The sequence below is a fragment of the Gambusia affinis genome, linkage group LG20 (genome assembly GCF_019740435.1).
Source record: "Gambusia affinis linkage group LG20, SWU_Gaff_1.0, whole genome shotgun sequence".
NCBI lineage: Eukaryota > Metazoa > Chordata > Actinopteri > Cyprinodontiformes > Poeciliidae > Gambusia > Gambusia affinis.
Window position 1 is genome coordinate 10,260,803 of NC_057887.1, and position 244,081 is coordinate 10,504,883.

The 244,081-nt window shown below is 38.3% G+C and overlaps 7 protein-coding genes and 1 long non-coding RNA gene across 13 annotated transcripts; 5 read left to right on the top strand and 3 right to left on the bottom strand.

Annotated features, from left to right (window-relative positions):
- Positions 1-11,985: 11,985 nt before the first annotated feature.
- On the top strand, positions 11,986-19,176 carry pdk2a (pyruvate dehydrogenase kinase 2a). The gene is made up of 11 exons (XM_044103191.1): positions 11,986-12,248; positions 12,990-13,131; positions 13,551-13,622; positions 13,739-13,923; positions 15,174-15,263; positions 15,452-15,529; positions 15,846-15,922; positions 16,016-16,114; positions 17,363-17,473; positions 17,694-17,807; positions 17,902-19,176. Exons 1-11 carry the CDS (start codon positions 12,131-12,133, stop codon positions 18,040-18,042), a joined length of 1,227 nt encoding a protein of 408 aa, XP_043959126.1. The 5' UTR covers positions 11,986-12,130; the 3' UTR covers positions 18,043-19,176.
- A 4,352-nt stretch (positions 19,177-23,528) lies between these two features.
- On the top strand, positions 23,529-136,997 carry myo1d (myosin 1D). Of its 3 annotated transcripts, none has more exons than XM_044103193.1 (23): positions 23,529-23,639; positions 28,725-28,840; positions 49,749-49,957; positions 50,372-50,465; positions 51,880-52,045; positions 52,771-52,824; positions 53,457-53,552; positions 54,164-54,280; positions 55,614-55,817; positions 56,223-56,368; positions 56,464-56,578; positions 57,360-57,530; positions 77,452-77,522; positions 78,537-78,611; positions 79,892-80,024; positions 80,233-80,399; positions 81,475-81,682; positions 91,496-91,719; positions 93,037-93,175; positions 93,803-93,907; positions 94,084-94,197; positions 99,645-99,799; positions 132,092-136,997. In XM_044103193.1, the coding sequence occupies exons 2-23, from the start codon at positions 28,746-28,748 to the stop codon at positions 132,246-132,248; spliced, it is 3,015 nt and encodes a 1,004-aa protein (XP_043959128.1). In that variant the 5' UTR covers positions 23,529-23,639; positions 28,725-28,745; the 3' UTR covers positions 132,249-136,997. The 3 variants fall into 3 exon arrangements, with proteins under 3 accessions (XP_043959128.1, XP_043959129.1, XP_043959127.1); XM_044103194.1 differs by lacking the exon at positions 23,529-23,639 and adding an exon at positions 28,435-28,496; XM_044103192.1 differs by lacking the exon at positions 23,529-23,639 and having other exon boundaries at positions 28,436-28,840.
- Positions 136,998-139,520: 2,523 nt separating this feature from the next.
- cdk5r1b (cyclin-dependent kinase 5, regulatory subunit 1b (p35)) lies at positions 139,521-144,743 on the bottom strand. 3 transcript variants are annotated; one of them, XM_044103195.1, is made up of 3 exons: positions 144,434-144,743; positions 141,293-142,285; positions 139,521-139,963 (listed from the first exon to the last, which is right to left on the bottom strand). In XM_044103195.1, the coding sequence occupies exons 2-3, from the start codon at positions 142,195-142,197 to the stop codon at positions 139,942-139,944; spliced, it is 927 nt and encodes a 308-aa protein (XP_043959130.1). In that variant the 5' UTR covers positions 142,198-142,285; positions 144,434-144,743; the 3' UTR covers positions 139,521-139,941. The 3 variants fall into 3 exon arrangements, with proteins under 3 accessions (XP_043959130.1, XP_043959131.1, XP_043959132.1); XM_044103196.1 differs by having other exon boundaries at positions 141,293-142,303; XM_044103197.1 differs by lacking the exon at positions 139,521-139,963 and having other exon boundaries at positions 141,289-142,285.
- A 694-nt stretch (positions 144,744-145,437) lies between these two features.
- psmd11b (proteasome 26S subunit, non-ATPase 11b) lies at positions 145,438-152,832 on the top strand. Its single transcript, XM_044101886.1, has 13 exons — positions 145,438-145,567; positions 146,919-147,020; positions 147,242-147,438; positions 148,930-148,987; positions 149,196-149,390; positions 149,751-149,895; positions 150,001-150,061; positions 150,676-150,738; positions 150,960-151,085; positions 151,441-151,476; positions 151,580-151,631; positions 151,713-151,855; positions 151,929-152,832. Exons 1-12 carry the CDS (start codon positions 145,477-145,479, stop codon positions 151,853-151,855), a joined length of 1,269 nt encoding a protein of 422 aa, XP_043957821.1. The 5' UTR covers positions 145,438-145,476; the 3' UTR covers positions 151,929-152,832.
- A 1,201-nt stretch (positions 152,833-154,033) lies between these two features.
- Positions 154,034-177,229, top strand: LOC122822872 (vesicle-fusing ATPase-like). The gene is made up of 22 exons (XM_044101887.1): positions 154,034-154,147; positions 156,128-156,213; positions 156,912-157,008; positions 157,561-157,600; positions 159,174-159,340; positions 159,446-159,556; positions 159,725-159,800; positions 160,807-160,962; positions 163,666-163,865; positions 165,622-165,787; positions 165,965-166,039; positions 166,788-166,975; positions 167,428-167,523; positions 168,609-168,765; positions 168,847-168,980; positions 169,291-169,357; positions 169,445-169,524; positions 170,940-171,074; positions 172,406-172,519; positions 175,188-175,243; positions 175,415-175,484; positions 176,785-177,229. Exons 1-21 carry the CDS (start codon positions 154,136-154,138, stop codon positions 175,440-175,442), a joined length of 2,241 nt encoding a protein of 746 aa, XP_043957822.1. The 5' UTR covers positions 154,034-154,135; the 3' UTR covers positions 175,443-175,484; positions 176,785-177,229.
- A 148-nt stretch (positions 177,230-177,377) lies between these two features.
- On the bottom strand, positions 177,378-205,719 carry wnt3 (wingless-type MMTV integration site family, member 3). Its single transcript, XM_044101888.1, has 4 exons — positions 205,371-205,719; positions 187,205-187,446; positions 183,592-183,857; positions 177,378-181,148 (listed from the first exon to the last, which is right to left on the bottom strand). The coding sequence occupies exons 1-4, from the start codon at positions 205,448-205,450 to the stop codon at positions 180,669-180,671; spliced, it is 1,068 nt and encodes a 355-aa protein (XP_043957823.1). The 5' UTR covers positions 205,451-205,719; the 3' UTR covers positions 177,378-180,668.
- A 10,362-nt stretch (positions 205,720-216,081) lies between these two features.
- Positions 216,082-222,737, top strand: ormdl3 (ORMDL sphingolipid biosynthesis regulator 3). 2 transcript variants are annotated; one of them, XM_044102752.1, is made up of 4 exons: positions 216,082-216,485; positions 218,464-218,667; positions 218,886-219,037; positions 221,726-222,737. In XM_044102752.1, the coding sequence occupies exons 2-4, from the start codon at positions 218,494-218,496 to the stop codon at positions 221,859-221,861; spliced, it is 462 nt and encodes a 153-aa protein (XP_043958687.1). In that variant the 5' UTR covers positions 216,082-216,485; positions 218,464-218,493; the 3' UTR covers positions 221,862-222,737. The 2 variants fall into 2 exon arrangements, with proteins under 2 accessions (XP_043958687.1, XP_043958686.1); XM_044102751.1 differs by having other exon boundaries at positions 216,082-216,404.
- Positions 222,738-231,239: 8,502 nt separating this feature from the next.
- On the bottom strand, positions 231,240-233,978 carry LOC122822995. Its single transcript, XR_006369262.1, has 3 exons — positions 233,497-233,978; positions 233,336-233,409; positions 231,240-232,019 (listed from the first exon to the last, which is right to left on the bottom strand). It is a non-coding gene; the product is annotated as an uncharacterized LOC122822995 (long non-coding RNA).
- Between the last annotated feature and the right edge of the window lie 10,103 nt (positions 233,979-244,081).

A 244,081-nucleotide genomic window follows, 5' to 3' on the forward strand; every position in this document is an offset into this window, starting at 1 on the left:
TTAAATAGGAAATTAAATAGGAATGTTACAGGAATTTATTTTATTTCTTTAAAGAATGAATGCTGCAATAATAACAACAAATACTTTATTTCTTTTCTTGATTTGATGCAATTTAAATTAGACAGGCTAAGTCAGAGTAGTAAATAATTTTGACATTTAAGAAACATATCAGTTTAAAAATGTTAATTTATGTCCAGCCCCTCTTTATTCTGATACTCATAAATAAAAAGTATCCCTCAATACATTGACTGAAGCTTCATTTTTGATTAACCCTGGATGTGGATAAATCTCATGCCAAATTATAATAAAGTTATACTAAACTTTGGAATCCACGATTCCTTGCACAAGTACACTGTTAGACTTTTTATTGTATTTTTACAATAACTTACTGGCAACACTGTTGCCAGTAAGTTACTGTAGAATGGTAATTACAGTAACTTACTGGCAACAGTGTTGCCAGTAAGTTGCCAGCAAGGTACTGTAATTACCATTCTACAGTACCTTACTGGCAACAGTGTTGCCAGTAAGGTACTGTAATCACCATTCTACAGTAACTTACTGGCGACTTACTGGCAACAGTGTTGCCAGTAAGTTACTGTAATCACCATTCTACAGTAACTTACTGGCAACTTACTGGCAACAGTGTTGCCAGTAAGTTACTGTAATTGACATTCTACAGTACCTTACTGGCAACAGTGTTGCCAGTAAGGTACTGTAATTACCATTCCACAGTACCTTTACTGTCATGATATTTCACAGTTAATTTTTACTGTGAGTGTGCTTTGCAGTTATAACTGCTTTACTGTAAATGTAGTTTATAGCATAAAACTGTAAATGTATTTTATAGTAAAGCTGGTCTACTGTAAACTTGTTTCACAACATAATGTCAGTTTTACTGTAAATTAAAGTTTACATTTTTTAATACAAGAATATTTTACCATAAACCGAAAAATTTCACAAAAGAAATTTTAGTCCAAGTACTGTGAATAAAAACAGGTATTTATTTTCAGCAGATTTGTTGAAATAAAATCCATTTATATATTCGCAATGTCATAAAGAACAATGTCGCAATACAATATAATGTGCTATAAAACAACAAAACCATAGAAAACACTACAGGTCATGTCAATATTTTTTATGGCACATGTATGTAGCAACATGAACATGTGTGCATCAAGTACCAGCCATAAACTATTTAAAGACTGACTTTAAAAAAATATATAGAATATACTTCATTTAAAAAACCAGCAGAGGCTGCATTGTCAGAAAACAGTAGCTTAAATGTGCTCTGTTACACAATACATCACAATAACAGTGCAAGTGTGATAATGTACTGTATGGTAGACATTCATATCAATAAATATTGTTATATCAGATGCATTTCCTACATCAGAAGAACTTTTATTCCATTCGTCAAACAAAATCAGTGAGATCCATCTTGTGGAAGCTGAACTGTAAAGAATAAGACAGACAATGTGGGAAGTCATGAGATGGTCAGGAAGTTATCTACATTTTCAAATCGACAGGAAGGCTGACAAATTAAGCTGACTGACAATGTCCAAATGCATAAAATCATTGGCATAAAGCAGCATTAAGTTGATAATTTCTTTTTAAAAAAAATCAATTACACTGAAGTGATAATAGAAGCTGCATAAAGAATGAGCAGGACTGGCTTCACTTCAGGTTTTTGGATTGTTTATGGCAAAAGCAGTCAGTCAGTCTTCACTAATTCAAACGATTGCGTACTGTATTGAGACCCTGCAAATGTCCCCAAGGAGACGATGAAATACAACATGTCATAACAATCTTTTCAGTCATTTTGTTGGTGCTGACGGATTACTGCAAAGGTGTGCCTAATAAACTGAAAACTGCATAATATAAAAAAAAAAACACCTCAATTAAACGACTACACACTTATACATTTCTGTGATTTAGTAAGAGATGCAGTGACATCCACTTTTTACCACGGACACAGAAAAGATGCAGGCTACTCTAAAGGGCTATTGTGTAGGAATCACATGCCATTTATAAATAATCGTTAAAATCATATTAAAAAGCCTAAAGTAAAGTCAGAACATGCAAGATAGGAGGAAAAGACAATAAAATAATAAACATTTGGTAAAATGCTTACCTAGTTGGAAGTCCTCCATTCAAATTCAGCGAGTCGTTTGAGGAAGGTGGTGATCCGGGAGTTGACACTGACTACTTTCCTCTTGACTTCCCGTCTTGCGGCTTGTACTGACTTTGGCCGTGCATTTGGTACCAACATCTGGATTGATCCTCACAAAAAATCTTTTAACAGAAATAAAATATATTAATTGTATTTTTTAAAATGAAGACATACAATACAGCAATCAGCTATGGTTCTTCATCATCAGTCAAACTGTCATTAAATTTAATTCATAAATGGTTTGGTGTAGAGTACTTACTGTTGTATCATCTCCAGCGTGGTGGATGCTGACTCCTGATACTCCAGATTGAAGTCATAATATGACCCAAAAAAGACAGCAAGGACACTGGCAAAGTCATGTAGTTGCTCAGGTTCGAAAAATACCTTCTCCTCCATACTGACCATCCACCGGGTTGCAGACATCAAGCTATTTCCTAAAATAGACAAACCCTTGTCAGGCTAACGCTAGTGAGTAAAAGTACAGACTACCATAACTATTACATACATTGCTACAAAAAATTATAGTGATAGAAAATATTCCTCTTACCAAGCATGATTACCCTTGGTGTAGTAGGTAAGGTCATTTCCATCTCAACAGACATCTTGGTGGAAGATACCTTTGAAACATAAAAGGAAAACTCTTAAATATGAATTACTGGTAGTAATTTATATTTAAAGGGCCAGTTCACCCAGATTACAACAGGTTTTTGAGAACCTCACCCCAGAGACTAGACTAGACTTTACCCCTACATCCTGCTACCACTCTGAAACAGCGGATGTGAATGACAGTTTGTGAGGCTAAATGAATTTTTTAAAGCATTACATTCCACAAATACAGTATCTGAATGGCTAAGTACAATATGGGTTAACAAAATGTTTGTAATTTGGGTGAATTGATCCCTTTAACAAATTAATTGAACAATTCTGATTTAAGATGTGTGTTTTAAGTTAAGAGTCGATATAAAATTACATCAACCAAGATGAAGATTGAGTCCTCTTTTTCTTCTAAATGTTTTATTTTTCTCTGACGGAAGTAGGACATTGCTCTATTCCACAACGAAACCGATAATTAGCTGTGTGTTGATGTTTCTTCACATGACTACAAAATTCTCTAAATTCTGAAGTACAAATGCTGCAGAATTTACACCTGTACATAGTTGCACCTGTTAGTACTGACTTAACTTTAAATTTGCAAGAGCATGCTTTAAACAGGTGAACAGTCCTTATATGGAACCAGGGTTGGAAATTAACTTTTTTGTCAACCTGCCACTGTGGCTGTACCAACTCAAAAAATAACAGAAATCACTTGAATGTTTTCCACCTTTGTCCTCATTTACAGACTCTTGTACACTATGTTGGAGATGTAATGGTACTTTAGCAGGCTAACTAGCTGTAGCAAGCTCAAAGTTATAGATTAGGTTAGCTGCTCCTCTAAATTTCCAGATTATTTTGTGGCTTCAAATATGTTTGAAGAGCTGTCTTTTTACCTGTTGTCTTGTCTTTTCAAGAGTTGAAGCTATGTTAGCACTCAGCAGGACAGAACTGCACAGCCACTTGGAGGGAAAAAGCTTGGGAGTTAAAAAAAGTCATCTGACAAAAAGAAAAAAAAGAACAACGTTAGAATTCATCCTTGTTGACCTAGCTAATCTGCACTCTTAACATTTGCAAGGTCATGGTTTAAACAAATGAACAGTTATTAGATGTATTTTTTTAAAAAAGGGGGCGGGGGGATCAATTATCAGTTAACGTTATATTGTTCGACAAATGATGTAACAACAATGCTAACAGACACTCAGCACTGAGCTTATCTCAACCCAAAGCTAGTCGCTCGAGGAAGATTTAGCGGCAAAAGCCAAGCTAAAACCTTCGGTAAAATTAGCACCTTAGCTAACGTTAATTCCGAACCAGCTCAAAAAATAACACCATCATATTTTTCTATCTTTCACCTCATGCTAAGTGATAGCATTATAGCATGATGCTATAAGTTACGTTAGCTCCATCTAAAATATACATTGGCTTCAAACAGTTTTCTAAGTGTTTTTTTACCTGTCTTGCGAAGAGCTGAAGCAGTGTGAGCCCACAGCGACAGAGCTGCACTTGCACTTGGACGGAAAAAGCTTCGGAGTTTAAAACAAACGTCATCAGAAAAACGTTGGAAGCGAAGCCACCCTTGATGACGTAGCTAGATAAACTGCATATTAATGTTAGCTAGGATGTGAAAAAAACAAAAGTACATGCTCTCTTTCTGCCTTAAAATATGTTAACCACTAAAGGAGTAAAAATACAGAAACAGGGAACCACGATGAAACATCTATGATGACCGTTGGAAATCAAATAGAATTCTTACATGGCCAGCGCAAAGACATTATAAGTGCAGTACCACTACTGCAATGTGTAAACAGTAAATTACGGCAACTTCAAAACATACAGTAAGTTACTGTAATGCTATGTACTATACCCATAATGCAATGCAAATTACAGTAACTAATTGTAAAGATGTTTTATGTTAGTTTACTGGGCATTTTGCGGTATTTAGCTGTAAAAAATACAGTAAAGGCTAACAGTGCAAGATATTATAAATACAGTACCACTACTGCAATGTGTAAACAGTAAATTACTGCAACTTCAAAACATACAGTAAGTTACTGTAATACTATGTCCTTTACCCATAATGCAATGCAAATTACAGTAACTAATTGTAAAGATGTTTTATGTTAGTTTTACTGGGCATTTTGCGGTATTTAGCTGTAGAAAATACAGCAAAGGCTAACAGTGTACCTATACCTTTCAAATTTTCAACATTTTTCACATTTCTGAGCAACACCGAGCATTGAAAAACTCCATGGGAAAATGGTGAGATGGTTTATGTTGTTAAGCATTTTCATCCATCATCTGAAAACGGAAAGAGTATGGCATAGTTCCAGACCTACCAAAATATAGTATCCAACAAGAGCATTAAGACGGGAGAATCTGTTAACAGTACAGCTAGTAGTTATACATTCTTCAAATCTAACCTCTGTGGATGTCGGAGAACACAGAAACACAGAGTGAAAACATTTGTCCAAGTAAGAAGGAAGCATGGATGTAAAAATGATCAATAAACAGATTATGAGTAAAGACAAGAATTTATTACAGTGGAAAATGAACCCAAAATACCCTGGAATTCAGAACTAATGTGACAGGAAAGAATGGATCAGAATGGCCTAGTCAAAGTCCGAATCTTAATCAACTCAAAATCTATGGTAACACTTGGCAAAAAGATTGAAAAAAAATTCTGAAGAAAAACATCTGATTTATATGAACCTGTAGTTCAGCTTCTGACTGGTGCGCAAATTGTTTAACCCAGGAATCCCTTTATTCAGGCTAGATTAAATCATTATTTTTATTATAAAATTTTTATAGCGTTGTTTTTATTTCCTCCATATTTGTCTGTCATTTTACTTTTATATCTAAAATACGGTCCTTAAAACAATTACTTTATCAAGGCACTAGATGGCAGTGTTGTACACCATAACTCTTCACTTTTTCCGACCTGAATTTCAGTATCCTTACCTTGCAATCAAACGTTTTTATTCCTACTGAGTGGGTCAACGCAATACACATCTGAATTTTCACAAACTTTTTTTAAACTTCTGGTAGTTGCAAAACGATTTATATTCCTTTAACTTTTTTTTCCATATTTTATCATGATACAACCAAAAACGCTGATGGGTTTGATTAAAAATGCGTAGATATTCGCAAAGTACCAAAAAGAAAATGATCTATGACTTTCAAAATATTTTCAAAATAAAAATCAGAAGTGTGGCAAGCATTTATAATCATCCTCCCCCACAACCCTCTTTGCTCTAATTCCCTGAAGTAAAACCTAGTGTACAAAAGGCACCATGAAGACCAATTAACAGTGACTGGTCAGCGATTCCAATGTGGAAAACATTAAAGAGGTGTTAGGTTAAAAATTTAACGCTAACGTTTTTGGAGCAGTGTTCATCCAACAATGACACAACTTCAAAAGAGCCAAGAAAAAGATGGCCCAATTTAAATGATGGAATAGATAAGGAGCAATCAGAGAAACAGAGGAAAAGTGTTTGTTAACTTTTATAAGTTACAGAGACCAATCGCTCACATGGAAAAATCCATTGATAAGAAATCTATTTGCTCTGTAATCAGCAAACCAGGCCTTCGTGGAGAAGTGACCAGAAGAGAGTCCTTGTTCAAAGAAATTCATGTAGGGACACATCAGTCCTGTAGAAGAAATTACTCTAGTCAGATGAGACCAAAGTTGAGCCTTTTCACAAAAAGAGGAAGTGTTTTCTGAGTTTCCTCTACACCCTGAGGGCTCTCTCTCCACAGAGGTACACACTAGGAAAACTGGTCAGAGTTGATGGAAAGATGGATGCAACAACATACTGGCAAATCCTGGAAGAAAAGTGTTAGACTTGAAGCTTGGACAGGTGTTTGCCTTTCAGCAGAACAACAATCCAGACGTCAGAGCTAGAGTGGAACATGTGGTTCAAAGCATGTTCCTGTGTTTAGATGGACTTGTCAAAGTTCAGACCTAAATCCAGTTGAGAATGTCTGGCTAGATTTGAAAATTGATGTATGAATTCTGCCCATTCTGTCTGGACTTGAGCTATCAGGAACAACAGGCAAAATCTGAGTTTTCAGATGTGTAAAACTGATAGAGGAATGCCCACATGACTGCAGTTTTAATTGCAGTAAATATTTTTTCAAGACTCTGTAAATACTTTTAAAGTGCACTTTAATAGCTGAGATCCACTCAATCTATTGATTAAATAATATACACAGTTTATTAGGAAAATTAGAATACAACTGTAAATGCAAATGGATAAAACTGTAAATGTATATCTATCCAAAAGAAAGATATAAGGTTGTTGGTAGTTTTTCTTACCAACAAGAAAGGACTAAAGGACTTGAAGCCCAACTTGATTCCCCATGCCCAGGCTGGAAAATAAATAAAACTTTAAATCACTGTTTTGTCATTTAGATCTACGTTTTTCTCAGCACTCTCTTTTTTTTAAAGTGACACTAATGATACTGTGAAACCTCCATTTATCAGTCTGATTATCTGTATTCTCCCAATACAGGTAATCAGACTATTATCCTTTGTTGCATGAAAAGAAACTCATCAGTATAGCGTTGGTGTCTTGGTGATTATACTTGTCAGAAACACTGTTAAGCCTGAATATTTACTAAATGAAATTTCCACAGGTAGTGCAGTGAGCATTTTATTCCTGCTCAAGTGGAAACTTATGTTTGTGTACAGAGGAATGCAACCATTTGCATTTAGATGCACCTTTTAAATCCAAAGCGATCACAGCATTAACGGTCCGTCGACAGATCCCTACAGAGGATTTTCCACTGGGGCTGTTATTGTCCAGTTGGTCACCCTTCAAGCAGCACGGCTGTGACAGAATGCCCAAACATTTAGGCTTCACATGCCTGGCAGTTTGTTGACTGTTGGGAATTGGAGCTGGCAACTGGCAGGAATGGAGCCTGATGGGGTGCGGAAAAATACTGGTGGTAGCCTAAGGCCCCCCAGCACTTCCGCCCCCCGTCTGACCAATACAGTTCCTATTGAGGCAACGTTGAAGAAAAATAACCTACAGTTTCAGGCTAAAGTAAGATCAAGCTTATAATTGTACTATCTAAATAGAAATTTATGTCCTTCATGGGTTTATTATAAACTGATTAATACATTTTTGGAGTGTTACTGATGCAGCTGGAATGGACAAATATCTGTTTACCCCTGATGCTGATCATATTTCAGCACCTTCTCTCCACCTTCTCACATTTCTGAAAATCAGTAAAGCGTCTTTGTAAAGTCTCTGCAAAACATTTTTTTTTACTTCAGCTCATTAGTTCAGGTTTTTTCTAATGATCCAGACAAACTTTGTCATAAAGAAAATATTGTTAGAGTACATTATTTTAGTCCAATTTTTACCTGTCTATAAATAGAAATGTTCATACTTGTCTCATTCAAAAATGGCCCCAAAAGCAGTTCTGTGAGTACTTTTGTGAACTGTTTTAAATGTTTGTTGAAGAATGATCCTTTTCAGCTTTGATTATCTAAATATTGTAACGTTGAACTAGTAATTATTAAATGTAGTGGGCATTTTCTAAAAACTGTGAACTGGCCCCAGTTTGCTGCCAAATTTGAAGTTACGAGTCAGCAGTATCAACTCGTTACTGACTGGAAATACAAATAAGCATTGGGAAACCGTAGCAACAAGCTGTATTTTGTCTGTACTCTTTCACCCCCATAAGGGCCTGGGGCTCTGACCAGTGAGGCATGGTGCCACCAATGCTAACAACTCAAGGGTGTCCAAAGTGCACCACAATTAAAAAATACAGAGAAGGTTGATGCAGGTCAGCACTTTTCTAAGAAAAATCTAAAAAGAGTGAGAGTTTCATTTTTCTGTTATTAACCATGTTGCTGTTTTTAATGACTAAACTTTGCTAAATAGAGCAAGGGCTGACCCTTGCCCTGTGCTTTTTCCCCACCACAACCCCCGAGGACAATGGACCCAAAAGAAATTATTATCAGTACAGCAATTGTACAAGACACTTTTTGTGTTCAGGATCAACAATAATTTCCAGATTACTACACTGCTTCATTAAAATATTGCATATTTAGAGTGTTACTGAAAAGATAAAAAAAATAACTTATTTGTTGAGAAATTCATTTTTTGTGGCCCTTGAGTGCTCTCAACTCTTTGACTTTGGCCCTGGTGGCAAAAGGTTTGGACACCGCTGCCTTACATAGATAAAACTGACCCAACAGAGCTATTCTGAGCTTCTACACTGTAAAACATAATAAGTGGACTTTACTTTAAATATTTGTGCAAACTTGTTGCCTCAAAAAAAAATCAAAGTTTCAAAAAGTTAAAATGTTAGTATGCCCAAGCTGTACATCTTACATTTACATAATTTGACTAACTTGACCATTTTCAGTAAGTTATAATGACATAATAATACACATAACTTAACTGAAAATTCTAATTACGCTGATTAGTTCTCCTTAATATATGCAAATCTCTATCAATTTTCAAAGTTGTTTTGATCAACAGATTGAGTACCATTACCTTGTGTAATTTTAATGTACACAACTTAAGTTACTCTGATAAATCGAAGTATATTTTAATTACTTAAATGGTACAGAAAGCTTTTTGTTTTTTTAACATAAATCTACAGAAAACTATGTGGCTGCTCAATGTTTGAGTTTCTCTGCTCAAACATTGACAGATAACATAAAGAGCAGTGATAGTTTCCTCACTCTTTTGCAGCAAAACAAACAGTTGTATTTTTAAAGCATTTTTACCTCAAAAGCCCCTCAGCTTATTTAAATCAAGTGCCTAGCATAACTGTGTTAAGCATTTAACTTATTTTTAAATGGGCTTAAACATATAAGCCCATTAATTCATTTGATTAAAGTTGGCATCGTAATTCACTAAACACCAAAAAAATTCACTGTGCTTGAGTGTTACCAAACATTGATCAAAGTCAAGTCATACTCACCCATCTTTTTCAGTTAAATACAAAGTTACAATTTATAGTGACATAGAAAATAGGTTGTGTTTACTTAAATCTGTGCAAACCAATTGCCTCAAAAGAATCAATTATTGCAACATATAAAAACAAGTGAGGTTACGTTGTGCAATTTAAGTGTTGCAAGCCTAAAATAACCTAGTAAATGTTATCAGGTTATTCTTACATAACCTGATAACATTTAGTTGTACATAAACTAAACAGTAAAGACATCTGGACGTATAAGTCAATATTGTTTTCCATGGTAAACAATATTCTTAAACTTGTCTGAAGTGTTATTCTCAGCAAAAACAATTCTGCCTACATCACTAAGAGCATTGCATTTGTTACATACATCAAAAAACATATTCTCATTGAATCATATTTTGTTTTTTAACACTTAAATCAGTTTTACAGAAGTTCAAAACTTTCTCTTTGGTTTGCAGATTTGCTTGAGCAGAAATGGAGTAACGTCTGGACATGTCCTGAATGTTACGTCTTAACCCTTCACAATCCAAAATCTTTCAAATACTTAACTTTTTTACATTGACTCAATTTAAGTAGATTAACTTAAAAAGCATATTTTCTTTATCTGAAAGTCTATGCAACAAACAACAACTAAATATCCATTGTTACGTATAGAAACAGTGATGCTTTTTCTCTTCCAAAGATCATGAGAACTTTGGTAGTGTCCATGTTAGCTATTTATTCAGATTTTTTCTAAGTCCAAGGTAACATTTCTTTTTGTTTTTGAGTCCAAGCTTTACTTTCCTTTTGCAGAAGTTTGTTGGTCCAAACAATCTATTTTAGCCTGATATGTTTACAGAATCTGTTCTGAAATCTTCCCTGTGTTTGTGTCTGTAAGGTGACAAGATGTAAAATGATCTGGAAGACGCTGGGATTTCAGCAACAAAGACAAAAACAACCAACCCTGACGTGTAGATGTGATGATCGTGCTCAGCAGGGATCATATTCCATGCTCCTATGAGGAGTGAAAACTACAAGAATATCTAATCTTTATCTTCATGTACAAACATCTGACTCTTCACTGTTATATCACTTTCTCTTTTATGGTTTTCAAAACAAGAAACTAAAATATGTTCTGACTTAGAACTCACTCGTGATGGCTTTCTAGAGACAATCCCAGAGGTACTGACGCAGCCGCCGTTTATGCAACAAGAAATTTGATTAGGACAGCCAGTTCCCTGATGAAGGCATTTCTATTCAGAACTGTATGTGGCGGGCTTCCAGAGAATCATTCACAGACTGGGAACTGGGAGGGCGTAAACAAGCAGCAGTGGACCAGACTGTGACATCATGAAGATTAAGGAGAAGGTTGAAAATTTTATCTTTCAATTAAGAAATCTGATCCGCATTGGATCCTAATGAATGGATGTAAAAGCTAATAAACAGTTGAACAGTTCATTTGATCATGGATTATATACAGTATATTAAAAAGCATAGAGGAATGGATGCATGGACGGACGTATGGACGGATAGATGGATGGATGCATGGATGGATGGATGGATGGACGGATGGATGGATCCTGTTATACACACAAAACTGGCGTTTATGTAGGTGTGTTCAGAAGATAGCAATTTCTAAAAGAAAATCTTTGGTCATGTTTGCAGTTTGACACAAGCCACATAGTTTACACAACAAACATGTAGAAGAAAGCGCTCCAGTCAGATTACATCAAAACTGAACTTGGTACTGGTAGTGTTAATGCAAAACACTTTGTGTGATGGAAAACTCACCTTGTACATCACCCTGAGCACACCATCCCTATTGTGAAACATGGTAGTGGCAACATCATACTGTAGGAATGTTTTCTTTTCAGCAGGGAACCTGGTCAGAATTGATGTGGAAAAAAACCTTTTGTTGATTGAATGGCCTAGTCAAGGCTCAAACATAAATACAAATGCATGTTGAATCCCTTATCGCATCACACTCGCATTTAATATCTCATATTAAAGTTGATTGTTTGGATTTAGAGTCAAAAGTAAATTATAAACTTGAATAAACTCTAAATATTAACCCACTTGATATGTTTCTGATATCCCTGCCCACTTCCACCCCCACCAAAGTTACTGTTGGTGATTCGTGGAATGAAGTGGGGCTGCCAAACAGCACGTATGTTTACTTGAGCCGTTGCTTCAACTGTTCTGGAAGCGTTTCCTTTCTGGGAGGGTCCAAACTAGCCACGCCTTCTAACGGCTCCGATTGGTCACTCTGGAGAGTAAATAAAATTCCTTTTCTCTGATTGGTTGAAGATCAGTATTTTTCTTTTCCCCAGCCAGCCGTAGCAGCTAGAAGCCAACCCACTCAGAGAAAACTGGGGGCAGAGCCTCCCTGCGGGATTATTATTGACACAAACTGGACCTAGAAGAGAAAGGAACCATCTGATAGCCATCATGAAGTTTGCACGATTTATAATGAAAAACGCCGCGTTGGCCAGCGCGCCGAAGCACATCGAGCATTTCTCCAAATTCTCTCCGTCTCCGCTCTCGATGAAGCAGTTCATCGATTTCGGTGAGTTGAGCTCGAATTTGATGTTTCCCATTTTAGCAAAGCTACTTGAACGGTTTAAATCCGCTAAATTCTGCAGCACTCATTCATGCTGTGGGTTATAATTGTGGATTTCAAAGTATGCATCTGCTGTGCACGGGCCTGCTGTAATTTGCTGTTCACAGGCGCACAGTGTTGCATCAGATCTGCTGCAAACTCAGGCTGCACCATTTTGCCTCTAACTGGTTGCAAAACACAAGTTATTATCTGCAGGTGTTAATTTAGTTAAAGGAATAATTTTACTTTAATATAATGATAAATGTACTCAAATGAAACAAACTTTAAAGTTAGGTTGATATGCTTTCCCAGACCGTTTAAACCCTAAAGAACTTGGCAATTTGAAGTGAAACGGAGGAAAAATATTTCATTTTTGCAAATAAATTGCTGGATTTATAGTTTTTCCTCTCTAAGACTATTATCTACCATCAAATGAAGTTTTTGCGTCTGTCAGTACTTATCTGGCTCTAACTGTTCACAAAAACAACTTCTAAGCTGCAAATGGGTCTATTTAAAGATGCATCATATTTTACTTTATTTATTCAAAATACAGTCAAGTAATTCAAAATAAAATTTCTGATGGATGTGCTTCCTTAAACCCTTCAAAACCTCAAAAAACGTAGAACAGTAAGAAATAATTAAAAATTAATATTTCTGTGAGAAAAATCAGAATTGATTGTTTTGTCTCTGTTTACCCCTAACTTTCAGGTTCCATCAATGCCTGTGAAAAGACATCTTTTGTCTTTTTGAGGCAGGAACTCCCTGTGAGACTCTCCAACATCATGAAGGAGATCAACCTCCTGCCAGACAAGCTGCTCACTACTCCCTCAGTTCAAATGGTGCAGAGATGGTGAGTTGTTTATCCAAGAGATGACCTATTGATTTTTATTGACCTGTGATTTATCTTCTGGCTGAAATTTCACCCTTTCTCGTGGCCAAGTTTTATTACAATCACATTGACTGTTGTTTACCACAAACTGGGGCGGTAGATCCGCCTTCATTAGTTGCATAACACTCTGAATTACAACAAAGCCCTGTGACCGAGTTGTGCTCTCTCCAACTTGCTCAGAGCAGAGGATGGGGGAGTGGCTAAGAGCTGTGAACTTTAGCCCAGTTTCCCCGTCACAGGCCCACGTGACTTGTGTTTTTCTCATTGCACTATTTATGCTTCCTTCATGAACTTTCACTTCCTTCAGACGTACTCTGCTGTGCCTCCTATGTTTCCCATTATATGTTCATGGGTTTGTTTGTTTATTTATTTTTTTTCAGGTATAGTCAGAGTTTAATGGAGATCCTTGACTACCTAGACAAGAATCCAGATGACCACAGAGTGCTTGCAGAGTAAGGCTTTAGTTCTTGTAAAGATGTTATAACAGAAGACTAATTTCCCAATTAATGCATCTATTTCTGGAAGATGCTAAGTCCCCGACAACTGAAGGTGTATATTTTCTCCCCAGGTTTGTCGATGCCTTGGTTACCATCAGAAACAGACACAACGATGTGGTGCCGACCATGGCGCAGGGGGTCATTGAATACAAAGAGGTTTTTCCCCAGGATGTAGTCACCAACCAGAACATCCAGTATTTTCTGGATCGCTTCTACATGAGCCGCATCTCCATACGAATGCTGATCAACCAACACAGTAAGCCTACAACCAGTTTCAAAATTCAGCTAGATTTTATTTTTTTGTGTTTGTTTCTTTAATTTTTTCTTCATATTTTCCATTTTTGGTTTACTTTCATTACTGTTTTTTTTTTTATTATTATTTTATGCCAAAGCATTTTTCTTTAGGTTTTTTCTTAGAGACATGCTACAATTTTCATTTGTCACCTACCTGATGAACAACCTAATCATTCACAAACGAAATCCTTAAAGGCAAATATTGAAAAATGCCCATTACAGTTTTAATCTGAGGTGATTTAGACAACGACTGTAACGACTCATTTTTCTTTCAGTCAGCATTGACCTTACTAAGACGCCACTGTTCAGCAGAGGACAGATTTGTTGAGCTAGGTTTTTAAAATATCAATTTTGCACTTTTAAACTGAAAATCATCCCTTGTTGCAGTTATTTCTATGAATATTGAATGTTATTGGGTAGATATGACAGCAAGGGGAGAGTTTAGCTTCTTATCTCATTTGGATTGGCAACAGACATTCACATATTCAAATTTACACAAGTCTATTCCAAACATCACACCCTACAAATGATAAGAGCCAAAAGAAAGAAAAAAAAAAGTGGTTAAGGCCACTGCTACATCAGCATGTTCTTCTTTAATCAGCGCAGATAACCTATCTCTGCTTAGCTGCTGAAATCTTTTCAGGACCCTATGCATTTATGCTGCAGCTGAATTTGTATGTGCAGTAAAACCCACACAACTGGTGCAGAAGGAGATAAGAGAAAGAATGAAGGGTGTCTTCCCCCCCCCCCTTTTCATCTGGTACGATCCTGCACAGTCTAGTTTTGTTTGCCATAGAGCGCCTGGATAATCCACGATGTTGAAACACAAACTGCTGAAGCATACAGTACCGTTGATCCAACGTGAAATATTTCAAAACTGCTGTTGCATGAAGGACAAACATCTAGAGTTATATAACCTCGTCCCTATCAAACCAGTTTACACCCGGGCAACTTTTAATGCCCTACCCGTCTTTCGTAACATTTTGCTTTTCCAAACTAAGGGGAGAGCAGAATAACTGCATATAAGCATGGAAATCACTTAGTACTATTTTTAACTCTTCTTTTGCACAGGCAAGACCAAGCCCAAGAGTCTTGCCTGTTCAATAGACAAGACTTTCACACATTTAAAAACTTTTTTTTGCTAAAACTTTATAGGTAAAATATAAAATGTCAATTATCCTTGATTTTCCCTTATTCTCTTGTTTTTTGCAGCTCTTGTCTTTGATGGCACCACTAACCCAGTCCACCCAAACACAATAGGAAGCATTGACTCTCAATGCAATGTGGGAGATGTAGTCCAAGGTGAGTGTGAACTTGACCTAAGGCCTCAAAATACTTAAACTGGCCACAATTTATAGCAATCATTGTTTGTTCTTTTAGCTACTTTATGGGTTTTAAAGTAGCTGCAATCATGTTCCAGCCACTTTAAAAACAATGTTGTGTTTTGTTTTGTCTGCAATTAAAATTAAGTTCCTTTTCGTTATCATTAGATGCCTTCCACAGCGCTAAGATGTTGTGTGACCAGTATTACCTCTGCTCTCCTGATTTGGTTCTGCAGGAAATGAACCGTAAGTTTTCCTTTGATTTGTTTCATATGGTTTAACGATTCGGTGCTATGCAAAAGTTTCCATAGTCCTTGAGCCTTTTTCACTTTTTGTGAAATTTCATTATATTTTATGGGAATTTCTTGAAACAGACCAACACAAAGCAGATGAAAAAAATATTTGTATATTGTGCCTTTGTTTTTACCCGCCTAAATAAAGTCCATTGCAAACAACAGCCTTCAGAAATTTCCCCACTGTGGGAGTAGAAGCTGTGTGTAGCAGATTATGAATGAAGAGCTGATCTCTGTATATATATATTTTTTATTCTTCTTTTGCACAGACAAGACGAAGAGTCACCCCATAAGCATCGTTTATGTGCCCTCCCACCTTTACCACATGTTGTTTGAGCTTTTCAAGGTAGGAGAGGCTGCCTTCTAATTCATACATATTCCTAAAATTAACAATCATTTAAAAAGCAAATCTAAGTTTCTTTTGTTTTCCCCTTTGTAGAATGCAATGAGAGCTACCATTGAGACTCATGAAAACAGCAACAGCCTCCCACCCATTAAGGTCATGGTGTCTCTCGGTGGAGAGGACATGTCAATCAAGGTGAGGCAAAGTTTAGAGTGCAGGACAACTACATTTCCATTTCTAGCAGTTACTTATATAAGATGAGTGCAAATAGTTTTACAACTTCAAAGGGCAGTAAAGCATATGCTTCGTGGTCAGATAAAATCTTTTATTGTGGGGCAGGTAGACACCAAATCTTTATCTCCTCTCAGTGTTTTACATAGTAGCACAAAGGATTTTTGTGCTGAAGAAATCTGAATGTGAATAATTTATCAGTTTTGTCTTTCATTGTGTGAATTTCTCAGTTTTAAACAAAGCCAATATTTCCCAGCAGAAGTTGTTTTTGCTCTCTGAATGTTTGATCTGTCCCACTTATGTAACGATTTAGTCGTCGTTTCAGCACAGCGCTTTCTGTAGCCTCTCCGATAAGATAAGTCGATATCTTTCATCGGGATCAGCAGGTCTCTGTTTGTCATCTGGCTACAACTGGCCCAGTTGAACAAACAGAATCGCTATAGAGAAATTGAGATGACCTTTCAGTGCCTCTTGGTAAAACTTGATCAATCTCAAGAAGTCAAACTGATCTATGTTGGATAAAAACAAAAGCTCTGAGTCAGGGGTACCTTTGCTGTGAAAGAGAAATAAAGGGTAGACTGAACTAATACCAGCAATAGCTTTAATGATTTCATCTTGAAGAGACAAAAATCCAAAGCCATAAGCACTGAGCCAGTGAGATGGCTTCTTCAGGGTTTCTCTCGTAGAAAGAGACGTGGATAAACATTAAACCAGGAGTATTCTCTATAGGAGGTGAAAACAAAGAGCACACAAAGCTGATGTTGACATTTCTCTCATTTGAGGTTGCAAAGACCCTCTTCAGCTAAGAAATCTGATTAAAAATGGGACTTGATGAGATTAGAAAGACTCGTACAGTGTTGATGCCACTAAACTGTAAGCTTTCTTCTATTAAGCGTAACTAGACTAACTGTAGTAGCAAGACTGCAAAGAAAGCAAAACCTCTACATGTATCGAACAGTGGTTGCTAAGTTATCCAAATTACCATCCTGACGTAAAGTTAGTAGAATTTCTTAATATTTTATGTATATATCTCTGCTCATCATTAACCTCCCAGGGACTTTTTTTTTATTTATTTTTTTAATTAGCTTTTATTTGCATAATCTGCAGTTTGACAGTTACGTCATTCTACCTAATCTGTTCATTTTTGACCAGGTTAGCTCTCATCTCCTGTCAGCACTCATGTCTTCTGTTTCTCTGTCTGTTCCCCTGTAGGTGAGCGACAGAGGCGGCGGCGTCCCGTTTCGCAAGATCGAGAACCTTTTCAGCTACATGTACTCCACTGCTCCTGCTCCACAGATCAGCGACCACTCCAGTACACCCTTGGTAAGGAGGATTTGGTTTAGATGTACAGATGCTCTCAGCCTTTATGCCTCTCAAAAATATTTTTAGTCTTTTATTTAGACTTTGCTCTGTAGAAGTGGCATTTCTACCACCTTTTTTTTTGTCATCTGTCGTTATCTCCCTAGTCAACAAAAGCAATTCTGAAATAAGGTTCTACTAGTTCCAAACTACAAATTTTTAAGCCTTTCCCCTTTCTCTGCAGGCTGGATTCGGCTACGGCCTTCCCATTTCTCGTCTCTACGCTAAGTATTTCCAGGGGGATCTGCAGCTTTACTCGATGGAGGGTTTCGGCACAGATGCTGTCATCTACTTGAAGGTGAGCTAGTTTGTGCATGAAACTGTGGCACAAAACAATCAGGTGTGAACTTCCTTTTGATTTAGTAAATTTTTTTTCTGATATGTCCCTCTAGGCTCTTTCCACGGACTCTATCGAAAGGTTGCCAGTGTACAACAAAACCGCTCTGAAGAACTACAAAGTGTGCCAGGAGGCAGATGACTGGTGCGTGCCCAGTAAAGAACCCTTAGATCTGCGCAAATACAAGGTGGCCTAGTCAGACCTTCGGGTGCAACTGCTGCTTTAAGACTACAAAGCATGGATCCTCCATGAACCAAGTCCTAGTATTCCCTTGGGATCATCCGCCGAAGCAGATGAGCTTCTTACACCTCCCAGAACCAGAGCAGATTTCAGCCGACGTCACCAGTAGCATGTCATTTCCAGCTTCTGTCATTCTTTTTTGATTTCTGTAATAGAGAATTAGACAAACTCGGAACTGCTACTAACAGGACACTTAAATAAAGTTACCGTTGAGACCTGGCGAAGCAGCCCGAGCGCTGCTGAAACGAGACTCGGCATCAAGCGGTAAAAGGTGGAGTCATGTGCAGGTGGGGGGAGACGGAGGAGGGCACCCAGCCCAGAAAATGAGAGAGAAGTCGAGAGTAAGAGTGGACAGAGGAAGTTGAAAGAGATCCAGCAGTTTTGAGTTAGATGTAGAGGCTTTTACATAACAGTGAAATCTGTTGTCCATCTACGCCGTATAGTAGCAAATCCTCCCAAAGGCACGTTTTGTTTAAATACTTGAACTATCACAACTGATATTTGCACCTTAAATTTGATGGTACTGTAATGATGTTTGGTTTGGGAATTTTGAGCAAATGCTAGACTCTGAAGTTGAGGTTTTTGTTTTTGCATTAATTTTCTTGCAGACTTTTTGTATTTCAGCCTTTGCAAATGTAAAAAAAAAAAAAAAATCTGATCTTGTGTTCAGTTTTTTGGACCAGGCTGAATTTAATCCTCCTTTTTTTGTGCATTATTTGTAAGAACTACAAAGAAAAAGGGCATAATTTTCAACAAGCTGCAGCCCCACTGGGCCCAAGTTTGCTGTCAGTACATCAGAGTATTTGCCAGCCGTGTCTCAAAGCCAACATCTTGAAGACGAAGTCATTATAAATGAGTGTTATTAAGCCCCAGTGGGTGCCATGTTTGTGGTTTTAATAGGCCAGTTTTTCACACACTGTTCCAAATGAGACTGCCAAGGGTCCAGATGTGTTCACAATAGTTTTTATTGTCTTTATCTAACTCATGCAGTATGTAAAATGTTATTTTTATAGCTACACTTTGACTGAAAGTGTAGCTAACTGTATTTAACATGTAAATACTGTTAATAAAAAAAAAAGAAACACCTGTACGCAAAATGTTATTTTTGTCTCTTTTTTTTTTTTGTTCTGTGTGTTTGGTCATAATAGGATTGTTAATTAAAATCTGTGCAAAGAGACATGAACAAAGCACACAGAGCTACCGGTCTAGTGTCACTGGCAAAGAGATCAGGTAGAGCCGCCGTCCCATCATCGGATAGTTGAAAAGAAGCTTCTTGCTGCACTTATAGCTACGTTGTTCATTGCTGTTGTCAGTCTATTCGCCTGTGAGTGCAAACTCTTTTGTCACACTGTTATGCCAGCAGATGAGTGAGTGGACCACATTGTTTTCAGGCCATTTCTGGCTAAAAGCCCAATAAGGCAGAGGTTGCAGCGGGTAAACCGAGAAGGGAAGATCTTGTTTGTCTAGTATTCGAAGCATGTGAGACCCCCACAGCTAGAGGCCAATAGCCTGAGGCAGTTCTATTAATAGCTGGATGCTTATAGACTTCGCTGGATGTGATTTTTCAACCATCACCATAATTCTCCTTTATCTGATGGATTATTAGCAATAAATACGTTTCTGTGACACAGTTCACACAATATGTAGCAGAAGGAAAATTTAGAAGGAATTCCATTTTTGTTTAATAAAAAATCTAGAAAATAGGATAGACACATTGAGTTCCCTAAGCCAATGGTTTATATGGCCATCTTTATACTTATTTTTTAAATTTCAAGTCTTTTGGGATTTTTGTAGATCTAAAGACTGAAATTCCTCCAGATTTTTCTTTGCTTAGTTGCTCAGATGCAGTCAAACTGGATGGAAAGCCTCTATAAACGCTAATCTTTAGGTCATGCAATAAATTCAAAATTAAATTCTGGTCTGGACTGACTGGGCAGTCAACACACGAGTATTCTTAATACGCTTAATATGCTTGACCTTGACTGAATTCCAGTATTTTCCAACCCTGAAATTCAAGGCACCCTGTCTTTAATGCTTTAGGTCAGGGGTCTCAAACTCCAGTTCTCGAGGGCCGCTGTCTTGCATCTTTTAGATGTGGCTCTGCTGCACCACACCTGAATAGAATAATTAGGTCATTAGCAAGACGCTGGAGAACTGATCTACACAAGGAGGAGGTAATTAAGCCATTTTATTCCAGTGTTTTGTACCTGTGGCACATCTAAAAACTACAGGACAGTGGCCATTGAGGACTGGAGTTTGAAACCCCTGCTTTAGGTGTTGCCCTGCAGAACACCCTATATTAATTGTGACTGATTAACAGGCTTTTGTTGAATTGCATATATCAGAATTAGGTGTGTTAAAGCAGAATTATCTCAAACATGCAGGACAGTGTGCCATCCGGACCAGAGTTGAGAAATAATTGCATTTGTTTCTCTGTCTGCACATTAAGGCTTGTTGTTCTGCTGAAAGGCGAATCTCTGGATCTTTACTTGTATTTAGTGCCATCCATCTCCTCATTAACTCTGATCCCCCTGCATGTTGGTACATGAGCAGAAAATTTCTGGTCTTTCCTTTTTCTTGTCTCCCCCAACACCACTTCATGCAGAGTTTCTTGCGGTTTTCTTTCAACAATGTTGTGGCTTTTTTTTCCTGTCAACCTATAAACAGAAACCTGCTGATTACTGTTACAGCATCAGTTTTACCTTTGCATTGTATATCAGTTACAACAGGGCTAAAGCTTAATGTTGAGGAAACCTAAGCTACTTCTCTCAAGCAATTGTTGTTTAAATCCCTGCTGGCATCTGTAAGGTGATTAGCGAGATCTAAAAACATGAAGTTATTTCTGTTCTGAAAATCTTTCTAATCTGTGATTGGTATTATGAAGTAGTATTGTATTATGTTTAAAAGAAAAGCTCTGCGTAAAGGAACATTTGTTGATTGGATTTTGGATATTGTATAACCACAGCAATAAGTATATAACCACATTATTAGTCAAATTCAAACATGTTTATGGTACAAGTTGGACTCTGCAGTGGTCATGTTTGTGGTGTCCATAGTGGAGACCACTAGCATTGCTGTAGCTAGGTGTCTGGTTTGGGGACCTCAGTGTACCATCTCTACTTTTTAGAGACAATGTGTTTCTGTTGGAGTTCTACTGCCATGACCATCAAAATCAGAAATTTACATTTCTGATCATAATGGCTGTCTTTGTTTAGCATACGTGCTCTGTCCCACTGGACAGAGCATATTTCCCTTCTGGCTCTTTGAATCTCTTGAAGAGAATTAACATCAGCTGCACAATGTTATGTCTTGCCAATTTTCACACATCGTTTTATGCCTTTCACACACATTTGATTTGATGCATTGCGCTGAAGCATGCTTAACCAGGATAGACCTTCTCTATATGTGTATGGGCCTAAGCCAACCTGTGTTGGGTACACAATCCGACTTCGTGACCATATTTAGAGCAGCTGCTTCTGGCCTTATGACCCACACGAACATGACGCGGGTTGTGAAATAAATTCCACCTGACCTTCTCACCAGACTTTTCATTCATCAGCAAACCCAAGTGGATGGGGGGCGATAACATGCCAAGTAGAACGTAGCGCTCAACTCACAAATGGGTGATTACAAAAACACATTGATGCATGAACATTTTATGTACAAATACAAAGTTGAATAGATTTCAACTTTCAAAGAACATATTTAGGAGTTCTTGGTTGACTTCAAATCTCTGTTATTTAATTTTTTCTTGGTTTTACTTTTCAGTAAACCTATTATGATTATTTTATTTGTTGGGCATTTAAACTTCATTCAAGCACAATTTAAAGTTCTCCATTTCAGTTGTTTATGTGCTGAATGAACTGAAACGAGCTTCTGACTCATTCCCAGGAACCTCCAGCTCCATGTGAGCTGCTGAGTTTTGAGACTAAAAGCAGCGAGAGAAACGATACAACGGACACACCAAGAAGAAGTCATAGCAAGTCAGAGTTACCATTTGATATTTGGTTGCTTTGTTGGTTCTTTTAGATTTTGTGTGAGGATCCTGAACATTTTTAGTATTTTTCTGTTTTACTCCTGAAAGACATTCAGCTTCCCTCACTTATTCTTCAATCAATCATGTTTATTGATTCTGAATCCAAAGTGAAAAGTCTTTGGACTCTCTTGAAGTTAGTAAAAAGATGGCTCCTTGCCTTTTTATGCCACAAAGCCCTTTGTTTAAATTTCACAGAAAGACCAGTAAAATATATAAAAGTACAATCTTTATTCAGTTTAGACACTATTGAACATCCAACGTGTAATTCAGAGAGTGTTCCCTTTATTTTCCTGTGGTAGCAGTCTGTAAATTTCATATTAGGATTGTTATGTTTTCTAGTTAGTTTTTTTGTCTTCCTTTTGCTTAAATATATTAATTTAATACTATTTTGAACTATTTTGCTTATATTAATTTAAGCAAAATAGTATAATTTTACTATACTTTAGCATAGTAATATATATGTATATATTACTATGCATATATTGTGCATAGTAAACAGATAATCCCTCCTTCTGCTATAAATCATAAAAACGACAGAGTATCTAATGTACATTAATATCTGTAGGCACATTTTAGGATTCATGAAGCACAACACAACCCTAATTATTCAGTTTTATTAAATATATTTTCTATCATATTATACAAGGTCATAATAAGGTAGAAGAAAAATAAATTCAGGCTCTCTTCCCATTTGTTTTTGTCAATGAGTAAAATATCCATGTGGGGCTTCAGTTATGGACTCAAGTCTATCCAGGTCTAGCAGGCCACCAGCACCTGATCTAAAAACAACCATGAACAAGCTGTTTACTCAAACACGAGCTGGCAGATCTGCATATATCGAGGAGTGGAAAGAATCCAGTGGTGTCATCCTTATCACATGGAAACAAAAGCCTCTGATTAACTCGCTGTAGCAACAGGAACGGCTGCCAAAGGACATCGAGTCCAACATCTCATGTGTATGTTTTTGTGTCAGGAATGACGTGCAGAGACTGAGCACCAACTACAGTAAAGTCATTTGCAACATGAAGCATTGAGATGGTTTATTGATGATTATGTTGCTGTAATGACTTGTCCTAACATGAATATTGCATTATCATACTTTTATGATATTGCAATATTATACAGTTCATTTCAATGCCTGGAAAGATCAATCGTGATCTCATTCTAGTCCTGCTGGAAGGTGAACTTTCACCTTGGTCTACAGCAGGGATGGGCAATCCTGGTCCTTGAGGGCCTGTGTCCTGCAACTCTTAGATGTCTCCCTGGTCCAACACACTTGACTCCAACAGCTGAATCACCTCCCAAATGCAGTCAGGTTCTCCAGAATCCTGCTAATGATCTCATTATTTGACTCAGGTGTGTTGAAGTAGAGATGCAATAAAAAGTTGCAGGAGACCGGCCCTCGAGGCCTGGAGTTGCCCATCCCTGATCTACAGTGTTTTGTAGCTTCTTACAAGTTTTCTCCCCAGTTTTGCCCCTGAGCTCCGTTCATCTGACCAGAACACTGTCTCACACAGGTTGGCAACCTTTCAATTACTAACGTTAAGTCTGTCAACAGATTTGCCTACCAGGTATGTGGATCTCTGCAGCTCCCAAAGGATCATTGGGTCCTTTTCTCATTAATGCTCTCCTTCCCTGCCATTTTGGTTTAAACTGACTTCCATATCTTGGTAGATTTACAGTTGGTGGCATTCTCTTTCATATTCAAATGACGGTTAAACACTCATTGGGATTTTAAAAGTTTCTTTAAACTTATCTACAACTTTATCCCTGACCTCTGTGTTGAGTTCATTTGGTTTTTGTGGCAGTTTTGCTTGCTGACGTTCTTTAACAAACCTCAGACCACCTAAGGAATCAATCTAGAACGGCTGGATTTAGATTAGATCAAATTACACAGAGGTAAACTCTATTTACTAATTAGATTACCCTGGAAGGCAGTTGGTTTCACCAAATTTTACCAAAGGAGATTAGAGAAAAACTTCAAAACACCACACTATTCACCATTTAAATTTGTTAATAATTTTAAGGTAATCTACTATTTTCTTCCACTTCACAGTTACACTTTGTATTTTGGTTCTGTAGATGAAATCCCCAAAAAAACACATTAAAGTTTGTGTTTGTAACATGACAAAAAATGTGGAAATGTTCATTGTGAGTGCATAATTGCGTATATCTTCATGTATTACAACACAAAAATTGTTGACAAAAGTGGTGTTGTGGACATTAGTAATAACAGTTTTCTAAAGAGTTGGCTATGAGAGTCTAAATTAAACACACAAGCCTTGCATTATTGATAACTGTAGTTAACCCAAAAATATTTAGCAGAAAGAGCAGAAATGGGAATTTAATTTCCTTTAGAATCAAAAGGTTAAAGTTTCCTTTTCCCTTTATGTTTGAGTTAGTTGCTTTATTTCAGTTTGAGAATAGTATTTAATTGTGAAAATTTGTTTTTGGAACTGTTGAAGGAACATATAAATGGGCTTAATTTTAGTCTCGTACTGGAAGGAAGACTGTTTCTTGTCAGTCTTCTTAGATTTGCCCTATAAAATGAAAATGGAAGAAGTGCTCTGCTGACACAAAGTAACTTAACTAGATTAAGAATAAAATAAAATTTAATCAAGATAACAATCAACCATTACATTCAATAAATGCTGTTTAGTAACATACACAACAACTACAATTAAATGACCTAAACTGTTCACAATTAAAGATGGAAAATCAGATTGTAGATATAAAAAATATCATGGCAACGGCTCCAACACAACAAATAATACTCATAAACTAGTGTTAAATGATAAACAACTAAGACTGAGCTCCGTCCCAAGTCTCATTGACCTGTACCTTTCACCGTGATATCGCTTTATAATAACAGGACTTTGCAACTGCATGCCTGCTAGCCTGTGTTTTTGGCACACATTTCAATTAAACATTCTCAAATGTTTCAACAAAGACCTACAGCAAACGTATGATTGTTACCTTGATGTGTAATAGTTGCATAGACATTTCAATTTTATTGGTACTAAATATTAGATTTTATTGTATTTTAATTCAAGTCATAGTTGTAGTGAAAGTATTTGTGCTCCGAATATAATGTCGTGGCTTCATTTAGAATGCGTTCCTCTGCCGCCCTCTGGTGGTAGGTTTGGCGAAAACAATGCATTTTCAGTTATATGAATGTGGATTTCCTATAGTTTTCTTTGCAAGAGATGTTTGTTGTCTGAGATGTTTGTTTCCCGTTCATTGTTAAAAAAATGAGATAGTAACTGCTTGAATTTAAAAACTGAAGATAAGCAATTCATTAGAAATAAAATGCAGGACTCAGTCCTGCCTATACCATGCCATATTTTCAAGACGTCTCTATTAAACTAAGAAGTAAGGTTTTTCTCAGAGTAGGTCTGAAGAATGTACGATCCCGAGCAAAACTTTTATTTTACATGTAAGCAGCTATATCACCCTAAAATGCCAATCCCTGCTGCATTTGTCTAACAGTTCAGCTTTTCCTAACCTTACTTACCCTCCTTCCTACGATATGATGGTATAGTGAAATGACTGAAAGATATTTCAGTCACATCTATCCAAAGTATCTTGGTTTAACCAAAAACTTAAAGTAAAAAATGCTTCAGTTACATTTTTCTACAAGAATTGTAAGGTGTGTCAGTCTAGTTTTGTCTATTTTTCCTTCCAACACACAAAGCACAAAAAAAATAAATAAAAAAATCTATGGCTGTGTTTTATTTTTAATATGATGAAAAGAGGCAGGAAAATAATCACCTAGTGTTTTATTTTTCAAAATGTTTAATATGTGTTACTAAATTTGATGTGCAATGTCTTTTCATTTTATGCCTTTTAAGTTTAAAAATATAGATATAAAAATCTTTGGAAAATTTGAAAATTCAGTACCAGAAACAGCACTTAGGTGTAATTCAAACAAACAAATGAAGGGATCAAGATCTAAAAATAGGATATTGAGACTGGCAATAATAAAGATAACATCTTGTTTTCTGTGCAGAGGGGTTACAATTGATTTCTATACAATTAGTGTGGCTAAGGGAATTCCCTTGGGAGACCAAATGGAAACAGGTAGTACTAATATGGAAAAGATGTCACAAAGTTACTGATGCAGACTTTAAGATCAGTCTGGGAAAGGAAGATTATGGAGATATTGTTTGTGTTGCAGGGAGTGACAGAGTGAAACAAGAGAAAACAATATTTAATTTCTATGCTTCTATGCTGGAAGCAGTTTCCTAAAAACATGAGATGTGCAGAAACTGTTGATTCCTTTTAAGTTTGAAAACATTATCACTTATTGAATAAGGGTAAAAGATTATTTTGTCTGTTAATTTCCTCATGTCATAGAAATGTACTTTCTTTCTTTATAAGTGATCCAGCAATATTTGTGTTATTTTTTAAAACTTATATCTTGTCTTTACCTTACCTTTAACTTTTCTGTAAAGCACCTTGTACCTTGTGCCGCCTAGACGTGAACTTGCATGCATTTTACACCAGGTGGCGCACTAAAATCACTGTGGGCCAAGTTGCTTTGACCTTAAACAAGAAGCCCAATTCAGACATTGGAATATCAGCTTTATATTATTTTGAAAAAGGACTGGTTCAGATTGAGGTAAATATCTTCCAATGCACATCTGTTTATTTCCCAGTCATACGCTTTTTGATGAACTCCACTTCACTTCCTTTTATGGTAACAGAGAACATCCCAAAATAAAAATAATAATGCGGTTTTTCCTCTGTTTTTTTGTGCAGGCTTCGTCATTGCTGTGGAGTAGTGGTTTTTGGGAATATTTGCGATGTTTTCAGGCTGACACCCAGTCTGGCCCAAGTCTACCCAAACACCGCTGCAATTGTGTGGGCGGGGCGCCTTCAATAAGGCTGTAATCCTATTGGCTGAGGGGCGGGGCGGGGGCGGGCGTACACAGACATTGAGGAATAGACGCAATATTGACTTTCCAGCCCATACCTGTCCACGCGTCTGCCATATTGAACGTGGCAAATTGACCTTGGTAACTGATACACTTATGTTTGAAAACTTAGATCTAATAAGATCTGAAGAGTGAGCGTTGCCGTAAGAGACGCACTCGCACATACCTCCAACTGACCTTCTGTAATTTTCAGTCAAGAGCTAGTGACAATTCAGATAAAAAAAAATACATGTTGCACAAATGATATGAAACAACCATGCTTGGAATTTCCCTCTGTTACACTACCTTGTAGCTTATCCTTGATGAATGACTTTTTGATTTCATTTCACTATCTTCTAGAGTACACAATATTTGTGAATCTGATTAACCTGAAATAAAGTTTGGTTGTCCAGTAGGGTTTTCCTTAAATTTGGTAATTATCTGGTCATTGCTTACCACTGATTGTAGAGAAACATCAAACAATCAGAGGGATCCTGTAATTAAGAGTTGTTTGTGAGGAGAAATATTCAAACATTTTGCAACACTACAAATAAACCATAATACGGCAAAGACCATAATCAATAATTAATGTAGAAAAGGGGTGGCATTACTAAAACTGCATTTTTAACTGAGATAAAAACAACACTGAAATTGGTCAGGAAGGCTTCTGAAAATCTGACACTAAAAGAGGTGAAGGGATTTATGATTATGACAGTTGCATTCTACATTTTAAAACAGTCTCTTCTCTTCAATGTAGATCAGTGGCACAAAGGTCCTTTTCTTTAGATTGGATTAGACTCTCAAGTCAGATAAAATCCTGAGCTGATCTAAATATCAGTCAGTCTTAACCCAAAATGTGATGAATAGAGATTGTTTTCTATTCAGCATCACTGAAACATACATCATATTCAACAAAAGCATGGTTTCTCTTGAAGAGAACTAGAAAAGGCCTAGCCTGATTCCATAAATAAATTTGACACAAGGTCTTGTAGGGCTGTGGTCAAGAGATGATCTGCAAAATCTAAGATATTTGGAGAACATTTTTGCTAAAGGGATTCTGGACACTAAGAGACTCCTACCAAACAGTACATCAGCAAAGTATTAGGTTTTCAACAACTATACTAGGTTTTTTCTTTTCAATATATATGTGATTGTCACCCTCAACAAATTAAAAAGGTGCAAATGCTTTTTTTTTTTTTGCAATCCCACTTTTTAAAGTCCCAAAATCCTGGAATTGTACGAGGAGTTTTATAAATCTCACACAAATTCCCAAAAGGCAACAAAACTATCTTGCACTGCGTTGTTGATTTTGCCTATCATAATATGGCGGCCACATTGACGTGCGACCCAGACGTTCGTACTGCGTCTGTTTTAGTAGATCTACGCAGCGTGAAGGGTTGAAAACGACTGGAGCTCGCGCACGCTTTAACGGGACGACTTCAGGAAAGAGCAGGGAATGTATGGAAATGAGGGTTTTTTTCTTGTGGGTAAACAGAGCTGCTAAAGGAGAACAACGTTTTACAAACATAAAGAGAGGGTTTTAAAGATATGTTCTAGCTTAATTGCCAAACAAATCAAAATGCGAAGCGTTCTCTGAGGAGGAGCTCAACGAAGACCGCCAATGTTCACCTTTTTCTAGACACTTTTCAACAAGTTCTTTAAATATTTTTTCGCTACTTGTTTCAGTAAAAACAACACGGCGACAACATGGCAGAGCACGAAAGCTTGGAGTTTGGGAAGGCAGACTTTGTGCTTTTAGACAACGTGTCGATGGAGGAATTCATGGCCAACTTAAAACTCAGGTAAGCGGTCACTCACCTTTAGAACCCTGCTGTGGTGATTAATAAGGACTTGCACTTAGAAAATGTTAGCATTTAATAATTTTTTGGCCTGAAATGGATTATAAGAGGAGTTAGACAGTGCATCAACAGGTGCTAATAGTTGACGTTTATGCAGCTCTGAGAAACAGTAACTCTTGTCATTGTTTTGCAATTCATTTTTAGTTGTATTTGTTTGATCCTAATTGTATTCATTGTATAGTTTTGGAGCCACGGCTCTCATTTCCTTTGGTTTTCAAACCGAACAGGTGACTCCTTTTTGAAAAATGTGCGACTCCACCCAGTCTATTCAGGTTTTCCGTCAGCCAGCCGGTTTGTAAAAGCATGATGTCAGGCGTGCGAATCTGTAACATTACGCTGTCCAGGTGGGGCAGCGGCTCCTACCGCTCACCTCTGCCATCTGTGATGAAAGTGCAAACTGATCCCCTGTGTTGGTTAGAGCCTATAGTGTCTAATTCAGCAGCTCTGGACAGAATCTTTCTGTTTCTCTAATTTACCCGAACAACTACTCTCATTAACACATTTTAATATTTTTGTCACCGAGCAGTTTCACTGCAAAGTGGTCCTTTAGTACTGTGTTTGTAACTGCGGTCATTTATAGCGGTCCTATTACCATTCTACCAGCACATTAAGGATTTGGTATTAAGTTTGGGGGTTTTTTTTGTCCAGCCCTTTAAACTGCAATGTCAAGATCGCACATTGTTACTGAACAGGTTTGTCTTGGAAAAAAGACAAACCTGTTTTTCAACATTTTGAAAATATTTTCATTCATTCAAATACTCTTATTGCATGAAGTGTCTGAAGTATGTCCCAAAAAAACACAGTGTAGGCTACATCTTTTGTTCAATCTCGAATAGAGAGCCATAAATAACGGGATGAGCTAAGTTTCTCTGGTGTTCATCAAGGCATTATTTCATTTAGAAGTGTAAGCTCCACTCAACGCTATATGTTACATTTACGATGTAAAAACATGTTCTTGCTTCTATATTGGCATGCACAGTACTTTCATTTTGTTTGATTTCAGCCACAAACTTCAGTATACTATTCTGGAATTATGCTTGATAGACCATCACAAGTTTCAGTTATTAAAAAAATCTGAACAATGTGGCATGTATTCAGCCCCCATTGTTCGATAATATGTAGACCTGCATTTCACTTCAATTACAGCTGCGAGTCTTTTGAAGTTTGTTACTGCTAGGTTTGAACACCTACAGAGTGAAACGTTTGTCCAGTCTGTGCAAAATGGAACATGGCCTGCGATTGATTCCAGCTTTATCAAGTCTGAGGACTCCAAAGCGCTTTGCACTACTTTTTTTTTTTTTAACCTGTTGTAAACACTCCTACTGATGGTGATAAATTACAGTGTAGCCACAGCTGCCCTGGAGCAGACTGACAGAAGCGAAGCTATAGAATTTGGACTTTGTTTCCTTATATTTTCGACTTTAATCTTGAAAAGGTTAGAAACTAGTAAAACTTTCTCATTATTTTTTTTGTATTTCAATGTACCTTAATACTACCAGATTGAGCCATCAAAAACAGCAATACTGCTCCAATAAAAAGAATAAAATAAACTTTCCTATTATATCATACATAGACATTTTTACTTCATGAGGTAAATTAAGTAGAGCAAGTGTTGTCCTTAACAACATATAATAATTGCATAAAATCATATTTTAGAATATATATATTTCTTATTGATCCGCTCATGGGATGAAGATTAGAAAAGATAGTTTTCCTGAGTTTGCAAACCTCAGCAGCTGCCTGACATTCTTTAATGTTTGGTTGTGGGAGCATCGGTTTTCTATAACACCATCAGAAAAGTTCAGCACTTTCAATACCCCTTCCTTATCATTTTAATCCAGTTTGTACATTTACTTTAAGTCTTAGCTTGTAAACAGTTTGTTCCCTGAGCTTTCTGGATGGACAATGAATGATCGAGTGATGCATTTAGGAGCTTTAGTAGAAAGCTTGCAACAAATTGAATGCTTGTGGATTAAGATATCTTTGTAATGTTATTCTTAGCAGTTGTGATATTGTCTGTTTTGACTTCTAATATGAAACATCCCACTTTCAGTCCAGAAAAGATTAGCAGCAGAACTAAATAAAATAGTTTTTTCCACGGCGCTCCATGGTGACGAGTGCTACTGTTAGGACATGGCCTCCAGGTGGCTCATTTGTTACAGACTATAGGGACCGGTTGTCATGTTAACTACCAGACACCTGGCTGTCATGGGAGATAAAAGCATGCAGTTGTTAACTGATATTTTTGCCCTTTAATTGTTTCAGCAATTAATAATTCTCTCTGTTGTTTTCTCTCTTAAGTGCCCTTGGGTCTTTTGAAAGGTGCTTGTAAGTTAAAAGTGTAATTAAATGTTAACGTTCATAAACTGACAATTAGAGACTGAACAAGTATGACTGATATAAAAGAAAATCTCCTCTATAAAGAATAAGACAGCACAGCTCAGATTTGCAAAGTTGCATCTGAATAAGTCGCAATTGTTCTGGAGCAACATCCTTGGTCCACATGAATTCAAAGTAGAGATGCTGGCCCCTCATGGACAGTGTAATGTTTGAAGAGAACAAATTGCAGCTCAAAGGAGTGATGAATTGGGCACCCAACGTTGAGAGTCTAGCGTAAACTTTTAGGTAAAACAGATGTAAGGCGATCTGTTTTACAGCTCAATCCGGGTCATCAACAGGACACTGATCATAAAAATCTACAACAGAGTGCCTAAAAAACCGAAGAACCAATGTGTTGCCTAGTCAAAGTCCAGACCTAAGCTTGTTTAAAATGTTGTAGTAAGACCTTAAGATATAGTAGCTGTCCAGAAACAAATGTCTCCAAACCTGAAAGCACTAAAGAAATAAAAGATTGGATGCAAACTATTTTACTCCAATAAAAGGTTAATAATTCTGTACAGAAGATGACGTCACGTCATCCCTGCTAAAGGTGACCGTTAAAGTGGCTCAACATCTGGGGTGTGTGATTTTTAACCCATTGGTTCTATTGTTCATGGCGTTTCATTCATTTGAGGTTCAATTTACCTAATTCTTAAGCCTATTTAATGAATTACATTTATTTGTAAAACCTGTTTTACATTTAAGCTGACTTTATGTACTTTTACTCAAGACTAAAGATGAGTCACTCCTGATTAGCAGTAAAAATCTCAAGCAGAAAAATATTCACTCAGTTGTGTTGAGATGTTTCAGTCGGTGAATGATTTCTCTTTAACTAATTTGAGTCGGTGAAACTCAAAATGTCTCCGGTAAAGAGTGAAGGGGTTTTTCTAGAGGACACAGCCGTTCTGGTTACCAGTGTTTTTACAGCCATGCTTTTTAAATTAGATCAGCGTCTGTGGTGTGAACAGTAGCTTTAGCAGTCGGGCTGTGAGACCTGAGAGCTACCAGACGGCACCAGGCACCATTTTTCCAACTATGTCCTATTTTCTGTCTGTTTGTTTTCCCTCCAGCCAGACTGTTCAGTCCGGAGGTGGCGTGTGCAGATTGTTATTTGTAGGGTGTGACCGGCCAGGAGCGCTTCCTTTTTGCTCTCTCCCACCTTCCCCCTTAGTCTCAGAATGTGTGCATTCATGCAGGGAAATGTACGTGTGTTGGTTGGAGTGGGAGTGGACCACTTAAGGGATGGACCCAGAGGGCATCTAATGTTCTCTGTTTGGTTCGCTGCAGTTATTCAAAATAACTTGGTCTGAAGCACATCTGCCCCGTGTATTATGGCTTCAAAGGACCTGCTGCTGTACAGCCAACTTCGGCTCTCTCTACCAAGTAGTTTACTTAAAACATATCTCCTACAGTTGTAAGACTGTCTTTGAAGTTGGCAAGCCCTCATATTGGGACGTTTTTTTTTTTCCCCTTCATTATGGGGGATTTCTACTGTTAAAGTCCTGGCATGTCGGGTAATCACATTCCCTTGTGGCAACAATTAAGCCCTGATATGGAAAAAAAAGGCTCATGGTGAGACATTGTTGTTTAAGCTGACATTTGGTTTGTTTGACTTGAAGTTGACCTCTGCAGCTCGTTCTGCTCTCCTCAAAATAGAGCCCAATCAGATGCCCAGTCCATTTGTAGAGATGCCAAGATAGAAGTTCACATTCTTGTGGCGTCTTGGGAAGTTGATACAATGCCTGACAGAAGAATTTACATGATTTTCTTTTTCTTCACATTTTGTCCTGACATAGCCACCAATGTTTCTAAATTATTTTTATTTAACATGATGAACCAACAAAAAAGTAGCACATACAAATAAATTTGGTGGTTTTCAGAATTATAATGTAAAATGCCTGTGCACTCATCCTTTTTTACTTTGAGACCCCAGAATCAAATGTAATGCTGCCTGTTGCCTTCATAGCAAAGGTCAGAAAATGTGTAAGAAGGTGCTCTAGTCAGGTGAGACTAAAATGTACCTTTTTGCAAAATGCTGTTTGGTGGAAAACTGACTCTGAATGTTGCGCTGAAGACATGGTGAAACACTGTAGCAGCACCATCATGTTAGGGTGTTGCTATTCTTCAGGAGGGACAGGAAAGCTGGTTGTTGGTAAGTTAGATGGAACTAAATAGTGCCAGAAGAAAACCCGTCAAAGGGTGCACTATATTTACCTTTCAGCAGGAAAAAGCCTCTAAACATCGACCCAGAAAGTTACAGTGGAAGCTTTAAATCAAAGCAAATCATGTGCTAGAACGGCTCTGTCAATATTAAGGTGCTAATTCCAGTTGAGACTGAAATTGATGTCCTGAAATGAAGCTATTTTATAAAGGAGAAATGGGCAGAAATGTCAGTCTGCACAATGTGCAAAGCTCGTCGAAACGTACCCTAAAAGGCTTGCAGCTAAACTTGCAACAAAAGCAAGTTCAATATACAGTAGTATGCACAACACACTTCAGATTTTTGTCATAATTCAGAAAACCATGATTTTTTTTTTTTTATCATTTTGCTCCCATTTCACAGTGATGAATTGTGAAGTGGGATCTTCATAAAAACCAAAATAAAATGACTTGAAGTTTGTGGTTGTAATTCGACAAATCATAAAAAGCTTCATAGTGTATGAATAGTTTTGAAAGGCACTATAAAACGTGGCATCCAACTGTAAATGTTTATGCCAAATACTATGGTTTTATGCTAAGAGTGGCAGTGGAAGAAAGGCAACCTAACACATACACACACCTGCTTCATGTATCATAACACTTTTAGGTTAATACAGATAAAATAACTACAAAACAACCTTTATGATACTGAGCAATTTCCTACTGATTTAGGGTAGTATAGTCTGTGAGAAACAAAATTCAAACAAAACATATTTGTACAATATTAAAATGTTGGAAAATAACCTTTATCACCTGCTAAATTTGGAAAAAAGACCAAAAAAGAAAGTGATTAAATAAAAGTTGAAAGAATAACAACATTAAGTAAATGTTCTCAGCGTCCTGGAGATCTGACATCCTGCCCGACATCTGAAATGTCTTTATAAGGCAGCATTGTTTAGTGTGATTCCTGCAGCCCAGTGGAAAAAAAACAAACCGCTGCATGTTTTTCTTAAATTAATATGATAGGACTTTTCTTTTTCCAAAGTAACAGCCTTTCTAAAATTTGAAAGGCTGTTACTTTGGAAAGTAACAGCCTTTCTAAAATTTGAAAGGCTGTTACTTTGGAAAGTAACAGCCTTTCGGTATGTTGTTCGGTATGTTTTTCACTCGTTCTAAAAATGTTAAAAGAAGCAAAACTGCAAAGCTTTGTTTTGATCTCAGCAATATGGATCCCGATGGGTAGGAATCGGTGTTCTTAATATACAATCTAAATTGCACTGATGTGGTTTCAGCTCTGCTTGTTAAATTATTTTCAACCTGAGGCAATACATTCTTTTCTCTATAAACTTTGGATGGTGTTTATGTTACTCCCCCCCCTACTGTGCGACTGTAAAGACTGTTGTCTTCAGGTTTTGAATGTAGCTGCTGAAGGACTCTGAGTGATTTGACCCTTACACTAATCTACAAGGAGTTAAGAGACTTTGACCAGGAAGCCTTGGATAATACAGAGCAAAGCAGGAAGGCTGGCATTTCCCTTCCTTTCCTTGTATCCTGTAGCCTCTCTCTGACTTGTCTATTATTGTTTTGTACAGTTTGGCACAGCAGTGCATTTTAACACTAGCAACGATTTTACTTCTCGGATAATTTGAATAAATCACAGTTCTGACTTAACCAAATTAAGGTTTGCTCTCTGTTTCTAGTAGTTCCTTGATTTAACTTTAAAATGAACCAACAAATTGCTTTCATATGGGTGTTAAAAAAGCACCAATTCTCTTCCTTACCCTGCAGGGAAACTAGAAGTGTAGTGCATAAAGAGGCTGTGCTACCTCTTTATCTTACAAAGTAAACAAAGGCTTCTAGCCAGACTTGTAAAATAAGGATTGTCCTGGAGATTTGGTTAAAGGTCTCCTTCTCCTTTGTTGGCTATAGATCAATAAATGAGCCTCTGTTCCTGTTTAGAACTCTTCTTATATTACAAGTGTTGACATCTTGTAATATAATGAGCTAGCTCTTTTTTTTGTTTTTTTGCTGAGTTTCCCCTGTATGCATTTGTTATCAATGCACAATAAAACAAAGTGCTTGTTCCCTGCAACAAATATGCAGCAGATGCCTCTAAGAATATTTATTCCCAACCTGCTTATTATGGTTCTTTTTCCTTGCAGTGGTCACTGACTGGAGGAGAATATTTATAGATGATTGCCAAGATAGAGACTGTTCTCTCTTACTCTGTACTCTTTTCAAAACCCGCAGCAATAAAGTATGAGGTCTAATTACCATCATGAACATAAAGATAGTGAATCTAAAGTTGATTCTGAGTGTATCATTGTGTGGAAGTTAACCCATAAACATCAGAAAAGTGCTTGGTAACTTCTGTGAAAGAGAGCATGACCTCTTTAGATTTACCAAAAGAATCTTTTACCGCTTCCCCAGTGTCTCACACTGCTAGTGGTCCTGCTAACATTGAAGGATGAGAGACTCTCCTGAGCCGACTGGATTCATAGAAGGCTCTCTGAGAAATACTTGCTCCCCTGCAATCCAGCACTGAAAAGTCCAGTCTCACCACAGGAATTTCCATACAACCAGCTGTAATCTGAAACACATTACCATTGCTGCATAAACAGGGCTGTGCCTGTGTAGCTTATTTTCCCCCTCTGAAATGGGTTCACCAGCCCTCAGAGACATCTCATTTGTGGACTGAAGGAGTTGGCAGACAGGGTCAGGAGGAGGCCTTCAATACAGGCTTTCAAAACCCATTTGTAGTCTTGTTTTATCACCTCTGTGTCATAGTTTCTTGTCCTGCTGCTTTTTTTTCTTTCTTTAAAAAAAAAAAAATCCTCTTAACCCTATATTTAATTTGTGACCAGGAACATTTAGCTTAATAAGATAAAATGTAAAATTGTGAGGAGTTGAATCATCAGTTTTATTCAATTCTTTCAAAAGTTAATCCTCTTTAAACCAGGATGGTTTGAAAAATTATTTTGGTGAATGAGGAAAATGTTTGACTCAGTCTATTGCTGTCGTCGGTTGGCTGTAAAGGATGTTTACTTTAAAGGTCGTGGAAGAGTCCAAGGATGCTGCCTGGACTTCTGCTTAAGCCTCTCCTCTGAAAAAAGTTGCTTCAGTTCAATAAAGAACTTTATGGTGTTTTCTTTTTCTTTTATATGCACTCATCATGGGCACGAATACTGTATTCATTCTGGGCTTTTAATTATTATTTCCATCCATTTTTTGAGTGTTGGAGGATTTAGAGCTGCAGAATATATTAAGTCCCAACCCTCATTACATTATTGTTTGCCTGCAGTATTTGGTAGTTTTTTATATCTCAAGTTCCAAGCATTACAGTTTTAAAGATCTAATTCTTTGTTAATCCACCCACTTTGTGCAACGTAGCAGTAACACTAGAACCAAAACAAACTCTCAGCATAATGCAGCCATCATTATTATTTAACATTGTAGATCTGAAAACCTTCTTTTGACTCCTCCAAACACTCTTTTTGTATCTGTGAGCACACAGCTCCAGCATTGTCTCAGCTAACCATAAAAGGTATTAAGCTAGCCCATGTGAGTCCAGAAGGAAGGGGTCTTTTTTAAAAACAGGTGTTTGTCAGCAGGTTCTCAATTCTTACAAATTCAGAAGATGTTTGTTACTTACCAAATCCAAAAAAGGTTTAAGCACATTATTAAAATGAAAGATTATTGACCTTCATGGTCATAATGAATGTATGTAAGCTTCTGACTGGCACTGCATCTACATGTCTAACCTGAATAAACAATTCATGATCTATTTAAATTATTGTTTGTTTTGCATTCAGCAACAAAGCTGTGGCATGACAAGTTTGGAAAACTTTGAATAACCCACAGCAGCTCTCTGTAGCACATGTGGTCATATTCAGAATTAAAATTTAGCAATCTCTAGATGTTTTTCTAAAATATATTTATATTTTTCTTTTTAACTTTGTTGATTAATTTACAAGAGCAATTCAAATACAAGAAAGCTCTATCTAAAATAAAAATTGTAGTTTTGCTCTTAACTAATACTGATATTCCAACATAGAAAAGAGAGAAATAAATGGTGCATGCTCTGTAATATAGGCAGTGATTATTCTCATTTCTGCATCAAAGCTTACACCCCTAAGCTCTAACAATGTGCATGTAAAGAACATGCTGTTGGGTGATGCATTTATGGACCAAAAATGATGGTTCTTTCTTATGATGCCTTCAGTATATTTGAACTTCTTTCCGATATTTGATCTCCAGATTTCAGTCCAGGTCTTACCAATTGAAAAGAAGCATATTAATATTTCTGACCAATCAGTCAATATAGCAAAAATTTTGGCAAACTGCAATCAGACCGTTCTGTCTAATTAGAAACGTTTTAGTGAAGCGATTCGATCCTTAATATTTATTTTTGAACTTTTGGTCGGTTAAAAAATATGTGCTTGGTGTTAAAATACTTTGTTTTAATATAGTATATTTAATTTTGTTATTGGTGAGTGCATATTTTTCTCCAGTTTCATACAACAATTAAAATAATCCAATTTCTTAGTTTTTATGCTTAATTGCATAATATCAGCTTTTAAAAATCCAAGTTTAACTTTTAGGGTAAATAAAGTAGTATTTTAGAAGGTCTCAAAAGGAATGGGGTCAGAGTGCAAAGAAGATTGTTTTATTCTTAATGTTCAAAGATCTCCTTACTCTTTGAGAAGGATGGTGGAGTTTTTTTGCTCCAAATCTATCTACTACAAATCTATCCTGTAGGGTTTTAATCGTCTCTAAAAAAATACAATACCAATTCAAATCGCCTTACATAATCATGCGTTTCTTAGAAATAAAATACATCATCAAGAATCCCCTGATGTGGTATCTGATGGGGATTTAAATCTGTCAGGCCTCGCATATAAACTGTCTGGCTCATGATTTAACAAGCAGCCGCATCCTCTTCCTGCAACAGTACACCTCGATTAAAACTCCCTGTTTTACCTGTTGTTGTAAAGTACCCCCACCCACAGTTCCCCAAGTCTTTCGGTGTGACACAGATTTTTCAGATCTGGGTCTCTTTGTAGATTAAAGACCGTGTGCTGTTTCTGTCTGCACGTTGAACGTGTCCTGTCCTGCTCTGACGTTTCCAGCTCTCTTCAGAACTGTATTGTTGTCCAGTCCACCTGTTGGAGCTGCAGTGTCCTGATCCACAGTGGGGGTAGAGCAGCGTACTCACTTTCACAGCCTTTACGTCTCATTACTTTACAGCATCAAAGGGACTAGTCAGACAATGGGCTGGAATGCACTTGAGCATTCAGTGCACTTTGTTTAATCTTTGCCTTGCTTCTGATTGCATTGTGTGCTTTTGTATTTCCAAGCCTCAGTTAACCTAAAAGTGCATATTTTCTGTCTTACACCTAAAAGTGATATAATTGTACTTTGGAGTTTGGACTCTAAATTTGTTCATCATGGTATTTCCAGAAAGTCAGATACTGATACTTCTGCATGATGACATAAGCTAGTGACACATTTTGCTTTGGATTACAATGTATAATATTAGGTGTGATGGAAAATAGAAAAACAAAGTGCCTGAAAGCTTGGTGTGCTGAAAAAGCACAGGCTACAATTGAAGTATATCTATATTTCTAGATTCTTTTTTTTTAAAATGTTTTCTATGTGAAAATGGCACAAATAGTTTTGTGTAACTTTAAAATCACCAGTATACCAAGGTTTTAAAAATGAACAGTTTTAACTATCTGTTTAAATAATTGTCAATGATTTTCTTTTATCCTCATTGTATGGAGCTTATTGGGGTCCTACCTGGCCTGTCGCTGTGTGCTGCCAGTTAGCTAGCTGAAATAATTCTCTTACACTTTTCCCTCTCTTAGGCAAGTTCAGGTGTTTGGTTATACAGTATATTCCATCTTGAGGTCAGCCATGGAAATTAGGGTGCTACTTATCTTTCTTACTCTTTTACTACATTAAACCTGCTGTAAAACCACAGCTGGCAAGCTATAACGACTGTTTAGTGGCCTGTTTGTTAAGCAGCAGACTGCAGGCTTCTGCCCAATTAGACAGGACTAATTAACCAGGTAATATCAGCTTGTTATTCTTTCATTTCTGAAAAAAGACCTCAACATCAAAAAGCTCTGTGCAACAACCTTTTGAAAATTACTACTTACTTTTCTGGTGTTTGAATCTGTCTATGTATCAACATCAAACTATTTAATGTTAATCATAACAGTATCTCAACTGTAATGGTCTGTTATAACATTTTATACCCACAGCATGGATAATTGTTACTTATCCATTTATAATAAAGAGAGACACTTTATTGTCCATTTAATTCATGTAAGCTTGTTCCTAATATTTCCTTTCAGTAAATCCTAAAATGCACAAAACAAATTTTTATATAAATGGATAAAAAATGAGCCATTAATTTTGAATACAACAATGTCCACAATTAATATTAGTTACAGTCCTTGTCCAGTCCTGTAAAGCAATATTAAAACAATTTATATATATATATATATATATATATATATATATATATATATATATATATATATATATATATATATATATATATATATATATATATATATATATATATATATATATATATATATATATATATATATATATATATATATATATATATATATATATATATATATATATATATATATATATATATATATATATATATATATATATATATATATATATATATATATATATATATATATATATATATATATATATATATATATATATATTCATATATATATATATATATATATTCATATATATATATATATATATATTCATATATATATATATATATATATATATATTGTTTTGCACTATAAGATGAAAACATTTTTTTGTTTTTATCTTTAAGTTATTTTATTTTTGTGCCTTCCTCTTGTTAGTAACATGTCATCATTTAGATCAATATATGACATCTCAAGAGTTGAGGTTGCAGTGTATTTATAAATTTAACATTATGATCAGTGTAGATGGCACAGATAGTATTAATAAATCAGAAGTTTCCAGGAGTTCACCCGAGAGAATGTAGATCCTTGTACAAACTCCTTTTCCTTCCTAGTTTTCTTGTATTTATGCTCCATTTTTTGTTGTTGTGTCACACAAAATGCCAATAAAGTGCTAAATTTGTGTTTGATGTTGAAGGGGGGATGACAATTTTTTTCATGCAGTGTTTTTGATGGATGGTTCTGGACTTGGAAGGAATACCTTTGATAAAATACTGATGTAGGGCTGTGGGATGGTATATGTGTTGATGGGCCACTCCAACACACAATGTGGGAGCTGCTGTTTACTAAGCAGGCTTTACAAAGAAGCAGAAAATCCCTTAATGCAGAGCCCGGATGTTGGGTGGCTGCAGACCATGATGAAAGCCTCTGTCACACTTTACATACTAGACGAGTGGAAAGCAACACTTCTGTCTCATTTCTGGTGCTTTCCACTTTTTCAATTTTTAGCAAGTGGCAGACTGAACTACTACGGTATATTAGAACATCTTAAAAAAAAAAGGCTTGTACTTAATATTTCTTGCCAGTTATCTCAGAAAGTGAAATTCATTACAGATTTCAATGACTATGGCTTATGGGTAAAAACCCCCTCAAATTAGAATATCACATAACACATATTAATAACTGATGTTTTAATCACATCAGTGAAAAGTATGCACATTTCTATGTACTCAATACTTGTTTTGGACCTTCTAATTATACTTTTATCTCCTTATGATATCACTACTGAATAATCATTCTAGACCAGTAGATTGCAATCACCATTTGCCAATGAGGCCTGGGGTCATCTTTTGAATGTGTATATAGTTTTCTGAAATCAATTTTTTTTTTGCCTTTTGAATCAGAATTTTTCCCAAATAACACATTTCTCCCTCGACACGAGTTTCACAATAAATCATTGCACGTCATTGCCGTATCATTTTGAAATCACAATTGCAAAAGATGTAATGTTAGGGTAACAGAATGTAACATATTCATGCTTTATATATGAGTAACTTTGGTTATTTTAATTCACTACAACCTCCAATCATGCATTGGGATATTTGGAGGGAAATAATTTTGTTTTGGTGGATTGAAGCTTGTCCTAGACTATGAATAAAAGGAGGACAAGAACATATCCATGAGAAAAATCACAGCTCTGTTTAGCCATTGAGAAGGTATAATAGTTAAGTGACAAATAATTTTTAGTTTACGAGATATGGAGAAAATAAATTTAGACCAAAGTCCTCAGTACAAACCTCTGGGTCTGGAAGACAAAAATGACAGTAATTTATGGACTGTTATGTAAACAAGCCATCAAATAAAGCTTAAACAGAAAACACCTCGGAGAAAAAAAAATAGTAGAACAACAGATGAAGATGGTATGCTGAAATCAAATATCACTGCTGTTCCAGTTATGTGCAAAGCATGATCTGATCAATGAATGATGTTTGACTCATCTTGAGCTGGCACAACAACCATACCCGTTCAACCGCTGAGCTTTATTTGGGGTTTTCCTCCTCCTCCTCGAAAAGGTTCTTTTATATACTTTCATCCTGTTGTTGTCCGACTGTGCTAAAGCCAAGGAGATAAACAGTGTTGAGTCCCCAGCAGAACATAGCATTGAGTTTTAGGTGTATACATGGTCGTTGTTTCAGACTTCACGTAATCCATTAAGTTGTTGCTTACTCCAAACATGACCTTGTTTTGGTTGAGGTAATCCAGATATGTAGTTTTTATACCGAATTTGTAAAAAAGAAAAACATTTGTGGAGGATGGAATGAACACTTCTTTATGTGTAGTGTATGTATATAATGTGCTATTCATTTTCAGCCTACCCTTCATTGGTCTGGACATATAGCTTTGGTTCTTTTGAGATGAGTTGTAGTTGTGAAATAAGCAGAAGCAGCAAATGTTTTGGATAGTCATTATTTTTCTCTACAATACAGCCGTCAGGACACACCCTAAACATTTCTGATGTTTACACTCAGCAAAAGCAGTGATGAACTCTGAGATAAAAGTGGAACAGACACAGATTATCTCCCTGCAGTTTATAATTCCCATTCCTACAACGACCCTGAACACACACTGATAACATGTGCTAACTCTGCCACAGATTTTATTGTATAATAGAAATGTAGGGCAGTTTAGATATGTTGCTTATATTATTGATTAATTTACTGTTAATAAACATTAACTTGCTATCAGTTATCCCTTTTAAAACAAAAATCTGTATTAGATTATGTGGAGCTAAACTTCCTTATTAGGTTTTGATTGTGTATGAGATCTTTTAATTAGTTTTTACTTTAACATGGAAGTAATTGATGATTGTTGAACATTTTCATGTCTTGTAATAGTCACAAAGTAACATTAGGTGAATATGAAAGAACACATGATTTCCTAATTTCTTTAAAAAATATATCTGAAAAGAATGGCATGTATCAGTCAGTGTTTTGTACAGTTTTTTTTATGGTGAACTTGCAAATTTTAATCTCTGAATTGTGAACTTTTATGGACCACAGTCTTTGCTCATTCTTTATACAATAGCTCAAACTTTAACATGAACATTCTTTGATCCAAACGGCTCCATTTTATTTTGCCCTAATCTGACTAAAGCTGCTTCTTCCACACTTGGCAGGGTTCAACTTTGAATAGGGATGCCTTATGGCTTTTGTTCAGTAATGGATTCCAGATTTCAAATTATTATTGTTTTTATTGTGGAAAACATTTCTAATAATCTAACCATCAAATTTGGGGTTTTTTTTTTTTGTTTTTACTGTCTTTTCAGTTAAGGAATCTAATTTACTTGTGAATTTATTTACTCTGTCTTTAATATTATTCGTTGTTTAGTTCACCCTTTTGTATTGAAATAGCAATTGATGCTAGTACAGCAACTACTACTTTTTCAACAATGGCTTTCTTCTTGCCTTTTTTGGCATAATTGTCCTGTTTGCAGTGTCCTGTGGTCTTCAGGATGCTGTTTGCTCACTAACGTTTCCCAACAAATCTGAGGCCTTCAGAGAACTTGAGTGATTTAGAATGCTTATGTTGTCACATCAAAATCCTTATTAGTATCGTTACACTAACATCCCCAATTCACCTCTTCATATATAAAAAACATAGCATCAAATGAGGAAGGTAGCTTGGTGGTGGCAATTTCTATGTTAACAATTAAATTTTTTTCATTGAAATGTTGGCAAACAGAAGAACAAATTCACTTACTGCAAACATCAACAAAATGTCGTGGACATCTGGATCAGAGTTGCAAACACAGCAGAAACTGAAGGTTTCACAGGATATCTGTGTGACTGGAAAAGACCTCGCCCTGCTGAATGTATCTTGCCACAAATCTGCTTTGACTGGTTACATCCCAAAACAATAACTGTGGACCGTAATTGTGAGTCACTCGAGATCCTACAGACCACATGACGTTTTTTTTGGGGCCATTGGGGGATGTTGCTATGAGCCAAATTGCACAGTGAAACCTTTTAATAAAGAAAACGGAGCCACTCCTTTTGCAGTGCTGTGACAATCACATTATTCTATTGAGAAAATAGAAACAACTGTGTATTATTGCATTCATTGAAGCTGCTTGTGAAGTATTAACTTTAACTTGCTTCTGATGATGTAAATTAACTCATTAGGGTCATTCTCTGAGTCCTGTTTGCTTCACTCCCCAATGAGAATTTACTCCTTCTTTAAACTTACAATAGTCTGACTGCTGGCTTCTGAAGGTCAGATACCGACTCACCAAAACTACTCATTTAAATAAAACATCTTTCTGTGTGTGATGTTGTTGGTGACTTGTTTTTTTTTTTTTCTGGTGTGATGGAGCCATGTTGGTGAGAAAATGTTACAAGTCGCTGCTGCTCCTCCCCAAGTTAACCATTACAGAGACCCACCCAAACAATTTTGGAGACAGTGGTTGTGTTTGGCTCTGCTCTGTAATTCTGAGGCGAGCATGACGTGTATGTTTACATGCTGTGTGCGTGTTTGAGCAGCAGCTTGTGTGTGTGGTATTTGGGTTTTTCTGATGTTTTTAGGGCAGACAGAGTTTTCTGGATAGATTAGAAACACCAGGCATTGTGTGAGTTTATGTGTTAACCTTTAAAAGTGACTTTTTAACAATCAGACTTCCATGTACTTCTCTGGTCATAATGGGTGAACTATTCTGCTGTTTGCCTGCTTCACTGCTTGACATGGTGAAACTTCCAGTAGTTTAAAAAATGCTTTAAAACTTGATCTTAGCACGGCTTCTGTTCTTATGAGGCAAATCCTGCAATCCACATGGGAAGTGGTTAAAAAAGAGAAAACAGTCCAGCATTTTAGATTTAATGTTTTAGATTTTAACAGTAAAGAAGTCTGGTTAAGACCTTATGCAGCCATCTCAAGAATAAACAATGTTCAATATTGACTATGGCATCATAATGTATTTGTGTTTATTTAATTACTCAATCAATAGAAGAACTAATTCATAGATTGCTAAGATGTTTGGTAGTCTATTAATGTCTTTCTGGTACAGTTTTATGGAAAACAAAGACTGCAGCATAGAGCGAGTAGTTTACCCAGATACTGTGGAAAATAATTAAATTCCTTGTTTTCAGGAAGCACAGATGTACGAAGCTATTTAAAAAGGAATGTTAATGTGGAGATATGTATGGTTCATTAAGGCTGTGAGAGAGCAAGAAAGAACAAACACTTCAGAAGATAACAGGATGGATAAGCGGAATACAGCAAGATGTATCTTTTCAGCTTAGACCTTCTGTTATGCATTACGCTGATTTGAAAATTTTTGTATTCTTTTGAAAATCCCGGCAGTGATCTACTTTCTCTAGAATGCACATTGCACAAGTTGTACACGACTCAACTAGTAATAGTTCAACTATCAGAAGTAAACTTCCAACTCTTTTTAGTTTTTATCTATATTTTAAGTTGGTAAAACCCAGTTTTAGGTTGTGTGTCAGTGACTCTGTTCCTCAAGCGTAGTGAGTAAAAAAATATATTTTAAGTTCTGATTTTATTATTAAAAAAAATCTGGATTGGTGAGTTTCTAATTTTCTCAAATAACATAGATAAGATAAAAATAGTTCAACTCTTATATTAGTCATTTACTTCAAAAATGCATGACTCAGGTTTATATGTAATCACTTTATACCCTCTGGTTCACCTCTTCATTCCTTTCTCAACCTCCTCCTTTGCTTCTGTCAGTTTGATCCTCCCGTGTTTCCTGACTGGGATTTAGAAAGGGAAATCACAGGTCAGGCAGTATAATGAAACTCTCAGTCCCAGATGGACAGACTGAAAAATGAGAGCAGATCCAGATTAACGTCAGACGTGCTGTGCTAATTCAGCTTTATACACAGTCCAAAATAACACCTTTCAGATAGGTTTAAATATGGAATACCTTTAATCTGCTTCATTTTCCTTTATCTATAAAAAGCAATTCTGGGACATTATTTTGACTCATAATTTTCTAAGTTCAGCCCTGTGTGTCATTTAAATCCTCCTTAATCAGAGTGCAACAGATGGATCTCCAGCTCTGTTTCAAGCCTTCAGCTGATTAATTTCACTCTTTGCTTGTGTGTGTTCTCTCAATCCAAACTAGTTCTCAGAGGAATAAAGAAACGTACAAACACTTTAAGCAGATGCTTATAAACTCAGATCTGTTGGATTAATGTTTGTCCAGTGTGTCGTGTCTGTTGGGAGAAATAACTGAAACCTCTATGACACACTGTCTCTCCCAGTAGCATAAATATTCCCACAAATATTCCCACCAAAAAAACCATCTCTGATGTTCAGTTGCTCAAAGTTTTTTATACAATTGTAGTAATTATCATAAGTGAGGATCAGTAAGCATTAGCCCACACAGTCTGTGTGTTTATTGCTCATGTTTCATTTAATTACTGATATGCGTTATCTGTAAAGGTGGAACAAATTCTAGCTGGAAGTAGGTTGATTAAGACAGCTCTAAAGTTGTGAAACAATGAACTAGTTTAGGTAATTTTCTGGTTCTGCAACAGCATACAGCAGGTTTGATAAATGCCAGTTTTGTCGTATATAACATGCAAAACTATAAAATGGGAAGTACATGCATGTAAATATCAGGGATTATCTTCTTCATTTCTTTCTTACATATTGTGCTCGTCAGTAAAGTTTAGCTGCATCCTTCTAAACAATTGGAATAATTTTAAAAGAATTTTTTCTTTTAAAAGACAAAAACAAGCTTTACTGTTTAGCAGAACAGTAAAGCTTGTATTTCATTGTAACCAGACTCTAGTACTTGCCTTTCCGTGCTTGCTCTAATTGATGCTGAAAGTGGCTACCTTTGACTTTTTACTTTACCGTCAAAACTCAGAAGCTTTGATAGCACAACATGGCTGTTCTTGGTATGGTGCAAATCTGATTTTTCAGTTTCTCACTGGCTGGTCAGATCTCGCATTGCGATGAAAAGCAAATTTCTCAGTTCATCTCTGTTTTTTTGTTTTGTTTTTCTGTTCTATTTGTAATCTAAAGCAAAACAATCTTGATCTACCAACTGACATCCAAGTTAAAAGAACATGAAACAAATTTTGTTACTAAAGCAGATCTCTGCTGATTTAAATGTATTTTCTTGGTACCCGACAACAGCAAAGGTTCCGAAAAGACAAGTCCACTTTAGCCCATTGATGACACAAAGAAAACTGACTATGTAGAGGAAAAAAAAAAAAGATTCTTGTGGTTACTTTTATTTATTATGTTTCTGAACACAGAATTTCGACACTTTGATCTTCCATATTCTGCTGAAACATCTTATCACTGAGAGCAGGCTCTGTCACCTCCTCTACTTATGCACAGGGATCTGAGATGCGTCCCTCCTCTCATGTAAAGCATTGTCCACAGTCCAGCAGAAGCTATTACGCATAAGGCTCAAGTGGGCAGCTCATTGTGTTGGCTCACACTGGAGGAGATGGAGGACCCCTGTCAGACAAAGACCTCCGTTTGACACATAAACAATGGAGCTGGCACACAGCAGCCTTCAGCCTGGGGAGAGGAATGGCACAATGAGTCTGTTTCTGCTGCAACACGGAGGAAGAGTTTGCATGTTGCTTTGTCATTGTAATTCAGAGTTGTGTTGAGATAGAAAATACAAAATGTATTCATCTTTTTGTCTCATACAGAACAAATTTCCCTGAATGTATTCAAAACAAGTACATATTTTATAGGTTTGTCAGCATCATACAATTTGTGCAGAAGGTCATGTCAAACCCGCTGTAGTTTACAGGGTTGGAGACCTATGAAGCCTTGATTATTGTTCTACACAGTACATTCAGATAATCATGATCTGTTCAATTTAAAAGGCTAAATGCCTGTTACGTCTGCAGCATTATGCAGAGATGCTTCCAGAGTTACTCAAGAGGCTAGAAAAGTCTGGAATTTGATTAAAACCAGTTTATTTTTAGGTCTGTAAAAGTATAAAACTATAAAATATACATCAATCCATGCTTTTACTGGTGATTTATCCATCTATCATTTTATTTTTTTATACAACAGTCTGGTTTTCTATTGGCAATTAATCTGTCCCCATTAGTCTGTCCATTATCCATCAATGTATCAGTTTATCAGAGATCTATCATCTCTCTATCCTCCCATAAAATCTGGAAGAACAATGTAAATCTTGAGCTTGCTTTGATTTAAAAAAAGAAAAAAGCCTAAATTTTTTCTTACCCCTGTGAGTTAATGGTGTAATGTAAAATTTTCAGAATGCAGTGAATAATTAAATGTGTGTAAAATTAAATTTTCATCCCTATATTTTAAGTGATGAAACATGGACAGAATGATTAGGATTTAATGCGTTGCTGGACGCCAAGCTTCATTGAAAAAAAAAAAAAGGTTTCAAATGTATCACACGTCCTTTGTAGCTCTGACGAGCTATATTTTGCACTCAAACCTTACATGGGCATATATGTCCTCACTGTCCTAGACGCACCAGCATCCTGTGTCATCTTCACCCCTCAAAAACAAGGATGTGCTCATCTGAGCTAATCTTACTGATTTACTGTAGGTGCTCTGTTTCCTGTTTGTTACTTCTCGTTTTTGCTAGTTTTGTTTTTAAATGTAGAACCAAGCAAAGTGTGAAGTCAAAACGAGTAAAAATAACCGGTTGCAAAAGCCAAGACTTATATTTTAAGAACCTGTGACTAATTAGTTCCACGGCCTTCTGTCAACAGTCTCATACACAGTGATGTGGATAATTTAGCTTGATGTTTGAGGACATCAATGATATCAAATCTGCTAATTGCAGCAAACTCAGACCATAAAGAGCTACATCTTTTCATTTAGTACTTGAGTCAGCATTTGGTTTTCGGGGAAAAAAATGAACATCTTTTTTTGGAAACAACAGTCATGCTCCGTTTAGTTTGTATGGAACTTCTTCAGTCACAAAAGCTTTACACTGAGCTATTAAGAATGTCTCAAAAATAATAATGTCTTGGCCTTCTTTGCAAAGCAGCAGCAGAGGTTTGGCAGCTGTGAAGAAAGGCACCATTCTTCTGCGGAGAGAAGTGGGGATGCTAGCAGCGCTTGGACAGGAAGGAAGTCAGCCTGGCAGCCTCATGTTGGGAGAAATGTAGGAATAGAAAGGTTGCATGAGTCTGGGAGTGGAGAGCACGCACAGATGGAGGCAGAAAGTGAGATGGGAAAGTGTGTAAATGTCTGGTACATCAGGAGTATATGAGCATATTGATTCTCTGTAAGAGAAAGGTGTGAAAAAAATAACTATTATGAATATAGGCCAAGATATGGCCATGCCATAACCTTTCTGTATTTACATAAAGACTTATTAAATTAACAAAAATAAATCAAACAAAATCTATTTAATGATTGCAGGAAACGAATATTTTAGTAATCGAGTAATCTATCGATTATTCCTATGATTAATTGAGTAATCAGATAAAAAAAAGTTTATAAAATAAAGTATTGCTAAATTTAGCATAACACTGGTGTTACTATTGGATATCTACACCAGTCCAATTTTCATATTTGAGCTTCCCTAACAGTTACTTTTTTGTAGTTTAGAAAATTAACCTGTAACAATAATAGCTCATTTTCAAAGTGAACCTGAAGAAAAGTTATCCAAGAATCTGAAATTAGATTCAAGTTAATAATAAAGAGGCAGGCTCACAAATATGCTTATAAAAAGAACCAATCTATGGTATGGTGTGAGAACCAATCATGCCAAAATTGTCAGAAGTGTTTCTTTTGCTGTTTTCTTTTAAGAACATTTCTGTTTCATCTGCTTATACTTGCCGTTATTTAAGTGAGAATATTTTTATTCCCTCCAGGTTTGAGAAGGGGAGGATCTACACCTACATTGGTGAGGTGGTGGTGTCGGTGAACCCGTACCGTGCCATGAACATCTACAGCCGGGACACCGTAGAGCAGTACAAAGGTCGTGAACTATACGAGAGGCCGCCACACCTTTTCGCCATTGCTGATGCTGCTTACAAAGCCATGAAGAGAAGGAACAAAGACACTTGTATTGTTATCTCAGGTACAATGGGAAGTTCAAGAATCACAAAAACACTTTTAATTTTTTTTTTTTTTACATTTTAATTTCACATGGTTACTTTAAAATATATTGTGTTTTCTTGGCATTTAGTGTAAAACTTTTGACTGTTTGTCAGATTAATATTCTGTTTGGCCATTAGCAATGCTGAGGAGGATAAAGCACCACTCTGTGGAGAAAGAAGGAATTGAGAAACTTTAAATCTTAAACTGTTTGGAAGGTTTACAAAGTAAAAGAAAATTACCAAAAAGAAACCCAAAAGTGCCTAAAGGACTGATTTACAACTGTTTTAACATTATAAGCAGTTCAGTTGATTTGCAAGCCATGCAAACCACTGCAGGGCCATCAATGCCAGAAATACTTTATGGTTATATATTTATCTCTTTCTTTTTATTGCAGGGGAAAGTGGTGCAGGAAAAACCGAGGCCAGCAAGTACATAATGCAATACATAGCTGCTATTACCAACCCTAATCAAAGAGCGGAAGTTGAAAGGTGAGCTGGGTTTGGGGAGGAAATATGGATTTTGTTTTGTTGGATTACTCTCTTGCTTTGATTTTATTTGTGGAAACTAGACACGTTCAGTAGGAATAAATTTGGCTTCAGTCGTCCGATTGCTTTCATTGTTTTCAAGGAGTTGTTGTAATCTTCTTGGAATGGTTACTGCCTTACATCAAGGCTCTTGCATCACTGTCGGATAAAGTTACGGCCCAGCAAGGTGTTGTCATTGTCTCAGGTAACTGAGCAGCTGGTGTTTGCCTTTAAAACACAAAAAGATGTTATTGCTCCACAGTACAGAACAATCAATTATGTTTTAGGGTGTAATTAACCTGGATTGATATAAAGGAGATAAGTAGAGCTTTTTGCAAAGCAAACAAAACGTCAGATAGGAGGCTGAAAGGTAGACATCACAGATTAAATATTGGAAAATACAAAGTGCTGGTAACACACAGCAGACTGAGGAAGCATAGCTTTGTGTTGGGGGTTTATTGGGCCCATTTTGCAGCCAAAATAACAATCAAGGATTGGACTCCACTAAACCCCTAAAGGTTCGTTGTGGTGTCTGGCCCAAATATTTTGGTAGACCAAGTTAACACATCAAACTCATTGTTGTTCTCCCCAAAACATTACAGAAGAATTTTTGCTTATCACAGTATCCTGTAGAGAGGCCACAGGATGAAAAGATCACATGCTTTGCCTCAATGCTTAAGTAGGAAGTAAATGTCAGAGTCATCTACATAGATGGTGGGACTCCAGGCTTCCAGTTGTGAAACTCCTCTGCTGTTCTGAGCTCACCTATTTGTCATTATATTTTGCATCTTATGTTATGCCAGAAGGATATATGTGAGCATTTAAAATCAATGGTACAAAGTACAGTTCTTTATCTCAAAATGTGGTTTACAATAAAGGATTTTTGGGTCAAGTTCAATGATTTGTTCTGTCTTGGTACACTTTATTGTGACCCATCCATTATCAGAAGCAACAAATTTTTCACAATTATGTGGTCTCTTGAACTGTCTGTCGTTATCAAACTCTTAAGCTGCAGAGCTGATTTACTCTTAAATATTAATCCTTTCCTGTGCTGTCTGTATCTTACTTGGCAGCTCACAGATTTAGCAGCAATGGATTGACTTTAACTGACCTTATGCCTACTGTGAGGTATGGTGGAGCACCATTCATGCTGTGGGACCTGGAACATTGTTAATATGCATGACGTTCTAAACTGAGTCATCACATTAACAATGTAATGTAAACACCATGCTGTTAGGTGGATGAGCACAGATGCAATGCTTAATACATTTTAGGTCTAGACTGCTGTGTTTTTGAACACTGTACACTTGTGATATGAAGATGTTACTGATGATGTTTGAGTCATTTTTTTTCTCTGTACCACCTTCCCGTTTCACAGAGTAAAAAACATGCTGCTGAAATCCAACTGTGTCCTGGAGGCCTTTGGAAACGCCAAAACCAACCGCAATGACAACTCCAGCCGCTTTGGCAAATACATGGACATCAACTTTGACTTCAAAGGAGATCCCATCGGGGGCCACATCAACAACTACCTACTGGAGAAGGTGGGGTGGTAGGATATCAAAATGGGACACCTTGGGTTGGAATAAAAAGATTTGTTAAGACCAAATTTCAAGTCCTGTCAATTGGATTTAGGTCTGAACTTTGACTAAGCCATTCAGATATATGGATTTGAGGTGACATAAATCATTAAAGTTTAGCTTTGACTTCTTGTTTGGGGTTCTTATCCTGGAGGAAGATAAATCATCACTCCATTTTCAAGTCTTTTGTGTTCTTGGACACAAAAGACTACACCATCATTTTCCCATTAACCTTTCCATAATTAAGAAAAGTATCCTCAAAGCATGATGCTGTCACTGCCATGTATCATGTGTTCGTTTTCTAGAAAACTAAGAGTCCAGAATTTGTATTTTTTTTATTTGGCCTCATTTAACCTGAGAAGCTTCTTCCGCTTGTTCACTGTGTCCCCTGCATGGTGTGTGGTTCGGTCATACAGTGTACAGATATAGATCTACATTACACACTGTGTGTGCTGAATACAAATGCATGCCACACTTTTTGATGATCTTTCACATGAAATGCTTATAAAATCCATTGCAATTTGTGCTGGTGAATACTCAAGAGGTTTGAATGCTTTTCCAAAGATCTTCTACACATTTCAGACTATCTTTATGTTTAGCATCAGTGATGAACAGGAAGACCATTGTTGAGTTCAATTTATGATGTTGTGACTTAACCAAGCTGTTTATTTTTCTTCCTCCTAAAATAGTCCAGGGTAATTTTCCAGCAGGAAGGCGAGAGGAGCTTCCACTCATTCTACCAGGTAATTATATTTGCAGACCTGTTTGGATTTGCATGAACTCTGTATTCTGTTGCACAAGCTTCCTTGTTTGTTTTTGTTTTTTTTTACGTTTGATATAACCATGGGAATATTGACTTGTTTTTTTTTTTACTTTTAACTCGGCTTTGTTGCGCATATCTATATATATTCTAAACTGGTTGCAGGACCAGTCTGGCAACTAGTTTTACCACTGCAATTACATCAAGTGCAGCATATGAAAAGGAAAAGTCCTAGAGAATTGTAGATGTGGTAAATAATTCCATGAAAAGCAGAAAGGTCTGTGTTATAAATCATTTAAAAGGAAATTCACTGTATTACCATTAAATGTAAACATAACCTCCCGGGACTTCTTTCAATATGGTAAGCACCAAAATCTGCATCATGAGTCAGTAAGAATCCTCTTGTCCCTATTTATAGGAGTATATAAAGTGATTCTTGTGGATGTTTGTTGATAGTTCAGTTGTATCCACAGATTATTTAGTAATGAGACTCTTCTGCTTCATGCACTTTATTCCTAAGATTAACAAAGTTTCAGTTCATTCAGTAATACTCCACTAAAAAATGTAATCTGATGTTTTCCAACCAAAATATGCTTTTTTTTTTTTTTTTACTAGCTGCTGAAAGGAGGTCCAGATTCCCTCTTACGCTCTCTTCACATTCAAAAAGACCCAACGGCTTACAACTACATAAAAGTTGGAGGCCAGATTAAGGTATTTCAGACTCTTTGTTCACATATGTATAATCTACAAGTTATCATACTTAAAACCACATTTTTCCTAATTCTTATTATTTATTAATTTTTATATTGTAGGGCATGGAAAGTAAATCTACATTTAAAGCTATATGATTGGGTTTTAGGAACAGAAATGTAGTGACCCTTCAGGCAGAGTTTCTGTACATAGAGCTTGATCCTTTTCCAGACCTATTTTTTCAGATCTGCTCTCTCTGTTGTTGAATGAGTCAAATGATTAAGAACAACATGGAACCAAAACACTGTCCAGCATCCAATTAGTTGATGCCATGCAGCACAGCACAGCCAAACAGCTGAGGTGTAGCTTTCCACTCTGTGTCTAAGCAGCTTGTGTTTTAATTTCCAGGACATCTGTAATTTAATTAACAGCTGAACTAGAAATCCAGCCTTCAAAAAACGAATAGACCGCAACATTCAGTGGGAAGATATTACAAATATTTGATCCCCTGTTCAGGTTTATAAAAATAATAAATGTTGAACCAAGAACACTTTGTTTTTTGTTCTTTGAATGATTTAGTCAACGTGCCTAAAGCATGTTCTTTTTTTTTGTTTTCTTTTATCTTTTTGCAGTCTGGCATCAATGACAGCGCTGATTTCAAAGCTGTAGCCGACGCCATGAAAGTAATTGGGTTCACAGTCGACGAGATTCAGACTGTTTACAAGATCCTGGCCACCATCCTGCATCTGGTAATACACAGAAAACCTCAATCCTCTTCATCGTGGTTGGCAAGCTTTTTCCTTTTGCTATCTTTGCTACAAAAAAAAACAAAAAAAAAACTGGAAAGGACAGATTTAATTTCAGTTATACTGCTCAGTCACTCCTAGACACATTCTCCTTAAAGGTTGATTGTTGGACTTTCCTTTTGTAAATGTCAGACTTTGGCATTATAAGAATAAAGGACTTATTACGTTTGTTATCTTACCCAACAAATAACGAGAAAAGGTACCAACAGAACACTGTGCCCCTTATCATGGGAATATTTTTTCCCCTAACCTCCCTCCATGCTAATTTACTCCAAGTAATTACAAGCAAATGTAAGACTCATTAGACAAACTGTTGAAAAAAGAAACGCTTAATAATAATTATTACAGTGCCTACAAATAAAAAAATAGAGAAATTATGTTTTAAAACTCGAGCAGTTTCATAATTTAAATACTCATAAAAATAAGTAAACTGTAAAGTTTTAAATTCAAAACCATTACTCAAGAGTTTTAACAATGTTTGACTAAACGGCAAAAAACATTTTGTCAGAAAATGCTTCTAAATATTTTGTTAAATTATCCGCCACCAGACAGTAGATGTGGACTTTTGTGATGTGGACCAGGACAAAAGAGGAGAGTCGCATACATGAACTACAAAGTAGTAGAAGTGTGACGTAAAATGTTGTCCTGCTACCTCAGAAGCATTATTGGTACTTTAGACACCAAGAAATACAAAATGTAGTTTTTGCTGTTATTGTTTTTTTTTCTTTTTTCTTTTTATTAACCAGAAACAAGCTGGAAAATTTAAGCATTTACATAATCAAGTAATCAGATGTCTTATCAGGCTAGTGTAAAATGATGTGAGCCAAATCAAATATCTGGTCATAAAATTAACAGCACTGTAATGAATTCGGATGTTGAGGAAGTCAACACTTTGTATATGTATAAATATAACTATAACATTACAGTTTTACTGAGCTAATCAAACATTATGGTATTTGTTTACCTGTAATAGGGATGCTAAATATAGGATATTGAACTAAGAAACTTCTGTAAATGTCTTGTTTATTTCATTTTTATGTTTTGGAGGGTTTGAAATGATATAGTAAAATCTGAATAGAGTAGATAGTGTAGGCACATAACTCATTATTTCATCTATTAGACTTGCCAGTGGCATGTTGTAGTTGCTTTGATAAATTATTGTTTTAGTTTCCTATTTCTCGCAAGAACATAAGATTTTTTATTTTTCAGAAGTTCTTACTTAAACAGGAAAAAAACAAAACGTTAATGAACCCACGTTCTCTGATCTGTCCTGCAGGGAAACCTGACTTTTGGAGTGGATGGTGATGTTACCCTGATAGAGAACACAAAGCTTGTCTCTGTGATTAGGGAGCTCCTTTCCACCAAGGAGGAAAGTGTGGAGAAGGCTCTGCTGTATCGCACAGTGGCAACTGGTCGAGACGTCATTGAAAAACAGCACACCACACAGGAGGCCAGTTATGGCCGAGACGCTCTTGCAAAGGTTATTTCTGGGCATCAGTTCTGGTGACCCTTTTGTGTGTGTGTGTGTGTGTTTTTTTCTTTGTTTTTTTTTTTGTAGCAGCACTAAAGAGATTAAAACAACAGAGGTCTACATGTGCCTGCAGGGTTGTGACATTTCACTCGTTGCTTTGTGTTACGTACTTATGATTCTGCTTATCGTAGTTCACAGTAACATATGAGTCACAGTGTTTTGGAGGGTGCAGTTCCTGGAGGCAGTTGCAAGACCAGCGCAGTGAAGCTGCTAACAAAAAAAAAAACTGACTCATTGATGTTTTGACACTTTTCATTCCGGTTACTCGGTTGTTGCTAAGCGTTTGTGCCCTGAGATAATCTGAGCAAAAACAAGCACAGCATTATTTCCCTCAACATTTTACATTTTCACCAGGCGATGTACGAGCGTCTGTTCTGCTGGATTGTTGGACGCATCAATGACATTATTGAGGTGAAAAATTATGACGCCAGAGTCCATGGAAAGAACACGGTCATCGGAGTGTTGGACATCTATGGGTTTGAAATTTTCCAGAACAACAGGTGAAGAGAAATGTGGAAAAAAATGGTTTGCATTTATGTCAGTCAATATTTCACAATTCATTTTATGTTTTTTTTTATTTTTTATTTTTTTGTAGCTTTGAGCAGTTTTGCATCAACTACTGTAATGAAAAACTGCAGCAACTCTTCATTCAGCTGGTTCTGAAGCAGGAGCAGGAGGAGTATCAGAGAGAAGGCATCCCCTGGAAACATGTATGATGTGTTTTGCTTTCATATTAACCTGTTTGTGTAGAATTTACCTTCCATCCTTAAAGCAATTGGCTATTGAGTTTAGCCAACAGCACTGGTCGTCAGACACGTTAGAAGTTTTCAAAGCACTGCCGCCATGCCGTCAAGAGAAACAGCAGGCGTTGTCAAACGTTGGAAAAACAAGAAATAACAAAATCAAGATTCACAAATAATCAGGAAAGCCCCTGATGTCAACAGTCCCAAATGGGAAAGAAGGTGGCTTCTCACCAATCTCATCTAAATCTAAAATGGCATCTGAATACCTAAAACTTAAAATTATTTGCATTATTAAACATATTTTTAACATTTTAAAAAATATAACAAGATAAGAGAAGAATAATGGCTCTTCATGGCTTTTCACAAGAAGTACACACTGCTGGGTTTTCTTCCAAACAGTGGGTGTGTGAGAGAGCCATCTCAGGACCCTATAAAAGGGGGTTCCTAAGACCCAGAAGTAATTTACAGGTGACACAGTAATGTAAATAGAAAGTTGGAGTTATTCGTGCACTTAATGAATTTAAAAAAACAACATTTAGATGCTGCTGATCAGATGAGAAGTAGGAGATTTACATCTGTGGTCAATTGATTGATGTGTCTCTACTCGAGATTTTGCTGCAAAAACCTTTAATTCTGGTGTTTTGTTTTTTTTCTTTTGTGTTTGGTTTGCACTTTTATCATGTAATAATTTGTACATTTCTGTTTTCCAAACTGAATTCACCTCAGTCCTTGGTCTCCTTTTTTGTAGATTGATTACTTCAACAACCAGATTATTGTTGACCTGGTGGAGCAGCAGCATAAAGGCATCTTCTCTGTTCTGGATGAAGCCTGCATGAATGTGGGCAAAGTCACGGATGAGGTCTTCCTGCAGGGACTGAACGTCAAGCTGGCCAAGCACGCCCACTTCACAAGCCGCAAGGTAGGAAGAATGAGCTGCAGATATTAATCATGTTTTTTTGTTTTTTTTGTTTATAGTTTGTGACTCTTTGTTCTTCGGAGTTGAGTAATGCCAAAGCCGTCTTGCCTTTTCGTAGTTTTGTGTTTGAACCTGATTGGATATCTGACCCCTCACACTGTTCCCTTCGTTTTACCTTTCTCGTGAGCTATGTGCTACATTGCAATGACTGTTCTTGTCCAAATGCATTAAGTATCCATATCTATTCAATGTGAAATGTTTACCCTCATAAAATCATCTCGATACAGAATACTAGCTTTTTCACATCCTTGATGTGGCTGTAATATTCCAAGAACAGCAGAGGGCAGGTTTCTCCTTTCGTTAAGTAGCTTTTAGTGGTGTAAGTGGAAACTGAATAAACAGGAAGGTTCACCGTCTAATTCATACTAATGGTGTCATCAGACTCACGAACCAAAGCTAAGCCAAATCTCTTGTTATTCATTTTTGTTTGCGACATGTCATCTTCTCTGATCTAGACGATATATGACACAAAAAGCTCTGCCGGGGGCAGAAGTTAAGATTTCATTCTACAGATTTTTATATTTTTTTTTGACTGGAGGTCTGCTGCAGTCTACTTTCTGAACACCAGGGGGCAACAACTGTCAGGATTTGTTTTTTGTTACTCTGACTCAACAATTTGCACAAGTGATGTCACTATCAGCCTATAGGAGAGTGGAGGAGACATATTTACAGATTTATGAGGAGAGCCATACAGGGGAGCTAACGTTAAGTGAGAAGGAGAGCAAAGGATAATGCTGATGCAGTTGGATTGACTTTTGACAGCATGTGTGCGTGTGTGAGTGTGTGAGAGGGAAGCTGTGAACTGAAATATATAAATCAACAGGCTGTGCCAAAAACTGTTCAAAGGCTTCATGTTCCCATGTGAAGCAAAAACGCCCAGCAGGCCCACCATAGTTCAGTACCTGGTACCCAACATAGTTCAGAGTGAAAAAACTGCCCCATGTCACAGGGAGCTGTGAATACAGACGGACTGACGTAAAGATTGTACTGCAGGGTTTATTGATCCCTGAAGCTTCCTTTCCTCCTTTCATCCACGAGTCGATATGCTCTTCAATATCACTCTTCTTCTGCTGCTCTCTGACCTGCTCCGTCCTGCTGGAATTTCAAAGACCTGCAGGGTTTCAGAATACACTTATCCTGCCGGTGCTTCCTGGAACTAATATCTGCATGAATCGATATTGTCTGGAAACCTTTTTGTTTGCTGTTCTGTTTGAAGTCCTTTTCCTGCACAATGTTGCTGTGAATTAACTTTTTTTTGTTAAATAGTCGTATGAGTTGTTCACTTTTTCAGTGAAAATAAATCCTGAAGGTGTAAATCTTTTTTATGTTGAGTGTGAATACAGACAGGTTTTTTGCTTTAAAATTAATTTGACTCTATTATATGAATAAAAGAATAATTGATAAGGGTTACACTGGTATACCAGCTGTGCACTGACTACTTTGCATGCAATGCCGCATGAGAAAACAAAATACAATGGTTACAAAAATGCAAGGGGTTTACCGGTACTCACTTTTGTGTTGATACTGTATGTACTGGTTGTGTCCCTGTTGGTGGCAACTGCTGCTATCAGGCATTTGGGAACTGATAACCTCAAGATTGTCTGCTTGATAGCAAAATTCATAAATCTATCTATAGCAGCAAGTCCAGAAGCAGTAAAACAGTCTCTGACCATCACATTAGCACCACCATCTTTGACTAGAAACTCTTGAAGTAATTTTGGCTGGTAGCCACTCAAATGATATTCTTTTTTTTTTCATTGCTGGATTATAACTTTCGCTTGGGTTTTAAACTCTTCTACACTGATATATGTCAAAGACATCATATTTAATCTCTTGAGAAGACGGTTAATCTATTGTTAGGTTTTCTACACTGTTAGACTTTTTATTGTAATTTTACAGTAACTTACTGGCAACACTGTTGCCAGTAAGTTACTGTAGAATGGTAATTACAGTAACTTACTGGCAACAGTGTTGCCAGTAAGGTACTGTAATCACCATTCTACAGTACCTTACTGGCAACAGTGTTGCCAGTAAGGTACTGTAATCACCATTCTACAGTACCTTACTGGCAACAGTGTTGCCAGTAAGGTACTGTAATCACCATTCTACAGTAACTTACTGGCGACTTACTGGCAACAGTGTTGCCAGTAAGTTACTGTAATCACCATTCTACAGTAACTTACTGGCAACTTACTGGCAACAGTGTTGCCTGTAAGTTACTGTAATTGACATTCTACAGTACCTTACTGGCAACAGTGTTGCCAGTAGGTTACTGTAATTACCATTCTACGGTACCTTTACTGTTATGATATTTCACAGTTAATTTTTACTGTGAGTGTGCTTTGCAGTTATAACTGCTTTACTGTAAATGTAGTTTATAGCATAAAACTGTAAATGTATTTTATAGTAAAGCTGGTCTACTGTAAACTTGTTTCACAACATAATGTCAGTTTTACTGTAAATTAAAGTTTACATTTTTTAATACAAGAATATTTTACCATAAACCGAAAAGTTTCACAAAAGAAATTTTAGTCCAAGTACTGTGAATAAAAACAGGTATTTATTTTCAGCAGATTTGTTGAAATAAAATCCATTTATATATTCACAATGTCATAAAGAACAATGTCACAATACAATATAATGTGCTATAAAACAACAAAACCATAGAACACACTACAGGTCATGTCAATTTTTTTATGGCACATGTATGTAGCAAAATGAACATGTGTGCATCAAGTACAAGCCATAAACTATTAAAGACTGACTTTTAAAAATATATAGAATATACTTCATTTAAAAAACCAGCAGAGGCTGCATTGTCAGAAAACAGTAGCTTAAATGTGCTCTGTTACACAATACATCACAATAACAGTGCAAGTGCGATAATGTACTATATGGTAAGCATTCATATCAATAAATATTGTTATATCAGATGCATTTCCTACATCAGAAGAACTTTTATTCCATTTGTCAAACAAAATCAGTGGGATCCATCTTGTGGAAGCTGAACTGTAAAGAATAAGACAGACGATGTGGGAGGTCATGAGATGGTCAGGAAGTTATCTACATTTTCAAATCGACAGGAAGGCTGACAAATTAAGCTGACTGACAATGTCCAAATGCATAAAATCATTGGCATAAAGCAGCATTAAGTTGATAATTTCTTTTAAAAAAAAATCAATTACACTGAAGTGATAATAGAAGCTGCATAAAGAATGAGCAGGACTGGCTTCACTTCAGGTTTTTGGATTGTTTATGGCAAAAGCAGTCAGTCAGTCTTCACTAATTCAAACGATTATGCATTGCTGTATTGAGACCCTGCAAATGTGCCCAAGGAGACGATGAAATACAACATGTCATAACAATCTTTTCAGTCATTTTGTTGGTGCTGATGGATTACTGCAAAGGTGTGCCTAATAAACTGAAAACTGCATAATATTAAAAAAAACACCTCAATTAAACGACTACACACATACATTTCTGTGATTTAGTAAGAGATGCAGCGACATCCACTTTTTACCACGGACACAGAAAAGATGCAGGCTACTCTAAAGGGCTATTGTGTAGGAATCACATGCCATTTATAAATAATCATTAAAATCATATTAAAAAGCCTAAAGTAAAGTCAGAACATGCAAGATAGGAGGAAAAGACAATAAAATAATAAACATTTGGTAAAATGCTTACCTAGTTGGAAGTCCTCTATTCAAATTCAGCGAGTCGTTGAAGGAAGGTGTTGATCCGGGAGTTGACACTGACTACTTTCCTCTTGACAAGACTTCCCGTCTTGCAGCTTGTACTGACTTTGGCTGTGCATTTGGTACCAACATCTGGATTGATCCTCACAAAAAATCTTTTAACAGAAATAAAATATATTAATTGTATTTTTTTAAATGAAGACATACAATACAGCAATCAGCTATGGTTCTTCATCATCAGTCAAACTGTCATTAAATTTAATTCATAAATGGCTTGGTGTAAAGTACTTACCGTTGTATCATCTCCAGCGTGGTGGATGCTGACTCCTGATACTCCAGATTGAAGTCATAATATGACCCAAAAAGACAGCAAGGACGCAAAGTCATGTAGTTGCTCAGGTTCGAAAAATACCTTCTCCTCCATACTGACCATCCACCGGGTTGCAGACATCAAGCTATTTCCTAAAATAGACAAACCCTTGTCAGGCTAACGCTAGTGAGTAAAAGTACAGACTACCATAACTATTACATACATTGCTACAAAACAATTATAGTGATAGAAAATATTCCTCTTACCAAGCATGATTACCCTTGGTGTTGTAGGTAAGGTCATTTCCATCTCAACAGACATCTTGGTGGAAGATACCTTTGAAACATAAAAGGAAAACTCTTAAATATGAATTACTGGTAGTAATTTATATTTAAAGGGCCGGTTCACCCAGATTACAACAGGTTTTTGAGAACCTCACCCCGGAGACTAGACTAGACTTTACCCCTACATCCTGCTACCACTCTGAAACAGCGGATGTGAATGACAGTTTGTGAGGCTAAACGGATTTTTTAAAGCATTACATTCCACAAATACAGTATCTGAATGGCTAAGTACAATATGGGTTAACAAAATGTTTGTAATTTGGGTGAATTGATCCCTTTAACAAATTAATTGAACAATTCTGATTTAAGATGTGTGTTTTAAGTTAAGAGTCGATATAAAATTACATCAACCAAGATGAAGATTGAGTCCTCTTTTTCTTCTAAATGTTTTATTTTTCTCTGACGGAAGTAGGACATTGCTCTATTCCACAACGAAACCGATAATTAGCTGTGTGTTGATGTTTCTTCACATGAGTACAAAATTCTCTAAATTCTGAAGTACAAATGCTGCAGAATTTACACCTGTACATAGTTGCACCTGTTAGTACTGACTCAACTTTAAATTTGCAAGAGCATGGTTTAAACAGGTGAACAGTCTTTATATGTAACCAGGGTTGGAAATTTACTTTTTTGTCCACCTGCCACTGTGGCTGTACCAACTCAAAAAATAACAGAAACCACTTGAATGTTTTCCACCTTTGTCCTCATTTACAGACTCTTGTACACTATGTTGGAGATGTAATGATACTTTAGCAGGCTAACTAGCTCAAAGTTATAGATTAGGTTAGCTGCTCCTCTAAATTTCCAGATTATTTTGTGGCTTCAAATATGTTTGAAGAGCTGTCTTTTTACCTGTTGTCTTGTCTTTTCAAGAGTTGAAGCTATGTTAGCACTCAGCAGGACAAAACTGCACAGCCACTTGGAGGGAAAAAGCTTGGGAGTTAAAAAAAGTCATCTGACAAAAAGAAAAAAAAGAACAACGTTAGAATTCATCCTTGTTGACCTAGCTAATCTGCACTCTTAACATTTGCAAGGTCATGGTTTAAACAAATGAACAGTTATTAGATGTATTTTTTTTAAAAAGGGGGCGGGGGGATCAATTATCAGTTAACGTTATATTGTTCGACAAATGATGTAACAACAATGCTAACAGACACTCATCACTGAGCTTATCTCAACCCAAAGCTAGTCGCTCGAGGAAGATTTAGCGGCAAAAGCCAAGCTAAAACCTTCGGTAAAATTAGCACCTTAGCTAACGTTAATTCCGAACCAGCTCAAAAAATAACACCATCATATTTTTCTATCTTTCACCTCATGCTAAGTTATAGCATTATAGCATGATGCTATAAGTTACGTTAGCTCCATCTAAAATATACATTGGCTTCAAACAGTTTTCTAAGTGTTTTTTTTACCTGTCTTGCGAAGAGCTGAAGCAGTGTGAGCCCACAGCACGGCGACAGAGCTGCACTTGCACTTGGACGGAAAAAGCTTCGGAGTTTAAAACAAACGTCATCAGAAAAACCTTGGAAGCGAAGCCACCCTTGATGACGTAGCTAGATAAACTGCATATTAATGTTAGCTAGGATGTGAAAAAAACAAAAGTACATGCTCTCTTTCTGCCTTAAAATATGTTAACCACTAAAGGAGTAAAAATACAGAATCAGGGAACCACGATGAAACATCTATGATGACCGTTGGAAATCAAATAGAATTCTTACATGGCCAGCGCAAAGACATTATTAGTACAGTACCACTACTGTAATGTGTAAACAGTAAATTACAACTTCAAAACATACAGTAAGTTACTGTAATGCTATGTACTATACCCATAATGCAATGCAAATTACAGTAACTAATTGTAAAGATGTTTTATGTTAGTTTACTGGGCATTTTGCGGTATTTAGCTGTAAAAAATACAGTAAAGGCTAACAGTGCAAGATATTATAAATACAGTACCACTACTGCAATGTGTAAACAGTAAATTACTGCAACTTCAAAACATACAGTAAGTTACTGTAATACTATGTCCTTTACCCATAATGCAATGCAAATTACAGTAACTAATTGTAAAGATGTTTTATGTTAGTTTTACTGGGCATTTTGCGGTATTTAGCTGTAGAAAATACAGCAAAGGCTAACAGTGTAGCCTAGTTCATGTTATCAGATGTGTTCTGTGTAATGGTTTTATTGATTATACAGAGAGCAACTGGGCAATGGTCTGAGGGAGATCACTTTTTTCATATAGGGTCTAGGTTGGTTTTCTTTTTTTATTTGCTTTTAGCCTTTTTTGCACTTTATTGTGGCAGCTGCCACCTGCTGGTCACATTATTTTTACACAGCTTTTTAAGCTGCAGAACAGCATATTTACAAATCCTATACCTCCTAAATTTTGAACATAGATGAGATATGACCTATTTTAAAAGATAACCCAAAGTAGGTTTTTTTTAATTGTTTTTGCATAAGTTTTTTTTCTTTTTTTTTCTTTTTCGCTCTACATAATTATTTAGACTTGGGGATTTTAACTTAAAGGGGAAAAATAATAGAAATCCCGCTGTTTCATTATAACATAAAATTCTTGTCTAACCCCATGTGCAGGGTGTAAGGGTGGTTCTTGGAAAAGTTTTGAAATTCACAGATGTTCCACACAAGTCTCCAGACACTTTAACCCACCCTAATTCGCCAGCATCCACCATTCACACATTCACCCTCGCAGACAGACTAAAGCAGATGTGAAGCTGAAGTAGGAAGCGAAGTGTGAGAAAGAAATAGGAGCTGGTGTTGTGTGAGAAACTAAGAATTAAATGTGAGGTGAGATAGGCACACCAAGAGGCAGCAAGAAAGAAAGGTGCTGAGGCATGTGGAAAGACTGTATGATAATCACAGTTATATCTGTAGTTAATGATGTTTGACATAGACTTTCGGCAACATTACAAAAACTGTTTTGTCTTTCCAGCCCATAAACTCCATCAAAACGTGTATTACAGCCACAGCAGGATGTTTTTTGTCCTTAATGAACTTTTGTTGCCCATTCTGTACAACATTATAAGTAAAAATATATCAGAAAACTAATATAATGTGTCGTACAGAAATATAGAACTGAGAAAGCACTACTGCCTAAAAAGGAACGCCTAAAAGCAATACAAAACATAAAAAATGAAAAAATTAACCCCAAGACAAATAAATATCAACAATGAAAATTTCTTTTGAGAAATTCCAAAAATGAGTGGAATAACAATAAAAAAAAGTCTGCAGAGCCTTAAGATGGATAAAAATTGCAACATATACCAAACAAAACACAACTCTGTGTTAGATGAGCTAATTCAAAAACATCTATTAGTATACAAATAAAGACTGGAAAGATATGTTATTTGCTGGCTTTTTACATTTTTCAAATGTTTAGGATTTGTATTACTGGTTTCCTGCTGCAAACAGAGTACACAGAAAAGACAATCTGCAGGAATAGAGTGAGCCATAGGTCTTGGCCTACGGAGATGCTCATCTAACAGGATCTGTGCAGCATGTCTGCTTTTTTCTCCTCCTCCTCTCTGTGCTCAATGATGCTACACTGGCCGCAGACTGACGCACAGGCACTCTGTCCAGGCTGTTTCATTGCTTCCGTAACTTGCTCTCTTCATGCAGCATGTGGTCAGTAAATACACTGTAGCCTCACAGACGGCGTGCTCAAATCGGCTGTTTCCACAGATGGGGAAAGGGAATGTGTGCAGAGAGAAAGTTTAGATCCATAACAGATGCACTTTGTTGTGATCCTAGCCCAGTCTGTATCATCTCTCTGTCATGATGTTTTCCAGTCAACTGATCAGAAATTCCTTTCATTTACTTCCCAGGGTTCTTGGTCTTATCGAATACTCAAGTTGTTTGAATACTTGGAAGATTCTGGTTTGTTTACAAATTTTCTTCTACCTAAAAGGATATGTTTAAATTTGCATAATTGCATGTGATATTTTTTCCTGCTGTTTTGGGGCAGTAACATCCAGCTGTCTGCAACATTTCTGCATCTGGTTGTTTGCTATAGCTTTTGACTTTAATCCAACTAGATTTTTAAAAAGGTTTTAGCCATGCTGACCAGCTGCTAAATGGCAAACCTGTTCAGTTGATTTTTAAAAAGCGTTTTTTAGGTCATTATAACACTGCTTAACTTAAATAGTCAATTTATCTATCTGTCTGTCTGTCTTGAGAAACGGGCAACTTTGCAAAGGACCAAATTTTAATTAGATCTTTAATGCCTTTCACAACAAAGTCCTATCATAAGTTCTGTCATTCACTCATTTTTTGTGGCCTTACAAGGGCCTTAAGGAGCCTTTTTGTAATCAATTGCTAACTATTCATCATATTTATCATATTTTATCATAGCATCACAGATGATATTGTGCGAAAGCTGTCAATGTTGTGCAACCATGCAGCTAAACACAATTTTACTAATATTTCAAAAGAGAGAAATTATGATTATGTAGATCTTTAGCTACTTATATTATAGATTAGCAGGGTTAGCACACCTAACTATTAATGGACCACTACATCAAATGTGTGCATTTCTACGTGGTGCATGTGTCCACACTGAAGAGGAAGAGGGTGTGACATGTGGTGTAGTGCATTCACCAATTAGAACAAGATAATTTGTCATCATTTTACTCAGTGAGTGAGCGTGTAACATTTACATTAACTTATAAGCAATCAAAACAAAAAAATAATCAAGTAAAACACACAATCTAAAATACACACATGCGTCTCCAACAGCTTTATCTTCTGCTCCATACATTTCACTTTTTCTCTCCCACAGTTGTTTTCTGTTTGCACCGCTCAGTTTACCTTCAGCTTCTTGAGCGTACCTTTCACATAGACCCCAGCACGTTGCTTGTACAGGTGCAGAATACTAACAAGTTGTTTGTGTATGTGTACTCCACCAGCTGCTACATGTATAAATTCACGTAGGTGGATGTCCTGGGAGGTAGAGCTTTCACGCACCATGTGTTCGCAGTGCTAATCATCCAGACGAAGTGGTCATTAACACCAGGGAGGTACAAGGTCAACAAATGTACAAGGACACGTGGAGGGAGTCAAAATGATAGCTGTGTACAGGAGGATATTATATCCAACAGGGCAGCTCTGTGGTTTTATTAATGGGCTGGACTGGGTTTGTAATCATCCCTCTGCTTAGAGTCAGGGAGGGACATTGTATGTGGTGGTTTAATGCCCTGATAGCTGCTGCAGAGATTCAGAGATGATCAGAGGCTGCTCATCAGGAGGTCTGGTCTGTTTGCTGGTTGAGCTCTCTTCATTCCGGGGACAGAAATTATTGGGGCACAGGTGGCTAAAAGGATTGTTGGAAAGGGAAAAGTGATGGGAGATGCATGGGAGCATAAAGTCTGGCAGGGGAGGTGAAGATAAAAATGAAGTCTGGTTTATTGGCAGTCTATCAAAACAATCTGTGCTGTAGAAAATGAAGGACATCCTCCTGTACACCAGCTGAGTTTGCCAAGAGTATTTTTTTCTGTTGACTTTAACATTAGAAAATCTTTGTCAATAAGTAAATCTCAAATTAGAATATCATTCTAAATGTGCTTATTTTAGTTCAATAAGGAAAACTTTATATTAAATTCTTTCACAACACAGTGCTATATTACAAATGCTCTTTTCATTTTGATGTGACTAAGAACTAATGAAAATGCTAGATTATTTTCACGCTTGGCTATATGGCTGAAAAATACATCACACTCTTAGGATTTCATATCAGTCGATATAGCTAGCTATTGTACAGTTTATTTGTTTTAAATATCTGAAAAACTGGTGGCTGTTTTATCCAGTTTCCTCTCAAGCTGTTTTACTAATTTTCCCCATTCACGCCACATAGTTTTCCTTTTTCATTTTTTAAGCAGTTATGGGGCATGATGTCAAAACATGAAACTGTTGCTGTGCAAGTTATTCAACAGGTTGTTGCTAGGTAACCAATGAGTTATTTAGATAGGAACTTAATGTCATGCAAATGTATTGAGCAACAGCCTTCGTCACCGTCTGTGTTTCTGCTAATTTTGCATCTTTTTCTCTGGTGATAAACTCCACTGTGTAGGGTACAACAAGTTCTTACTAGTTTCTGAGCAATTTTTGTTAGCTTCACTCTTGGTCTTCAAAAGAACAAATTACAAAAGCTGTTTTAAGACACTACATTCTGGTTTTCAATTAACAGTCATACACTGTTAGACTTTTTATTGTATTTTTACAATAACTTACTGGCAACACATTCTACAGTAACTTACTGGCAACTTACTGGCAACAGTGTTGCCAGTAAGTTACTGTAATCACCATTCTACAGTAACTTACTGGCAACTTACTGGCAACAGTGTTGCCAGTAAGTTACTGTAATTGACATTCTACAGTACCTTACTGGCAACAGTGTTGCCAGTAAGGTACTGTAATTACCATTCCACAGTACCTTTACTGTCATGATATTTCACAGTTAATTTTTACTGTGAGTGTGCTTTGCAGTTATAACTGCTTTACTGTAAATGTAGTTTATAGCATAAAACTGTAAATGTATTTTATAGTAAAGCTGGTCTACTGTAAACTTGTTTCACAACATAATGTCAGTTTTACTGTAAATTAAAGTTTACATTTTTTAATACAAGAATATTTTACCATAAACCGAAAAATTTCACAAAAGAAATTTTAGTCCAAGTACTGTGAATAAAAACAGGTATTTATTTTCAGCAGATTTGTTGAAATAAAATCCATTTATATATTCGCAATGTCATAAAGAACAAAGTCACAATATAATATACAATGTGCTATAAAACAACAAAACCATAGAAAACACTACAGGTCATGTCAATATTTTTTATGGCACATGTATGTAGCAACATGAACATGTGTGCATCAAGTACCAGCCATAAACTATTTAAAGACTGACTTTAAAAAAATATATAGAATATACTTCATTTAAAAAACCAGCAGAGGCTGCATTGTCAGAAAACAGTAGCTTAAATGTGCTCTGTTACACAATACATCACAAAAACAGTGCAAGTGTGATAATGTACTATATGGTAGACATTCATATCAATAAATATTGTTATATCAGATGCATTTCCTACATCAGAAGAACTTTTATTCCATTCGTCAAACAAAATCAGTGAGATCCATCTTGTGGAAGCTGAACTGTAAAGAATAAGACAGACAATGTGGGAAGTCATGAGATGGTCAGGAAGTTATCTACATTTTCAAATCGACAGGAAGGCTGACAAATTAAGCTGACTGACAATGTCCAAATGCATAAAATCATTGGCATAAAGCAGCATTAAGTTGATAATTTCTTTTTAAAAAAAATCAATTACACTGAAGTGATAATAGAAGCTGCATAAAGAATGAGCAGGACTGGCTTCACTTCAGGTTTTTGGATTGTTTATGGCAAAAGCAGTCAGTCAGTCTTCACTAATTCAAACGATTGCGTACTGTATTGAGACCCTGCAAATGTCCCCAAGGAGACGATGAAATACAACATGTCATAACAATCTTTTCAGTCATTTTGTTGGTGCTGACGGATTACTGCAAAGGTGTGCCTAATAAACTGAAAACTGCATAATATAAAAAAAACACCTCAATTAAACGACTACACACTTATACATTTCTGTGATTTAGTAAGAGATGCAGCGACATCCACTTTTTACCACGGACACAGAAAAGATGCAGGCTACTCTAAAGGGCTATTGTGTAGGAATCACATGCCATTTATAAATAATCATTAAAATCATATTAAAAAGCCTAAAGTAAAGTCAGAACATGCAAGATAGGAGGAAAAGACAATAAAATAATAAACATTTGGTAAAATGCTTACCTAGTTGGAAGTCCTCCATTCAAATTCAGCGAGTCATTTGAGGAAGGTGTTGATCCGGGAGTTGACACTGACTACTTTCCTCTTGACTTCCCGTCTTGCAGCTTGTACTGACTTTGGCCGTGCATTTGGTACCAACATCTGGATTGATCCTCACAAAAAATCTTTTAACAGAAATAAAATATATTAATTGTATTTTTTAAAATGAAGACATACAATACAGCAATCAGCTATGGATCTTCATCATCAGTCAAACTGTCATTAAATTTAATTCATAAATGGTTTGGTGTAGAGTACTTACAGTTGTATCATCTCCAGCGTGGTGGATGCTGACTCCTGATACTCCAGATTGAAGTCATAATATGACCCAAAAAAGACAGCAAGGACACTGGCAAAGTCATGTAGTTGCTCAGGCTCGAAAAATACCTTCTCCTCCATACTGACCATCCACCGGGTTGCAGACATCAAGCTATTTCCTAAAATAGACAAACCCTTGTCAGGCTAACGCTAGTGAGTAAAAGTACAGACTACCATAACTATTACATACATTGCTACAAAAAATTATAGTGATAGAAAATATTCCTCTTACCAAGCATGATTACCCTTGGTGTTGTAGGTACGGTCATTTCCATCTCAACAGACATCTTGGTGGAAGATACCTTTGAAACATAAAAGGAAAACTCTTAAATATGAATTACTGGTAGTAATTTATATTTAAAGGGCCAGTTCACCCAGATTACAACAGGTTTTTGAGAACCTCACCCCGGAGACTAGACTAGACTTTACCCCTACATCCTGCTACCACTCTGAAACAGCGGATGTGAATGACAGTTTGTGAGGCTAAATGAATTTTTTTAAAGCATTACATTCCACAAATACAGTATCTGAATGGCTAAGTACAATATGGGTTAACAAAATGTTTGTAATTTGGGTGAATTGATCCCTTTAACAAATTAATTGAACAATTCTGATTTAAGATGTGTGTTTTAAGTTAAGAGTCGATATAAAATTACATCAACCAAGATGAAGATTGAGTCCTCTTTTTCTTCTAAATGTTTTATTTTTCTCTGACGGAAATAGGACATTGCTCTATTCCACAACGAAACGGATAATTAGCTGTGTGTTGATGTTTCTTCACATGACTACAAAATTCTCTAAATTCTGAAGTACAAATGCTGCAGAATTTACACCTGTACATAGTTGCACCTGTTAGTACTGACTTAACTTTAAATTTGCAAGAGCATGGTTTAAACAGGTGAACAGTCCTTATATGGAACCAGGGTTGGAAATTAACTTTTTTGTCCACCTGCCACTGTGGCTGAACCAACTCAAAAAATAACAGAAACCACTTGAATGTTTTCCACCTTTGTCCTCATTTACAGACTCTTGTACACTATGTTGGAGATGTAATGGTACTTTAGCAGGCTAACTAGCTGTAGCAAGCTCAAAGTTATAGATTAGGTTAGCTGCTCCTCTAAATTTCCAGATTATTTTGTGGCTTCAAATATGTTTGAAGAGCTGTCTTTTTACCTGTTGTCTTGTCTTTTCAAGAGTTGAAGCTATGTTAGCACTCAGCAGGACAGAACTGCACAGCCACTTGGAGGGAAAAAGCTTGGGAGTTAAAAAAAGTCATCTGACAAAAAGAAAAAAAAGAACAACGTTAGAATTCATCCTTGTTGACCTAGCTAATCTGCACTCTTAACATTTGCAAGGTCATGGTTTAAACAAATGAACAGTTATTAGATGTATTTTTTTAAAAAAGGGGGCGGGGGGATCAATTATCAGTTAACGTTATATTGTTCGACAAATGATGTAACAACAATGCTAACAGACACTCAGCACTGAGCTTATCTCAACCCAAAGCTAGTCGCTCGAGGAAGATTTAGCGGCAAAAGCTGCTAAAACCTTCGGTAAAATTAGCACCTTAGCTAACGTTAATTCGAACCAGCTCAAAAAATAACACCATCATATTTTTCTATCTTTCACCTCATGCTAAGTGATAGCATTATAGCATGATGCTATAAGTTACGTTAGCTCCATCTAAAATATACATTGGCTTCAAACAGTTTTCTAAGTGTTTTTTTTTACCTGTCTTGCGAAGAGCTGAAGCAGTGTGAGCCCACAGCGAGCTGCACTTGCACTTGACGGAAAAAGCTTCGAGTTTAAAACAAACGTCATCAGAAAAAGCGTTGGGCGAAGCCACCCTTGATGACGTAGCTAGATAAACTGCATATTAATGTTAGCTAGGATGTGAAAAAAACAAAAGTACATGCTCTCTTTCTGCCTTAAAATATGTTAACCACTAAAGGAGTAAAAATACAGAAACAGGGAACCACGATGAAACATCTATGATGACCGTTGGAAATCAAATAGAATTCTTACATGGCCAGCGCAAAGACATTATAAGTGCAGTACCACTACTGCAATGTGTAAACAGTAAATTACGGCAACTTCAAAACATACAGTAAGTTACTGTAATGCTATGTACTATACCCATAATGCAATGCAAATTACAGTAACTAATTGTAAAGATGTTTTATGTTAGTTTACTGGGCATTTTATGTATTTAGCTGTAAAAAATACAGTAAAGGCTAACAGTGCAAGATATTATAAATACAGTACCACTACTGCAATGTGTAAACAGTAAATTACTGCAACTTCAAAACATACAGTAAGTTACTGTAATACTATGTCCTTTACCCATAATGCAATGCAAATTACAGTAACTAATTGTAAAGATGTTTTATGTTAGTTTTACTGGGCATTTTGCGGTATTTAGCTGTAGAAAATACAGCAAAGGCTAACAGTGTAGCATTGAAATATCTAGCACCAAAAATAAAACATTCTTTAACATTACCCCTTCTACTGTTAGCCATAGCCACTGATTGCTTATGTTCATCCACAGCACCCTTCAGTTAAACAACTTCAGCAACAGTGTCTTCGTTCCTTAATTGTTGACTGAAAATCCACAGAAATGCTGAAACAGCATCACAGATTGTTGCGCCTCAGGTCATAAAACAGGTCTTATGTATAGTTATGGAGATTTCATGCTTTCCACCTACTGATTATGAGCCCCAGGAAACAGAAATCAAATGACATTCAAACAGTTAGAACAGATGACCCAATCCTCAAATGTAAGTGAGGAAAATCTAACTTTTTAAATTAAAAATGTGTAGTAACCCTGTTACTAACAGTGAAACTTCAACAGTTTACTGTTATACAATGAAAAACACACGTATACAATCTGACATTGGTCATGGCAATAGGCTGAATCCAAATCACAGGAGAGGTACTAATAATGAAGATGCCAAGCTTTGTTTCTGGGGTGTGTGTTGGAGTGTGACTGATTGTTTTGGATGAGGGGACTGTGTGGCGTCCAGCAGATGCAGTCTGCCTGTCTGAGAGAGCATCTGCTCATCTGCTCTCTATGTCCTTTTCCTGATTACCTCTTCAAAGAAAAATAAATCTGTAAGCAACTTTCTGAATAAACAGAAAGCAATAAAAACAAGTTTTACATCTTTTCTTTGTGTATATTTTGCCAGAGAGAGTGGAGGTTTTTTTTTTGTCTTTTATTTATAATTATCCACTAAATTAATTGTCTTCATCTGGAATCGCACTTGGCTTTCCTGTTTAAAGAGTAAAAGTTTCTGATGATAACAATCTAAAGTAAAATGCCTTTTTGACCATTTCAAGAAGTATACGTGCATGTTCAATCACTAAACGAAATAAAATAATAAAAATACTGTAATCCTAAATTGAATGGATGCACCACTGTGGTCTACAAGATTTCACAAAGCTAATATTTTTCTTACAAAGACTCTACTTGAAATGACTGAAAGAGTCCAAATCACTTTTAAAGCATTTTTCAAGGAAGTCTTAAAACTTTTGATTTTTGTATTTGGCTTTTTGCTAAGGTGGTTGTTTATTGGAGGGTTTGTCAGCGTCACACGGTAAAGAAATCGGCTTTTGATTACGTTAACGCAGTGAATTATGAAGCAGTAGTTCAATAGTTTTAGGGAGGAAATGTTTGAAATAGAAAAGATTACAATAAGAAGGTGATATATGAACAGTTTCTGTGTGAATACAGCAAAAGTCGCACTTCATTCCAGGTTCTTTGTGTTCCTGTTGCTCAGACAAAATCGTCAGAGGAACACATTTTCCTACGCAGTCTGTATTTAGTCTAGAAATCTTTAGTTTAGTTTGAACATTTTCATCATCTCTATAACTATGGAGAAATATTTGTATTTGCAGACTTTATTCTCTGTCTCATTGTCTAAAATACATTGCTAATAGATCTGCCCATCTACCATTAATTTGTCCATCATCCGTCCAATCTTTCCCTTCCTGTGTTTGTCCCATATATCCATCCCTTTGATATGGATGCATGTCAAAGGGATTATTTAGTACTTCATTCATCCATTCTTTTCTGCCTTTTCTCTACCATCTTCATTTGCTCATCCTTCTATCAATTAATTCATTTGCTTCCTTTCATCCATCTATCAGGTTTGAATGTGTCCATTCACTTTATCTGTCTGTCCGTCCAGCATCATCTTGCAGTTTGTGTTTCAAATTTAAAGCCTGACTTATGTATAAATACCTTTAATACACTAATAGTGAACTTCCTTCTTTTGTCTAAGAGGGTATAAAATATTTAACTGTGCAAATTTGAGTCTTGCAACATGATTAAACTTAGACATGAATAATAATGTGTAAACACTATCAGCCTACAATCCCTTTGAAGGAACCCCTTAACTCTCTCAGAAAGCAATGAATTCAGTCAGAGTGAAGGTGCACAGACTCAGGCCAACCCCCTCATAACGGGCTGCATCTTCTTGTAATGGTGCCAGACTTTTGTGCTTATAGCAGCTCTCTAATTACTATCTCTTTCACTTACACACACAGGCAGTCACTCATTTCTTTTGTTTCCTCATCAAACTCTTGTTGACAGTAACTGGAACCAGCTTTGTGTTTCAGCACATTTTTTTTATTTTACATTTTTTTGCCAGGGAGGTAAATAATCTTTTGATTTGCACCAGGAGTTTTCCTCAAATCCGTCAAAGATGTACTTTCAGCCCCTTTGTGGTTTTGATTTGGGCCTTGGACTTGGTTCATTCAGCTCTCTAAAATAAATCTGAGGCTCTTATTATGTTTGCAGAATTTCCTCTTATACACCACTGATTGTGTGTCTGTGTTTCTTGTTAAAGTCTGAGAGCTCTTGGCACACCGATGAGTCATTCATCATTTCAGAAACTAATGGAACATTTTGTAATGACTGATTTGACAGAACTAGCCTCTAAATATCTATTAACTTAGCTGTAGAAGGTTGTAATTTATTTTAGCATGTACCACCTAAACCTATTACATTACATTAGATATGATGTAGAAAAAGTAATTCATAAAGCAGGTGACATTAAAGGTCTATGGTTAGCATCAAAGAAGCACATTTATCGACCATGAATAGCTTTTCATTACATGTTCATCTTAATACATTGGAATATCATAAAAAAGGTTATTTTATTGTATGAATTAGGTCCATACCATTCCTTTTCATTGCCAAATACACTTACCGTTTATTTTTATAAGTGACTTTTAGCTAATGAAAACCCAAAATTGTTTCTCACCAAGTTTGATAAACAAGCCTCATAAAAAAAACAATTTTAGCATAATAATATTATGTTATGCACAATCATGGAAAAGTGCTACAATTATGAAAGTTACCTAAAAGACAGTTGGGCGACTTTCAGTCCCTCGACAAAAGCCAAAAATGGTCATTGCCTGATGAGAACGTACTCCATTATACTGTAGTGCGGTAGAGGACTTGGATATACATTTTAGTTGGCTGTCATTTATGTTTTAAATTCTGTTTTTATTGGTCATATCAGAGTGCAATGAGAGATATAAATAGAAATTTTACATTTTCTATGGTAAACTGAATTATGAACTCTTATGGTAACCCATAATAATTTAAATTAATTTGAATAAAAGCTTCCATCTAATTAATCTTTACAAGTTTCACTCAGTTAATTCGGTGGATATCAAACGTTAATGTCCTTATCTATATAGATACACTTGCATATTTCTTTCTCGTCCCATTTGCTATTATTTCCCTTCTCCCTGCTTACTTGACTCTTTCCTCTGCTCTGCTACTGAAGCCTGTTCCCATACAGGCTTCAGTATCACACGCTTCCTTACCTTTGTTTTCGCCCTTGATGTCTCCACCTGTCAAATTACTTTTATTTCCCTCCTCTTCTGTCTTCTTCAGTCCTCCTCTTGCTGTCTCAGTTTGCCCCCTGGTTTTGAATTGACTTCCTAACATTGATGCACGTTCCTCTCTATTCTCTTGCTCATTTACTGTGGGACTTAATCAAACCTGACAGTCTCTGTGTTTCTTGCACCAGTGGGTTTGCTGTGTCAGTAATGCTCATAGTTCTGCAAATCATTCTGGACACTCGGTTTAGCCATCACAGCTTGACTTGTGAAGAGTTATGATCAAAGGGCCACCGATGACTTGACGCTTTGTTTTTAAGTGGACCTGGCACAAATTTTTGATGGTAAATTCATTTGGACTTGAAAAGAGTCCTGCTGAGCCTGATTGTTTAAGGGGATAAAATAACGTGTTTGGATTGATGAGAAATTGCACCAGGTTTGTCGCCAGTTTGTATGAAAGAGAGTGAAATAGAGCAACCAAAACATGTCTCCTCCTTCTCTATTCGGGCTGAGCTGCCTTTATGTCACACAAAATAAGAATCTCATCGGTTCTTCTGGCTCAGTTTGTGTTAAAGTATTGCTGACTGGGCTTGGTTGCTGAGTCAAATTCCAGCTACAGAAGCTTTAGAAAATGTAATCTAAAGAATATTTGACCTTCAAAAAAAGCTAATATTTTTGTCAGTCTTTGCATAAAAAAATCCATGTATCCTTTTCATGCCTATATTGATCCCATTAGACGGGTGCATAAACCATCGATCCAACCTGTGAAAAAGAGGGATGCAAACTGTTTTCTCTATGATCTTATAAAATGTATAATAAAAAGATGAAAAATATCCCTCAACTCTGACAGTATAATCCCAAATACACGGTTACATTTATGACTGTACATAATTGTAAACTTTTCAACAAAAAAAAATCCATATTTCTGTGGATGAAACATGATTTTCCCCTTATGTCATATTTAGACTGTGCTACTGCTCAGTTTACATTAAATTACTGAAATCAAATACTAAAATTTTAATTATATTCAAATGTGTTTATACACACTTAAAAAAAATGATAGAAAAATTTTATACAACTCATATTATAAATTACAATAAATTTACAACCAATCAATCTGAATACAGACAAATGAAATTGCCTTTGATTAATATTTATACCTATTTTGGTAACATTTAGAATATTACCCTCTAAAATCTGTACAAAATGTTTAGTCTAAATTTTATATTAGGCAATTTATTTCCACTCTGCTTGATTTTTTTTTATTTACATTTAGGGTATTTTTCAAGGATAGCTTAAATGATCAGTATTGAGCTTGGCCTTATTAATGTGTTAAGTGTGACTGTAAATTAAAACCTTTATATATTTTTCTTTTTTAGCCTGTTTGCTATTGAAATATCCAGCTCTATGGAACTCTGTGTTCACTTTGGTGGTGTCCACTCACTGTTTGTGCTTCTCTTTATAGCTCTCACCAACTGATAAGAGTCTGGAGTTCGACAGAGACTTTCGCATCAGACACTATGCAGGGGACGTGGCGTAAGTATCTTAATTTTTTTTTTACTTATTTAGGGAAAGCTTTTAGCTTTTACTGATGATTCATCCACTTTTCTACTCCTTTATGCATTCATGTCTCAGAGCTGCTGACTGGAACCAAAGCTGAGAATATTAAGTTGTTCCAGAAAAAAACTGAGGTTGTTGAAGGCCCTCTCATTCAGATTTCTTAGATTTTAACCAAATAGACTTTATTAAGCCAGGTTACTCTGTCCATTCCATTCTCTGAAGAGAAATTATTTTTTTCAATACGGTTTCGTTTGATATAGGAAGCTAATGTATCTTTGGTTGCTGATTTTGAGTGCAGCTGTTTATCTGTTGTGACAAATATGCTTCTCTATAAATTAAAAATGTGAATGTTTTATTTCAGCAATTTAATTTAATAACACACTATTGTTGTTTAATGATCCAAATTGACTTTTCATTTGAATATTAATTTATTGAGATGTACTTGTATAGAATGCATTCATAAAAAAAACAGTATTAAGCATTACCTTATTTTTTATCAGTGTTATTTGTAGGTCAAGAGTAATCTTCATTGTTTGCTGCGACCTGTTTTCAGTCACTCACAGCACCTGAACATGACTTGTATTATTAAATCACACACACTAAGAACCATCATAAGGGCTCTCATGAAAATGTTTTGAGCCTATTTGTGAAGGCTAAGTGTCTGGTTCCCAGGGGAGCAGGGCCAGGCTGGCAGCCTTGATTGATCCCAGTGCCACAGTTGGATAAGGCAGGAGACTTAAAGCTCTCACAGCATGGATTATAACAGCTTGGCTACTTATGGAACTCCTTCACCTACTCAGTGTATCATCTAAAGGTGTACATTAGCAACAGACATTTTGTACACTGGCAGAACAAAGCTGAAAAGGTCCCATTTTATTTTAATGACCACAATTTGTGTAATTGATGGTGGTAAAGAACAGCAAGCAGGACAGTATGTCCAAACATTAAAGTGAGCGTCATGTGTACTTACCAGACATTTCCTTTTCACAGGTACTCAGTGGTGGGCTTTATTGATAAGAACAAAGACACCCTGTTCCAAGACTTTAAGAGGCTTTTGTACAACAGGTGAATCACACTTTTAAACACTTCCTCACATTCTATTTATCTCTCTCGTTGCACTTTCAATTCAAAGACTTTCCTCACATTCATCTAACACCACACTCTTTAAACTTGAGTTTGTTCTTGTAAATATGACATAATAAATCCTTAAAAGTCATGTGTGCACTGTGTACATTTCAATTGTTCATAGCTTTTAAAGCAAATATTTGGAAAATTAAAAGTGAAAATTTTGTAGCTGAAAAAAGTTTCCTAATATAAAATGTCCATCTTTCATTTTTCAATGTAGGCATGGAATATTACAATATACTTACATTATGACAACCTTGAGTAAAGACACCACTATAATACTGTTATAATACATATTTTAACCTAAATGAATACCTTCATCTAACTAGAAAAGCAATTCATCATTTTATAGGTTACATTAGTACATTTTTTTTCACTATTTCATTCCTGTTTCTACTTGAACACTACTGAAGAAGTAAAACACTGATGGGAATCAGTTTATCAGCTTTGAGCTCTGAAGCTGATTAAGTATTTTAAGTATTTTTTCCAAATAATTGAACAACAAAAAAGCAGACAAGTTTCTTTAAATTTAATTTTGAAAAGCCTACAAAGTTATTCTTTTTCCTACCAAATGTAGGTATTTTAGTACTTTGGAAATTGACTTTCCAATATGTAAATCTAATAAAAAGTTCAAACTTTTTTTTGAAAAGAATGTACGAGGTTCATTCAAAGGCTAGTGAATTATATAACCAATGATCTAAATCAATTGGTCCAAATGAATCACATGTTGATTTATCTTTTAAGCCCATTAAAAAAACTATCTTAAATCAGAAAAAATCTCACGTATAGCAGACTGGTTTTCTCAAAGGTTTGACTCTAATTTATGCACCATTACAATAAAAACAGAAAACAAAGGTGTTAAAGATTTAAGGGATTTGAGTGATTTTTACAAAGGATGCTTAACATAAGGCTGTTCATTTTGCTAAAATGCCTTTAGGCATGAACAGAAATTTCAGGGTTGGTCTAGACGGGTTGTGTTGGCGTCTGAATACATAAAAGCTGGAAGCTGCTGCTTTTATTTTTAGTGGACTGAATAGATCAAGAACTGGATTTAAACTGTTTCCTTAAAAGTAAGAATCTGTGTTAGACCATATGGTGCATCTTTTTCACTAGAGAACAAATAATTTTATTACTTAAGGTTGCATTTTATTTTATAGTATTTTTTCCTCTTTATGCATCAATCCCTTCAATTTTCTTATGCGTTTCTCTTTTCTTCATAGTTCCAATCCAGTACTGAAGGGGATGTGGCCTGAGGGCAAACTGAGAATTACAGAGGTCACCAAACGGCCGCTGACAGCAGCAACAATCTTCAGAAACTCCATGATTTCTTTGGTGGAGAACCTTGCCAGCAAGGTGAGGAGTCAGAATCAGTTGAACCAATTTCATAAATGAACTTGAAATGCTATCTGACCAACTTGAAATGCTGATAATTAAATGAACCCCATTTTAATTATCAGTTTTCTAGTACCACTAAGCTGCTTCAATTATTTTGTAAGCTGTTCTATTGTGTGGTGCATGACTTTTTGACTTACGTTAACCTTCTGTCTTTTATAATCCACAGGAACCCTACTACGTCCGCTGCATCAAGCCCAATGACGTCAAATCTCCTCTTCTGTTTGAGCCCGAACGCTGCCGCCACCAGGTGGAGTATCTCGGCCTGCTGGAGAACGTCAGAGTGCGTCGGGCCGGCTTCGCTTACAGACAGATATATCAGCGATTTCTGCAGAGGTATAACAGCCTTAAAAGAATTATAGAGGCCGTCTTTCAGTAAACTATACAATAGCGTCTTAATCTTTTATTCATTGTCCATCAAGGTGAACTCCTCCATTTATCATGAAATTGATTTTAGGCCATATTGTCCAGCCTTTCCTTCTTGTATGACCACCACAGATTTGGATACTAAGAATAATCGTTGGGGTTTACACTGACTGTGAAGTGTTGATGTCTGTATCGTAACCTTAATATCCAGCTCCTACTCTGCCAACTCGTCATCTATGACCGCACCAGCTGTTTCAAAAGAACCCCATCATTTTCTTGGTTTAGTTTGTCATTTTCCAGCAATCACAGTATTTAGTATTTTAGATAAAAGCCACTTCAATCATCTGTATATGATTGTAATTGCTGTAGAGAACTGTTGATGACAGCATATTACTGGCTATTTTTACAATGGCATTGGTAAATAACCTGCACAATTCTTTTTTACTGTGTATATCTTTTTACATTTCTTTTTACATTTAGATTCCCAGTCTCATGCTATCAGAAGTATGTTTACACCATGATTCAAACTCATTGACCTGCAACTCTAAGAGGCAGTTACTGTCTCCCAAGATTTGTACGTTATCAAAAAATGGCTCAATATCATTTGATCAAGCTTTGATCTGTATTTAGCAGCAAATACAATACTAAAAGTTAGACAAAAACAGAGTAAACGTCTGAAAAATAATAAGTAGCGCTGTTCAACAGTTACTTATTTAAAATGAACAGAAACTCACTTTACAAAATTATCTTCTTTATAAAAGGTCATCTTGACTGCCCTGGAAAATTATTTATTCGCCTTGAACTCCAAATTTTCTCATTTTACAGCTGTAAACTTCCAACTTTGTTGCTGGGACAGACCAACACAGTTTTTCTACTAATAAAAATCAGAAAATTTTGACGTGCATTTATGTTCCGACCTCTTTACTCCAATACCGCTATGCAGGGAACTTAAAATAGTTTATAATAGTATATTAAAAATAATAATAAATGTCGCTTTGGAGCAGTTATGCAGCTGTTTTTCATGTCTTCACTTTGGTTTCTTCAGATACAAGATGATCTCAGAGTTTACATGGCCCAACCATGACCTGCCATCAGACAAAGATGCCGTTAAGAAGCTTCTGCAGGGCTGCAAGTTTGACCACGACGTGGCTTATGGCAAAACAAAGGTCTTCATCCGCACCCCGCGTACTCTCTTCAGCCTGGAGGAGCAGAGAGCTGAAATGGTCCAAAGAATTGTCGTCTTCCTCCAGAAGGTAATCATGTGACCACATTTTATTTACTTTATTGCTAATATGTCATGTAATTAAATCTTTAATCTGTACAGTTGTAATATTACTTTTTTGTCCCTCATTTTATTTCTTGTATTTGAACCCATTAAACAAACTGATAATTATTATTTCATGGTATTTGATAATAATAAAAGAGCTTCCAATTTTAAACATCAGTCATTATTAAATCTGCCGGCTACCACCCATAAACATAAATCATCTGATTACAACCTTGAAATGAGATTATGAGCTGTCTCTGTTTCCGAGGCCGAAGATCTTGTTCCTTCTGGATTGCATCAGATGCCGTTCCGCGTATGGATAACCTCTGAGAGGAATAAATCTGTCACTCTGCAGTTAATTGGAAAAGCTCACAGGTGTTTCAGAATCTGAAATCATCTTGTATTATTGGTGTTGCTTTTAATTTTCTAACTTTGAAGCTTCTTTATCTGAATGTTTTAAATGTTTAAATCCTTTTTGTATTTTCTCAGAATAACAGAGCTGAGATGTTATCACTTTTTTTATAATTTTTTTTTAGACCTTTTTATAGTTACTGGTGTAGGAGCTGTGAAGTTAAAACAGGTTGCCCAAATTTTCCATCCCCTTTGATTTCCAGGTTGCAGAAAATGCAGACGGATGTTTTCACAGTTAAAATTATTATATTGTGGAATTCAACAAATATGCTCTGATCTTTGGATGAGTCACTGGACTGAGTGGTTGTTGTCTTCCTCATGCGTCAGTGATTTGATGACACTTCCTTCAAGCGAGAATGCCAAGATCTTGGTGTGATCATGCTGCATTCGCTGACAGGCATCGTTTTGGTATGCATAGGAAGAATGTGATGGTTTGTAAGCGTGGACTGAGACTCTGTCTCAGGTTTAAATTGAGAATATGCAATGCAAATTTTATGTCGGCTTAAAAAAAAAAAAAAGAAGCCAGTTCTGACTGACAGTCACACATGTACAGTATCAGTTTATCAACAGTGTGAGAGAGCTCTCGTACATAAAGCAAGTGAGGCCCGACTTGGAACCCGACTGATTGGCATTCATACATTGCCTGCTTGTCATTACTTGATGTCAGCAGATTCCTCCCCACTATGTTGTTATATTCCTCCACAGCATCAGTGTGCACCTTTGTCAAGGTAAGCCCTGACATGAAAGGGTTTTCCAAGGCGAATTATCTTCTGTAGTGAAATGATTGGTTGACCTTGTTTATTGATCGATGTGACCCGCCAGGAGATTCTTCTCCCTGAGGAAACCCCTATCTTGTATCTACGTTTAATCCGGCTTTGATAACAAAGGGAAAGCTCAGAGGAATAGAGGCTCTTTCACCAAAGCAAATGGCTCAGCATGGTTGACTTTTTTTCAGAAACTGTATTTAATCTTGTCCTCGGTCAGTGTCGAAGCAAAGCTTTCATTATGTGCATGCTCACGCACTCCATATTTTCAGAGCGTCAAATAAAAGCGTGACAGCAGAATAGACTTCTGTATCTTTCATGCTGCTACTCAGAAAACATCCCAGTCGGAGTCTGATCTGCTGTGCCAAGCAGGCCGCTTATCAGCACCCGGCACACCATCCAACCTTATGCCAGGCGGCACGGTGCCAAAGTTAGTGCTGTATGACTGAGGCACAGACATTCTCCTTGTCCTTATTTACCTCACAGATTTATATTAATTCCTTTTAGTTTGCCCTGTCAAACAAAACAATCTGTGACTCTGCATACAGCTTACGTATCAGCTCACACTGCAGCTGCGTGTGTAAACCAGGAGACAACAGGCCCCACCATTCACACTCCTTTTTTCTTCAGTTTTCTCAATGTCCAAAATAGTTTATCAGGGCTCTGTATTGGAGTCCATTTTCTTTCACCCTTCCATCCATTGTGTATACCACATATGTCAGAGTCAAGGCCCGCGGGCCACATCCGGCCCGCGAGAAGATTTTCTACGGCCCCTGGGATGATATTAGAACCGGCCCGCAGCAAGCCGGCACCCCGTCTGAAAAATGCGATGCACCCCCCGTTCGATCCTCTGGCAGCGCACCCCCCGTTCGATCCTCAACGCGCGCACCCGGTCCGCTGCCGGCCCTCGGCTTGTAGCTAAATTTTTTATTTGGCCCTCCGTCCATTTAACTTTGACACCCCTGGTGTATACCTTCTTCATCCTACAGGTATAAACCAGATTAAGCAGGTGCTGGAGAATGGCACCTGGAGAAGGTGCCAATCTCCAGCGGTTGTTGGGGTACACCAAGGACAGGTCACAGCCCTTCTCTTTGCATTCTGTTGAAATTCGATTTGTTTTAAAAAGCCAGATTCCATTTATATGCAAATGACACTTATGTGATTATCTTCTTCAGCATCAGCAATGGAAAATCTTTCCAATCGGCCTTTGAATTTCAGATCTACATTGCACAGTTAAAGTTTGAATTGGACAAAAACAAATTCAAGTTTAATTTGGCTAATTAGAGTTGACTATTCATAAAATAATTTGATTATAGTAAAGCATTTTTTCTATTCACATCTAAAATACACATGAACATATAACGACAGGCATTCAGTTTGTGAAAAAGTCTTAAAAGCATCAATACATTGAAGATTTCTAGCTACAACCTGCATTGAATATGAGGTTGTTTTGACCATATATCTGAAGTAATGTCAAAGTAAGGTTTATATAAACCTATAAATATATTGTTAAATGCATGAGAAGATTTAGGTGTTGTTAGCCATAACAATATTCCATGTTTATTTACTGAAATAACATTCAAAAGGGCTTGAAAGTGTCAGAATTGATCAATAGAGAAATGTTTGCTGATTTTAATGGAGACTGATCAGTGTGACTGTTTTTGAAGTGGATGCTCCTTCTGTTTCACTGTAATGGTTTTGTTATGTACTTTTTTATGTTGGAAGTTGGTTATAAACTCAAGTTCCATAAGATTATTTATGTATTTTATGGGTTTTATGTTTTGCTGCCTTTATGAACTGGTCTCTCTTGGAAAAAGTCTCTGCTTTTATGCCTTTAAATTACCATAATGCCCCCTACTTTAAGGTGGGGGTGTAGTCGGAATACAGGAGGGGCGAGGGTTTCTCCTCATCTCAAATTAATCCTCTATTTATGAGTTCTTTCTTTATATTTTAGGGTTCATCTCATCCTTCTACTCTTTTTATTGTCTGGTTTTGTGAAATCCTTCACTGACATCAAGCTGGGGGGAAAAAAAAGCAGTTTCATTATTCCTACTTTAAAGAACAGGAAGAAAAACGACAAGAATTCCAGAGTCCAACATAAATACAGATAGCCCTTAAATTATACATAAACTTCCCCCACCTGCTCTGTGTGTTTGCAAATGAATATTTCATAAATCCAAGCTCAGCCATCCACATCACAGTACCTGTCAGCGTTTGTCAGAGTAGGCGCCATGATGAGACGACACCCCCCTCGTGTACTCTGAGCCTCGGTTTTAATTGCTTTCCAAAGCTTTACATGGTTCATGTGTGAAACTGGGTTTATCAGACATGAGGAGTGTTTTGTTATGGGTCATCAGCTTTTATAGAGAAGCCACGAGGGGTTTATATGGACAGCATCTAGAGGAAAAAGTTGATTTGATGAAGACCTTTATTTAATCCTTTCCACTGATACTCGGTTGGTAAATCAGGTCTGAAAGCAATGAATAATGTAGTCATTTGAATCTTTCCTTGGAACTATATTATCGGAGTGGTAAAGAGGACTGCTAACATTTACCTCTTTCTGTGCTGACTTTCTAAAAAGTCAGCACTACCTTGGATCTCCCCAGCAGCCCACACATCTTTATTCTAAATAAAAATTTACAAAAGAACCTCAGCAGAAACACAGTCTCTGATCCTTGATTTTGTATGTTGATTTTTGTTTTCTTCACAAATCACACCAATTCGGGACATATAACTGAGAATGTGACAAGTAAAATGTCCTTTTCTGAGATAGAAATTTCCAGAGATTGGCCCAAAATGTCTGTTTATGCTATATTAAAATGTTCCGAAGATCACAGACTACCTAGTCATCTCCCGCTCCATTCTATCATCATGTATAAACAAGATACGATAGACTGAACCCATCGCAACAGGAGAATTTTTTTCTCTAATAACCATAACCTTAGATTATTAAAGCCAATTATTTTGGTTAATTTAGCACACAGATATATAAAGTCAAATTACTGTCTGTGAATTCCACCTGACTTCTCTAGGAGACGGCATGGAAACATAAATTGTGTAATAGATTTTCAGATCAATTCCATGCAACCCAATCAGTGTAATTGTATTACAAAAACTAATCTATGTCAGTTATAGTTGTGCATTAAAGTTGAAGATGCATCAGACTCTATTGATGTCATAAAACAATCAGTCTCACAACTTATCAGTCTATGTGGATAGTGAATACTTTCACACTTTCTTTCCATGGAGCTGTGCCATTATACTCAAAGAAATCATGAATCAACCATCAGCATTCAAATTTAATTCTGGATTATTTCAACATTTGATGGATTTGTAAAACAACACAAGAAAATTACTTTTAATAAAACTCTTTAATAATTCTCATCCAAGGGAAACTTTCACATGCTCTGGCTTCAAATTACAAGTTTGCATTAAATCCTTTCATGGTTTTTGAGACACCAAGGTGCCATTTATGTGGATTAGACTTTTCTCTGGCAAATCTAAGGTTCACCGGCATAAAGACCGTTGTGTACATTCATGGTTCAAATCACCCAAGGTTTGTGTGCTTTGCTGCACATGTAATGTAAAAAAATTGCTTCTAATGCTGCAATGAATAACAAAATCTTTCCAAGGTATTTTTAGATGAATCACCCAGTTAATTTTATTGTCCTTCAGATCAGTTTGACTAACGTTTGTTATTTAAAGCTTATTCTGCTGACTATAGGCAATATACCTAGAAACTATTTGATCCAGTGCCATTTCAATGATCGATGGAGCCAATTCATTTGACTCTTCAATAACACCTCTTTAATGAGATTTCAATGTTTCAAGTCAGTTTGAACACATTTGTTTCACATCATTGGAGGGCATTACCCCTAAGGTAAAAGTTCAAACCCAATGCAGAGAGTAAAGGGGATGAGGAACCAGTGTCATTGCTGTGGGTTACTGGTGAGTGTGCCACTCAAAGGAGACCTTCATTGATTTATGATAATGACTGCTGCCCTTAGCTTCTTCCTAGTGTTTCCCTTTGACAACGAGAGGTCAGCAAACCTCACAGCTTCACCAGATTCTGTGATACAATCCTGATTAGCCCCCCTTCAGCCCGCCCCCCCTCATTGAGTTTGTCATTTAAAAAGCAGTTTGATGTCCCCTGAGGACGTGGAAAGTCATCCACTTGACAGTGGTCCAGCCCTCCTATTGGTCATTCTCAGAATAAAGTTTATAAAATTTTTGATTTAGTATTTTTTTTTTCACAAATCCCATAAAGGGGTTGTTTTCCATGTCTTAGACTGGTTTGTGTACAGTAGTGGCAAGTGTTTATCTTCATAAGTACATCACCTCATTGTATTTATAGCCTGGAGTAATCTGCAGTGTGTATTCTGATAGGGCTATTTAGATTCCCTGCTGTTTATTCCTCTTAAAAAGAAGATGCCTAGTTAATCATAGTGCTGATGTAGTACCGGTTTTCAAGTACTGGAACTAATGCCAGCTCTGGTCCTGGTTGTTAAAAATCTCTTGCATGTAAAGAAAGGTTCTTTGAGCACTTAAATAGACTGACAGTGGTTACACTAACAATGATTATATTGGAGGGGCTCTGTGATGGACTGGCCAACCGCCCAAGATTTGCCCTCCCTCTTGCCCACCAGCTCCCCCGTGTCCCTACAAGGATAAGAGGGTATAGACAGTAAATGGATGAATTTTGCTTCTAGATAGCAGCTCACAGTGAGACTCATGCAGTATTTTATGGAGCTCAGTATCTCTACAGAAACCCTCCAGCTCTTCCGAGTTGCCCTAGCTTTTATTTAATATTCATTTCTCAACCTAAACAGCAGCAGTCTGTCCAGCTTTGTTACAACAGAAAAAGATCCCCTATCTGGATTTGATGGGCTCATAAACCCAGAGCCCCTTAGCTTGGTGAGGACCGCCTCCATAATGATCAGATGGCTTTATTGGCCCAAAGATTGAGGCTGCAGACTGTCAGGGGCCTCTTTACAGGCCTGATTTATCCTCAAACCCCCCTGGGTGGCTTCGCCATCGGCCGGGCTCAATCGTTGGAGCCAGAGTGCTACACTGTGGCAGAACATTGTTGTGTCTAACTACAGGGCTTCTGTAGATACCCCCACCATTTTTGCACCATCCATGTACCTATCACACTCTAATGAGGCTCCAAACACAGTGCAATGGGTTTATGTCTGCTCTCATCTCATTTATCTGTTTCGTGATGCTCTTTTTATCCCCCTGTATCACCTCTTACCACTGACATCAGTCATATTGTAATTAGTGACTTATGGCTTCGCTAAGCAGAGTTGTTGATCTGGCAAAGACCTGTGCACCATGTGGGCTTTAGGCAGCCAAAATATTTCATGAGCTTTCATCAATTCCCCAGTTGGGCACTTTTGTTTTGTTCTTTTGTTTCCATTTGTGTATTGGAACATTTAGACAGGAGAGCATCCTTCAAATTGGGACAAAGTGCAAGACATTTAAACAAAAAAGAAATTCTTGTTTGCATTAAATGTAAGCTATTATCATTTAATATACTTCATATTGTTGAAGTAACTATAATAAAATTGGAATTGTATTTTTTTAATTGAAGGTTAAGAGGGTATAGACAGTAAATGGATGAATTTAAAAGCAGCATGTACTGCAGTGAGGCTAAATCTCTTTTCAACTTGCAAAATATCTATATATAACTGGAAATAGCAATGGAAATATCACATTTTAAATAGCCCTTTCAATATTATTAATGTGCACAATGATACTGATATGCAGCCCTTACTTAAAAGTCCATCTATTATTTAGAAGCTCTGCATCTTCTTGCTCTCTCTTTTTAGCATTAGTCCACCAGGAACTGTGCTAATGTAGCTATCCAAAGAAATAAGCTACTTCAGCTGCTTTTGGCAATGCAAGCTGATGTTTTAAGATAAATCTAGCATATCTGGATTTGTGTGCAGAATACACCTTTTATGTTTCATTTTAGATTTTCTATTGACTATTACAGGCCAGTCCAGATTAGCAATGCAGTTTGGGGATCATGGTTCTTTGAAACAGCTAAAAAGGAGACAATATTTTAGAAAGGCACTCAAACTGTAGCTAAGAGAAAACTCATGTTGACTCTGTTAGTTATTGTTATTCAGTGGGTTAGTTTAGGTTAATATAAATAATTACAGAAATTATAAACCAGTTTTATAGGTCAACAAATTTGCTAAACATTTACAAGTAACCTTCTTACATGTTCATACATATAAGGAGTTTATTGTATTCTAGTGGATGTAACAGTGTCTAAATATATGACTCCTGGTTATCTATCCCTAATGTGTGACTGAAAAACCTTTATTTGCTGCCAAATTAAAAAAAAGCTTCTCATTTTGTAATTGCCCTGGTGTGGATTGCTTTAGTTTTTAGTTAATTTGCTTTTGGTTTAGTCTAGTCATGTATTTATTTTTGGCTGTTGCAATCCAAAAAAAAAAAAAAAGAAATTTAAATGAAATCTGAATGAAATGAAATGTGTTCACCATTACAATCGTTACATTTTCTTTGTCATACTTGTCCAGTATTGATAATTAATAGATCATGTTTAAGGTGAACCATCTCCTTTCTACCTTTGGTTTACTCTTCTTTTGGGTCTTGGTGGAGCTGATGTTTAGACACTTGGTATTTTTGCCTAAATAATAAAAGGATGTTATTCATAGAAGTACAAAGAATATAAAACTTCTAACAAAGTTCTGGCAAGATTTTAAGGAACTATGCTGGCTGATGTTCATGTATCTATCTAAAATTCTTCATCTTTTGAACATAAATATTTAACATCAGGATGTTAATGCATTAACATCAGCATTATCATCCTTATGTCAATGCTTTCTGAGTCCTTTATTTCTCGCAGCAATATTTTGATAGTGAGGCTTAACCTAGCGCCTTAACCTAAAACTGCTGGAGCCCGATTTACAGCAGCTTAGTGATTACATGCAAAATTGAAATGGAAATAATATGTTAACCTTATTCCCAGAAAACAATCACAAACATTCACCTTGTTCCTCGCACTGCCATCACCCTGAGCACATGGGAAAGCCATCTCAGTTATCTCTCTCTCTTTTATTCATGAGACATTGCAGCATTGCAGAAATGAAGGACAAGGTCTTCATTATTCAGCCTACACAGCAATAGAGGTGCATTTTTTTGTGAATGTGGTATGATTTGCATGAACAGAAAATAAATTACAAGCCTTACTTAAAAAAAAAAAAGAGAGTAATTTAATTCTGGAAGCGATACAAATTTCTGTTCTGATTAGAATCACAAAATATTTGCGGAATCTTGGAAATAATTTTCCTCAATGGTCAGCCCATTTAATATAAACCACACTGGCCTGTTTTTTGTGGATTTTATCTGCACAGACAAGGCTGACCACATCTTAATTCACATTACATGACTGAACAAACTTAAAGGTCTGAAAAGCCAAAATCTCAGAAAGCAGTTTGGCTTTGTGATTAGAAGTTTTAATTTTTTACTCCAGTGGCTCAGGTTACTGAAGATCATGAATACTTTTGTGGCTGTGCTCTGTATGCAGCTGCTTTTTACCTTTTTTTTTTTTTTTTTTTTTGTTCCAACATGACATTTTCCACTGATAAACAGAAATTTAACACTTTAAATTGCAGCCTCTGATCGATTTGTTTGTGTCTTCAGTGATCCAGCTTGTTCTTTGCATGCTGTTACACTGCTGGTCTCATCAGGTGAAAACTGCCTCCTCCACAGTTTCAATATGCAAATAGAAGAAAGCCTTTTCTTTGCCTCTGCCTCCCCCTCAGTGTAAAGGATTAAATATTCATGATCTCCATGATTACAGTGCATTATACTGAAATGGTATTCAGGAGCGCGCCTTCAATGCACACCCTCCATAGTGCTTTGAACTGTTGATGTTTAGGGCCCTGTCAGTGGATTAGTGGCTTCTAGGGATTATTTAGGGGACACATTAACACCAGATTTGGTGCTTGTGTCAGAATGAGGGAATACTGTTAAAGCAGAGCATATGGTGCTGGTTTTAGAGAGGCTGGATTAGGAGTTACAGCTCTCTTGGGTCCCCCTTTGCATCTATTATTGATGTTATAAAGGATCTGATAGCCACTCAGTTTATATTTGTTTATAGGCAGTTCTGCTTTTCTCTTTTTTCTTTTAATATTTGTAAGATTATCATTTTCTTCTATATTTTGTGTACTTTTGGTTTTCTCTCTCTCTCATCTCAGTTTTGTGTCTTGTTTCCTTGTATGTTGTTGTTTTATACCTGTATGTTTGTCTTTAACATGTTGAGGACGATATTTCTGTTGAAATCTCCTTTGTTGTATTAGTTTTGTTGGTGGGTTATAGCTTTCACTTACACTGATGTGGGTTGAAGTGTTTGCTGTTTCAGTCTTTTTGGCAGCAGTTTCAGCAAGATGTCTCTTTGATTATATGAAAAAATATAAATATAATATTTTTGCCTGTCCATCTTTATCATTTTTTTACTTTTATTTATTTATTTATTTTGCAAATGTCTCCTAAACCAAAAGAAATCTAATTGACTTCAAAAGATTCATTATATTTTGTGAATGCTTTTTTTTTTTTTTTTTTATCCATACCATTCCCATGTCTTCCAGGTTTGGCGGGGCACTCTTGCCAGAATGCGATACCGGCGGATGCGCGCTGCGCTCATAATCCTGCGGGCCTACCGACGCTACAAGGTCAAGTCCTACATCCGCGAGGTCAACCGTCGCTTCAAAAATGTTCGCTCCATGAAAGACTATGGCAGACACGTGAAGTGGCCAACACCTCCTAAAGTCCTGCGCAAGTTTGAAGAGGCAATGAAGAGCATCTATAACAGGTATTCGACCAGGACAGCTAGGGATGGAGGTCGGAGGCCGATTTCCAATCTGCAGTCTTTGTAAAACTTTAATTTGTCAATGCTAGTTTTATTCAATTAAGATTTGTTGTTAAAGACTATCATTTTCAGTGTACAGCACATTTTTCTTGCTACCAATCCTGCTATGAGGTTAGTATGTTGCGTAGCTTTTTTTTTTTTACTTGTTAAGGTCGGTTCTGGGTCAATTAGCTTATACGTTGGTAATTACTCATCAATTTGACAACACTGACGAGACGGTTATGAATTGACGTCATGTGGCAAACGGCTCCATTTTGTACCTAAAAACATTGGATTGCAATGAACTAAATAAATATTTATATTCCATTTATTCTAGTTGCACATTTCTACAAAGTTTGGAGTGACACTTGGTTTTTCATAGCTGTTATTAAAAGATCCCAGATGAAAGCTACATTGATCTGGTTTATCTGTCTTTCTCACGTCCTGGACTCATTTTGGAAGGGCGGGTGTTGATCTATGTCTCAAGAGTCACAGATGCTGAAAGCAACAACACTCTTGTAGTAAAGTGAGTCGCTGAGCATTAGTGGATGTAATTTAGGCTTAATTTTGGATCCCAGTTTTGGAATGTTAACAGCTAGGATAAAATAAAAAGTTAAAATGTTGCTTTTAAACTGAAAATGACTTTTCAGGTGACTTACTAATTTCTCTGTGTATCACTCAGACTCACAATTCACTTCTGGACTTGATCAGTGTGATTCTGCAGCAGAGTTCATGAGGAAATTCCAGTATGAGACATTTAGTTTCGTGTTGCGTGTTGTTTATATCTACTTGAAGCAACTGTCATTTTAAAGTGAAACTCAAAAATAAATCTCCAATTACTCATAGAATAAAGAGAGGTCATGAATATTTTTGACATGGTGCTTAATTTGCTTAGAGGAAATTTCATTGTAAACAACACATGGTCCAGACGGCTACTAAGAACCAGATGTGTCGCTTTTTGAGCTGTTTACACCCGTTTCCCGTGCCTTCAGGCTTACACTGGGTATCGATTTTATTTCTCCGACATCAGGGATTCATCTCTGTCTTTCATCTTTTTGTCAGTTTTTTTTTTCACCCTTAAGGCAGCCATAGATAGCTAGCCTTCTTTCAGAATCATGTTGGCTGTCGGGATTTATGAGTGAAAAGGCATCAAAAAATAGCACAGTGCAGCTGGTGTCTGCTAACCCATCGACATAATGAAAGCAGAGGCCTTGATGGAGAAACGTTTCATTTCTGTGACGGCTTTTGGTCTTTATGAATGCCCTTGGATGTTTCCGTCAGGTGGTGGGCATGGACACTGATCAAAGACCTTTCTCCAGAGGAGACTCTGCAGGTCAGGGCCAAGGTAGCCAGCCTGGAGGCCCTGAAGGGCCAGAGGGCCGACTTGGGGTTGCAGAGAGCTTGGGAAGGAAACTATGTGGTGAGTAGGTGAAGAAAAACCAATTGGATTAAATTAGTTATAGACAAAGAAACAGATGAATAATATTTAATGTTGCCAGTATGTAACATTTTAAATCATTGCAAAAATGTTGTTAGTTATGCTTGTGCTTGTGTGTTATTATGTTTTTATCCTTTTTATCTTTTTGCCCTTTTAATGCACTGATTGAAAGACAATAAAATTTTGTTCTGCATATTACAATGGCATTAATGATGACTTTCTCCATGCATGGCAGTGTATATGCAGCTAAATATACTACTACATGTAAAATCTGGTTTGTCTTAATCAACTATTTATAAGCCTAGTTTGCAAGTTTCTACTAAAAGTAACATGTAGGACGGCTTATTGCTGCAAAAGCTGCAAAATAATTTAATAGCAGAGTGCATAATCTTTACCTAATGTTTTTTTAATACACTTGAATATTTTTTGTTACTGTTAGTTGCTTAGCCTCAAATATGAATTAATTAATGGAGAAATATGGAAATTTGAGATAGGAAAAGTCTGAAATAACATAATAACATAAATGTGAAAGAACGCTTGCAACTTAGTTCTGATCTCACTGTGATTTGCCTCAAACCGTTTTCTTTTCTCCTTCTTTGTGTTGGGCAGAAGCGTGACAACCCTGACACCGCTTCGTCATTCACTCTTGTTTCTAGCGAGCTGCAGCGGAAAGACAAGTTCATGAGAGTTTTGTTCTCCTGCAACGTGAGAAAGGTAGAAGGCTATAAAATCATCGGCCCTCAGCTCACCACATTTATCCGCATGTGTGCACAGCTATAAAACCTTCTACTGGAGAGCATCATCTCCCTCCAGGGTGTGGAGGTTAGCCTGTTTGCCAGCTCATGATGCATCTCTGGGGGATGACTAACGAGGAGCTTTGTGTTTCCCAGATCAACCGTTTTCACAAGGCGGAGGACCGGGCTCTGCTCATCTCTGACCGACACCTGTATAAAATGGACCCCCTGAAGCAGTACAAACCCATGAAGAGCATCCCCCTCTACAATGTATGACTCCCCCCTTTCTACATCTTGTTTTTAAGCAAGATGTAAACAAAGATCTCATCAGAAACTCAGTCACAATGAATAAGCAGGGTCTGTGAATGTCTTTTAGAAACTCAATTAGCAATAGATGATTAACTTTAGATCCAAACTTTGACTAGGGCATTGTAACACATAAATATGCTTTGATCTAAATCCTTTCATTGTAGCTCTGGATGTAAGTTCAGAGTTGTTGCCAGGAACAAACAGTGATGAGCAGTTTCCTTTTATTGAATTTGGTTACAACTTAGTGGCTCTTAATGCCAAAATTTATTTGTAACTTCTAGATTTTTTTTATGGATACTGGTCATTATGCCCCTTAGCCTTTTATACCTCTGCAGTTTTGGTAATTTTACTTACAAATGTCTCCTGCAAGTTAGTGGCGTTTGCTATAAGACATTTTGTAGCAGGTATTCACCAGAGGAAAAAACAAAACCACAGAACAAACAGGTTCACCCTTCAGAGGAGGTAGACATTCACATCAGTCAGGTAACATTATTAAATGAGAGCATAATCCAAAGCAAAATCTGCAAACACAGTAACTTAATTTTTTTCTTCTTATGGTTATTTTGTTTTTCTTTCTCTTTTGGGGTGATAACAAGAGTTGAGCAATTACTTATGATTAATTGCACAGTTCTACTATGAATGGCATACTTAATGGTACCTTTTTAAATTTGAAAGAAATTGACAAGTTTTGTGTTAGACCTTGATTAAAAAAGGCAGTTTGAGAAAATACCCATCTATGTGTACTTAGCCTGATGGACTAAAAATTCAATCGAGAAGAGCAAACTCCAGCTTATCTTTTCAGTTGGCACTATGGTGGAAAGGAGAGATTTCTCTTTTGGCTGCAATGACATACATGATTCTTGCACAGTTTTTTTTTTAGGGGGGGGTTCTGCAAAACCGACTTGGAGGTCACTGGTAGAGAGGAAATATGCAAGACAGTAATCTGTGAGGCAGAAGCAGGAATAAGTGAGATATGAGGCCGGTGGGCACTTGACAGCTGTGACGAGACACGGCAGTGTTCACTCTAAGACGATGACAAAAAGGAATTACAGAGCTGAAAAGTGGAAACCTGAATCCTTTATCAGAGCATCTGGAGGAAAGATATGGGGATTGAGTAGAGACAGATGGTGTCAGGAAAGACACGTAGCAGGAGTTAACAGGGTTTTTGCTTATTGTTCATTCAGGGACAAACTGTCACAAACACAAACTGTGAACTCAGTCTACATGCAGAAGGCATAGGGGAAGCCATCAACATAACTCTCACTGACAGAAGAGAACGACAATATGCACAAAGCTCAAAACATTTAAATATTGTTTTTCACAATCGTCTGTAGTTTTGTTAGCAAAGTCTGGACCAAAACCCAAACCATCAACCGACAGATCAAATTAAGAAACAATTGATTTGTATAACCAAGACTAAAATAGTCTTTTTTGTGCCATGGTGCTTCATCAGTCAAATTCATTAAAAAAAAAATTAGTCACTTTGAGTCGATTAAGTTGTATCACTGATAATCTGTAGATAAACAAATAACACAGCGAAATATAAAACTTACCTTTTTAAATACTTTTTGAAAAGTCTTTCTCTGCAGTCTAAGAAATTGATAACATATAGATAACGTTTTGCCACCTGACATTATAGACCTGTAGCTTATTATAACGGTAATTGAATTAGAATGTTTTATTGCACTGAATTTGATTTATTATTTATTTCTATGTTCCTGATCATCTAAATTGCCTTGGAATGTCATTTATTGTAAAGTGACGATATAAAAAGTCTCTTGAATTTAACTGAATTGCATTGTGACATCACTGCCTTTGTGTAAACTAAACTCCCAAACCTTTTCACACAATAAAAGTCAAAGTGTGAGGGGAAGGGAATTGGTCAAGCTGAAAAAGTGCTGATGTAGGAGTGAGTGGAAAGATGTGTATGTGTGCGAGTCAAAATATATAGAGATGTAGGCTGGGAGCCTGTGGAGCGTGACATCGAGCTATTGATTAGAAAAGGTCAAATAAAGGGGAAAGCAGTTAGCTGGTTGTTGATTAGCACTGATAGGCCAACAGCACAGCATCCCCTTGGCTGCCCTACAGCGACTATTTACTGCAAAGTAAAGACACCGGCTGGCCTAATAGATGGGTAATAAGCTTGTGAGGAACCTACAACTGTCCAGCTAATGATTTATGCAGCAGTAAATACCTGTGGGTTGAGATTAAACTATTAGTTTAGAGAAATATCCCCTTTTAATCAGGAGTTTTTGTTGCTACTTTTTGACATTTTATTGGTTTCCTTTTTTTTTTTTTTTTTTTGTTTATTTCTGTTTCACATCTCCCCCTTCCAAACTCCCCGTGTAATCCCAACTACCCCCCCGCCCCGCATCTCCCTGCTGTCCTCCCGTTGTTGTCATGCCAACATCCCGGGAGACAGTGTTGTCATGGTTACCGAGCACAGAAAGGATCAGCTGATGTTGCTCATGTATGTGTACTAATCGGAGTACACATACTCCGTATGCCAATGTTTTCCCTTGTTTTCATTTGCTGGTTTTTTTTTTATTAGTATTTTTTTTTTAATTTAGCTCCAGAAAGGAAAAATATGCAACATAATCATGTTGAAATCCATTTTTATACACTTAAGAAAATCTTTTTTTTTTTTTAAATAAGTCACTAAAAGATGTTGCTGGATGCAGCAGGGCTTACATTATAATCCATCCACTGCAGAGGTCGTTTGCAGAACTTTATGTTCTCCACAACCATGCTAGTCTCTCTGGTGATGTCAGTTCTGCAGCAAGAATGGCTGCTAAACCTCCCTCATTATATTAAAATAATTTAATCACCAATCTTTCTGTTTTGGGCTGCTGGCTTCTGTTTTGGTTGCATAACCAAAAAGGTTAATCTGGGAGAACCTGCTATTCAAATTATGTCCTTGTGACATCCATGAAGCGGAGCACTTCAGACCAGAGAGCACTTTTTAAGAGAGGTTCTACGTGGTGGTGGATTTTCTTTTTACTTACTTGAAAATAAGTGGGTGTTCTTAAATACAGTTACATTAAATAGCTTTTTTTTTTTTTTTTGCCAGATTCTTACAGGCATCTATTGTAAAAATCTGTAAAAACGATAAAATAAATTCATACATTATTGCCGTAATGCATATGAAGCTGAGAAAGAAAATCCAACCTCACATTTTAGTTTATTTTGTGGGGAGGTAGAAAAATAAGTCACATTCATGTTCAGACTCGAGTTCAAATCAAATTATTAAAGCTTACTTTTAGAGAACAGCAGCAGTTTCTGATTAGGGCCCCTAAGTCTCCATGAACGTAGGACATCAACTACATGCCAACTGGTTGTTTGGTAGTTTTTCTGTCCCACCATCACAAACGAGAACATGGAGTTTGCAAGAAACTGTTCTGTGTTTTAGTCAGATGAAACTAAAACTGAGCTTTCCTCAAACACTCTGGATGGGTTTCTTTCGAAACAAAGGAGGAAGCATCTTTATCCGAACTGAGTAGTGTGGAATATCTGTCATGCTGTGGGCCCTTTTCTCTCCTAGTTTCCCTGTAAGCCTCTTTAAAGAGCCAATATTAGTAGATGTAAGAGAAATGTAATCCCTTGATCAGCTGGATGCACTCTTGTTTCTGTTTTGTAAAAATGAGCAGAAATTCCCTTCAGCTTGTTGAGAGAATTAAAAAAATATATATTTTTATAGGTGTTGTGTAACAGAAGCAGCAGAGTAAAGAAGATTTGTTGCAGTCATATTGATCAATCTGATAAATTCAAGACCTTTATCAGTGTGTCGAGGGTTTACAGTCATCAGGAACAAAGAAGCCAAACAAATGTCCAACACAGAGAAGATACTTCATTCTCTTGACTGAGTCTGACAACAGTTTGAAGCATTCCAAGTGAAGATTTATTCAACTCCTTGGAGCATAAATTGTTGTTCCTTGCAATTGGATTTTTACTATAAATGCAGATGTGATAACCTTTTTGTTCCTGCCTGATTGTTGGCTGTTAGACAGAGAGCCCTGGTTCTTGGAGCCACATGCATCATTTTGATTCTTGTTATGCTGATGGTATGAACCTGCCTCTGCCCGTCTTCCTTCCTCTGATGGAGAACGTTTCCTGGGGGACCGAACTCTGTTGATGGGTGGTAATGTACCTTACTTGCTACCCTGTGGCTATTTCCTCAACACTCATCACCTGTAAATCATCTTACAAAGACAGATGAAGTGAGGAAAAATTCACGAGAAAAAAAAGGCGAAGCAGGTAGAGGAGATGAGCTGAACCAAAAAAAGCACCCAGAGCAGAGGAAAGGAAGTTAATGAGATGTAAAGCCAAGCTTCTTTTTCCTCTGAGAAGTGTTTTCCTGTGAAGATATTGGCTTCTTCCTGTAGTTTGTACAACAAAGCAGGGATTTCTCCTTTAACTTGGCTTTTCTCCACTGGTATGTGGTTAGAGGTTTCTAATTAGTGAAATAAGATGGGTCCCCTGGGATTCTGATCAATAATTCTATAACTCCTCATGCTGACTCTGTTTTTGAGGGAAACCTTTTCCATTCATTATCTCTTTTTTTAAGTGATAATAATACAATAATGCATTCCTGGCATTATCTCAGACTCATGGTGGTGCAGAAATAAGGATAGAATGTAAATTGTTTTATTGGTTCAGTATCTCGTTGATAAGGCAGTCTGGTATTACCGATAGAAGAACAATACATGGTATTTGGTTGCATTGTCTGACAGAAGGATGAAAATTACCACTAATTTTAAAGAGAGAGATGAATTAAAACCCTTGTTTTAATTCACTGATTAAATGTAATAACAGTGAAAGAAAATGTGATGAGAGGTCTATATATATATATATATATGTATATATATATATATATATATATATATATATATCAACAACAGGGTTACATGGAGACACACAGGAAAGACAACCAATAATGCTAACACCTAAGAACAATTTAGGACAACCAGTTAAGCTAAGATGGATGTTTTTTTTTTTTTTTGCTGATTGAAGGAAACTGAAGTTCACAGGGACTCACTCCGCACAGAGAAAATCCAGCCAAGATTTTTACTACCCACCAAATGCCTACAAGACAACAGATTTAACACCTGCCCAGTCGTGCAGTCCTTTAGTTTGTTCTAACCTCACTGACTCAATAGCTGTTTGATTTTATGTGGGGGGAAAAGCAGTTTTTCACTTCAGCAGTTTTTGTTTTTTACTGAGTCTAGTCATGTGCGCATAGATGTCACATCTGTTGTGCAACTCTTTTAACCTGTTTGTATCAAATCATTTATTTCCTGTTAATTGCCTCTTGTTGATATGACTGCGGCCTAGATTTTTATATTTTATGACTTTCTATTTGATTTTCTCTCCGTTCGCTCTGGTTTATCTTCTGTGTTTATATGTTGCAGGTGACAGGACTGAGCGTGTCCCCTGGGAAGGATCAGCTGGTTGTGTTTCACACCAAGGACAGTCGGGATCTCGTGGTGTGCCTGCAGGGCATGGTGCCTGCCAATGAGAGCCGCATCGGGGAGCTGGTTGGCACCCTGCTCAGTCATTTCAAGAGGTTAGCAATCAGGGGGCCGTGATAACAAGTATTGGACAACACAGGCTGCCAAAAAGCAGGATTTATATTGTATTTGCTGTCTAAAAATGTTTAACTTAAAAAAAAAAAAAAAACACACTCCGCAACATTTAGCTCATTGTCCCCACTTAAACTTTTACCATTTAATTTTATTTGCAGCATCACTGTAGCAGGAGTCACGCAAGCTGAAAACATTCTTTGTTTGTGTCCTAAATGAAAGTGAGGAGCTCGTGTGTGATATTGACTGAGGTGACCTCGGGTGGCAGGATTATGGGGCAGGAAGAGGACACAATCATTCCTGTCCTCAGTTAGACTGTAGTGTTCCCTCAGTGTGAGCTCTGTTGTGTTCAGGACACTAACTTCACAAGATGGATTTTGGCTGTTGCTGAAGGGGAAAAATGTCTGTCCAGCATGTTAAACAGTCATACGTTGTCAGTAAATGAAAGAGTTTTAATTGACGTGTCATAGTAATGGCTCTGTCCGTGAGAGAAGGGCCAGATACAGTAAACAGGCTTTGATTTAAACCATCCCTGTGGCAGGATGTTGCCATTACCTTTGTGGAGGTGATGTGGTCAGCATGATGTGCAGTGCAACGCATTTATTTTCCTCCGTAGCCTGTGGCAAAATGCAAACAAAACTTCTTAAAGTTTTCTTTCAGCAATTTAACAATGTTGCCACATCTGTTTTTGCTTAAGGCCATGTCTGTCTGGTTTATATCAAGAAAAGGTTTTTTGAAGTCAGAAATTATTAGGCAATCAGTCGCTCATTTACTGAACAGAGGCTCTCTGATGCGTTTGGACCTTTCTCCTTACTTAAACTCTGAGCTTTATTTGATTCATCAGACTGAATTTTAGCAGACAGCAGATTTAAAGTAATTTGAAGTACCCATAGCTGGCATTCCTCGTCTGCTCCGTTTTGTGTATTGTCCTGTTGTCCTAGCATGATTTTATTTAGACATTAGTACTAATAGAAAGGAAGCTTAATTGGATTAGGGGTAAGTTACCTGCAATCTCCAAATTCTCAAACATGTGTACAAGTGTTTTGTTGTAAGATCTCTCTCTAATCATTCCTGGATGCGCCAGTGACTGAATCAGGGTACGTGTAATTGACAAGTCCCCACTTTCATTTACATGCCTTATTGTGATCTGTTCTCACAACAGTTTGTCTGAAACATGATCGTGTGTTGCAGGATGCCGCCACATCTGTTCGTTTCCTGTAGTTGTGTGTGAGGAAGGTGTTAGCATGCTCCATCACTGCCATTCTGTGATGGTATCTCATGCTATTATGGAGCTCATTTCTCTGTCGGCGCCAGGAATGAGGGAGGCCTCCATTGAGCCTTGTGTAATGACCCGCCATGTGTTTCACATTCAGACTCATCCATCACTGTGAAGCCCTGACAGAACAAAGGCAACACCAGCATGTGGAAAGTGGTGTGGATATATATGTGTCTTGTTTATCTGTGTTTTTCTGCCTGTGGAGGGATTCCTGTAGGTCAGTCTGCATATGATTACTTGTATATCTGATGCCATAGGTTGTTTTTCGTGCTGGTCTGCCTCTGCAGCTCCTCATATATGTAGCGTTAACCTTTGTCTCTCTTACAACATGCTTCAAAGAAAGCAAGACGCACAACAGCAAGCAGGCAGATGGAAGGGCAGCTTACTGCAGCATCAAGGCAGCACTTTATTCAGCTGATAGTGACAGCAAGGCCAACACTGCCACTGGATATAGACTGTCCTCTAGATACCTGATTTCCACTGTGGTTCCAGTTTTGTTTTATTTATTTATTTTTTTTCGGTAGTTTCCAAATTAATTTGATGTGTATTTTGTGTTTCGTCATAAATTTGAACTTTATGTGTGGTTCTGATTTAGCAATAGCATCAAATATTAAGTTATCTCCACATCCTGCTGGTTGCCTCTAACTGAAGTGACTCAGAGATTTCTGCAGCATTTTGTAAGAGGATAACCCTCTTATCAGCCTCGACTTTGTCTGCAGAAATTCAGAAATAGTTCATTCTTATTTTGCATAAAAAAGGATTGGAATAAGATTCCCATTCCTTCACCTTCCCTCCTCCTCTCTCCATCCCCATTTCATGCTTTTATTCCGCATGCCTATTTTTAACTACATCCCCCCATTGTTATCACTTGGGCTTCTAACGGAGCCCCTTCAGCCCCATCATTCTCCGCCTCTTGTTCACGCTGTCTCGTTTCCTCCTGACTCCCACTTTCTTCATTTCTGGCAAGGAAGCAATGAAATATTTAAAGCTGCGCTGCTGCTTCTGAGCTCTATATTTATACAAGACAGATGCACATCGTTCCTCAATTTATTTTCTGAACTGTTTTCATTTATCTCAGTCAGTTTCCAGTAAACGGATGAATAAACCCAAGTTTTTAAATTCTCCGATTAATTTAAAATCAGAGAATCGGAGAATAAAATCAGAGAATACAAAATTGAAAATAGTTTTGTCACGTTGCAGTTTCCGTAGTCTTCCATTTACAAAAATAATGACACTTAAAAGTTGGAATTAATTCTTATGGGTAAGAAGATTACAGTTTTCTTCAATTGGCTAATTCTCTCCACTTCTACTTGTTTTTAGTCAATTATCAAAAAGACTCCTGAAATGTACTCCTTTGCTGAAAATGAATATAAAAAAAATAAGGAGATTGGTGGTTTAAAGGTTTAACAGTTCTGTAAATATAAGATGCTAAGCTAACTGCATTCATTGTTGCAAAATTATTCACACACTTCTGAACATTTCCACATTGAGTCACAAATAATTTCAAAATTGTATGTTTTAGGAGAGATGATATGCTATGAATAGACCAACACAAAGTAGGACATAAATGTGAAGTGGAATTAAAGTAAGATGTGGTTTGCGATTCAGTGGACCCCCACCTATTTGCACAGAGATGCACCATGCCCACTCTGACAGAGTTTAAGATAGTTTACAAAGAGATGACAAGGACATGACCCCAAAGACTTTTTCCTGTAATTACAGTAAAAGGTGTACCATACCATGCATCACTGTCCTTCTAATTCACAATATCTATTCCAAGCAGTGAGGATAATGCATATCTCTGTTTTATACACACATAATTACATTTAAGTATTTCTTGAGAATATAATGACTGAGAGAACAAATCCGTTATCTTTTCATTGAGGGTAGAGTTTATTTTCTGGACATTGTACAATTTATGGACATTTAAACTAATTGTTTTCTTGACTCGGTGAAACCCACAACTGTGCTTCAAATGGTTTTCCCATTTACTTATGTTGTGAACAGGTGACCCACAGACAAATGACTAAAGTCAGAAATGTCTCATAGATGTACAAACACAATATCCCTAAATGCCACAATTTTCTGAATGACTGAGAAGTTTTATCTCATTCAGTTTTTCCATCAGTTCTTCAAATTTATATCTGAGTCACTTCTGCATCTTGCTCTTCTGCTCGTGTTCACCTCACTACCCCCTCCACTGAGCCAAAATGGAAAAATAGCTTGTTATTGAATTATTCATCCTCAACCCCAATTCTCACAGGTGGAAAGCTGCAAGTTTTCTACCCACTGGAATCAACCTATTTATGCAAAAATATTCTTTTCATCCAAAATCAGGAGAAATCAGCCATGTTGAAAGGTGACATTAAACGTGTATGGATCATGTTGTTCAAGCTGTGTCAATCACAGTTGATCGTCACGGTCTCATACTTCTCCATTGTCCCTGCATGTCAGTCAGCACCTAAAGACTAAGTTGTTTGCAGACCTAGGTTCTGTATTTCCTAATTGTCAGGATTTCTGCAGTTTTCCTGTTCTGGAAACCGAAAGATTTCTAAGGAAAGCAGAGAATCATTTCCCCCCACCGATGAGTCACTGCCACTGAAATTCCACAAATACATTATCTCCACATGTGCAGTATGTCTTCTACCACATACCTGTTGTTCTGTGGCCATCTTTGAATTTAAATCTATAAGTCTAATGATGACTTACAGCAGAAATTTGCCATCGACATCTGATTTATCTCTGGAAATGTGTCAAATTTGGGCCTATGGAAAACTGTTTTTTTTTTTCTCCATTGTGTGAAGATGTTTCATCTGCTAAGCAGTCTGGTCATCATTCCTTCGGTCCATTTATAAAAATGAGAATAATGACATTCCTCTGCAGAGCAACTCTCTCGAGCTCTTTAATGGAGATCCCAGGGTTCTGTAAGAATGTGCATGTAGTCCCTCCAGCACCTTTTTGCTGGAGAATCCCAAAAAAAACTTCAAAAGGGAGCTGCTGAATACTGCAGTTTGTCAGATCCGTTTCAGGCTGTCACATGATTTTGACAGATTCCAGTTTCTCAATAAAGCTCATAATATATGGGATGTTAGCCTATTTTTAGCCTATCTGCAGTGAGTTCCCATTTATTATTAGCATGAGAAACAGGGTTTTCCTTATAAGTTTAAAGTAATACCATGTGATTACAGAAATTACCTTTTAAAATGTCTTTAGCATCTTATAATGGCAGCTTGCATTACCTTACCTCAACTATGAAGTTTCCAAAAAGGGTGACGGTATTTCTAAATGCAGCATGTTCTGTATCAAACAGAAGTCTTACAACATGAATGTACCACAGAGAGGCATGTTTTAGAAAATAATAATAATTAAAGCTGCAAGCAGCCTCGTGCGGCCCTCGCAGCAAGCGCTGCTCCGGCTCGCCGGCCACCGCGGAGTTACAGCAGCCACCCGTTTCCAGAGCGGCGCCGCTTCGCCATGGCCAGAACCGTCGCGAACCTTTCCGCCCGATCGCCGCCACACGACACGCGTCGTTCGCAGCGCTTCGACGACTCACAAAAAATCTGGCGCAGATCGGTCCATTTACGGCGGAGATATAGCGGATGGATTGACCTAGGGGGCGCAGTGGAGTCAAATTACATTTCAAAACATTTGAGCTCTTTAAAGGTTACCACAGGTCTTACATTTCAAGTTTGGTTCCAATCGGATCATCCATGTGTGATTTAAAGACAATCGTATGAATATGGCGAGGGTCTGACATTCGCCATCTGGCCACGCCCACACTGTTCAGCCAGCATTGACAGATGTCATCACCTTATCATTTTAAGTGGGTTTGCACTGGATTAAATCCATATAAAAAACAGAGAAAAGTTAGACATACTGCAGGAAAAAATGGTGACTTTCTGTGGGTAGTGGGTGGGGCTAATGAACTAATCATTCTATCCAGGCAGCAGCAGGCACATCTAAAGTCACCAGGTTACTCAGAACCCATCCAAACACAGAACAGATGCTTAGAACAGATAATGTGCCAAACTTTCTCCAGCTGAACAGAAACAAAACTGAAGTTATTATCTTTGGACCTAAAGAGGAACAATCTAGAGTCAGTGCAAAGCTTCAGTTATTACAACTAAAAATCAGCAATCAGGCCCGAATCCTGGGAGTAGTGATGGACACTGACCTGAACCTTCATAGCCACATAAAGACAGTCACAAAGATGGCCTACTATAACCTGAAGAACATTTCCAGGATTAAAGGACTAATGTCTCAGCCAGATCTAGAGAAACTCATCCATGCGTTTATCTTCAGCCACATTGATTATTACAACTGCCTTCACAGGTCTGTCCAACCAATCAAACAGCTGCAGCTGATCCATAATGCTGCTGCTCGTGTTCTCACTAAAACCAGGAAGATAGAGCACATAACACCAGTTTTAAAGTCCCTCCACTGGCTCCCTGTAGCTCAAACAATAGACTTTAAAATACTGTTGTTAGTTTATAAATCACTGAATGGTTTAGCACCACAATACATTAAAGATTTGCTGCTGTTGTATCAACCTTCCAGACCTCTCAGGTCTTCTGGTTCTGGTCTGCTCTACATCCCCAGAACCAAATGAGGAGAAGCAGCATTTAGCATCTATGCACCACAAATCTGGAACAAACTTCCAGAAAATTGTAAAAGAGCTGAAACACTGACTTCCTTTAAATCTAAATTAAAAACCCACTTGTTTAGAGTTGTATTTGAAATGTAATAAATTGCAAATGTATTGACAAAACCTGACTTGATGTTTTGTTTTGATTGTTGATTCTATGTTGCATTGTGTTTTTGTCTTTGATTTGGTGTAAAGCACTTTTAAATGCCTTGCTGCTGAAATGTGCTTTCTTTAACTAGGAAGAAAGTAAACAGATCTCAAAGCAAAAATTAATCCCTTAAAGCTCACATAAATGCTGAAGAGCCATGGCATTAAAATTAAAATTAATTTAAACTCTAATTTAAACTCTAAGAATGAGTTTAAAGTTCATTCAAATCATTGATTTTTATTTGATTTGATCAAAATCAAAACAAATTTTGTTTTGATTTCAAACAAAATCCGATTTGAAAAAATAAATAAAAAATTCACTGTGAAAATGTCAAATATTTACAAAAATATTTTTTATAATTTAGAATTACAATATATACTGTAAATTTCTTAAACTGATGTAAAAATATTGCAAACAACAGTTTTACAACATTATTAGCATGAAAATTAAGGCAATTCTTCATTCGTTTCTATGCAATTTTTGAAAAAAACATCATAAGTCAAAACAAGGGAGCTGCGTTAGCTTGACTGTCAACCGTCATATTCAACCCTTCGAGGGTGGGGGGATGGAGGCGTGCGTGCGTGTGTGCTAAAGATCGAGCCAGAACCGCACACAGTAAAAATCTCTGCTGGGATCCAAACCGCTCTTAGAACTACCGGAGGTTCAAATTCTGCTTATTCATTTTTAGCTTACAGAAACAGCACCAAATAAACAAAACCGAACTGAGAAATAAGATTTAAGCTTTGGCGTGCGCTTACATAAGATGTTTTCGCTGGGATGCAAACCGCTCTTAGAAGTACCGGAGGTTCAAATAAAAAAAGCGAACTGAGAAATAAGATTTAAGCTTTGGCGTGCGCTACGTACAAGATGTTTTGACAGAGAATCTTTTTTTTTTCTCCACAATTTTGTTAATTATAAAGATGATTCAATAATAAAAATATCAGAAATTCTTCTTTTCTTACTTCAGGGAAAATTAATAAGCAGAGTGCAGCTGCAGGCGCTGCTCTCTCCGATAAAATCCTGCATGCTTCTGTGCACGTAGATAGCTTAGCTGCGTTAGCTTGACTGTGAACCGTCATATTCATATTCTGTTCTCTAGTGCTAATAAGTGATATAAACGCAAATATAGGAGATGGAAATGTATACTTACATAATAAAACGCACATGCAGACGGGATTAAGGAAGGATTGATCGTTAATGTTATCCGTGGAGGCTATTTTTATCCCAACGAGCCAGCAGAAGTATCGAAAACAACGTAACTGTGGAACTACAAAATACACAGATGCATCTTTGGGAATTGCAGTGGTAAAATGTACACATAGTCATGTATGGCGTGATAGTGACACCAAGTGGTTAATATCGCCATTACAGCACCTCTCTCATACTGTGTAATTCGCCTTATTCATGTGTGGAGTAACAGTGACACCAAGAGGACTTAATGGGAATAACATATGTTTTTTTCTAAAAAATCTAAAATTACAGAAAATCCGTTGAATTTAGAATATGGCTACAAGAGACTTTTTTGTTCGTCCTGAAAAGATACACATATGTACCAAGTTTGGTAATTCTACGTTGACGCATGGCTTGAGGCTGATCATTTAAAATTTTCTAGCCGGCGCCATAAATACATTAGGCCACGCCCACCAAATTTTATTATGGATTTCTTTCAGGGGGTGGATAAGGATCCATCCTAGTGAGTTTGGAACAGCTCGGCCCAAAACTGTGGAAATCAGAGCCAAACGTATGACAGCGGCGTTAGAGGTCACTTCGCCACGCCGCCACGCCCACCTGCTCCATCAAAGCCGGTCGGGGCTGGAATCCAAAATACACCAGAATGTCTTCTGTGTCTGGAAAAACTTTCAAGTTGATTAGGTCAAAGGTGTAAGATAGCGACCGTTCCCAGTAAAACATGACACTTCCTGTTCTCAGGGGACGTGGCCTGAGTGATGTCATCATTTGACCACAGGGTCTTTTGGGTCAATCCATGATGATCAATCACTGAAAGTTTGGTTCCTCTGAGAGTTTTACTGTAGGAGTTATAAAAGTTTTATGTTTCACGGCGAATAGTCAAAGTTTGACACATAGCCACGCCCACATACTTTGAAGTACGAGAATTCCTTTGATAACTTTTGACCTTTGATGCCTCAAGTGTGTGCTGAGCGATTTTGAAGTCTGTATCTGAAAAACTGTAGGAGGAGTTCGATCAAATACGAAGGCTGTAAACATCAAAAATGGGGTCAATTTTAGAACTTCATTCCAAAATGGCCGACTTCCTGTTGGGTTGAGACCATGACTCCAAGAGACTTTTTTGTACATCAGGACAATATACAGATGTGTAACAAGTTTCATAATTCTATGTTAGAGTATGGCTTGGGGCTGATCATTTAAAATCTTCTAGGGGGCGCTATAGAAAAATTAGGCCACGCCCACCAAATTTTATTATGGATTCCTGTCTTGGGGTGGATAAAGATCCATCCTAGTGAGTTTGGAGAAGTTTGGCCCAAAACTGTGGAAATTCAGAGCCAAGCGTATGACAGCGGCGTTAGAGGTCACTTCGCCACGCCGCCACGCCCACCTGCTCCATCAAAGCCGGTCGGGGCTGGAATCCCTTATAGAGCCACATGTTTCCTGTCTGTTAACACAGTTTCATGTTGATTATTTCAAAGGTGTAACATAGGGACCGTTCCCAGTAAAACATGACACTTCCTGTTCTCAGGGGGCGTGGCCTTAGTGATGTCATCATTTGACCCCAGGGTATTTTAGGTCAACCCATGATGCTCAATCACTGAAAGTTTGGTTCCTCTGAGAGTTTTAGTGTAGGAGTTATAACTGTTTAGAGTTTCGTGGCGAGTTGGTGAACTTTGACCCCTGCTAGCCCCCCTTCAGCATACTCAAAAAGTCACCGTTTTGATAACTTTTAATCGGCTATGCCTTATGATCAGACTGACCGAGTTTGAAGCCGATCAATCGAAATCCCTAGGAGGAGTTCGATCAAATACGAAGGGTGTAAACGGCAAAAATCGGGTCAAAATGTGACCTTCGATCCAAAATGGCCGACTTCCTGTGATACTTGGACTATGACAATTATTGTAAATTCTGAGCGTCTTGGGGAGCTCTACAACTGTACCAAATTTCAAGTCTCTACGACAAAGTAAGTGAATAGCAAAGGGTCTTTTGAAAATTGCTAGGTGGCGCTGTTGAGCCATTTTTTGTGCGATTTTTGCGACGACCTTAAAATTCAAAATTTTTCACCAGTCTCTATGCTTCCGCCAAGTTTGGTGAGTTTTTGAATATGATAAATCCCCCAAAAAGGCCCCTCTTTTGGGGGGCAGAATAATAAGAAGAAGAATTAAAGCTGCAAGCAGCCTCGTGCGGCCCTCGCAGCAAGCGCTGCTCCGGCTCACCGGCCACCGCGGAGTTCCAGCCGCCGCGGAAGCTCTCGCGCCGTTTCCAGAGCAGCGCCCTCGCCGCCCAGCAGGGAGCCGTCATGAACCTTCCCCGCCCAATCGCCTGCCAGACGACACACGTGAATGCGTTCGGCAGCGCTCCTCGACGACTCACAAAAAATCTGGCGCAGATCGGTCCATTTACGGCGGAGATATAGCTGATGGATTAACCTAGGGGGCGCAGTGGAGTCAAATTACATTTCAAAACATTTCAGCTCTTTAAAGGTTACCACAGGTCTTACATTTCAAGTTTGGTGCCAATCGGATCATCCATGTGTGATTTAAAGACAATCGTATGAATATGGCGAGGGTCTGACATTTGCAATTTGGCCACGCCCACACTGTTCAGCCAGCATTGACAGATGTCATCTAAAAGTTGCAGGACAGCGGCCCTTGAGGACTGGAGTTTGACACCCCTGCTGTAAGAAGATGGTTGGATAAATAATTTTAATATAAAATAATATGATTTCTTCAATAGCTTCCAATTTGGCCCATTAACTCAAAATCAAGGTGAAATTGTTCTACTAGAGAGTATAGATGAAGCACATTCATCTTTATTACATTTGACCCCTTTTTTATTTAACTTATTTTGTATTTAAAAAATATACTCTATATAAAAAAAAATTCATAAAATGTATTACCTCACATTATCATCACATTTGTTAGCTGTAATGTTCAATTACATAAAATTGGAGGACAGGATCAATTTCATTACATGTTCACTTCTTACCTGAAATGTTAAATACAACAAATATTTACTTTAAGTGTGACAGTTTAACCTTAGTGATGTCACCATTTGACCACATGACGATTAATCACTGAAAGTTTGGTTCCTCTGAGGTCCGTCTACTGTGAAAATCACATTGAGCTTTGCCAATTCTTAATTGTAAGCTATTTTATAATGGTAACATCAACAATGTGTATCCACTGATAAGGTTGAACTGAAGAGGAGATTGTCCAAAAAATAAAAACGTGAGTAATTTATGTGGTCCACTGCTGTGTGGAAAACTCTAAGAATTACTTTAAAGCCCCACACCCCACCCCCGCCTCCAGGTTCTGCGTTCTGACCCTGCTTAATATCATAGCTCAGCGCTCCTCCTGCTCATATTTGTGACACTTATCTCAATATTAATAATTATAGTGCCGTTAAGTTTCCATTATAATTCTTAGCAACTACGGACACGTTCATTCGTGGCTGTTTTCACCTTTTTTGGACCAGTTTATTTTATTGTCTAATAAATAAAATTCACTTCCTGTCAACACCTTTGAGGTAATATCGTTTAATAGGTTTGCCAGGCAAACTTTTAACTGTAAGGATATTTTGAAAGTACTAAACTCCACAGCTTTGAGTGTGCAGCCCATGTACGGTTCAAACAAAATAATGTGGCTTCCATTAAATGAGCAAGAAATTGTTTAGCATATCAGACTCACCAGAATCCACATCTCTGCAGCAAACACGTTGATAAGTTGGAATGCAACAACAGGACATCTCACCGCTAATACCCATGACATCTGTCTCCTATTCGTTAGGTCCGACAGCTTAGCTACGTTAGCTTGACTGTCAACCGTCATATTCACCTTCGGGGAACGGGGATTTGCGTGTGCGTTATAAAGATCGAACTGCACACATATCATGACGGCTTGATTGATCGTGAATGTTATCCGTGGAGGCTATTTTTATCCCAACGAGCCAGCCATTGCTACGTATATGTGGGCGGCGGAGGGGGAGGAGGGGTGGGGGCGTGCGAAAACCAACTGAGAAATAAGATTTAAGCTTTGGCATGCGCTACGTACAAGATGTTTTGAAACAATGTTTCCACAATTTTCGTAATTATAAAGATGATTCAAAAATAAAAATATCAGAAATTCTTCTTTTCTTTTTTTACTTCAGGGAAAATTAATAAGCAGCCGTACAGCTGCAGGCGCTGCTCTCTCCGTTAAATCATGCATGCTTCGGTGCACTTCGATAGCTTAGCTGCGTTAGCTTGACTGTCAACCGTCATATTCAGTTCTCTAGTGCTAATAAGTGATATAAACGCAAATATAGGAGATGGAAATGTATACTTACATAATAAAAACGCACATGCAGACGGGATTAAGGAAGGATTGATCGTTAATGTTATCCGTGGAGGCTATTTTTATCCCAACGAGCCAGCAGAAGTATCGAAAACAACGTAACTGTGGAACTACAAAATACACAGATGCATCTTTGGGAATTGCAGTGGTAAAAATGTACACATAGTCATGTATGGCGTGATAGTGACACCAAGTGGTTAATATCGCCATTACAGCACCTCTCTCATACTGTGTAATTCTCGCCTTATTCATGTGTGGAGTAACAGTGACACCAAGAGGACTTAATGGGAATAACATATTTTTTTTTCTAAAAAATCTAAAATTACAGAAAATCCGTTGAATTTAGAATATGGCTCCAAGAGACTTTTTTGTTCGTCCTGAAAAGATACACATATGTACCAAGTTTGGTAATTCTAGGTTAAAGCATGTCTTGGGGCTGATCATTTAAAATTTTCTAGCCGGCGCCATAAATACATTAGGCCACGCCCACCAAATTTTATTATGGATTTCTTTCAGGGGGTGGATAAAGATCCATCCTAGTGAGTTTGGAACAGCTCGGCCCAAAACTGTGGAAATCAGAGCCAAACGAATGACAGCGGCGTTAGAGGTCACTTCGGCACGCCGCCACGCCCACCTGTTCCATCCAAGCCGGTCGGGGCTGGAATCTTCAATACAGCAACATGTTTTCTGTCTATGGAAAAAGTTTCAAGTTGATTAGTTCAAAGGTGTAAGATAGCGACCGTTCCCAGTAAAACATGACACTTCCTGTTCTGAGGGGGCGTGGCCTTAGTGATGTCATCATTTGACCACAGGGTCTTTTAGGTCAACCCATGATGATCAATCACTGAAAGTTTGCTTCCTCTGACAGTTTTAGTGTAGGAGTTATAAGAGTTTTATGTTTCACGGCAAATAGTCAAAGTTTGACACATAGCCACGCCCACATACTTTGACGTACGAGAATTCCTTTGATAACTTTTCACCTTTGATGCCTCAAGTGTGTGCTGAGCGATTTTGAAGTCTGTATCTGAAAAACTGTAGGAGGAGTTCGATCAAATACGAAGGCTGTAAACATCAAAAATGGGGTCAATTTTGGAACTTCATTCCAAAATGGCCGACTTCCTGTTGGGTTGAGACCATGGCTCCAAGAGACTTTTTTGTACATCAGGACAATATACAGATGTGTAAGAAGTTTCGTAATTATAGGTTATAGCATGGCTTGGGGCTGATCATTTTAAATTTTCTAGGGGGCGCCATAAAGAAATTAAGCCACGCCCACCAAATTTTATTATGGATTCCTGTCGGGGGGTGGATAAAGATCCATCCTAGTGAGTTTGGAGAAGCTTTGCCCAAAACTGTGGAATTCAGAGCCAAACGAATTAGAGGTCACTTCGCCACGCCGCCACGCCCACCTGCGCCATCGAAGCCGGTCGGGGCTGGAATCCAAAATACACCCACATGTCTTCTTTCTCTGGAAAAAGTTTCCAGTTGATTAGTTCAAAGGTGTCAGATAGCTACCGCTCAGACTAAAACATGACACTTCCTGTTCTCAGGGGGCGTGGCCTTTGTAATGTCATCATTTCACCACAGGGTCTTTTAGGTCAACCCACGATGATCAATCACTGAAAGTTTGGTTCCTCTGAGAGTTTTAGTGAAGGAGTTATAACTGTTTTGAGTTTCGTGGCGAGTTGGTGAACTTTGACCCCTGCTATCCCCCCTTCAGCATGCTCAAAAACTCACCATTTTGATAACTTTGAATCGCCCATGCCTTCTGATCAGACTCACCAAGTTTGAAGCCGATCAATCAAAATCCCTAGGAGGAGTTCGATCAAATACCAATGCTGTAAACGGCCAAAATGGGGTCAAAACGTGACCTTCAATCAGAAATGGCCGACTTCCTGTGATACTTGCAGTATGACATTAATTATAAATTCTGAGCATCTTGGGGAGCTCTACAACTGTACCAAATTTCAAGTCTCTACGACGAAGTAAGTGAATAGCAAAGGGTCTTTTGAAAATTGCTAGTTGGCGCTGTTGAGCCATTTTTTTTTAGATTTTTGCGTCGACCTTAAAATACGTAAATTTTAAACAGTCTCTATGCGTCCGCCAAATTTGGTGAGTTTTTGAATATGATAAAGCCTCCAAAAAGGCAATTCATTTGGAGGAAGAATAATAATTAAAGCTGCAAGCAGCCTCGTGCGGCCCTCGCAGCAAGCGCTGCTCCGGCTCGCCGGCCACCGCGGAGTTACAGCAGCCGCGGACGCTCTCGCACCGTTTCCAGAGCCGGCGCCCGCTCGCCGCAGCAGGAGCCGTCGCGAACCTTCCCCGCCCGATCGCCCGCCTCACAACACACGCGAATGTGTTCCGCAGCGCTCCCCGACGACTCACGAAAAATCTGGCGCAGATCGGTCCATTTACGGCGGAGATATAGCGGATGGATTGACCTAGGGGGCGCAGTGGAGTAAAATTACATTTCAAAACATTTGAGCTCTTTAAAGGTTACCACAGGTCTTACATTTCAAGTTTGGTTCCAATCGGATCATCCATGTGTGATTTAAAGACAATCGTATGAATTTGGCGAGGGTCTGACATTCGCCACCTGGCCACGCCCACACTGTTCAGCCAGCATTGACAGATGTCATCAAGTTATAATTTTAAGTCAGTTTGCACTGGATGAAATAAAGCATGGCTTGGGGCTGATCATTTAAAATTTTCTAGGGGGCGCCATAAATACATTAGGCCACGCCCACCAAATTTTATTATGGATTTCTTTCAGGGGGTGGATAAAGATCCATCCTAGTGAGTTTGGAACAGCTCGGCCCAAAACTGTGGAAATCAGAGCCAAACGAATGACAGCGGCGTTAGAGGTCACTTCGGCATGCTGCCACGCCCACCTGCTCCATCCAAGCCGGTCGGGGCTGGAATCTTCAATACAGCAACATGTTTTCTGTCTATGGAAAAAGTTTCAAGTTGATTAGTTCAAAGGTGTAAGATAGTGACCGTTCCCAGTAAAACATGACATTTCCTGTTCTGAGGGGGCGTGGTCTTAGTGATGTCATCATTTGACCACAGGGTCTTTTAGGTCAACCCATGATGATCAATCACTGAAAGTTTGGTTCCTCTGAGAGTTTTACTGTAGGAGTTATAAGAGTTTTATGTTTCATGGCGAATAGTCAAAGTTTGACACATAGCTACGCCCACATACTTAATCGAGAATTCCTTTGATAACTTTTCACCTTTGATGCCTCAAGTGTGTGCTGAGCGATTTTGAAGTCTGTATCTGAAAAGCTGTAGGAGGAGTTCGATCAAATACAAAGGCTGTAAACATCAAAAATGGGGTCAATTTTGGAACTTCATTCCAAAATGGCCGACTTCCTGTTGGGTTGAGACCATGGCTCCAAGAGACTTTTTTGTACATCAGGACAATATACAGATGTGTAAGAAGTTTCGTAATTCTAGGTTAAAGCATGGCTAGGGGCTGGTCATTAAAAATTTTCTAGGGGGCGCCATTAAGAAATTAGGCCACGCCCACCAAATTTTATTATAGATTCCTGTCGGGGGGTGGGTAAAGATCCATCCTAGTGAGTTTGGAGAAGTTTGGCCCAAAACTGTGGAATTCAGAGCCAAACGTATGACAGCGGCGTTAGAGGTCACTTCGCCACGCCGCCACGCCCACCTGCTCCATCAAAGCCGGTCGGGGCTGGAATCCCTTATAGAGCCACATGTTTCCTGTCTGTTAACATAGTTTCATGTTGATTAGTTCAAAGTTGTAATATAGGGACCGTTCCCAGTAAAACATGACACTTCCTGTTCTCAGGGGGCGTGGCCTTAGTGATGTCATCATTTGACCCCAGGGTATTTTAGGTCAACCCATGATGCTCAATCACTGAAAGTTTGGTTCCTCTGAGAGTTTTACTGTAGGAGTTATAACTGTTTAGAGTTTCGTGGCGAGTCGGTGAACTTTGACCCCTGCTAGCCCCCCTTCAGCATACTCAAAAAGTCACCGTTTTGATAACTTTTAATCGGCCATGCCTTATGATCAGACTGACCGAGTTTGAAGCCGATCAATCGAAATCCCTAGGAGGAGTTCGATCAAATACGAAGGCTGTAAACGGCAAAAATCGGGTCAAAATGTGACCTTCGATCCAAAATGGCCGAGTTCCTGTGATACTTGCACCATGACAATAATTGTAAATTCTGAGCGTCTTGGGGAGCTCTACAACTGTACCAAATTTCAAGTCTCTACGACAAAGTAAGTGAATAGCAAAGGGTCTTTTGAAAATTGCTAGGTGGCGCTGTTGAGCCATTTGTTTTGCGATTTTTGCAACGACCTTAAAATACGTAAATTTTAAACAGTCTCTATGCGTCCGCCAAATTTGGTGAGTTTTTGAATATGTTAAAGCCTCCAAAAAGGCAATTCATTTGGGTGGAAGAATAATAAAGAATAATAAACAATACAGATACAATAGGCCTTCGCAGCGCTTTGCTGCTCGGGCCTAATAAACAGTACAAAAACAATAGGCCTTCGCAGCGCTTTGCTGCTCGGGCCTAATAATAAACAGTACAAAAACAATAGGCCTTCGCAGCGCTTTGCTGCTCGGGCCTAATAATTGCATCTTGCATCTCTCTGCTTCCTCTGACTTCATTTTAAACACCTCACTCATTCTGAAAATTACTAATTTGGAGGCTTACATTAGGAACAGCTTTCAAATTGATAGCACTTGTGTATAATACATTCATTGATTGGAAGAAGATAGGAAGCTAGAGGGGTGTTACCAGCAGCCTCTAAAACAGCAATTTGACTGGAAAGAGGGTGAAGAGAGATTTGGAAGACATGCAGCAAATGGCCCGAAACCCTGAATCAGACCGAGACGATCACTTCGATGATTAAAGTTGCTCATGGTTAGGTACGCCTGCTCAACCAACGGAGCCACTCAGTACCTGAAAAAGTTAGATTTTTGAGTTTCCTAATGCCATGCTGTCAATCAGCATTGATCAAGATGAAAATCTGACTTTAGTTGGCAACAAATTTCTAGTTTCTTTTTTTTAACATTATTTTGAACTAAAAATATCAAGATTAAAGAAAAGAAACGGGTAAATTACATTTTCTGTTTTTTTTGTTGTTGTTTTATATTCTACTTACTTAAGTGGTACAAGATTGTGACTGATTTATTGCATCCATTCATTCTTTCTTTCACTCCCCTCTAACCTCCTCCACATTAGTTATGTTCTTCCTCTTAATCCTCCTCCCACCTGATATTATGACTCAGCGCCAATGTGTAGACCTGTGCGCAGACCTCCATTGATCTGTCAGAGTTATATGGTCATATTGTGCTACAAAACCTCTCCCCGAAGACATCAACATTTAACTACCCCAACTGTCAGCTTTTGACAGTGCAGGAGGGCTTTGGTACGTGTCAGTGGGAAGGAGTGTGGAGAAGTGAGGGGGAAAGACTGAAAGTGTTGGAGTGAGGGAGGGAAGAAGGAGGAGATGAAGAAACGAGTTAAATGATGTCATAGAAAATGAGCAAAAAAACCAAAACAGTCGAGGATGGCGACTATAATTTCAACCCTTAGTTTAAAATCCATTTGGGTTCTTGGTTCTATAATCACCTTAGTCCAATATTAAAGGATGTCATCCTTAGATTGTCTGGGGATAAGCTTTTATGGCATTTGATTAAAAGGGTTTTTTTTCAGTCCATGGTGGATGTTACTCTTGTCATTTGCATAATGCCTGTTGAGTTTTCTGTTTAAAGATTAATATTTTCTGTCCAAATTTAGCAATTTTCCATTATTAATGTATAACTTGATCTTCTCCAGAGTTCTCGAGATTCACAACTTAGAACATGCTTTTCTTTTTTACGTTAAAGTGACAGTTTTATGAAACTTTGCCGTTTTCTTTTAGAAAAATATTTCACTGATCATTTAGGCTTATGAACCTGAACCCCTAACTTTATTGCCTAACCTCAAAATGTTATTTCAACTTAAAGCTAACAATGTTGATGCTTACTTGTGCAACTTTGTAAGGATGTAACATTATCAAATCTTACCAGTATTTATTTTGCACAAACTAAGCAGTGATCAGTTTATCTGCATGAATGTTAATATCAACAATGTTAGTTGCTGTTATTATTATTAACAGTGCTATTTGTTTTAGAATGTCATCTCTACCTCAAATTACAGTCGACTGGCCTAACGAAAGTAAGCCTCATTCAGGCTCAATATTTGATACATGGACTTCTCCTCTGCATTCATTTTGTGCTCCTTTTAGTCCGTCATTAAGGATGCACATCCAAGCTCTACAAATGCAGCAATACCTCCAGTAAATGGTGGTGGCACTGTGGTGCACTGTAGCTCTTGTAAGATCAGCAAAAATAATAAAACAGAAGACAAAGACTGAAATGGGAGATCTTCTTCCACATCCTCATTGATCGCTTCTGTCTACCGCTGTGCCTCTTTCTGAGGATGTATCTTATGAAGACTTCATCCATTCATGCCATGTTTGCCAATTTTTGAAACTTTACCAAAAATTCAGAGACTAACTGAGAACTGCCCCCTAGTGGCTATGTTGATTTACAACCATTCTAACTTAAACTCATTGAAAGCAGGAGAGCATCAACTCTTAACAGAATTGAAACAGTTGGACTTGTTTTTGGTCATAAAGGGAGCATAAAAGGACATATTTAGTGCCTCTAAGTTGTTTAAGACTCTTGTGAAGGCTTCAACAAAGTCTTGTATTATTGTTCTGCCTGTCTTTCCAATATAATCAAACACAGTGAGAATAGTCCAAGAAATATGACAAGATGGTAACAAATTAGCCTGACTAAGTAGAGTCTGATGAAGACTGCAAATGTCTGGGTAACCACTTAAAAGGCATTAGCTGTCAAGGTGCTGAACACAAAGGAGTCTTCTGTTGCTTCCTTTTGGCATGGAAAGATAACAAAAGAATGGTAAAAGGTATTCTGTCTGGAGTTATAATGTTCAAAATACAGCTGCACTTCACGCCTGTCGCTCTAATACCAATGCATTGGAGATGATAAATTTGATGTTTTTAAATAATGTGGTCACTAAATAAGGTGTTAGTTCCATTTTAAAACTGAAATTATTGCTTAAAACCAGTAAATGTTTCATTCTCGCTATGCAAATACTAACTTGTGAAGCCGAAAGAAAAGGAGGAGGAGAAAGTTGATCTGTTTGAGTAAAACCATAGAACATGATTGCAAAAAAACAGTCCCTAAAGATGATCTCATAATCTGTTTGCTTTGGCAGATTGTCACCATGCTCGAATCTTTCACAGTCTTACATCTCCCACTTCAGTGCTCTGATCTGATTATTTTTTTGTTGATGTTATGATTATGATTAGGCAATCTGTAATTTCACTGAATTGAATCCAAATGATTTTTTCATTCCATCATTTGGTGTAATGGCTTAATGTTTTCTCACTCAGCTGTTTAGATCCTGTATTATACTAATAACCACAATATAGCATGCAATTTCACTTTCATTGCATTGATAATTTGCGTTACGGCATATTGCTGCAAGTGACCAAATGTTGTAATACTGACTAAACAAAGAAATCACCCATGTCGAAGAGGTGAAAGCTAAAAATATTTCACTAAAAACAAATCTATTAATAGAAAGCAGATATACTAAACTAAATCTGTTTGAGTCTTTGCAGCAGAAAATGATTCATTTGGAAACAAATATCTGCTGTTGTGCGAAATGTGTAGCTGAGCAATTTAGATTTAACTAATGGCGACATGACCATTGTTTAGAGCTGCTTGATAAAAGCATAATGAGAGTGAGGACGCAGGGAGAACTGATGAGGAAAGCAGACAGAGAGGAGGAGACAACCTGCCTTTGTCGTCCTCTTCCAAGGTCACCCTTTCTGCTGAATCAAATATTTCTCTCTGAGAGAAATGGGCATCTCTCTCCTCCTCCCCCTTTTCCTCCATCCCTTCTTCTCACTTTCCTCCTCCCCCTTTTCCTCCATCCCTTCTTCTCACTTTCCTCCTCCTCCATCCATCACTTGTTCCACTGCCGCTGCTCCCTCCTCCCCCTCCTTGTTTTTCACTTCACATTCCACTTCTCCTCCTCACCACCACCGTCCTCCCACTCACTGCCTCCCTCCTTTCTGGGGCGCTGCGGATGCAGTTCCCATGGCAACCATTAGATCCATGCTTGTCTGGATGTGATCCATTAATAGCCCCGCAGGCTGCGGATAACACCAGCGCATCTTGCGTTGGACCACAGTTGGAGGAAAAATAGACAGAGACGCATGAAATCAAAACCAAAATATTCAAAAGAGAAATTGTGTGAGAATGTAGTGAAAGATGGAGTTTGCCTAAACCTAAATTTAGTCTCATTCCCCAGACAGTTAAAGCTGCACATTGACTCCAAGTGCATCCCTTTTTATCTTGTGTCCCCTTAGCAATTAAAACAGAAATGTTTTGAATGATCTTCATTTGTTGCTTGGCGGATTTTCCTATTGAAACCTTGGATTTTTAACACAACAAAGCTTTTACGGCCATTTCTGCTTTGACATCCAGCATATTGACAGAACTTCCGATTTTTGTTGTTATATTTCACAACTTACAAGTGATTTTTACACATTGAGACTGGGACTCGTTTTGTGCTTATCGCCGTGGCTCATCACATTGGCAACATGCTGTACACTGGCTAGGTGACGTGATGAATGGCAGATGGCCAAGCCGGAGTGTTTGTGTTATTTTTGCGACTGTGTGTTTATCTCTGCAGACCTTGTAAGTAGACATAATGATTACAGGGTTAGAAATATGCGGTTTGTCGCAGAGGCAGTGTATGAATGAAAGATGGAGGGTGTGTGAGAGACGGTTTGACCTACTTTTTCACTGCGGAGGACCAGATCCACAGAGATCCAGCCAGCCGCCTTCTCGCCGCACCTCTTCATTTTGTCTCACCCACAAGGACAAAAACAATTAGCACAGTGTTCTGCAGACCCACCACATCTAATAATAGTAACACATTTTACTTTCAGATGTGACTCATTTAACAGGTGTTTAGGTCAGACAATCACTTTAATTTTATTGTGAGCTACTGCTTGGACACTTATCTGGCTTCACCGCATTTCTTTTATTTCACAGAACCTATTTACATGTAAAAATTACTTTATGTGCTTGATGTTCTGTGTGACATTAGAAGATAGTTCTGTTGTCATATTTGTTACCTTTCTGATTAATATTAACCCTCTGAAGTTTCAGAGATGATTTAGCTTTTGGATTTAATGTTCTGGGAAGGATTTATTATTAAACCTTATTTAAGACTTTATAATGGGCAGATAAACATCTCATTGGATTTACTTGTTTAAAAATCTTTTTTTTCTGAAAATTCAACAGATTATGCTTTCCTCTTTTAACCAACTACTTTCGATCTGTTGGTTTATTTATCAGCATTTCAATGTGTTTAAATATTCAGCATTTCTGATCAGAAAAATAGACTCCCCGAACTTTGCCTTTTAGGTTCTCATTAAAACGCTAAATAAGACTTGGCACGTCTCATTCATTAATTGCATAATGAGTTTCCTCTGTAGTGAATCAGACGCTAATTACAAACAGATCACAAGCGTAAATTAAATGACAGGCTCAGTGGAAATTAGCTGCCATAGATTTGGCAAACATTGTCTTCACAGCAGTTGCTTCATTTCCCCTTTATTCAGCATACATACATAACCATAAAAAGATGTATGTGTGCGATAGACAATTAAGGGAATTATCTGGTATTTGTTTCGTTGCACTCGGACAGGAAAAGATCATTTATTTTTAGATGCTGATGGCTGTTGGAACCAGAGCCCATGAGCGTGAACTGTGTGTGCGCGTATGGATGTCCATTTGTTGATTTGCTCTGGAATTCCTTCCATGAACTCTCTGTGTTACTGTAAGAGCCGCGCTCTGATCTCAGTAAATGAATGAAATCGGTGGCCTTGCTTTTAGATCTCCTCACTCATAGTGTATAAAAGCAATAGTTAAGTGCTGTACCATTAAGAGGCACCTGTGACCTCTACAATCCTCTCCCAACCCCCAAACACACATTGTTTTGCCCAGCAACAGCAGCACACCAGCTTCCTCTGTCAGACCAGTTATTATGGACCCATTCACCTCCATTTTTTTTCTTCTTCCTTCCTTTTCCTCCCATGACTAACAATTTCTTCTTCCATTTTTCATCTCTGATCAATTGTTCTCCGATCTTATCCCCTTTTGACTTATCAATATTGTCTTTTAATGAATCAGTCCACTTCCACAAAATCTGTTTTACAGCAGTTTTCGTTTTCATCTTTTCAGTAAATGACACACTTTACCCTGGTGACCTGGAACTCTATCTAAACTTCAAGATAATAAAATAGGTTTAGGGGCGTGCTGTGGTGGCGTAGGGATAGCGCAACCCACATTTGGAGGCCTTGAGTCCTCGATGCGGCTGTCGCGGGTTTGATTCCCGGACCCGGCCGACATCCTTCCCCCTTTCCTGCCAGCCTACTGTTATGTAAGGGACACTAGAGCCCACAAAAGACCTCCTGGTGGGGAAAAAAAAAAAAGGTTTAGATTTCACTTTTGGTGTCAAACAAATGTTGTGTTGCATTAACAGTTTATTACACTTTAAAAATGGTTAGCAAATTTAAATTTAAAAATGTACATTAACATTTGCCTGTCACAGTTAAGAATTGACCTAAAACAAGCATACTTCCACGTAGCAAATTTGTGTTTCTGTTTTTATAGACGTGCAAAGCGGAAGTTGAAAAAGCTGTGGATCTTCTTGACGTATGCTTTTTATAGAATAATTACTCTAAACATGCAGGCAGAGCTACAATAGAGAGGTTTAGATTGAAGCACTGTATGGCCCAAATATCAGATGTAGAGCCAACAGAGGACATGTGGCAAACATTGAAAATTAATGCTCAGAGAACCTATCCATTCAGTTTGACTGATGCATTTCTTAAAAGATGAATGGGCAAGTCAGAGAGGGTTCCCCACTGCAGGGAAGTTTCTGACTGCCTTATAAGAAATGACCATAATCTAAACTGTGTCCTTTTTCTTTTTCTCATACTCATCATCTTGACTGACACTTATTTACAATGAAAAACTGTGAATTTGATATTCTGTCTCCATCTCGTGCAATGATTCATTCAGCGCCTTTGAACTCTTGAAAGGAAACTTACCATGACCTGACGAGATTTGTTTTAAGAGATTAAACTTTGATTAGGCATTGACTGGCTTTAATGAACAAAATTGGAGACATAACTACTTGAGAAGTGAGCACTCACTCTTCAGGAAAAAGACTTAAAGGACATGACCTGTCTTTATCTGCTTTGACTCAGTGTGAACCAGAGTATTGATTTACCTAATGTGTTTTAAGTTAACTCCTTTAGTCCTTCAGAGTGGCCTTTAGAAAAGGCCAAAGGCACAGCTGATTGGTGAGTGTGATTTAGCTCGGTGGTTTTCAGGTTTTAAGAGGAGAAAAGGTCCAGCGGTGTTGACCCGGTTGGAAATATGAGCTGGTTAAACCACCTGCTGTGTGGATATAATGACTGTGCAGTGTGTTAGCCGCCACCATCTGTGGAGCGGCAACAGTGTCCTCCAGGGACCTGGAGGCCTTTGATTTTTGAGTTTCCGTTCCTGATTCATCCCCCACTGATCTCTTAAACAGTTGAAATGTTGAGGTGAGAAGTGTTCTTTTGTTTAATGGGGAAACGACTGGGAACAACAGACTCACAGCAGCTTAAATAAAAAATGTCACTGATCCCACCTATTCATTACATGTCCTGTGGGAGTAAGGGCAGTGAATATGATAATGGCATATGGAGCACCTTCTATTATTTGCATATTTTGTCAATTTATCTATCCTCTACTCTCCTCAGAGTTGAATTCTGGAATTTATGAACCAGATATTAATAAGGTGCAACAGAAAGGGTGGAGGGGATCTTTGGCATACCAGCAAGAACTGAGTTTGTTTATATAATTAAACCATCACTTTTATTCATATTTTCATTTAGTAGATGCTAAATTTCCTTCTAGCATAAAACATAAAAGATAAGTGTCCTTTTTAACATTTATTTTAAAAAGCCAAATGAATGTAATTTAACTCTCGATTTATGTTTACAGTTTCTGTCCAGCTGGAAGGAAAATCCCTGCTCTGGTTTACTCTTAAAAAAAACTACAGGTGTATTTTTTAAGGATTGCCTTTTATTTAGCTCCATCGATCTAACTTCCCTCTCCTTGCTGAAAAGAAGTGTCCCTGCAATTTGTTGCTGCCTCCTTGTTTCCCATTAGAAGTGGTGTGTTCAGGATGACAGTGCTATATAGGCCAAAACACTCTGGTCTCCTCTGACGGTGTTGGTAGATATTCTTGTGTCATATTCTTTCCATCACCAGATAACAAATTAAACTGTTCAGAACGTGAGATAAATTTATACTGAACTCAAATTACATTCAGGAGGAATTAAGTAATTATGTGACATCTTAAGGCATTTTGTTGCATTGGATTTTATTTGGGGATGTTAAAGTAAAATGGGCCAAAAAATTATTCCACCACTTTTATAAGAGTTTCATTTGTAAAAAAAAAAAAAAAAAAATCCTTTTCCTTCTTCTTGCACTTCACAGTTATGCACAGCTTTGTGTTGGTTGATCATATAAAATTAGGATAGAATATGTTGCAGTTTGTGGTGAAAGCGGCAACCAACACAACCCACAGAACTTAAAAGCACTTCACACTACACAATAACATCTGTACTTTTGTACATTCAGAAGTTTTTGTTGGCCTTTGGCAGCTTTTGATTGTCAGCGTTTCTATTCCATAAATGCAGCAGTCCAGATCTCGCTTACTGTGCAAAAAAAAAAAAAAAAAAGAGACTCACGGAGAATATTAAAAAGTAGGGCTCTTTTAGCTTAGTTTCCTGCTCGCGTATAATAAAACTTCATATTGCAATTCTTGTACTTTCTAAGCTGCAGACTGACTTTTCTTTAAAGTCTAATATGTCCTTTGGGGACAATGATCCAGTGTAATACACACCCTCATATGTCGGAGGTTTTTTTTAAAGACCTATCTGCTCCGCTTATTGTTATTTTTATCTCTTGTATGAAGGCATCATTCTTGCTCTGTCCCTTTAAGCATTTATTTTGAAGCTTTAGACCTTTCTTTTTTTTTATGCTGTCTTATTGTTGTTGTGAATATTAACTTGTTTATTAACATTGCTCTTTTGTGCTTGGTTTTGTATTCTGATTGGATGGGGAGCAAAGGCAAAATCAGTATCTGATGCTCTGATTTCCTTCTTAAGGTTGTGAGTGAAAAGTTTTAATTTGACTTTAGAGTTGATTGTTTGAGGAAATTCATCATTTTAACAACTTTTCCTCTTCAGTTGTTTCCAGGCTTGAGTTCCTAACAGTTATATTTGTTTCCATGTCCAAAAAATAATATTTAAAAATAGCATCATGTTAAAAGGAAGGGGGTGAGTATTGAGGTAGATTTTGAAATTTCTCTTCCGGTTTTGACCAGCATTGTTCATCTAATGTGCTCAGGCATCAGCACTTTCCTGTGGTCGTCAGAATAGCCTTTATGATGACATCAAGCCAAACAAAGCTTGTGGAAGTTACAGTTTTCTGCACTTAAGAAGTCTTTGTCCCACTTATTAAGTAATGCCGTTGTGAAAAGTTTGTTCCAAAAGAGAAATCTGCCATGTTTGAAATTGGCAGGTTTACAAAATTGGTCTAAATTGACCTAAGAATTTCTGACAAGTGCAGCTCCTGTAAAAAAAAATAAAATACTTTAATGGAGCATAGGTAGTCATACATTAATTTTTGTAATGTCTTCATTGACTGATTTAAGATCCAGGCTAATGGAAAATACTTTGTGTTTCAATTTCTTTAGAACTATTTTCTCCTTTTGCATTTCTCTACTGAAACATTACATCTGCACTTTGCAGCTCCATCAAAACTGCACAGCTCTAAGGCACAGTCATGCTAATTAAAGAGCTGCAGTCAAACAGCCTCTTGGGCAGTTTTCACAGCGTGAACCCCTCTAAACCACAGCCACTTTAAACAGGGGCAGATCATCTTTTTTGCGGTTTCATCCGTCCAGCTGTTTTGAATCAGGTTCTTTGTGTTATGATAATCAGGGACAAGAACTGTTCCACCAATATGCTGCTCTGGATTATTTTTAGTTTTTATGTAGGTGTGAGTCTGTGCTGCTGAGTGCATGGTGCCATTTGTTCCTCTGTGTGAACGCAGCTCACAGAAGGATGTGAGACATGCAATGCGGCCATGTGAGACAAAGAAAGTGTGATAGTGAGAGGAACAGGCGTTTTTTGTGTTGATCTGCTGAATACATTTCCAGTTAACTGAAAGGAGGAGGGCAGGAAGTTATGAAAAATGACGACTGGAGTAGGCAAAGCTTGGACATACAGCAGCCACGAGCATCCTGGCGATTCTGAGGGTTGGGTAGAAAACCTCTACGAGACTTTTGTAGAAAAATATTAAAGTCGGTATTTGTATTGTCGGAATCGATTTAGAACCTTTGCCGCACTAGTGAAAATATGTTTTAAAAAGACTTAACTACTTAACAGTAAGGACTTTGTGAAACAAAAAGAAATCACGTTGACAATTTGGAAATCTATAAAACCTGTTTATCATTAAATGCAACACAGCAATGTCTTTGTTCCTCCTGTATTTTAGAGCTAATGTACCTCTGAGTACATCAAAGTTATTTATTTTTATTTTGCTTCTGATCTGATCTACATTTTGCACAAAGACCAGAAAATCTGATGCGGTTTACACACAGAATACATTTTTTCAGTTCAATCTAATTATACAGACAGATTCAAAGTCCATTACTTACCTTACGATCTGATACCAGTTATAAACATAAAGGGGTCAAGTTCAGTTTATTGTTCCCTTTGGATGATGTAGCTTACTGCATCAGGTCTGTTTTTGTAGCCCATCCAAAATCCATATGTGGCTCTTTAAACTGGAGGAAGCTCCAGCAGTCTAAGTGGCCCCTTGGCTTAACTGAAAGAGGGAGATCAGAACACCAAGCAGACACAGGAAACACAGAAACACCGCTTTAGGAGTACTTTGTATGTTAAAGAAAAATTTTGGGGTTTAATGTCAGCAGTAGTTTCTTTTAGTGGCTACATCTGGAATAGAAACCCAGCAAACATATAAACTCTAAGCCAGTGGGATGAAAAACAGAGTAAACATAATCACAGCAGTTGCTCCTTTAACTGTTTACTACTAGAGAAAAAACAAAAGGATAACATAGTTACAGGTAAAGACAGTAATTGCAGAGTAGTAGGAGAAAGTAGCAGAGCGGGAAAATATGGTCAGTATGTCCTCCAGCAGCCTTACAGCATTACCAACTTACCTTGCATCTTGGTATAGATTCTGACTGTGTCACATTTATTTTCAAACATGCATGGACATTTCCAACAGGAACATAAATACATTTATACTAGCTTAGGTTGCAAAAAATTCTCCTTCTCCTGGTTGTTGTTCACTTCAATTATGTCACCTACGGTACATTGAGTTGGTGGAGTCTAACCGAACAAGAAAGCTTGAGCAAATTTTAACTAGAATACTCGCGCTCTCTCATCTTCCTCATATTCTTTTTCTTCTGAGTTATGTTTGTCAGGGGAAAAAAATCTATAAGCATAAAGAAAAATCCTTCAGAATCAGCGTTAGAATCTAGCATTATTTACACATTATACAGTTATTCAAATTGAAGGCATCACCGACTACTAAATTGAAGGTCAAGAAATATGTGAGGAACATTTTTTGTTATAGAACTGTGTGTATATTATTTTTTGTTTTGATCCTGATGTTTGTGTGTACAAAAAGCTTGGACGTACACCTGACTTTCCATCAGTCATAAAGGCAACACTATCCAAATCTGACCTGATGGTTTTTTAACTAAAAAGACAACAATACACACTGTCTGAACACATATCAAACATATTTCTCCTTTTTTTTCTTTCATTTTGATCTCCAAGTTGTCTTAAAATCTAAAATATTGACATAAAGACAGAGCTTTGTGCACCTGGGAAGCAGATCCTCTTTAAAGCATTGACAGATGTATTTTTCTGACTCAATCTGTGCGGGGTGGTTTCTGTTCTGAATCAAAAACGTTTCCTCCTCATTGCTGTTACTGATACTAAAAGTTGGAAACATAAATCTCAGCCTATGAGGGATTAAAGTAATTCATACTTGGAGATAAAACAAAGAGCTTGATTAAGAATTCTGTTCCATCAGCCTTTTAAGTTTCATTCCCAAATGTCGTCCCACCCAGAAAGGAAGGAGGGAATATTTCACTTGAGTCAGAACAAACTTCAACTTTCCAGAATGCCATCACCTCCTCCCCACCTGCAGTACTCATATATTTTTTAGCAGCTGTCAGCTTGGGGGACATTCCAGTACCCTGTTAGAGGAATGACTCAGAAGGTGAGCTGGATGTTTAATGGATCTGAGGCGATCTCTACTGCATCTCATCCCTCCTCCACTGACCCTGTTTTCCTATGTTTTTAAAGACTTGTTTTAAAATTGAGATTTTTTTTTTTTTACTTAAGCATTTTGAAATTTTATTAAACAAATTATAACCCATTTACCACACTAGAGAGATTTGAAATAAGAAAAAAAAAAAAAAGGCACAGAACAGGGCGGTAAACATGGATGCCATCACTTTTTTTTAACGCTAACTTGTGTTTACATTTGTGACAGTTAATTTTTCTCTGCTGCTGTCAAATACCAAGATTAAGATTCTTATCATTTTTATGATTCTACAGTGAAAGCACACAAATAACCAAACCCAAATATCAATTTAATGTGTAAATATAAAATAAAACGAAGAGTAAAATACTAAAGACGACGAAAAGATAACTTTATGTCGATTCAAACGGTCACAAAGTTGGACATGGAAGGCCAAAGTAATGGATTACATTATATTGCAGCAGATTAACCTCTACGTAAATGATGATGATGATTTATGAAATATATATCAAAAATGGGCCTCAGATATGATCACATTTTTCGTTTTGATCTTGTGAGGAACAGCAAGATTTCTTGTTTTCCCTTTTTGTTTCACTTGATGATTCAATATCCAAAGTTACCCTTTATTACTCTGTCCTACAACATTATTCTCTTTCCACCTTATTTAGATTAGGTTAAAATATCTGACTCCAAAATGCGACACTCTTTCAAAAAGCTGTACTGCCGTCATTGATTGTAATGTAAGAAGGGATCCTGCACGGGACGATTTCTATGCTTTTACTGAGAGAACAAAAACATAATCCACTCTAAATGCACTCTTGTGAAAGTGAGTCTGCATTTATGCCATACAAAGTAATTATAATACGACCTGACTGTTGACAGTCCATGAATATTGGGGGAAAGTTGAGGGGAAAGGAAAAAATCATAGGCACAAGGCCCAATGTCTGTCACAGCCTTCACAGGATTACGACGCATCGTCTTGAACAGTACTAAGGTACTAATTGACTAGCGCGTAGCAAAGAAGGAGTTTCCCTTTTGTAACCGAATCACTGGACCTAAGTTACCTTTTCCATAGTATTTGAGATGCATCTGTATGTATAAATCTCAAACACCCATGAAGCACACTAATGCATGTAAAAATAATTTTTTATCAGAATATTTTTCGACCTATTTTTAGCTGTGAAAAGAGATAAAATTATAATTATTTGGTTTCCAGGAAACTACACAAGCTGTTGTTTTTTGAGCTAATAATAAGGTATGAAGGGTAAACTGACATTCACCCATTGTTTTCAACTTTTATTTCCACCCAAATTTCATTTTCTCGCCTTTCTCCTTCTCCAGCCTCTTTGTTCACACAGAGGAGCTACCTTTGGGGAAAAAAGTGATTCAGGACTCACGTGGCTTGAAGGGCAAAGACGAACACATGCAATGGAGTTGGGGGAAGGGGGCTAGAGTAAAGGAAAGAATTGATTTTCCAGTCAAAGAGGCCATCCAATGATGGACCAAGTCTGCCCCCGGGGTTCTGGGGAGCGTGTGAGGGGGGGGGGGGGGGGGGGTTCTGGCTGGCTCAAGTCGACTACGGGTAAAATATGGCAGTCAATGAACTTAAAATCAAGCTGATCATCATTTCTTTCTCTTCAGAGATAAAGTGCTTACCATTGTTTCTGTAAAACGAGCCTTTGTTTGTTTTGGTTCAAAGATGTGTCAGCGATCCGTTTTTTTTTTTTTTTGTTTAGTTTTTTTTGTGAGGTGGTTTGGATGGGAACGTTTCGGTGTTTTTCGCCCTTCACACGGCGCTCGGCCCAGCATTCCCTCTGGCATTCCAGCAGCACAGTGAGGCAGAGACGGACCGCAATGAGAGATGGACCGAGGAACAGACAGGTCGCTGCGCGCACTCACGCAAACACTACCGTCGGCTGGCTGGCAGCCATGACAGATGGGGGAGTTGGGTTCAGGGGGGGGGGGGGTGTTGCCATGGAAACCAGCAACGGCGCTACCCTGAGCCTTTCCCACCCTGGATAAGCCGAGCTGCACATGCTCTGCAGAGGAGTGCAGCGTGGGCAGCACAAGCCTGTTTTTTAGTTTTTTTTTCTTCTTGTTTATGTTGTTGTTGTTGTGCAACAAGTCAGATTCAATAGGTTCATAGCTGAAATTTAGACTTTAGATTAAAGCGGCACAGAGCGAGAGGAAAAAAAATTCATTTGTTTACATGATTAGTGACTATGTCATCGGGAAAGTGTGTCAGAACAAACACTTGACCAAACGGAATCAGATGCATATTTATTTATTGTGCTTTCAGCCCTCCGGCCCCGGCAGCTTTATATTTCCATCACTTCCTCCTCCCACTCGACCGGAGAGCAATTATCACACAGTCATCTTCTCAGTTTCCATCACATTAACATTATCTCACGTTTCTGTCTCCCTCAGCAGCCCCACAGTTCCCGCTGATTTTATTCTGACTGGCTGAGTCCCTCCATCGATCCTGTTAGAGAGAAACGAGGCAAAGCCCCAGTTCACCCGCAGAGGGTCTAACTGGATGTGACAGTCTCTAAAAGCCCGGCTACTGCCGCTCTCTGCTCCAGAAACACAGAATGGGTTGTTCCTTCCATAGCTCTCCTGCATGATTTCTTCACTTATTCATCTTCATTTTCTCAGCCTTTCTTTTCAGATATGCACAGGCATGGTGTCTGCAACAGTATATACAGATTCAGCTCCCGTTGTCCTTCATAGATTCTGTTATTTTCTCTTACACAATCATTCACGCTTTGATCATATGCACCCGTTTTCACATACATATATTCTTTTTAAACTACAACATCTTAGAATTTCTTTTGATGGATGATATGGGACAAGAGGCATCTAAAGACTTCCTGAATCTTTGCTGATGTTAATTTTTAAATTTCCTGCCCCTTAATTCTGATAAAGCCAAAGTCTTTGTTACTTCCCTCTTTCATCAAGTTCAAGTATTTTTACTTGGCGTGTCGTTTAGAGTAATTTGACAAATTCTTCAGTCATTCCTCATATCCCTATATTTTATCTCCAGGAGTCAAACCCTTTCGTAATACTTTGGAGTGCTCTTGATCTATAAATGTCTAGGCTTTAAGATGGTCATTTAAAAAAGATTTTTTGAGTGGGAGCTCTGAAAGGAAAGTTGGCACATTTCCCCCAACATATAAGGAAACATTAATGATCACAGCTGCTGAAGTTCAGTACATTCAGTTAAATTCACTTAAATAAAAGATTCTGAGCCACCCTTCACTACTTTATATATCCTGTTATAACTCTTTTTTTTATGTATTTTGTATTCTAACATCATCTTAATGTCATCTGTTAAAACAGATACATTAGTTTTAAATACATCACTAGTGACTATAGTTAAACAAGTGGATATTTTGCTGCACTGATTCAGTGCTGTTGAACAAACTGGTAGCAGTTCCTTTTGTTGCATTGTATGAGTTAATGGATTTTCAAATTTGATATGAAACTGTTTTGTTCTCTGAGTACAAATGGTGGATTTACATTCAGAAACATTTCATGAAAATTAGAAAAGAAAATGTTTTTAGATTTCTTTACCACATGATTTATATACCATGCAGTCATTTGAATTTATTTGTGTTCTGTGACACTGTCTAGGTCACATTGAGACAATATTTTTTTTTCCTTTGATAAAGCTTCATTCTTATGCAAAATAGTTTGGGATTTTTTTTTATTTATTTATTTTTTTGGTATTGTTCCGAAAAATGTCAAAGGCGCCTTTCTGAGTGAGACAGATAACTCAGTTTGTATGTATGATGATGATTTATGGTTCCTCACTGTGTGGGTGTGTGTGTACCTGTGTGAGTGTGACCGTATGATAAATGTGAGATACAGTTGTGATTATGATGCTGTTTATGTCAGAGAGGGGGTAAAACCATAATTCATAGCCTTATACACATCTTGGTTTCATACAGGGTTTGTAATGCTAGCAGATTGAATTTTAGTGGAGATGATCCTCCAATCATCTTTTTGGTTTGCAAAACAGTGGAATTAACGATCTTACTCCACCTCACATGTTTGCAGAATCTAAGGAAGGTTTTCTGTGATGATGATGATAATAATTTAAACTTCTTTTTTTTTTTCCCCTGTCCATACTTTTATCCCGCTGCTTTTTGAGTATTTATGTCCCCATTTCCTGTTCTCTTCACAGTGAGAAGAGGAAGCTGCAGGTGAACATTACAAGTCCCATCCAGTGCAGCATGAACGGGCGAAAGTGCACGGTCGTCGTCGAGCCAAAGATCAACCAGTCACATCCGGACTTCACCAAGAGCCGAGCTGGCTACATCCTGGCTGTTCCTGGCAACTAAAACGGGCCGAAAGAAGAAAAGCGCAATAGCTGATTTTAAACCATTCAGAGATTATAATGAAGATTGTTTTGATTTGCGGAGCTGCTGTTGATGTGGCAAGTAGCTCTACATATGGATTGATTCTTTAAGCTAAGCCAAATTTGTCCTAGTTTTGCTAGATGTGTCATTAAAGAAGGCGATGTCAGCTAAAAGGATATGCACTTATTACTTACCAAAGGGGAACTGTTGCTTTGGTTAAAATCTGTATTTGAGTTGATTTGCTTTGTGCAATATTTAGTTCGCTGCATACTGATTAGTGTTAATCCGAGTGAGAATGGTTTATCTAAAAGCTGTTCTCAGAAACACCATCGTTGCGTAATATCAGCAAAATCCAAACGTTTCACAGGAATTTCTAATCCCTGAAGCTCCATCAGTTAGCCAGCTCAAATGGGAACCCTTGAAAAATGAAGAATATGGCTGATTATGTTTGCTTTAATGTGTACCATTTATGTTTTCAAAAACTATAATGCTACCAAAGACCATTCCTATCTAAAGGAGATGGTGAGGAACCTGGAATGTCTGCTTTACTTAATGTTTACAGGTGTATCATGAAACTGGGCCAAAGTCTCAGCGACAAATTATTTTAGTTTTCATCACAGGATGTTTGGTAGAATGTGTTGAGCGCATTCTTAACGAAACAATCCTGCTACATAAGCATGTTAAAGTGTTGGCAAAAAATGAACAGCAAGTATCAAATTAAACAAACTCTTCATTTTATTTCATATCGACTGTAGACGTAAAACTCAACGCTTTAACAGAATTGTTTGCCAGTACTTCATAAAGATGGAGATCATGTTTGAGTGAGACTAAAGACGCAGGTTATCTTTTCTAACTCCATTAGTTTGCTCAGAGCTTCACCTACAGGCCACAGAGACGGAGTTGGACACATTTGGACAGTTCTTTTCATCAGTCAGCTCTTTGGAGACTTGTCTTTTACTTGTGTCAAAGCTTGGAAACCCAAACGGTGCAAACCACATGAGTTGTGCTACAGTCATCCCTTAGCTTTTTTTTTTTTTTTTTGTGTTGGCTAAATACAGAATGCGTTTTTCTCTGTTTTGCAAAAGAATCTGTCAACACTGAATTTCACCAAACACAAATGTCATGTTTTAGGATTTGGATTTCATTGTACGGTAATGAATGAAAAAAAAGATGCATACACAAAGAACTAAACCATTAAAAATAACGAGATACACACAGTTTCCACAAAGGCGATGTCAGTTAAAAGCCCCTGGCTATTCACACCACATATACATATCTCACTTATTAGCAATTATATTCAAAACCTTGGATTGAACAAAGTAGAGATTTTGGGCTCAAATTATTCTAACCCCACATTTCATTGAGGTGAAATATTTATTTCTGATCTTTTTAATATTTTCCACAGAAAGTGGTTCTTGTAGATGTTCTGGAGCTTTCATTAAAGTATTTGTTTATAGAAAAACATTTTTTCCATCTTACATTGTTGCTAACTGCTAACATCCTAGCTTACAAGCTAACCACTAAGCCATTATTAAACAGTTTGCTGCTGCTGTGTACACTAGTTAGATAACCATTAATGTAATATAACAAATAAATATCCCTAGTATTTTCTCTGATTTTTCTTAATTTTGTCTATTTTGATGTTAAAAATGCATCCATAGACTGAACAGAAAAAGCTCAAATTCTAACCTAAATATTTTTTTTTTTTGCAACTTGTTAACTGTAGTCTAATCACTTTCCTTATCTATTTTACTGTTGTAGGACGTTGCTTTAAAGGGACCAATCAGATTGATTTAATTTCTGTTAACATGGCTTCTGGTGTTTAGGAGAGTCTGCTAATAATAGGAGTGACAGATTAAATTTGAAAGTAATGTATTTTTATTCATGCCGTCTTTCTATTAAACCTTAGATACTCTTAACTATAAAAAATGTAAAAACACATTCATGTACAGTTCCTTAATACTTTGATTGTCGTTCTAGTTTTGATCCTGAAAGTTTAATTAGAGAGCTCCAGAACATTTACAGAAATGTTCACTTCCTTTGCTGTTTTCTTTGAACAACAAGAAATATCTGCCTAATCTCCATGTTCTGCTTACAATTTCCACACATCTGCTTATTGGAGGACTAAATGTCTTTCTAGATGCTTTAATGGGAATTGCATAAGTGACAAAATCAAGCAAAACGACAAACGCTTTCTGACTAAATGCTTTCTTTATGCTTCACAACAGGAAGGAGAACTTTAGTGGACTTTTAGGCAAGTGCTGCACTGTCAGCCAACTGTGTTGGATTTATCCAGGTATTGTTTAAGTACTTTGACAATGTTTCCCACCTTTTGAAGAGTTATACATGTTCAGTTGGCTAATGAAGCGCTTTTAGATGAGAAAAACTGTTGTGCAAATTGTAGCGAAAAAAATCGAATCAGGGAAGTGTAGGTTTTATTAGACAGTCTACAAAGGAGTTTTTCTGTGTGTGTGTGTGTGTGTGAACTGTAGCAGCGCAGTTCTGCATTTCCTCCAGCGTGGTAATTTCCCACTGGATTTTCCTCTTTTTCCCTCCTCTCTGCTTGGCTCTTCACCGCTCATCATTAGGATGAACTTTGTGTCATTTCTTACTTCAGCACTTCTCTCCAGGCCAGAGAAGGGTTGGTGAACAAAGCCTCATTTTTTTTTTTTTTTTCTTTCTCCCGTCTCCCTCATTGCATGTCTCCACTCTACACCAAATCACTCGGCTCCTGGGCCAGCATAGCTGGGGCATAGCTGGCCCAGGAGCCGCTGCACTGCTGGCCGTTCAAGAATTGTTCTTTCTTTTTTTTTGTTTTTTGTTTTGTTTTGTTTTACTCTGTTTTCATGAACTCAAATGCTTTCAGATGACATTTTTAAAAATACAAGATTGCAAAGAAGAATTATGGATATCCCAAAGCATTTTAACGAGTACACAGTATTTCAAATTTATTATCGTTGTACTACCAGCATTATTTGATTGCTACTTTGTTAAATATTGCAGAAAGAGTTTGAGACAAATTTGGTACTCTCCGAAATATGAATAAGATTTCTCACCATCTGTGGCAATGAAGCTAAAAACAAAAAACTGTAAAGCTCCGTACATCATTATTTATCACTAATCATGTAGCCACCGGAATTAATCTATATATTCACATATGGCGTGTTTTTCTGTTATCATGCCGCACAAATGCTCACAATCTATCTGGCCACAGATCTGTTTTATTATTTTACGTATTTTTGAAATACGCAGGGATTTTTGTACAACAAAAGAACTTTACACTACTGTGAAAAGTTCTAATTCCTATTTTTTTTTTTTTTTACTTCCCATGAGAGAGATTTTGTTGTAATCCATTATTATTTCAAAAAAAAAAGGTTGTTTGCTTTGGATTTTTGATGCTTTTTCATTTAAAATATTACATTTCAGACGCTCGATTCTTCACAAAAATTGTTCCCATTTCATGAATCTGTGAAACACATTTTAAAAAGACAGAAAATTGTTTGTTTGTTTTTTTTTTTCCTTGACCTGATCGTTTCCGAACAACTATTTGCTGAAAATTTGGCCGTCAACTAAAAGATGGTGCATGGAAGACCTTTGTCAGAATTTCAAGGCCTGATTTTCCGCTGTTGTATATATATTTTTATTTTTTTGGCCTTCTTTTGTCCCACACTTGTCAACTTTCCTTTTTTCAATAGGTAATGACGAGCTTGCAGTCTGGTCAGGAGCAGGGCAGAAACTAGCAAAAAGCAGCCAAAGTCCAAGCAAAAACTTTCAAAAGGGCAAAGCCCAAAGAACTCGCAATCAAAACCACTTTCATAGATAACTAGAAAGTTTAAAATTTGGAAACAAATTCTAAGAGTTCAAAAGGATGTTTCAAAATTATACACAGTACTTATACAATATAATTTTATGGCAAAATGCTCAAAACTCTTGAGTTATAGTTTCCCCAAGTTACAAAGTTCAAAATAAACTTCCACAAACTGTAGGCCGGAGTGGTTTTCTGTTCTGTCCTTAGAGCAAATGAATAGAAGCCGAAAGCAGTCGAGTTTTTGCATCTGCACTTTCTAACTTTTGCTGATCTGTGGCTAAATCTGTAAAAGTAAAAGTAACTCCCCAGGATTTTCTGATCACTCGTTGTTTCTGAAAACTACCGTACATTACAATGCGTGCATTATTATTATTTGAAGGCCGAGGAACAATATGCAGTGTTGGCAGATTTATTTTTCTTTGATTTATTTTTGGGATTTGGCATTCAGTTATATATATATATATATGGATGGATGGATGGATAGAAATATTGTTAACAAACCATCCTATTTCTTTTTATTCCATTATACTTTAGTCTGAAACTGAATGAGAGCTTTTGTGCCATTATATTCTTCCCCCTTACTGTGATCTGTTGTTGTTTTTTTTTGTTTTCTTTTACCCAATCCATGTCAGCCAAATCGCAACTGATTATGTCTTCTCTGTAATTTCTGTTGTCAGCGGCTTTAAGTTAAATCTGTGTGTATGCACCTTTCCTTCAATATGTGCCTAATTTTATATTAAGTTTATATTTTGTAATATTTCCATACTATATATAATTAAAAAAATCACAAGTAAAACTAAAGGGAAATGCTGTAATTCTGTGTTGTGCATAGTGTTTTTGTATGATTCAGGTTCAGCTGTTTATGATGTTCCACAAGGATAAATATTGCATTAATCAATTTATTAATAAATGTATTTGCTTCAGTTGCTCCCTCTGAGTATGTGTCTGTTGCCTATAATGCAGAGGCTGTTGTAACACTGGCATAAAACTCAATTCCTCTCAGAAAAGTGACTGAAAAAGAAGCTGGGGCTTTAAACCTGCTTACATTTATTTCGTATTAAAAAAAAATTACTATTTCAGTCAGATTGTGAGCAAGTTTTATTTCAAAGAGCATTTTTGGGTTGTATGATTCAGAACATAGACAAAATGTGGCCTGTTTTTTACTGGGTTCTAATGATTTAAAAAAAAAAAATTAAATTCATGAGACTGTAATACTGTCAGAGGCTTTTTTAATATACTGCATTACAGACTGCTACAGGAGATCCTTCCTCCCTACAGCCATCAGGCTCTACAACAACTCTTTGAAGTAACTTTGACAATATGAGTTACAATATTTAATTTTTGGGGGGTATTTTTGAATGCACACAGGAATGATTGACAGCGCCAAGACCTTCTTATTGGTGCTAACTTGATAGAAGTGGACTTTTAGGAAAGCATGTGTCCTCTACTTCTGAAGTCAATCATTTGAATTCTTCTCTTACGCAACCCACTTCCTCCATTATTATTCTTCTTCTTATTATTATTATTATAGTCACAGTTCTGATTACAGACGTAAATTCAATAGCATTTCAGGAAAAGAATAATCCCACCGACAGTCAAACGATAACCCAAAGATGCCAACAAATTTCTGAATAACTAAAAATAAAACTGAAGATTTTGAAGTGACCTAGTCAAAGTTGCATGACAGTAAGAGGGTCATTTGTGATACAGAACCCTCCCTTATGGGTAAATTGAAGCTCTTCTAGCTTGGGCCAAAATTCTTTCCTCCTGCCTCCAAGGTGGCCCAACCAGTTGTTATGTCAAGGGAGCAATTACTTCTTCAGATTGGTCTAGGCTGTTTTGTGTCATTTGTTTTCCTCAGGATTGGAAACCATATTAAAATAAATTTTATGCCCTAAAACATTTTAGCAATGCTGCGAGGGGGGTAAATACTTTTCTCACATCGGTGTAAGCCTTATGTTTTGCACACTTTGATGATTCAGGAAATAAGTCTGTTCTTGGTGTGACATTAAGCGTCTGGAAGCGACATAAAATATCACAAGAGAGAAAACTGAGCGATCAGTGCATTTTTATTTTTTCATCACAGTACAAAAATAAATTAAAATAAGCAGAAACATACTAAAAAAAAGTTCAAATTACAGCAACTGCTTTTTTTTTTTTTGTCATTTTCTTTTTTAAAAAAAGAATGACTTTATCGAACAGCATGTACACCTTCCTCCCACCGAGTCCCGGTACCACTGCGTATGGTTGCTGTTTGCCAAGTTATCCCTCTAAGAAAACAACACATTCTTCTGTACAAATAAACGCTGCAGTTTACACACACTCATCCACGCTTTTGCACACACACACCCATACACCTGCAGCTCATTGAGCAAATCCTTTTGAAGTTTTTAAATCACTGTTTTATCTACAAACAACAAGATACAGAAAAGAATCCGACAGAAATATTTCAACTATCAATTTAGTCTTTTTTTTTTAATGGTTTATAAGCTTATAAACAACTAGTGAACAATGCAAGTGAAGAAACATGGCACATTTCAAGCTGAGACGGGGAAATTATTTACTCTGTTTCACCCGACCCTCTCTGTAGTTCCTGCCTGATCTGAAGAAAACCCAAAGAGCTTAAGCAGAAATAACAAGGATTGCTATTAGGAAAAGTGCAGCCCACACTTTTTGTTTCCCATTGTCTCCTTAATCGGGAGACAACGATTCATTCAAGATATTTTCAATAGATGATCTTTAGATATATAGACTGCAGCTGTTATCTGCTTCTGATATGTGGAACATCAGGTTGGGTTTCTTGAAGTTAAAAAAAAAAATCTCAAAGCTGTGTAGTTTTGTCATGGTGACAATGGAGGCTGCCATATTGGTGATGGTCAGATTAAACACAGGTTTCGATAAATGGGCCCAAAACATAAACAAACCAGCTCAATCTTCATTCTCACCATGGAAAAGCATGCCTCCTGCACCATCAACCCCTCCTCTTTAACTCCTTCCCTTTCTAATCACTCCAATGTGCCCAACTGAATAAATACCTAAATGGCAATAAGTTAGATGTTGGGATAAGTTGTCTCAACGTCCAGTATCTCAGTGTTTTCCTCAATGATATGGCACCGTGAGAACATTTTTAACGCTGAAGCATGAGCACAAGAGTGGCTGTAACACAACCTGTCGACAGAAAAAGTACAAAGAAACTTTCTTTTCCCCTGGTAAATAAATAGCCTATTTTAGCAAGCAGAGATAAATAAAACTAGCGTCACTTTGTTCACGGCATTCTCTTAACGCAGATGCAGTCGGTTCGCAAATCAAGTAAAAGGAAGAAACATAATAATCTTAATAATTGTAATAATAATATTAATAATAATAGCTCCTGGAGGCTTTGTAAAATCGCATGGCACACGTGCAAAATGTTACACTTCTAAGTAGAAAAAGAAAACTTGTTGGAGAACAAAGCAATAAATAAGCCTCGTGGAGCAAAACTTCCATGAACATGTTGTCTTTCTTTTTCTTTCCTTTTTGTCGAATAATGTAAGTCTTTCTGAACACAAGATATTCATTGTCCAGTTTTTTTTTTCTTTTTTTGTTTTGTTTTTTTTTTTATCAAAAGTTCAACAAAGCAGGACTGAATGTCCACTGGCAGACCCCTCCAAACCCCTTCCACCATCTCCCTTAGTAAAACTCAGGCTCCGATTGGGGTCGAGCTGTCTCTGTCCTCTGACGGTCAGATATGCATCGCCGCAGAAAAAGAAGAACCTTCCCCTCTCCCCCCCAAAAAAACAAACAAAAAACATCCGTGTCAGTGGAGGGGATGTCCCAGAGAGGCAGCGGGAAGTTGCCTGTTCATCCGTGGAGCATGAAGAAATCCAGTCAGGCGATGGCCCTCACCCTCCTGCAGTAGGCAGTGCACATCACATTGTCAAACAGTCAGAAGGTCACTGGTGGGCTGCTGCAGCTTCAGTCCTGTTCACATTCATTGCTGCAGCTTTTTCATACTGTTTTTTTTTTTTTTTTGTCATTTTGTTCTATTTTTTTAGTCTTGTATTTTATATATTTATGCTTATATAACAGTTGGTAAAGAACTCACCCAAATCTGGCACTTTTTTTTTTGTAACGTATGTACAGTGTTTATAAATTCTTTCAGTTTTGCCTTCAAGAAATCTGATAATCCTTCATAAAGGTCTTCATCAAGATGTCTTTCTGAAGGTCATTCAAGGCTTTTTTTTTGGGGGGGGGGGGGGGGGGGGGATTTTGCAATGTGTTCTAAAAAAAAAAAAAAATGAGAGAGATGGACTGTCTAAAGTATAATTCTGCACCAGTAGCTGGAAGTTGTGTCTGGACACAGAACCTGAGACCTGGATCACGCTGCAGCTGAGGTTTTCATTTTATAGCTCAATGGGAATCATTTTTTTCCATGTGGAAATCCTTAATTCTCTCTGCCATTCTTTGGTATTTTTCACACAGGCTGCTAGCGGCAAAATCTATTAGGTGCACACGCTAAACACTGGCTCATCTGTTCAGTTTAGAACCCCCTTCTTATGTAAATCAGTGCAGAGGTGATACACTAAAAATGCTGATAAAGCATCCTGTGATAAGAAAAACTCGAGTATCAATTTTCAAGTCTTGCCACGGCAGCCGTTCATCTCCTGCATGATGGAGGCAAGATGATCCTGCGTTTAACTCCAGCCAGCTTTCCTGTGAACTCTCACCGTTTTAATGAAAAGCATCCTAAAGCTGTCACTTCTGTGTTTGCTCCGATAATGGGTTTTCTGAAACATAAATCCCTTTGTATGTAGAAGATTAAACTGTTTAAAGTCTGAAGGACCTTCAGAAAGCCTGAAATGTTGATTAGGACCTTGAAACGATTACAAGAGAGCAAAAGAAATCTGAAGAATCAAAGAATGACTTGTGTACAATCCGGTATAATAGTCTTAAAAAAAAAAAAAAAAAAAAGCTTTCATTCTTGGGTTCACGTCCTTTGCAAGTTTGAAAATACTTGGGGGAGTATTGTGATCCTTTCAGTATATGTAAATATTAAACCAAATGTCAAAACTGCTTCATACAAATATGGAACACTCCCTCCAGTAACCTGGCGTCATGGCAGTTTGGACAGTGGTGAATAAATAGCATCATTGATCATTTCTTAAAAGATGTCAAAATGTGAGACTGGAGTTAACCCCCTTCTCCCCTCATACCCTCCCCCCCCCCAGCATCCCCTCACCGGTCCAGGCCAATGAGCAGGCGACTCCTCTCCTCCTCCTTCTGGCTCTCGTTCTTCAGGTCGGCAAACACCTGAGTGAAGTAGTGGGGGTCGGAGTTGATCTGGAGCATCTTGGCGCTCATCAGGTTGATGATGGACAGGCACCGGTCCCAGAAGGTCTCCTTGGAGGTCTCCACCAGGAAGGGCTTGAGCGGATAGGAGATCTCGTTACCCATGTAGGAGTAGGACAGGTAGAGGCAGGTGAGGAGGACGGCCTGCAGCTCGTGCTCCGTGGCCACCTCGGAGGAGACCACGTCGCGGCACAGCATGTAGACGAAGACCACGTTGGCTGGCGTGATGAAGCCCTGGTCCTGCCAGCCCTGCAGCAGCAGGGAGCGGTCCACGCTGCGCAGCCACAGCACCGGGTCGGTGGGGGAGAGGTGCTTCAGGCGGTAGCAGCGCCGGCACAGGAACTCCCCCAGGCAGCGCAGCAGCTCGCTGGTGGAGGCCTGAACGATCACTCTTTTAGGGGTGCCAGGGGCCACATTGGAGTTAGTCAGTGGGGCCTTCTTGACCGAGGATGTCGTGTTGTTGGAGCCCTTGCTGAGAGCCGGGCTATTCTGGTCCTGGGTGAAGCTGGACAGATTAGCGCAGGACTGCGACTTCTTCAGGTTCTCGTTGTTCAGGTGGGACACGTTGTTCTGGTACGTGGCGTTGGGCTGCACTTTCTTGGAGCTCTTCTTCTTGGCCGACACCGCCACGATCCGCTTCCATGGCAGCACGTTGATGAGCGAGTGGCGCTTCAGGTTCTTGTCTTTGGCGTTCTTGCTGTTCTGCACGGCCGTGTAGTGGCCCACGGTGGCGGGGCCGTCTTCGAAGAGTGCCGCCTTCCGGTAGCTGGGGGACAGAGACAGAACGGTTCCCATGGCAGCTGATAGGAGGCGTCCAGGAGCGTCAGGGTCAGAGGTCTGAGCTCTTTGAGGGGGTTTCTATCACCTGGACAGCCTGCACCTCCTGGAAGCAGAAACATAACTGGTAAAGATTAGACTAGAGATTTAGAGAAGCAGGATGCTTATACATATATACTAATGCTAATTAGTACCTGGAATCCACATTTTGCTGCAATTGGAGTTGTGATTATTTTATTCTATATCTGCAGCAGCTTTACACATCTACGAAGTGAAATCTTGTCAATTTTCCTTTTCACAATAACTCAACATCAGTTCCCTTGGATGGAGAGCATCCATAAAAACATATTCGAAGGCTCTGCCATTGTATTAAGGCATAGACTTTGACTACTCTGAATACACAGGTGAACCTCCAGTCTTTGTGTTTTCATATATATATATATTTATATTCTCAAAGATTGTCTTGTGTTACACTCCATCCATTTCCCTAACAACTTGACCTACTTCCTTTTGCCTGACAAAGCAAAACAATCCTACAACATGATGCTGCCATCACTGTATTTTGCAGTTGCATTCAGGGTGATGTTGTTTTTTTGTTGTTGTTGTTTTTTTTTTTTGCCGTTTTTAGTAAGAGTGCCCTACATGTCTTGTGGCCAAATTTAGATGGGAATTTGTACCGCTTTCCTTTTCCTTCTCATCTACAACGTCTCACTGTAATTCCGTTTGTGTGTTTTTGGTTCTGATCCTGCTGGAAGGCGAAGCTCCTCTCCAGTCTGTAGTCTTTGGCAGCTTGTCAAGACTGCTAGTATTTAGCTCCATCCATTTTCACAGCCGTACTGAAGAGTGAAGCATCCCCACACCAAGATATTCCTGCGAGCACCAGTTCCACCGTGGATCCAGAGTGATACATGGTGTTAATATTTCCATTTTTTTAGAAGATTGACTTGCTGGGCATGTCGTTTTATAACCCAACCTCCTTTAAACCTCTTCACACCTTCACCTGACATGTCTGCTGTGTTCTCTCTTATGTCCACTACGCTGTTTGTTCACTAATGTTCTCTAAAGAACCTTGGAGGCCTTCACAGAACAGCTGGATTTATTGTGAGATTAATGAACACAAACATGGACGGTAATTCTTAATTTGCCAATGTCTGGGTGAGGCCATAGCGGGTTTTATGGTGTCAGAGTAAAGTGGGCTTGAATACATCGTTTAAATTTCTCTCTTTAGTCATTTTGAAATCCAAGAATAATTTTCCTTCCGCTTCAAAATTATGCTTTTTATTTTTATTGTTTTGATGGCCTGTCCTTTAAAGTACTGATCAAATACATAGAAGTTTGCGGTCTCAGCGTGATAAAATCCGGAAAAATCCCAGAGGAGGTGCGAATACTTATGAGATGCTCTGCAAGTGGGGGGAATGCTAAATATAGCCACACAGATAAAGACGACGGTGGATTTGAGCTACACGGATGATTGAAGATGGATCCATAATCCATAATTTACAGTGTGAGATTTATGGCGAACGGATCAGAGTGAATCATGCGTCTCCCCCATCCCCCGCACCAAGATGGACGGCCGGACCGTAAACACCATTTTAGTGATTTTTTATTTTTTTAAAGGTGAAGGAGGTCGACTTTTATCCAGTATTGAGGCCCAATTAAAAAGCCAAGATCACATTTGTATTTCCTCTCAATTAAAACCCACTAAACTCACTGAATATTGGATCACCTCCCCTATCCCTCCCCTTCATCTCTCTCTCTCTCACTGCAGCGTTAAAGACCCTCGATCCAACAAGCTTCGTGCCTTCATCGTCATGTTGTCAACCTGATTACCGGTTCGTGGCGTGCGGGACAAATACCAGAACATCCCGTTTTATTTTCATGCGTGATATTTGCGGCTCCATGTGCAGAGATGAGGAGCTGCGTGCATGCTGCGCTCTCCGTGGTGCTGAATCTGTGCGACCAAGACAGATCTGTCGCTCTGATAGGCGGTGGCTCACAAATAGAATCGTTATTATTATTATTATTCTTTTTCCTCCCCACCCTGTCCGTTAATCTACAACATACATAGAAACATTTACCACCATTATACTCATTTTAATTAGACTTAAATTAGCGTGTGCTGTTAATTAGAAATGATAAGTGCGCATTTCTAGTTCTGAAGAAGAGGAATCCACAAATCCGTTCTACCCCACCAGAGGCTACAGGCTTTTTTTCTCCTGCGCAAGGATTACATCAAGAAAGCAAATGTACTCACCAGCTCAATGATTTGTAAGATGATAGTCTTCCTTAGAATGACGCCTTTGAAAAATGTTAAACCATCTCGAACAGAGTAATTGCAGCAAAGAAAAATAATCCGAGATGATCCAGAGAGGGAGAGAGAGAGGAATGAAAGAAAGAAAGCACAACAGATGCAGGCAGTGTAATAAACTGGCCTGGTTGTCGGCGGTGTGGAGACAGTGCCGGGCTGTTGTGGAATGGACGCTCAGATGAAGATGTGCTCCTGGTCCCGATGGCCGCGAGATGCGGGATGCTGCTCGAGCTGATGTTGTGATCTGTGATGGTTGACGCAAAGGCGTTGCTGCGGCCACCGCGGGTCGCCAGGATCTGCGAAAAAACGGCGCCCTCTGCTGGCGGGCATCGAGACTGACGCTTCAGAAACCCAAAGAGATCGGAACTTTAGGGTTAGCAGCGGCTGTTTCTGATATGGGCGACATGAGCGCGACGTGGAGAGCGGCTATTAACTTCCAGTTTATTTTGTATATGATTTTCTCCCAATGATTTTCTCCCAATGCGTCACATGTAATTGGAGTAAAATACACTGTATTTTGTTGTTTAACGTGACACAATGCAAAAGGGTTAGTTAAATATTTTCACAAAACACTGTGAATATGCTATCTAAAATTGTTCCAAAAAATGTGGAGCACATTGTCCTGTCCTGTTTATGAAACTTTATGAAATAACAGTGGCCTGGTACTGACTTATAGGTTTGTGTCTTTTCCAGTTTCTTGCACAACAAAGGTTAGAGCAGCCAAAGAAATTAAGGTGGCTCATGTTCTCTTCAAACTCACAGATTATATATATATATATAATATGTAAGGGTATAAAAAAAATAAACCTAAAAATACATTTGTCATTACAAAGCTGATTTTGAAGACTTGTGGGACCTGTTCAACCAATATACTACATTTCCCTAAGTGCACTAAGTCACGCCTAGCTGTAGCGCACACTGACGTCAGCCCGCCAAGAGACGTACTCGCCGCACGTACTTTTCATTCAAGTAGTATTTGAATAAGGAAGATGGCGGCCGCAGCAGTGGTTGAATTCCAGAGAGCTCAGTCTCTCATTAGCACGGATCGGAATGCGTCTATCGACATCCTTCATTCAATCGGTGGGTGTTTATTTCCCTCTTCAGTTAGACTCGGTTCCTCTGAACCTGTTTGTTCCGTGTTTCTCCGTGACTGTCGGAGGCTTTCCAGCAGCTTGAACCGGCGTTGTGCCGTGCTGACTCACTGCTGAACCGATAGCAGCTGGACGTTAGCTCAGTAGCGGCTCAGCTCTCTCTTTAGGCCCATGGTTCCCATGTGTCCCACAGCAGTTGTAAAAGGCGGACTTCTTTTTAAGAACTCTGCTTGTTTTCGTGGTATTTTCTCACAGTATATAGGTTTTGTGTCCAACAATCCCCGTTATAAGGGGCAGTGCTGCGGCTAGCGTTATTAGCTTGTTGTAATGTGAGCACAGTGAAATCAGCTCCATGATGAGGAAAGACAGACACTCACCGATTTATCTTTGGGGCATTTATTAGTAACATGTTTAAAATCGGCTTGTAAGTCAGCAAGTTCAAATCGGACACATTTTCCTAACGTTATATATCAGAAGATAATATGTTTCTATAGACATGGCGGTCAGTAATTTGCCCTGTCACACCTGCCAAATAACTGTCAACTTGTCTCTGCTCTGTTTACTTCAGGACCCATTTTGTTCAATCTGACTCTGATTTCGAACAGATTAGCCGGATAATCTGTCAGTCAGTTAGCACACTTTTAAGAAACATTAAATTCAACATAAATAATTTTATATTTAAATATATCAGCCAACTTTTTAAAAATTAAAAAGATTTTTTTCTAAACGTGGACAATTAAAGCTAGTTGAATTCAACTTCCCGACTGTCTTGGGGAAATGTATTTAAAGTCTTTTTAAGTAAGTAGTCAGAAAATGACACTTTGATGACAAATTCTTTAAAGTAATTCTTTATCTGCTGTAAGGAAACGTAGGGCTAACTCCAAAAAGGCCTGCCAAAGGCTACTTTAGTTGTTTTTCTTGACATTGGGGTTTCTAATCTGCCATATTCCATGTAACTAGCTCAAACTGCAATCAGAACTAAAATCAATGCAAATAGTGTAATACAAAGTGTTTAGAAAATAAAATGGCATTTAGGCATTTTCTGACTGTATCTCCATGAATAGATGTGAAATAGTTTATACTGGTTTGGCACACTGCCACAGATTCAATAATGAAATGGGAGGGTGGGAGGTACACATTGGGGGTCACATTTTATGTAGATCCCAACCCCAGAATCAATAAAGCGTATACTTTCCTGAAACTGAGAGGAACCTGTGATACTGCAGCCCCATATCGGAGGACTGTTAGTTAGGGACCAATGTCTGTGTGCTTCAGAGAAATTGCTTTGTTAGTTTTGTTTTTATCAGTCATCTTCATTAATGTTTCTGTTTTGAAAACAGTGAGACGAGACGTTCAGGAGAACGATGAGGAGGCTGTTAGGGTTAAAGAGCAAAGCATCCTGGAGCTGGGAACACTCCTGGCAAAGACGGGGCAGGCTGCAGGTAATGTTTTTAACGGTTTAATGTTTGTAATAATTGTTGAAGTCAATTAGTTTTAAATTTTGCCTCCAAATAAAAACACAATCACTTAAACAGTTCCTTAAAATAATTTAGTTTCCCAAGTTTGTTCTAATTTTGAATTGTCTGGCTATTTATATACTACCTTTAAAAGGAAACTAAACGTGCTGAATTATAAAGTTTTGATGGTTCTCATCTTCCTGCAGAACTCGGAGGCTTGTTGAAGTTTGTGAGGCCGTTCCTGATTTCCATCAGCAAAGCCAAGGCAGCCCGGCTCGTCCGCTCTCTGCTGGACCTTTTCCTGGACATGGAGGCAGCGACTGGGCAGGAGGTGGAGCTGTGTCTGGAATGCATCGAGTGGGCAAAGGCAGAGAAGCGGACCTTCCTACGACAGGCTCTGGAGGTCAGTACGTCTTAAGTAGCCTTCATGGGGTGGGTGCATCGAGTAGCGTCTAACCCATCCTCAACCACACTTTTCTATGTGAATTTGGAACCTTACTCAGTAAGAGAAGATATGACATATACTAAAAAATAATTTCTGGATTTGCTTTGCAAACCTTCAACTTTTAGCATGTGTACATATAAAATGTTTCCAAGCCAGGGCAGTTTACTGTGGGATCAGAATGTTTAGACCTGACGCATATCTCTCTATTTGACTTTTTGTATCTAGTAAACCTGACTCCAGGATGCAGTGATCAAAACCTGATCACTGTGTACTCCTATAATAATGAAACAATTCCTGCCAAAATATTAAGTTACTCTGAATTAATTGCTTTGGTTTTTATTTCTGCTTTCTGTACAAACGTGGATCAGGTAGCGTGAAAACAGAAGTCAAATTCCTGAACTTGAGCTTCGGAGGGGATCGGTTCTTAAAACGCGCTGGCTCAGGGAGTGGGAAAGGTTTCCATCTTAAAGTGAAAGTTGTCATTAAATAAGACTGTTTATAACATCGCAAATAAATGGTAAAAACGGGGAACTTGTACAAATGTGATAAAACAGCCTGTAAGCAATATCTTGATGACTGTTGCTGGATGTCTTGGCCAAGCTGTCGTATCTAACTCTGGCATGAAGAAACAGTTGGAGTTTTTATTTGACATAGGGAGTATCAGGGTTTTTCCATTGATCTTGTTGAAAAGAACTATCACAGTGTTTAATTTAAAGATGGTGAAATCAACGTTTACTGTCGTTCCACATTTATGGACCTGAATTCAAATGCTGAGCAGAGGAACTTGAAGTGAAATGACTTTCATGTAGAGATGTGATGTAGTGTCCCATTGACCATAGATGAAAATCAGACAATTTTATTTTTGATGAGACCTGGTTAGCTGTTAAAAATAAAAAAATAAATTAAAATGCAGTACAAACTACAAAGTTTCCATATTTCTGATAAGGGCATCTAAAAGCATTTTCTGTTTTCAAGATTTACAGAAATCAGATCATGGTTAGGGACATCTGATTGTTCATTTTCTGATTCTTTGATGTATCAAATCTGGGACCAGTCTATCAGTGGATTCTTTGCACTGACATATGTACTTATTATTATTATTTTTTGTTATGTTTGTTGAGATTTACAATTTCTCAAAAACATCATATTAACCCCAATAAGTGTACATTATTTTTGTAAAAACTTTGCAAATTATGAGTTATTCATCATTTTACATTGGATTCCATTTTATTTTCAAGTGATGTCTGTTTTCTTAATCTTTTAATTTCCTGTTGATATTAGAAAGTTTTACTAGAGTTCTGAACTTTTGACTTCATCTAGTGATCAGATTTGGATCTTTAAACGTGAAAATTGAGAACCCCTGTTCTATAAAATGAAGGTCAGCCCAACATTTTCAGCGGTTTGGCTTGGCGTTTTCGCCACTCATTTTAACATTCTCTCCGATTTCAGGCTCGGCTGGTCTCCCTCTATTTTGATACCAAAAGATACCAGGAGGCCTTGGCTCTCGGTGAGTTTTGTTGCTTACTCGATGTGGTGTTTTCAGGATCCAGCTATCATATCCTACTCAAATGAAATCACTTAATAATCACCTTTTTCTTATGTTGAGCAGATTAAAACAGAGAAACAAGCAGCATGTTTCATATCTGTGTGTCACAGTTTAGTAGTAATGCTCAACACTTGATGACTTTGACTCGGTCTCGCTCTCCTTCCTCCAGGCTCCCAGTTGCTGCAGGAGCTGAAGAAGATGGACGACAAAGCGCTCCTTGTTGAGGTTCAGCTGCTCGAAAGCAAGACATACCACGCACTCAGTAACCTGCCCAAGGCCCGCGCCGCCCTGACCTCGGCCAGAACCACGGCGAACGCCATTTATTGTCCCCCAAAGCTCCAGGCGACGCTGGACATGCAGTCAGGTCAGATGGGAATGAAGCTGATGCTTCAAAATTTCTGATGCGTTTAAAGAATTTTTTTTTTTTTAATTAGATTGAAAACCGATCTAATTGTCACAACTGTTTGCTAAAAACTGTCTGAAGCAGCTCTAGATTCTTTCTTACACGTGTGATTTCACAATTTCGGGACTGTTTATGTCAAAGTTCCAGTTTTTTTCTCTTTTAAAAGCAGGAACGAATGAAAAGTCCCTGCTGGTTTTGGTGTAACTTTACAGCTTAAACGAGCCTCATCTGATTTTGTGGACACTTCACATTTCATGGAGGTTTATGTGTCTTACTGTGACCATAAACGCTTAATGTCTTGCTGTGTCATGTCTGCTGCAGGGATCATTCACGCAGCAGAGGAGAAGGACTGGAAGACGGCCTACTCCTACTTCTTTGAGGCCTTCGAGGGTTATGACTCCATCGACAGCCCCAGAGCCATTACAGCACTCAAATACATGCTGCTGTGCAAAATTGTGCTCAGCTCGTGAGTACTTCTGTGTCTAAAAGTGTCAATTTTTATTGAGCTAAATGTCTGATGGAGTTCACTTTTGAAATTTGAACCATAAATTGGCTTTTTTGTTTTCTCTAGACCAGAGGAGGTACAAGCCCTGGTCAGCGGCAAACTGGCCCTGCGATACGCCGGACGTCAGGTATATATATATATTTTTTCATATGTTTTCATAGTTTCACTTCTTGTTCTGACATTTTATTTCTGGTTGTTTGTTTGAACCTAAGGGAATCTTCTCAGGCTAGTTTTTTTTTTTTTTCTCCTTTAACATCGACGTTTTCATGACCTGCATGCAATCCTTTTTTTTTTAGTTCTCGGAATTAAAATCTGTTTATGGTTAAAACGAACATTTAGTGTCAACAATACGGTGTCTGCCCAAAGCAGCATTTACTGTTCCACTTCTTGTCACCTTAAAACCACAAACTTCAGCAGCACCTGACAAGGATTTTATGTAATGCGTCATTTTATGATTGTGAAGTCAGTTTTCCTTTTTTGTAAGGCTGTGTTTACACTCCTAATATTATTTTAAGCCACTATTTTTTTCCCTCCATATCTTGATTAGTATAGTAAAGCATTTTTGTGTCTCTACACTTGATTCCCTCGTCCCCAAATGTTTTTTTTCTCTCTCTGTGAAATTCAGTTGTTTGCATGTAAACATGAAAAGCAAATGCAGCACAGAATGATTTGTTAAACGAGTTTCAACTGTAAACAGAACCTGAGATGGCACTGAAATATTTTCTGTCTTCCTGTGTTTAGACAGATGCACTGAAATGTATTGCACAGGCCAGCAAGAACAGATCATTAGCAGATTTTGAAAAGGTAAGGATTATCTTCCACCTTTTATGTTCTTTCTTTATGAATCAGTCTCAGGACTGTTTTGCTTTCTGTTTGACCTCAGCTTTGTTTCCTGGATTAAACTGAGGAAGAAGTGTTGTGCCTAAAGAGAACTTTCTGACCTTTGCAAAGTTGTCCATTAAGTACAGATTTATACCTTCTGATTTGAGTCCGTTTTTAATCCAACTAACCGTTTTGTCTTTCAGGCACTGACAGAGTACAAAGAAGAACTAAGAGACGATCCGATCATTAACATTCACCTGGCCAAACTGTACGACAATCTGCTGGAACAAAACCTCATTCGAGTCATTGAGCCGTTTTCCAGAGTACAGGTTTGAACTCTACCAATGCTTGATTGCATCACTTTTCACTGACAAAAGTATGTTGCAAGTCACCAGGTGTGGTGTTGATTTGTATTAAACCTCTCTGAATTAAGAGTGATGCCTCTTCCAGCCTCGCAAATCTACTTTTGCAACAATAGCTCCTTCTGGCTCGTTGATCATGCAGTATTTTGAGTTCGTCCCAACACAATACAACTTGGTTACTGTTTTTACTTTTAAGGCATTGTATTCTACATCCATTTGTTTTTCTGTTTCATTAACTGTTAACTAATGTGCAAGATTAAAGCAACATAGTTTTTTTTGTTTTTCAAATGTTTGATTTGTTTGCTTTGCCGTGTCTTTTCAGATAGCACACGTATCAGATCTTATCAAATTATCAAAGGTAAGTTTCAGCAGAAACAATTAACAGTTTGCGTTTAAATTAAAATCTGCGATTTGTCTTAAAAATGTACTGTTTTTTTTGTTTTTTTGTTTTATTATTAAAGGGTGATGTTGAGAGGAAGTTATCACAGATGATTCTGGACAAAAAGTTTCACGGTAACTTAGCATTTCTGGTTTAATCTCTGTCAGAGCAGCAGCCTTCAGTGGTGTGATGTACTTTTCCCAACACTCCTCCAGGAATCCTTGACCAAGGTGAAGGTGTCTTAATCATATTTGAAGAACCTCCGGTGGACAAAACATACGAAGCAGCCTTGGAAACAATTCAGAACATGAGTAAAGTCGTGGACTCACTTTACAACAAAGCCAAGAAACTGACATAGGTGAGGAGATGTTGGATAAGAAACCCCAATTTAGTTTCTTTGTTGTAAATGTTTTCATCTCTCTCGTTCTCAGAGCCGACTCCCCCGCTGGCCGTGAGATGGAAGAACTGTGCGTGTGCGTGTGTGTGTTTTGACCAGCATGTGTAACATTTTTATTTTTAAAGGGGACAAACGAGGGAGAAAAACAAACAGGATTCCCCCATCCTTGATTTTCAAACGGACAGCTTCATCACTTGTTTGCTTTTTCCTTCCTGATTTTGATAACTCTTCAGGATTCTGTACAACAGTGAACGGCCAACTCAGGCCATCAGGGAATATTGCATAACTGCATTAAAAATCAGAGAATAATAGGTGTAGGAACACGTATATCTGCTGTAAGGCTGGCCCTGCCAAGCCTTCAGCTGACTCCATTGCAACCTCACAGGTGCAACATCGACCTCTGTGGCCTTTTGCTTGGCAACCTGCAGAGCAAGGCCTCCATTTTATTTTATTTTATTTTATTTCATTTCATTTTTTTTCTTCAGAAGCGAACTGGGACATTTGTTATTCCTTCAGGATGCCAACAGTTGACTCCCCTCTCTATTTCAGCTTTATATAATTTGGTTTCTAGTTTTAGTGTTTTTGCTGAAGGAAAATCACATTGTTCCACATATCTGCACCCCCCTCCCAGCCCGTTTTTAAGTTCTCCGAACAGACAGAACGCCATTTCACCAACAGTGCCACCTTCTTTTGGCGCTTCGGTTTGCCTCAAACGTTCGGGCGCAAAATGAAATCGCCGGGTAGAAGTGGAGTTGTTTCCATTGCCTCCGAAAGTCTGCGGGTTTTCCCAAGTGAACACTTCTCCATCGTTAGTTCTTAGCACTAGCCCAGTCTGCTAGTAACCAAACAATTTGTATGAGTTTGATTTGGTTCTTTCTTTTTTTTGTTTTTCTCTCTCTTATAAAGACATTTTCAAAAATAAATATTTTGTATTTTAACAGTTGTCTTGTCTTTTCCCACAAAATAGACACAAAAAGCTTGATATTCCCTACTACTACTAAGATTTTTGACAGTGGCCTTCAGTTGATAAAAACAAAACAAAAAAACCCAGCAACTTCTCTTTAAAAAATTACCTACTTAGATCTTTAGATTTATGTTGGTAGAAAGTGAAGACAATCATCCAGTGAAGAAAATGTGGGACAAAGGTGGCAGCATTACCAAGAATTGGATGTCCCTCAAAGTTGATGGCAAGACTGAAAAACAGTCATGGATGCTACCAAGAGGCCTAACACTGTACTTGATAAGTCTTGGAAGGCATTAAACACAAAATCTGACCTCGAATAAAGATGATGTATCAGAAAGCAATATTAAATGAGCTGCAGGAATTTCTTGCAAGCCCCTGACTACTACATGTGAGAATGTACCGTATTTCCAGGCAATTGCAGGTTGGCAAAATGGAAGGGATTCCTTTAGTACAATATCTAAGCCCTGCTAAATTCAGAATAGGGAACATCTGATTTGAAGTCTCCCAAAAGCAAGTGGTAAAATGTGCTTTGGTCTGACAAAACCAAGGTTGGACCTTTTGCTCATACCAATAGTTGTATTTGGCACAAATGCATTCCTATACCCAGTAACAAAGCTATTCCCCAAAGTATGGCAAGTCTTGGGGATTTTTCTTTAGTTTTTCTTTTTTTTTTTTTTTTACATAGCTGGAGGGAATTACGAATTCAGGTTCTCCTAAACATAAGATAAAGGTTAAGTTAATTTTAAGCTTGGTTGCAACCCAAAGCACACATCCAAATCAAAAAGCCAGAGGAAAATAGTCCTGGAGTGGCTTGGAAATTTAAAGTGGTATGAACTCTTCTTCAAACAATTTGTTTACAACCTTATAATGTTCACATTCTAAACCACGATAGAGATAATAAAAAGAAAAGAAAGGAAATTGGCTCAGAAAAAATTGTTCCTTTTCGTGTAAAATACATATATTCATTTTAGCAGTATTTATGGTAATCAATATTTTTTTAAAAAAATCTACAATTCAAAATAAGATAACCAATGTTCAATAGGGTATACTTAAATGTCCTTAAACGAACTCAAAAACATCTGCAGTTAAGAAAATGCCACACATAATATGGCGACGACTGACTTTCCGTCGGCTGTAATATACGTACCTAGTGACGTTAGGCCACGTACTCTAATCCCGCCTCCGGTTCGTCAATCATTTCTGTACGTTTTACATTTGTTTCTGTAGTCTTTTTTTTTTGTCTACGGAACTCTGACGCCCAGTTAAATCCAACAGAAATGGCGACACGGGTGAGTTTATTTTGACAGGTTTATTGGAACTCCGACACCAATATACAGCGAAGGAAAATACATAAAAGTACGCCATACTATTTTAGAACGGGAAGTTTGTTATACGTAAAATGAGCCTGCACAGCATTAGCCAGAGTAGCAGGATCAGTTGTCATTCAGAAGTTCCGGAAGAAGAATCTTATGACCAGTCTGCTGTTAATAGTCGGTTTTGCTATTGGTTTATAGGTTAAAATGACCAAACACCAGAGAGTTGCTTTATCTTCCAGTAAGATAATATTTCCGAGAAAAATTTTACCTGACTTTGATGTGTAAATGCTGCTGAATAGTAAATGTAGCCCCGGTGTTTACAAGGTAAAATGAAGGAAGTGGATTGAATGGCTGCATCAGGGTGCAGCCATTAAATTTAATCTCAATCTGGAAGTGTTAATTGAAATGTTTTTATGTTATTCAGTACACATTTTTTAAAATATTTTTCTCTATATTATTTCGTTAGTAGATTTCAATCTGACAATCCAACAATTAACACTTCAAAATACATTTACACTTGCTGAGGAAGTCTTGTTTAAAGTTAAACATAAACTGAGGATCACAACAAGCATGTGGAAGCAAACGCTCCAAGTCAGATGAGACCAGAATTGAACTTTTTGATCCACAGACAAAACTAAAACTGTTGTCAGGAGTTAGAACCTAACTGGAAAATTGAGTTTTTGGAGTTAACCTAAACGCAGTTAAAATTACAAAAAACAAAATACTAAGCTTGAAGCATCCTACCAGGCACCCATAACATCCCTACATTGAAGCATGATGGTGGCAGAAAGGTGCTGTAGGGACAGTGGAGCAAGGAAGCTAGACATTGTTGAAGGTAAGATGAATGTAGACAATATTAAGAACATTTGTGAGTGATTACAAATGCCTCATGTCTGGTAAAGAAATATTGTTTGGATAAAGCATATTTCTGTATTGAAATTGCTTAAATCCTCTTCAGGATCTCTCGTAACACTTGAACAATTTTTGTTCAAGAAGTAGACACCATCCACTCCTGACTGTGACATTTTTTGTGAAGAAAAGGTTGCTCTCCTGGTATTTACTCATGACAAGTTTTAAGCGTAACATTTGCATATGTGGATCTTTGCAAATCTCAGAAGTGACAGCAGCTTTACCTTTGACCTCTACCAAACAATATTGTGACAGTCTCACAGGGAGTCTGCTGCTCTCAGTTGACGCAACTGGCATTCCTGTGCTTTTACTCACAGAAACATTTGCCCGGGATTAATAAATCAAACCATCGCTGGAAAACCGATTTTCACAGAGCCTGCTACCTTTGCATGGCATTAAAATTTGTTTGACAGCCTAAAACATTTAAAGGTTGGAAAACAGGAAATCTGTAGTGATACATTTTGTTTCACAGCACAGTGGAGAAACTATTGTTCAGTCCCACTTACGTGACGAGTAAGTGGGACTGGGTTAACTAGCGGATATAGAGCTGGGCTGTGGGGAAGATTAAACATTGTTCAGTCTATCTGAAAAATAATGTGCATTTTAATAATTATCAAACACTTCTTTGAAAGCATGTCTATCTTGCCACTTGGAGAGATCTAAATATATATATATATATATATATATATATATATATATATATATATATATATATATATATATATATATATATATTACCAATGATTTCTTACAAATTCTCATTTGACGATCAGAGTATATTCTAGGTTGTATGGATTTTTGCTATGAAGTAGCTAATCGGTACGTTGATGCGACTACTTTAAAAACGCTGAGCAGCTCTTTACCAGGCCACAAAAAAAAGAACGAAAACATCATCGTGGTGCTTTTTGATTTGTTGAGCATTAAAGAAAGTGTTTCCTGACTAAATGTTTGGCATTCCGATTTCTTGGCTAAAGCTTTTAAAAGTAATATTAAACTCTCAATGGAAATATGAGTAAGTTGTGGTTATTCCTGTCTTTCTTTCAGACCATGAAGGCAGTGAGGTGCCCTACAGATGACCTCTCCCTGACCAACTGCGTCGTGATCAATGAAAAGGAGCCAAACTTGGAAGAGTAAGTGGGATTTTTTTCTGATGCATCACAGTTGGTTAACTTTTGGCGTAAAATCCATTTAGGGATAAACAGTGGAAACAGTGTTGAGTGTAACTTTATGAAACATGCCAGAGGAGCAGAGTGTGTTGACTTTAGATCTAAATCCCACCAATCAACTGACGACAGAGAGGGGGGGGGGCAGATTGAATAATTACGGTGATTTTGACATATTTGAAATAATCCGGTGCAATGCCATGTTGCTACACTTTACACCAAGCTGTTTGCTTTTTATCGATACTTCACAGGCTGATTCTAAAATAACTTGATTTGATTTTTACTTGAAGGTTTAAAGGAATAATCCCACATCTGACAGGAATGAGGATAATGCCTTAAATCTCTTTTAATTTCTCAATTTTAGCCATCAAAAATTTAAAGTCCTTAGGCAAAGGTATTACACATAGACTGATATATTTATTTATTTGTCTCTATTAATGTCGATTATTGTGGCTTCCAGTTAAAATAAAGTTGAGTGGTTGGCTTAAAGCTTGCTCAGCAGACAGTGACAACATTTGATCTGATCTTTTTAAATGAAATTATTGAAATAAAAATAAAATCTTTTGGATGATATTCCAGTTTTATTTGATTTATGTATTTTTTTACCTGAATAGGTTCAGTTAAAACCCCCCCCACTTGTCTTTGTCTTTCCCCTGCAACTGCAGACATGTGGCCGTGTCCAATAACAGACAGGAGTTTGTGTTTACCATTAAGAGATGTAAGGAAGTGAGCGTCGGCTCCATCGCTTTCAGCCTGCCACAGGTACGGTTCACAGGTTTCCTCCCCCAACTACATGCCGCCTGACTGTGCCTGATCTTTACTGTTAACCCTGCAAAAAAAAAAAACTTGCAAAGAATGTCCTAAAGTTTGACTTGCAAAAAACTGTTTTTGAATTTGTTCAGAAGACAATAAATCATATGGTGTGAATTGTCTTGCTTGGGCCTCTTTGTCTCAATCTGTCTGTTCCTGCTTTTTTTCCTCTTTTTCGCTGCCCGCTCTTCCTCTGTCTAAAACACTGGCAGCTACAGGACTCAGGTACTAGTGTGTCCTCCTCACGACGGTCTTATTTTACCACCTCACAATTACCAGTTTGCTCCAGTTCTACCTGGTGGAAGCTGTTGATAAAAATGCTGTTAAATAAGACCAGTTCCAGAGGAATGTTGCACTCTGAAACATGCCGTAGTCATCGTTTTTCCTGCTAGAAAATAGCTTAACTGGCAATCCTGTGCATGTTTACTGGAATTTACTTTATTTACATCATAGCAAATAAATTACCCTTAACCAATTCAACCACTTCCTTTTTTTCCCCTACAGAGAAAATGGGCAGAAATCACTCTTGGAGATGACTTCAGAGGTGAGCCTTAAGAATTCAAAATCATTTAGATTTAGAATTTCGTTCTCGACCACTAGAGGGCAGTGAAGGATCAAAACTAAACTGAAACAACATGTTTATTGAGCCATGTCATAAACGTAGCTAAAATTCATATTCTACTAGAAACAAAGCGATGTTTAACAAGTAATTGAAATTATCTGAGTGTTTGTAATAACCTTTGAAAAACTCAAAAGTTACTTTCAAGTGAAAGTAGGAAGGATTTTTACAACATAAAAAAGCAGTTGTTAGTTATTTGGAATGTAACTATCAAATCTAAATGGGGCCTAAAGCAAAGAGCCTCACAAATATTTACTTAAATGTTTCTGGACAAATTACTTCTTGACATTCCTTTCTGCAGCCGTTCACAAGCTTTGAGTATTATTCTGACTGGACATTTGACCAATCCTCAACCTGTGGTTGGTTTTCTGGACTTGGACCCGGTGTGTTATAATAGTTTGTACATTTTTAATCTAGCAAGTTATATTTATCCAGCTTTATTCATTCAAATATTAGCTTTGACGTCTGTTCGGGGTCGTTGTGGGTCTCCTTATGTTTGATATTTCATCTCACTGCCATAAAACTGACTCCTGGATGAAATTCAGTAGTCGCTATCTCTCTGGCTGAGGTGTTCCTTGCACGTCTCACCCAGGAATCCCATCCAACCTTTTTGTGTTCGGTGACATTAATTTGTCATATGTTAATTAGCCTCCAGCTGCAGACTTTAAAGACTTCAAACAGCTTACATGTGACTGACGTTAAAGGCGCTTGGCTTTAATCTGACAGAAACCCTCCAACTGACATCTGGTGAGTCATTTAATGCTGATTTCCAAGCATAAGAGGGGGAGAGAGAGAGGAGTTCAGCTTTTCTTAAGTGACATAGAGACGGCATAGAATATTAGTTAGCCTGCAGGAAGGACGGACAGTATGACAGTGGATGTGGGTGGTGTCGGTGAACATTTGTCTCAGAGGCTGACCAGCTTCCAGAGACGGAGGTAGCCTCTTCTTTGATGAATATTTCGCCGAAACTCTCCGAGGCCAAAGTGATGCTCGGAATGACGCAGACTATTATCAGGCGAAGAATAAAAGGGGGGCCGGCCCACAGGTTTATTCACCGTCTTGAGGAAAAGAATAAGCTTCATCATGCTTTCAACGGTTTTGACGTCATCTTAAAAGACTCAGGAACCGCTTTGTAGTCTTTGTAGTTCAGGATCAGTATCATACAGGATGACATAGCTGTATGAAGGATGGGATTTGAATCAGAATCTCCTGCTTAACTGGGACAACACTTGTGTGGGTGTGTGTTTCTCAGCAGCATGGTTTGAAACTAAATGTCATTGGCAAACATTTTGGTAGTGAACTTTTTAATAGCCACAATTCACTATGCATCCAGGCTACCACATTGCAGTTAATTAGAATGTCATCAAAACTAACAACAGAGCTATTATCACATGGTAATGATGGCTACCTTAGTCTAGCATTTTCTGTGAAGTTTAGGGGATTAAAAGTCCTTTGTTTTCAACCTAGAGGTTTTATTCTTGTTTTTTCCCCTCCACAGTAACAAACTACAAGTTTGACAAGTCCAAAGGGTGCATAAGCAACATGACTGTGGAAATTGACTTCCTCCAGAAGAAGTACATTGACAGTAACGCGTATGATACAGACAAGATGGCAAGCGAGTTCCTGCAACACTTCTACAACCAGGCATTCTCTGTCAACCAGCAGGTGTTTTGGGGCTTTACAGGGTTAAATATTAGGTCTACACAATGTCTGCAGTTTTTTTTTTTTTTAACGGAAATAACCGTTTTTCTTCTTGTTTCCCTCGTTAAGCTGGTATTTAGTTATTCCGACAAGCTCTTCAGTCTGGTGGTGAAAGATATCGAAGCCATGGATACCAGCATCCTGAGAGGAGAAAAGACATCCGACGCTTCAGGAAAGAAGGTATCAGCAAATGTTCCTCCCATCCAGCAGCTTTCATACCGTCTCGAGTCAACTGAAGTTCTTTATTTCCAAGTTAAAGCTGTGGGTTTTTGTTGCTCAACATTTCCGTGAGACCTGTGTAACTGTGTCCAATCCAGGTTTATTGTTTTCTGTCTCTGTTTTCCTCAGATGAAGGTCGGTCTGTTGCTGACAAACAGTCAAGTGATTTTCGAGAAATCGGAAAGCTCAGCTGTTGTTTTGATTGGTGAGTGTTAGGTTTTGCATGTCACAGCGCTGCGTGTTCCTCCTCCACAGATTTCTTTGTTTTTAGCTCCTCTGCTTCGCTTAAATGTTTCAGATCCTCTCGCAAATTGTAATATCAGACAAAGACAGACTGGATAAATTCATGTTTTTACATGTTGATTTCATTTAATTGGAGAAAAACTATCCAAGCCCTCCTGGCCATGTGTGACAGGGTAATAGCTTTCCTGTTCAAATCATAAATTAACTGTGACTAACAACACTTTCAGGAAAACTGAGTTCAATTTGAAAAGCCACGCCCTGGTTTGATAACTCCCAAACTTTGTGACTGTTTTCTTTATGCAATCACCCTCTTTAATAATAAACTTTTGTGGTCTTTCTTATGTTTGTGTTGTCCATAGCCTGACACTTTTTATATTTAAAATCCACTTTAATTTTATGTAGTATTTTTATTTCATGACACACTGGGTTTTCATTGACTGCATTTTTTTCAATAATCAAAATGAACAGGAAGAAACACCTGAAATATTTCACAGAATATTGAAAGAAAAAAAAAATTATTGAAATAAATAAACTTTTGAATTGTATTTTAACTTTTTAAAATGCACATATAAATGCTAAGGTAATCCTGGAAAATAATTTAATTTTATTCCATCTACAGTAACTGACATTCGTTCCACCAGGGGGCGCACAACACCCACATAGGAAGGTTTGCCTTCACATTTGTTAGGTAATATAGAATAAACAGAAGCACCTCACACACTGTTTGCATTTATTAGTAATTAAACAAATTGGACAAAATAAAGTTTAGAAACTCGCAGGAAAACGAATGCTTCTCCTTCTGCTTTTGTAATTCTGACTTTCTGTATCCATTGGGCATATGTTAGAAAAGAGAAAAAAATGAAAGATGGCCCCATTGCATGTTCAGGTTGGTTGGAAATGTTCTGTGATTGTCATGTTTCAGCTTGCCGGTCGTACATTTAGTGTCTTGTGCTCACTTCACCCTGAAGGAAAATCTAAAACCCGAGATGCTCGGCAGTCCATCATCAGCCCTGACTGGAACTTTGAGAAGATGGGCATTGGAGGCCTTGACAAGGAATTTTCTGGCATCTTTCGCAGAGCCTTCGCCTCACGAGTCTTCCCTCCAGACATTGTTGAACAGATGGGTAGGTGCCCCTCCTCGCCGCCCCCTTTTACATTTTTTTGTCAGTTCTTCCTTCTCTTATTTGTCTGTTCCAGCTCATGTGTTCCTTGTGCTGAATACAAGATAATTTTTCTGTGCCACTAGAAAATTCTCTTAAATTGTCCTCATCATGCTAGTTCTTCCTCAGCCTTCTACAAATGTATTCCTTAATGGTAATTTGGGGTTTTTAATTGTTTATTTAACCTTTCCTTTTTCTTGGTTGGAATAATTCAACAATATAAAACTGTCATGAATTTAGCCCAAGCCTAAGGTTCACACGCTTGAATTTGCTGTGAATTAATTTAGGGTCAAAACTGGTCAAAAATTAAAGCAGCCCCACAACATGATGCTACTCCTCAATGTTGTGGCCTGTCCATGTGGGAGTTTCTGCAAATTTCACTCAAACTTAACTGTGTTCACGTTGAACCCGGTTCTTGGTTGGCAGACACTCCAGTCCATAGTCATGTTAAATTGAAGCAGAATCCCACAGCACAATGCCACCACCACCCTGCTTCACTGAGGTAGTGTTCTCAGGTTCTTAGTTTAATGTTTTTTGAAGGTCCAGTTTGAAATGTTCCAAGAAAATATAAGATGCGTTTATTTTCAAGATTATCATTCAACTTCTATGAGTGCAAAACTTTGAAGGTGCTATAAGTTTTCAGTTGTTATATGAATCTCAACATGAAGGCAAGATAATTTCTTGAATCAGCAATCGGCGTTAAATCAAACAGCCAAGCCTGTGTCCTTTTCTGGGCACCGCAGACCGATGACTAAACAGCCCTGACAGAAACCTCTGCGCACACTCATTAATAAGTCTCTGACAGCTGTCAGGTGACATGATGATTCACTCTAAAGGACAGCAGCTCGCTCTAATGAAAGCCATGAGTTGGACCTGTTTGTGACTCGGACCCCCAGACCTTGCTTCCCGCATCTGCACTTGATCACCCCCCATCACTGTGAGTCTCACTTTTACACCCAGAAGTCTTATGAAAACCTATTGTTTGCACCTATGATTTTTACAAATGCTCTCTCCATGCTTAAAGAGTGCAGCCAGAGAGACCTGTACCCACCGTGTGGTGGGGCAGTGGTGGCAGGATGACCTTTAGCTGGGTGGTTGTGTGCAGGGGCTGCCCTTTGGCTGCCGGCAGCTGGCCGGCCATCGTAATGAGATGGCGTGCCCTGATAGAGCTTTCCCGCTAAGGGTAAACTTTTAATTGGTAGGCATGTGGAGCGGGGGGCCGCAGGTGCTGACAGGGAGGCATTCCTGCTAAAAGTCTGAAAGTTTCACCTTGTCTCCCCTTTGCTCCCGGAGAGGCGAGACAGACGGACAGAAACTTCAGAGCTTTGTCTCCGAAAACCACAGAGACAAGCACATCACTTTTCCCCGCCACGCTCTGCCCCCGTCCCACCTGTCAGCCCGGCTGCTTTTCCCTCAGCACACCCAAATGGCATCTCAGATGGTTATCTGGGGTTGCTCAATTAGTCTGGGCTAAATGTCATTAGGCAGGTGCAAAAGGCCATGAAAAGATCCAGATTTTGAGCAGAGTCCCGTGGAGAGTTTATCGCATCCAGACACACTTGAACTTCAGAGTGGAAAAAACCCCCCATAAATATATAAAAATTAAGTTATTGATCAGAAGTTTGTGCCGTTGGAGTGATTAATCGAATTAGTCGTGGTATATTGATTATTGAAATAATTGTCAACTAATTTAGTAGTCAACAGCTGAAACACCGACTTCCTTTAAATCTCAACTAAAAACCCACTTGTTTAGAGCTGTATTTGAAACGTAATCAATTGCAAATTTAATGACTGAATCTGACTTGATGTTGTGTTTTTATTGTTGATTCTATGTTGCATTGTGTTTTTGTGTCTGATTTGATGTAAAACACTTTGAAATGACTTGCTGCTGAAATGTGCTATACAAATAAAATTTGATTGATGATTTGGTCAATTAGTTGACTCAAAATTAAGATGTTTTGCAGTAATTCAGTCAAAACCGAACAAAAAATATACACATTTTGCATTTAAGATGACAAAACTTTCTTTGTCTGCAAATGTGTTCTACCCAGAAGCCCTCAAGTGGACTTCTGGTAAAAAGTTTCAAATCTCAAATTTGAAATTTGTTAAAAAAAAAAAAAAAAAAAATTCCTATTAATTATCTTTTGCTATCCAATTATTAATCGGTTAATCCTTGACTTATCTTTTGTTTTGTTTCTTTAAACTCTTAAATTAAATTCCTAAAAAATATTTATTGGGAAAGAAGTAAAAATTCACTTTCTCCCAACAATGGCTTATTTTCTTGCCAGACTTTAATAAGAGCCAGATTTTTAGAGCTCACATTAAATAGATCGCGACTGCTTGATCTCTCAGTGTTAGACTTACCTGAGATTCAGTTATTCTAATTAAGACTATTGAACATGAGAAAGAGGGACTGAATACAAATGCATGCCACACCTTTCAGATTTTATGTTTAGAAAATGGAAATAATTCACTTTTTTACGCACTACTTCATGTCGGCTGATCTCATAAACTACAAAATGCATGTTTTTTTTTTTTTTTTTGTTTTGTGTGTTTCATTCCTTAGGTGGTGCTTTTATATTTTTTGAATGTGTAAGTTTTGTTAAAGCAAGTCCTCTGTGTTGAAATGAACCCTTCTTCTCGCCGTGCGCATGTTTCTGCCTCCAGGCTGCAAACACGTTAAGGGAATCCTGCTGTACGGCCCTCCGGGCTGCGGCAAAACCCTCATGGCCCGTCAGATCGGCAAGATGCTGAAGGCCCGGGAGCCGAAGATCGTCAACGGCCCGGAGATCCTCAACAAGTACGTGGGAGAGTCTGAAGCTAACATCAGGAAGCTGTTCGCAGATGCAGAAGACGAGCAGAAGAGGGTAAGTGGAGAATACGCTGTTCCCTTTTTTTTTTTTTTTTTTTTTTCCAGAAAGTCACTTTCATGGAGACAGTTTTATCCGAAGCAAAAAAAGTTTTATCTGGTGTTGCAGAAGGATCTGGCCCTGTTTTATTAGCTATTTGTTTTGTTATTAATGTCAAAACGTTCCCGAACCCTTCATCGAGACATCAGAAGTCTCAGACCTCTTTAAAATAATGATAAAAAAAAAACAAAAAACTAATATCTTCCCAAGTGGAGAGATCTGCCCTTTAGCCAGACGTAGCTGTGAAGTTCTGCCTAAAGCCCAGCAGCGATCAGTGACACAAGCGTCACTCCGCACCACTTAATGATAGCGCTGGGTTCTCTTTGACCCCTTATTAGGCCTCCATACGCAAACACACACTTACACACACACACACACACGCGCACACACACAGGACCCAGTGTGTAACATGCGTAGCCCCACACCTGCCTTAAATGCTACGTCAGGGTTGACAGGCCCGTAGATGGAGGGATTACCCCCCACTTTGCTGCTGGCTCGTTTATTCCATCTGTTTGTCTGTGGACGGCCAGCACTTGTCTCAAGTTAGATAAACGTGGAGCTGTATAAAAGCAGTGCTTTTCGCGAGCTTTCATACCCATTAGATCTTTTTTTTCCATTTCGTCACATTACAACCACATATTTTTAGTGTGACGGGTCACAATTGCGAAGACAATGACCCAACACACCAGCCAGACATTAAAACATAGAAGTGCTGACATCATGCTGTGGGCATTCGTTTTCCTCAGCATGGACAGGCGAGCTGGTCTGAGTTGATAGGACTGGTAAGGGGAGCTAAATAGAGGGCTATCCTTACAGAGACACTTTGATCAGTGTTTATTAAGATGATTGTTGTGGCTTTCAAAACTTTTTACATCATGTTTCAAAGAAAAACATCTGTGGTATATATCGGTAGATCCAAACACAGAGGTGCTAAATGGAGGGCAAACTATGAGTTTTGTTTTTAAAACCCTTACAGTTCAGATTTTAAAATGTAAGACATACATTTCTATTCAGGCCTACTTCTTTCTAAAAGGAGTCAAGCTCAGTCGGATTGGACGTAAAACATCTGTGAATATCAGTTTTCAAGTCCCGCTAAACATTCTCAGTTGGATGCAGGTCTGTACTTTGATTGGGTCATTCTAGGACATAAAAATGCTCTGATCTAAAACCATTCCTTTGTAGCAGTTGGTGTTTAATTCTGCTAAAAGATGAACCTCCACCCCAGTATCAGGTCTTCACCAGGTTTTCCTTCAGGGTGGCCCTTTATTCACCTCTATAAACCTTCCTATCAACTCCGAGCTGTTTCCATTTCTCTAGAGAAGAAGAACATCCCAATATCATGATACTGCCACCACCGGATGGTGTGCTGTTGACTAATTTTCTCTAAGTCCTTCCCACAACAGCTGGATTTATACTGACAAAGGTGGACTCTACTTATTCATTAAGAAACATTCAAAAGCAATTGATTGTTCTGGATTTTATGTGCAATTTTTCTGTCACACAGAATAAAATAAAATAAAAAAAACTAAACATAGGCAATACCCCTAGGCAACCAGACAGTTTTGTAAGCTTGATCATTCTGACAAAGTGTGTTTGGCATTAAGAGGCGAAGAGGGACCTCCATGCTTGTAGGTGCAGATGTTTTAAGATAACAGCAGACTGCTTATTTACGGTCTGCGCGTTAATCTTCCTCCTCTCCTGCCTGGCTCCGCAGCTCGGAGCCAACAGCGGCCTCCACATCATCATCTTCGACGAGATCGACGCCATCTGCAAGCAGCGCGGCAGCATGGCGGGCAGCACCGGCGTCCACGACACAGTGGTCAACCAGCTGCTTTCCAAGATAGACGGAGTGGAGCAGCTCAACAACATCTTGGTCATAGGTGAAGAGCCCCGTCGCTCTCACTTTCTCTCCGGGTTAATGCAACATAAACTCTCACACTCAACAGGCTGTGCAGTGTTCTAGCTGAGCACCTGCGCTCTATCTCCTGTGTGTCATTCATCCTCTTCCTGTGCTTCCCCTCCTCTCTTGCTATCTCTCCGTCTCCCGTCTCCCTCAGGTATGACCAACAGGCCCGACCTGATAGATGAGGCCTTGCTGAGGCCGGGAAGACTGGAGGTGAAGATGGAGATTGGTAAGAAGTGAAGAACACACACAGACGAGGCTTCACTCCACTGTTTATTTCAAGCAGCGTCTCTCACAGACTGCAATGTGGATTTATATTGTATTAATGATAACAGCAAAAAAAAAAAAAAAAAAAAAATATATATATATATATATATATATATATTCTATTAATTGATCCAACATTCCTGTCTAAACTAAAGTAAACAGTCAGGTGGGCGGTCTCTTGCTCCAGATAAATTTAAGAATGTTTTCTTAAATTTTGTGTTAAATAAACACTTTTTTTTTTTGTACCTGTTACTGTTACAGACACACTTTATAAGTTTATTGAATCCAGACATTAACAAATGAAGCCCAGACTAAAATAAAGCAGTGAAATCCCTCAGCTGTTGGTTGCCAGAATGTTATGCAAAAAGCTCATTTTTTCCTCGCTTCTTTGTCCTTATTAGTCAAAGCTTATCCTTGCAAACTAAATGAACAGTACTCAAATATCTTAAAATATAATTAGAAGCAGTTTCAACAGATATCAAACTTACTCCAAAGGGAGAGATTTTGTCTAGAGTGCTAAATTAGAATGAGTATGCTGTATCCAATGGGGGTGAAAATTGTCAGAATGATAGGAACGTAGTTCTGCTCATATTATTGCCACAGTACAAGATTACTTTCTTAGTGCATAATAGTTGGGGTTTTTAGAATAGCTTGTCAACTTAATAGCTATTCACTTACTAAAATCATTCTCCAAATTTTTCTCTCTCCAGGGTTACCAGACGAAAATGGTCGCATTCAGATCCTAAACATCCACACAGCAAAGATGCGTCAATACAACCTGCTGGCCACTGATGTGGACATTAAGGAGCTTGCTGTGGAAACTAAAAACTACAGCGGTGCTGAGTTGGAGGGACTGGTCCGGGCCGCACAGTCCACCGCCATGAACAGACACATTAAGGTCAGATTTTTCTTATTTTAGGTTCTTATTCGATATGTGAATTGTAAAAACTGCATCCAGGTGAGGCTTAAGCGTTTTATCAGGTGCACTGGCTCAAATCTACACAGCTCACTGCTGCACACAGATGAGGAAAAGTTCTCATCTGTTAAGTGTTCTGCCCCCACAGGCGCATGCACTCAGAGAGCAGCAGATATTAGAGGGTGATGATAAGTAACGGACAAGGGGTGTACACATCTCTGATGGCTCTGACGCTTTTCTTCACTCCTCTAAGCAATTATTCTCCCCTCCCTCTCCCTGTCTGACCTTTTTGCTACGGGGGGAATGCTGTCTCATGGCACGTTGAGCAATCTAAATGTGCCGTATTTCATGTAAAAGCGGTATTTACCAGGGGGACATTGAATTGTATCAGTTAGGAATGTATGTTTTTTTTTTTTTTTTTTGCGCTGTTACAGGCCAGCAGCACAGTGGAGGTTGACATTCAGACGGCAGAGAAGCTGCTGGTCAGCAGACTGGATTTCCTGGCCTCACTAAATAACGATATCAAACCGGTAAGTTTGTGTGTGCATCTCTGTTTGTTTCTGTCCTGATTGAGTCAATTAGGGACAGGAAGTCACCAATCGAACTGGTTTCCATCATGTATAATCATTCCCTTTTCTGCCTTACCAACAGTAGGAGACCATGGAGCTCTTTATTTTGGCTCTGCAGAAAATCATGTGCTATACTGTAGTAAAATTATTAATATACATTGGTAGTCAGAGTGAGCTCATACTTTTTTTATATACATACTAAGTATGTAATATTCTAGTTTTCTCTATACTTATATATGCTCCTTTTTATTTAAAATATCACTATTAGTACTTCTCTCTATTGTAATTTACATATTTTTTTTTGTATATCTGGCCAGGACAGCTATGTAGCAGTTAGCTGACTAGTATCTCAGATATCTGGATGTGTCTGGAAGTGTATTTAGCAAGCTACTTGTTGAGCTAGTATTCTCTGTATCTATTACTTTGGATTGATGACTATTTGCCTGTTGAAGTGAATAGCTAACTGGTCAGTTTTCCAGCTTTCTGCAGAATAGACTTCCTACTAATCATGTTACTATGCTAGCCAAACTGTATTCTAGTTAGCTATTTGTGTCATGAGATACTTCAACTGGTGTATAATCTTCTGTCTAGCTATCTTTTTAGCTACATATCTATTCGGTTGTTTGTCTAGCTAGCTATCTGTCAAGCTAATAAGTTGTTTGCCAACCTATATGTTTAGGTAGGTAATTATTATCAAGGTAATAACTAGCCTAGCTTTTCAACTGTCTGTACAGCAACTTTAGCTATGCTAGACATTTATTTATTTACCTAGCTAAGTAAATAGATAGCTGTCTCATAGGCTATCTGGTTAGCAGAGAATTGTGGAAAGTGGTTAACTTTTCTTGAGTAACCTTTTGAAAATAATTTACTTTTAGCAGTTGTTGTTACTACACATTACTTGAGTAATATTAATATAAATTATTGCAACTCCTACTTGTGTAAAAGTTAAAAAAATGTTTGAAATTGTGTTAGTTGTACCAACAACATTTAACAAATTTTTCGTTATGTATAACACGGTACAATAATGTTTTCTGTCTTATTTTCAGGCGTATGGAACCAACCAGGAGGACTACGCCATTTACATCATGAACGATATAGTCCGGTGGGGTGATCCAGTCTCAGCAGCCCTGGAAAATGGAGAGCTGCTGGTCCAGCAGACGAAGAACAGTGATCGTACACCGCTGGTCTCTGTGCTCCTGGAAGGTAGATCAGCATTAATGTGTTCAAACCCACAGGAAGAAAAACATTATTTTTCCAACTAGACTTTCCATGTTTCCCTCTCAGGCCCACCTAACAGCGGGAAAACAGCTCTAGCAGCTAAGATTGCTGAAGACTCCCAGTTCCCTTTTATCAAGATCTGTTCACCCGACAAGATGATCGGACACTCTGAGATCGCCAAGTGTCAAGCAATTAAAAAGGTAAGCTTCATTTTCAGCTACTGAAAAGTTTAAATACACATAATTTATTAACTCAGAATTAAAAACCATTGTTTTTTTGGTTTTTTTTTTTTTAAACCACACATTTTAAAGGGAATTGTTGAAATGCAGTTCTGGTGGGTGAAAGTTTAGATCCAAGTTTTTTCTGTAATATGGACCTAACAACCTTGAATTGGGGAAAAGCATTTTTTACTGAAAACAATTAAAGGACTTTAAATAAATAACTCATCCAAAGTAATTTTATCAGTCTCACTTTTGATTTAATGCTTAATTGGTTTCTGTTTTTTAATAGATATTTGAAGATGCTTACAAATCACAGCTGAGCTGTGTGGTAGTTGATGACATTGAGCGCTTGTTGGGTAAGAACCTTATTTCATAGAAATCAGTGTAGATGTATGTTATCCTGTCGATCATACTCAGGTTAAAATGCATTTTTTTTTTTCCAGATTATGTACCGATTGGTCCTCGTTTCTCCAACTTAGTGCTACAAGCTCTGCTGGTTCTCCTCAAGAAACCGCCTCCAAAGGTACCAGCAGTTTTAGTTGTGTTATTTATCTCCTCCTCATGCTGTTAGTCCTTAGGCAGCAGAAAGAGGGCAGCAGATCTTATGGACGCTTACACAAGATCTTATGAGGAATTGATGGAGGTCCTTGGCTGCGACTGGCATGTGTGAGCAACTGTGTGAGGTTATTAGCAAATGTTTTGCTCCGGCTCCGTTGTGCTCGGAGTGAATGGTGGCGATACAGACCAATTTCTCATAGCTTCTTTGGTTGTAGTTTGTTGCTGTGTTTGTAAATGAGGGTATCACCCACTATATGGCTGCTTGAGAAGTGGCGCGGGGCCGGGCGCTGAATGCCTGGGTGCAGAGCTCCTCCGGGGTTGTAAAGCGCTGAGCCCAGCGGGGTGCCTGGGGCCGGGGGAGGCCAGGGGGACACGGAGGAGAATGGGCTCTGTGAGAGATCCAGGACCTGGCAGAGCTGCCGCCTGTGTGGCACCTCATCTGCATGCAGCATCACAACCCCCCACGCCATGGGGGGGAGCGGGCAGCTATAATCCCCCTGTCTGCTCACCACTCCTCTGCTTCTCCTTCCTCCGTTGTCTGCTCCTGGTTGTCCTCCAGCTCGTCGGCTTAGTGGAGCTGCAGTTCTTCTCTTTTGTCTTCTTCTTTTTTTTCGCTCATGTTTGTCCTCTGTGCTGTTGTTTTCCACTCTATTCTGCCATTAGTTTCTGTTCCGTGTGCTCTTGTTGCGACTGAGACCCCGCTAAATGCCATCCTTCAGCAGGGCCAACGGCGAATCACATAATTGATTTCATATTATTTTAAAGTCTGCAGAAAAACCTGAAATGAAATGAAGCCGAAAACGTCTCGTAAGGAGTTTTCCTGGCCTTATGTTTAAATAAATAGCACAGAAATGTCTAAAATGGCGTTTAATGCATCTGGCTGCCTTTATTTGTCTCACATTTTTGTAAATTATTGGGCAATTTTAAGGAATTTTGAGAGTTTTTAATGTATATTTTATTTTCTATAATTGTTTATTTATTTTTCTGCATTCAGACTTCCTCATAAGGAAAAACAGATGTATGTTATCTGTTTATTACATGCTAATATTGGATTTTACGTGACGGTGTAATTGAGCATCATTTTATTGGTTGTGTCCTTTACAATGTGCAAAAAAGCTGCAAGATATAAGCAAATGGTCATCTGCTTGTAATGGAGAGTGAACATGCAGGGTTTTGGTTTTGTAACGGGATTCAAGTTACAACAGAAAATCCACAAAACTTACATCCATGGCTACAACATGTGCTATTCCATTTTCTCCTTTCTTTCTGTTTGTGAGCATTCTGGTTCCAAATCAAGTTTGAATCTCTGGAGAGAAAAATCAGGGAGCAAATTGGTGATGAACAATAAAAGGAATGACGCACGTGTCTCCTCCCTTTCAGGGACGTAAGCTGCTGATCATCGGCACTACGAGTCGCAGAGACGTGCTCCAGGAAATGGAGATGTTGGACGCTTTCAGCACCACCATCCACATTCCCAACATTTCCGAGGGAGAGGAGCTCGTACAGGCCCTGGAGGTAAAACATGCACGACTCAAATTCAGCAGGATAATCAATTAGATGTTCCCGATGTTATGCGTTCGCTCTATTTCCCGTAGGTACTCGATGGTGAAAATGATTCAGTCTAATTTTCAGAGAGAGAACCTCAATCACAAATACACGAGAGACAAAATTGCGAGTGAAAGAAGTGCAGAATCCCCAAGAAAAACAGGATGTAAAACTAATAGCATTTTTGCTGATTAACCAGAATCCTGGACATGTTGTCAGGGTCAAATACTTATATATAACTTTTGTTTTATGCCTTTATTGTCCTTTACATCTTAAAATAAACCTAGCATAAAAATCAGTAATATAAATTGCTAAATTGGTATAATATATATAAAAAAAAGAATGTAATTGAAAAGTTAATTCATTCATATTTCCAGTACCACAATTCACCCAGTGAAACACATTATGTAGATTACTTGCACACTGTCTGAAGTTTTCAAGCCTTTATCTCTGGTAGTTCTAATGGATCTGTACTGTAATTAATGCATCTTCTATTTTATTGAATTTGAATAAATTTGAATGTCTTTGAAAAGTAAAATTATTTTCATACTTCAATTTAAAAAGTCACGATGTCTGCAGGCTGAGGCTCAGAAGTCACATTTAAGCTTTCGAGAGCGGCTTTTTGACAAAGTTTTAAAATATAAATGAATAAAAGCATTTATTAAAAAAATACTAATTTTAGCTGGTTTTCCATGTGTATTTTTTATGCAACTACAAATTGTCAAAAATGAAGGAAAATGTTTTTTTCCCCTTCACTTTTTCATCAACTTGAAATTCTGCAAAATGCATTAAATATTTTTTTTTATTTTTTATTTTTTATAATTCCCCAAAATACAAATTTTGGCCCTTCAATTTAATCGCAAAACCCACTCATTTTCTAAAGTGTGTTTTTATTGAATAGAAAAAGACACATTGTCTAAAAAAGTGCAGATTTGGGGACATGGGATGATTTTATTGAGCAGAAGCGAGAATAAAAATGTCTCTTTGGATTGTAAAAGCTGCTGATCCATGATGTAGGAAATAACATGGACGTAATATTTCTGGCTTTAAGATTATTTTTGTTGCTCTTTATTGATCTGATTCTATGATAACTTGAATTGTGGGTTTTCATAATCCTCAAGATTAACTAAAAACTCAATCATCTTAGTTTCACTTCACAGAAGTAGCTACTTTGTGAAACTGCAATTGAGAGGGATCTCAATATATTTACTTATTACTGTATGTTTTGTATCATATCTGAACTATTTTCATATTTTATGTGGTTATGTTCAACTTGTGTCTCTTCTCGCTGCTCCCCACAGCTGTTGGGGTCTTTCCAGGAGAAAGAACGACTCAGCATAGCTAATGCAGTGAAGAACAAAAGGTTGTGGATCGGCATAAAGAAGCTGCTCATGCTGATAGAAATGGCTGCACAGGTATGGATAACAATATCAGTTATTATTCAACATGACACTTGACTGTAGAACTGGAATAACTCCATAGAGCTCCTTAAGGATTGTTGTAGTGTTTGAAAGCACGCTGGCTCAGTAGCTCTCCTGGATTTCTGAAGGTGCTTAATTTTTTCTTTTCATTATTATTATTATTATTATTATTAAGCTGCATCTCCACCAGATGAACAGTATGTGAATATTCTCGCTTTAACGGAAAAGAAGTCCCTTAAAGACCTGATACAGGACTTGAGAGATGCATCATTCCTCACTTGAAAAAAGGTTTTTGCAATTCGCAGCAAGTTTTTTTTATTTTATTTATTATTACGGGGCGTGCTGCGGTGGCGTAGGGGATAGCCGACCCACATTTGGAGGCCTTGAGTCCTCGACACGGCCGTCGCGGGTTCGATTCCCGGACCCGGCGACATTTGCTGCATGTCTTCCTCTCTCTTTCTCCCCCCTTTCCTGTCAGCCTACTGTCATATAAGGGACACTAGAGCCCACAAAAAGACCCCCTGGAGGGGGAAAAAAAAAAAAAATTATTATTACTATTTTCTTTATGACAGCAAAATAGATTTTTATGTCGCCTCATTTTTTACCCGAGGGACTGTTGGATTGTTAATAAAAGTTCCAATACACTAATGAAAATCCACACTTTATATTACTTGTATAAATGTCTTTTATATTTAGTTATGTTTTCAATAATTAATTGTTTGAAGAGACAAAAAAAAAAATCTACTTTGAGAAATGAATCTTTTCCATATGAGGTCACGTTGCTGTGAAACCAGATCAATTTATTTTTAAGGCTGTTTGCACATCTGCACCAGGGATGCCAATAAGTGTGGAGAGTGCTATATATCACTGCTTTTATAGCTTTGTGTTGGCTCCAACAATGACTGATCCTTCCTCATTTTGCTCTAAAGCAAAGATTTAATTCACAACGTCTGTAAAACAGTTCCTTTTCGTGGAAGCCCTCACATTCAGAACACGGTTTCGTAACCGTGAGCCGAACTGCGTCCCGGCAGCTGGGAGAACTGCTCGTGAACTGGAGGCGTACTGGAGCGCTCTGCTCGACAAATCATCAGCGAAGCCACGCGGTTTTCATTCCAGCTTGCGGATGACAGGTTTTTGTCCCCGACTGACAACAAACAGGCCGTCGAGAGCTGAGAGTGTCGGCCAGATGTGGAGGAACACGGAGGGATGGATTGATTCAGCTCAAACCACACTGCCAGTTTCAAATTTGTGCTCTGAATATAAAATCCAACATGACTGATTGATTGGAAAGGCTATCTTGCATCTTCCAGGGCTCCAATTTGAACCCCTCAACCGTATTGACTCGCCCAACTTCAACTCTGCACCTACTGTGTTAGTAAAGTTGAACTAACTTGATTATTCGCTGTCAGAATTTCTTTCCATATAGAAATTTGCACTGATATCAGATTTATCAAAATTTGGTTTCCAATTCTTTTATTTTATTGGTTTTCCTTTGACAGATACAATAAGATTTGAGATGGTTTTAATTTTTCTTAAATGAGATAAAGGAACAACCCTAAACAAATATATAGATTTTTTTTTGTTTCGATGGACTACTTTGTGTCCATCACTGTGAAGTCTGCAATTTATTCTCTTAGAGATCAATATTAACTCTGGAAGAGCTGCATATGTTCCCATTTCAGATGGAAGAAAAACGTCTGGACATTGAAACCACAAAGCTGGTCTTTATGGAAAAGCACCAATGGAAGTCCACAGCGAGCATGTCGTAGAAAGTGGCCTACAACACTTGAGCCTCAAATGAGACTAAAGCCAAACTTTCTGCCCTCCATGCAAAATGCTAAGGAAGCATTTTGCACGAATAACTGGAGCTAAATGCAGGACTATCCTGCAAGAAAGTCTGCGAGATGCTGCAACCGACTTGGGACTGGGGCAGAAGTCCACTTGTGACAGGACAACAACCCTAAACACACAGTCGGAAATGCAATAGGTTGGTTTAGATCAAAGAATGTTAATGTGCTACAATGGCCTTGTCAAAGTCCCAAGCTAAAATCAAATCAATAATGACAGCAGAACAGGATTGTTGAAAGTACCGACTCAGGAATACACATGCATGTCAAATTTCTATTTGTTAACCGATTTTAAATGTATGCATTGTTTTCCGTCCGCTTTACAACAACGCACCACTTTGCATCGGTTCAGGTGAAACAAATAAAAGTTTGTGGTTGTAACGTGACTAAATGTCAGAGGTTTAACTGATATAAGTCCCTTTGCGAGGCACTGCACCTCATTTTGTTGCTTGTGTAGCCCGACAGAACATCTCCTGCAGCATCATCTCCTAACTTTGTGTCTGTTCGCCGAGCCTGGATGCGGTGTGTAAGTGCTGTGGTATGCTCGGCTGCAGCCATGTTTTACACCCTCCCTGTTCTGCGCCTGAAGAAATATGAACCTGTGTTCGCCGAGACATGCTGCGAACAGGCGTGCGGCGTCACTCGTCTTCACATTCCCGCTTTCCCTCCCTTCACAGAGGTTGAATCCACTTCTTCTCTCCCTCGGCCCCTTTTGTTTTTTTGGGGGGGGGGGTTTTGCACAGTTTGATGTAAAACGAGATGTCCCAGTTTTATCAAAAGCGAAACATAGTTTCTAAGACGTTTCTCTCTTGCAGATGGACCCTGACTACAGAGTCAGTAAGTTCCTGAGTCTACTGAGGGATGAAGGAGGGTAAGTATCCTCTTCCTGTTTCTGTGACACTGAACACTCTCACCACACTCGCACACATTCGTCACTGTTGACCGAGACAGGGCAGAGCCAGATGTATACATTTTGATCAGTATATGAAGTGAGATTAATAATACACATGTTCCCTCTCTGTTATTTATTTTTTTTCTGCAGCCTTGATTCTAAGCTGGTTGGAATCTAGACGCAGTGAAGGAACATAGTGAGGAAGAGTCATCCTTCATTGGTAAGACTGCAGAGCCTGGATTAAAGGGAGATTACATGGAGATGAGCACATGTAGCGGCAAACCAGATTAACAACCACCATTGGCTTCATTAACACTCCTCATGCAAATGAAAATAGAAACTGCAGGGCTTGTTCGATACGGTGGGAAAGTTTAATATCAACCCTGATTCGTGAGATATCCTCCCCACCCTCTCTCCAGATTTCTTCTCTTCTGAAATGTTTCGGATCATCAAACGTCTTTTAAACAAAGACAACCTGAGTAAAAAAGAAACAAGATTTCATTTATTAAAGGAAAAGTAATTGTCCATTAAACCTAGCAGCAGGTGTTGCCAAGCGTTTCTCATGGCTAATGGGTGTTTTGCGTCCTTTATGAGAAGTTGGAAAGAACTTTTCTTCCCAGAGGTCTTTTAATTCAGTCACATTGAAGCGTTCCTGGCCGTTACCAGCCTGATGATGGCCTGATTTAAGGCTGGACTTTGTCTAGGTCACTCTTATGTGTCTACTATTTATTGATCAGTTTTAATCACTTAAACACTCATTTTTAATCCTTCCGTGAACTGATGGCCGGATAGCAAGCCATCCTGAAGAAGCAAAGCTACGACCACGTTTGAATTTTCAATATAACATCCTCCTTTGAAATGATGCCAGTTTTGTCAGATGTAACAGTGCCACCTTTTAGAAAGTTCCGCTTTTTTCTCATCAGTCCACAGAAGTCGTGAAGATCATTAGGATCGCATCTCCAGTCATATTGGTCAGGGTGTCTTTCTGGCCTGATGTCTCTCAAGTGGTTTCTATTTTTTCCTCATTCTATTTCTTATTGTTAAATCATCAATGCTTACCTAAGCTGGTGATTAATTTTCAGACGGATGACAGTGACTTTGATGCTAATGTTTTTAATATATATTCACAATCACAAAGTAATTTTTAAGTATTAAAGTAATATCTATGGGAGCATATAAACTTCTGACTGAAATTTGAAACAAAACAAAAGTCAAAGTTTCCAAAAGTTGAGTGCCACACGCTTAACGTCTCCTTTTAACATCCATCCTGTGAAGACGTGGCTGCCCACGGTGCAAAGACTACAAGAAAAAAACTTCTCTGCCTCCCACAGGAGTTTTGCTTCTCATCGCAGCCTCAGAAACTTATGGTATAGTCGGCATAAACAGTGTTCCTAAAAATAAGCCGGCTAGACAGTTGCTCCCCTGTGGCGGCAGGTCCTCTCTCTCTCTCTTTCTTTTTTTTTTTCCCTGTCAATCTCTTCTCACTTATATTTGTTTGTTGTTTTTTTTTCTCCACTCAGCGACTGAGAAGCGGAGGCCTGAAAGAGGCTGGCAGGGAGAGGCATCAATCTGGATCCTTCCTTCTCGTCCCTGTGAAGTTCCCTGCAGCGCAGATGTCTGCGGCAGCCACCGACCTCGACACCGACTTCACTTCAAAACTGTGCCAAGACGGGAAATGAGACTAGAAGTGTGTATATAGGATACTCGCGTTTTGGATTTACTGATGGCTAATGCTGCCATCCTGGTTGCCAGAGCTGCTTAGGGATTTTTACTCATTTACTTTAAAGAGTCAGCGCAGCTGAGGCACGTCTATAGCAACATGTGCACAAACACTAATTATGAGAGTTTTATTTCAATGCACGGATGCTTAGCCTAATCATTCCATGACACAACTTGGTGTTCAAGTTGTGCACTCGCTTCTATCTGATCTTTTTATTACATGAATAAATTCTGTTGCTTGCAAGACACTCTGGTTTTGTTAATTAACGTTCATCCATCTTTAGGCTGTGCGCAGCATTTAAGAATCGTGCCTCATTTCTCGGTTCCGATGATCCAGACGTTCTTGTAATGGTTAGATATTTAGAGGTTTGTTTTTGTTTTTAACTTTGACTATTATTTCTCTCACTTCTGCGCAGCATTGTTTGTGCAAAACATTGCAAATTATTCAAACTCCCTAACGTTCTTCATTTTCATGAATTTTGCTTTTAAAGAACATTTTGTGTGATGCCCTTTCATAATGTAGCTCATACTGGTGATGCTTTCTGATATGGGCAACTGCCCAGAGCAGCATTTTGTTGGGGATTGTCTTTCCTTCTTGGTTTTGTTTTTCTGCCCATCTGTGATTTAAAACGGGAAACTGTCAAAGCTACTGCCTTAATATAAGAGGTTACTTTAACTTCTGGAAGACAATTACAGGCTTAGTTAGAATGCAGAATTTGTTGCAACCAAGAGAAAAGTTTCGAAGTCTTGCAGTGCCGTGAGTCCTGCTGCTTACATTTCTTCTGGTTTTATTAGAACTGAGGAACGTGTTGTTTCATCGCCTGCGGCTCAGTTTTCAGAATTGTAAGCTCCAGTGAGAATGGACCTCAAAACATGAAGGACAGCAAATTGGATGTAAATCAATAAAATACAGGGTTCCAACGCATTTTCCAAGTAAGCGTCCCACACTTTTCTAACCTCCAGAGTCCTCAGTCAGCTTTTGAATCATTGTCTGTGTTTATAGTATCAAAGATTGCATACAGATTTTAGACATTTCCACATTGTTCTGCAAAACCACACACCGTGAGGAAGGCTAGATGAATGGAACGGGTGGATGGATGGATACAACACTGTATGTGCAATGTTTATTTAATTACCAGCACAAAAAACCTTCTGATTAGAGTAATGTTCTTTTATAATTTCAAATATTTATCATGTAGACAAGAAAAGTAGGAATAAAAGTTGCTAATATTTAAACATAATTTTTCCCCCATACTTAAAACTGTGTGGGAACCCATGAAATACTGTCCTAGTTTGAAAAATGCCCCGTCATTGAGTTAAAAAATTACAAAAAATACACCAGTATCAACTTGACAAGTGAAGGTATTGATCTGACGATGGAAACATCAAGAAACACAAGACAGACTGATTTTTCTTCTTCAAATATATAATCTTAGTTCAGTCATACAGATATATACATTGTATAATAAATAATATTTATAAAAACATAACATTTACGATTATAAAATAAAAAGGGAATTATTCACTTTAAAACATTTGTACAAAACTTTGGATATAGCAGGGGGGGGGTAAAATCAGGATGTTGGATAGTGGAAAGGTACATCCAGGTAGAAGATGACACAAATATGCTAAGCTATGTCACACAGAGAGGACTGCCTATACAGGGTGGGTATAATTTATAAGAAGCATGAGGAACCATCACAAAATGATTTATTTTTATCTTTTCCCGCACAAATGACCTCATTTTCCCTTAGTGATCTCCGAATGTAACCTTAGTTAAAATGCATTCCTCTGCTGAACTCCTGCATGCTCCCTCAGCGTTACCACGACGGTGCGGCGGGCATGTTTTTTTTTGGGGGGGGGAAGCAAGGACAAGAATACAGCTCCATAAATCAGACCCGTTGAATGCTTCAGGACGGGAAAAACATGGAGGAATGCTTGGAGAGACGTGACAGCCAATCAGAGGCTAATCCTTGGTCTCCACGTGTCATCACATGTCCTCTTGTTTTTACTGAATCAGGTTTATTTTTAGACACAAATCTTTATGATGAACCCGACGAACCGTAATCAAACGCGCTAAAGCTCGACTCAAGTATGATGCATGGATTCGTGAGCAGTTCAAAGGCCAAACTCGCCCTCGGAAAAGTGCAACAAAGCTATCATTCATAAGAACTTTGCAGACTTTTTTTTTTTAATTTTTGTATTCCCACCTAGAGTTGTTGGAATAGTGCATACATAAACCCATGTGGGGATGTTGGTGAGAGTAATGTGCACGCGCCCTCCTGCATACCTTCAGTCCCATCCTGATGGCCATAATTCAGAAATGCAGGGCTATAAACCTCACACTGTAGCGTGTATATATATATCTATATATATCTTCCAGAATTCGTAGTTGACTGGTCCAGTGGACTCAATGAGCTCAGTAGTTTACAATAGACAGGACTGTTGCACCGTCAGCGTCTGCCTACTGTTTTCAGTTCAGTAGTTAAAAAGTGACATTTGGGCTGCAGAAGAGTAACAGATAGGATGTCATGTTAGTTTTAGATGTATGTAAAAGCTGGAGAAGTGAGGTGTAGGTTGGGAAGAAGGGTGTGTTTTACTGCATTATGTGTTTCTATACATGCCACAAACATCATGTTGGCATAGAGGAGGGAAATAAATAAAGACACGGGGGAGAGGGCGCTGAAAGTGGCACAACTGCTTCCCATGAGTGCGGGCGAAGTTTTTCAGGTAGTCCAGTGCAGGGGTTATAAGGACTAAGTTGTGTTGCTGTTTCTGATTTACCTTTAACTATCCATTACGGAGCCCTGCGAGTGTCAGGTGTCAAAGTAAAAACAGAGATTAAATGGGACGTGTTCCTCAGATGAGGAAATAAAGTATGTTAGGGTTTGCTGAGTCTTTAGGTCACAGGTTCCTAATGTTGGGATCTTGATGTCAGGTTATTGCCATAAGTGTTTCAAAGATTAAAAACTGTAATCATAAAGTGATTCAAGATGTTGTACCATGTTATTATTTAACTGCCTTATTATAAGTATGTGTACTGTTCAATGTACAAAAACTGAAGTGGAGAAATATTTGCTGCCTTACATATTTCTTCAATTTGTCATGTTTAAATAACTTAGATCAACCAAATATCTCTAAATACTCTAAACACTTTTAGTGTTTAGAAGTAAATACTCTAAAAGTACTGACTTTTAGAGTAAATGTGATAGATTTTCTGATAATGATTTCATTTATTCATTCATCCAAATGGTTCAACATAGTTTAAAAATATTTCAGTGGTAGGCCTCCATTTCCTGTGACAATGTTAACAGAAAGTGTAAGTGTCTGATACGTCCAAAGTGATTTAATGACTGTACTGTTAATAGCGCTGACGGATGAATATTGCATCTGAATGTTGCAAGATGTTGACAATTTTTTAACTCCAGTTGTACAGCTGGTGTATATAAACACCAGGGTTACTGTAAATCAGTGAACCCAAGGAATTACTGAACTAAACTGACCTAATCTCTGTTTTTATTGTTGTACCTGACCCTGGCTTGGTTCCATACGTTACAGCCTAAGTTTGTGTGAGTGGGTTATTGACCGGTATGCAGAATGTGTTTGCGTCTGCAGGGAAGTCGTGCAGGACACGGGGGTTAGGGTGGAAGGTCCAGCAGTCAGTTTGCCTTAAAGTACAGGCCTCTTATTTGCATGTGTGTACATCATAGACACGCACACACTCCTGGCAGCTGACGTAGCAGCACCAGTGGAAGATGCAGTGGCATTTCTCCTTGCGCTTCTCAGTCCGGGTGTTGTGGCCCCGGCCGCAGCATAGGAGGTCACATCCCTCGATGCCATGCGACGACACGTTGCAGACGCGGTCGCGCGTCCCGAACGATCCCGTTTCTGGGTTGGGCTCGCAGAAGTTGGGCGAGCCCTCGTAGTAAACCAGATCGCGCTCGGTGGGGTGCTTGAAGAAGTTGTACTTCACTCGGAGGGTCTCCACCCAACCCCGTGACTCACGGTGCTTCTCCACCACCATCTCTGAGGCGCTGTCGTACTTGTCCTTCAGGTAGTCACCCAGCGTGCGGAAATCCGGCTGCGCCCACCAACAGGTCTTCACCTCGCAGCTTCCAGAAAGGCCGTGACATTTACAGCGCAGGTGCATGTGGTCGAGGATGGTCTGAGAAACACAGAAGGCAGTTATTAGTTTGTGGGATTATATTTTGGGTGTCACTGACCAAGTGAAACAGTAGTGCACAAAAATACCTCAGACTTGACCGAGAACTGTGAAACAATGGTTTCTCTCTAGGTCTCATTCAAAAGTCTTTGCCAGATTTCTATGGGACAAGCTGACTTCTATCCAGAGATATACCACCCCACAATCTCAGGATATATACAAAAAAGATATGAAGATATGACTTTGTCGGTCACATCTGCTTGCTAAAGATTTTGTCTGAAGGCATGTCAATACATGTCCTTTAGAATGTCTCCACCAGTTTTGCACATCTTTAGACTTTCCAAGATAGCTCAACATTCATTTTCCACTGCAGGGACAGACTCCCAATTAGACTGAATTCTGGGTGTCGACTGGGCCAACATAGCAGTACATAAATCGTTTTTATGTAAGCTATTTTATTATAAATCTAACTTTATGTTCTGAGTCTTTGCCATGTTGTAAGGTGAACCCCCACCTCAGAGGGAAATCTTTTGAAGGATCTACCTGGTTTTCTTCCAGAGTTGTCTTGTATTTAACTCTTCCTGCCTTGATTTAAGTTTAAATCACAAGATTCTTGGAGCTGTGATTATTGTAAATTTTTTATCAGACATTTTCCTTCCACTTAGCTTTCTGTGAATATTCTTGAATAGAGAGCAGGTGGATTCTTTAGCAATGTTTTTTTTAGGCTTATCCTGCTTGAGGGGCGTGTCAAAGACTATTTGCTGGGCAAAAATCAAGTCAACATGCTTCTCCTATGTTTGTATAGGATGTAAGACTGCCACATTTTGTTGGCTGTAAAGTTAGTCAAAGCTACCAAAATGGAGATAGAAAAATCCAAGTGTTACATTAGACTGTAAACTTAACAAAATATGTTATATTTTTACATTTGTGTTAATAACACAATGCTGGGGTGTTTTTATCCAATGTGAAACCAAGAGTATCTCCGTAGCAGCCCATTGCCGAGAATCAGCAGGTTGCGTTGCGGTTTATTGTCTGAAGCTTTTACAGTGCAGTTCTGCGAAATGAAACCGAGCCACTGGCTGTATGTTACCGAGGGTTCAGGCAGCTGTGAAGCACAGATGCTTTGTGCTGCTGCTAATTCTCTCTGAAGTCAGCGTGCTTTCCCTCAGGGCACATTTTACCTTTGTGTTTTGATTTAGTTGTGCTTTAATTTAGCAGATATATTTAGCAGCTGAATTCCCCCAGCTAGGGCGGAAAGCAGGTGGTCGCGCACTGGTGGACTGGTGACATCACGATGTGAGCTTGTCATGCTGAGATAAAGTCCCGGGCCCTCGGGGCTAAATAATGAAGCGTGAGAGCACCAGGTGGAGAGAGCTGGAGGCCTCTGACAGCAGCCCTGCTCAGTTATCTCCTGTGGCCCGTCTAACTGCTCCGGTGTGCTCAGATCAAAGGGTCGCCTTGTTCCCGTGTGGTCCCTCTATTTGCCCCCGAGCGAGCAGCCGAGGGCCTGTTTTCCCCCCGCGGTGACGGCAGCCGGTGATGTTTTAAGTCTGAGATGATTCCCTTTCTCTTCCACCGTCAACTCGCTCGGGTTATTTGACTGTTGGGGGGAATTTTTTTCTTCTTCTTCTTCATTGGGACACCGAGCATGAAAGGCAAGGTGTGGGCCTGACTGTTGTTTAGATGAGTAATTAGCCAGTCATTCAAAGTCAGGAGCTCAATTTCAGTCAGAGTCTCAGAAATGTGCGGACGAGTCAAATAGCAAATCCCTGCCCATCTCACGAACAGTTAGTAATCCCAAACCGCAGTGTTTACCGCATAAATCACCTTCACTTTGGAACAAGCATCTCATTGTTTTTAATTTTTATAGTGGCCTAAACGTTTCTTGAAGTTAAATTAAGTAAACTAAGTTCAACTTTTAACAAATACACTGACATGCATTTGCATTTCCAAATGGATGCCTTTTGGAGTATGTCTCCAACAGCATCAATTCGAAATTTTTGCCCATATTATCTTTGTGAAAAGTTCAAGTTCAGTCAAATTAGATGCACTGCTGGACAGTGAACCTTTGACCCCGTCTCAAGTATTCTACCGCCTATAATGGATTTTCTTTCTTGATTACTTCGTCGGTGTCCCTGTCCCTGAAGAAGGAAAGGTGTATAGGCAGGACTTGGTTTGCAGCTGTGCCACACTCTTTTCTATTGTCAAATGATGGGCTCAACAGTTTGGTGTAGTAGGCTATAAATGCTTAAGAAGCCTCAAATGTGACTGAATTAAAAAAATTATTCTGCAAAGCCAAGTTGAGCTAAACTTCCTCCACTGTGATCTAAAAGGTGCATTGCCAAGTGTATGAGCTGAAATGTTTAAATTTGACAAAGAAAGTAAAACAAATGAAAGGACTTTTATTGGTCAAATCCTATCAGTGACTCTTTTTGCACGTGCTTACTGTGCGTCCGGCCTCGTTGTTGTGCCGGTTCATTGCAGAGCGAGCATCCGGTCTGTTCTCTCTGGCATCTGCAAATTCCCTTGACACCAGCACCCCGAACTCCGCGTCCTCGCTGCAGCCGCCCCACTTCCAGCCCTCGCCCGGCGGCCCCTTGTGGTGCGAGTCGCAGCCGCACATGGTGGATGTGCCCTCGGCGCAGGATCGGGTCACTGCGAAGGCAACACCAGCAGAGGCTATGGCATGGACGAACGCAGACTCTCTCGTAGCTGAAGGAGACAATCAAAGACAGACACAGTAGAAAAAAAAGGAGAGGAGTGTCAATCTTGGATTTAAACATGGACAAAGCTGCTGCCAACATCCAGACAGATACATTGAAAAGGATCCCTCCAGGCAAAACCCTTTTAACACAACATTTTATCTATGGAAGCAGCAAATTTATAGGCAGGTATTTGCCAAAGGAACAAAAGAAGAGAAAAACATGTAGCTCAAAGAAAACTCCCCTTTTTTGTATTAAATTTTTAACAGTTTTTGTTTACAATTTTGCTTACATCAGTGGCAACAAGGATGAATCCCTGCCCTGAAACCTCCCCTTTGTGGCGTCAGGTAGGCCCCGGCATTGAGTGGGAGCTCAGTGACCTCCTGTCATCCCCGAGGTGTGCTGCTGTGCATCTGGATAGTGTTTCAGGAATGTTGTCACCCCCAGCTCCTCCTCCGCACCCGTCCCAGCTCAGAGCCCCTGGGCCTCAGGTGAAACCGAGCAGAGCGTCGGCCCGTTTCTTACTGACGCTGAAGGGATGGAGTTACGCCTCCTACAGCTCCAACAGCTTATTATGTAATCAGATACCATTGTTTCACAATCACAGCACACTTACCACAGCTCAGCCATTACACCTTATTAGATCTGCTGTAGACTCGCACAAGTATGACAGTGTGTCATATAGCTGACTTGTCAGGAGCGCTTAGTGGCTTGATCTCTCCAATAGATGGGCTAGGGCAGATCTTATATATTTTTTTGCCTTAGCAGAGAATCAAACTCTCAGCTGCATCTAAAGCCAGGAATTCCTCCCTGACTCAACTTTAGAGAAAACCCAATGGGGGCACTTTACAAGCCTCACTAATGCTCAACATGTCTCCAAGCAAAGTTGCAAAAAGGATGGACTTCAAAGTCAAGCCAAGTCAAATAGATCTTTTGTTGTCTTCTCAACCATTTATGTAGTGCACAGAAAGACGAAGGCAAAGTGGTCTTGATCAGCAGTTCTCCAGCCTTCCTGTTAGTCTTTCGAGGATTTTCTTTGAAAGTTGTCCGCTTTATTTATTTTGTTTTCATACCATAGCCATGTTTGTGCACTGTTTGAAGCCCACTATGTTTAATTTATTCTCAGTCATAAATCATATGCATAATGTTCAGCAGAGAGAGAAAGCCTAATCAGAGGTGATAGGAAGACGTAATTTAGCCAATACAGGGCTGTTCTGTTGCAGACATTCAACTTCCAGCAAGGTCACAAACCCAAACACACAGCCAGAACTACAACGGGATCGTTCAGATTATCTGTTAAATAACCCAGTCAAGGTCCAGATTAAGATTTTCTGGCACGACTTAAAAATACATACTTTTGCAGGGTTCTCGATTGATCAAGACCTATTTAACAACAGCCCGTGCTATTGGAAATAAATTTTGTAGAAATAAGGGATGACTCAAGACTTTAGCGCACTTTACAGTCTGCAGGTTGGGCTTCCTTTTCTTGCCCTGCCAGGACCAGTCAGACCCTGAAAACAAGCCCCCATGAGCCCTGGGCCCCTGGATCTCTGGCTGTCAACCAAGGCCAGCACTGCTCCTGCTACCTGCTGGGCCCATCAATCCGCCTTTGTTTCCCTTGTGTCACACTGTATTATCTGCACAAAGGACCCAGCGACTAGCGCCCCCACAGCCCCGCTCTGCCCAGAGCTGGCATTCCCTTAACTCCCCCTCCTCTCCCTCCAACTACCCATTTCCACCTCCACTCTGAGCTGAAATGGCATACACCCGTTTCCCCCCGCATCTATACCCTGGTTCCTTAGGCATTCACCAAACAGCAGCTCCAACGTGCACCTGAAGGTGGCGACAGGTTGGACGTCTGCAGAACTCCCTTCTTTTTCCTTACTCCTAAAGAGACACACTCATCGTCTTTCCTTTGCTACTTCCTTCGCTTCCTCATCCCAAAGATCTACTGGTCTAGATTTGGAGAGATCCCCTTTCAGGCTGTTTTCATGACAGAGTCAAAAGGGCGTGTGAATGGGGTGTCCGTGGGAGCTGGACTGTGTGGGGAGCGGACTGGTCTTCATGCACAGTAGGGGTTGAGCGGAGCCCCTAGGCCCTTTTCTGTTGCCTGTAATCTCATTTGGCCTCCCCTATCCCTTTTATTTGACTGGGGAGCTTGGACTGCTCACACTGCCCATTCCTGCCCGGTTTCCCTCTCCTCTGACACACAAGCTAATTCATTTCCAATCAGCAGGCTTAGTCACAATGCAGAAACGTCTACCTTTAAAATCCGGGTTTTGAGCAGAAGACATGGTTCTATTGTTTCCTGTGTAAGGGATACTCCATATCAGTAGTTCTGTTAGGGAAAACACCTGATATATTTTTTACTGTGCATCAACTGCACTTATTGTACCCATCTGCCATTCTGTCAAGTCAATATCTGTCTGAATAGAGTCAAAATATATTGCCTTGAAATGTTTTTTTTTATGAGGTTTTTACATTTCGTCAGATTACACCCACAAACTTCTTTTTCTTTTAACAAAGAATATTTGAAAAGTATAATGAGTATTTATATTCAGACCTCTGCATCAGGACATTCTCGATCCAACTTTAACTTGAATTACATATTTATCCCTTTGGGGGGTATTGTTCTACCATCTTTCAACATTTAGAGTCTGAAATCTTCATATTGCAAAATAGCTCAAGTTTATTTAAATTGGATAGTCAGTGACCATCAACACCAATTTTTAAGTTTCGAAACTTCAAAGACTCAGATTCTCCATTGACAATCTGTGGCAAAAATCTTGGAAGGATGTTTGAAAATTGTCTTGTAATCTAACTGCTCTAAATGTCTCTGAATCTGTGTCCCTGATCTGCCTGCTGTGTTCTTTATTATAGTTGCACAATATCAAATTGCAGTTATCCTTATCAATATTTCTGAAAATTCTCAATTTCAAAACACTGCTTAAAATTTGGGTTAATTGTTAATAATATAATTATTGCAATATTTAGCAATAGTATAGCCCTTGTCCTCTTGATATTGTTTTCTTTCTCTAATAAACCTCTGAGCCTTCACAGAACAGTTGGATTTGTACTCAGATTTAGTTGTACAGAGGTGAAGAATGTGGACTGAGGCTTATTCATGAAAGTAAAAGGGACTTCATACAAATACACCCTAGTTGTCTCACTTTTTCATGTTTGAAAATATTTTCACAACTTTTATTGTTATCCTTCATCTAAGTAAAGATGTGCAACTTTCTTTGCCACAGGAAAAAACCCAATAACATGCATTGGAACCTGTGCTTGTTACATGACCCAATGTGTAAAAAGTCTTACACATTGAGTTTATGAAAACAATTAGTAATAAGAATCTACCTTTGTCCAGCACTGGTCCGAAGATGGCCAGGTTGTCCTTTATGGTGGTACAGTTCCACCGGCGGCCTCTGAACTGGTGCTGACATTCCTGGATACCCAGTTTGACACCCTCAGCAACACTGGGCATGATCTCGATGTAGTTACGACAGAAGCGAAGCTGCTTGGCCACCAAGCCAGGGATGGAGCCACACAGGAGGGGTTGGGAGCCCAGCGACGAGTACTGCTGCCCCAGGGCCAGGGACCTGTGTCACACAGCGAGAGATGGGAGAGGGGCGGGGGTCAACATTTTTAAAAGACAACTACAGAACAAGAACAGTCTTGGATTTTTTGGTGGCTTTCCCAGAAAATGAATGAGTGGAATGATATGGTTGTGCTGAATATGAAAGGATTTTCTGGACCTGGACAAAAAGAAACACACCCAACCCCTCACTTGTATGGATTTTGCCAGGATTTCTATTTAGTGAGCCTGGGGGTTATACAAGGTTTCTTGTATGGAGCCCACTTAGATTGGATAATGTAACTCGTGTTGAAAAAAACAAAAAAACAAACAAAAAAAAAAAACAGCTGAATCCTCTTTGTGGGTCTTGGCTTGGGCTTAAATTGGCATTAAGAAAATCAGTACAAATTTGACAACACGTGTAGGACCCCAAATGGAATGGATTGACAGAACAGTCTGTACAAAAAACAACAACAAACAAGCAAATAAATAAACAAGCCAGAGCAGTTTATTGGGCTCTGGCTATGTATTTCCAGTAAAAACATCGGAGTGCTTTGCTGCTGGATTCCGTAGTCATCCATTTTCAACTGGGAGCCCTGGACTCATACTTAGAGGAATTTGACTGCAAAAGAGGTCATGACTTAAAGATGCTGAGAGATTCATATTGGAACATAAAGCAAAGATGAGATTCTGAGGTTCCAAAATGACTGCACCATGAGGTCCTGTCCATGAACAGAGCTAACAGGATCGGAGGCAAGGGCAGCGGAGAATCCAACCCGCACTCGGAGAAAGCTTGATTGTAAATTGAGAATATGGATCCAACTCTTGCTTTGTGCACTCTAGAACCAGAAAGCCTTGAGCTTCTTCCACAAAATGCCAAGCTGGACCTGGTTTGAAGCTTCTCTAGAGACATAATGGACAACCAAACTCTTGGTCTGCAGCTTGTTCCAGTGACCTATGCAATACTGAAGAGGTGCATGACCTGCAACAACCCAACAATATCCAGATCCTTCAACATCTCACCCCCCACATCCAACTTACTTTTCCAAGTACTTCAACAACTTCATAGTAATGGATTCACCTTTCACAGAGTCCCTTGACTCTGTGTCCTCTGCAGAGGACAAGATGACCAAATTCATGAGATCTTTACTTACAGAACTTGTTCACACAGAAAACATCTTAAAGGCAGATGCTATTCAAAAGTTCCTAATGGGACAAAATAATTCTTATCAATAAAAAGGATTATGTAGTCAGCATATTCTCAAGGATAGTAAATATTCTGTTTGAGTTTTCCTTGTAATGAATGTGAATAAAAGTCTCTGATTCTGATTCTGGTCTGGAGCAAACCAATGCAGAGGATGAAGAGAGGAGTTATGTAGCCAGGGATGGACGTTGCGCCTTCACATCCATGACCCTCCAAATAACCTTGCATCACATCAGAAAATGTTTTCTGGTGAGAAACAAGTGCTCCTATTGTACACATTTATGTATTTGATATTGACAATGCTGTTTGCATGGAGGCAAACGGTCCAAACCCAACAGATTCTCTCAAACGTATCCCAGCTTTATTCTAAAAACTAGTTTTGCTTGGACTTAAAACTTTTTCAACACCTCATCTCTTCCCATTCAGCCAAAGAAAAAGATAACTAATTGTCTTTAGCCAAAAGGAGATCAGAGATAATTCATTTTCTAAGGATTGATGATAATAATAATAATAATAATAATAATAATAATAATAATAATAATAATAATAATAATAATAATAATAATAATAATAACTGAATATTTTGTTGTCATTTCCTAATAAACACTTAAAATGATGGTGCGTTCACTAAACACAGTCATGGTTAAAACAAACTACACCCTCTTTTAGTACCAAGGCTTTACATGTCACGACATATAACAATCGTCTGCTCCTTCCCAGGTTCTAAGATGATTCAAACCTAACCCCCAAGTGTACAAAGGCATCCAATAGATTATACTGAGATTATACTGAGATTATACTGATCAAATAAAGTTAAAGCAGGAAATAAATCCCTGTGGGCGCACCCAATGATTGATTTTCTAAACATCTTTAGCAATAATATCTTGAACTAATAATTTTCTGAGTGACTTTATCCTCATCTTACTGTTTGTGGAGAACTCATTTACACAACATTGCCTCATTGTTGGCATGACATGAAAGTCTGGAAAAGTGGCCACACATTTTAATCTATGGCATACAGAGGATTCATGGTCGACCAATGGCTGCAAGGGTATTAGGTCTTGTCGCTGCAAAACAGTCCCAATCATTGGTCCTCCACCATCATGCTTGACAACTTGAATGAGGTGTTTGTGCTGAAATGTTTTGGTTGGTTTCTTTCTGACATTATGCCTTGCAATTTGGCCAAACATCTCTGCTTTGGTCTCTTCTGACCAATAAAGCCCTTCTCAGGATGATCCACAGCAAACTGAAAGGTGCTTATCGACTTAAAACAAGCTCCTATTTAACACATCCTGGTTTCCACCATCCTATTTAAGCGATACACGTGCCCTTAATTTTTAATGCAACGTATTAATTTTGTGTCATGATCTGTAGGTGTTTTAACTTTTAGTTTGATTTGTGTTTCTGGTTTTAGCAATATCTTACTTAGATCAGGTTTTAGTTTATTGCTTTGGGCTAGTTCTTTTCATTTGTATATTTTGATCAAGGTTTTTGTTTTGGATTGCTGTTCCTTTGTCTACAATTTAGGTTAGCTATAGGTTTTTCCCTTTTGCTTCTAATTTTCATTTCTTGGCTTTCAGTTAGTTTCTATCTGTTTTCTTCAGGTTACCAATATTCTTACATCTCAGCTTTTCCACATTTTCTAATTACACTCTTCCTGCTCTAGCCCCCAGCTGGCTCTACTTACTTCTGATTAGCTCTTATTGGTTCATCTGCTACTTTCACCTCTTCCTTAGCATTTAAGCACTTCATGGTGCATGTCTATAAAGTGGCTTATTCTATTGCCCTCTGTTAATTGCCATGGTTCTCAGTGTTTCCCTCCACAAATAGCAACTCACAATAACATCTTGTCCCCATCCCCTTGATAGATTGATTTTGGACTTTATAAAACACAGTGGATCAACACCAGCAGTTGATATGACACCCCAAATTATCACCGACATTGGAAACTTCTCTGTAAAACTTAGGCTTGTTGGAGTTTGTGCCTCTCTACTCTTTCCCCAAACTCTGGGATCAAAGTAAATGTATAATAGCCCAGGTAAGACGCTTCTGACACTGTTTCTGTGTCAGGAATGATTGAACACAAGGAATGTGACAGTTGTACTCCACGTCCTGGAAACATCTGTGTGAGGTCCACACCTTTTGAATCTCCTCCAAACTCTTGAATGAGCATTCTTCCAACCCTGAATGAGCATTCCACTGAATCTTTCTCTACCACAGTGTTTGTGTTCTGAATCTTTCTACATTGTTTTCACTTTTAAAATGCGCGTTTTGTTGACAAAACATTCTGTCAAAAAATGTTCAGTAGGTATTATAAAGTTTATTTCTTAAGATTTCTTCAGTTTTGTTACATCGAGAGTCTGATTTTTGATTTGTTTTAAATTTTTTTTTTAAATATATATTTCCCACTTGTTAGCATGGACAAATCTGCAGATCTGACTAATAAAACACAACAACCTGTTTCCTCGTTTTGAGAAAAGCCCCCTTTGTGCAAAATCAACCTTGCTGCTAATTTGTGGTTTTGCTGCTCGAGCTGGTGTTTCAGCGACAACCATGTGTGTTGTTTTTTCACTTGTAATAGACAAAAAAAAAAAAAAAAAACACGTCATGTCTTAAGCAATGAGCCATACCAGAGGACTCCTGCAGATGTGCCTAAACAAAGAATAATCACTGGGGAATCATGCCAGGAACTATTACACTTTCATTCAGGTAATTAATTTTAATTGCTTTATATTTCTTTTAAACAACATGAGACAGAAAACATGTTGGTCATGCCTAACTTTTAACATGCTCAAACAGAACAGCACAGGTTCTTCCAGAAGCTCAAACATCTCAGTGTGAAAGCATGAAATGCCATGTTTCTGACATTTTTTTCCTTTTTTGATTTGATAAAAAACTCAAAGTTTTAAAGTGATTTACAAATAAGAAAGAAAGAAAATTTTGGTCTTTTGAATTCAGTCCCTTTTAATTTGCTTTCGGTTGAAGTCAAAATCAGATGCTTCAAGTCAGAGTCTATGAATGTTGAACAATGATTAGAAAACAACAACACAGATGGAAGAGAATAATGAAAAAGAATATCCTAATCAAATGGTTTATGTTTCTATCAAAGCTTTGTTGTCATCACAAAGCAAAAATATTTCCTCATCAAAAAAAAAAGAAAAATCATGCCGGGAACCATTTTTTTGTCACATCTTGAGAAACAAAAATTTGTTTCATCAAGTCACCTCATTCTTTGTCAGGAAATAAAATGCAGCTAAATTACAGATTATTATTCATCATGGTTTGCAGTTTAGAGAACATAACTGACAGAAATAATTCCTGCCCCTCCACAGGAAGAGATGGTTACTGTGTGTGTGTGTTTGTGTTTTGTTTGTTTGTTTCTGCCATTAATCTTCATTTGTAGTTCACAACAAAGTTACCAGTTTACAAAGTCTACAGTTTTCTAATTTTGCTTTTTTTTACTGAGCTTTAAAATTTTTAGGTTTGACCATAATTGAGTATATATGCTGTTAAATTTATAAATTCAAATTTTATAAACTTTAATTTATTACAACTTTTAAAAACAACAACTTGGAAGTTAAATTAAGCAATAAGAAAATGAGTTTGCAGTTTTAAACATTTCATTTAAACTTTTCACACACAATTTTGTTCAGATTTGTCACTTAAAATCTCTGTAAAAATACATTAAAGTTTGTTGTGACCAAAGGAAAAAAAAAAGTTCTAGGGATATAGATATTCCTGCAAGGAATATCAATATACCTATATCTCCAGCATTACACGAGAACATTTACAGGGTATGAAGTGCTAAAGACAGACAAACGTCAAAATGGATACTTCATATTTCTGAATTGTGTATTCCACAGCAAAGTCATGGAAAATTAATCACAGCACTGATTGCAGATGAATAACAAAAATCAAAATAATCAAATGTTCCTTTATTTTTGATAGTTTGTGCTTTTTCGGCATTTATATTTCAGTACACTGTAATATGAGGCCTGGCTGTTTTGCCTCTACAGCTGCTGTAATGAAACACGATGAGGGTTTAACAAGCCTGCACTTGTGCTATTACACGACACAGAAATTTATTTTGCCTGGTTTCTAATTTCAATAACTTTCGAAATGCAGGAGATGAATTCAAAGTTCCTGAACCACGTGGATGACCCAAACTGAAAACAGAGTGCCGTATTTTGGGCCAACATGTGGTGCTAGTTATGTCTTACAAAACCAGCTGCAATCTCTATGGACATCCTGTTTACACACTACTGTTTCTTTCCATATGGGAAGATGGTGGACAGTCAGTTCATAAAACTGCCATTATTATCATTTTTGAATAAAACAGCTAAGATAATTTTGATCTAATATTGTGACAGCTACATCATTTATCATTTATAACCTCCATTTTAAATTAAGTTCCATGCATCTGTAGAAGCAATTTATTATAACATCTCTCATAATTGTAAAAATGGCATTAATTTATCTACAAAGATATATTGCCAACAACTTGGTTAAATATAACTAATTATAATGCTGAAAATAAGTCTGTCATTTCAGTTTCTCAAACATTATGATATTCAAACCTAAAGTATACATTTAATATTTTTGCATTTTTCATCCCATTATCTGAAAACCTTGTTTTTCATGCAATGTGAAAATGCATTAAAACAAAAAACAAAATAAGCTTATATCCTCAAATATCTGGTTGTTTGATCCTCTGAATAAGATTTCTCAAATGATGAACAGTTTATTTTTTCAGATCAAAGGCTTGTTTAAAATGGGTTTGATGTGATTCTATGCATTAAATCAATGGAAAATTAAATAACCCACTGTGCAGCAGTAACAAAAATAAAATCTAATGAAAGTTTAATCAGGAAGGGATTAAACACAGCTTGGGGTTCATTTCCAGATTCTACCTTTATTTCTTATATAGGCATAACTATGTAATTTCTTTACTTACATTTTGTACCCCTTAACAAAGCATTTTGTGTCTGTGTGCTAAAACCATTGCATATGTGTTTACTATTCATTGTAATTACATATTTTCATTAAAATAATGGGTCAGAAAAATGAGAACAAATTGATTGCCTTTGTGGGCAATAAGAATTGACACATGGTCAGCATGAAACATCCATATGAAAAGATCATTTCTTACATCCTGTTTAACAAACTGAACTGTTTCTTTCCATAGATAAAAAGGTGAAATGACCAGAACCTGTTTTAATAGATTGCTTTTTTTTTTTGCAGTCTATTAAAACCCCGTCCCTATAATGACTGCACACTTTGATCAAGAGGTCAAACTGTAGCACCAACAATTAGCAAATGGCTGTTTTTAGTTGAGAACTTGGCATGCAGTAGACATCAGCTCATCAAACCTTGAAGCTAATGGACCACAGCAGTAGAAGCCCAAGCCACATGCCAGTTCTGTCAACTAATGACACAAAACTTTGAGAGAAATCCACACAACTTCACCAAAATTTGACAACTCCAAGAACGTGGAAAAAAATCAGCTGGCCTGATGAGCCCTGATTTCAACAGCAATAATCAGAATATGGCATGACCGTCAGAAGAACCTGGATTCATCTTGCTCTGCATCACTGGTTTTAGCTGAGATTGATGATGAGATGGTGCGGGGCGTATTTTCTTTGCAAATTTTGGGCCATTTAGCACCAATTACAACCTTGAATGTCTTGAATGTTGGAAGTAGCCATTTTCCATTGGCTACTTCCAACACAATAATGCACCAAACCACAAAGTCCAAATCTTCTCAAACTGGTTTGTTTGGGAGGTAGTGGAAGGTTGTTGATGTACCACGAGTCTGCAGCAAACTGCATGTAAATTAGGGCTAAAATCTCTCAAGAATGTTTCTGACACTTTGTTAACCTGATGCCAACAGGATTTCAAACCATTCCTAAAGCAAAATGAGATTCAACTCGATGTTAGCTAGATTATGAAATAACAAATACTTTACTTGTGTTAAACTTCTTGTTATTATGAACAGAAAGCTAACACATATTTCAGCTCTTTCCTGTATTTTCATTTTTTCTTGCTTTTAAGACCTGATAATTCTTCATTCGTCTGCTTGTTCCATTTCCTCACTTTGTATGCATGCACACACTACAATATATGTACCATGCTTTCATGTTACTAGTGAAAAGCAACTAATGTCCAAAGAAAAACAATGAGACACATTCTGATAGCCTCAAAAACTGCTGATCAAAGGAAAATTCAGCTTTGTTTTAACTGCAGTAAAACATAAAGAAATGGAGTAAATATATGTACTCAGTCTTCCTATTCATTCAACCAAACCTCTTTCCCACCACTACGACAACACTGGCCCAGCCAGTGAATTGAAGATTTCAAAAATTAATTTATCAACCACATGAGAGTTTGTGGTGGATGTGCTTTAACTACAAGCGGTGGATCTACAAGCCCATTTTTCTTCCTTTGCAAACGATGCACCTCACGTGATCCACAAGAGCAGTTGAGATGAAAGGGATATCTTTTTGGCTAGGTGCTAATGAGAGTCTTAACCCTGAGGGTTTATGAGGTTCATTGTGCAAACAGACACACACGCAGACTCATGCAGTTAGACCACATGTGTGCCGTGCTGATCCCGACTGCTCTGCCTCACTTCTCGGAAGCCACGAGCAACATGTCTTGACTGAGGGAAGGAGCAGCAGGCGTAGAGACCTCCTGAGAGGCTGAATGCCGAGGAAATCCGCTGCAGGGGGAACAGACGAGCGCCGCAGAGGCAGCAAACGGCAGGACTCGAGAGGTGCGTGCCCAGACTTGTTTGGATGGGGCCTCCGTTGCCCTTGGGGGGAGTTCACAGCTTGGTTGGGGGTTTTCTCAGTCTCAAAAACTGGGGTGGTGTGAAAGCATGATGGAAACCACAGAGATAAAGCAAAGGGATTCCACCACACACCTTGCTGAAGAGCTAAATATCAGGCAATCACAAGACAGTCACCATAAAGACGTGGGCAGAGAGCCTCTGAGACAACATGCGCCAATATAAACATAATTATCTTTTTGTTTTACCTTAATTTATCTTAATATTTAATGTAAATGCCTAACTACAGATAAAGTGGATACACTGATAAACCATTGTGGGAGTATTTAGGAATGAAATGGTTTGTTTCCAGGACAGAAATAGGATAGGAAAGAGGTAAACGGCTATTATTGATTAACTTGGATAACAGGCAGTCTGCATGTAATTGCATGTTTATTTGCATTGGGCACTGCTGGAGGCTTCAAATAGAAAAAGTTTTAGTTTTCATAAATTCAGTTTTTTAAATATCTGATAATATAAGAACATAGTACAAACAGAGTGATTTATTCTAGACAAACACAGTTTCATGTTCATGTCCTAAAGCAGATCATCCAGTGGCAAGTTTGCAGCTCCGGCTCCAGCTGGGAGAGACTGTTGTATCAGGACTCAGTCGCTGCGAGAGTTTTGACAAGGGAAAGACACTCATGGCAGAGCCCACTACTTCAGTCAAGTACATAGAGGAAGATAGTCTCTGAGAGTCTCTAGGGACTCCCAGAGAAAAAGTCACAAGATTTACTATTAAAGTCTGAGGCCTGAAGTCAGTGAATATAGCTAAAAAGTTGCTGCGTTGGCGACAGTGGTTTGCTTTGCCTGTTAAAGGCAATTGCAGCACAATACAATGTTTATATGTCCAGCAGAGGGCAGAGAAATGCACTGCCACATGCGTCCAGTGGATTGCTGGGAATCAGTTGATCACTTTGTTTTTCACCATGCGTTGTTTGCTACTTAGCTTGCCCTTAAAGTTACTTCTTGATTTGCTCTGAGAGCACTTTGCTTGTACAAACAGATTTGACATTGGCATTGAATTTGATGAAACATTCATTGTGTTTGCCCACAGCAATTATTGATGACGGGTGCCAGTTGCTCTGAGCTATGTCTGAATAAGTTAACTTAGTTTTTTTTTAATTTTATTTTATTTTTTTAAAGTTATTAATAATGTTGGCTTATTCTGGGTTTGTGCCTGAAGCCCCAAGCCCCAAGAGTGTTCCTCTGTCAGAAGACTTGTGCAGCAGCAGATTTGCAAAAAACATTGTTTGCATTAAACTTGGATCCACCTCCGGTTTACCTCTATATGTTGACGCCGCCGCACAGCTTTGTCAGATTTGCCCGGAGGACACCATGAGGCGCAGAAGGCACCGTGCACTGGAAGCATTGCCATCAAAGTCGCATATAGAAATCCCATAACAGAATCCGGGAAAGTAAGGAAAAAGTCATTTGAAGGAGAGTAAGTGGAACAAGCAAAGTTGCTGCCTTCCCCCCCCTGAGGATAGATCATTTTTTCTGATGGAGGCTGGAGTTTGTCCAAGTTTTATTGTTGTTTTTTTGCTACTTCTGTTTGACACACTTTATTTATTGTCCACATGCTGCTGAATGATCAGAATGAAAAGAATGACAGAACCCCTCCAAAACAAAGGTTTTAGAACGTGTTGTTCTTTATCCTTACCACTCTCTGCAGACATTTGAATCAAAGTTGAGGCAAAATGCTCTCAACTGACGCAAGACGCTATCTCTAAGCAATGAAACTGATCAGATTGCAAAACTTGAGGACCTTTTGGTCCGTAAGAAAATGAGAGTAGCAGCAGCTCTACAAGGCATCAGTAAATTCATATCAAAATTAAACATAATGCAGGTGGACAAAATTGATCCTTAGACTCTGTCCGAGCAACGGAACAATAGTATTTTGTGAATTAGTCATAAGAGCAGATTGTCGGCACCACTGCATGAATTGTTAGCAGCATCTGATGCAACATAATGGATTGTTTGGAATGGCACGCCTGGAATTTCTTTGTGAAAATTTCAAACATCATAAATTTGTTTTTTTTTTTTTTTTAAAAAGCTAATTGCTGTTTACTTTCTCATGGGTGGTTAAGCTGACAAAAAAAGTGTGAAACTTTAGAAAAATATTAGCAGAAGACAGACTGCTGGTTCTCAAATACTTTGCAAAGGTGATAGCCCAGCCCAGAGAAACCCCGCTCCAAATCTAACAATCTGCTTTCTTTCTGGGATTAACTCTCAATGCATGTTTTCGATTTTGCTGCTATCTCTTCCAAGTAGCTCAATTTAACCTGATTTAGCAGAATTACTAGAAGTGCTGCAGATTTATTTGCATTGAAATGTTTTACCCCAGGTTAGGCATGTCCCAACTAAGAGGTGATAAATTTAAAGTTGATTTGGATCCAAACCTGGATCTGGAGCTTAGCTTCTTTTTGTGTTATTCTCTGTGGGTGGAGGCTCATAATCTTGGACTGTACTTTACTAAAACAATTGAAAAAAAAAAAAAAAAAAAGAAAATCATATGGAGAAATTTGTGGGGGATTCTGTATAATTACTTTATTTATAAACAGATTTATGAAGGTTTCTTGTCATATCAATCTTGATAGATAAATAGATTCATGGATGAACAAAACTTGATGGATGGACAGAAAGTAACAAATTGACAATGTCAAGAACAACATTGTGGGGCGTGCTGTGGTGGCGTAGGGGATAGCGCCACCCATGCTTGGAGGTCTTGAGTCCTCGACTCGGGTGTCGCGGGTTTGATTCCCAGACCCGTCGACATTTACCGCATCTCTTTCCCCCTTTCCAAATAAGGGACACTAGAGCCCACAGACCCTGTGGAGGGGAGGGAAAAAATAAAACAAAAAAAAGAACAACATTGTGGTTGGCTATGGGTTCTGTTGATGCTCACTCCATCACACCAACAGATTAAGTCTGTAACAGAACTCTGGACTAATCTATGTATTCGTGCTATTTATGCCAAATTCTGATGGTACCCGCTGAATGTTGCGGCTTAAATCGAGACTTGTCAGGCGAGGAAACATTTTTTCAATCTCTTATGGTTCAATTTTGGAATAGTCTGCTGGTCAGTTTCCATTTTATAGAGGCGTGGCACTCAATAATGCTGCTGTAACCCACCTGTTTGAATTTTGTTGCTTTTCTATAATCTCAAATCAGCCTGCCTCTTCTCACCTTACGTCAAGGCATTTTTGTTGACACAACTGCTAGTCACTGGATATTTTTTCATTGAAACTTTGTTTCTAGTCAGTGACGTGACGGTTTTGATGATTGGGGTGATCCGAACATCTTTGCCACTGACATACATGTTGGATGAAATGTATTTTGCTAATATTTAACATTTATAACATCCTATATCAGCTAGAAGATTTAAAATAAAGCATGTGTGTGTGTTGGGGGGGTTGGGGGGGGGGTTGCATGCGTGCGTGGGTGTGTGTGTGTGTGTGTGTGTGTGTGTCCATGCTTGTCCTCTAATGATGTCTTAGCCCCTAGTCATTGTTGTTTTCCCTTTGAGGAGCTGTCTGCTCTGTGTTTTACTGCAATGGCTGTGTAGCAGCAGAGTTTGTCATTTCCTTCAGAAGCACGATGCTTGTCCTTTGATGGTTTGTTAAGATCATGACTCACTTTCAGTGCTTTGAAATATCAGAAGCCTTTGAAGCTCTCACCTAGCTCCAGTTTGACTGGATAGTGTGTCACATGTTTCATGTTTTAGATGAATATGTACAATAAACTTCAATTAACTGATGTAAAAAAAAAAAACTAAAACAAACTGTAAAAAGCCTTTAGTCAGCCATATTGTTGAGTGTAGCTGTTTTACTTTGGCTGTAAAGATTTAGCAAAGTTCTATTTTAGAAAAAAACATTTTGATAGTGTGTTCTTGTTTGTTTGGATTGATGTTGTGTACAATGTTTGTACTTTTACTTTTAATCATTAAGTCACATCCAGCATTATCATTAACAAACCAAAATCAAAATGGTACATTTCAATAGAGTTTGGAGGAATCCTATAAATAGAATTAGAGGAAATCCTGTGCCTGCCTAACAATTAGACTTTGTATCACAAATTCTTCTCCAGAACAAAATTCTAAACCATTAACTATCCAACTAATTTCATGTTGGCTCCTTTCCTCTTGCTCATTAGTGTTTGATATACCTTGTCACAGCCCCCCACTCCACACCCCACTTCATGCAGTGTCCAACTTCTGGGCATGTAGCCTACTTATACGGTGCCCTCCAACAATTGTCTTAAGGACTACAATTGCATATTGCTCAGAGTTGACCAGTATTGAACAATTTACCATGTCCAAGATTCTAAACCTCTATTGGATTGTTGCTGTGGTTGCTCAGTCACGGTCCACTCCAGGCAGTTTTTGAAATGTTTAGATTTAGGGAATCAGATGAGGAAGTCACGAGAACCAATACTGATTAAAATTAAAGCACAAAGAGTGAGTTCAGGTCACGCTGGATGAGAAGAGCAAGATCAGACAAGCATCAGATCAGCAGAGATAAAAGGAGAGTAACTGTAAATAACACCATGAATAGGTCAGGGCTCTTGAGGGTCCAAAGTACACAAAAATATCTGTACTAACTGTTCTTAGTCCACTTAAGAGATTGGAACTGCAAAACCAATAGTATCATGTTGATGCTGCCACTTTGCTTCAATATGCTGTACATATTTCATGCTAAAATTTTGACTAGAAAATAATAGAAATGTTACTTTTTGTTGCTTACTGGGGAAATTTAAGTGGACCAGAAGCAAAGTGACCGATATTAAACTGGTAGCTTTTGCAATAGCAAGAAATAACAATGTTATCATCATTATCAGCAGCAGCAACAACATGTTGGTTTATTAAAAGAATAGGAAGACAAAGAAAAATCTGAGTAATGCTAAGAAGGCGTTTGACAATGTTGTGGTTCCTAAACAGACATGGACTTTTTACTACTCTAAATTTATCCTAAAGTTTTAAATACATTTGATTTCAAAACCACTATGGTTACCATCCTATCACTTCACAGCTTGGCGCTGCAGTAATGTGATATTTGTAATTAGAGTGATTGTGACGGTGAGCCAAAAGGAAAAGCTGAAGATTACCAGCTGATCTACATTGCTACTCTCATCTATGGCCACAAGCTCTGGGTAGTGACCAAAAGAGCAAGATTGCAGATAGAAGTGGTGAAAATGAGTTTCCTCTACAGGGTGTCTGGGTTTTCCCATAGAGATATAATGAGAAGTTTGTCACATTTGGGAGGAGCTCGGAATAGAGCCGCTGCTCCTCCACATTAAAAAGAGCCAGCTGATGTGGCTCGGGCATGTAGTTAGGATGCCTCCTGGTTGCCTCCCTGGTGAGGTGTTCAGAGCCAGGAGGAGACCCAGAGGAAGACCCAGGAGACACTGGGGGGCCACTATGTTTCTCAGCTGGCCTGGGAGCGCACTGGGATTCCCCTGAATGAGCTGGCCCAAGTGGCTGGGGAGAGGAAAGTCTGGGCTCTTCTGCTCAGACTGCTGGAGTAGAAGGAAGATAACAGATGGATGAATGGTATTTTTGTTTTAAAAGAAATGTAATCATTTTATACACTTTTGATGCGGAATCTACTATGATGATGTGGGAATTTCATATTTTCACTCAAATTTATCACACTGGAAACATTTCATACTAACCCATATTCCAAAGTGACAAATTAACTAAGTATTAATACTTTTGAATGTGTTAACATTGTTTCCTCAAACAAATAATATTAGTTTTTTTCCTTTTCTATGTTGTACTTACAATCAAACAACTGATAAATTTTTTGTTACATCAGTTTTGCATTGAACAAAGCAAAGACCTACTTTCATTATTTTGAACTGTTGATTTTTGACCAAAGATCTGGACTGTGTAGTCTGCTGCCCTTCAGAATGACGTAAACTGCATTCTGTTTGTATTGAGAAGGCTACAAACAAAAATCGATAGAAATAAATCTTAAACTGAAGTTATGGCTTGGAAAGTTGTAGGCTTCTCATCAATCCCAGCCTCAAAGTCCAGTAGGTAAAGTATAAAATTCAGGGCTTGTTCTGGTTTTTGTTTCTAGTGGTCATTTGTTTACAGATTGATAATCCCCAGATTTGGGAAATAGAACACATCGGATTACAACAGTGGATATTTTCACTTCTGAGTGAAGAGTTGTTCTATTTTAATGTTACACAGCCATTTGTGTCTATAAGCAATGTAATATGCTTTCACTGTCCCTGGGGAAATGAAAAAAATAGCTTCGAGTTTAGTTTCTAAAGAATAGCATTCCTTTGGATGTTCCAGAATAGTTTTTCCCACCCAGCGGAGGAGTTTTCAGAGTAATACGTGGACATCCTTGGTTGTTCCAGAAAAGCCGGCAAACAGAGGATTTTCTCACCATAGGTAGGTGACCTCTCAGTTTTTGGGAGTTGGGAATGAAGGCTTGGAGGGGAAGGGGATGATTGTCACAGTCAGATAATGACATTCCTGAAACCCAGAGATGGACTCCAGAGTCCTGTTTGAGCTACGGTTGCTGATCTGGAAATGTTTGTTTGATAGATTAATGTAATAAAGTGAAACCTTTACATTTAGTGAGTGTTTGAGCAAATGCTGCTATACTAAGGAAGGAACCCGTTTTTCAAGGTATTTTGAAGGGGTTTGATTAAAGCTGAGATGATCCAGTTATAATCAGAAAATCTGATTTTGCCTTTAAGAAAGTTTCTCTTTTTCTCTTTTATTTTTCAACTTTTCCTATTTTGTATCTATTTTATTTTTGTTACTTTTAAATTGAACTCAAAAGGGTTAAAAGGTTTTACTGGAAGCAGCATCATGAGCTGAATCCGTGCAATGTGCCTACCTTCTGCCAAAGATTCACCGGCAGAAGTGAAGGCAATGAAGCAAAAAAGCAGTTATCGGATTTGAACATCCTGCTTCGCGACGTGAGTTAAACCGCCGCTGATGTTTGACGGATATTATTGGAGAAAATTCAGCCGAGTTAATTCTTTGTTGAAAGTGACTGTCATCATTCTTTTTCATCCGTCACCGTTATTGCAGGAAAGACAAACCCACTGACAGAGCGACTTAAAGTAAAGCACACCAGCTTAACACGTTATCACGTTTTTGACCTTTAACAATATCTGTGTTTAATAGTGTTTTATGGTTTGTTGCGCAATTTCTACTGAAGAATCTCTGCAGGATGTGAGTCAGGTCGAAGGTTTTACTTGTTGTGGATTCACATACAGAGTCTTAAAAAAGCTGCTCCTCTTCTGTCACAAAATTCAGTAAATTGTATTTAGATTTAATATGGAAACACAGAGTGAAAGAAAAAGAGCACATAATTTACAATAATAACCATAATAATAATAAATCAAACCACCTTTTTAAATAGACCTCATCGGTGTGTAATTTAATCTCAGCACAAATCCAGATGTTCTGTGAAAGCCACAGAGAACACTGGTAACAAACAGCATCATAAAGACCAAGGAACACAGCGCTGCCACTGCGACGGTCCAAGAAGATTATTTGGTCGAGAGTACAAACGACCTCGGCAGGACAATGACCCTAAACGTGCAGCCAGAGCTAAAATGCAGTGGTGGAGATCAAAGCCTGTGTGTTTGAATCGCCCAGTCAAAGTCCAGATGCAAATACCATCAAAAATATGTGGCGAGACTTGAAAATTGATGTTCACAGATACTCACTCTACAACCTGACAGAGCTTTAGGTACTTTTCAATGAGCGAAACTTTCAATATATGCGAAGCTATAAGCATGCCGCATTTAGATTTTAAATGTAAAAACTTTTAAAAGTGGCAGAAATTTATAAAACTTAGTGCTAACCTACTGGGGAAAAAAAATTCCCCATTGAAGTTTGTGGCTGTAACGTGACAAAGTGAGAAAAGTTAAGCAGATGTGAGGGAGAAATTTCAACTTCTACATGTGAAAGAAATTTGAAAAAACATATTGAAACTGTAATTACAGGGCAAAGTGGAGGTGCAAAGTATTTACTCAGGGTGACTGGGTACAAATGCACTGCATACATTCTATGTTTTTATTTGTAAAAAGTTCATAAAAACATGAATCCATTTCCCTCTGCTCACTATTATGCGCTAAGTTGTGTTGGTCGATCTCATAAAATCAATGATTGAAAAAAAAAAGAAAAGTGGAATTCACACTTTTGACAACATCTATCTATCTAACATGGGCTGCATTTATGAAGTTTTCCTCACTTCTAAAACCGGCAGATTTACACTTCATGCTTATTTTCCTCTTTCTATGACACTTTATCTCTGTGCGTAAATGCACATCCCTGGAGTTACTTATGCTGTTTTGTTTTTTACGGTGCGTCTTGTAAAAAGGAAGGCAGCCAGGCATGTAGCAGTCAGAACTCTCCAACTCGTCCCGCCTCAGCTTCAGGATTTATGGCCAAGTCATCGCTACCACTCCCCCACACCCCTGCCTCTCCCTGCACACCCCTAATAACCCCCTGAGGAAGAAGCTGAGAAGACGCGGCTTGGGCCCTCTCTGAAACTCTGCACCCTCCTGCTTGACACACCGCCACCTCATTTTGTCTCCTTTCAGAGTCCTGCAGGGCGACGCCACTGACAGCCCCGTTTGACACCTAGACTCCAGTCACCTGAAGCTACAGCCCCCCATCATCTTCTTTCATCTTTACACCCCATCTCCCTCCTTACTCCTGACCCCCCCCCACACCACCACCACACACACACACACACACACACACTCCTACACGTCAAAATTTGGTACCCAAATCAAAGGTAAGTCTGCATTGTTTGGGCTCAAACAGTACACCAGTGTCATGTAAGCTCCTTGAAGAGAACAGCTGCAGGTGATTCACATGGAGAGGATCCCGAGCTCTTTGTCACTGTTGTCTTGTGACTGTCGCTGAAGCCAGGCGTGGGCGTGAAGTTCTCTCTCCCATTAACGCTTCAGCCCTGTGGCCTGTGTGCTTGGCAGCTGTCTGCGCTGTAAACGAAACCAGAAGAAGATGCTCGCGGTTTGGACGCCACCACAGTGGGACCGCATGCTGGTGGAGCTACTGGAGCGCAGTAGCTCCGACAAGTTCTGTGCGGTGGGCCAAAAGACACAGAGCTCTGTCATACACGGGCTTGTTTATGTTACAAAAGGCCAGATAGGAGGTTAAAAGGTCAGAGATTTGTTTTTGTTTTTAATCTATCATTTAATATATATATATATGTCAGTTCTTAACAAACTTCAGTATTTAGCTGGTTTAGCAAATAATGGAAATAAAAATAAATTGTGGTTAATTCTAAAATGCGATTGGGATGAAAAACATGCTTCGATAACAAAAGTAAAATTAAAAACATAGATAACTTTTTGAGCTTACGCACAGTTTCTTCTCTAAATATCTGTATTAACTGAAAAAGAATATTTCAGGGGATCTTAAATGTTAAGTGGTGACTCACCACAGATAATCAAAGCAAAACCTTAAACAGTGCCTACGGTTGTATGAGAAAACTATTAATAGTTCAGGGAAAAAAGAAGTCTGACTTTCCCTTAAAAGCATTTATTTAAAACAAAAACAAACAATTGGCATCATGTGTTGCCTCCTTGGTGAGCTGGTGAACCCTCACAGATTTATTTACGTGAGTTGAAAGGCAAAATATAATTTAGAGTAATTTAGATGTTCCCAGAAGTAAAATTAATCCTTTTTATAACAACACGCTCTATAATGATAAATGAACCAGAGTGTGGAGGGGAAAAAGCACGGCAAACCTTTTCCGTTGCACTAGTATTTGAGGTTAAGATTCTTTGGACTGGGCCGGAGAACATTTTTCCACGCAGTCGACTGAAAGTTGCACCCTCAGAAAATGATCATTTGACCCAATAGACTGACAGTCTGATGCCTTAAAACTGTGAATTTTTATGTTTTACTCACCACCAGATGGGATAGCCCCCGAGCACCCGTGAGCTGGACAACCACACACACAGCAAATATCCAATCAGATACAAATCCATGAGGTAAGCCTTGTCAAGTGTGTGTAAGTGGATCAATACACAGAACTTGCAATAGGCAGTGAAGAAGAGTTTCCAGGATGAAGAGCTTCTGGAGCAGCTTAATTGTTGAATGAAGGGGAAATTAAAATATTTGACAAAAAAAAAGAAAAAAAAATCTTCCTCCTGTTTTTCCCCCTCTCGTTCTTTGAGTCGGGCCAGGAAAGTGTGTCTGTCTCCAAGTAGTTAAGAGAATAAGTGTCTCTTACACTCATGCACACACTCCTACCCGTCCTCTCCTTCCCTCCCTCTCTCTGAGGTTCTTCCCTAAGGTAGATATCTTTTCCTCTCTCTCCCGACTTTTTTCTCCCTCAGGATGCCTCATCCACAGGCCCAATATTAAAGTGGAGGGCGGGTGGGGTTGGAGATGTAGGTGGTGTTGGAGGGTGTGGGGTGGGAGGTGGAGGGTGGGGGTGGGGGGTGGATTGTAGGATGAGGTTTGGAGATGTCAGCTGGCAAGCCAATCACAGGAGATGGCCTTAGGTAACGAAAAAAATTATTATTCGTTCCCATCTGTCAATCACACGCCACCCCCTGGTAATGTGGAAGAGAAAGGATAGAGTGCAAAAAGAGAGTGAGAGGGAGGGAGGTAAAGGGAGGGACAACATGAAAAAAAAAAGGTAAAGTGGAGTTGTTGCTCAACTTGTTTAATCCGTGATCAGGAAAAGAAAAATAAAAATCCCCCTACAAAGTGGCCGGAGGCAGGTGATGAGGACTTGGGAGGAAGCTTGGCAGTACCTGCTGACACACATGCTGACATTGATTTGTATTTTCTCTTTTTTTTTTTTTTTTTCAGAAGCTTTTGCCCTGACTAATTGATCCGGATATAACCACTGCCCTCTCACGCACATATCCCGCTCCTGTGCAGACATACGGGGAATTTTCTAAACTGTTATCCTCCCAACCCGCCTGAAGAAGAGGGCATAAAAGGGGTCCACAATAAAGCCATAAAACGGCAGAGAGGTGGTTGGGCCAGGCAGGCAGGGGTTATGTGCTCCAGCGGCCCAAAGGCGACACATTTTACATCAATACTATTGTCATTCTGATGGGCTGTGAGGCGAGCAGCCGTGGGACAGAGTGGGACAGAGTGGGGGGGGGGATGAGGAGGGAGGCAGAGGGTGAAGGAGGAGGGTGGGACACTTGAGATGATCTTAGCCTGAAGAGAGCATGCTGGAGATAAACCCACAAGGAAACTGATCAGGACAAATGCAAACAAGATACCCAGACAAAGATCAAAGGAAGGCGGTTGTACTGATGAGTTATCTGGATTATCAAATCGGTCACAATGGCTTGCATGCAGTGCCTCAACCGCTGTGGCTTTTTCACAGTTTGTCACGTTACAGCCACAATCTTGAATAAAGTATTTTACTGGGGTTTCATGTGACGGTAATGCGACATTGTGAAATGACGATCTCAAAGGTTTATACAAATCATTATCTGAAATGTTGCGTAGCCATGACTCTGCAACAAAGTATAGTCCATGAAACTTGTTCAAGCAAAAAAGCTTAAAGCTCAGACTGAACAAAATACAACTCTGAGCATAGATGTCAAGTCTTTCTTGAAACTCCAGAGACTGACCTGACCATTATTTGATCCAAACCTTTTCTTTGAATCTCTCTCTGAATTTCTATGGCTTTGTTGTGTTTGAATCTGAATCTGTCACCCAGTCTCAAGACGTCCATTTTTCACTCAGGATTGCCTTATACTTTGCTCCGTCCATTTTTCTATCTGTTGATCAGTTTCATTTTCCTGTGTATTCCTGTGTGATGCTGTCGCCACCACGCAGTCTTAATTTTTGCTTTGTATGTTGGTCAAAAAGTTATTTGAACAATGTTTTTTTTTTTTGTTTGTTTGTTTTTTTGCCAGTCTTTTGTAAAAATCCAGATGTGTGAAGTGCATGACTAACAGTAGTTGTCCTGTCAACAGACTGCCATATCTGAGCTGTGGATCTCTGCAGTTACATTGGGCCTCTTCATGAATAAGATTGACAGACATTGAGCCAGACTTTCTAATACATAATCATATTTGCAACAATTCAATGTAAAATGTTCAAAGCTTTGGATAATGTTTTATAATCCAGGTCTGCTTTAAACCTCTCCACAGATTTATCCCTGACCCGTGTTCCTCTGCACGGAAGCTGTTTGCTGTCTAATGTTGTCTAGCAAAATTGATGCCTTCCCTGAACAGAGGGATTTATACTAAGAATGAATTACACTCTATTACTGACTAGTTCATTTCTGAAGAGAATTAATTTCATTGCAGCTCATTCTGGGTGTCAGAATAAAAGGGCTGAATACAAATGCATACTATATGTTTTTTAGATTTTGATTCCACACCCTAGTTGTACTTCACAGCAGATGCATAATTTAAAGTTAAATGAAGACACAGAAAGTGGTGCTTTATTGGACTGAATTGGCACTTTGAGGCCTTTTACAGTGTTTACAGAGTCACAGTTCAAATTATTTCTTTTTTTTGATAAAATAAAAAAAAAAGTTCAACTTCAGAAAGATTTTATACTGACTAAAGTTTGACCCTAAAAAGATTCTAATACTTTTTGTTTTAAATAGCTTTCATTCCTAGTGTTTCACATCCACACATACAACTCATACATCAAATTCTTATTTTGTCTTCTTTCACTCAGTGTTTCTTCCACTTTTACAGGATATTTTTTTGTTATTATTATTAAACCACCACAGACTGCAGAACTTACTTCTGTCTCAGAGGTGGAAGTTATGAAGCTTTTAACCACCTTTATTAAATATTGGATGCAACTGAATGTTTAAACATGTGGACAGCAACAAGGTTCTTTCATTAAGGGTTCAGCATTTTTTTTTCAATATGCCTGAAAGTTTTAGCACAGTGACTGCTTGTTTGAGGCTCACTTTTTCCCGTTTCTGTATTTTATAGAATACTCCCTCTTTCTCCAGAAAAATGTGGGAATCACCATAGCAACCAGTGATTATAAGCACTTTTCAGGTTTCTGGTTCTCACATGACTCAGCAGGCTCCTCTTTCCCATCATGATCAATCATGATCAATGTGTGTAAAATTTTCTAACAGTAATTTTATGGGCACATTAAATATTCTCTGTACATATTCTAGTAGAAATCTATTTTTTTCAAACCACTTTAACTTCTTTTTCATATTTTTTTTCCCAAAACACTAAGAAAGAATGTGACCCATCTCAAAACAGACTAAAATTTTCATGTTGGTGATGCAGGCTTTAAGGTATTCACGAAGTCAAGACATTCATTCATTCATTCATTCATTCATTCATTCATTCATTCATTCATTCATTCATTCATTCATTCATTCATCCACTTTATTAAAGACACAAATGGGTCCATAGACAGCTAAATGTTGCACATCTTTGTCCTTTCTTTTGAATAAATTCATAGACTTTAGTTTTTGCTTTTTAAAGCATTTTTTTCAATGCTTTGTTGAGTCAAGTCAGGTTCATTTGTACAGGACATTTGAGCAAAAAATTCTAAAACAAAATCTGTCACCAATTGTAAAACAAGAGTGTATTTTATTAAATGGCACCATCAAAAATCATCAATACACAACAAATATCAATTATCAATCAATTAAACACCAAATCTGTGCAGGGTGTACTCTGCCTCTCGCCCAGTGACCGCTGGAGATAGGCACCAGCACCCCTCGCAAACCCACTAGGAAAATGGGTGTAACATAATGGATGGATGGATCTAATTTAATTTAATTTGATGATTTCAGAAAAATCAAGTGATTTACTCAACATAAAACATCAAAAACAGATCTTGTTCTATTAATTAAAAGAGATATTAACAAGAAGAAATATTTGTGTGAAGAAATATTGACCTGCAATGAGTTGAACTTCAGTGAGTCACTAGTTGGACATTTTGTGCCACCACTGAATTTTAGCAGTGAAATGTTTGGGGGTGTTTATTGCATGTAAACCTTCTCCCAACATCTTAACCAGAGCAGAATTGTGAACTCTGACTATGCCCAGGACTTTTCATTCTTTGCCACTCGTTGGTGGAATTACTGTCATTTTTTGGGTCATTGTCATGTGGCTGGTTCCAGTTGTACTTTAGGTTTATTTATTTTACAGAATGACTCAAATATTTCTCTGTAATACCCAGTAGAACTCGTGGTGGTTTTTCTTTGTGATGTGAGCTGGACAAGTCCTGTTGCAGCAAAGCACCACCAAAGCATGACACTTCCACTATTACGTGTGTTTGGTTTATATAAAAGATTTTAACTAGAAATCCTGGTCTTAGGCAACATTTTGTCTGGCAAACTTCAATCTATTTGTCATGGATTTTTTTAGAGAGCAAAGCCTTCCTCCTTGCACACCCACTTATAAAGTTATACTTGTGGAGTTGCTCTCTGATTGTACAGACAAGACACTTTTATATCACATTTGTAAAAGTCCGCTGTAAGTTCAGTGATAATCTAGAATTTTCAGGGACTAATTTTTGTATTTTGCGTTTACTGTAAGGGTGAGTTTGTTTGGCCAACCAGACCTAGGCATGTAGACAAGGTTTTGGATGTTCTCCACCTGCTCATTATTTTTAATTCAATTAAATGACTCATGTAAAATTTTGTAAATAAGCCAGCCACTCTATTATCACTCAACAGACACATAAGCTGCTACTATCTACAGTACAAGGCCTCTGGCAGCTTTTTGATTTCCTTTCCTTGATACTTCAATGAATATTGCAAACTGTCTGAAGTTTAAAAAAATAAAACGCTGAATTAAAACGTTTACCTAATTTTTTTACTTCTCTGTGCAATTTTAACCATTTTAAGGGGGAAATTTTATTTCTAGAAAGGTTAAATATTTTTAAAGTTATCATTAAATATTCATATGTCATAGTATTTTTTATAAACAGAATCTTATAAGTTGTTTCAGCATTTCCTCATTATCAACAAGTCATCATGCAACTTCTCCTTTAATACTTCAGGAAAACAGCTCAGGTCTCTCTGTTGTTGTGCCAAAGGGCCTCTGTCCTTCTGATGGCAACCTCTGGAACCTTGGCTTCGTGAACTGAGAGGGTTGCTCAGCAGGAGCAGGGTGTACGCTTTCCGCAGAATAGATTGCGTGTCTATTGCATGGAAAGAGCCCAGTGCCCATAGCTTAGAAGTCAGTAGTTGGATCCCTCCCTAACCCCATCAGCCGCCCACTTGGCGTTTCATCTCCCTGTAACAAAGAAGTTTGGGAAATGGGCACCGACTGAGTAGCCTTCGACCTATCGCCTGTTTCTGGAAATGTGGGGGGTAAATTTGGTAGAAACAGAAAGACGTCCTGGTGTAACACATATAAAGCTCCCTCTAGCTAGCTGTGGCGGGAGTATTCTCGATTTATAACCAATCGTTTTTCACCCGCTCAAGTCAACATGTGGTATTGTCAATGCGGTGCTGACAATGAGGCTTGTCTGTTTGTAATTATGAATGCTGTTGTGTGTTACAGCATCGTCAGAAATGTGCAGAGCTCAGCTTTGGATGACAGCTGCTGTGTGGGAGCGACAGACAGTGATTTGAGGGCCAAGGGTAGGTTAGGAGAATGTCAGTGGTCTTATTTATGAGTACAGGCGAAGGAATCAGTCTGCGGTCTGAATCCGAACAACATTGAGACCATATTTCCCAGGTCGAGGCTGCAAGTGCAACCCAAAAATGCCTGGAAAGGCAGCAGCAACTGAGCCCCATGTTGCTGGAAACGAACAGCACTTGTGGTGAGGTTTTTAGAAATATCTGCAAAAGAAGACCACAGTCTGTGAGAAGGGGGGAGGCAAACACTGGGGTCCCCTACCGTGCTGGTTTCTAGGGTGACCTGAGAAAGGCCATAACCAGGTCCGGCTCTTTCTTAGGCCTAATCAGCGTATTACCACAAAGAAGGACATGTGTTAAGCCCCCCACCTCTCTACCAATCCTACACAATCCGAATAGCATGGCTGGACACAGGCAGCCAATAAAACCAGGATTAGGAGGGTATTTAAACACACTGAGGCTGTTGCGAGAAAGTTTCTGAACATACCCAATCCCGCCCTTTTCATCAGTCCCCTCTGTCTGTCTTTCTTTCCATCTTTCACTATATTTTACTCTTTTCCTTCCTCCTTTCAGTGCTCTCATCGTGTAAGCTCCTCACACAAAGGAGCATCCAGGAATTACTCATTTTGTTGGAGTAGCTCAGCTAATTCCCAGTACCTCTCGTCCACCTCCCTCCTTTATGCTTCGGATCCTGTGCTTTGTACGTTTGTGATAAAGAATTGTGCTAAATCTTTTTGACAATTTTGCGAGAGTTTGACTAAGTTTGAGGAAGAAGCCTGCTTGTCTATGGATTTTAGAGTGGATTCAGTTATGAGCCAGAGTCATGGTTGATTCATGTTGCTTCCATCTGTTGAGCAATTCTCAATAATTATTACCTGATGACGGTAGTGAAGGCCAATCTGGCAATGTGTTCTGTCTGTAGGATGTAAATTGTGTTTATTGTTGTGACTGTATCGAGATTTGGAAGTGATACTCCACTCTGCGGCTAGGAGACCCATCTCCTGGAAATGGAACATTGTTAAAGATAACACAAATGCCTTTGTCTGGACTTTTTAGGACAGATGACAAGAGTTCAGCCCCCAAATAAATCTTTTTCATTAGAGCAGCAAACACTCCATCTCTCCATAGCTTGAGTCGCCGTGTGAGCCGCTCGACATAATGCCCAAACCTGCAGCGGTCTTCGGCCGGACACTGGGGCTGCCTAATTAAAGAGCACTTAAGCTCTACAATGTGTGGCCGTGCAAGCTGGAGTTGGTGGGGGTCCCTCCCCTCACCCGTCGGGGACTCATAAACAAGGGAGTCCAGGACAGAGTGAGATAAGAGGGCTATGTGCCAGGGACTTTGTTCACAAAAGATGAAGAGTCAACAGCCTCCCCATCTCTCACCCCTCTTCTAGCCATCCCCCCTAATAACCAGCTTCTTCAGAGAAGCTGCAAACACAATGCCATCCCACTCCCCTCCTCTTGCTCTCAATCACCACGGGGACAATGAGGGGACCCCCCGCCACCTCATCTTTGCCATCCTTCTGCCTCTCCCCTACCCCCAAACAGACACTTCTTTTATTGAAATTCTTTGGTGTTCTAATCCTCAGCTTCCTCTGGGGCCAATAATGGACTCCCTGCATCAGCCTTTTCCAGTGAGGCTATCATCTTAGCCTGTCTGGGTCACAAGTCCACCCCTACTGGAGAGAAATCCCCTCCAAGTGTCATTGCTGTCACAAACAGTGTAGAAATCCCCACCACCATTGACTGGCACATTAAACAAAAAACAAACAAACAAACAAACAAAAAAAAAAACAAAAAACCTGCCAAATAGTTTTGCATTTAGGTAGACTTTCTTCCAGCATTGCTTGGTTGCAATTTTAATTTGATACTTCACACTTTTGTGCACTAATGTCTACAGTAAAATATATTCAAATTTACTTACGGTAATTGTTTTTTTTTTTTTTCCAAGTTTATAGATTTTTTTTTTCTTTACTCAACATTGTTGCTTCTGTATATTTTTACTATTTAGATTGAAATATCAAACAAAATATATGGTACTAAAGAAAAGCAGTTTTATTTTGGACATAATGCTCAATATATGTATTTTAGTTTTTCATGACTGTTAAAACATACATTCAATATAAACACACAAGACATATAAGATAATAACTGTAAGTTTCTCAAATTACAAAATGAAAAATAAAGAGGCATTTTTACAATAATTTCTTTCAACAAGCAAGAATTACAGAGAAAAACAATTGCAGTGTTGAAAAACAGGCAGGGATGATGATCGTGATCAGATCTGTGGGCTATTGGCGACATCTGCTGGTTCCCTGCAGTCAGAGTCCTGGGACGGTGATGGCAAAGAAAATCTGGTCTTTTTGGATATCAAAAGTAAAATACACAGCTGGAATGAAATTTTTCTGATATTTACATACAGTCACAGCTTTACAGACTTGAATCCAACAGATTATCTGCAGTAAAGTTCAAACTGGTTAAAATGCTTTTCACCTAAGATCACCTAGTAGACTGCAGATTTGATAAAATAATAATTAGGTGGCAGCAGGGGTAGAAATGTTCCTTTACACAGTCCTTATCCATTTTCGCCTAATTTTGGTTTGATAGATAATGACAGTATAAAATCTTTTCAAGTCAATAAAAAACTTTTTTAGTACACAAATTAAATGTTGTAGCTTATGTTATAAAATTTTCTTGAAAACGTTGTAGATGCTGATGGCTGTGTTAAGTTAATGTCTCCTGTAGCAGTCTATATTACAGCATATTTGAAGAAGCCTCTGAAAGAAGACACTGCTGTTATTGTGTGTTTTTGTACAGTTTAGGTTAGATTAGTACATTTTGTATCTTGAATATAGAAAATCTTAGAAATGAGAAAGAGTGAACTTTCTTTTTTAAAATAACTGTAAATTGTATGTAACACAAATTTTTTTTTTACAGTTTCAAATCTCTACATACGTTTCCTTAAGAGAAATTAGTTGCAAATTTTTTTAGTCTTATTTGGAGCAGAGTTGTTTAGTTGTTCCACCAGCATCTTAGAACAACAGTTGCAAGTGAAAATTCTGTCTTTTAGGCAAACAGCAATATTTTAGCGTCAAATGCATCGACAAGACTCATTAGTTGTTGAATGTTATTCTCCTCTTCATGTGTATTTTAACATTTCCAACATTTCTTTCCTTGTTCCACTGCCAGTAATGACTTCATACCACTGTCATCTCGGGCTCACATTTACTAGAGCTCTAAGTTTACATAGCTTACCCGTCTAATACACCTGAGGCGGTGTGAACATAAGAGATGGTTCTCTGTCAGCCAGTCAAACCTGTTTGATGCTACTCAACTCTGGGGGTACTCTTAGAAACAGTAGGTCTCACTTAACATCGCATGCAAGCAGAACATAGTTGAGCATTTAGGCCTCAGGCTACTGTGGGCCTAAATTTGCATTTGGACTTATCTTTGAATCTTGTTCTTTGATATTGAGACCATAGGATCAAGGCTGTTGGTATTTTAATTTTAATTTTTTTTTTACCTCCAGCAAGGTCGTCTCTCACATTAGCTACATAAGAAATAAAGGGTGCCTTACTCCAACAAAGCACCAATCAAAAATCCAATCTCCTGACAAATATTGTCATCATAACTTAGTTCACTCAGTATTTTGTTAAATTTGCACAGAAGGTATAGTCTGAGACAAAATGCGATACTTTGTATCTGTTACACTGGGTGGATTGTGGTAACTAAACAAAGTTTTTCTAAAACATAAAATACAGTCTTAAATGATCTGAAGTTCAGCTTTAAAATGTTTTGAGAATCTTGCTGCTATTACTTTAAATGTAAAGGGGAATTTAAACGTCTTCAATGCACACCTCATCAACATGTTGAAATGGACATTTAGAATAGAAAGACATCATACGATGTACATTTTAAGTCGTGTTTTTTATTTGTTGATGTTTGGTCACACTCAGGCATCTTTCTCTTAGATCTTGTACAAAAAGTCCACCTCCCAACCCACCCAACAGCCCTACCCCACCCTGAACCTCTTCCTCACAGCTCCACCAGACTAGCGGCAGCAGCAGTTGGGTAACACCTGGTGGAACCTCTGCTTAGCTCGACATACAAACCACAGCACCCTTAAGAACAGTTGTGAACGGCATCAATGCACAGCATGGAAAAGCATTGTTGTGATGATGTGCTGAAAGGGGAGTATTATAAAGGTTAGGAGGATCTTAAAGAGACAGAGGCCAATTTCAAGGCACCAGATATAGCTACTGTGTAAAGTCAAATTTGTTTTTGATATATACAACATTTTCAAAACAACTGTAGGTAACATAGTTACCTGTTTATGCTATAAAATGGCACTATATGGGACTCAAAAAATGCATTATACCCCTTCTTTAATAGGTTAAATTGTTCCAGTGTGTATTTGGTGCTGCTCCAGTGGGATGAGAACATATGTAGAGGAAATTTGTTGAGTGATTAACATGGTGATGCTTCATTGTTTATTGATATTCCACTATATGATATACAGTTGCAACAGCAGTTCAAGATATCATCAAAGATTCTCTGTAAGCCTCTTTGCATTATATTCCTTACTCAATTAATGTATATTCATTCATTCATTTAACCACCCACCCCATTATGTATTTGTATTTACCATCCATTTATTCATCTCTGTAGAAATATCACTTTTAAACTAAAAGTTCGACAATGGAAATGTGAGAAATTTTGGGTTAGAAACTGGATGAATGAAGCAGGAGCACTTCATCCATGTGTTGTAGAATGTAATACTAGAGCTGTAGCTCTCATAGTAGCTCAAAACTAGAGTTGGAAAAAAAAAACAATTAGGAAGCTCAGAAATGTTTGTTTTTTACATACACACAAAAAATCACACACAGTTCGTTACATAATATAATATAATATAATATAATTTGTCTGCCCTGAACGCCACTCATTTTTCTTAATCCCACCTCTCTTGGATTACGTGAAGGGGGCGTCGTCCACGACGGCTCACCGTACCAAACGCTCATTGCTCGACTCACGCCACGTGACACAAGCCAACCAACCGCTGCAAAATGCGATGAGCGAAGCCTCCGCGAAGGCATGCGTCCGTGAGAGTGAATGTATCAGTGACGGGCTCTTTGTGGACTGTGCCGTGTCGTCAGCAGCTGGCGTTGTGGAGAACGGTGTGGAAGCGGAGCATCGCTGATCTGCGCCTCTCCGAGCGGATGGTTCCACTCTGAGCGGTCGTGTGGAGCTCAGGGAGAGCAGGAAAGAGACAGTTGGAAGCACCCGGACCTCTCCCGGTTACATAACTGAGTTTATAGATTACACAAAACCAGTGATAACGGACTGTTGCCCCCGACCAGGTCGGAGTTCAACCACTTTCCCCAGCCGGTAAGTGGAAACTCACTGAACTGAAGAGAAATCGGCTCAGCTTCCCTCTAGCCGAATTGGCTGGAGGACATTCAGTCTGAGGTAATCCAGTTTGCAGGTAAGTAAGTTTGCATGCTGGGATGCGGCTGTTCGGTGACGGCAGTGAGTTATTTTTCTCTCTCTGAGGACTTTACCTCGTCTCTTAAGGTTACTTCTTGAAATAACAACAAAAATTTTGACATTTGTTAATCTTCATGCTGTTTTTCCGTTACTGAAAATGTTATTATAGCCTGGCAGACGCGCTTTTTATTCATTTTTTTTGTATTGTAAACATCTTCAGGCCCCTTGAACTTTTTCACATTATGCCATAATTCAGCCACAAACTTAAGTGTATTTGATTGAATGTAAGTAATCTGCAGCCCCTAATAGGTTTTTCTTTACCACTGTCTATAACTTGACTCATTCCATAATCCCATAGACACTGACCAGCTGTTATGTCCTTAGTGAAAGCAACAACAAAAGATCCCCATGCATGATGGTGCAGTCACCGTGCTTCATAGTGGAGATGGTGTGTTCAGAATGGGATGCAGTGTTAGCTTTTGCGAAAGTTGAATTGTTGATGTTGAAAGCTTTGTTTTGTAACTTAACTCAACTTTGAGCTTCTCTATTTCCTCCCTGACCTGCACATGGTCTTAATGATGCTCTTTCTCTGAAAACAAAACCTGCTGAGGCCTTTGACACCTGGATTTGTACTTCCTGCGGTACAAATCACACCTAGTTATTTATGAATTAGGTGTTACTTCTGAAGGCAACAAATCAGATTATAATTAGAAGTATTAGATAAAGGTAGCTAAATACATGTTGTACTTTTCAAGCTTTGATATAATTAGTTTCACTTATTCAGTCAACTTCATAATTATCCACTAGTTTGTCACGAAAAGCTCGGATAGAATCCATGACAGTTGTAGGTTTAATGTTTTCACTTGAAGTCAGAGTTTGTAATCTATTTTATTAGATGGGTCAGCCAAAATGTTCTACAAAACAAATATCAATTTAGTGATTCAGCTAGACTTTCAAATGATACCAGCATTTTGTATTTTAGCAAAAAAAAGAGAAACATATGGAGTAACTGATGCTTATAAGACCATAAAGTAAAATGGAATAAATTAAGATGAACGCTCAGAATATGCATAAGATCAGAAGTATCCCGAAGTACTAATGTTTAGGTAAACTGTAAGTAAATTTCTGACTGAACTAAGTTCAGGGTCTCAACCAAATGCAAATGTGGAGACGGATTGTTTCACAGCCTCAGGCTATGACCAGATAGCCTTGTTCTCCTTTACTTCTCTGTCTTATGACTGGAATGACTAATAAATCTTACATTCACAAAGAGAGTCACTGACAAATTGAACGTTTTGTCAGAAGATTAACTAGTTATGCTCTGCTCTCCATGCAGTCACTGCTTTAATGATGGTCTTCAATAAATTCTTATATAAATCTTAATTTATTTTATTAAATCAAAAACTGGAACACATTTGTTTATTTCAAGAGGTTTTTAGTTTAAATGCCATCAATTAAAAGGTGAAAAAGAATAAATGATTTTAGAATAGAAAAACAAATCAAATGAAAAACAGATTTTAATGTGATATACTTCCTGATCGTGAGTTAAACTCAAAAAGTTGTCACCAGAAATTTAACCCAAAATTGCCAGAATTTCATTTTCTTTTCTTTAGTGATTCATTAAAACCAAATGTTTTGTAATGCAAGTTTTACATAGGGTATATATGGCAAATCTTTTTTCATCACAACAAAAGGAGCATAATAATTAATATTGCATGGACAATTTGGAATAAAATCATCACTAGTAAACAGATTTCGAGTGTTTGGAGTTCATACTTTACTCATCAACTCACCAGTTTCCCTGCAGCTCTATAGTACTAAAAATCCAAGATGTCTAATGAGACTATGGGTCATTGTCCTGTGATCTATCAATCAACAAGGACTGTTAAATAATTACCTTCTGCAACCAAGACAAAGCCATAGCCATATACATTTGGACTTTTTGTTTATATGGTATCAGGTGATTCCAGCGACATCAGTGCACGGCGCCATGAACGTGGGCACAGCGCACAGCGAGGTGAACCCTAACACCAGGGTGATGAACAGCAGGGGCATCTGGCTGTCTTACATCCTGGGCATCGGCTTGCTGCACATCATCCTGCTCAGCATCCCCTTCGTCAGCGTCCCGGTCGTCTGGACCCTCACCAACCTCATCCACAATCTGGTGAGAGGAATTCCCGCGGGCTTTACTTCCACCATATGGCTTTGACATTTTGTGAGTGAGATGGGTCAGCGAAGGATCGATGCAGGATCTGAAAAGCGTTTGTTTGGTGGTTCAAATTAAGACCACTGTCTTAACAGTGAACTTTGAGGAAAAGCCAAATTTCCCAGTTTTCTCCTGTTAATATCTCTGATTTGCCGGTTGTTGTGTGTTCGTTGCAGTGCATGTACCTCCTGCTTCACACGGTCAAAGGGACTCCCTTCGAGACCCCGGATCAGGGCAAGGCTCGCCTCCTGACCCACTGGGAGCAGATGGACTACGGCGTACAGTTCACCGCTTCACGAAAGTTCCTCACAATCACACCCATTGTGCTGTAAGTGACCCACCCATTCTCCCCTCATCGCTGAGGTTCCCTTGATCCGTTTTCTTTCTTCTTCTGCTCTCTGTTACCTTTGCTCTCGCGAAGTGGGCCAGTAGATTACGATGGTTACTCACCGCACCCACAAACTGACAGAGGACTTGGGTTTTCCGCAGGTGCACCCATAAGTGCTCTCCTGGCTTTTTCTTCCCTTGTTATCATGAGAGTTCAGTTTACAGCTTCCTGGGTCGGATTTGCAGCCTCAGCAAGAATACTGTAATGAGAGCAGCCCTGCAGGTGTACACTGTGCTTCTGTACACATTTGTCGTCTCGTTTTGCACTCAGCGCCAACAGGAAGTAGTTTGTCAGCGCGGGAACGTAACAGCAGTGCAGGATGTCATAAGTCTTTAGAGGCCTTAAAATGTGTTGCTGTTACCAAGACAACAGCTCAGAGCATTTTCAATTCTCATTAAGTGTTGCCTGGTTAATTAAAAGTGAAATTAAGCTATAAATGAAATCCAAGAGTAAGGTATAGAAATTTACTTTGTGTCATTAAAATGTCATATCAGGTAACAAGATGACTAAAAAAAAAAGCTGCTTGGTCGGTACTAAATGTCCTGTGGCAGATGGAGCCTCATTGTAGTTTACAAAAAGCTGTATCAGAAAAGACCAAAACTTCAAAAATATGAAAGGGCAAAGGGACAAAATGACCTGCATCCGTCTGTTTTGTTACTCTGTATTTTGAGGAGACTACTTCCATTATGTTTATGTAATTTATTATTTACAAACATAGCTGTGGGGTGGATATGGAATACGTTGGATCAAAATGTGCCTGATATAAATTGTCACCTTTTTTATGTGGATGATAGTCATTCATTGCTTTGCATTGTTTCTTGAACTGGCCATGAAGCACTTAGAGGCTGCTTTTAATGTCTTTCAGTATAAGGTACTTAAACCGAAGCTTGTTCTGAATGTGTTTTAAGACAAAGCTTCTGATTTTAAGCAACTCTAAAGTTACACCACATATATTCTTGCTGTGGTTACCCTGGATGGAAAGATCATAGAGATGATCAGTTCCTATAAATACTTAGGTATGTTAATGGAAGACGTCCTCAATTAGGGAGATGAATATGAATAAAACTAGATTTGTATTAATGCAATAAGCTGTTGCTGCCACTTTTTTAATCGGTGTTGAACTGTAGTGACCTTTTGTATATTTGTGCTTCTTCCCAGTGTCTTCATTAGATCGATACAGGTTATCATTCTGCCCTGAGATTTACAGTATAGCAAAATGCAACATCTTGACCCACACGCTCAAGAAAGGCACAAAAGATCACCAGGCAATAGTCCTTGCGTTCCAATAATCGGCTCTTGGTTTCTGGAAAAAAAGACGTTTGCCTGCCGGGTCTCGCAACATGGAACACTCTGCAAAATGTCTTGTATCACAACAGTTTAAGTTCCCTGGGGAAGTTTAAAGCTAGATCGACAGATTGATGGTTTTAGACGCGGGTTCTTAAATTGTCAGCCTTTAATTCTGTCTGATGTAACATTTACAAACTGTGTCCATTGTTTTTCCTAGCCATTAGCTTACTGGTTAGTTAGCTCAGCTTCACACACACAACCACCTGAACTGCTGGTTCTTTGGAAGCTATGACTAACAGAGAAAATCCCCTTCTATCATTACATGTGGTAATTTAACGCTTGCACGTCCATACTGAACTGTAGTATTGCTGTTCTAACCTTTTACTATTATTTGTTATTTGTCTGAGATATTTCTCAATATTTTGTTTTGTTTTATTATCATGATTCATTAGTTGGTTGATTTGATCAGTTTGCTTATTTTTCATTTTTGTCTTTTTAGAGAAAAATGCTCTGTGAAAAATTGCTCTGTAATATCACCACATTAGGCTCGTGTTGTGAGAACCGTAAGACTGAATGTTGGTTGTGTAATAATTTCTGATATTCAATTCAAAAATACCTTATGGATCTCAAAGAGAAATTTATGATTGTTGTAACTCATTAATTGAAGTGGTTCCCTGACTTGTTATTTTAACTAAGATAAATTCTATCTTTTATTGGTTTTGTTAAAAAATAAATGCCAATCCAAAAAGTTAGGGTTTTTGGAGTGAAAATCTGGATTCACATTTGAATGAAATGGCAGGATGGAAGGCCATTCTTGCTGGAAAATCCTCCAATCTGAGTGAATCACATTTTTTTCCCCCTCCAGGGGGTCTTTTGTGGGCTCTAGTGTCCCTTTATACACAAGTAGGCAGACAGGAAGGGGGAAGGAGAGGGGAGAAGACATGCGGCAAATGTTGCCGGGTCCGGGAGTCGAACCCGCGCTGGCCACTTCGAGGACTGAAGGCCTCCAAATATGGGTCGCGCTATCCCCTACGCCACCACGGCACGCCCAGTGAATCACATTTTTATGCTAAAAAAGCTAAAGCTAATTGCATTAAAATCAATTAATATGCATCTAATGATTCTCAAGGATAATCTGAAAACAGCATGAAATGTCACCCAAAAAACGGACCGTTTTTACTGTTTTCTTGCAGATCTGGCCAACACTTCAGCTTTTAAGCACAGAAAAGGGTCAACTTCTACCAAAGTAAAAAACATAAATCTGTGATGTTGAACATGTTCCTGACGACTCCTTGAACTCAGATTCTCCATCTCCTTTCTCCGTTTCTCTTTTTGCTTCAGGTATATATTAACCAGCTTCTACACAAAGTACGACAGAGCCCATTTTGTGGTCAACACCGTGTCCTTGCTCACGGTGCTCATTCCCAAACTGCCACAGCTGCACGGTGTTCGGATCTTTGGGATTAACAAGTACTGACAGCATGGAAGAAGAAGAGATGGAGGTTTACGGTCCCCCCCTGGACCGCTCAGAGCACACAGTGTAATGGGCCTCTGATGAGGACCTTTCGCACCTTATTCTATGGAGGAGCTCCATAAAGGAAACCTGCTGAGGATGCCGTCACGGTTCCCAATCGGCAAGACTCCGAGGAGAAAGCACAAGCGCACAGCGTCATCTTTGCAACAAGCTGTGGTTCATCCTCATGGTTTACAAACACTTTACATTTTATTTAAAGATGAATTTCTGACATTTCCGAAGACAGTGCTGGAAAAATAAGTCTGTGCTGTTTCACTCCGCTGGCACTAAGAGGCCGTTTTCAAAGTTAAGTTTTGTTTAATGATACACTACTGTATTTATTCAGCCTCGCTCAAGGCTGCAGCTTCGTCTCTTTTGAGGTTTTGCGGCTTCAGTTGAGAGCAACAATTCTACACTGACGTGGTGAGAACTGCTGGAGAGGCGAGACACAAGAAACCACCTAGTTATATTTGGCTCCCTTCTGCTCTGCTCTTCGCGGGGTCAAGACCGGGAAGTTGAGCAGCTCTTATTTTTATCTGGCCGTTTCCATATTTGGAAAATGCTTGTCCTGGTTTGCCCTGTATGCAAAGTCCTCTGGCACAGAATGCGTGAGCCGTCTGGGACAGACCAGCAGACCCACAGTCTCAGTTGAGAGATAAGATTTTATTAAAATACCAACAAGGGGACACGTTTACACGATAGAGGTACTTGCTTCAGCTGGCTCCTGTTGGCAGGTCAGTTGAATGTAATCTGATTACAAAATGCCACATATTATTCAAGATGTTTTTCTTATTTACTTAGGAGATGCACAGATTAAAATCCCTCTGAATTATGACATTAGGTTGTCTCATCGTCTTTACATCTGTGTGTTTTGTGCAAAAAAAAAAAAAAGCCGGATTTCTTTGATGTTTCTATTCAATCCATGTTTTAGATCCAATTAAGCTTGAATTTGGCAAGTTAGCATCACTAGCAAGGCACTGTGGTGTACCAAGATTTTAAAAATCTGAGGTTTCAAAACTCAACTGCAAGCCCAAACCCAGGGGGGTTGGTGCCCACTGCTGGTAAGCTGGCTGAAAGAAGGCTCCTACACCTCGTCTTTGCGTTTGAGAAAAACTAAATTGTCCTCTCAGAAAAATTCTGTTGCAACAACCAAAGTCATAGAATAAAGATTAAGGAAGCATCGCTATAGCTATCCTGCCGTACGATTTTGTTTAAGATAACTGTATAAACACCATGAACCTGTGCTTTTACAGTCAGGCTTATTATACAGTGAGAAACTCATGCCGACCCACGCCTATCACCAGCTGATCTTATTTTATGCAGAAATAAAGCTGTACATTTGTGACAGTAAATACGAAGTGTTGATAATGATGATATAAACCCTCGCATAACACCGTAAAGAAACAACAGCTATAATGCTGTAAATATTCTGTGTGCCTGACAGGGGAGCGAATATTCAATTGCCTGTCCAGCTAAACAAACTAAGTTAGTCACATTAAAGGAACGGTCAGATTTGGATACAACTTGGTCCACATGCAGTGGACTGAAACGATTGTAGTTGCACGGAGTTACCAGACATGCACACATGGTATTCAAAAGCACATGGAAGGATCCTGACTGAAGCTGCTTCATGAGTCAAACGGTGTGTTACAGTGGGTCCTTTATGCTGAAGGACTTTATTTTGGGTGGATATAAGGGGATTATTCCCTACCATAATTTGATGGTCTGTAGGTGCTGTGTTGTCCCGCTGCCCCGGGCCTACGACAACACATCTGGTTGTCTCCGCTCCATCCCCAGCTGTGGCTAGTTGTGGATTGTAGTATTTTGTTGGGCCAAACAACCGTAGGGAAATACTGTAGCTGAAGTTGCATGGCTTTGTTATTTAAATTTTTTATTTATTCATATGAATGTAAAGGAAGCAGCTGTTGAAGGTCTTAATTGCAAACACAGTATTGGGAATTTGCTGCTGGCATTCCACAGTAAAATGTGTTGTTATGTAGCGAGCTACTCTGGATCTTTTGAGAATATCTGTGGTTTTCATTGAAAACAATTTGTTGTGTAACATTTCTAAGAAAAAAAAAAGTCTGAGAGGTTGTTCTTTAGTAACTGTATCTTCAATCAATTTAAGAAGATTAAAAATCCATTTCTGAAGTTTTGATTGTTAGAAAATGAGCATCAAGCACATGAATTGAAACCAACTCTTTTCAGTCTAGTGACAATGTCAAGTTTTTCACTTGGCTGTTGAGTTGTAGGTACAAAATGAGTTTTTAATATCTTAGGATATGTGAATAATGATGTCATTTGTTCTTTACTATTAAAACACTTGGACATTTTAGGTCTGCAGAGAGTTGAAAATAAGGTGGAATAAAGACGATTTGCTCTCTCTGGAACACACACTAAACGTCTTACAGAGAGTATTGACCAGTCTCCAGTCTTGTTCAGAGGTTAATTTGAATCTTAGAGTTATGTCTCCCAGTGGCCTGCTTGGACTGGGCAGAGTGTTTGCTACTTATAGTCCTCAGCCAAATTAAGAATGAAAAATGAATCTAATAAAAGTAAAAATTACCCTGCTCTTTGTGAATCGATTTCTCCACAGTGGAAGATTTGTCTGCTTTCGTAATTGATTTTATTTTTATTTATACGACAGCTGCAAAGAATATTGTTTGCACTCCTTGTCAACTCTGCAAGGAGGCATCCAATCAAAAATTAATCCGTGGTCTTTATTTCAGGCTCGTAAACGGATACATGTACCGTATAGTGGTCGTTATGTTAGACAACACCAAGAGGTTTTTAAACATTCATTGAGTGAAAGTAACAAGAGCGGAACAAGGAGGATTTATCGTGACTTGGGTTAACTGTTGTAAAAATCAAGATTTGATATCCTAATAAAAGTCTTTCCTGGATTTAAAGATACTCTTCTTGGTTATATTCTTTCTTTCATTTATTTTCAAATATTTAAATACAAAAAAAAAAAAAACCCACACAGTTGGAGTTTACCTAACTGGGTTGGCTGTTGATGGCTTTTGCAGTTTTTGATACAAACACAACTGAGGGCTGCAATAAGAAATTTAATAAAAATGTTTATTTTATTTAGTTATTTATTTTTGACATATTTGTTAAAACTGTCCCTATGTCATTGCAGTATGATAGAAGGCAGATAAGCTGCTCTGCCTCCTCCCTGTAGTCCTACTGACATTTGCAGAAAAAAACTAAATACATTTTACCATTGCAGTCAGTAACGCGGCACTTTCTCTGGTTCTTTCTTTATGTAGCTTGTTCTTCTTTCTCACATTAGTCCATCATGAAAGTTCTCAGTTCCAACAGAGGTAGCATGACTATGTGAAGGCCGCAGAGGTTTGTTAAGGAGCATTAATGAACAAACAGCATCATGAAGAGAAATAAACACAGCAGACAGAACCGGGATGAAGATGGCTGTGGGATAGAATCCGTTTCCTGTTGATGACCTACGTGAGGATTTAAAAGTTGATTTTCACTAAAGCTGTAATTCACTCCAACTGAACTTCAATTATTTGCAAAGAATCTGCAATAGAAGTCCGTCTCTAGATGTGCAAAGCTCATGCAGAGACCAACATCTAAATTTGGATGTTTTGTTGTTAATGTTGATCTCTTAAATAAATGTGGGACTTATATAATATATTTACCATTCAACAACAGAAAAGATTGATCTTTAAAGATGGCTTTTGTTGAATATGTAACATGCAAGCTGATTTTCTTTAGGACAGATGTTAAAAATCTAAAATGAACTTCTCCACCAGAGAGCAGCATTGACTTATTTGAAAGAACATTGAGCCAAAACCCAGAGGGTGTGTGGAGTGATTCCCGTTTCTGATCAGTAATTTATTATTACAAACAGTGATTTATATGCTCTAGAATACATTTGAAGAGTCTGAGATAGTGTTCATTTAAATCCTTAATGAATACATAAAAATAAAAAAATTAAAGTTGTAAGTGAAAAGAGACAAAAAATGTTTTTTATTTATTCTAAACAAATCCTTTGTTATTAGTGCCTCCAGATTATGTATGAAATATATAAATCATTTATACAATTTTTAACATTTTCTTTATTTGCTTTTGTTGTTGTTGTGTTGGACTGTAACCCATAGAGCAATCAGATCAGATCTTTAAAAGTTCCTAATTATGCACACGCACACGCACACCCACACACGCACACACCCCTGCGCACGCACACACACACACACACACACACACACACACACACACACACACTCCCCTGCGCATGCCAACACACATGCGCACACACACACGCACGCCCACACACATGCGCACGCCCACACCCCTACACGCACACATCACACAAAAGATCAATTATATTATTTTTACTTCTACTTTATAACTTCTAGGAAATTTTAAAGGTGATAATTTTTTATGTTTATATAACTCATTTTCCGTTTTATAGTCAGAGCTAAAGATGAGTCTACATCTCACATCTACAAACACTAATGATATGATGCAGAACTAATTTGCTCAGAAACCCATTTATACCACCAGTTATAAAAGTACTGTTAACTCAAAAAGCTTTACATTTTATGTCCTACTTCTTGCTACAAATCTACTTGCCCTTGGGGAAGACAGAGATAAGTTGGACCAGAAAGCTAAGCATATTTCTTTGGGATTTTATGTGATAGACCAGCAGAAAGTGTATAAATGCCAAGTGTAAAATTAGGGGGAAAATGACCCATTGTCTCTCTGCAGTTTATCTCAAGAACAGTCTGACTGCATGGAGAGTGTCTGTGAATTGCAATGATAAAATCTTTCCACATATTCTCATTTGGATTCTAGCCTGGGCTTTCACTGGACCATCCTAAAATAGGAATACACTTTGATTTAAAAAATTCCCTTATACATCTTTCTCTATGTTTAGTTTTGTTGTTCTGTTTGGAAGATGAAGTTCACCACAGTAGTTGATTATACTCCTGATTTTACTATATTTAGCTCCACCTATTTTCAATACTGACCAATTTCCCTGTCTTTGCTAAAGGAAAAACATTCCCCACAGCATGACACTGCTACCGCCACGTTAAAAAGAGGGATTTACATATTTGCTATTATGCACAGTGTTATTATGTACTTTGTTCGGATACATCATGTAAAGTCATAATAAAATAATCAAAATTTTGTTTTGTAGCATAAAATTTCAAAGAGTATGAATAGTTTTACTGGGCATTCCAAACCTTAACTTTTAAAGGATATTCGACAGTTCTATCTGATAATCTCTTAATTTAGTTATCTGCAATTCAGGAACTGATGTCAGGTGTTTCTGTTTGTCCCCAGCAATATATTATAGATTTAACCATGTCTGAAACATGGATTTCAATTTTTATGAGTGCAGCTGCAAACAATCCAATCATCTCTGAATGTTCCTTTCTGCTATTTCTGTGTGAAACATTTTACACGCGTCCCTAGAGTACAAAATAATATGCAAATTTCAGTCTGTTTTACAAAGCAACTGGAAAAATCGAGGTTTTATTTATTTTTTCTATTCTGCTGAACCTGAGTCACTGGTATTTTACTCTCCCCTGAACAGGCAGCCCCAGAGTTCAACTCACAGGCAATTAAACAATATGTCCTGTGTTGTGTAATTCATTTTGTGTTCTATTTACAACAATTTAGCGTGAAGGGCTGTTGCAGAGAATTCATGGAGTTTAAAAAGAAATGAAAGCAAAATTGGACTTCATTGATGATGTAAACTGACATGTCAGGATTTCCAAGTGACCCAATCGAAATAAATGAATAGTAAAATAGGACAAAGTGAGCTCCTTTAGACTCTATTCAAGACTTGGCCACCTGACAGGCAGCCAAACTCTGAGTTTTATTTAAAAGTAGAAAAACCATCAGCAGAAAAAGCTGGCCTAGGGCAGCAGTGGACCTTCCAACAAATGAATAATCCAGAAGCTAAAGGGGCCCTTCTTGGTTGGCAGAGCTCAACCTTGATTCCACAGAGGGAGATGAAGTTTTGTTTTGACATCTTTTTCAACACAGCTGAGATGACAAAAAAAACAACAACAAAAAAAACTTGATCTTGAACTTGAGTGACACACTCATTCACCATTTAAAGCAGACCTGGGCATTTTAAGGCCCGCGGGCCAGATATGGCCCGTTGGGCATCCCTGTCCGGCCCGCGTCCCCCCCCCAGTCAAAACAAAACACCGTATTTTCGAGTGCATGCGACACAGCTGTCTTTTATTTTGAAAGGGCTTGACGCACCGTTTATGAATGCACGTACATGAATGCTAACGCACAGCAACAACAAGTGATGCTAGCAGCCGAATACACGATCCCCACAAAATGTCATCTCACGGTAAAAAAAGAAAAGTTGATTCCGAATTCTGCATTTTTAACAAGGCATGGACAGCGAAATATTTCTTTATTGAAGTCAAAGGCAAGGCCGTGTGTTTAGTTTGTGGTGCGCAGGAGGCTGTGTTAAAGGAATAGCCTATAATATTCACGTCACTACGTGACCAAACACAGAAGAGATACAAGAACTTTTCAGAGAAAGAGCGCGTCACTGAGTCGTCTGTACTCGTAGCCAAGTTGCAAGCTCAACAAACACTTTTTACAAAACGCCTGGCATCTAGAGGAGCTGCAGTCAAGGCAAGTTTTGTCATATCCCACAAGATTGCTAGGAAGAGCAAACCTTTCTCTGACGGAGAGTACATTAAGCAGTGCTAATATGTCCTGAGAAAAAAGACGCTTTTGAGAACATCTCCCTCTCCCGCCGCAAACGTAACGAGAAGGATTGAGGACATCGCGACGAACCTGGTGCTGCAACTGAAAGACAGCGTGAATGATTTTGAGTACCGGTATTTTTCCCTGGCTTTGGATGAGAGCTGTGACATACGGGACACTGCCCAGCTGCTCATCTGTTCGTCAGGCTTTTTCCAACACTTAAAACCATTTATTGCTCATATATGCAGTTGATCAGTTGATTAATATAACACACACCATTTCAATTGTGGAGAGATTAAAAAGTTAAAAATAAATTCAGATGTGATGACGATATTTTTTTTAACTATTAATTTGTTAATTCTCACTTCAGCCAAACCACAAATTGTTTTTTTATTTTTATTAATTTTTACTGAATATTCTTCTTAACAAAAGAATATGATTTAAATATTTTATTACAACAAGAGGTATGAGAAAATGAATAATGAGTCAAGATTAAATTTGAGTCATTGCTGGATCGGCCCTCCAACATATTTCATATTTTTCATGCGGCCCCCTGAAGAAATTAATTGCCCACCCCTGATTTAAAGAGATGTTTTCTCCCCAGAATGTTTTTTTAGTTTTATTTTATCAAAAAAGTGAAAAGGAAAGTAGAATTTAGCATTTGTTTCTGCAACCTCTGAATAATGCAGACATTATGAGGGGGAGTTAGGTTAATTAAATCATGTCCCTATGAAGTGCTGAGCAGTTTTTATTTAAATTGAGTTGATAGCAGAAATCCACTTTGAGGCTGAGTCATGATTGCCAAGCTACTGTCTTAGCTCTCTCTAGACCAAGCTTCTGCACATTTCTCTGAGCTGTGTTGCTTAAGATGATTGACACAACTTCAGGAAACAAAAAACACTGATTAAATCCTAACATTCTGTTTACAGTCACATGCACTGCTGTTTGTCTCCTATTGTCTTCACATGTTCCCCCGATGAGCCCCTCTCGGGCCCCATCGCTACTTTCTCTTCATTCCTTTCTTGTCACTTAATGTGCTCACACAGTATGAGTTGCAATAAAACTCCCCAAATACATGAACACCTCCACAGTTAAACCACTTTGGAAAAACAACAGAGCAGAATGTCCTTGAAGAGGAAAAAAAAAAAAAAAATCAAAGAAAGAGAAATAACAAGCCAATCTCGGATGCTCAGGAAGCCCCAGGTAATTAATTAAAATCATAGTCACGGGTTAACACCCTGCAGCGCACTTCTAAATTGCAACAAAGTGAAAGCTAATTAGGCTTGTCCCTTAAGCTGCGGTGTTTTATTTATGACGGCATTTCTGGAGCCTTTTCTCAATTTATGGTGACGCTTCAATGGTGACCAGCAAATTTTACACTGCTGATTTAAATTTTGTGTGTCACGGGGCCATCGTAAATCCTATTTTCCGGTGAAAATAGAACGTTAATAATGTAAAAGAAGAGTTGTTTATTAATATTAATAGTTTGGAGATACGGCTGTGTGCGGCTTTATGGGCTGTGTTAAAGCTCCACCCCGGGACTGTCCCGTTCCTGGTCCTCAGAAGCTATTCATCACAGGAACAGCGTCGCCACTGGGCTGCCTCATCCATAAAACGCAATAAAGTGCTTCCAAGGATTTGAGTCAGAGACACTGGTCATGTCCCTTAATTATGTTTTAGCTAGTTGGACAGAAGTGAGAAAACTACCACAAGTCGAGGTTCAAATTGCTGTGGCGTAGTGAATGCTAGAACGTCTTAGCTAAACATGCCCACATTATAAAAAATAAAACAAAACCATTGTCTCTGGTTCAGGATTGGGTTTCACATAAGGAATGAAACATAAGTAGCACATGTGTTCATCTGACCACTGTGGCTCTTGAACTTGGTCCACTTCTTGTGAGGCTCCTGGCTGTCAAGTGTCTAAGTGTGCCCCGTGTGTCTGTGTCCCATTTTTATTAAATACTAAAAGAATCTTTTTGATAATTTAATTAGGTTCTTAATTCAAGTAAAGCACACTAGACTCCCCTCTTCAATATGTGTGCTTTTCAGACACTTGGGAGTTATTCTTGCCAACGGCCTCCACTCTCATCACGAGTACCCTCTGAAGGATGCACTAATTTCATCTTCTGTGTCTCAATTACATTACCCTGCTGCCACTCCACGTATGTGCGAGATGGAAAGCCGAAAACCTCTCCACGGGCAGGAGGCACTTCCACCACGTTAGTGAGATATATTACACCAGGTGTTAACATGTGTCTCTCTTCACTGACATCTTTATTTCTACCCGACCTCAGTTCCCTTTTAATCTTCTAAAGTGGCGCAGGAGCAGGGTCAGGAGGACCAGAAGAAAACTGGGCTTACAAACATCATCCTGAGGCACACGCACTGGAACAGGAAGTCACAGAAAGTGATGAAACAACAAATCCTTTACTGAGAGCACCAAAACATCGGACTGAATATTTGAGAGAAATACAACTGTAGACGTTAGAAAATTATGCACATGGATCTTTGAACTGGTGAGAAACCAGAGCAAATAACTTGTGAATATATATTGAAAAATGACTAATTATTATTAGTTATTATTATATCTTCCTACTTTTGTTTTTTATGTTTAATTTTACGGTAACACTTTATCTGACGGGTTGTGAATTAGACTGTCATGACACCGTCATAAACATGACATAACACCTGTCATCAACATGAGTAAGTTGTCATGAATGTTTATTACTGTTGTCATTCGGTAAATTATGACACTATAAATACAAAGTTGACATTTTAACCCAAGTGGCTCTAACTATAATATATAATAAAACCAGTCAAACTCTTCCAAAACTACCACAGTGAAAATAAAATGACGAATGGATCTTAAAATAAAATTATTTAAACTTTGCGGGCAACAATTCCTGAAACTCTGGGATTAAATGAAGGATGATGTGTCTCTCTGGTCTTGTTTCAAGCCTTCACTGACATTCTTTTCTTGCTTCTTCATAAAGGCAGGAAGAACTGACACCACTAAAGCAGCAACAGGAAAACCTTTTGAACATTTGCACAGATTCGCAGATATTAACAAAAAACAAAATCTGAGCTGCCTTCTGATCTCCTGCCTACATTTTTTTAAGACTGTGTTTTCTCACGGACAGATGTTGCACTGCATGAAAAATTCAATGAGGTCAGTAAAATATTTAATGTCCATTTCTGCTCCCGTCTTTAAATTTTTACCTGACGTGAACCTCTGTGCTGTTTGTCCTGGGCGCCGATCGGATAAAGCTGCAACGCCACTGACCTCTGGGTCGATGTTGTCTTCCAGAAGTTTGACCCTTTCTTTATGGATGGTCAGACCCACAACTTTCCATATGAATAATTCATCGGTGGTATCGTGTAAATGATGAGCGAAGTGATTCATCCTGTATGAATCTGTGGACGAGATGAATAATGCAACCTGCTTGAGGAATCTCGGACGCTACACGTTAACCCCCATCTTTATTCCTTCAATATGCTCGGGTTCAGTCATGCTCCATTTTGTTTGTCTTGACCATTTTCCCCTTTGTTTTGCTGTCATAGGGTTTTGGTCTCAGAATGCTTCTCTTCTCCTCCTCTTCTAAATTTCCTTAGTCCTCTTCCCTCCCTGGCCCCTTTCTTTCACCTTTTCTCTTTGCCTTATTATTCACAGTAATGTTTTCAGACTTTGTCTGAGTGCTTACTTTATTCATGAGGAGCATGAGATCAGCTTTATAGCAGCCACACCTCCCAAGTACATCCATTTAATAAAATACCATACTCAGAGAGGAGAATACTCTTTGCAATTAAAAAAATCAGATTTGTTTTTGTTTTTCAAATAAGTTGTGGCTTACATTTGCACTGCTGAATCACAATATTGAGTGTCGATATTTTAGTTTTGTCAGAGAAAAAGTCTTTATCCTTTAGCAGTTTCAAACTCTTTGAACCCTGCATATTATTTACAAGTGGAAGAAAAATATTCAGATTTTTTTTATATCATTTTCACATGCCGTTTCAGTCAGAGAGTCCGCCTGTGTGAAAATCCAGATTTTCTGTGAAGAGCTAAGAGGTTTTCCAGAAATCGTCCATGGTGACACAGAGCACAAAGACTGAGTAACTCTGTTCAACACATTCAGTACATAATATTTCCATTCTCAGATGATGGCTTTCAAAATGTACCGAGACTTGATGAATTGACAACTGCTGGTGATGGACTCCACAGATCACAGAAGAGACCAAAACTGAACCAAAAAAAAAACTACACAACAGTGACAGATTTCTGGTCTTTGTTTGATTTTCTCCATCCAGACTTGCATATATAGTTTCAAACAGGATGTATAAACATCAGCTGGTGATTTTAGAAAACCAAACAGGGTTTTTAAATGGAGTCAGAGTTTCTAAATTCAGTTGAAAATGTCAGCAGCAGATGCTGTTTTTTTTTTAGATTCTGTAATTATAGTCCACACATCCTCCCTAATATCTAGTTCACATTCTCAAAGGTGGTTTCTATTTGCTCAAGTGTACCACAAAGTCACACTTTTCCCACTTACATTTCATCCATTTTACCGAGCAAGTTTGGTTTTTAATACAATTTGCGGATTAAGTTATGTAGTGAAAAAATATTACCTGTCAAAATGATTGAATAAGTTGATCTTATCATCAACTTTATTAATATTGTGCAATGATACCATCAACAGGCTGATAGTGGAGTGGATTTTCTTTCATTACTTTACCTGAGTTGAATACTGCCGGCACCATTAGAGACGCTTCCATTCAAAATCTGTCCAGATGCAGGCAAGCTGTAAGACTGGGTGAAGAAGTGGCAATAAAATGTTAACTTAAACAGAGAACTTCATTTAAAAGGGGAATATGTCCCAATTTTTAAAACTTTTACCTTTCATTTATGTTCAGGCTTGAGCTGACGGCAGTTTTATTCATGTCTTTAGCAGAAACTGAGGAATATGTGAGGGAAGCACGAAAGAAAAAAATAAAGTATGCACATGGCAACCAAGGACACAGCCGAAAGATGGCACAGAGTTAGAACTTCGTGTTTGAAATAGCAAACTCAAACCAAAATGTAATAGAAAACGTGTCTTGCTCCTATCTGAATTCATAAAGCAAAGATGTATATATGGTGAATTATCAAGTGATGAGTTGAAGTGCAGGATAAGTGTTGACCGGAAACACTAGCTGAGGGAACTAACTCTGTGGAGGGATTTAAAAGTGGAAGCTATTTGTGCTTTAGCTAAAATGAAAGTAAATCAAAGAATGTAAATACCTAATTCATTCAGTCTTTCATATTCTGTAAGGTCCTCACAGATTATGATTCATGTTTTGTTGTGTCAGTATTCACAAGTTATGTGGTTATAAAATATATTTGGCCTTAAATTGTGGGTTTACTTTGTTGATTTTAAGCAAAGGATGTCCTGATGGGGTCTGGGTGGAGGAATGAGTTACGTATAGCCGACCTCAACGCCAGCTAAGTGGAGGACAGCCAATTAGCTGACAATGAGGAGACAAGCAACCTTATCATCTTCCCTGGCATACATCCCTCGGACAGGGCTGCAGTTCTTCCTCTTGCATTTACAGTCCCATTAGGAAATAAGCCCTGAGTCATATTTCTTAGATCTCACATGAGAAGATCGATAAAATGGGATGGAATAGTTGCCAGCGGGCCACTTGTTTCTGAGTGGGGACATCGCATCGAGTGCACACTGGGGGAGTCTTGCCGGAGCACTTTGCCTGAGGGAGAGTGCGCTGGTGTTGAGGCACTTTCCACAAGCTATTTAATGATTGGCTTTGGGATATTTTCTTTTTTGGGGCTTGTAAGGTTTTCTGTTACTAGATATTTTTTTGGGGGGGCTATTTAAATAACGAAACAATCTCTTGAGCCAGAGGACACCTCTGGTATTTTTATTAAAAGAAATAAATTAAGCAGACAATAATTAATCAGATGCGTTTTTGTTAGCCAAATATAAGTCTGCTGTTCTTTTCAATATTGGATTTTGTTCAACTCAGATAACATTTATGTCTATTTGGCATTGAAAGAAAATTAATTTTGGGCAACAGAAAGACAGATCATTTTTTCCTAGTGTGTGTGTGTGTGGGTGTGGGTGTGTGCGTGTGCGTGTGTGTGTGTGGGTGTGCGCGCGTGTGTGCATACAAAAAAATAGTGCTTATTGAAATTCCACATGAACAGGCACTTTATGAGCAATTACTGCAGTCTGTTCAGTGCTACCTCGAGCCATTTGCACGTTTCTTTAGAGATAAACATTTTATTTAAAGAAGCCAAACACACTAAAACAAAAGGAGATGAGAAAAACTGAGAAGTTACCAGCATCACCAGAGGCAAAAAGGAGAAAAAAAAACATTCTGCAGCACTTGGAGCAACAGTTTGGTCATGATTAATCACTTGTGTAACTTTGTGTTAAATTTGTTCTGTGTAACTCGTGACGGGGAGGCTGGGTGACTGATTGCAGAGATGGTAATAATGAGCAGATTATTAAACTATGTTGTTGTCCATGAGCCATTCAGTCTCATAATTAATCAAAAAAGTAATCTAAGGGAGAAAGTGTACACTCTGTGTTGAGTAATTTTTTTTTATTGCATGTAAAAAAAAAAAAGATAAAAATATTTCTATTTCTTATGATTTCAAATGATCACATATAAACACTAAAATTAAGATTTCAGTTGAAGATTAGTAGAAGTATTGATGAGGGTCATTCAACCAAATTGAGGCATATTAATCAACAATTTGTTACTTACTAATTAATCAAAACAGATTAACTAAGCAAAGAAACATAAAAACAATACAAACTTTCCAAACAAGAATAAATTATGCTCATTAATCTTCAAGTTGCTGGAAAATATTCACCCTGTTATTGTCTCCCCAAACTGTTACTCTGCAGCTCTGGGTTCATCCCTGTTCATTCATTTGCACCAGGGTGCATTTTCTCAACAAGTGGTCGGCTTTCAAAGCTGCATCTCCCACTCATCTTTAACTTTGGTCGTTTCTACAGACTTTACCTCAAGTTGAGCTAATGTGATTAAGGCCAATAGATTACTGTGGCTGTCAGTATGTCCTGAAATGAAATTTATGGCACTTTTATGTGCCATAAAAGTGAGGTTTAATGTGCTTTTACATTTGCGATGTGTGGGTCACTTCCAAGCTACAATATTGCAATTTAAAATACAAAAAAATAAATAAAATAAAATTGAAAAATAAAATCTGGAAAAGCCGTTTTTAGTGCATTCATTCAAAATGTGCAATGAAAAGTCTGTTGAGGAAAAAAAAAGATGAGGTCTTGTTCCTCCAGCTTAAGCTGTGAAGTCAGAGTTAGAATTTATTGTTCTCATTCTTACATGTAAGAAAAGAATCAATCTATCCATTCATTCATCCATCCATCCATTTTCTGTCCACCCTTGTCCCTAATGGGGTTGCTGGTGTCAATCTCCAGCTACGTTCTGGGCGAGAGGCGGGGTCACCCTGGACAGGTCGCCAGTCTGTGGCAGGGCAACACACTGGGCCAGGAATCAAACCCAGGACCTTCTTGCTGCAAGGCAACAGTGCATGCATCATCTGCAAGAACTGCTGCTGTTAATCAGCAATTTATGTGTTCTATTTTTATCTCCAATGACAGAAACATGATCTGGTTTTGTTTCTGTGTTTAGCTCTGTAAATAGAGTCATTGATCCCAGCATAAATATGTTCTCTATTTGGGGTTGTCATCCTTTGAAACCCTGACTTTCTCCTAGCTAACTGAACACTCTTTGTGACAGTTTTTACACCAAGTACATATATATGGTTATGATTGCATCAAGTGCTGTGAAATGGTGCTATATCTGTCTAATGACAGTGCACCAAAAATATTTATATTTCCTTTTCCCAATGTGCCATTTCAGCCATTTCTTCAACACGTCACTGTGGCTGTCATCTTTCACATTAAAGGCTTTTAACCGGGAGTGCTGACACTAATAAATATAGATCCTGACAGCTTGGTGGAGCCACCTCAAGTCGTGCGTCAAGCTCTCTGTCTCCGTACTCCAGCTGCCTGACTTTGTGTTAACAAAGGACCAGCCCTGAGTGAAAGTTTCTTTCTATAAACCCACTGGTTTTCATGGATCATGAAAACCAATGCATGAATCGTGAAGGTAAAAGTGTGATCATCTGTAGGACTTTATGTTCATCTTTAATACGCGGTATTTGATGAGAGATCTGTACATGCTCAAAACAGAAATAATAAATAAATCATGCTTCCATACTGTCAATCATTAAGAGAAATGCTGGTGATGAAGTATCCATGAGGTCGGCCCTGAGTGTGAGTCCATGCCAAGAGCGCAGACTGTACAATGTTTACACTTTCAACGAACTGGTCGCAAAGGCTTGAATTTAAAATGCAATAATTAATCCATTGTAATTAAAAACTCTGCTCACAAAAACATGTTTGTTTCTATAGAGGAAGAATAAAGAAGATGTTTTTTTTAATCACCTCATGATAAGAAAAAGGGGCAAACTGTTTCCTGAAATCTTCAGCTGCGTCTTCATATAGATTCAGAGGCAAACTCTTTGATGGAGTTTGCATTTTTGAAGAGCTTCTGAATTCATCCCCAATTTTAGTTTGCTGATGTATAAAATATTAGCCAGAACTGTCAGCGAGCTGGGTTTCATTTGGATTTCAGCAGACACGCGGCGGGGTAGATGAAGTGCAAACGCATGTACACACACATGCATCCTCCTGTATTATGCTAACTGGATCTCTCTGTGTTTTTTTTTTTTTTTTTTTCTGTCTCTGCCTGCTCCCACTCCAGCCCACAAACACAGCTGCTGCTTTGATATTAGTTTTATGAAATATACAGCTACAACTAATCTGCTTCTCTGAATCTCATTCTCCTCTCATCATCTTGGTCTTCTCTTTGCCTTTTATCCTCCCACCGTCAGCAGAACACAGGAGCTGTGGCTTTCTTCTTTTATCTCTGTTTTTTTTTTTTTTCCCCAATGCAGACCTTTGAAAGGATGCAACATTTCTCATCATTTTCTGCGGACGTCCAACTGTGCGGCTTTGATAAGGTTTCCTTCAGGTGTCTGCAAGTTTTGTCTTCTTCGCTCACAAAAGAAACCAGTGATGAGTGACCCCCTCGTTATCCTGCAAAACATTGAACGAATCCCCAGCTGACCCTAATGTCCCAAATAAACACGGTAACCTACAGAGAATTACAACACTTTAATCTCACTTTGAAAATTCTTGGATGCGATTTAAAATTCTGTTGATTTAACTTTTTGAAAATAAGAAGTCAAATGTATTTTCTGTTTCCCAATATAAAGACTTTACACACTTTTGAAGCAAGCCAAAGTTATGAATACATCCAAGGCTTTGAACCTTTTCTGAAAGATTGGCACTACTGCAAAGCTTACCAACACATGACAGCCTGTCTAACTTGACAGGCTGGAAAAGGAGAGATCTAAAGTTCAGGTGGGCGAATCAGTTGAAAGGAGAACTTTTAGCTGTGCAATCCGCAAACCATCTCCCTACGGAAACGTGGCAAGAAGACAGCCATTATTGAAAGAAAGTTATAAGTTAATCTATGCAGCTGTTTTGGTCCATCCAAACTCTGGATGCCAATCTTGACCAGTGTACAAATCATCAACCCTGGAGAAGGAGCCGGTTCAACGAGCGTAATCCATCTGTTTCTTAAACCTAGTAAGAACATGCTGTGATCTGATGTTCTTCATAAAAAGAAACTTAATCTCCCCCTCCCCCTTACTTTCTAACATAAATTAGATGGGGTTTTTTTCTGTTTTGAATCTTTTCAGATCATTTGTTACTGCTTTCTTTAGTCATAAGTTTACGTAGAACAAAGGTGTGTCCAAATTCAGAAACTGCATCCTTCGGAGGCCGAATCTCAAGGCTGGTTTTGCCACAGCGATGTGACAAAGGTTGTTCAAATTTGAAAGACTCACTGGGTGACAAATGTGAGATTTTGGCTCTTTTAATAACGACAAAGCGTGAGATACAGCAGGAGAGAGTACAGTTTTAAATTTAAGTATATTAAAAACATAGGTGTACAAAAATGTAACACTTAAAGCAGCTTTGTTGTTAGACGTTTGTCATTTTGCTAACTTATATTTGAAAGTAATTTTTGCAAAAATAAAAAAAATGCAAATAAATTTAATGTATAAATAAGTAATAATAATAAACATTATCTGCAAGCTCCATTTGTTCCAGCCTGTGCTTAGAGTCGTCATGGTTGCTAAGCAACAGGACATTTGCGGAGGTAAAGGTGGGTATAAAACTTAATGCCAGACAGTCCAATTTCACAGCCGCTCAATTCTGGTCTTCACAGAAGTTGACGAAGGACCAGGCCACCATGAACTGGGTCCATCTAAGCTTGCAGCCCCTGAATTTAAAGATTACACAACATTTATACAATTTAGGAAAGCCCAGATGACAATGTCATGTCTTTATAAGACCCTCAGAAAACATGTATCAGTAGTACAAGATAGTCTGACTGATTGTAAAAAAAATAAAATAAAATACAGCAACAAATGAGGTAGGGTTTAAAACTTTTGCACAAACTTCAGTGGTTGCACATGTTGTGATAATTGTGGCCCTCCAGCCTGGATCGCAGCAGTCGGCCAATTAAGCACTGCCGTCCCTTGAGGATTGTTGTTAGAGAGGCTGAAGACAAACCGAAGCTGTTAAGAGTAAGAAAACTTCATCAATGACTGTTTATCCAGGAATGACTGTTGATCTCAAGTTAAGTGTTGAAGTCAGAGGTATCGATCTCAAATAGTCTGCAGTAAGGCGTCCCTGATTCAGGAGCCAATTAAAGCTCTTAACAAGCTTGTTTACAGATCCGAACAGCTGCACTGATCGAGAGGCTCCTGTTAGCAGCGCTGGAATAAAAAGCATTATTGTTCTCCATTGATTGCTGGCTGCAATTTTCAGCAGTAAATGTGTTAATGAGTATGATTGTTCCAGAGCTCCTTGTAAAGGGGAACCCCTAGTTTGTCTTGGCCTGTTGGAGTGGAAATAATGAAATCCAATCAGCTTCTGTGCCTTGAGATGAGGGTGAATAAAGGAACAACAAGACGTTTTTGGACATCTAGTCTATTTTTGTTGTTTGGCGTTTTGGTGTTTTGAGTGAGATGAAAGTGAAAAATCCCCCTGTGAAGAAACTGAGACTGGCCTCACATCTATGTTAAGTTGTTTGCAGGGAACATTGACATTTAGCACGCACCCAACACATAAAAAATATAACTCGTAAGGCACGTGTTGCACTGAAAGGCTTCTCTTATAAAACACTTTCTCACAATGGAAGTGTTTCACATCAAGGTGATTTTTACGATCAGCAATAATAAACTTTTCTCAAAGTGTGAGTTAGATGATGATTTTAATGTGCGTGCTGCAGCAAAATGATCACCCAGCTGTCAAGGATGATAACTAGATTTCATCTGTGTTTTTATGTGTAATACCATAGTCATGATTGCCTGTTTTATTATTGAAAGAATATTTTATTAAAAATACATAACTTGAGGACTTTTGTCTGCACTTTTATTAAAATAGTACAATTCTTTTTCATGATTGCTACTGAGACAAAAATGCAATTTCATCAATCAAAGCAAAAAATAAACAACAAAAAACATTTCAACTATATGTTCATAAATTATTTTGTTTTTTTTTAAAAATAAAATAAAATAAAATGCAGAAAAATGTTGGTCTGTTTGATGATGAATGACTGTTGCAAAAATAGTTATGTTTGTAAAACTGTTTATTTTATTTTATTCTTTTATGTACTCATTAAAAACATCACTTTGCATGTTAAAAAGAAATCAAACTTAGGTCTGGTAACACATGTAAAGTATTAAAACCATGCTTTTCAACCACACAACAGGAAGATCCTTCTTTACAACATGTACAGTTTTATTCAAAAGAACGTTTATATCCTGTTTAATGTTTTTGAGAACCTTTGAACATTCATACATTACAACAATATGTGCGATCTTTTCATAGAAACCAGTCTGTCGTGCATTTCTGTTGTTGACATCAAAACGTTATTTTAAAAGTGTCTGAGAACATTCCAAGGCTTGTGTTTGATTTTTCTACTCTCCCTGAACAGGATGAGCTGGTCAAGTGTTGAAATGACTCATGACTCAAATAAGCCACGACCCAATTTCATTGTTTTCCTCCAGGCTCTGATTTAATTACTCTTTCTTTGGTAGGAAATAATAAATCAGATGTGTGAGTTGGCGTCAAAAGGTCAAGCATCAGAGCAATTGCCTTGAAGTGATTATTTAATTCAAAACAACAACAAAGCATCAGTTAATGATCCCCGGAGGAATCAGCTGCATATGGTGTTAATTTAGTCTCTTCACCATTTATAACTTCCTGTCCTCTGACCTTCTCTCTTCTCACAAGTATGTTAGGGGACATTTTGTACCCACTTTAAAAGCTATCATAAAGACATTTTCTATTATCTACTGAGTCTACAGTAAAAAAAAAAAAAAAAGAAGAAAAAAAGTGACTTCAGGAAATACCTCCCAGCAGTTTGTAATTGTTTTGCTCTTTTCATCTGGAGCTGGTAAAAAGTCAATACATGTCATTGTAAGTTAGTTATGATCACAAACCTGACTTCTGTTTAAATTTTAAGTTTGATTACCTTCATTTCTGAAATGTCTTCAGTCTGAATCCAGCTTGTTTTCAGGGCTCAAAGAGCTCCACGTGTTGGCTGAAAAACGCTGATGGAACAAAGGGTGAAACTCCTACTGTTCTAATTTATCGCCATGCCAACGCCATGTCCCAAGCAATTTTTAAAAATCTGCTTTTGGACCATTTTTTGTGATATTTGTCAAAAAAGAAGCAGACTTTACCATCATTTTTTGAAGCATCATGGTGCAGCCCAATCAATACTGTCTCCATATTTAGGAGAGGGTTGTGCATAATTTATGCCTCAGGCAAAGTTCGGGTGCATACATCTCTTCACATATCACTGATATTTTATGCAGAAAGACCAAGTTCTTCACTGCATGGAAAGTGTCAATTTCTTTCAGCGCAATTTCCAAGTATGAATGCAATGCAATCTTAAGTCTCAGGAGATTTTTCTTTTATTTTAAATGCCAGCCAAGATTTACCCTAATTATTTGCTTCACTCCAATATAATGTGTCTTGTTTGATCATTGAGTTATGTTTTTTATCATGTAGAGCACTTTGACTTGCCTTGTTGCCAAAATGTGCTACACACAAACTTGACCTTTTGGCACAGGGACAAACTTTATTTCACAAGTTTATTGATAATCTTGTGAAAATTGAAACCACTCCTCTGGGAGTTGAGGAACACACCTCCAGCAGTTCCACTTTTATCCACTGAACCTTCAACCTGGTCCAAGAAGTATTATGTAGCCGTTTTTGTAGACCTATTTAAATCTAAAAGCAAAGCACACTGGAAGCAGCAAAACTGGATTTTTGTAAGATCTGAGGATTGTTGTTGATATCTTTGATCAGTTGTCTGATCAAAGATATCAGAGCAACAAAGCAAAACTAAAAATGCTCATCAGCATTCAGTTATAGATATGTCTCCATGTACTATTTTATTTATGTAATGCAAGTTAGCAGCCGAGGCATGGCCCCGTGAACCTCTCAGTCCTACCTCCTCATTACTGTCTGATTAGCTCTGGAGCATCACTTTAGCACTGAATCGGTGAAGTAATCACTGCCATTCGGTGACCACGAGGTGGGGAGTGCTGTCACCCATGGCAAACCAAGCTATGACAGCTCATTTATTCATCCAGAACACATTGACCCCACCAGCAGCAGCCCCTCCTGTCAGCTCTAGTGGTTGTAACACTCCAAAGGTAATCGTGCTCCATGTTCTTTGCTTTAATCTGAACGTGGAAGGTGTAACAAAGAGAATATCCTGTTTCTGCCTCCTTTGGCAGGTGAAATGTAACACCAGGGTTGTTGTTAGAGAAAACTGTAATTCGATGTTTCTTGTTTGTTTCACTACAGTGGCGGATCAATGTTCAATTTTCAACAGAATAATGCAGTAATTACAACTCACATAATTTTATGCATAACAGACCATAGATTAAGATTTTGGGGAGGATCAGCCGTTTTTAAATGTTATTCCAAAATCAACCCGAGTATATGTTTATGTAATAAGAGTCTATTTTAACTGAACTTTAGTCCATTAGGAGAGTGTTCGAGAAAAGCACTTGTAGTTGGAGAAAGATAAATTAATATGCATGGCAGACACTGACAAGAGCTTGTGGAGTAAAAAAAAAAAAAAAAAACAGCCTACACACTCCTTTATCGAATCTTTGCTTGTTTCCACGCAGCTACTCCATCATTCTTGTGACCTTTGCTGATTTTCAAATTGAGCGAGCAAACATTAATAATTCTCTGTAGGTATTCATTGGCTGTCTAACTTCTGCTCAATTCTGAACGCAGCAAGCGACATTTGTGGTTGTTAAAACTGCTGAGGGATTTTCTCCTCTTAAACATGCTATTAGCTATTCATGAGAAACAGATGCTTCTGATGCCAAATTAAAATGGATGTCTACAAACACAAAACTACGGGGAAGGGAAATTACAGCTCCCAAATCGCTCCCAGCTCTCAAATGAATTTGATCACTGCCTGACATGTAATTTAGAAGCTCCGTTTAGCTGGTCTGAGGTAATGTGTTTTACAAAAAGCCCCACATAGCTTCATGGATATAGATTCTCTGCATCTGCCTCACTGTCGGTATCAAGTGATTATATTTTTAAACTTTCACTGTTACATGATGGATAAATGGATCTAACATTTGCCCTCCCCCCGATCTATCATACATTCATGTAATTTGCTCAGATTTGTGACCTCAGTGGGCAATAATATAGATGGATGTTTAATATTTAATAAGCAGGAGGGATAATGTAGCTAAGGACCCTAACAGTCTGGGGCTGCGCCGCTTTTCTGCTCTGAGTGATGTGGCAGGATGTGCTCAACACCCGTCAGACTCAGGTCACTCAAAGCTTACGAAGCATTTACAGTTTGCTTGTTTTTTTTCTAGTTTTCCACATTACTTTGTAGCACACAGATTTTCTAAATGACCACATACAGGTGCAGCTCAATTAAAAATTGGCTTTTTTTTTTTAAAAGCTCATTTGTTGTAGTTTTAAATTGCAGAAGAGAAACACACATCTAGATTGATTGCATTTCTAGCATTTTATGTAAATATATCTCTGTTTTTAACAAAAATATGCTCACAGTGCAGCTAGGAATACTGCTGAATCTATAATGATCTGATATATCTGACAGACATATGGGAAAGTTTCTGTCATGATTTGCGGTGTGGGAGGTGGTGAAGGCAGACGCAGTAGACCAGGTAGAAGTGAATGATGATTTAATAAGAAATCGGTACAGATGATCCAACAGAAAATAGTCCTAAATCACCTGGCAGAGCTGCTGAGCAGAAACCAGGGCTCATCACAGGTAGCGAGAGG

Coding starts and splice junctions, on each gene's coding strand:
- pdk2a (XM_044103191.1), top strand. CDS start 12,131: ATGAAGTTTGCACGATTTATAATGAAAAACGCCGCGTTGGCCAGCGCG. Junction 16,115..17,362: donor GAGAGGACATGTCAATCAAG/GTGAGGCAAAGT, acceptor GTTCCCCTGTAG/GTGAGCGACAGAGGCGGCGG. Junction 17,474..17,693: donor ACCACTCCAGTACACCCTTG/GTAAGGAGGATT, acceptor CTTTCTCTGCAG/GCTGGATTCGGCTACGGCCT.
- myo1d (XM_044103193.1), top strand. CDS start 28,746: ATGGCAGAGCACGAAAGCTTGGAGTTTGGGAAGGCAGACTTTGTGCTT. Junction 91,720..93,036: donor ATGAAGAGCATCTATAACAG/GTATTCGACCAG, acceptor TGTTTCCGTCAG/GTGGTGGGCATGGACACTGA. Junction 94,198..99,644: donor AGAGCATCCCCCTCTACAAT/GTATGACTCCCC, acceptor TATATGTTGCAG/GTGACAGGACTGAGCGTGTC.
- cdk5r1b (XM_044103195.1), bottom strand. CDS start 142,197: ATGGGAACCGTTCTGTCTCTGTCCCCCAGCTACCGGAAGGCGGCACTC. Junction 139,964..141,292: donor CTGCTCATTGGCCTGGACCG/GTGAGGGGATGC, acceptor TGCCTACTGCAG/GAGGGTGAGGGCCATCGCCT.
- psmd11b (XM_044101886.1), top strand. CDS start 145,477: ATGGCGGCCGCAGCAGTGGTTGAATTCCAGAGAGCTCAGTCTCTCATT. Junction 147,439..148,929: donor TCCTACGACAGGCTCTGGAG/GTCAGTACGTCT, acceptor CTCCGATTTCAG/GCTCGGCTGGTCTCCCTCTA. Junction 151,086..151,440: donor AGCCGTTTTCCAGAGTACAG/GTTTGAACTCTA, acceptor GTGTCTTTTCAG/ATAGCACACGTATCAGATCT.
- LOC122822872 (XM_044101887.1), top strand. Junction 159,341..159,445: donor CATTCTCTGTCAACCAGCAG/GTGTTTTGGGGC, acceptor TCCCTCGTTAAG/CTGGTATTTAGTTATTCCGA. Junction 172,520..175,187: donor TGATAGAAATGGCTGCACAG/GTATGGATAACA, acceptor TCTCTCTTGCAG/ATGGACCCTGACTACAGAGT.
- wnt3 (XM_044101888.1), bottom strand. CDS start 205,450: ATGGATTTGTATCTGATTGGATATTTGCTGTGTGTGTGGTTGTCCAGC. Junction 187,447..205,370: donor GGGGGCTATCCCATCTGGTG/GTGAGTAAAACA, acceptor TGTGTGACACAG/GTCCCTGGCCCTGGGGCAGC. Junction 183,858..187,204: donor CGGACCAGTGCTGGACAAAG/GTAGATTCTTAT, acceptor TGTCTCCTTCAG/CTACGAGAGAGTCTGCGTTC.
- ormdl3 (XM_044102752.1), top strand. CDS start 218,494: ATGAACGTGGGCACAGCGCACAGCGAGGTGAACCCTAACACCAGGGTG. Junction 218,668..218,885: donor CCAACCTCATCCACAATCTG/GTGAGAGGAATT, acceptor TGTTCGTTGCAG/TGCATGTACCTCCTGCTTCA. Junction 219,038..221,725: donor ACAATCACACCCATTGTGCT/GTAAGTGACCCA, acceptor TTTTTGCTTCAG/GTATATATTAACCAGCTTCT.